Here is a 284,419-nt window from a genome sequence, read left to right as displayed (position 1 = left end):
TTATTTCAATTTATTTATTTATTTAGTTAGTGAGTTAGTTAGTTTTTCAAGACTGTGTAGCCCTGGCTGTTCTGGAACTCATTCTGTAAACCAGGCTGACCTCAAACTCACAGAGATCTGCCTGCCTCCGCCTCTGGCCTGCTGGGATTAAAGGTGTGTGCCACCATTTGTCAGGCTGGTTTTTAGTGTTTATTTTGTCTTGTTTCTCAGCTATAATTGTCCTTTTAAGAATACAAATGGTGGGGGTTGGGGATTTAGCTCAGTGGTAGAGCACTTGCCTAGCAAGCGCAAGGCCCTGGGTTCGGTCCCTAGCTCCGAAAAAAAGAAAACAAACAAACAAACAAACAAACAAAAAAACCAGATACTTTTATCACTGGGGACATGAGGCCGTGTGGGCAGTGTGCTGGGCACCCTCAAAGCTATAACATGCAGCAGACATTTGTATACAGTAGGCTGTGTTGTACCCCCATAAACATCTATCACAGATCGAAGACACTGAGAAAATGAGGAAGGTTTCCTGAAGTTGTATGTGAGGTGGAAGGTAAGAGCACACAGGTACACACAAACACAGGAATAAATAAGCGGTCATTTAAAAAGAACTACTGGGGGTTGGGGATTTAGCTCAGTGGTAGAGCGCTTGCCTAGGAAGCGCAAGGCCCTGGGTTCGGTCCCCAGCTCCGAAAAAAAAAAAAAAAAAAAAAAAGAACTAAAAAGAACTAGTGGAGGTGGCTTGGTGGCTAGAAGTACTTGTTCTGCAAGCCCAACGACATGAGTTCAAGACCTGTAGCCCATGGTGGAGTGGAAGTCAAGAACTGACTCCCACAAGTTGTCCTCTGACCTCTGTATGTGCCCCAAGGGTACCTATGTGTACCTGCACTTGCACACACACTAGTAGACAGAGTTCAAAACAACCTGGCCATTTCAGTAAGACAAAGACTTAAAGCTCTAGGGCTGGGGGGCTGGGGATTTAGCTCAGTGGTAGAGCGCTTACCTAGGAAGCGCAAGGCCCTGGGTTCGGTCCCCAGCTCCGAAAAAAAAGAACCAAAAAAAAAAAAAAAAAAAAAAAAAGCTAGGGCTGGAGAGATTGTTCATTGGTTAAAAACATCGGTTGCTCCTCCAGAGGATCTGAGTTCAATTACCAGAACTCAAATGGTAGGTAGTTCATGATCTGTGAAACACTGGTTCCCGGGGATCTGCTGCCCTCTTCTGGCCACTGCCGGCACTGCACACATGTGGTGCACAGGCAAAACACACCTCTTATTTTAAGAGGTCATCATGACTAAGTTGTATTCATCCCAGAGATATAAGATTGGTTTCAAAATGCAAATCAGTATATGTAACGCATCCTATAAGTATTTGCTGGGACAGATGGGGACTGGAGAGATGGCTCAGTGGTTAAGAGCACTCTGACTGCTCTTCCTAGGGGTCCTGAGTTCAATTCCCAGCAACCACATGGTGGCTCACAACCATCTGCAATGGGATCTGATGCCCTCTTATGGTGTGTCTGAAGACAGCTACAGTATATAATATATATAATATAATATGCATAAAATCTTAAAACCAAACCAAACAAAAAAAAATTAAAAACTACTAGAGCAAAATATATAGAACTTCAAGGGCCAGGCAGAGGCCAGGCCAGTTGTGGTGACGCAGGCCTTGATCTCAGCTCTGGGAAGGTAGAGGCAGGAGGAACTCTGAGTTCCAGGCTGTTTTTGTCTACACAGTGAGCTGGACACTAGCCAGTGGTACATGGACACTGTCTCAAAAAAAAAAAAAAAAAAAAAAAAAAAAAAAAGGGAAAGGCACAAGCACAGGCGGAAACTTCCAGAGTGGCCTTCCAGCAACACAGGAGCTAGATCGCCCAAAGAATGACAAGGGACACACGGTCCAAACTCAAAAGCTTCAGCAGAGCAAAGGAAACAGCCACCAAGATGAGCAGACGGCCCCCAGACCAGGGAAAACTTCTGCCGACCACATGTCAGCAGTCAGTATCTAGCTAGGAACAAAAAACACCTACCTAGAGTGTACAAAAAACTGCAAAACTTTAAACACAAAACTGCCCACCAGAAAATGGGTTACTAAACAGTTCCAGAAGAAATACGAGAAGAGGCCGATAAATGTCTTCACTGATCAGCACGGCGTGCTGACCTGCTGTTTCCGACCTGGGCCAGTTCGCCCCTCCTTAGACAACTCCATGGTCACCATGTTGATGCTGAACTTAGTGTTGGTACCCAATCAACATGGCCCGCTATAGTCCACACTTCCTGGGCTCAGTATGATCCCTCTGCCTCAGCCTCCCCTGTAGCTGGGGCAATGGGCAATCACCACCAAGCCAATAAATACCAATAAAGAGTTTTAGGGGGGTTGGGGATTTAGCTCAGTGGTAGAGCGCTTGCCTAGCAAGTGCAAGGCCCTGGGTTCAGTCCCCAGGTCCGGGAAAAAAAAAAGAGTTTTAGGAGCCATCAACATCCTTTGCCATGAGGAAAATGCAAATAACCCTGCTTTGGGATTCCACCTTACTGCAATCAAAGTGGCTGTCAAGACAGGAACGCTGCTGGAGAGATGGTTCAGTGGTTATGAGTGCTTATTGCTCTGCAGAGGACCCAGGTTTGAGTCCCAGCGCCCACACAGTGACTCACACCTGTCTGTACCTCTGGTTCCAGGGTATCTGATTCCTCTGCTGACGCCTAAGGCTCAAACACACACGTGGTGCCCATATACTCGCACACATGTACATATACATTTTTTTTAAACAAGATCTCTCCATAGCCCTGGGTGTCCTGGAATTCACTATGTAGGCCCCCATTATGCCTGGCTTTAAAATTAAATATTAAAAAATAAATAATAGGGTTGGGGATTTAGCTCAGTGGTAGAGCGCTTGCCTAGGAAGCGCAAGGCCCTGGGTTCAGTCCCCAGCTCTGAAAAAAAAAAAAGAACAGAACAAAAAATAAATAATAAAGTTTGTAAGGTGGAGAGATGGCTCGGTGGTTAAGAGCACTGGCTGATCTTCCAGAGGACCCGGGTTAGAGTTCTAGAGCCCACATGGCAGCTCACAGCTGTAACTCCAGCTCCTGGTGACCTGACCCCTGCTCTGGCCTGAGAGCACCAGGACGCACAAGGCGCATGGACTTAAAAGTAGGCAAAACACATAAAAGCCAAAACAAAACAATGAGAAAAAGAGAGAGGCTGGAGAGATGGCCCAGCAGTTAAGAGTGCTTGTTGCTCTTGCAAGAGGATCAGAGATAGGTTCCTAACAGCCATACGGTGTCTTACAGCCACCTGTAACTCCAGCTCCAGGAGCCGATTCCCTCTTCTAGCCTCAAAGATTTCACAATCATGAGGATTGGAGTTCAGATCTCAGCACCTGTGCAACAAGGTATCCACCTTCAAGAGGAATCTGCCACCCTCATATACCAGCATATACATGTGTACATGTATACACATGGACACCAGCATACACATGTATGTGTGCATACACATATACACCAGCATATACATGTATGTGTGCATACACACATACACATGCATACGTGTGTATATATGCATACACATATATACCAGCATACACATGCATGCATACACATGTACACCTGCATACGCACATACACATGCATACATATACACACATGCACACACACATACACATAAAAAAGAGAGTAAGTGACGACAAATGCGGGAGTATGAGGAAAGGTCAATCCTAGTCACTGCTGTTGGTAGCATAAACTGGTGCAGTCATTATGGACGGCAGTATAGAGTTTTCTCAAAAAACTCAAATCAGAACTATCAGATGACCCAGCTATCCTACCGGGCACACCCAAAGGACTCCGAATGTGACCACAGAGTTCTTTGTGCTTCTGTGTTTATCGCTGCTTTGGTCACCACAATAATGAAGTGGAAGCAGCTTAAATGTCCATTGGCAGGTAAGTGGACGAGGGAGGCATAGTGCACACACACAGTTGGATTTTATTTAGCTGTAAGAAAAATGAACTTTGCAGATAAACGAATGGACCTGGAAATGACCCAGAAATGGCCGTATTTGACCCAGACTTGGAAAGCAAACAGCTCATGTTCTTCCTCACTTGGATCTTGGCTTTTAATTTTTACATTTTTAATTATTTATTTACTGTGCGTATGTATGCACAGACACGAATGCTTGCACAAGCAGGCCTACCCATGTGAGTGTGTGTACATGCCGTGGCTGTGTAGAAGCCAAGGGCAGTTATAGGGAATCTGTTGTTTCCTTCCACCGTGCCGAGGCAGAGTCTCTCCTGGGTTCTACTGCTGTGCTGGGAACTCGAGGCTAACTGGCCCCTGGGTTTCCAGGCAATTCCATGGTTAGAGATGAACACCAAATCTAGGAATCAGACGCAGGCCACCAAGGTTGCATAGCACGTGCTCTGCTCTCTGAGTGTCTCCCAGAGATCCGCCTACCTCTGTCTCTGCCTCTTGCCTCCCGTGTGCTGGGACTAAGGGTATGGGGCGCTGCCCGCCGCCCAGCCAGTTTAAAATGTCTATGTCCATGTATTTATGTGCAGTATTGAATGTGAGTATTGGTCATAAGGTTGGAGGGGACAGAAAAGGTTTTATGGAAAGAAGAGAGTATAACAGAATACAGGTCATATGTGACTGGAAGGAGAATTAGGGGTGGAGGGTTCACACAAGGTGGGAGGGTGGGCAAGGGGGGAGTGGGAAAGGAGTAAGGAAGGAGAATTACCAAAAAATTGTGTATCTGAAAATTCAATGAAGCCTATTACTTGGTGGGCTAATTAAACAAATTTTCTAAATTAAGATAACTTACACGCCATGCCAGCAGCCCAACAGTAGACTTGGAAATTGCTGGGCCTTTTTCTGTTTCTGTTCCCAATGGATACATTTTCTTTGTTTCTGCCCACATTAAATTAATTTCCTTAATTTATGAGTTCTATCTAATTGGTAAATAAGATGCCAACAGCCAATAGCTGGGCAGAAGAGACACAGGTGGGGTTTAGGTTTCCTGGGCTTGGGGTGGGAGGAGAACCATGAGGAGAACAAGAAGGTGCAGGAGGAGCAAGGAGAAGCCACCATGGGTTAGGAGTAAAGAAAACGTGACCATGTGGGCTGGCCAATTGGGGTTAAGAGCAGCCCAGACCGAGCATAGTAATATCTGCGGAAGTAGATTCTAATAGCACAGAAGGTAGGTATCTGGCCAGCTCTTGTGCTGTTTAAAGCTTACTGTAAATATAAGGGCTGTGTGTGTCTTTCATCCGGGAACTAAAGGGTCAAAGGCAGGGTAAAACCTGTTGCGATTAAGTCATTTCAACAGCAGTAGCTCAGTGGTAGTCTTGCCAGTCATGTGCAAAGCCCAGGTTTCAAAACTCAGCACCAAATCCAGAAAAAAACTACCACCACCTCCAAAACAAAACCTAATGTGTCACTCACGTGTAATTAATACTTCTCAATTACTCTTTGAAGCCTCATTGACGCTGCCGCCAAACCAGAGAGATTCCTTGCTACAGATTTCTGGGAAGATAGTAGTTGGGAGTCTGTGACGTAAGTTGTGCTTGGTCATTTAGAAATGTACTATAGGGCAGGGAATGTATTTCCATAAAGTGTTCACCCAGCGTACCCAAAACCCTGGGCTTGCTTCCCAGCACATGAACTGGGAGTCCCGTGCCCATCTGCAGTCCCAGCATTTAGAAGGTCAGAAGGATCAAGAGTTCAAGGCCAGCATCAGCAACATGACAACAACAAACCACAAGGGCTAGCGAGATGGCTCTGCAGGCGAGAGCGCTCACTGCACAGTGCTGCAAGTCTGGTGTCCTAAGTTTGATCCTCTAATCTATGTAAAGTGAAAGAAGAGAACTGGGGCTGGAGAGACGGCTCCGTGGTTAAGAACACTGACTGCTCTTCCAGGGGTCCTGAGTTCGAATCCCAGCAACTACATGGTGGCTCACAACCATCTGTAATGGAATCCGATGCCCTCTTCTGCTGTGTCTGTAGACAGAGACAGTGTAATTAATATATAACAAATAAATCTTTTTTAAAAAGGGTGAGAACTGACTCCACAAAGATGCCATCTGTCCCCCACCCTGTGCCTGTTGTGGCATATGTGCACACATACACACACACACACACACACACACACTTGGCTCACCCTCCCTTTGACTCTCGCTTTTGCCCCCCTCTCACGGTGTTTCATCTCCACATGCTCTCTGATCCAACATCAGCAGCCGCAGTTCCTCATACCTGTCATCCCTGTGCCTCCAGCCTCTGCACAAATCAGAGTCCCTTCCCTCTGGTCACCAGAGGCAATAGCACACCACTCATCCTTGAAGACTGAACCCCAAAGCCCCCCTCACCTGGGTGTGTTCTTCTGTTGTTCATTTGCTCAGTTTGGGGGAATTTGTGTGTGTTGGGGGAGGGAAGATGGTATGATTTATTTTGTTTTTGAAACGGGGGTCTCATGTAACCCAGGCTGGCCTTGAACTCCTGATTCTTCTGCCCCACCTAACAAGTGCTGAGATTACAGGTGTCAGAGTTCATTCAGCTCACTGCCACCTCTTAGGTTACAGCTTAATGGCTGCTTTCTCTGAGGGTTTTACCCTCATACCCCAAATTTCAATTTTGTCACATTGATTTATTAAACGTGTGTGTGTGTGTGTGTGTGTGTGTGTGTGTGTGTGTGTATCTGTTTGCACACGGGCTATGTGAGTACATGTGCCTACGTAGCCCAGAAGAAGGGTGCTAGAGTTATAGGCACCTACTTACCGTGATTCCTAGTAGATACTTTCTGTGTGTATCTACTAAAAAGAACATCCGCCTCCCCCAGTCAATTGTAAGCTTTTTTTTTAAAGACTTATTTATTTATTATATATAAGTACACTGTCATTGTCTCTTCAGACACACCAGAAGAGGGCATCAGATCTCATTACAGATGGTTGTGAGCCACCATGTGGTTGCTGGGAATTAAACTCAGGACCTCTCTCCAGCCTGATTATAAGCTTTTTAGGGACAGGAATCTGAGGAGGGCAGTGGTGACACACACCTTTAATGTCAGCACTTGAGAGGGAGTGGCAGGTGAGTTCAAAGCCAACCTGGTCTACAGGGTGACTTCCAGGTCAGCCAGGGCTACACAGAGAGACCCTGTTTTAAAAAAATACAAAACAGGGGGTTGGGGATTTAGCTCAGTGGTAGAGCGCTTGCCTAGCAAGCGCAAGGCCCTGGGTTCGGTCCCCAGCTCCGAAAAAATACAAAACAGGGCTGGAGAGATGGCTCAGCGGTTAAGAGCACTGGCTTCTCTCCCAGAGGTCCTGAGTTCAATTCCCAACAATATGTGAGTCAACAGGTACTTAAAAATGAATAAGTAAGTTTTAAAAACAAGCATTTCATTGATCCACTGGGAGTGTAGTTTGGAATTAAAAAGGAAGGAGGCATCTGTATTTACCGTGAATGACTAGCTGGGTGTTTCAATGCCTTTTATTAGAGTAATAATATTGCAGATTCTATCACATCCATTACACCGTCTACAACTTACTTGTTCTGTTTGAAGAGTGTTCCACTTGTGTGTCTGCATATGTAACATTTTCATGTCTGGTGCCCGATGAGATCAGAAAGCACCAAGTCCCCTGGGACTGAATGGCATTAAAGATGGTGGCGAGGTACCATGCAGGGTCTGGGAACTGAACCTGGGTCCTCTGCAAAAACAAGGGCTTTTTTTTTCTTTTCTTTTTATTTAAATTTTGCATTTTTTTAAAGACAGTGTCTCAACTGTGTATGTCGTCTTAGCTGGGCAGAAAATCACAGGCTGGTCTCAAACTCACCGATATCTGCTTGCCTCTCCCTCTAGGGTTGAAGGTATGAGCCACACTGCTCTGCTCAACAAGCGTCTTTAATTACCAAGCCTTGTCTTCCACCTCCCACACCCTACTAAAGTCTAATTCTCTCACCAGGGTACTCCATTCACCTGTTTGAATTAGGCAGGGCTTAAAATATATAGTAACGTGTGGGAATAATATATATATTATATTATATTATATTATATTATATTATATTATATTATATACAGTAATGTGTATAAAATGGTCTTACCATTGTCTGTTTGTTTGTTTTGTTCTGAGCTCAGGCTAGCATCTGCTTTACTAAGTAGCTAAGGATGGCCAGGTCCGGGTCATCTCTATATGCCAAGTCCTGAGTTATTGCCACACCAGCACTCCTTAGAATGTTTGAGTTTTGGGTGTGGTTTTGTTTTCCCGAACAAGGGCTTGTTTGATTATTTTGGCTTTTTGGAAACAGGATCACTATGTGTAGGCCAGTATTTGTAGTAATTCTCCTGCCTCAGCTTCCTGAGAGCTGGTATTGTACGATGGGTATATGTTACCATGCCCAGCTCACAGTGATTCTTTAAAAAAAAAAAAAGTTATGTATGTGAGTACACTGTCGCTGTCTTCAGACAGACCAGAAGGAAGCATCAGATCCCATTACAGATGGTCGTGAGCCACCGTGTGGTTGCTGGGAATTGAACTCAGGACTCTGGAAGAGGAGTCAGCACTCTTAACTGCTGAGCCATCTCTCCAGCCCAACAGTGATTCTTAAATAAGTTATTCTTCCAAATGAAATTTAAAACAATTTAAACAAATTTGGAAGAAACTTCTGTTGATTTAGATTTGAATTATATTTAATTTATTTATTTCTAAAGATTTTCTTTTTTTTAATGTGTCTGTGTGTGTGTGTCTGTGTCTGTGTGTGTCTGTGTGTGTGTCTGTATGTGTGTCTCTGTATGTGTCTGTGTCTGTCTTTGTGTGTGTGTCTGTGTGTGTGTGTCTGTGTGTGTGTCTATGTCTGTGTATCTGTGTGTCTGTGTCTGTGTGTGTGTGTCTGTGTGTGTCTGTTGTATGTGTCTGTGTGTGTCTGAGTCTGTCTGTGTGTCTGTGTGTTTGTGTGTGTGTCTGTCTGTGTGTCTGTGTGTGTGTCTGTGTCTGTGTGTGTGTGTCTGTGTGTGTGTCTGTGTGTGTATGTGTCTGTGTCTGTGTGTCTGTGTGTGTATGTGTCTGTGTCTGTGTGTCTGTGTGTCTGTGTCTGTGTGTCTGTGTGTCTGTGTGTGTCTGTGTCTGTGGAGGCTAGAATAGAGCACCACATCCCCTGGGACAACAATGACAGGTGGTTGGGAGCTGCCAAGAGGATTGGTAGGTTTCCCGGCCTCTTCCTTTTGAGAACCTACCTGGTTGTAGAGTGCCAGCTCATCAGTTCCACGCACTGGCTCTCCCGGAGCACCATTTAACTCCCAGTCCTCCCATGGGGGCTCACAATATAACTCAGTTCCAGGGGACCCAATGGCAAGCACCAGACACAGACTTACATGCAGGCAGAAAACACACACACCCACAGAGAGAGACACACACACACACACACACACACACACACACACACACACACACACAGAGCATTAAAAAAGTAAGGTACGCAGCATGCCAAATGTGGTGGCACATACCTTTAATCCCAGTACTCAGGAGGCGAAAGACAAGCTGATCTCTGTGAGTTCTGAGCCAACCTGGTCTCCAGAGTGAGTTCCAGGCTCCACAGCAACTCTGTCTAAAGCAGAAGACGAAGGAGGAGAAAAAGAAACAGGACTTCTGAAGTCACAAGAGTCGCATCGTCAAGCTTTGACCTCTGCCTTTGAAGTTTCCCGTAATGGCTGTCAGAAGTTTCTTGGCTCAAGATGACCAGTGTCCGGCTGGAGAGGTAACTCCTATCATGCAGAAGGCAGTGGGTTTGTGTTTCCCCCACACCCTGCACGGTATAAACAGAGCATGGTGACACATGCTGTGATCTCACCACCCAAGAGGTAGGGGCGGGAGTTCAAGGTTATCTTCATCTATATAAACAGGTTTAAGGCTAGGCTGCTCTATGTGATGGTGGGATGGGGTTATGGGTTTTTCTGGGGCTGCAGAGATAAGAATCTGCACTGCTCTTGCAGAGGACTCCAGTTCTACCCTAGCACTCATGTAGAAAAGCTCGAAACTGCCTACGATCCCAGTTCCAGAGGATCTACCCCTCTGGCCTGAGAGGGCAATGTCCTCACATATACAAATACACACATACACGCACACACACACAGACACACACACAGACACAAACATACACACTATACCCACACAGATACACACACAAAGACACAGACACACACACACACTATATACACATACACTATACATACACACTATACACACACCAGCATGCACACACACACAGACACACACTATACACACATACACTATACATACACACTATACACATACATACACACACCAGCATGCACACACACACACCAACCTGCATACACACACACTATGCACACACACACATGCGCATACACCAGCATGCACATACACCAGCATGCATGCACACCAGCATGCATGCACACACTTGCGCACACACACAGATCTAATTGATTGACAGAGGATATGAGCAAACACTGAAGCAGGAAAAGGAAGGATGGAAACACACCTGTCCTCATCATAAACATAGTCACCTCAAGTTCAACAATACAAATTAACATGATATAGAAGATCTTTTCACAGTCAGAAAGTCTGGTAACTATTTGTAAGTTCCAAGGTAACGCATTTCCTCCCGCGGCTGCTGGGGGTATAAACTGTCACAAACTCAGTAGAGAACAGTCCGGAAAAAGCTAATGAAAGTCTAAAAGGTATGCACTCCTTGGTCTAGCATGCACAGTTCTTTTTTTTTTTTTTTTTTTTGGTTCTTTTTTTCCGGAGCTGGGGACCGAACCCAGGGCCTTGCGCTTCCTAGGCAAGCGCTCTACCACTGAGCTAAATCCCCAACCCGCATGCACAGTTCTTGCTGTTTGCAATTACCTGCTGAGCCATCCTACCAGCCCCTACCTATCCTGACAGCTTTCCCTGGAAACAGATGTCTGCATTTGCCTCTCGCTGCAGCCCGGGAAGCTGTACCCCTGTTCCTCAGTGTCCATACTAAGAATCATGGTGTCAAAAAGCCCAAGACCCCCTCTTCTGCTATGACATTCGGGCCTCGGCATAGTCATCATCACAGCTGAGAGCCCAGCAGCCCTGCCAGCAGAGAGAAGAGGCACTAGAGGTGACACTAGAGGAAACTGGGCCCAAATCAGGCATCCTGTCCCCTTAGAGTGACACAGGAAATGCTTAGTCCTCCCTGCAAATTGAAGCTGGATGGGTGCCTGTAGCAAATGCCTGTATTTCCAGCAAGAAGATCAGCAGTTTACGGTCATCCTGGGCTACTCAGTGAGTTCAAGGCTAACCCAGTCTACATGATGCCCAGCTTCAAAATGAAACAGGTCTGGGAGACAGCTTAGTAGTACGGAAGTTACCATGCGCAAGATCTGGGTTCAGTTCCCAGCACCACGAAAATAAAAGTCATAAATTATAAAAACCAGCAACCAGGGGTTAACCTGAGGAAAAGTGGTGAGCAGAACCCCCAAAACGTAAGCGGACCCGCATGGACTCTATGTATGAAGGCTCTCCCTCTCCAGGCCCTAAGATGCTGCAGCGAATCAGCCACTGGTCATGTGCTTCCAGAATGTTCTTCCCTCTCTCAGCATTGCTGTGTCTGGTGCCCTGCAGTAAATCCATCCTTTTCTTCGTGCCCTCAGAATAACTTTAAATTCTTTTCGAACATTCATTTGTATGTGTGTGTGTGCACACGTGTGCAGGTGTGGGCGTGTATGCACGCCTCATTGCAGGTGTGAAATCTGAAGAAACCCCAGGGGAGTTGGTTCTCTCCTTTCCCCGTGTGGGTCACAGGGATCGACTCAGGTCACCAGGCTTGCGGTAAGCACCTTTACCTGCTGAGCCGCCACCCCACCCCACCATCCATCTGGAGAATATTTTTTCAATATTTCTCCAAATCCATTTCTTTTTCTGTTTTTTTCCCCCATATATTTTTGTCTGTTCCCTTAATAAAAAAGCTCAGTGGGGCACTGGGGCTGCACTCAGCCTCCCTAAGACTTCTCTCTTCATCTCTAGGTCAATGTATCATTGTATAACCAGAATTTACTTTCTTTTTAAATTATTTATTTATTATATATAAGTACACTGTCACTATCTTCAGACACACCAGAAGAGGGCATCAGATCTCATTACAGATGGTTGTGAGCCACCATGTGGTTGCTGGGAATTGAACTCAGGACCTCTGGAAGAGCAGTCGGGTGCTCTTAACCACCGAGCCATCTCTCCAGCCTCAGAGTTTACTTTCTTAATGCCCCACCACAACCACCACCACCGCCGCCACCTTGGGCTAGAGAGATGACTCAGCAGGTAGGAGTACTTGACACTCTTCCAGAGGACACAAGTTCGATTCTAAGCTCCCACATCGGATGACTCAGAACTGCCTGTAATTCCAACTCCATGGGCTCCAACCTCTCTTCTGGACGTGGACACGCGCATGCAGGCGTGCGCGCGCGCGCACACACACACACACACACACACACACACACACACTTTAACAGCAAAAGGATCCAGATAGTTCTTTGTTGAATTTAAAGTCAATATGTCAATATTTTGGTCACAAATAGATTTTTTTTTCTAAAAAGTGTATCAGGGTTCAGAGTGTTCCACACCTTTAAAGCACTTGCCCAGTAGGCTTGGAGGCCCTGGGTTCAACCCACAGCACCACCAGGAAAACAAAACAAGTAAACAAAACCCACAAAACACTCCCGGGAGCAAGCCCATGGACGAATGCTTCAGAAGTCAGCAAGTGTCAGGTCGGAGGACTGATTTAAACAAAGACCTGGAGAGGCCAGGTTCTACCAATGCCAAAGCAGAGGGTGGGGGCAAAGGGACTTCAGGCACCCACTTTCACAGGACTGACCGAGTGTGGCGTGGACCTCGGCAACAGCTCGCTGTCTCCTTACGTATAGGCTCGTGTCTCTTAAATACAAAATTCACCTGCCGGCCAAAGCTACCTAAATGGCCAGACTGGATGGCGGCACAAGCCTACAGCCTCAGCTCTCGGGAAGTGGAGGGAAGTGGAGTAGGGTCACACGTTCAAGGTCAGGTCACCTAGTGAGTTTGAAGCCAGCCTGGGGATTCTCGAGACGTGTGTGTGTGTGTGTGTGTGTGTGTGTGTGTGTGTGTGTGTGTGTGTGTGTGTGTCATAAAAGGTATCTCAGGATGGGATGGCCTTCCCATTATCTCCTACCACATGGAGGACATGCTCAAGCGGCATACTCCCTTTTCCCCCGGCCCCCTGCGAGGTAGCCACAATGGAACCCATCACTCAGCATCACTCAGCTTCCCACTTCGGCCTGTGCATTTCCATCTGGTGCACCCAGCTCAGCTCAGGTGTTATTTGCCCTCAGGCAACCTTCCTGGGGCCTCACTATGCCCCATAACACCTTAAGCCAGTTTTAGCATTGCACTTACATCAGGGCTTCCCATGACCTATTCCTGGGTCTCCTTTCCCACAGTGAGCAGCTGAATTGCAACAGCAACTGGCCCTGTGGCTCTCTGACTCTCCACACTCAGAGAATCCCAGGCATGTGGAAAACTAGGTCAGCCTGCTCAGTGGGTTATGTCTATGATCCCCAGCACTCAGAAGGCCAGAAGTTCCTGACCAGCCTGGGCTAAATAGTGAGACAGCAATAAAAACAATGAAGGCCTCAAACACAGTGGCAACACCTGAATCACAACCCTTGAAAGAAAGACTGGGACAGGAGGGTCCAGTATTCAAGACTAATTTAAACTGTACAGAAAAATAATTAAATTAAAAACTTGTGGGATTGGGGATTTAGCTCAGTGGTAGAGAGCTTGCCTAGCAAGCTCAAGGCCCTGGGTTCAGTCCTCAGCTCCAGAAAAAAAAAAAAGTGAAAAAAAACTCGTTGGGCTGGAGAGATGGCTCAGCGGTTAAGAGCACTGACTGCTCTTCCAGAGGTCCTGAGTTCAAATCCCAGCAACCACATGGTGGCTCACAACCATCTGTAATGAGATCTGATGATAAATAATATTATATGTAATATTTGTCGGCGCCAGCACCGACCTGGTACTGAGAATCGGGCGAAAGCCTACGGGATGAAAGAAGCACACACACACAGGTTATTCGTGTCAAGCCAGGAGAGGAAGAGAGAGAGAGAGACTCCTGTAGCTTTATTTATCACTTATATACCCAAGTTCCCCAGGTAATATCTGGGAAGCACAGTGGGAAACCCTGGCTCGTGACTACCTGGCTCGTGACAAAAGACCAACTTCGAGATCTGAATTAATTAGGGAGAAATCCGAGAAGACCAGCCTAAATCTCCAGGATAAAGGCTGAGGAAGTAAAAGGCAGAAATAAATTGACCACCACCCAGGTGTGGTCCAGGTGTGTTGGTTCCACATGCATCAGCCGGGCTCAGCAGAGGTCATGCAGTGGAGACACCGGGTGTTTACTACGTGGTCTTTTCTTCCTGTGCCGTAAATACATGGGAGAGGCTCTTAGGAGTATGTGTGGCCAAGAGTCACGTAGCCACTTTGAGCTATCCAGGCCCAAATCCAATATGGCTCACTACAAATATTATTTTATTATGGCTTATTTTTTCTTTTTCCCTTGCTAGGAGGCCAAGGGTGGCCTTGAACCCCGGATCCCCCTGCCCCAGCACCAGGGTTGCAGCTGTGTTCTATCACACACAGCTGGCTTCTAAGAATTGTGTGAGGTGGAGTGGCAAGATGGCTGAGCAGCTGAATGCCCTTACCCAGGATCCTGGCTACCCCAGTTTCATCGAAGGACCCTAGTTCTTACTGAAGTGTAAGAGCTATTAAGAGGCTTGGCCTGGGGGTTGGGGATTTAGCTCAGTGGTAGAGCGCTTGCCTAGCAAGTGGAAGGCCCTGGGTTCGGTCCCCAGCTCCGAAAAAAAGAAAAAAAAAAAAAAAGGCTTGGCCTGGTAGAAAGTAGGCAGGTTATGGGGTTCCTGTGAAGGACTCTAGGGGCTTTTGCCAGCCTTACACCCACCACCTCATGTCAAGATTAGGCCAAGTACCAGCTTCCGACCTCAAGTCAAGACTAGGCCAAGTTCCATTCTCCACCCACAGTTCTCAGGAGGAGCAGGGACATTCTTGAAAATCCAAAGAATGTACTGACGGATGGTCACCTGACCCTCTGGTCCCAGATAGAGTTCGAATGCATGTCATATGCTTGCTAGCCAATAGATTCAAAGGTCAATATGCTTAGCCAATAAGTTTAAACTGTAACCTTGCTGATGTAACCTATACCCCTAAAAAGTATGAAAACTGCTTGTTATAACCATCCGGGGTCGCCTTCCAGTCACTTGCCATGAGGGGCTGATTGAAGGTTGACCCCAACTTGCCGGAAAATAAACCTCTTGTGTTTGCATCGAACTCTGTTCTTGTGTTTCACTTGCGGGGTCTCCTGGGAGTTAAGACTAACTTAGAGCCTTACATCATCTCCCAGGACGCACAGGGCAAGAGAGTTCTTCAGGTTGTCCTCTGACCTTCACTCACGCTATGGCATGAGCACACACCAGAGACACACAAGTAAATGTAGAAAGAAATCGAGGTAACTTAAAAATTCGTTCGGGGGGTTGGGGATTTAGCTCAGTTGGTAGAGCGCTTGCCTAACAAGCGCAAGGCCCTGGGTTCAGTCCCCAGCTCCGGAAAAAAAAAAAAAAGAAAGAAAAGAAAAAAGAAAAGAGAGAAAAATTCATTCGGACATGTCCCTTTTCTCCCCTTCCCATAACAAGTATCCGGTTCCTGTTCACGTGGGACAGGGTCACATGACCCCTCCAGCTCCTGTAATGGCCGGAAAAATTAGTTTGATGTTCCGCCTTGCTGAACCGTCGTGGGAGACGCCGTTAGGAAAGACTGACTAGACAACCAGAGTGCCTGCCGCTGAGTAGACACAGCACTTAACTAAGCTCGTTAACTAGGTTCTGTTTTTATGTGGCCCAGGAGTCCTGCCTCATGAGCAGATAAGGCCCCCTCTTCTCCGTGTGTAAGACACGGAGCTCTACTTATGAGAGAAAATTAATTATACTTTTGCGATTACTGCTGCCCAACTAATTCCCAGGAATGGTGGATGTTTACATTTGGAACTCCTACAGTTACAAGCCGCAGGAGCCTGACTCTCATTAGCCTAAATGAGAAAGTGATTATCAGCCTACCACCAAACCGCAGACGGTGGTGTGAGAGACTCAGCCTCCAGGTCAGAACAGTCATTGCTTGCCCCTGTCTGTCTCTTGTCCCTGTTCTCATTCCCTGGTGGTTTCCTCTCCCATGACACCAGACTCCCCCCATGACACCAGACTCGGAGCCTGCACAGCCCTGGGCTTACATCCTCATAACCCTGAATCCAAAGGGAAAGCAAGGGTCTAGAGAGATGATAGTTGATTGGCTAAGAGCATTAGCTGCTTTTTCAGAGGACCCGAGTTCAATTCCCCGCGCAGATGTACGTTTAGGCGAAACCCATATACACAAAATGAAAATATGTGCTTTTAAAATTCTAAAACGATTTAAAAAAAAAAAAAAAAAAGGAAAGCAACTCTGCCTGACTGGTCCTATTCCTGTCTGGTGGTGCTGTTTTTATCAGGGCATAGTTGAAGTGCCGGGTCAGGTACTTAACACCAGAGAAGACTGTTCAGACACAGGTTTAAGCCAAAATAGAAAGTCTGAGCTGGCCGGCTACTACACCGGGTAGCCCTGAGCCTTCCTCAGGGTGAGCTTTAAAGCACAAAGACTATGTGCTGGGTTGACATACTTCCGTGAACAAGAACAGCTAGGCAGGGGCAGAACTACAGAAGGGGAAAGGCAAGGTGGTACCTGTGGGAGGTTTTCTCAGAATTTTGATGGGTTGGGTCTTTGTTTTCTTTTTGGTAGGTGGAGGTGTCTAAGTGCTGAGTTTTTCAGCCCAAACAATACTTCTATCATGGAGTCAGCTGTGCTAAGGTCTAGGGCCAGTTACGGGGGTGTGGGGGAGAGAGGGATAGGGGCAGGGGGAGGAGTCCCAGATGGTTTACCCCACCTGAGTTAATGCCACAGGGTTTTGGTACACCCAAAGGAACAAACACCACAGGAAGGGTGGGCATCTCAACAACCATCCACCAGGTTCCCTTCCCTCCCAGCATGGTCCACAGCTGTTCACTCACCCCTCACTCAGTCTCTTGAGCCCAGACTAACAGTTCTTAGCCTCTGTCCTTGCCAGATCTTTTCCCAGTGTGTGACCCTTGACTGCTTGCCGTGCCAACAGCCAGCCGCAGCCCACAAGTGCCTCCTTGGAACTCCTTCCTTTCCACAGGCTGCACTGCCTGACCCAGGGAGCTTTGTTCCTTCTGAGAAAACCCCATCCTGTTACAATGGGCGACAGTTCAAAGACGACACTCATCCTCACCCTGAAATGGAATCCCGGAAATAGCGCAGGAAGCAGATAGCATCGCTGTGGGACAAACGAGAAGAAACTTGGGAAACAAGGTACAGCACTTGGAATGGCAGCCCAGGTCTTTGGGCTACAGAGTGCAGACGCCTGGTACTTCAGTCACTAATGTGTTCAGCTTGCTGGTGCCTCACATGCCCTTGAAGCTACTTAGCTCAAAATTGCCACTGGTGGGCAGGCAAGAAAGGAGGTTGTTATCTGCCAAGCCCTCTTGATTCTCAGAAAAGGAAGAGACCTGTTTTGTTTTTTGGGTTTTTTTTTTTTCTTTTTTTCGGAGCTGGGGAACCGAATCCAGGGCCTTTCGAGTGCTAGGCAAGCGCTTTACCGCTGAGCTAAATCCCCAACCCCTTGTTTTGTTTTGTTTTTTTTTTTTATTTTTTTTTTCGGAGCTGGGGACCGAACCCAGGGCTTTGCGCTTCCTAGGCAAGCGCTCTACCACTGAGCTAAATCCCCAACCCCCCTTGTTTTGTTTTTTAATACAACTTAACTCTCCCAAATTATAGCACGACTGCTCAGGCTTTTGGGGCAGGAAAATTAAAATTTCCAGACAACCCAGGCATTTAGGTGAAAGCCTATCTCCAGAGTTAAAAGAGGGGCTGGAGAGATGCCAGAGGTTCTGAGTTCAAATCCCAGCAACTACATGGTGGCTCACAACCATCTGTAATGGCATCTGATGCCCTCTGGAAGTCTGAAGACAGCGACAGTGTATGTATATAATCAATTAATCAATCAATCTTTTAAAAAAAGTTAAAAGAATGGGGTCCAGGAATGTGGCTCTGTGGCAGAGGATTTGAGTGGCAGAGAATTTGGTTGGTGTTTTCACGTCCATCCATCCCAGCCCCTCATAAGCAACAAATACTGGAAATAAAAAGAAAGGCTACAGCTCGAGAGCAGATTAGCATGTAGGTTGGAAGGTAACACACTGCCCTGAATTCACCTTGTCATCCTAGCAGGGCTTGAACTTGCCATTCTGTCTGTGTCAGCTTCCTGCACAGCTGGGATTATAGGTCTGCGCTATGGAATGCATCCAGGGCCCTGCAGCTCTGAGAACTTTGCAGCAGGGTATCTGTGGTCCTAGCTGAGGCAGGAAGGTTATCGGTGATTCTGAAAGAGCGTACCCCTAAACGGGGAGCCGTGTCTCTCGCTCCGATCGCGGGGTGGGGTGCCCCCAGGAATCACGAGTAGCCAGTCTTGATGTAACAGCAGGAGGTAGCTTTATTAACGAGATCCCGGGTCTTAGCGGGATCCCGGGTCGACACGTATCTCACACAGGAGACAGAGGAATCGACCCCGAGCTTCCAAACTCGGGGGTTTATATAGGGGAGGTTAGGGGCATTCGCGCGGTTACACATGATTGGTCATTTCAAATGGTGCACAGTTACTTTCGGCGCGAAATTACATCAGCAAGGAGTACGTGCTCTCTAGCAGCTCGGCAGGCAGGTAGGATGGCTCATCTCACTCAGGGGGGTGAAGGAAGGGGAGGGGGTGGCTACAGATGGTCAATGTCCTTGGGGCTGATAGCTGGTTTGGCAAGTCCTATCTCTGGCTCTCCCTCAGGCACATCCGGACTCTGACAATGAGTAACCTTTTTAAAACTCTAGTTCTACAATTCCAGGCTGTCTTACACACAGGCACATCATCTTATCCTTGCTCTGTGAATTACCAAAAGCTTTTTCTTGAATCCTGAGTGAAGACTACAGTGGTGGTTCATCTCCATCGGAGCTCAGGTAACGCCTCGGAGTTCCCACTGGAAGGCCTCAAACTGACCAGCAGGTGGCGCTAAATACCCAAGCTTCCCCTTAGGAATGAAGGGTGCCGACTACTCACAGACGTTTTTTCTGTGTTATTACCCAGCCCCCAGCACTCCCCCCATCCCGTGCTGGGTATGGAGACGGCCCCTAGGATAAAGAGATAACAACTGTAAGTTCAGTTTAGCTGAGTGAGTTCAGTGGAGGAGACACACTGAGTGAGCTGAGCTCAATGAAGTGCTCCAGGCTCACCGGGAACCTTTCAGGGTGGAGAGAGGTCAGACCCTTTGAGAGGCATTGTGATTTGCATAAAGGAAAGGATGATAAAGATGTTGAATAGCCCTGGTGCAACCTTATGCGTTTTACAAGGTCAGAACAAGGTCCAAGAACCGGGAATCCTGAGGGCTGGGGCAGAAAATTCCCAGAAAACAAGTCTTGTGACCTCCTTTCTTCAATAACTTGAAATTGATCTTGGAGTGTGTTTTGTGCCCCTCCAGTGTGTAGTGGTGGACAGGAATGAGTTTACCTCCAATTATTTACCACAACTGACTATTGTATTTTTTTGTTTTTTGTTTTTTTTTTTTTTGGTTCTTTTTTTTTTTTTTTCAGAGCTGGGGACCGAACCCAGGGCCTTGCGCTTCCTAGGCAGGCGCTCTACCACCCCCAGATAATTCTTTTTTTTTCTCTCTATTTTTTTTTTCGGAGCTGGGGATCGAACCCAGGGCCTTGCGCGTGCTAGGCAAGCGCTCTACCACTGAGCCAAATCCCCAAACCCATAATTCTTAACAATAAATTGCCTGAAGTTCTGAATAAAGCTGGTTATTGTGTGAAACTTTAGACCTCATTTTTTTTTTAAAGATTTATTTATTGTAAGTACACTGTAGCTATCTTCAGACACACCAGAAGAGGGCATCAGATCCCACTGCAGATGGTTGTGAGCCACCATGTGGTTGCTGGGAATTGAACTCAGGACCTCTGGAAGAACAATCAGTGCTCTTAACCACTGAGCCATCTCTCCAGCCCCAGACCTCCTCATTTTTAGGATCCATTCTTCCAGGTTCCACCTCCTCGAGAACAGTAAACATTGCAAGGTCCCTCCTCCCATAGAGGTAGAGGCCGGCCTCTCTGGAACTCTCTGGAGGAAGAACGAGGCTGGAACAAACCAGAAAGTCATGCCTGTAGACTATCCTTCCCCTCCCTGAATCTGTTTCTTTGTTCTCCGTGCATTTGTCTGTCTGTGTGTGCTGAGGCTGGAGCCTAGTGCCTCACACACAGTAAAGTGTCCTTTACCTTACTGCTGAGCCAGTCAGGCCTTTCTATTCCTTGGAAGGTGGCCTGGCAGATGATCTATGACTGAGAAAGCTGCCACAGCTGTCCCGGGCTGGGCACTCATCTGTGGACGGCGCTGTCACGGCCTGGCCTGGTGACAGGCCTGCTGATAACAGTCAGCCGTGGGGATGGACACTGCAGGGGTCTCCCCAGCCGGTGACTGTGAGAGAGCAGCTGGCTAGCCTGGCCTAGATAGTGACAGCATGATGCCCTGAGGGTTTCCTGCTCGGGGAAAATGGCGGCTAAGAAAGGCACCGATCAGTCCAGCAAAGGCCAGCGGCAAAGGGCCTGGCCTGGCCGCCTGAAAGCTTGAATTCTATCGGAGTAGTTCCTGAGCACCGGAGAAAGATCAGTTGAAAGGAAATCAGCCAGGCAGGCTTGGCAGCGCTCAGATGGTGGAGACGGAAGACATGGGGTCAGATGACTCAGCAGGTTTGAAGAAAACCACGGCGCCTTAGGGAAGGAAGCTCTAGGTCACACACAAGACCTTTGGTCTGACAGGACTGAGACCCCGACAAAGCTCACTACACTGGTTTTCACCTCTCAAAGCCTCTAAGGGTGCTACTCCCGGCTGGGCCATGTGCTAGTGTGGGGCTCAGACGCCCCTGAGCCCTGGCTCATCCCTGATTCCAGATTAGCACTAGCAGATTACAAACTGGACTTCTGCAAGGGCGTGGTTTGGGGGCGAAGGAGGCAGGTTGGCGTTGTGTTTTATAAGAAGAGTGGGAAGTAATATGTTTGGTGGATGTGTAGTCAGGTGCTGGGAAGGGAGTCCCTCTGCCGGCCCATGCTGAGGCATCCCTTCCCCCTGAGGGACCAGACACAGGATGGTATAGTATAAAATAGTTTATTCAGGGCATGGGGAGGGAGTTGAGAGGGTGGAGAGACAGAGAGGGCGGGGGGCGGGGGGGAGAGCCGATTAGAGGCCGGCCATGAGCACGTGGAGAGATGGGGGAGGGGAATGGGGAGAGGGAGAGAGGAGGAGGGGGAGGACAGAGTGTCTGAGTCAGGCACACCTGGCTGTTGCCTGGTAACTGTGGGGCGGAGCCTAGATTAAATGCTAACAGTTGGGATGGAAGATCCTATCCTTTCTCTCCTACATCCACACCCTAGTTTTGGACCCCACTCACATACACTCCAGTGTCTCTCACCCTTCTTTTCCAGGTCTTCAGTTCCATTGAACTGTCGTCGTGCCTGCACCAGCCATGTATGTCCCAATAATTGTCAGCCACACCAGGACTTGAGCCAGAAGCAGTTTCATGCTGCCTGTCACTGCCTAAGCAGTTTCCTTCACACCAGGATGCTTCTTTGTTGTCGGCTGGTTGTTTGGTTGGTTTGGTTTTGGAGACAGGGTTTCTGGCTGTCCTGGAATTCCAGGTCCGCCTCTAACTCTGGGATCCATGCGACTTCCTCCTAAGTGCCGAGAGTAAAGGCGTGCGTCACCACCACTTGGCAAAAACAGGATTCTTAACTTTACCGAGGAAAAGATGTTTGAGACAAGCTAGTGTCAATCGGAGCTAGAATTTAAGAGGAAGTTTTTACATATATTTAAGCAGGAGGTCCAATAGGCATTCAGGAGGAGCAACACACACACACACACACAAACTCAGGAGAGTTATGCTCAAGTGTGTGTTCAGTAGCTACGTACAGGACTTCAGTGGGACTTCCAGAGTTACGTTCCTAAGGGGTGCTGAAGAACTTAAATGAGATCCTAGGGTGGGTCGTGGGGTACACTGGGTAAGATGACAACTGATAAGCTAAGAGCCTATGCTCTAAGCATTGCAAGCAGAGTTAAGATGTTTTTGTCATAAGCCAAAGTTTTAGGCTAGTCTGTGAGAGTCCTGGAGCATTTTGAATTCACATCTAGAAAAGGTGTGAGGGCACAGAAGTTTCGGCATTTTAGGTTTTTGCCGTTGGAATGTGCAGCTGGTGTTTGGCCGGCCTGTGCATCTGTGTGAGGATGACGTCAGATCCCCTTAAGCCAGAAGTCAAAGATAGCTGTGAGCTGCTGCATGGACGCTGAGGACTGAGGTCTCTACCCTGACACGTAGGCCTTAAGCGTGGTTCACTTTAACTTTTGTTTCAGGTTGTATTTTTAAAGTCTATGAGTTGTTCGTCTGAATGAATGTCTGCACCGTGCACTGGGCACACGCCATGTGCTTGGAGTCAGATCCCCTGGGACTTCCAGATAATGAGCCGTCACCTGGTGGGTGACGAACCCTGGTCCTCTGGAAGAGCAGTTAGTGTTCTTAACTGCTGAGCCATCTCTCCAGCCTTTTTCTTTTTTCTTTTCTTTCTTTCCTTTTTTTTTTTTTTTTGGAAGCCCCAGTGGGCTCAGTATAATATTTTTTAAAGATTTATTTATTTTACATATGTGAGTACACTGTAGCTGCCTTCGCACACACCAGAAGAGGGCATCTGATCCCATTACAGATGGTTGTGAGCCACCATGTGGTTGCTGGGATTTGAACTCAGGACCTCTGGAAGTGCTCTTAAGCACTGAGCATTCTCCAGCCCTAGCATTCTTATTTTTAATATCTCTATATACAAGGAATAGATTCTTTGCAGGCAACCTTCACAAGCAAATGCTACTAATTGTTCTGAAGTTTGTGGCTCTCAGTTGGTGAGAAACTCAGACTCCAGAGTAAAGGCTTTCTTTACTTTTCTCTGTTGCTATGCCGCCTCATGACAACCATACCCTGCCTCCAGAACCCTTTAAACTTGCTTCCTCTACTGTTTTTCTTTTCAGATTTTAGTTGGTTGCTTGCCTGCTTGATAACAAGAGACTTTAAGCTGAGTCTGGTGACATTGGTGACATTGGCTTTCAGTCCCAGCCTTCAGTCCCAGCTACTTGGAAGGCTGAGATAAGAAGATCGAAATTCACAGGTGGCCTGAGCTAAAGTTCCCTTAAAGCAAGCGTTGGCAACTGGAGACCCTATTCTAGCTCAGTGGCAGGGCCTAGCCTGCCTAGTGTAGCCCGTAGGAGGCCTTGGGTTCATTCCCGGTGTGGAGACCAAAAGACCAAAAATAAAAAGCAAGATCCCTCTTTCTAGGATAGAGACCCTAACAGCTTGGAGCCTGATCTGAGGTTTTTATGCAAACAATTAAACATCAATTCCTAATAGTCCTGGCACCCAACACAAATGGCCACTCTTAGGGTAAACTAGTGGCACTAAAGAGTACAGCTTGGGACAATGGCACAGCTTAACAGAAGCAGACTGATCTCTATGAGTTCAGAGGCCAGCCTGGTCTACAGAGTAAGGAGCTGGAAAGTGCAATCCTGTATATAAAAAAAAGTTACTACCTCAAAATAGTAAACTGTTTCTACTTAACAGCTCTCCTTAGCAGGCCACTCAGATAGTCCAGAGAGCAAGGCCAGACAGAGGTCCTTCCTCAACTGCTATAAAAGGGCCTCACTCTCACTCCCTGGGGTGGGGGCTAACTTTCTTCCTCTTCCTGAGGAATTGCCTGCTGTGCTTTTGTCCACAGAGGACAATCTTCCTTCCTTCCTTCCTTCCTTCCTAAACTTTTAATTATTATTCTATGTGCGTTGGTATTTTGCCTGCGTGCATGTATGTTTGCGTGAGGGTGTCAGAGATTAGAATTACCGTTTTGAGCTGCCACGTGGTCATTGGGAATTGAACCTGGGTCCAGTCTATGCTTTAACCACTGAGCCATCTCTCCAGCCCTTTTCTTTCGAATCTTAATGAGTGATCGTTTTCGTCAGCAGGAAAAGATGCGGAAATAGTGGGTGGGAGTAACATAAAGGAAAGGGAAATGGAAGCCAAACGGAAGTCTATTAAAGCCTGTATTAAACAAGGAAACTATCTTTTGGGTCACGTTAATCGCCCAAAGTAACGTCATGACACCCTAAGAAGGTGCCTCAAAAACCAGGGTAGTGTGTTGTGTATGAGCGTTTTGACTGCGTGTGTCTGTGCACCATGTGTGCTCCTGGTGCCGCAGAGGCCAGAGGGGACTGTATTTTCTGACTGTAGTTACTGGTGCTTGTGAGCTGCCTTAACGTGCGAGTTTGGTATCACTAACTGCTCCTAGCTGACTCTTTAGCCCTTTACACTTATTTTCACATTGTGCGAGTGTGTGTGCGAGTGTGTGTGTGTGTGTGTGCACATGAGTGTCACAGGCGCTGAGGGTTAGCTCCCCACTCCCAACCCCCGCTATCTGGGTGGCAGATATCAAACCCAAGCACCTCTACTGGATGAAGCCATCTTTCTGGGCCCCCGTAATTACAATAAGTTAAGGTAGCACAAATTTGACACTAAAACCCTAACAACGCCCAAGTTTGAGGGTCATGGGTTTTGGTCAAAGAGAAACCCCCAAGCACTATGGACAGATTTGGAAGATCCACCGTGTACTACCCACAGTAAGGCTTCAGGACAGGCTCCAGAGGGGACAGCCCTAAAATTCAGACAGTGGTACCACGCGCCAGACCGCGCAACAAGCAGAACCCGGGCTCGGGATACGCCCCACCCATCAGGTGGAAGCCAGGAGTCAGACTCGCGTCCCGCCGGGAGTCTACGTCCCCAATGGGAGCCCGAAGACAGGGGGATCTTCTCGCCTCAGACACCTAACGCGCCGCAGAGGGCACTGAGGTTCACACAGCAACGCAGCCTCACATGGGAACATCCCTTTCGCAGACCCCACCCCCACCCCCCGAGAAGAGGAGCCCTAGAGTGCTCACATGGCGGCCTCTAGCGCATGCGCTGGTCACCTTGTCCGCGCTCCACGAGAGGCGGCGCGCGCGCGGCCCGGGAAGGCGCCAGGCCCGCCGAGAATCCCGGACTGCGCATGTCCAGAGCACCTGGCTGTGGAGGAGGGGCTCGCGTTCGTTCTCCGCGCGGGTTCTGCGCGCTCCTGGTGGAGGGGCGGGGCCCGTCCAGTGCGCAGGCGCAGGCGCGCGGCCGAGGCGACGGTTGGGGAGGGTTCTTCCGGAAGGTTCGGGAGGCTTCTGGAAAAAGCGCCGCGCGCTGGGCGGGCCCGCCTCTATATAAGGCAGGCGCGGGGGGCGGCGCGCCAGTTGCTTCAGTGTCCCGGTGCGGTTAGTCACGTTTCGTGCGTGCTCATTCTGCCAAGGTGAGTGTCCTCGCAGAGGGGCTTAGTGGGGGATTGGGGAGAGAGGTTGACGGATGTAGACGCGGCGGCGGGGTCGGGGCCGCCATCCGAGCTCCCTCAGCCCGCAGAGGTGGGCGGCCATGCCTTCAGACCCTAGGCCCCAGGCGGCCGCTACGCCCCAGGCCCAGGATGCGGTGATGGCCGCCGAGGAGGAGCGGCGGCGGAGGGTCGGGGGCGAGGCGAACGTTCGGCTCTGGCCTTTGCCTAGGCCTCCCCGGCTCTCGCCGGTGCTCCTGAGGCGCGGGCGGAGGAGGGAGGCGCCATAGCGGCGGCTTGTGGGGGGAGGGTGGCCGTTAGGAACGGCGTGCGTGGAGCCGCTTGGGTCCGAACGTCCTCCCGGAGGCGCGCACATGCGCCTCGTAATTACCGCATTCTGAAATGAGGTCATCCCTTTGTCATCCACCCCCCCCCTCGGCCTCTTCTATTCCGTCCCCGTCTCAGACCGAAATAGAGTTCCTAAGGAATTTCTATAGGAAAGGGGTAGGTAGGCATTAGGACGCCTGCAGACATTCTGTGAGGCTTTAACACCGTCCCGTGTTCCCAGATGCCTGAGGAAACCCAGACCCAAGACCAACCAATGGAGGAAGAGGAGGTCGAAACCTTTGCCTTTCAGGCAGAAATTGCCCAGTTAATGTCCTTGATCATCAACACTTTCTACTCGAACAAAGAGATCTTTCTGAGGGAGCTCATTTCCAACTCCTCAGACGTGAGTATATCACTTGAAGAATTGAATGGATGTTGGTTTCAGTAAAAATTTCACCTTGAGGCTTGTCTGTGTGCGTGACGTTTGTCTTCTCTTAATAGGCTCTGGATAAGATCAGATACGAGAGCTTGACCGACCCTAGTAAACTGGACTCGGGGAAGGAGCTGCACATTAATCTCATTCCCAACAAGCAAGACCGAACCCTCACTATTGTGGATACTGGCATTGGAATGACCAAGGCTGACTTGATCAATAACCTTGGCACTATTGCCAAGTCAGGCACCAAAGCCTTCATGGAGGCTTTGCAGGCTGGTGCAGATATCTCTATGATTGGCCAGTTTGGTGTTGGTTTTTACTCTGCGTATTTGGTTGCTGAGAAAGTGACTGTCATCACCAAGCATAATGATGACGAGCAGTACGCCTGGGAGTCCTCAGCTGGAGGATCCTTCACTGTGAGGACAGACACAGGTAGGCAGAGGCCAGGAGTGCATTCAGAGTGCAGTGGGTGTCTGGTTATTTTAGGTCAAGTGTTTAAGAGGGTTAACTGGGAGAATTGAAGAGTTTGGAGCAGTCTGGGATAGTCTTAGTCCTAAGCCCTCCAACAAAATTGTTAATCTCAAGGGAGCTTCAAGGACTGGGTGGTTGGAGGAAATGTGGAAAACGTATGGCTATTTGCTCAGTAGCAAGGAAGTTAAAGCTCTGGAGACTGCATTTGTGTGGAAAGTTAGCTGCTAGGAAACACTGCACGTTTTTATCTCCGCTCCAACAAGCACTGGGAGAAGACTTTGAATATTAGCCATTTGAATTCATAGTCCATAACCTTTTCTTTTTCAGGTGAACCAATGGGTCGTGGAACAAAGGTTATCTTGCATCTAAAAGAAGACCAAACTGAGTATTTGGAGGAAAGGAGAATAAAAGAAATTGTGAAGAAACATTCTCAGTTTATTGGCTACCCCATTACTCTCTTTGTAAGTTTTTCTTTCAACTGCAGGGTAAATTGATATGATAACTGAGACAACTGAGCATGGTCTTAGCATTCTGTAAATAATAAGCCTGTTTGAAACAAGTTTGGGTCTGTGCTCTGGAGGACTGTTGAGAAATTATAGAAAACACTGATGAGTTTCTTAATTATGGACATTTATTTCTTAGATCTTAAATAATTTGTGACACAGTAATGAAGTGACTTTTTTTTAAGGTGGAGAAGGAACGTGACAAGGAAGTCAGTGATGATGAGGCTGAAGAAAAGGAAGAGAAAGAGGAAGAGAAAGAAAAAGAAGAAAAGGAGTCTGATGACAAGCCTGAAATAGAAGATGTTGGTTCTGATGAAGAAGAAGAAGAGAAGAAGGATGGTGACAAGAAGAAAAAGAAGAAGATAAAGGAAAAGTACATTGATCAAGAAGAACTCAACAAAACAAAGCCGATCTGGACCAGAAATCCTGATGACATTACGAATGAAGAATACGGAGAGTTCTACAAGAGCTTAACCAACGACTGGGAAGAACATTTGGCAGTAAAGGTGAGTGACTTAAAGCAGGTTTTCGGGTTGACTTAACGTTAACCTTTACACCCACTCAACCTATAGAAGTGCTTCTAAGTGTAACATAGCTCAGTGGAAAAGTTGATTCATTTTTGTCCATGGCAGTTAAAGGTATTTCATTTTATTGCAGCATTTTTCTGTTGAAGGACAATTAGAATTCCGGGCTCTTCTTTTTGTCCCAAGACGCGCTCCTTTTGATCTATTTGAAAACAGAAAGAAAAAGAACAACATCAAGTTGTATGTTCGCAGAGTTTTTATCATGGATAACTGTGAGGAGTTAATCCCCGAGTATCTGAGTAAGTACGGATAGAAAGAATAAGCACTATTGGCAGGGGTTTTGCATAACTTGTTTGAGGCCCTGGGCTCAGTCCTCTCGACCAGCCAAAAATGATTCCTTAGTTTTCGGAATGATTAAGGTAGGTGTCTTGTTCTTTTCTTCCACAGATTTCATCAGAGGGGTGGTGGATTCTGAGGATCTCCCTCTAAATATTTCCCGTGAAATGCTGCAACAAAGCAAAATTCTGAAAGTTATCAGGAAGAATTTGGTCAAGAAATGCCTAGAACTATTTACTGAACTGGCTGAAGATAAAGAGAACTACAAAAAGTTTTATGAGCAGTTCTCAAAAAATATAAAGGTTGGTGTTGACACATTTTCCTGTTACTACTGGAGGTTTTGAGACAAGTTCTCACTATCTGGCTGTCCTTTAACTTGCTGTGTATATCTGAGACAAACCTCTCACACTTAGACCCACTTGTTTCTGCCTTCCAACTGTTTTTATAAATGTGGAACACTTTCCTGTGCTTATGTTTCAGCTTGGAATTCATGAAGACTCTCAAAATCGGAAGAAGCTTTCAGAGCTGTTGAGATACTACACATCTGCTTCTGGGGATGAGATGGTTTCTCTGAAGGACTACTGCACCAGAATGAAGGAAAACCAGAAGCACATCTATTTTATCACAGGTAATGGTCAAGTAAAATAGGTGTGTTTTCTCTACCTATGTGACAGCATTTAAGTAGGCAAGATCTGGTTATATTTAAGCCTGTACCTAAGCAGGAAAGTTGAGTACATAAAACCATTTCTTTTTTTTTTTTTTTTTTTTTTTTAAAGATTTATTCATTTATTATATATAAGTACACTGTAGCTGTCTTCAGATACACCAGAAGAGGGCACCGGATCTCCTTACAGATGGTTGTGAGCCACCATGTGGTTGCTGGGAATTGAACTCAGGACCTCTGGAAGAGCAGTCGGGTGCTCTTAACCGCTGAGCCATCTCTCCAGCCCCATAAAACCATTTCTAAAAGTAACTTTACAATGTATATCTTAGGTGAGACCAAGGACCAGGTTGCTAACTCAGCCTTTGTGGAACGTCTCCGAAAGCATGGCTTAGAAGTAATCTATATGATTGAGCCCATTGATGAGTATTGTGTGCAACAGCTGAAGGAATTTGAGGGCAAGACCTTGGTGTCAGTTACCAAAGAAGGACTGGAACTTCCAGAAGATGAAGAGGAAAAGAAGAAACAGGAAGAGAAAAAGACAAAATTTGAGAACCTCTGCAAAATTATGAAGGATATTTTAGAGAAAAAGGTTGAAAAGGTATGTGAATGTTCACATCACTTACAGTTTGGTTCATTTGCCTTAGAGGTAAAATATATATATACATAATTTATGGTTAAAAGTCATTTCTGGTAAGTTCTACTAGGCCTTAGTCATCACTTTTTTTATTCTAGGTGGTTGTGTCAAACCGATTGGTGACATCCCCATGCTGTATTGTCACAAGCACATATGGCTGGACAGCAAACATGGAGAGAATCATGAAAGCTCAAGCCCTCAGAGACAACTCAACAATGGGTTACATGGCAGCAAAGAAACACCTGGAGATAAACCCTGATCACTCCATTATTGAAACCTTAAGGCAAAAGGCAGAGGCTGACAAGAATGACAAGTCTGTGAAAGATCTGGTCATCTTGCTGTACGAAACAGCACTCCTGTCTTCCGGCTTCAGTCTGGAAGATCCCCAGACCCATGCTAACAGGATCTACAGGATGATCAAGCTTGGTCTAGGTAAATTGCAGGCTACGTGTTCATTTAAGAGAACACCTTTAATTCCCAGTGCTGGGTTCAGGGTGTTAGGGGGACAGAGACGGATGGGCCAATCTCATGAGTTTGAGACCAGCCTGGTCGACAGAATGAGTTTCAGGAACACCTAAGGCTATACAAACCCTCCCTGGCTTTAAAAATGTTGAATGGAATGTTAACTTTTTTAGCTATTGAGACAATTGGATTATTGCTGTGGTGGGGACCGCTCAATTAGGGTATGGGGGGATAAATGCAGTGTCCTTTGTGTTTGAGATTTAACTTGGACTATCCTCAAATTTAGCTGTATAGCTGAGGGTGGCCTTGGGCCTCTACTTCCCAATGCTGGGATTTTTAGGTATGCACTTTCCTTGCCCCATATGAATCGTTTCCTTTTGAGGGATAGATGGGTGTGTGGGATGTTAATACCTAAGTCTCAGCCTCCCTTAGCTGGCATTAACTGTAACACTTATTTCCAAAACAAGGTATTGATGAGGATGATCCTACTGTGGATGATACCAGTGCTGCTGTAACTGAAGAAATGCCACCCCTGGAAGGAGATGATGACACATCACGCATGGAAGAAGTAGACTAGGCTTCACCAGAACTATGTGTTTGATGCTTACCTTCATTCCTTCTGATAATATATTTTCCATGATTTTTGTTTATTTTTGTTAACATTTAAAACATCTGTGTGGCATGAAAACTAGGGGAAGGTAAAAATTTCTACATGTGATACTGTGATACTATAGGTTTGACTCAAGAGGTTGATAGAACGTTTGTTGTAAGACGTAATGTAACCTACTGTTACTGTTAACTATGTGGTCTGAAGTGTTTAGCTGTTGAGCTGGATTCCTTTAGTAGACCAAATTAAGATGACTTAAGTTTCATCTTAAATTTTTTTCATTCCCTGTAGTTAATTCTGCATGTACTAGTCTTAGAAGTAAACACAAGCTAAAACAACTTGACAGGAATTCCCCAAGTGGCTTGTTTTCCAAAGTACTGAGAACAAAACCCTAAGTTCCCCTAGGTCTTGTAACTCAGCAAGGCTTGTGAATGTGAAAATAACAGTGCCCAATCACATTCTGCTTTAAAAAGGTAAATACAGATGAGATAAAAAGAAAAGTGTGGAGTGTCTTTTTTTCCCCCCCATTTTTTTTTTTTTAAAGATGAGGATTTGGGGATTTAGTGACTGGTCATTTGATCCATAAAGACACCTGAGTCCAGTGTTTTTGAGCCACCATGTGGTTGCTGGGATTTGAACTCAGGTCCTCTGGAAGGGCAGTCAGTGCTCTTAACCACTGAGCCATCTCTCCAGCCCAATATTGTCTATTCTCTATACGGACATCTTCCTCACTATACTCACAGCCTGGTACTTGCTAGGCTAAGATTAGAATGCTTATGTAGTATGTGAAATTCTGGGGTTGTGTCCTAGCACCTCATAAGTGAGGAATGTTTGAGTCATTCTCAGGTCCAGAGCTTGCTCTCCATTAACTCCTTAAAATTTTGGGTACTCGAGGGTGGTGAGGGAAAATGGTGGGCATAAGAAAACAAGGGGGAGTGGGGCTGGAGAGATGACTCAGTGGTTAAGAGCACTGACTGCTCTTCCAAAGGACCTGAGTTCAATTCCCAGCAACCACATGGTGGCTCACAATCATCTGTAATGGGATCTGATGTCCTCTTCTGGTCTGTCCAAAGACAGTGACAGTGTACCCACATACATGGAATAAATAAAGCTTTAAAAAGGGGGGGGGGCTGATCTAGAGCACTAGCTGCTCTTCAGAGCACCCAAATTTAATTAGTACTCACATTGCAGCTCACAACTGTCACTCCAGTTCTAGGTAATGGTACCCTCACAATAGGGGATGAAGCAGTTTACAACCACCTGTGTAACTGGCTCCAAGGGATCCAATGATTCCCTCAGGTATATGCGTTGACAGAAACAGCCTCTAAAACAGTTAAAAGGATACCTTGTCTGATTTTGGCACATCCAGTGTTTCTGGCAGCATCGAGAACTGAACCCTGGGCTTCATGTTTTCTGGGCAAGTGTCCTTGGTAGTAAAGCCAAATCCTGGTTTTTGATGGAACTGGTAGTGGTGTACCAGGGTTCATATGGTCCTTTAGTTCCCAAATCTCAGAAGCTTAGCTTTGTAGCTTAATGGTAGAAGGTGGTTGCAGACTTGAGCAATAAGGAACTGGGCTAGAAAGAGGTGGATGGGGGTTGGGGATTTAGCTCAGTGGTAGAGCGCTTGCCTAGGAAGTACAAGGCCCTGGGTTTGGTCCCCAGCTCTGAAAAAAACAAAAAAAAGGTGGATGTGCTACAAACAGGTCCTTTAGTTGAGGCCAGGATGTACTTTGTGGGGAGATTTTTTTCTGCCCACCTAAGAATCGTGTGCTATGTGCACCACACACAGTTCTGGATGTAGAAGGGCAAAGTGATGGCGGTACATAAATTAGGTGAGAGGGAGAAATGGAGACAGCAAGTGAGTCTTGCTCTCCCCTAGATTAAGCACTAAGGAATTAAGTGCTTATATTAGTCCTTCAAAGGTGCTAAGACAGCGGTTGTCAAATTTTAGGTTGCTGCCTAAGACTGGTATTTACAGTAACTAGCAAAATCATAGCAGCAGTTGTTGGGGGTCATCCCAATATGAACTGCGTTAAAGGGTCATTGGATTAGGAAGCTTGAGAACCACTGTTTCTAAGGATGTGGTCACTGAGTCAAAGTAGCAAGTCCTAGTATTCAAATTCTAAGTCATTGAAGGTGCAAAGTGATACCAGCTAGGAGGGTTTGGTGTCAGATACACAAGTAAATGACCCTTACAGGGACAACAAAAGCCAAGTACTCTAGGGTTCCACTTATGAATCTCTTTAGAGTTCCAGCACAGAGGAGCAGTCTGGACTGCATAGACTCAACAGCACAGCTTGGTGGGATGTGTGTCGTTGTAGAGTACTTGTTCAGCATGCATGAAGCCCTGGGTTCCATCTCTTCACACAAAAGTAGAGACAGGATTAGGAGTTCGAGGCCAGCCTAGACTATATGAGACTTTGTCTCAAAAGCAATGGGAAAATTGAATGGTGGTAACCCAGGGGAAGGAGGAAAGGGTTAAGCCAAACATTGCTTTGGGTTGATGGGAAGTTGAGTTGGAAGATGATTACCCAGAATGAGTGTATTCACAACAGTAATTAAAACTAAAAAGGTGTTTAGCAAGATAGTTAAGGGATTGTCTTAGAGTCTATTTTTCCACAATGAGATTCATGACCAAAGCAACCTGGGGGAATGGGAGAGTTTTATTTGCTGGACCTCTCAGGACTTGGGTTAGGACATGGAACCCAAATAGGTCAGAAATGGAGGCAGAGACCATGGAAGGTGCTGCTTACTGGCTTGTTCAGCCTCCTTACAGAATCCTGGACCACCAGCTTAGGGATGGCAACACCCACAGTGGGCTGTCACCCCCCAGCCCCCCATCAATTACTAGTTAAAATGTCTTAGAGGGCTGTCTACAATCCAATCTTTTTTTTTTTTTTTTCTTTTCTTTTTTTGGAGCTGGGGACCGAACCCAGGGCCTTGGGCTCGCTAGGCAAGCGCTCTACCACTGAGCTAAATCCCCAACCCCTTACAATCCAATCTTAAGGAGGCATTTTTTTGTTTTTAAGATTTATGTATGTGAGTACACTATAGCTGTCTTCAGACACCAGAAGAAGGCATCAGATCCCATAGCAGATAGTTATGAGCCACCATGTGATTGCTGGGAATTGAACTCAGGACCTCGGGAAGAGCAGTCAGTGCTCTTAACCGCTGAGCCATCTCTCCAGCCCCTGGGAGGCATTTTCTTCTTAAGATTCTCCCCTCATGACTTTAGCTTGTGTCGAGCTGACACAAAACTCCATCTCTAGCCCAGGGGTTCATTTCAGTTTGACAGGGTCTTACAGTCAAAAACTACTCTTAACTTGTCCCCCCAAGTGTGGCATTAAAGGTGCACACCATCACATCCCGCCCTTGGCCTGTGTTCAGTCCTGGTGATTGAATGTAGAGGCTCATATGTTACAGGAGCTCTGGCACTGAGCTCAGAGACAGGCTAGTTTTTTTCTTGTGAGACTTTCATGTAGCCCAGGCTGTCTCAGAACTTCATGCAACTAATTTTCAAAACATTTCATTATCCCCAAACGGCAGCCCTGATGGAGGGAGCAGTGACTTGCTGACCCAGTCTCTCTGCCTTTGTGCACCAGATGATCACTTTGCCACATCTTTTTGTGACAGACGCCCCTCCTTGCATTCATTCTCTACTTCCCTCCCTCCCTTCGGTGCTGCAGGTGTAAGCCAATACGTCTCACTGTGGGTAAGGTTCCTCTGCTGAGCTATAACCCTAGTCTGCACCAGACCTCAGGGCATTGCACACTGACTAACAGAAGGAAGGCTGGTTGCAGTCAGCCTGCCTCCTGCCAGCTGGAAAGGATGTTGGAAGAAACTTGACTGCTGGCTGGGTGCCCAAGGCACGTGCCCGATTTGCATTTTGGGATGACTAGCTGGTAAGTGCAACTGATACTTTACCTAGGAGGACAATTTATTTCCGTTTGTATCATTTAGGAAGCCTGTCGTGTCTCGTCCTGCCCCCCACCCCACCCCGTTTTAGTGTTCTGGGTGTGTTCAGACCTTTAAAGAGTGATTTGCAGAGTTGTCTTCCACGGGAAGGAACATCACCGCCCTGGGAAGAACATTCCAGAAAGCTGCACTTTCTGGTGAGTCACTGTATATTAATAGCACCACCAAAATCCAAACAATGATTAGTACGTTACTGCGGAGCCAAGGAACCGAGCAGACTGGGTGCCAAGTGCTGGCTTGCAGCCTGCCTCACCTTCCCAGGAAAGCACTTCAAAACTTCAACACTCGGCCAATGGGAATCCTAGGACTGGCAGCGTCAAAGCACTTGGTTTGGTTTGTTTTTTATTTTTTTTTAAATTGTGGATATGTGTCTTACTTGAAGGTTTGAGCGTGACAGAACACAATGGGAAGTTGAAAGACGTTAGAGCCTGAAGTGGGAGTTGCAGGTACCTGTGGGTTGCCTGATGTGGGTGCAGGGAAGCAAAGCCAAGTCTTCTGCAGTAGAGCCTCTGCTTTTTTCCCTTTAAGATATATTTTATTTATGAGCACACTGTCGCTGTCTTCAGACACACCAGAGGAGGGCATCAGGTCCCATTACAGATGGATGTGAGCCACCATGTGGTTGCTGGGAATTGAACTCAGGACCTCTGGAAGAGCAGTCAGTGCTCTTAACTGCTGAGCCATCTCTCCAACACCACGCACTTTCTGTCAATGATTCCAGATTAAAAATAAAAATCCCTGGGCTGGAGAGATGGCTCAGCTGTTAAAGGCTAGGCTCACAACCAAAAATAAAAATCCCCAGTCCGGCATGGCGGCACACTCTGGAGGTAGGAGTCGGTAGGAGTTTAAGGCCAGCCTGGTATGTAGAGTGAGCTCTAAGACAGACAGGGCTACATAGAGAAACCCTGTCTCAAAAAACAACAAAAAACCAAAATACTAAAATACTAACAAAAGTTGGTGTTAGCCAACTTTTGAATGGTTGAATGGTTGAAATGAACCCTGATCTCATTGACTACCTGAATACCGCTCCGTTTTTCCTCTGCTTGTAAACCCAAACCAACTGCTGCGACAAAAGCTTTCCTGGGGAGAGACCACACATCTGCTCACCCCAGATAGGGAGCCCATAACACACCAAAGTTCAGATGCCACCAAGGTCCAACTTGGTGAGCCGTGAGTTTTATTGGGGTTACTTCTAGGGGTATGGGTGGGAGGTTACTTAACAGGAGCAGAAATGACACAAAGACAGCTGTATCACCACAGCCCACCCCAGCATGGGTAACAGACAGCTCACAAACCTGGGAACCTGGAGCACAGTGCACAGCTTACAGGCAACTCAATGTGTTGGAGAGAGTGTCCTGTCCAGGGCCTCAGCTGGTCATCCAGGAAGCCTGGCTGTCTGGACTTACTGGTGGGCGGGGCCTAGTGAATCTGGTCAGTTTCAGGAACCACTATTTCGAGTTGTTTACCTCCTGTATAAAGAGCTTCCCTGCAGGATGGGATGTTCCAATCTTAGAGGAATTTTATACAACAGCTACAAATTCCTATGACTTCTGTTGTCTCCATCTCCTTCCCCTTCATGAGGGTCAGTAGACAGAACCAGTCAGTCTCCCAAGCCCCTTGTGGACCAGGAGAGAGCACAAGGGGTACATTTTATTCATTTTTTAAAAAGATATATTTTTATATGAGTACACTGTAGCTGTCTTCAGATACACCAGAAGAGGGCATCAGATCCCATTACAGAAGGTTGTGAGCCATCATGTGGTTGCTGGGAATTGAATTCAGGACCTCTAGAAGAGCAGTCGGTGCTCTTAACTGCTGAGCCAGCCCTCCAGCTCCCATTTTATTCATTTTTAAAAGACTTTAATTCTTAATTTTGTGTGTGTGTGTGTGTGTGTGTGTGTGTGTGTGTGTGTGTGTGTGTGTGCAAAGACAGCTTTCAGGGGTCTGTTCTCCAGAGATCAGACAGGTCCAGGTGGTCAGACTCGGCAGCAAGGGCCTTTACCTGTTGAGCCATCCATCTCACCAGCCCCAGGAAGTGGATTTTCAAGTGAAGTCTGATGGCTGGGCTCAGTGGGGATGTGACATTAATCCCAGCATTCAGTCAGGCAGATCTCTGGGAGTTCAAGACCAGCCTGATCAACATAATGAGTTCCGGGCCTATCCTCTGAGTTACAGGCAGGACTACATGTGAGAGCCTGTCTCAAATACTAAAGAAATCACCAAACAAAATAAAACCATCGGGCTGGAGAGATGGCTCAGTGGTTAAGAGCACTGACTGCTCTTCCAGAGGTCATGAGTTCAGTTCCCAGCAACCACATGGTGGCTCACAACCATCTATAATGAGATCTGGTGCCCTCTTCTGGCCTGCACGTGTACATGCATGTGCAACGCTGTATACATAATAAATAAATCTTAAAAAAAAATAAAAATAAAAAAAATAAAACCATCTAGGTCTTACAAGACAGTATACTCTGTGACCCTTCACCTTGGACAGAAGTTTGGCATAGCTGAGAAGTTACGCTTCCCCTGAGTTAGAACTGGCTTGAACTGGAGACATTTTGCCTGCTTACCCTTAGAAGAAATGTATATAAATGTCCTGTATGGGTGGCATGGAAAATTCAAGAAAGCCTAACTGGGGTTGGGGATTTAGCTCAGTGGGGTTCGGTCCGCAGCTCCGGGGGTGGGGAGAGGAAAAAAAAAGAAAGCCTAACTGTCCTGGAACTAGACAAGCCCGGTAATTCTAGTTGATAGCAATTAAACATGCTGAGCAACACGGGAGAAGACTAAGGGACGCACGGATAGTTGGTTTTCACTGTTCTACAGAAACCCTCGGGAGACTGAGGCAAGGGTATCTTGAGTATTGAAGCCAGCCTAGGATACAGAGTGAGACCCCGCCTCAAAGCCAAACGGAATAGAGTAAAGCACCTGCCCCAAAGCGTAGGCATTGTAACTCGGCAGAGCGCTAACCCGGTGTGCACTAAGCCCTGTCGTGTGTCCACAGCTCTGTCAGAACACTGTCCAAGAAGGGAGTCACGGGATGGCAATTCTGAGAGCGTGCGAGAAAACAAGAGTCTTGCCATCTCAGTTTTCTTCAAAACCACAGCATGGGCTGTGGGATGCACTAGCTGCCCTAGGGGGAGCAGAGGAGTGAGTTTACTTCAGAGGATTCGCTCCAGCTGACCATGCTATTTGTTGGTAGCCTCCCTGGAAAACCTTTTGGCCACGTGGGGCTTATCCTTGTGATTCTATACAACTTGAACTTGTGAGAGCGACACTCAGGCGACCACTCGACACTCAGAGTATAAACCCGCCTGACGCTCTGAATGAAGCTGGCTATTGCATGAGATTTAGTCTGCCTCATTTTTAGGCTCCACTCTCCCAGGTCCCCACAGTCAACCAGAGCAGTAAACAGCACCTTGTAAGATGGCTGATCATACATGCCTGTAATCCCAGCACTCAGGAGTAAGTGGAGACAGGAGGATTGTCTTGGGCTACACGGTGAATTCAAGGCTGACCTGGGCCACATGAGACTGGAGACCCTGTTTTAGAAAAATAAATTATTGGGCAGTAAAGTGATGGCTCAGTGGTTAAGAGCATTGGCTGCTCTTTCAGAGGGCCTGGGTTCAATTCCCAGCACCCACTTGGTGCTTCACAACTGTAACTCCAGTCCTAGGGCATCTGATTTCCTCTTCTGGCCTCCACAGGCACCAGGCATATACAAGTGGTGAGATCACCCATACACATAAAATCCAAATGGATATTAAAAATACCAAAGAATTGGTCAGGGAGACCCTGAAAGCTTTCAAATACACACAGTACTGCCATTGCTCTGGTTCCCCAGTGCTAGCTAGTAAGACTATTGCAGAAGGCAGCATTGAGCTTGCAGGACAGAGATCAAGCTGACACCAAGCTGGAAACTTGTGCTAAAAAGGACTTGTGTAGGCTATGGGGGAGGAGGTGGAAGAAAAGCCATTGGTGGCTTAGCCAGCACAGTAAGCCAGCATGGTGGCTGGATCCTTGTGTGCTCCAATACCAACTTCCGGCATCAAGTGCCCTCTGGTGCAACAGTTTCGTGAAGGTTCCAGGGGCAACCAATCACCCTCTGGTTGGATCTGAGGTGTTCTCCACAGGAGAAAAGTCATCCCTGGTACTGTGAACCTGTCAAAATCCTGTGGCTCAGGAGGTCCTAGGCCCCAGGGAGAGCCTACTACCGTTCTGCTAAATGGACTTGTCTGACTTTATGCTTCTATCACAGGTTAGTGCCGCTTTCAGCCTTAGCCAGACTCTTGGTGCTGTGGCCAGCAAATACAGGCTGGCAACTGTCAAAGCGCCAAGGATAGGTGACTGTTGAGGTCTCAGCCCTAGGTAGGACGTCTGTGTCAGCTGCCAAGGTCAAGAAATATGGAAGAGGGGCCAAAGAGAACAGAAGAGTTGGGGAGTAGGGAAGAGGCCTAGGAAATACTGTCCCCATGTTATTTTCTGGTTTATTGCCATGCCATCCCTCAGTTGCCCTGGGAACTTTGAACTCCTGGGGCACTTAAGCTATGGATGAGAAAGGACATCCCTTGGTTGTGCCTGTGCCTTTGAAAGTGGTTCCCAGGGGCTGGAGAGAAGGCTCAGTGGTTAAGAGCACTGACTGCCCAGAGGTCCTGAGTTCAAATCCCAGCAACCACATGGTGGCTCACAACCATCTGTAATGGGATCTGATGCCCTCTTCTGGTGTGTCTGAAGATAATGACAGTGTATTCATATACATAAAATAAAAAGAAAATAACATGCAAACAACTTCTGCACAGACAGCAGAGGGGCTTGGCTCCTTTAACCCCAGTGTCCCACAGAAGGAAGAGTGACTGTGAGGGGAGGTGGAGGTCGGGTGGCAGGGTGTGACAAAACCATAGTATGCCACCAGAGGGGAGGCCCAGTTCTGTGGCCAGAATGAGAATTGGGAAGCTGCTCTAGAGCACAGGACAGTCCCCAAAGTCTTGGTGGCCTCTTTGGTCTTAAGTGCACCCCAGTAGAGTGTGCCCAAGGAAGGGAAGCTTTGAGGAGGTCTGTGGCCTAAGGATCAGGCCTATGTGCACAGGGTAGGTAGGACTATGCATGCCCTGTGGAGCAGGCAGGTGCAGAACTAGGGGCAACAAGAACTGAGGGAGGGGAGCTGGGAGCTATGATTTACGGCCTAGGGTCCTGAGTGGACATGTGTAGCTCTCCCCAGACACTGCCCCAGAAACATGCACACTGTGTTGCCATGGAGATACCTGTGACGTCATGCAGGCCTAAAGCACAGGATATCTGCCTCCTCCCTTCTTGACTCCCTGGGGTGATTCCCTGGGAACCAAAATGAACATCCCATCCAGGATGTAAGTCTAGACAGTCCTTGCCCTCCACACCAGATGCTTGAAGCTAACAAGCTGCTTTAAATAACTGTCAGCCCCAAGACCGCTCTGGCTGCCCGCCAGGTTCAAAGAGCCCTAACTCAGTGGCCCCTGCCTAGCAACTGTTAGGAACTAACCACCTAAATTCCGGCCGACTTCTTGGAGTTAAGTGTGGTCCAGTTTGGATCTCTGAACAGATGTGGCTGCAGGTGTTCTGACAGGTATGTGGTCCTTCACTGAAGCCACTCTCCCCGCAGGCACTTGTAAAGGACAGGGTAGGATGGGTGTGTGTGGAAGGAAGGTCCCGGATGATGTGTATAGGAGAGGCTATGTCCCGGGTTTCAGCACCAATGTTGTCTTTATAAAAAGATAGAGAGGTAGGATATGTTCTTTGGAGGTCCGAGAAAAGGGGGTGCCTTAGTGGGCCCATGCTGAGACAACCCTTCCCCCTGAGGAACCAGCCACACGACGGTACAGTATAGATTCGTTTATTCAGGGGATGGGGAGGGGAGTTAAGAGGGTGGTAGGGGCAGAGAGAGAAGTAGAGAAATAAGAGTAGAGAAGGAGAGGAATAGAGGCCGGCCATGAGCACGTGGAGAGAAGGGTGGAGGGGACTGGGGAGAGAGGGGGCAAAGGGGAAGAGAAGAGCAAGAGGGAGCAAGAGAGTGAGGAGAGGGCAAGCAGCCCCTGTTATACCGTCAGGCATACCTGGCTATTGCCAGGTAACTGTGGGGGCGGAGCATACCGACTGTTGCCAGGTAACTGGGGGCGGAGCTTAGACAGACAGCTAACACTGGATAAGAGGAGGCTCCACCCAGATTAAACATGGGGGCACTATCCTTTGAAAATGAAGATGTGACCCCTCAGGGTAGGTGTCCCTGTCCTCCTGCCTTTTCCAGGCCTTGACTACTTCAGGGAACCTTGCTGTGAGGTGGGTTGATGACGGAGGGGTCCCTTCGTTGCTCTGGGCATGAAGAGTGGGGTTTGGGAAGGGCCCGGCGATGAGTAGGGTTGAGTGGCTTTCAGAGAGCATGGACACCCCTCTCCTCCCCCCTGAACGCATAGGAGAATTCTGGGGCATCTTGGAATTAATGCGACGGATTAGCATCTACATGCAAAGCCATGGCGGGCTGGGGGTGGGGCGTCTAAAAATACTATTTTTACTTGAAGTTTCCTCGAGACAAAACTGACTTGGAATCAGAACTAAAACCCCAGTTGCAGCCTCACTGTGGACAGGCCTGTCTGAGAGGCTCTGCTAAAACCCAGGTTCCTCAGGAGAGGCCGACTTCCATGCCCTATGGGGAGGAGACTTTCAGGGGTGTTTGTCTCTTTAGAGGTTGGTCAACTTGTCTCGGACTTGGACTGATAGTTTGCCACCCCCCCTTACCTTTCCCCGTTGCTCTGAACCCTGTGTTGCAGACTCAACCCCGAGTCATGCGGGTGCTAGGTGACCATGCTACCACTGTTACACCCCTGGTTTTGACTTTTTTTTTTTTCTTCTTCTTCTTTTTCTTTTTTTCGGAGCTGGGGACCGAACCCAGGGCCTTGCGCTTGGGAGGCAAGCGCTCTACCACTGAGCTAAATCCCCAACCCCTGACATTTTGTTTTTAAAGATGTATTTATTTTTATTTATATGAGTACACTGTAGCTGTTTTCATGCACACCAGAAGAGGGCATCGGATCCCATTACAGATGGTTGTGAGCCACCATGTGGTTGCTGGGAATTGAACTCAGGACCTCTGGAAGAGCAGTCAGTGCTCTTAACTGCTGAGCCATCTCTCCAGCCCCAGAAGCACATTTATTGATTGTTATATAAACTTTTTGGGGGGAGGGGGTGTAAAACAAGCTCCTCGTACTAAAGCTCACACCTGATCTCTAGGTTTCCTGACCGAAAGCATCTCGCCCGCCACTTTACCCTCACTGTGCAGTTTGCAGGACCCAAAAGTAAGACGATCCCGGTACAGCCAGACCGGCTTGTGACCAGAGGCCCTACAGGAAACAACTCTATAGATAACAACACAACCGCTGTTTTCTACAATGATTTCTTCAAGGTCAACACACTTCTAGAAAACAACTGTGCATTCTAGATTCAATGAAAAAACAACTCTCTCATTCTGATGCTTGCCCTAGATGTAAGCATTCTTACTAGAATTCCACTAGGAAAACGGCTCAGCCAGCCTAGGCACTGCCAAAGCCTGCCCAGTGAAAGGAGAACCGGTTCTCGGAGGTTGGTCCTCCGACCCTCAGAAGGTCAGGGTGTAGGCATCATTTCAAAAACCAAAACAGACATAAGAGATATTTGATCAAAATAGTACCTAGTAGAGAACAGAGTGTCAATCTTAGAAAAATTAATGATTTATGCACTAAATATGGAGCCTGGGGTCCCTCAGAAGGTTCTCACTGTGGGGCAAAGGACACCTCATCTGATGCAGGGTAACTCGCTGTCTCAGACCTATCTGCTCTGACAAAGTGTGTGTTTCCCAAGCATTGATCCCAGCCGGGGACTTGGAGATGATGCAGCTTTGCCCAGAAAGCACGGGGGTGGGGGAGCGGATTTGAATGAACGTGTGCTTCGTGCCTCTGGGTGGGTGGCTGCAAATAAAATGTGGGCGTCTGCTCTCCCACAGCTGAGCATTCTGAGACAGCGACTACATCAGTTCCTTGGAGAACCCATCTCTGATTTGCAGTTGACACCCAGGTTAATCCTCTTGGCACTGGGGGAAGATGATCAGGGAGTCTCAGAGCACATGTGCACTGCCAGGCAGTTTTGGTCTTGGTTTGTGTGGTTAGTGAGGGCTGAGGCAGCTCACAGCGCCCCTCAACTCCCCAGGTTTTCCACTTAAGGCTTTCCTGCAGTGTGAGGTAGCCATTTTACATCAGCTCTGACCCCTTTCTTTGGGCTAAGCCCACCTTTCTCCTAGGCGGTTGCTCCCGGAGATTCACTCCTACTTTCTGGGACTTCTCCCAGGATTCCAGTAAGTCTTTCTAGACATAGCCCCAGGGGCTGTGACAGGGATGAGGGATGGGGTGGGGTGGTGTAGGTGAAAGGTGCCACTGCTAGGCTAAGCAAGGCTCAGCTGCCCTCTGCCCTCCTCACAAAGAGGCTTCTGGGAACACTCCCAGCCTGTTCTGTGGATAGACATTTCATTTTTATCGTTTGCACAGAGTTTGTTTGCTAGTTAGTAGCTCTTTCCTGAGGTGTTATAATCCGTGCCCCTGAAAAAAATTCACCAGAAAAATTTGTCAAGAAAGGTTAGTTTGTTTGTTTTATTTTTTACTCTATTTGTTTGAGTGTCTGTCTGTCTGTCTGTCTGTCTGTGTACCGTGTGAGTACAGTGCCTGCTGAGACCAGAAGAGGGCATCAGATCTCTGGGGACTGAACAGATATTTGTGGGCTGCCATGTGGGTGCTGGGAATTGAACCTGGGTCCTCTGGAAGAGCAGCCACTCCTAACCCCTGAGCCATCCCTCCAGCAACTCCCTCTCCCTCCCTCCTTCTGGAAGGTGTGCAGTGCTCTAAGGACTATCCATCGACTGAGGTAACCCACCCACAGCTGTGGGGCTGACCCCAAGATTCTTTCTTCTCCTTTTTTAAAGCCTATTTTTCCTGTCAGGTGGTGGTGGCACACACCTTTTTTTTTTTTTTTAAAGATTTTTTTTAACATTTATTTATTTATTATGTATATGTCATACAGCTTTCTGCCTGCATGTATGCCTGCAGGCCAGAAGAGGGCACCAGACCTGATTATAGATGGTTGTGAGCCACCATGTGGTTGCTGGGAATTGAACTCAGGACCTCCGGAAGAGCAGACAGTGCTCTTAACCTCTGAGCCATCTCGCCAGCCCAAAAGCCAGATGTTCTTTTTTTTTTTTGGTTCTTTTTTTCGGAGCTGGGGACCGAACCCAGGGCCTTGCGCTTCCTAGGCAAGCGTTCTACCACTGAGCTAAATCCCCAACCCCGGCACACACCTTTGATCCCAGCACTCGGGAGGCACTACAGGTCTCTCAGTTTGAGGCCAGCTTGGTCTACACAGTGAGTTCCAGGACAGCCAGGTCTACACAGAGAAACCTGTCTTAAAAAACAAATATAGGGGGCTGGAGAGATGGCTCAGTGGTTAAGAGCACTGACTGCTCTTCCAGAGGTCATGAGTTCAATTCCCAGCAACCACATGGTGGCTCACAACCATCTGTAATGAGATCTGGTGCCCTCTTCTGGCCTGCAGTCACATATGCAGGCAGAATGCTGTACATAAAATAAATAAATAAATCTTTAAAAAAAAAACCAAAAAACAAATATACGGGGCTGGAGAGATGGCTCAGTGATGGCTCAGTGGCTAGGAGAACTGACTGCTCTTCTGGAGGTCCTGAGTTCAAATCCCAGCAACCACATGATAACCATCTGTAATGGGATCCGATGCCCTCTTGTGGTGTGTCTGAAGACAGCGACAGTGTACTCATGTACATTAGATAAATCGTAAATCCTTTTTTTTTTTTTTTTTCTTTTTTTTCCGGAGCTGGGGACTGAACCCAGGGCCTTGCGCTTCTAGGCAAGCGCTCTACCACTGCGCTAAATCCCCAACCCCTCGTAAATCCTTTTTTAAAAAGTCAAATACAAAATGAACCAAACAAAAACCCTCCCAAAATTCTCTTAGGTTTGAGATTATAACTACATAATTTCACTTTCCACTTCTCCTTTCAAACCCCCCTTATTTGCCCCTCCTTGCTCTTGAGTTTATGGGTTTGAGTTCTCTGTGGAGCCTGGGCGGCTACAACCAGCAATCATGACATTGCACACTGTTCATCAGAGCTGTGACCGGCTTTGAGGACAGGGCTGTGGACAGCGTAGTCACAACTCCAGGAAACCACGAGAGTGACTGACCGGCCATAATCAGGATGCGTGTGTCAGACTGACAGATGTGAACGCACAGCCTGTGTGCCTGTGTGTGGGTTTGGGAGGGGTTAAAACATAAGGTCAGGGTTTGGGGTTTGGAAGAAAGAGGGGTCAGGTGACATGCTGCTTTGGGCTGAGCGAACAGCTCAGAGCTGTCCCCATGAGTAAGATTTGTGCAGCAGGAAGATCTCAGCTGGATTCCCCACCAGAGACAGTACTGGAAAGGCGGGCCGTGGGCCTGGCTACCTTGGAGACAAGACCAGGTAATAAGGCAACCTTGGGCCACATGACCTGTCAGGCGTAGGTAGAGACAGATGTCAGTGAGCAGCACATACTGTGCCCAGGGTTGGAGGTTAATAAATAGAATTTTCCTGGAGGTAAAGACCTAGTAACTTCAGGTGGAGGATGGGTTGACTTCTAGAATTTTCTTCAGGTAGTTTTCAAACATAAAGCAAAAGTGAGTATTTTATTATCCTCCCAGCTTTAAGGATTGTAAAGTCAAGTCGTGGATTAACCTGTCCCGCCAGCCCACCCCCACCTCAGAGTGTCCCTAGATTAAAGCCTCTGAGACTCGGATAACCTTACTAGTTCTGGGGCTTCAGGGCCACCCTGGAGCTGGACTGAGGCCTCAAGTAGCTGCATGCAGGACAAAGGGACCTAGGGGTAGAGAGGAGGTAAGGTGGAGTAAAAGCAGGAGAGGCGGGCTGGGGATTTAGCTCAGTGGTAGAGCGCTTGCCTAGCAAGCGCAAGGCCCTGGGTTCGATCCCCAGCTCCGAAAAAAAAGAATAGAAAAAAAAAAGTACCTGTGGTTTTCAAACCTGGCAAACCAACAGCACAGTACGGTTGGTTATGTTGCTTGTTTGCTTTGAGACAGCCTCCCTATGAAGTCCTGGAACTCGCTTTACAGACTAGGCTGACCTCAGACTCACAGGAGCTGCCTCTGCCTCCCAAGTGCTCAGGATGAGTTGGGCACAACTTTATTTTTGTTTGCCTGAACGTTTGTGCTCCGTTGCATGCAGTACCGGCAGAGTCCAGAGGGGGGCACTGGATTCCTTGAAACTGAAATCGCAGCTCTGAGCCACCATGTGAATACAAGGAATTCTGAGTCAAGGGCATTTTGTGCACATGTATTTTTCTTTTACATCGATTTATTTATTATTTAAAAGGTTTATTATTTATTATATGTGAGTGCACTGTCGCTGTCTTCAGATGCACCAGAAGATGGCATCAGATCCTATTACAGATGGTTGTGAGCCACCATGTGGTTGCTGGGATTTGAACTCAGGACCTCTGGAAGAGCAGTCAGTGCTCCTAACCACTGAGCCATCTTTCCAGCCTCTTCTTTTATGGTGTATACGTGTGTGAAGTACAAAGGACCAGGCATGTATCTGGTGCACAGTAATACATGTAAGCACGATAGCCTTAGACTAAAACAACAAAAGACCTGGGCAGTGGTGGGGCACACCTTTAATCCCAGTGGTTGGGAGGCAGATTTCTGAGTTTGAGGCCAGCCTGGTCTACAGAGCAAGTTCCAGGATAGCCAGGGCCACACAGAGAAATCCTGCCTGGAACATCACACGGTAACGAGGGTAAACCTCAGGTGATCTGGAGCCAGGGAGGGGCTGAGAAGCCCTTTGGCCTGTGTTACTGTCCGTACTGTAAGCCCGGCTGGTCTACTGGGACCACTGGGGACACTCGCAGCTCTGTGTAGATGGCCCTCACCCTTCAAAGGTGCCTGTGATGCCCAATTCCAAAGAAGAAGCACAGGGGCGGACTTCCTAACCCAAGTCATGTTGATGGTATGACACTCAGACATGTGGCCTCTGGAGTCCAGTTTTTTTTCACAAGGAAAAGCCTCAGGCCATTCTGGATGAGAGCTTTTGGGGTAGGGGGGAGGCGCACACACAGCAAGACTTTTTTTTTTTTTTTTTTTTTTTTTTTGGTTCTTTTTTTTCGGAGCTGGGGACCGAACCCAGGGCCTTGCGCTTCCTAGGCAAGCGCTCTACCACTGAGCTAAATCCCCAGCCCCTGCAAGACTTTCTAAGAAGCAGCAATAGCCTCAAATCTTAAGACAACAGGACTTTCAAATGTCATTTGGGGTTGTGGGACAGGGAAGGTGAGAAGAAAAGGGATCTGGGTAATGTACACGGAGTTATTTCCTTCCTTTAAACTGGATCTATTTTTCAGGCTTATAGGTGTTTTGCCTTCATGTATATATGTACCTCAGGTGCATGCATGTGGAGGTCAGAGGGGGCATCAGATCCCATAGGACTAGAGTCACAGATGGTTGTGAGTCACTATGTGGGTTCTGGGACTTGAACCCTGGTCCTCTGGAAGAACAGTGCTCTAACCACTGAGCCATCTCTTTCCAGCCCTCTTTTTTTTTCTTCTAAGTGTTATTTTAAAGTGTATGTGTATGCATGTACATATATGCAGATGCCCACAACTGAGGTGTCTGACCCCTGGAGCTGGAGTTAAGGGTGGTTATGAGCCACTGAATGTGTGTGCTAGGAACTGAAGTCAGATTCTCGCCAAGAGCTGTGTGGGCTTTACCTCAGAGATGCCTCTGCAGCGTCTTCTTCCACTTTCGTTTTCCTGAGACAGAGTCTCACAAAGCCCAGGTTGGCTCACTATGTAAATGAGAACGACCTTGAACTCCTGACCCTCCCTCTCCCGATGCTGGGATTCAAGGCAGAGGTTCACATTGCACTGCCAAGCTGGGCTCCTTTCCTCTGTTAGCCTCTCTCACCTTTAAGATGCCCACAAGTCCTGTGTTCGGGAGGGTATGGTAGGGCCGGTCTTTTGCTTGCTTCCCAGGTTTCAGAATGGGGTCTGGGAGCCCAGTTTGGGAAGGCAGGATTTATTGCTGGAAAGCATCCCATGTGCCTGTGTAACTGAGGCACTTTCCACAGGGCGTAGCAGCTGCTCGGAGGGAGGATCTGGAGAAACTGAGGGACATGAGACTCCACAGAGGTTTGTAGCGCCGCTTCCTCGGTACTTACATTTTACGTGTGTGAGTAATCTCCTGACTTATGTCTGTGGAGCAGAGCGGGATCGGATCCTCTGGAGCTGGAGTTACTTCCGGGCGGGTGCTGGGAGCCGAGCCTGAGTCCTCTGAAGGAGCAGCAAGTGCTCTTAACACTGAGCCAGCTCTCCAGGCCCATCTTTAGCCCCCCCCTTTTTTTTTGGTTCTGTTTTTCGGAGCTGGGGACCGAACCCAGGGCCTTGCGCTTGCTAGGCAAGCACTCTACCACTGAGCTAAATCCCCAACCCCTACAGTTTATTTTTAAACTTTTAAAAAGATTTTTTTATGTATATGAGTACACTGTAGCTGTTTTCAGACACACCAGAAGACGGCATCAGATCGCATTACAGATGTTGTGAGCCACCATGTAGTTGCTGGGATTTGAACTCAGGACACCTAGGAAGAGCAGTCAGTGCTCTTAACCATTGAGCCATCTCTCCAGCCCATTTTTAATCTTTTAAAAGAGAGGGTCTCAGATAGACAGGATGGCTCTCTGTGTGGAGCACGTTCTCTTGTGCTCTGATGTCCCCAACCCGTATTTCCCACAATGCGGAGCTAGGCAAGTGCTGAACTGTTTTGTACCCACAATCCTAGGGGCTTTTTGTTGTTTTTGAGGAAGGATCTCATGTAGCCCAGGCAGGCCTCTTACCAAGGATGACCTTGAACCTCTGATCCTCCTGCGCTGAGTGCTGGGTTTTCAAACCCCTGCCACCACTCTTTGTTTCGTAGGTGCTAGGGCTGAGTCCAGGGTCTAGCATGTGCTAAGTAAGCACTGGATGGACCAAGCCCTTGCTTTTGTTTTTGACATAGGGTCTTGCTATTTATCTCAAGCTGGCCTTGACCTTCTATGTAGCCCAGGCTAGCCTTGAGCTCATGTTCCTCCTGCCTCAGCTGCCTCATATTTACAGAGAATCTGGAGGAAGGACAGCCTGAGCTACAGGGTGGGATCAGATGTTGTTTAAAAAATTCTTCTCCCTGTGGCCTGCCCTTCCTTCCCTATGCTCTAGACCCTCTGACAGGGGTTTTGTCCTTTGGCTTGGTCTCCTTAGTTAAGTGACAGTCTACGTGCCTGGCCTCGAGGGATGGCCAGCCTGAGGCCCAGCCGACCCACCTGCATCAGGGCAGCGTTCAGTGCAGCTGGCTTTCGCAAGTGGCAGAGACACTCACGCCATCGCCTTCAGGTGCCCAGCAAGCGTGGGGGGCGTACATGTGGGAAATACCCATTCCTAACTTTTGGATCCCTTCCTCCCTTACTAAAACTAAAAGTAGGGTTGGGGATTTAGCTCAGTGGTAGAGCGCTTGCCTAGCAAGCGCAAGGCCCTGGGTTCGGTCCCCAGCTCCGAAAAAAAGAAAGAAAGAAAAAAAACAAAAACAAAAACAAAACTAAAAGTATTTAAACGCCAGTATTCTTTTATTAAGAAAATGAACACTACCTTCCTTGGTGGCCTAGGGCAAAAGTGTTGGACCACCAGAGGCCAGGCCTGGGCTCCTCTGTGGGTTTTTTAGGCCTCGCTTTTGCATGCGAGGGGGGAACCAGTTGAGAAGGAAAGTTTAGTGCCCTCCAGCTCCTGGATTTGGGCCCAGAAGCAGTGCCAAGGTGCTGTCTGCCCACTGTGCCAGGGAAGGGCTCCCTGCCTGCCAGGCTTGGACCTTGTCCCCTTACCAGGTTTCGTGTTAGCATGCCCTGTGGTGTGGCCAGCGAGCATCCCATGCTCGGGGTTAAGGTGGCAGGGCGGAATCTGCATCAAGCTTTCCCCTCACAGATCAACTCCAGAAGGAACCTCATGGACTTTGCTGAAGGCATCTGGAGAGAGGTATGCACAGGCCTGGCCCAAACCCCTTGGGTCCAGAAGCCTGAGGGACATGCCTCCTATCTCTGCCTGTGAGTGCCGGGATGATAGATCATGCCACAGCCAGACAGGAACAGGATAGAGCAAGGAAAAACAGACAGGAAGTTTTAACCTCCACAGCCAAGGTCAGGGACTCCCCAGAGGCCTGGCCATGCACCCTTAAGAGGAGTTTGCTGTAGCAGGTGGTGGTGGCGCACACCTGTTATCTCAGCACTGCAGAGTCTGAGGCAGGAGGATATAAAGTTGAAGGGCAGCCAGGGCTAAGAGACCCCGCCTTATAATGTTCTGGAATGACATATTTCCGTAAGTCTGAGTACTTTGTCACAGTATTCAAGGACTTGGAAGAAGGTGGCGATGGCCTGGAGATAGCCTTCCATGTGGCTGTGAGCCAAGCTGGGTGTGGTGGTACAGACTTTTGATTCCCAGCACTTGGGGGGTGGGGAGGCAGGTGGATTTTGAGTTTGAGGCCAACCTGATCTACATAGGTTGCTCCAGGCCAGCTAAGGTTATATAGTGAGCCCACCTCAAAAACCCAAAACCCAACAAAATAGATGTAGCGCAGTGGGTAAGACGCTTGCCCAGCGTTTATGAGCATCTGGGTTTGACCCTCAGAACAGTCCCTTGATGGGAGGCAGAGGCAGGAGGGTAGAAGGACGGTAGGAAGGCCAGGGTCACCTAGGCTAGTGTCAGGTGGAGACCTTGTCCTTTTTGGGTTTCGGTGCAAGGCAAAGCACACACATTTGCCATCAGTGATGGAGACGTTTTGTTTACATATTCATTGCCACCCACTGCCTCAGAAACTCTATTTTGTGGACGGGCCTTGGATGTAGCCAAACACTCAAACTTTTGTCACAGTTTTTAGACCCTTATGATGGAGACTCAGAGGATACCCCAGGTCATTCCAACTACCGAAGCTGCCGCCAGCGTGCTTACCGCCTCCTGGGTGACAGGAGCCGCAACTCACCTTCCTACACACTGAGGTTCAAGACTGCTGAGGAGACCATCTCGGAGGACTCGGTCCCAAAAGCTCCAGACCTCACCATGAGAACCTCTGGCTGGACCCCCATAACCCTGGAAGCCAGCGATGTCGACATGCAGCCCGAGGGTGAACTAAAGGCACTCGGCCCCCGAGAGGCCAACGGACATCCTGGCAGGCTGTCCCCATCACCAGAGGACTGGAGGATGACAAGGGCTGCCAGCCCCCTCATCCCCGTGGAGAGCCCAGAGATAAGCAGACACCTGCTGAGCAGAGCCAGAGCCACCAGGCCCCCACCCAGGCTTGGGAGTGAGAGAGATAAGGGGTCCAGGCTGTCGATTTCCAAGAGAAAACTGGAGCTCCTACTTGGAGAGCCTGAGATAATTAAGAGGAAGAAGAAGTACGTGGCCCAACCCAGGGGCCCAAGTTAGATCAGGGAAGGGGTACGGGGCTGGCACAGAGCCAGGGACTCACGCCAAACTCCCAGTGATAAGCAGTAAACACCCCACCCCCCATTCTGGCATAAAAAACGGGCAGGTGGGAATGCTGGGATAGCTGAGAGGGTCAGGGTGCTTGCCGCAAAGCCTGTGGACCGGAGTTCAATCCCTAGGACATGGTGGGAGGAAAGAACCAACATTCATAGGAACACATAATGGAGTGTGTGTGTGTGTGTGAGAGAGCGTGTGCGTGCACATGCGCATGTGTACGTGTGTATGAGCACACATACACACAGTAAAACATATTTAACAGTAGGTTGCAATTCAGGGATGGGTCCAAGTGCCCTTCCCTGGGCTGCCCACCCCCACCTCAGGATCTGTTCCATTCCCTGGCAGTCTGCCTGCCCGTCCCTGAGTGTTGGATCAGAGGCTGAGGTGGGGGCAGATCCCTTCCTGTTCCTTGTGTGTTCAGAAGTCCCTCGCTGCCTGCTGCCTTCGTGTCATCTGGCAGCAGGGTTCCCTAACAGTCAGCTTGGTCATGGGAGCGGTTTCTCCCAGTTCTGCTTTTGGCAGCTTGTCCACTGAACTTTCATTTTCTTTCTGGTAGGTAAGGAAGCTGAGCACAAGTCTGGTGCTGCTGCTGAGTCTGGGCCTCCTCTCCAAGTCATGTCCTCCCCATGGCGGCAGGACAAGGTTCCCAAGTGCAAATAAAAATGGCACCACAAGGAGGTGCCCATTCTTGGCAGGGCATGTCTCCACCTCTGGGTGCTGTTGGGGCCATTTCCAGGACTGGTTAGGGGTGCACATCAGTGCCCCAGGTGGCTCTGTCAGTGAAGACACAGGGCTGGTGGCCACTGTCCAGTAAGACCCTTCCAACTGCAGGGCATAGGGGTGGGCTGGTACTCTCAGTGGAGTGCAGTTATGGGGCTGGGGTGAGCCTCGTATTCCCATGATCCCCACGGACTCAGACAGTATCCTCTGTGCCCGTCCCCAGGTGTTCCTCAGAGGATGTCCGCTTGGGGCTCTTGTGTTTACTGCCTGAGGGCTGGGTCACTTCCTCCTGCAGAGGAACCTGCTGTGTCCTCTCCCAGAGAAGGGATAGGACAGTGCCCCTCTGTGCTCAGGAGTCCTTACAGCTATGACAACAGCCTCTGCCCACCCTGTGCCACACAGTCATAGAGGGTTTTAGAGACTGAGATGCCAGGACTATTCTGTCACCTTTCCTGTGGGGCGAGGCCACTCTCTCACCACAGGTGGTACAGAAATGAAGTGTGGGACAATGGACTGGTGTCAGGCTTGTGTCTGAGAGACAGCTGCCGCTGGGCCTCAGGGATGAAGCGCAGTCTCCTGGCCTCCCTCAGCTTGCTGCTTCTGCATCTGTGACCATGGTGACAAAGGCGAGGTGGGCACAAGGATTCCCACAGCAGACAGAGCAGAGTGGAATGAGGCAGGAGCCCATCATGCTTAGTGTTTTATTTAATAAAACCAGCCATTTGGTCAGCCCTTGGAAACCGCACACTTCACCCTTCCCAGCCCATTTCCAACTGCAGCACCTTTCACCACCAACGCTAACCGACCACTTGCTTTTCACGGGTCCATCAAACCCTCCAAATGTGTAAGGATGAATGAGAGTTAAATATTGGGTTCTACTATTCCAGAAAGAGGATTCGGGAAAAGCTTAGCTTTACTCAGTGCACAGAACTGCAACTCCACGCTCATAGAAGCTTCGAGGATCTTCCTTTGTAGCAATTTCAAAGTCTACAGTGAAGATGAGGTCTGCCCGCGTGAAGTTCAGATAGACAGGTAAAGTCACCTGTGGGACAAACAGAGGGACTTACTGTTCATCAGCTCTGGGGACAAGCTCCCGTGGGAGTTCAGGGCTGTTTCCACGCAAGTGGAGTCCCACCATGACCCAGGCAGAGCCAAGGAGCGAGGCCTTGACACTTACCACACTGGCCTTCTTCTCAGCACTAGTTTGCTTCCCCCAGCGTAGCTGTGTGAGGGGGAGGACTGTGGAGATCGCATTGGACAGCGAGAGTTTGTTGTTGCTGCACGTGGCCCCTTGGAGCTTCAGACCTGTGAGGAGATGTGGAGACGGGCTGAAGGAGTCCAGGGCCACACAGCCCAACTTACGGGACACCCGCAGGCTCAGCTGGGCCGCTCTGGCCAGACACTCGGTACATTCGTTTGGAAACAGGTTCCACAGAAAGGCCAGACCACGCTCAGACTCCAGCTCACCTGTGACCCCAAAGCTGCACGCATCAAGGGTGGTACTCTGGGAGGCGGTGACATTGACTTCGAGGCAGAGCTCCTCCAGGGACCAGCTGTTGGCTTGTGCCACATACTGTCTGGTGGCAGTGATGTAGGCCTCAGGCACAAACAGGCCACCCAGGCACACGTGGATGTTCTGTACAAACAGCCCCATGGGAAGGAGAGCAGGTCAGCATCGGCCTTGGCTGTCCCCAGTGCCATCTTAAAGGATTTTCCCACCGAGGCCAGGACAACCAATGCCACTCCTGACCCCTCTCCCCCGCCCAGAGCCACGCACGCCCACCTTCAGTTCCTTGGCACCCCCGGCTGCAGCAGCCTGTGAGATGTTCTGCAGCTGTTTGATCCTCTCGCTGAAATCTGACACCCACTGGATCACCGTCATGCCTGCAGGTACTGTGTAATGGGACCAGCTCCGGGGCAAGATCCCTGCAGCAAGGAGGAGAGATCAGGCCTCAGCATCTGTTCTGCCAATTCCCCTGCAGCAGAAGTGGCTCAGGCTGCCAGCACCTCACAACACAGCCCTCCCTCCTGCCTGCGCCTGTGTTCTGTCCCCTCCCTGGAAGGCCCAGGACACAGCTGTCTCAGTGTGGGGTGCATGCTTAGAGGCTGCAGGACACACGGTGTGTCTGTGGACTGAGCCCTCACCCCACCCCTGTCCTCTTCACTGCACTACCCTAAAAGTCACTGACGCTGTACAGACGAGTTAGGAAACTCAGGGGCATTTCCTAGACCCTCCCGCTCCTGAGGAATCCTGAAGGAGACACGAGTGGCCTGGGACCTGCAGTGGGCCTTCAGATGGGTGGGGACAGGCCGAAGAGTGGCACAGACTATGGCCAGGGCTTCTGCCCCAAGCTGCCCCACACGGTGGGTCTCAGCACCTTTCACCAGCTCATTGATGAGCGTGCGCAGGTAGTTTGTCTGCTTCTTTTTCCCCTCGCACACTTGGACGACGTCAGCAAGGTCTTGGCGCACATCTTGCAGTAACTTGGCCCCCATCTTCACCTCTCTCTCGAAGAACCTAAACAAAGGGTCCTAAACCCAAGGAGAAGCGGGCTGAGCACGGGGCTCTGCAGAGGTGAGGCGCACGCCCCGTGCATCACCAGAGTCTTGGCCAGAGGCCTGATATGAAGAATGACCACCTCTGTCTGCCCAGCTCTCAGGCCACAGTTAAAGCAGCTCAACTGAAAGTCCTCCTTGCCCAAGACTGGGGATCAGCGCGCTGAGTCCAGCCTAGTACCTTGATGTTCTCCACCGTGCGCTTCAGTGGGCTCAGTGTCTGTGGGATGAGGTGCAGCCAGTTTGAGGCCGTCGTGTGCAGTGTTCTCATCCAGGCTGGACGGCCGTCTGAGGTGGAGTCCGTCCTTGTCTTCTTCTCCGTCTCTGCGTAGGCCAGGTCGTCCTCGTCCTCCAGCATCTGCATCTTCAGCATCTTGCTGATCATGTCCACGCCTAGGCCAGCCACAGAGTTGGAGAGGGAGGGAAGGAGGAGGAGGAAGACATCAGTGTAAATGGTGCATGGCTATTCACTCACTACAGCAGCCCAGGGCCTGGGGAGGAGGTGAGCAGGAGAACACTGGCCCAAGTCTATCACAGGGCGATTAAGAACAGAATCAATGGGGGTTGGGGATTTAGCTCAGTGGTAGAGCGCTTGCCTAGGAAGCGCAAGGCCCTGGGTTCGGTCCCCAGCTCCGAAAAAAAGAAAAGAAAAGAAAAGAAAAGAAAAACGAATCAATGGCCGGGTCGGCTGTGAGGCCGCTCCCTGCCTGTCCACACAGCCATGGGTCTCAGAAGCCTCACTTCATCGGAATGCAGAACCTGCCGGGGGAGGTTTGTGATGGCCAGAGCTTCACTGCTTTCTGGACCATGGAAAGGTGGAGAAGCTGGACAGTGACCCTGGTTCTTGACAGTGTTGATAGGATACAGGAATTAGAAAACTGCTGGGGTGGGCTGGAGAGGTGGCTCAGAGGTTAAGAGCACTGACTGCTCTTCCATAGGTCCTGAGTTCAATTCCCAGCAACCACATGGTGGCTCACAACCATCCTTCTTCCCGTGTGTCTGAAGACAGCTACAGTGTATTCATAAAATAAAATAAATCTTTAAAAAAAAAAAAAAAAAAAGAAAGAAAACTGCTGGGGCAAGTGACGCCAGCACTGAGAATCAAACCGCAGGCTGTACACTGGAAAGGCTGCCTCTAACCCAACAGGGACCCCTTAGCCTCCAGGCCTCATCTTCATACTAAATACACCTGACAGCCGCTCCCCTCCCACTGTCTGTGGACAACATCCCACTTTCTCACGAAGGTCACACACTCCCAGACAACAGGCAAGCTCTCAGGAGTGTGCTCCACAGGAAGAAGAGGAGGAGGAAGAGGAGGAAGAAGAAGAAGAGGAGGGAGAGGAAGAAGAGGAAGAGGAGGAAGAGGAGGAAGAGGAGGAGGAGGAAGAAGAGGAGGGAGAGGAAGAAGAGGAAGAGGAGGAGGAGGAGGAAGAGGAGGAGGAGGAGGAGGAGGAAGAGGAGGAGGAGGAAGAAGAGGAGGGAGAGGAAGAAGAGGAGGAGGAGGAAGAAGAAGAGGAAGAGGAGGAGGAGGAGGAAGAGGAGGAGGCGGCGGCGGTGGCTGCGGTAGCAGCAGCTGAGAACATTTTGTCTCGCTTCACCTCCGTCTGAATGCCTGCACTGGCCCTAGCCTCTCTCCTCAGCCTTTCCACAGAAGTCAGATTATCTACCACCAGGACAAGGGAAACCGGCAGGCACTGTATGCTGCTGCTGCTGCTGAGTTATCTCACCTGATGTTCTTAAAGAGGGTCTCATGTCATGTAGGTCAGCCTAGAACTCTAGACCCTATTGCCTCCACCACATGGGTGCTGGGATCACAGGTATGAGTCACGAAGCCTGGCTCTCAGTGGTAGAGGTGTAGAGTGTAGAGGATGTAGGGCTCCCTCAGAGCTCTGCCTAGCTTGTGTTAGGCTCTGGACTCAGTGTGTAGTTTGAGGCTCGGCTGCACCTAGGCAGCCTAGGGCATGTTGTGTAGACAGATGCTGACACCTTGATTTTTCTGCCTTTGCCTCCAGGTTAAGGCACAGGCCTGCACACCACCTATCAGTGCTTCCAGCTCTCGAACTAAAGCTCGCCCTCCAACCTTTTAAGGACTCCCTGGTGCAGACCCATAAGAGGCCACAGAGGCGAGCAAGCCCTTCCAGCAGGCTCAGGGTGGGCAGGGCTCCAGGAGCGAGGAGACTCAGCACCCACCTTGGGTGGTAAGCAGGACCCTTTCAGCATTGTTGGGGAGGCCCAGCCATGAGGGTGTCTGGGCGTCAGGCAGCAGCTCCACCCACTGCACAAACTCCTCTCGCCTGAGAAAGCAGAACATTTGGAATCAGAGTCGAGCAGACTGGCTCCAAACACTCCCGCACCACCACCCAAGCATGACCTCTGCTCCCTCGGGCAGCCATACCTGATACCGTCAGGCATCTGAATGTCCTTGTGCCCATCGACCTTGCACGCCAGCTTGAATTCACTATCGAAACTCCGGGTGGTAAACAGGCGCTCCAGGAAGGTATTGAGCAGACGCTGGTCAAACTCATTGTCCACCCGCCCACCATAGATGGACTGGGCCATCAATGTCTTCAGGGCAGACCATGGGATCTTATCTGGTGAGATGTTCTGTCGGCCCTGGGAGGACAGAGGCCGGGTTACATGTGTACACTGTGCACTGTCAAGTTATAGCTGCCACAAAGTATCAGGGCTCCCCTGAGTTCAGATCCATTGTCTTCCCGCATCACCATGTGTTTAGGCATGATGTCTCCTCAGTGCACTGGCGTCTGTGGTGTGGCGTAACCTAACTTGCCTTGGCTGTGTCATCCAACCATGTGTCCACCGTGTCACAAGCCGATCGAAGGTCAGATTCTCCAAATTCGTATTTCTTGGACCACCCGAGTGGAGCATAGCGCAGGCGCTCTTGGATGACAGCATGGAACCAGGCCAGCAGGAAGTACAAGCGGGCTCGCTCATTTGGAGACTAGATGCACAAAGTGACCAGACAGATTTGTCATGTGCTTGTCATCTAAGGAAACTAGACCGTACTTCAGAAGCAAAGGTCTGCAGGGCAACCTACGCCCCACCCTTCAGCCATCTGACCTGCATGCAATACAGAAGCAGCACCCAGAATCAAGCAGTATGGCTGACCAAGTACCCAGCTTTCTAAAGATCAGGATCAACAGAACAGCCCTTGAATTTAGACAGGTTCCTAGACAGGCTTTCTTTTTTTTTTTTTTTTTTTGGTTCTTTTTTTTTCGGAGCTGGGGACCGAACCCAGGGCCTTGTGCTTCCTAGGTAAGCGCTCTTAAATCCCCAGCCCCCTAGACAGGCTTTCTTAAAATGTGGGCTCAGGGGTTGGGGATTTAGCTCAGTGGTAGAGCGCTTGCCTAGCCCTGGGAGGTGGGGAGACAAAATAAAATGTGGGCTCAGTGGATTTCAACAGCAAACAGAACTGAAAACCCAAGGAGCTGAGAGTACCCTGTGCTCATGCGGCAGGGACAGTGTGTGCTATGCACTCTGGTGGAGGGGGTCAGAGCTGTGCGGGGTGCATCTGCGGATGTGTCCGGTGAGAGTGCTCGTACCTTGCACATCCTGGAGACGGGGATGCTGCTGAAGGTCCTCAGCATGTTGGCCTTCACGCCAGGTGGCGGCTCAAACACAAAGATCCGACCTGCACGGAGCAGGTTCACGGGCACCTGAGGGAGAAGGCGGCCTGCCTCTATGTCTGCTTTTATTTTGGAGGGACAAGGTTGCCCTCACCCTCCGGCTGGCAGCAGTGCTGCCCACACCCAGCAGAGGTACCAGCACCCAGAGGCTCCTGTCCTGTTTACCTTGGGGTTGATCTCCATGGTGAGGAAGAGTCGGAAGCAGGCGTGTGGCTGCAGGGAGTGAAGCTTCTTTTCCAGCTGCATCAGCCACCCGGGGGCCAGGTGCACATTCTTCAGCATCACCCACCTGTGCATGCAGAGTCACAGTGACTCGATGGCTTTCACTGGATTCCCGGGGACACAGGTTTTAGGAGGAAACCAATCGCACCCACCTGCCTGACTTCACCGCGGTGTTGATCGCCTTATCTGCTTGGTTAAAGCCTTCTGCTGAGCCTGAGACAAGGAAGCAGAGTGTGAACAATGGCAGGCAGGCAGGCAGGCAGGCAGGCAGGCAGGCAGGCAGGCAGGCAGGCAGGCAGGCAGGCAGGCAGGCAGGCAGGCAGGCAGGCAGGCAGGCAGGCAGGGAGGCAGGGAGGCAGGCAGGGAGGGAGGCAGGGAGGGGAGGCAGGCAGGCAGGCAGGGAGGCAGGCAGGCAGCCTTATGCTTTCAGGCTGCCGCATGTCCACGACACCAGCACACATCCTTACCAATGGCAATAGAAGTGATCTGTGTGTTCTGCTCTGCGGCGAGGTCCTCGACATGTCCGCTGGCATCATACCCAGGCACAGAGCACATCAGGACAGGTGTGTTTGGCTTCACCTGTAAAGGAAAGGCAGACTGAGACACCGCTGTAGGAGAGGCCTGTCAGAGAAAGCCTGAGGATGGTGTGGGCTTTGGGAAGACGTCGGTTAAGAAGCAGTGGCCTGGGCCGTGGCCAGTGCTGATGCCATAGCACAGGTGGCAGGAGGGAGCCAGGATGGGGTGCTAAGACATTACCTCTGTGCCCACAATGTGGGTGAGGTCAAGTGGCTGCTCCATGATGGACATGAAGGACTCTCCGAGGTTTGTGGAAACAAACATGTGGGCCATGGCCAGCAGGCGGTCGGGTCGGAAAGCTTGAATCAGGAGTAGGCGGTGGATGGCCTGCCCGATGGGAGCTGAAACGAGGTGTGCCAAGGGTGGGTAAAGGCTGCTGTCTCCACCCAGAGCACTGAGATCCAGCTCAGATCCCAGCTACGAAGTCCACAGTCTACTGGTTCTCTTGGACCCTAAGAGTATCCGTCTCTTGTTCCACTGTCACATTAGGTGTCTAGCGACAAGACTGTACCACTAGGTGTGGGGGTGCTGATGATACTGCCTTTTCAGAGGCTACTCTCTGGGTAACCTTGATCTCACAATCCTTCAGCCTCTTCCTCCAGGTGCTGCTGGATTCCAGGTGTGGGAGTGTGTGCTCACATGGCATGGCAAGTGTGGAGGTCAGAGGTCAACCTGGTGTCCGTGTCACTCTTCACTCTGACAGGTATCCCTTTACCGCTGTGTGACCAGGCCAGCTGGCTGTCGGCCTCCTCCATGTCCTCATGGGCTGTGCTGCTGTGTGTGTGAGGTTGTCTGCTAGGGAGCCAAGCACTTTCCCTGGACACCCCCCACCCAATCTGTTTATTTAACATTTTTTTCTTTGAGACAGGATCTCACTGTGTAGCCCTGGGTCACCTTGAAGTCACACTGAATTAGGCTTGACCTTTGAGATCTACATGCCTCTGCCTCCTCACTGCTGGCATTAAAGGCACGTGCTGTCATGCCTAGCAAAAAAACAAAATAAAACTTTTTGAGACACAGTCTCTCTATGGAGTGGGGTGTACTGGCTCCCCTGGGGGGAGTTTTTACTTAGTGTGTGTATGTAAGTATGGACTGCAGTGTCCGGGAATATGGAGGTCAGGAGAGCTAGTAGGGTTGGTTCTCTCTCCGCACACGGGTCACAGGGATGGGACTCAGGTCTTTACCCACCCGGCTGTCCTGCTGGTCCTCATCTATTGACTCTGAAACACTGCACCACCAAAACTGGTGGTTGCCAGCCAGGTGCAGTAGTGCCCTCTGCCCTGGGGTCCCTGGTAGCACAGGCTGCTGCCTGCCCCTTCCCGTGCAGCCTTTAGCCCAGGGCCAGGTCTGATGCACTCATGAGTTTTTATGGCACAAAGAAAGACAAGCCCTCTTCACGTTTGTTAGGCCTCACCCCAATAAGATGAATCAAATCCCCTTATGCCTGCTAGCATAGTATCCTATCACGGAGTTACATCCCTAGCTGCTCCAGTCGCTGACGGTCACTAGTGATAACCTGAGGGGATCAGAAGTCTGACCCTCCTCTCAGCCAACCCCTGCTTAGGAGCTGGTTTCCTAACCGGTGATTCTGTTATTCTGAGACAAGGGCTCATTATTTAGCCTCGGCCAGCCTTAAGCTGCCAACCTTCCTTCCTCGGCCTCTGGAGTAGCTGGGATTCAGGGTCCATCAACATTGCAGACTGGCTGCCTAACAATGCTTCTCTCCAGGGAGGCGGTATCCTTTCTTCTGAGAAACAGTGCACCTGACTTTCTATTTAGGCCCAGGGGAGGGCGGCAGGGCCTGGTTTTGACTCACTTGCAGGCGTCTCCTCAGTCCAGAGGTATGGCACTGTCTGCTCTGGTGAACTGCTCTCCAGCCAAATGCCAAACTGCTGTGGAGACAACAGGGAGAGTGGTTCAGGAATAATCTGGTATGCAGTCCTGGGCATGCAGCTTAGGTCTTGCTCTATCTGATGAACAGACCTTTAAGGGGAGGTGTCACCCCCTGCTTGGACACCAGCACGCACAGTCACGCATGCCATAAGCTGCTCACCCACAGGTTTCACTGGGAACACTTGAAAGGACAATTACCTCATCTGCCTGAACCTTGGCAATGAGATCTTTAAAGGCAGGCAGACAGCTCAACCTTGCCACAGCTTCCGCCTGCTCCACAGTCAGGCCCTGGACTTTGGGGGTGGAGCCAGCACTCAGCACGATCTCCTTCCCTCGGAGGAAGTGCTGGAACTCTGCGTCATAGGTGGGCTCCCTGTAAAGCAGGGGCAGGTCAGGAAGGTCTCTTTACACGGCAACTAAGACAACAGTTGTGATTCAAAGATGAAGGAGGGCAGAGTGCACGCTACGGCAACATCAACCTGAGCCACATCAACTCTGGCAGCCAGTCTCACCCCATGGTGCCTTTCAGCTTGATCCTCGCCAGCAGCATGGCGAAGGTGATGTGGTCCTGGTGCAGCATGCCTCGGGCCACCCGGTTAAAGGCCACCTGGGAAGCGAGAGGGGAATGTGGGTGTGCTGGGGGCCACACCTCTATACCCCGGCACAGAAATGCAGGCTGTGCTCTACCTGGAAGAGGTCCTTGGTGATGACAGAGAGGCGCTGTGTGTGATCGGTGGCGCCCTTCAGGTTGGGGTTCTCATAGAGCACATTGTGGTAGATGTCCAGGAAGAACTGCAGTGAGTACTGATACAGGAAGTGAACCTGGGAGGAAGCCACGTGACCATCAGAGGATGGCTCGGCCACAGCTGGGAGCCAGAGCTGCTATCCCCATGGCCTCACCTGCTTCAGGGACTCCATAGTGAAGTAGATGCTGCTGCATGCAGTGGACAGCGGCAGGTACTGCTGGGACACGGTCTCTACCTCCTGCATGACAATGTCCGTCTCCTCCACCTTTCTGGTGACCTCGGCGGCTTCCCGCTTCAGATTTTCCAGGGTTGTAATGATGGTGTCGTCATCCAGAATGCGGCCTTTTACCTCGTTCAGAGCTTGGAGCAGAGACTTTTCCAGTTGCCGTAAACGGAGCTGGAACTCCCCTGTGATAAGACAGGTTTGTGCCACTGGTGCCACTGGGGAGCAGTGTCACCCTCGACCTTCAGAGCACAATCTGCCACCCACCACCGCTGGGAAGCTGAGGGCCAGAACCACACCTTGCAGCTTCAAGAGGTCAGAACGCTTCTCATCCACATCGGGCCTTTCTGCTTTAAGAACTTCATTGAGACACTGGCTCTGTAAACTGCTGCGGGTGACCGTGAAGTTCACGAAGGTCACCCGGGAACAGAGATCTGGTGGGAACTCCACCTGTCGGGACGAAAGACAGACTGGTTGTTTACTCAGCTCCAAACTCATCAGCATCATGCTGACCCATGAAGTGTCCCGTGCTTACAGTTGGGTCTCGGGTGGACAGAAAGATGACAAAGGATGGTGACAGGTCAATGTCTTGGTCACCGAGGGTAATCAGCACTCTCCCTCCTGTTCGCCGGACTTCACGGTTCAGTACTGGATTCAAAACTGGATCGTAGCTCTCCACATCCTGTGCATTGTACACAGAAAGCAACCATCAAGTCTCCTATCTGGACCAGTGCCACCCACGAGCCCCGGGGCCTGCCCACTGCGAAAGCTAAAATGGAAGTTTGCCTTTTTAAAGAAACTGTTGTTGGGCAGGGCATGGCTGCACCCGAGTGGCAGAGCACTTGTCTTGCAGTGTGAGGCCTGGGTTCCACCCCAGCAGCAAACAAATACCCAGTTCAGAGACACCAACCATTCACCACCTCAGACCCTGCCAACTCTAGTTTTTTCAAGTGTGGCCCTGGCTGGCCTGGAACTCAGAGATCTCCTGCCTCTGCCTCCCTAAAGGTGTGCATTACCACTGCCTGGTCATTGGTTTTGAGATAGGATCTTCTCATGGCTATTCTGAAGCACTCTGTGTAGACCAGGCTGGCCTTTAACTTAAAGAGCATTTCCTGCCTCTGCCTCCTGAGTGCTGGGATTAAACGTGATGCACCACTATGCCCAGCTGGAGACTGTATTTCTGAAACATAATCTCAAAGCTTTATTCTTTAGTATCTTAAAGCTTTATTCTTTAGTATCAAACCAATGTTCAAATACTACTGGTGTTTGTGTTGTGTAATTCGACAGTTCCTTCACATCAACCACAGAGAGTGAAGTGCCTGGGAGGAGTGACAAATTCAAACAGACACGAACCTGGACGAGAAGGGGATTGCCAAATCTCAGAGCACTCTCCAAATTCTTCCGGAAGGCATCGTCTAAGAAGCTGGTCCTTGTGATCTTCCGGTCCTTATACTCATTCATGATGAATTCTGTGGCCTGTCCGGAGGGGTCAATGATCAACGGGTACCTGAGGGTAAAGTGACATGTGATTAGGTCAAAGACCTAGCAGAAAAGGCAGGCTCCTGATGGGAAGAAACTATCACTCCACAGGCAATCTCAATGCACTGCCAGATTTCTACACAGATCTGACTTAAATCAAGTTATCTCCCGGAAAAGCTGTGGTAAGCCGAATTCAGTAAAGACGTAAAAGTGAACGTTGACCTCTTAGCACTGCCTCCCACAACCACTCTCCTTCCATTTGTAAACAAGCTGTCTGGATACCATGAGCAGGACAGCTCGCCGCTGGCCCTTCTACAAGCACATACCTATTGAACCGCTTTAGCATGATGGCGTTTTCTGTGCACAGGTCGTCAGCAGGCAGGGAGCTGGCCTGCCAGCGGAGGCGCTCGTCAGCATTGGAGAGGTACTCCGTCCTGGCAATGTCTGTGCGGAACTGGAAGGGGGAGGCTGTCAGTGTGCCAGCCAGTGCTGGTGTGCCCACAGGCTGACTCAGCTCTGCGTGCCTGTTACCTGGATGTTGGCTTGCTGTAAGTGATGAGACCAGGTGGTGAACAAGTTCTGGCGCATCTGCTGGTCAAAGTAGCCTGCATAAGCAATGAAGGCCGCCGACAGGAGGCAGTCCCCAGCAATGGTAGACATCTGGTTTTTGAACGTTTCACTTGTCTTTTCCCAACGTTCCCTTTCAGCAGATAAACTCTTTAGAAGTGCAGTGCTTCGGTTTACCTAAGGGAGGAAAAAAAATAAATCAAATAACATGTTTAGGATCACACCGAATATTATACTACAAGGACCTCATCCCCTAGGTCACTGAGATGCCATCAAGCCTGATGACCTGAGTTCCACCCGAGATCTGAACAGTGAGAGGAGAGAACCAACTTCACAGAAATGCCCTCTGGTTTCCACATGTGTGGCATGGCACACACACGCTAGACCCCTAGGTTGTGTGCAGGGCCTGGGGAGGACTGAAGCACTCAGATGGCCCATGGCCCCGAGAGGAGACTGTATTACAGACACTAAACGGCATGGGTTCTGGGATCTCTCTCTAAAGCACAAACCAAGGGCAGAGTTAACTTTCAGCCTTGAGAGATCCGAAAGCTCTGGGATTTGCCTGAGGTGAGAACAGTTGGGTGTGGCCAGAGGGGGAAGATAGGCTGGTGAGCGAGGAGGGAGTGAGTGCAAACTCAGGACCACAACACAGCACAGATAGACACACACACACACACACATTTACTGCCTCAACAAGACCAATGCTGCATGAGTCAATCAACACTGTTGATCTTGGCTTCCCCGGGGTGGCAGAAGGCTCACTTTCGCTTCGACAGCTGCCAGGTCTGCCTTGATGGCCTGGGCCTCCGAGATGAGGACAGCATACTCCTCCTTGTAGCGGGCGATGCTGGCTTCCAGATCCCGGATCATCTGCTCCACCTCATTGGCTTTCTGCTGGTTGTCCTTGGCATCATCTTCCAGCTTCTGCAGCTCATTCCGCAGGGGCTCCACTCGCTTTAACATGTCTGCATAATTGAGCTGGGAGGGGCAAAGCACTCAGTGTGATGCTAAGTGACAGGAGCAATGCAGGACGAAAGGAATACGGGACATGCCACAGTGACACCCATTCCTTAGTGTGGCCAAGCAAAATAAGCCAGGCCGGTGCCTGGCGTGCAGGAGGCTGAAGTAGCCTGGGTTATAAAGACTCTCACAAACCCAGTCAGCAGCTAAGAGCAAGGGGAGGGCGGCCAGCACTCATTTCAGGGAGCTCAGGAAATCTGAGCCCTCTGGGGTACTCAGTCACCTGCCCTCATGGGCACACCCACAACACAGACACACAGACAGGGATAGAAAAATCATGAAAACAAACCCTAAAAACAGAAAATACAAACTAAACTGAACTAAAACCCAACCGTATGGCGAGCGAGATGGGGAGCAAGTCACGGTGCCTGTCCCGCAAGCCTGGAGACCAGTGTTGGGGCCTCAGAACCAGGTACAGGTAGAACGGACTGTTGGACACAGCCCTCATGTCCCCCCTCCGTCCCCAACATGGGAATCGGCTTCCTGGATCCTTCCCAGGCTACCAGCCCACTTCCAATCCTTGGGTGCCTTTTCCTTTCTCATAAGCTGGCTGTGGTTGGCCCACGTCTAACCTAACACCATGACTGTATCTTTTCCTCCTGGCAGTCACAGACGCCTCACCTAATCTGTATAATTGCCCTTGCTTGGAAGACAAACAATAAATGAAAAACTAGAAAATCACCACTGCAGCAACACTGAGCGAAGGGAAACAAGATGGCAGGAGAGTCTGTCCCTCCTCCCCCGCAGTGCTTAGGGACCTACCTGTGCAATTGCCCACTTCACCATAGGGCCGCAAGCCAGAGAAGCCCGGTTGACGATTTCGTAGTTGTAACTGGGGTTGGACATGTAGTTTTTCTTCATCTTCTCTCTTATGGCGTCACTGAGAGGGGAATTGTTTGTAAGCACGCATGGAATAAAAAGGCTTTTCCATGCAAGGCAGATGTAAAGGGCTGGCACGTAAGACACTGCGGGCTACACTCTGGTTCTCAGGGGAAACTGACAGGGCTGACAAGGACAGCCATGCTGGCTCTGCCCTCATCACTAGAGCAACTCCAGCCAGTTCTGGTGCAACAGATGGGAAGAGCTGTGCTCCGCTGTGGCCCTCACAGCTCGGATGAAACTGACTGTGGGCAGAGTGAGATCAGAAACACAAGCAGAGGAGGATGCTAGCTTTCTCTCTTAGGCAGTCATTCTCACAAGGCACCTGTGGGGTGAGCTTGACCCATACTCCCTTCTGGTAGATGCAAGCCAGAGAACACCAAGCAGAGCTTCTGGAAAACGCCAACTGCCAGAAAACAGGAAGCCTCCCAGGCATGATCAGTCCTCCACAATGGCTAAAGCGATGGCCTCACCTGATCTCCTCGGCTGAGAAGTTGACGATGGTGGGGATGAAGTTCTCTCTCATGATGATGGAGCGGATCTGCTTCCAGTCCGTGGTGCTCTCACCAAGCAGCAGGCAGATGGACTCCAGAGCCAGCTTCACGGCAGCTGGAGGGTTGGCCATGGACCTTACCTCCACCAGGTGCTGCTTCTTGATGGACTTCACAGCTGCTCAGCAGGGTCGGGTGGGGAAGTGGGGAGACAGACAATATCCGAGTGAGGACCACCATCATCACCAAGGGCTCCTGCTCCACTCAGAGGCTGGAGAAGGGTCAGGTCTCCCTCAAATCCTTAGATAGCATCCTTCACCCCACTTAGCCTAAAGGCAAGCTGAGCTGTTCCTTGAAAAACACATGCACAGTTCCAAGAATGACATTTCCAACCAGCTGTAGGAATTTTCTCTTTTTGGGACAAGGTCCTCCCTATGTAGCCCAGGCTGTCCTGGAACTCACAGAGATTCACTTGCCTTTGCCTCCCAAGTGCTGGGATTAAAGGTCAGGTCATCACACCGAGCTATTTTCTCTCTTATAACGTATATAGGAGAGGTAAACCTTTCAGAGAAGATGACTTGTTCTCCTAGAAGATAAAACCTCCATTTTTGCTTTCTGAGGCAGATAGCGGCCCCAAGCCACAAACAGGCTGAGGCCTGCGCATGCCTCACTAATGTGCTACAATGTACAACTGTTCTAGAAAGAGGCCAATACCTTTAAAAACTGAAATGCAGTCTTTCAGACTTAAGTTTTTAGTAAAATGCTTTTAATTCCTCAATAGGAAACTCATCCTTCAAACCTATCTGTGCATGGAAAACCAAAACCAGCACGGGCAGTGCTGTGAACTCTGCAGGCTTTCTAGAAACGGGAAGAATGGCTAGTGACCATCAAGGCAGTCACCACTGGCCACGGCCATGCACTCAAATCACTATGAGCCAGTGACACTTCCTCAAGAATTCAAGTCAGGAAGGGCCAAACGAAGTGTTGACAATGTATGGTACAAGACTATATAACCCCACACCCGGAAAGCTGAGGAAAGATGACCCCAAGTTCAAGGTCAGTTGGGGAGGCAGAGTGACCCTGTCTCCATACTCCTCTGCAGAGAAAAAATCCCACCACCACCAACACAAAGCCCTGTGACACAAACAACACAAAGCCCTGTGACACAACAACACAAAGCCCTGTGACATCACCAACACAAAGCCCTGTGACATCACCAGCACAAAGCCCTGTGACATCACCAGCACAAAGCCCCGTGACACCATCAACACAAAGCCCCGTGACACCATCAACACAAAGCCCTATGACATCACCAACACAAAGCCCCATGACATCACCAACACAAAGCCCCATGACACCACAACACAAAGCAGCAGCACTAACATTTTCCAGGGCCTCCAGCCAGCTACGAAAGTGATCTATCCCTAAACATCTCAGCCCATTTGTATTTTATTTAAGAAAATTATTTATGGACAAGGTCTTATTACTGTAGACTAGGCTGGCCTCAAACTCAGAAAACTGCCTGCTGTGCGCATGTGTATATGTATACTGGGCATGCTGCACGGTGTCTTCTGCCTGCAAGTGTGCATGTGTACCATGTGCTCGCAGTGCCTGAGGCAGCTAGAAAAGGAGACTGGAACCAGAGCAACTTGAGTTACAGGTAGTTAAGAACTGCCAAGTGGGTGCTGGGAACTGAACCTGGGTCCCCTGCAAAAGCAATCAGAGCTCTTCACTGCTGAGCCATTTTTCCAGCTCCCATTTTTTTTTTTTTTTTTTTTTTACTTTGTTTTTTTGGAGAGTGGGCCTCAGTATTTTCCTGCCTTAGCTTTACTAGTACTTGTGATCACAGGCTTGAGGCATGAGGCTCATCATGACGTAGTTTTGCCAGTTTTCTTTTAAGAGAAAGGCTTATTACAGTGAATTCAGATAGTGTCATGAGCGCTCTAAGGGGAGACAGGCTGAAGTACTTAAGTGTTGCTTTCCACACTTCCAGAAATGTACACCACAGGGCCTCAGTCAGTGTCTTCAGTGAAGCCGAGTCCAAGCTGACAACAGTCACATACCATTCTGGGCCTCGATGACAGCAGGCTCTACTTTATCCAGATCCTCCTTGACACTCATCTGCTTATCTGCAATCACTTCCTGCTGCTTGTGCAGCTGCTCCTGAATTTCTTGGCTCATGACCTGCGAAGCAACGATGGCGGAGGTGTAGACGGCTAAAGCGCTGGTGAGCTTGCTAACTAAGCGAACCGTAACCAGTTCTTTGCGTCTGCTGACACACACCTGCTAACCGTTAACTTTAGCTTTGAACCACACCTCCTGCTGGCATTAGAGACGGCACATGCCAGCCAGCAGGGCACAGTTCCTGGGAAGAGAGAGAGATACCTTTTTCTTCTCAGCCTCTTGCTGGTCTTTCACCATTTTCTTCAGCTTGTCATTGGCTGCTGCGTTCTTGACCTCCAGCTCTTGGCTCTTGATCCTCAGGTCACGGCGCAGTTCTTCCACCTAAGGAACAAAACCACACTCAGACATGCAGCAAGTTCTCTGTTGGCCCTATAGGGTGGGGCTCCTGCTCCTGCTCTACCTGGTCCACAGTCTCTTTGATTTTTCGGAGCCCAACGTTCAGGTGCATCTGCTGCTCCTCCAACTCGCTGCGCTTCTCATGGAAGAGGTTGGCGTAGTGGTTGATGAAGTCCAGGTAGTGCCGAGGTGTGATGGCCATTGTTCTGCCGCCTCGCTTTGCCAGGCGTGCGTTAGCCTTTTGGAGAACAAAACTCAACTCTTAACCCCAGCCAACTCTGTCCTGCTAGATGGCAGTGACATGGGGAGTCGGTCTGACCCTGATGAGTCACACGCTCACGCCAGTCTCAGCTCACAAAGACTTAAGTCCTTTAATCCTGATGAGTGACAGCACACAAAATACCCATCCTGGTGACAGTTCTTTTGTGTTTCTGAGGTAGGGTTTTCTGCAGCCCTACGTCACTGGAAGGGCTAACCTCTAACTATGTAGCCCTGGTCCTCCTGGCTCTATCTCCCACGCACTGGGAGTACAGGTGCGGGCCACCACACTTGGCTTCATATTTTACATGAAAAGCTCCACGAACAACTGATTGACAATGCCATTATTGGTCATGTTTGAGTTCTGTTTGAGATAGGGCCTTACTACGTAAGACAGGATGGTGAATACACTTTCTCCTGGTTTTTTGTTTGCTTGCTTGTTTTAATTTGAAGAACGTGAGTGAGTGTTTTGCCTACATGTGTATCTGGGTACCAAGTGCATGCCAGGTACCTAAGGAGTCCAGAAGGGGGTGCTGGGGATCCCCTGTCTGGAGTTACACAGAGTTGTGAGCTGCTGTATGGGTGCTGGGACTAGAACCCAGGTCCTTTGGAAGAATAGCCAGTGCTCTTAAATGCTAAGCTATTTTGAGTCCTTACCCGGGACTGTAAGCATGTTTACCAAAGGCAGAGTCTAGACTCCGTTTGCTCATTCTCAGTGAACACAAAAACTAAGAACATGGTTTTCCCTGAGTCAAGGTTTCTCTCTGTAGCCCCAGCTATCCTGGAACTTGCTTTGTAGACCCAGGCTGTCCTTGAACTCAGATCTACTTGCCTCTGCTTCTCGAGTGCTAGGATTAAAGGAATGAGCCACCATGCTCAGCTTTAAGAACAGGTTTTATGTGACGGACAGACAGCTTTGGTTACTGGCTGGAAGGGAGAGATCAGAAACAGGGCAACAGGGCTGTGGGAACACCATGTGATAGGCTACACACAGCTCTGAGTGGGTTTCATAAAGCTTTCTCAACAGACGGCAGACTGGACTGTCTGTTAGAAAGTACCTAAAGTGAGGGCTGACCACTGAGGTCAGCAGTTAGCCTCCTGCTACACTTCTGAGTGCAGAGTGAGGATCCACTGCAGACACCGCTCCTGTGCTCCTACACGGCACGCGGGCGGGCATGTGTGCCATGGTTTGTGTGAGAAGTCAGAAGACAGCTGTTGGGAGACAGGTCCTCTCCTGCCACCTTTACCCACTGAGCCATCTCACTGGTCCCCAGCCGACCAGTTAAGGAGACAGAGTGAGTGCCTCCTGCTCTTGAGGGAACCAGCCTGGGCAGGCAGTGTGAAGGGAAGACAAGAGTGCTAACAAGAGTGGGGGTCAAGAAGGAAGGGGTGCGAAGAGTATCTGCTTGTCGTGAGGGTGCAGGGTCAGATGGGAAGCTCTCGAAGGTCTATCTTAAGCCACTCAGTGTTGCTGTCTGTGTTGTGCCCCAAATTATACATACCTGGTGAAGAGTCTGATGAACAAACACACAGCTGTTCACAATGGCTTCCCGGTGTGTTGGGGGCTGTGGAAGTTTATCGTACACAACTGGCATGTAGTCAGGCACTATATAGTTTGGCTTCTCCAGGTCCATTTTACTGGTGAATTCTTTGCCAACTTGATAGAGTGCTTCTGTGGACCAGTCACCAAACCAGTTCAGCACACACCTGAAAAAGACGCCCACATCTCACACAAAAGCTCCTAACCGTGGGTGACCCTCCGAGGGAGGTCCAGTCCTCAGGCCTGGAACTGGCAAAGGGCAGCATTACCTGTTGAAAAGGGCTGGTGACGTGGCCGCCCTGTCCTTGAGCCCCTCTGAGGACGGGTTCATGGTGAACACCACGTGCAGGTTGCGGATCACCTGGCTGGTGAACCACTTGTAGAGCTCCTCATGTGAGTCCAGCATGAGGCCCTCCTTCTGTGCTCCCTCTTTGCACTGAGTCATCAACGTGGCATACTCGTCCCCTTCAAAGAGCCCAGGAACCTGCAGAAACAACAGCCTTGCCGTGGCTCCCTCACCTCGTGATGAGGGGCCACGAGACACATCCCAGCACACTCAGCCCCCTCACCTCGCCGTTGGCCAGCAGAGTATTCATTCGTTCCAGGAACCCAGAGTCTAAGACATTGGATTCATCCATTATGAATGCTATCTTCTCATTTTTGCAGCCCGAGCGTCGCAGCACTGTCCTGAGGTCTTCATCAAAGTCTTCCCCAGTGTATTTCCTGTGGACCTACAGAACCAGCCTAGAGTTAGCTTTCCCCATTCAACAGCTACATGCAGAACCAAGACCCCACCTCTGGGACTGAGGCCACCAACAGACCCACCTTAATCTGATAGACACTCAAGCCATTCATCCAGGCGACAAACCGAGACAGGGTGGTCTTTCCAGCTCCACTAACACCAATGAGAAGCAAGTGGCCTTGAGGTTGTCGGAATATCCTGAAACATCATTAGTTAGAGGGGTAAATGTTCAGGCCTGCATGCCCCACCTCCCATCTGCACATAACATTTTCACCATGTCTTAACTTGAGTTTGTATATTAAAGGATCTGATGAGCAGTGGCTGTGTGCAGTGGCTAGTGGACAAAGACCAGGAAGACACAGCCCTGCCCCCCAGGTGCCAGTGACAGGAGAGAGATGAGCCCAGTTCTAGCTCGAGGTTGAAGGATGCTAACTGGTGGCACGTGTACAGAGGTGGGGGAGAAAAAGATTCTTCTGGGACTCAAAGTTCAGGATGGGGAGACAGGCGGACTGAAAATAAGGGAAGGTGCTCAGCAGCAAGGCTGAGTGAGGTGGGGAAGACAGCACGAGGTCACTGTGAACCCGCACACCCCAGAGGACTCGGCAGAACAGAGGCCTACCTGTCAATCCTGAGCACATGGTCCAGCACTTCATTGAACAAGACCAGGGGAACGTCAAGCTCTTCTTCATAGAAGACCTTCAGCCTAGCCTTGACATAATCCCTTAGCTCCTCTTGGTCAACTGGGATATAGTCCTATTTGGGGGCAAAAAAGGGAGCACACATTCATCAGAAGAGGTCACTGAGCTGTTAGACATGTGACTATGACACTGAGGAACTGCTGAAAAAGCACAGCAAGAGGACAGTAGACACCTCAGAATGTCACATGGTCAGATTCTTCTGTAGACCTCACTATAGAAAGCACACATCTAGCTGGGTGGTGGTAGTGGCACATGCCCTTGATTCCATTGGGAGGCTGAAGCAGGTGGATCTCTGGGAGTTCAAAACCAGCCTGATCTATGGAGGGAGTTCTAGGACAGCTAGAGCTACCCAGACAAGTCCTATCTTGAGAAAAGAAAAGAAAAGAAAAGAAAAGAAGAGAAGAGAAAAAAAAGAAAAGAAAAAGCACACCCCACACTGGTTAGCTCATGGAAACCCAGACCCAGACTCAGTGTGCTCCCATCAAAAGCTCAAAGCTGGCCTGTGGCGCTGTTGGGGGAAGCCGGCAAGCCAATTCTAAGCTGCACTTGAACAGCAGAGATTCATGAAAAAGACCCAGGTGTTTGAGCCTGTGCTACTCTAACCAGGACAGAAACCAGAGAACAGATCAGCAGAGGATGACAGCTGGAAGTCACATCCAAGAACGCAGGGAAGCCTAACAGGACAGTGACACTGCAGCATAAAAAATAACTTTACACAGGACACGTGTGCACACGACCCACAGCTCACACCACAACTACAAATAGTTAAACTGGTAAGAACGCTTGTTCTTCAGAGGACCCTGTCAATCAGCGGTTCTTAACCTATGGGTCTACACACACGCATGAGCGTGTGCATACGGCGTCAAATGACCCTTTTACAGGGGTCACCTAAGATCATCCTGCATATCAGATATTTATAGATTCCTAACAGTAGCACAATTACACTTAGGAATCAGCAATGAAAATACTGTTATGGGGTCAACACAGAAGCAACTGTATTAAAGGGCTGCAGCAGCAGGAAGGCTGAGAACCAATGCTGTAAAGAGTGAAAGAAAAAACACTGGGGTATCCTGAAAATGATAAAGATGGGCTACAGTATGGAATCGTGACACGGAACCCACTCTGCTGCAGTCAGCTTCTGCTGGGTAGCGCCCCTGTTGTGTGACATGCCTCCTTTTGTGGGGTGGGGACTCCTTATGCTTCCTTGGGCTCAGGAGATCACCTTGCCATTGCCTCCTAAGTAGCCGACACAGCTATGTGCTTAGACTTCCGTTCTTGGGTATGTCAGGGTGGGGTGCATCAGGCTAGCACTCCATCACCGAGCTATGACCCCAGCCCAGCTGAAGACTCTTCAAACCCAGTGCACAGCTCGCCTGTCAGAACTCCCAGACTGAGATCCCCGTCCCCTCTCTGCTTTTAGAGTGTGGTCTCCTCACCGGAAGTGTGGACTCACCTGGTGTCAGTAGTGATCTGTGCATGAAATATACATCAAGACTAACTAGGAAGTGCCCTTTTCTCTCTCCTTTTTTTTTTTTTTTTTTTTGGAGCTGGGGATCGAACCCAGGGCCTTGCAAGCGCTCTACCACTGAGCTAAATCCCCAACCCCGCCCTTCTCTTTTTATAGGAGAAGGACAACTCACAGCTATGTGCACGTCACCACTGCTTAGCATCTGTCAGTAAGAAGCTCTCATATAAAGCACTCACGACCACCCCATTTTTGGTGTGCTGGGGACTGAAGCCCGTGTGGTGTTCATTTGCAGCTGCTAGAGCCCGCTGCTCCTGCTGTGTGGGTCATCACACACAGAAGAGTACAGTCAAAAGTCTGGGTTGGCGAAGTGCCTCCTGGGGCTTAGTGCCTCTGCTGAAAGCAAGCCTCAGACATGCAGGACACGAGCTTAGCTACAGACTAGAGATAACTCTCAGCATGAAGGCAGGAGACAGGAGAGCCCCTCAGGGACGGTGCCTGTTACCTTTGACAGCCAGTTGCTGTACAGGATAGGCCGGCTCATGGCTTTCTCTTTGTCTATGTTAGGGAAATGCTTCAAGGCAACCATGTCGATGTTCTCATCAGTCCAGCGCCGCTCTTCATCCTCCACAAGCCTGTTCAAAGGAGAGCAGTGCAAGCGTTAGAGTCACTGAGACCTGGGACAGCAGCAACATGGCAGGATGGGGACTGAGGCTTGAGCAATCTGATGTTTTGATGCTAAACACAGAACTGTGGCACCTGACATCATACATGACTCGTTTTTTTAAAAAAGAATCATTTATTTATTTTATGTATGTACAGTACACTGTAGCTGTCTTCAGACACACCAGAAGAAGGCATCGGATCCCATCACAGATGGTTGTGAGCCACCATGTGGTTGCTGAGAATTGAACTCAGGACCTCTGGAAGAGCAGTCAGTGCTCTTAATGGCGGAGCCATGTCTCCAGCCCCCACACGTGACTGACTTAAGGAACAAATGATAAATTTGGTTCCTTTTTACAACATCTACTATGTTGCCCAGGCTCACCTTTAAACTCTAAACTCAATTGATTCCCACAGCCTCCTGTATGGCTCAAACCTGTCTTTTATACTTGCTAAGAATAACAACAGTGTTCCATCTAACACAGGAGCCTGCAGAGTGCTGGAAGGGGTCTACTGCAATCCAACAGAGCTGAGAAGAGACACTGTCCAGTGTGGGTGTGCTGTGCACAGCAGAGATGTAGCTTGTTATGCACATTTGTGTGTGTGTGTGTGTGTCTGTGTGTGCTTGAGGTGGTGTCTCTGTGTGTTTATGGGGGGGTCTCTGTAAGTATGTGGGTATCTGTGTAGTGTTTGCATGTGGGGGTCTGGATGTGCATGAGGAGGTCTGTGTGTGTGTGCACATTGGGGTCTATGTGTGCATATGGGGATCTGTGTGTGTGTGCATATGGGGAATCTGTGTGTGCTTGCATGTGGGGGGGTCTGTGTGTGTGCATGTGGGGGGGTCTGTGTATGTGCATGTGGGTCTGTGTGCATGTGGGGGTCTATGTGTGTATACATGTGGGGGTCTGTGTGTGTGCATGTGTGTACACACACCTACAAGAACACCCATTTCTAGGAAGTCTCACTCTATGGCCAGTTTTGCCTTGAATTGAAAATCCTGCCCCATTTTTTCAAGGGTTAGTATTTTATAGGTAAGTACAATCATGCTAGGCTTCCAAAACGGAATTTATATGCACAATTACTTTTTAGTCTAACTAAAATTTTCCCTGTGGTACCATGTAATAATTACAATTTTGTTGTCAGCAACAGAGAAGACTTCACTTAACAACAACAGCCCTTTCCACAGCAGCAGCAGATAAAACGCAGGGGGGACATGTGCAGCCCTTGCTTTGTCTGTTTTGATGGCTCCTTGCGTTTTGTTTTGTTTTGTTTTGTTTTTTTAAAGGCAGAGTCTCATGCAGCCAGGCTGGTTGCAAAGTCATCGCCAAGGATCCCCCTGTGTGATAGGAGGAGGACAGGCCTATGCCTGCTCTGTATGGCTCACCCTCACCTTCCAAGCCTCCCCTCAGGCCCTGCTTAGAACATCTTCCTGAAACTCAACTCAGTACCAACTGTGAAGTGGCCTCTGCCTGAGGACTGTACTCAAAGACTCTTACACACACAGATAAGAAAAGCTGCATGTAAGGGTTGGGGATTTAGCTCAGTGGTAGAGCACTTGCCTAGCAAGCGCAAGGCCCTGAGTTCGGTCCCCAGCTCCGAAAAAAAAAAAAAAAAAAAAAAAAAAAAGAAGAAGAAAAGCTGCATGTAAGCTGAGCATGGCGCACTTGCTTATAATCCCAGCACTCGGGAGGCAGAGGCAGGAGAATCTCTGTGAGTTTGAGACCAGCCTGGTCTACAGAGTGAGTTCCAATGACCACTGCGACTCTGTCTCAAAACAAACAAAAAAGTTAGAAATCTAATCTCATAAACATAGAAAAACTAAAAACTTTTATACTAAAATACTTCAGATTAAAAACATGAAAAAAAGGGGGACAGGCCAGGGTGAGAAGGGAAAAGAAGTACTCATAAAATGGAAACTAGACTGAACTATAAAGAGAGCATTTAAAAAAGTTCAGATAACAAAAGTATCAGTAATTTCCAAGACACCCTGAAAGACAAGAGAAGCAACACTCTGCCTATGGGACTCAAACTAGAGGACGGCCATGCCACATGGCACTCAGCCCCACCAGGTCTTCCCTGGCAGCGGCCACTTACAGTGTAACAGCAAAAGCCCTGGTGCCAGCAGAGCAAATTGGCTCAGAGAAGAGAGCTGAGATGCGGAGTGACAGGAAGGAGTGGTACACTGCGGACTACTGGGAGTTCATCCTACAGTGAGCCGTGCTGTGTAAAGCCCCCATCAACACCCACGGCTGAGGGTGTGGATGTTGTTTAAAAAGGTCCATGAAATGCCTTGTCCAATCACACAGCAGCAGCAAACACTGGGGAATCCCATGAAAACAAGAACTGGAGGTGTCTGTGATCCACACCAAAGTATGCCAGGCTATCTCCACTCTCCCCTCTGTCCAATCCTGCATGGGTGGGCCAGCCTTGCACAGGACCTGACGGGACCCCAGAATGCAAAGACAGAAGAATATAATCAGAGATCCTAGGCTTTCCTTACCTGTCTTGGAAGAGACGGAGGGCTTCATGTGCCCAAATGCGAATGAGACCTTCAACAGGCAATGTCTCCAGGGGTCTCAGTGCTTCAAAGATTCCTCTTACCCACCGAGTCATCTCACGGGGTGAATAGATATAGTGTGGCTGTGTGTCCTGAGTAAATCTCTCCTGGAGAAAAAAAATGGAAGCTTATGAAGATGTCTGCTAACGTGAAAAGAGGCTAAAAGGTAAAATGCTATAAACATTTCTGTAGTAAAGAGACCTAAATTATCCAAGAACGAACTAGTAAGCGGTGTTACGATAGAAAGAGCTAGGCTGTTTTTGCTAGAGCACTTGTCCAGGATGTCAGATCAGAGGCCCTGGGTTCCATCCCAGAGATAGATAAAATGAATAAACTCCTAATGAAGACCAGGGGACAAAGACGGCCTTCCCCTCCAACAAGCCCCAACAAAGCATGATGCCACAAAGTGAATTACATCCAACCTCTCACTTTACACTGAAACAAGCATCTAGGATCAGGTGTGGTGCATACCCCTATCCCCAGTCTGTGGGAGGCAGAGTTCAGTGTCACCCTTTGCTAAGTAATGAGTCCCAAGTCAGCCTGGGATCCATAAGACGCGCACTGGCACGGGAAGTGGCGCACACCTTTGATCCCAGGCAGATCTCTGAGATCTCTGAGTTGGAGGCCAGCCTGCTTTAGAAGAGCGAGACTCAGGACAGCCAGGGCTACACAGTGAAACCCTGTCTTGAAAAGCCAGGCATACACATTTAATCCTAAGACTCAGAAGGCCAGAAGGCATTAACTTGTGTGTGTGTGTGTGTGTGTGTGTGTGTGTGTGTGTGTGTGTGTGTGTGTGTGTACACACTGGAGTAGTGATCCACCAAAGGTTACTTGAGTGAGTTGGTTCTCTCCTTTGATCATGTGAGTTTCTGGGGTCATCAGGAGGCTTGGTGGCAGCACCAGCTAAATCATTTCACTACCATCCCTACCATAATCTTTAACTGTCCAAAAAATACCAAATGATGGACTTGCAATCCTCCTGCCTCGACCTCCTAGCAGCTGAGATGACAAGTCTACGCACCAGACCTACTGGACCCCAGTCCTTCAGCAAGGTGTTTCCCTGCAAAGTAAAGTGGTTCAAGAGACGTCATGTACCTGGGACATGGTATAGAACTCCACCATGGCTGCGGTGAGGGGTTCTGCATAGGTGCGGAGCGAGGGAATGAGTCTCAGCATGGCGCGGTTGAAGGTGCCATAGATCTGCGTCAGGGAGGCTGGTCCTGGGTAATCCACATACACAACAGGCACGTGGCGCAAGAACCTGAACAAGGACAGCAGAGCTCAGTCCTCACCCTGGACTCAGCCACGGTCACACACACCAGGACGGATGTCAGTGCTAACCCCAGCACACTGCGGGGTGGGGTGGGTTATTTTCTGAGGTACTGTAGGGACGGAAGCCAGCACACACCTGCTGCATGTCCGGCACTGGAGCACGCCTTTGGCTTAGTGCTTTACCTTTTCTTCACATCTTGACATGGTTTTACTCTGAGCTCAGATGGCCCAGCCTCTAACGGCTGGGATTATAGCACATTACCACCTTGACCAATTGTTACCGGTTTCATTTTTAACCTATCTTCTTGGTTACAGTACAGGACAATTAGCCCAGGAGGAATCATTTTATATGCAATGTTTCAATTAATTAGTGAGGACACGCACACAGGCACGGATGCACACAGCACTGTGCTTGTGAAGTCAGAGGCTGACTTGCATATGCTGGTTCTCTCTTTCCACCCTTTGAGTCCTGGGGATGGAACTCAGGTTGTCAGGGAATTCCTTTACTCACCAACACACCTGGCCAGCCCATCTTCTATCTTCTTGTTACCTTTGTAATTCAAATCAGACTGCTGCTGTGCTCTGTACTTGTGTGCGTGCGTGCGTGCGTGCGTGCGTGCGTGTGTGTGTGTGTGTGTGTGTGTCTGAGTCAGATACACGCATGTGACACAATGGGCACAAGACCATGCAGATGCTTACCTATGTGAGAGGGGCTTTCTCCCAGGGTCAGTGGGCGGATTGCAAGCTCCAACAAACTGGATTCTCTCTAGCTTCACCCATGTTTGGTCTGAGGTACGATAGAAGCCTCCATGCTCCACCATCTGAAGGAAAAGATTGTGTAACGGTTAGGAGCAAGATGTGGATGACCCAGCACGGTGGGAAGGAGCGGCCCCAGCACACACCTGTCTGATGAAGGAGATGACTCTCTGGGTACCGTACTTATCCATATCTGGCAAGTTGATTTCATCACAAAACAGGACTAGCCACTTTCCAAGCTGAACAGGAGCCAAGACAACACCGTTAGGGGTGCGCCGGTATTCGCAGTAGTGGTCAAACGTCTTCAGCAACAGCTCTGGTGTAGTGGCACTTGAGAAGTTCAGGCCCACAACCTTTGGTAAGTAGACACACAGTGAGCTTCAATGTTCAAACCTGTATTTCAGCCCAAAAGTTGGTTTAGACCGTCTCCTGGTTGCCTTACCTCCATGTCAGGCAAGGCTCGGAGGGCGCTGAAGAGTGTCATGGTCTTGCCAGACCCAGGAGGGCCGCATAAGACCAGGGGTTTGTGCTCAGCCAGCCAGGTGTACAAGAGAGCTTCATGGCGGACTGTATCTAGGGTTGGCACGACGACATCTGGGGCTGCTACCTTGTGTGTCTCCACTTCAATCTGAGGCACCTTGGCCTGCCACGGTGACCATTCTCCACTGATGGACACCTAACACAAGATGGGGATAAATCACTCCGGGGCTATTGTGCCTCCTGTCTTCCAGGACTACCTAATCTGAACACAGTTTAAATCTCCAAAAGAAGGACAGGACAAGCGCATCCACACTTCCTGCTATCTTACAAAATCAAAGACACTACAAGATAACGCCAAGTTCAGGCCAGGCTGCTGCTCTAGGACAAATCACGCCCAGGCCATGCTTACCTCATAGTCAATGATGGGGATGTTGGGCGCGGTGGGCAGAGGCACAGTGGTGATCCTTCTGATGTACTCGCCCAGCTCTGCTCTCATTTTCAGCCGGCTGTCTCCAGATAAGGACCAGAGGATGGCATACACCAGATAGCGCTACGGAGAAATTAAATGAACTTTTATGAGGTCTGAACCAAAGGAAAGACAGTGATGGCAAGGCTAGGTCAAAGCCTCCTTGGACAGTGGATACCCTCTGTAATTCTCTTAGCCGCTGCCTTCCTATGAAAGCCTGACCTTTAGACAGGAAACAACACACTCAAAGTGACACAGTATTTTGGAGTTTCTCAGGCCCCAAGTTGCCAGGACCAGCCCTGACCTGAATGTAGCGCTCCAGCTGCTCAATCTGCATGGGGAAATCAGGATGGTTGGCATTGTACTGGGCCACATTGCGGCAGGCCTGGTGCAGCATGGAGAAGAGTGAGCCCAGGCAGCGCAGGCGGGTCAGGTCCATGATGTGCTCCAGCTTGAAGGCATGCTCCAGCGCCTTGGTGACCAGGCCATTGGACGTGAAGTATGGCTGCATGATCGTTGCTGCATCTCTTTGAATCTAAAAAGAAGGAACAAAGACGTACAACAATCACTTCAAAAATACTGGAGGAAGTCAGCATCAGGGAGGCTGAGGCAGGAGGATCATGAATTCCAGGCTAGCCTGAGCTACATAGTGAGACCTTGTCTTAAAAAAATGGTAGGGCGGGGCTGGGGATTTAGCTCAGTGGTAGAGCGCTTACCTAGGAAGCGCAAGGCCCTGGGTTTGGTCCCCAGCTCCGAAAAAAAGAACCAAAAAAAAAAAAAAAAAAAAAAAAAAAAGGTAGGGCATTTCCATCTATCCTATCTTGTATCTGTGGGAGGTCATGTGACTGTAAAATACATAATTTCGGGTAACTTTATAACAGCCAAGCCTAATTCCTCATTTCTTTACCCTAATGGTTCCTCAGGGATACCACAGTTCACCGTACGTAACACAGACAAGGTCAGTCATTCATAAATTATAAAGAAAAAAGAAAGTAAATGAAAAGGCACTTTACATTTTAAAATTATCGTGTTGTGTGTGTGTGCGTGTGTGTACGCGTGCACGCGTGCGTGTGTATATGTGTATGTGTGTGGTGTATGCATGCCATAATACTCAGTAGCAAGGTCACCTTGTGGGATCTAAAGATCAAACTCAGATCACAGGGGTAGAGGCAAGTGTCACCTGATTACTGTGACCTCCTCACTGAAGTCTTCTCATAGGTACCTAACGTCTGCAAGCTACCCCATGAGTCTCCCCAGGAGCTGAGTCTCCTCAGGAGCTGCTCAGGTAGAGAGCTGGCTATTTGCTCTCTACTGAATGCCGGAGCCTCACTCCATCCTCCTGGGCCAAGCCTGTGCCCCAGAGGACGGGGCCTTCACACCTGCAGCATTGGAGAGGCGGCCTCTTCACCCTCGTCTTCTTTGCCTTTGCGCCTTCGCTGTGCCTCATCCTCCCCCTCATCCAGGGGAATGCTGCGCAGCCTGGCCAGGAAGTTGTTGAAGATCATGTCCGTGCTCAGCACGTCCTCACTGAACCACACCATGCCGCAGCGAGACACGGTGGCCAGGGTTGCATACTTCAAGTCCTGCACCTCAAACATTATTCGCACCTGGGAGGAAGAATTAGGCAAATTAAGGTACAAATAGAAACATGAACATTAAAATTTCTTTACCTATTTGCACACAGAAAGGGTACTTTTTTTTTTTTTCACTTTAAAAATTAAAAAAGCAAAGCCCTTGGTCCTGCCAAGGCCAGACTCCCCCAGTGTAGGGGAATGTCAGGGCGGGGAGGTGGGAAGGGGTGAGTGATTGGGTGGGGGAACACTCTCATAGAAGGGGGAGGGGGAAGGGGAAGGGGATTATGGACAGGAAACCAGGAAAGAGGATAACATCTGAAATGTAAATTAAAAAGTTAAAAAAAAAACAAACAAACCAAAAACACCCAAAAGCCAATAAATAGCTCCTATGGCTACAATACTAATATGTCCTCTAGGTAAGAATCTGGGAAGGAAATTATGTACTGTGTGAAGTTCCTGTTGGCATGGGGGCCCTGATACCTCACAAGGTGCTGTCATGGCAAGCCTCAGTGGGCAAGTTTCTCCTGTAAATATTGCTCCCACGTTCCACACACCTGAACTCACCCACCTGAACTACAGAGCCATTCTATCGTCACTTTCATCCAGAGTTAGGCCTCCTGCCCAGATCTCCAATCTGGTGAACAGTGGGGCTAAGATTCTAATCAGAGGTCAGAATCAGAACCCTTAACCTTGGAGTCATCTATCTTACAAAATCAAGCTATTAGAGCAGAGTCAGAATCTATGGGACAGTCGGTCACCAAAGGAGTCTGGTGAGATAGTAAGGGGTGGTAAGATGGGGCTCAGAGTCCTCAGCTTGTTTCTGAGTGGTAAACATCAATGCTGACACAAACATCCAGGCCACAGACCCCAGCATATCCCCCCTCCCCCGCTGATCTTCATACCCTCCCCCAGCCGATCCTCCACACAACTGAACTGCCAGCCACTCAGCGGCTGACCTGGGACAACCCTAAGCCTCCCAGAAGTGGGCACTTGGACTTTGGGATACACTGAGCCCTGTGTACCCCAGGTGTCCTCCACACGTACCTTTGATAAAGTCGACTTACGAATCAGGCACAGTAACTGATTAGCACAGTAAGCAGTCAACAAAGAAATCATAGTCACAGACTAAAAGTTACCTAAGCCTTCTAAGCTGCCTGACTCCGGGACTCTCAACTTACTATTTCCCTGCTGTAGCTGACATGGCTAACTGAAGTCTTGGACTGTGAACTGGGACGGTTACTCACATTGGGTGGCAGGCTAAGACGCTCTCCATTGGGCAATGTCAAGAGCTTGTTGTCGTCGAGCACGGAGTTGAGGTTCTCCACCCACTCGGGGTCCACATCACCATCGAAGACAATCCACTGGCGCTTCTGCAGCTCGCCTCTCACATTGTCTATGATCCTAGTTTGAAAAACAGTTTCAGAGTCTTACAAAGCAGGATTCCTGATTTCAAACGCTTACCCTCTCAATGGATTCTGTTATGTGTGTGAACAGGGTGACTGCAAGCGCTTGGATCAAACTGTATACATACTTTCTCAGCACATGTGTGAAGAGTCCGTCTGTCCACTCCCTGGTGTTGGGATCCAAGGTTCCGTAGAGGTGGTCTTTGCTGATGGCCTTGGGGTCAATTATGTGGGCCACACCCTCCACACCCTCGAGCCTCTCAAGAGCTTTCAGCAGCACACGCCAGGCCATGCTCTTCCCGCTTCCTGAAGGCCCAACCATCATCAGGCCATGGTTAATCTGGGTGATCTGATAGAGCTGGAGAACCTGCGGGCCCGAGAGCAGCACAGAGCCCATGAGGGAGAGAGGCAGACAGGCTCTGTGCATTTCTGGTGACAGTGAGCAAGAAATGCATCTTCTCAATTCCTAAAGCCAGGAACCCCAAGAGGGTGGGAACCACATCTCAAAGACATTCCTACACCAGGAAGGGGTCTGGGCCAGTAGAATAGATGTCTTCTGTGCTTTCCCTACACGGAAACATCTGAAGATTCTCCAAGGATGAGAAAAGATCAAACGGAAAGGATTATTCCAATAGAGTACTTAGGCCAACATACACACGGTGGGTACAAATAACAGAGCAGAGGAAGGAAAGAAACTGGTCCAGAAAGGAAACCACAGCTGACTGTCAACTGAACCTAACCTGGGGACTGGGCGACCTTTAAAGCATAAACCAATTTTCATTATAATCATATTTTAGTCAGCATTTTTAGAGCTAGTGCTACGTGTAAGAGACGTGTTTCGCTACCTGTGTGTTAGTAAAGGGACATCCAAACACGCCTTGGGCAAATCTAAGTCACGCTATGCCTGCACTGGCCTTGCTGAACCAGTCTCCTCAGACGCCTGGGAGCCCGCGGTCTTGGGAGCGGCAGCAGGTTACAGTACCTTTTCAACCCACATCCCGCCAACTTCTTCTCCATCACCATACGTCAAGTACATCTCCTGACACACTTTCTTCAGCTCTTCTCGAAGGGCTGTCATCTCCCCACGGTGGTACTGCACCCCAGGGAACACGTCTGACAGGAGACTGAAGAGCAGCGGGATGTCTTCCGCCACGAGCTTGGGCACCATCGTCTCGCAGACACTCTGGATCAGAATCTGTGCAGGGAGGAGAGGCCCAGGAGGGGTCACACTGAGACTCGGGGCCTTGAACTAAGGGCCCTAAGGTGAACTTCAAACATGCATGTACTCAACAGAACACTTGTTAGTCTCAGCTCATGGAGGATGAGGCAGCCTTGAGGTTGAGGCTCGCCTAGGCTCCACAGTGTGGGGAAACAATTAAAGCATCACACACTAACCTCCTGCTCAGGCAGGTTCTCAGCGATCTCTCCTTCATCGACGGCTTCCCCTCGCTCTTCTTTCTCCCTCTTTATCTTCTGGATCCTCTCCCTCTTCACGTTGCCTGCACTCACGAGCACGCTCTTCAAAGCCCGCAGACCAAAGTCATAATGGCTTTGAGAAGACAGCTGCTCGTCACACAGTCTGGAAGAAAAAAGGCTCTTTGAAAAGAGTGCCCTTTAAGCAACAGCATTTACAGTGAAGGAGTGAGATGGGCGTCTGAGAGACATGGGGCTGGACAGCAACCATGACCACCAGCCAGCCAATGTCTGGGACGGCCTCTCAGCTACTCACTTAAAGAACGGGACGATTTTGTTGGCAAGGACCTCAGCAGTCCGGAAGCCCTGTGAGTACAGCATGACCTGGGCGATCAGCTGCCGGTCAGGCTTGGTCATCGCCAGGCTCCGGAAGAGCTTCTTGAGGTTGTCAGGGAGGTTTGAGCGGCCTGCGTAGCCTGGATTCATGGTGATGAAGATAGCCATATCTGGGCTAACCTTGACTTGTTTGTTCAGCAGCTCACAAGTAATGGGGGCTGAGGCTGAAATGAGATGACAGAGACTTACCAAAGACATCGCAAACACTTGAGAATCTCTAAGATGACAGAACACTGCTCCCTCGACCTCGAGACAGAGCCTCTAGCTGGGCTGCTCTCTCCAGCCAGGCCAACCCCTCTATGACTACTGCCACAGTCAGGCAGAGAGAGGACAGCTATCAAGCCACCAGAGGCTCACTGATTGTGCAAGCAATGCTGAATGTCACAAGGGCAACAGGGACCAAACCTGTCAGTGAATCCAAGTGACACAACCAAGAGCCATTGGGAATCACCTCCTCTTACCATCAGCTCAACTTATAAAACAAACCATCCAGCCGCCTGCACTGCCTAGGAATGTGTGGTTTACTCTGTGAGAGACTACAGGGTTGCCCTGATAGTCATGTCTTCTTCACGTCTGGAAGATTCTAACACAAGTTGCTATTACTATGGAGTAAAAGTAAACAAGAAATCCATTGGGTGACGGCACATCCCTTTAATTCCAGCACTTGGGAGGCAGAGGCAGGCAGATCTCTGAGTTCAAGGCCAGCCTGGTCTACACAAAGAAACCCTATGAAAAACAAAGTAAAGGAGAAAAGGCTGAAGTAGGTACGAACAGGAAGAGTCAGTCTCTCTCTGTGTCTCTGTCTCTGTCTCTGTCTCTCTCGCCTACCCAGCTGCACAGCAAGACATCTTCTGGCACCAAGACTACCTTTACCACATGCCTGGGCTGTTAGATGCAGAGAGCAAGGCCACCCCTGGAGCCTTCCAGAACAGCTACTCCTATGCTGACAGGACTCCACAGAGCGCACGGTGGGGGCGCTGAGGTCAAACAGGTGCTAAGGAGGCTGTGGTGCTCAAAGTCTCCCAAGGGCCACTGTGGGATTCGGGTGTGGAAGGAAGGGAGTGTGCTGTGGCCTTGGCCTTGCAAAGGAAGCTCTATTCCAGGACCCACGGGAACTGTACTGCTGCTGCTACTGTCAGGAAGCAAAACTGATCCCAAACTACCCAGCCCACACATCAGTCTCCAACCATGCTTCACTGTGGTGCTTGCTGGTGGGACTGGAAATGAGCTCACATCAGATTCCCCTCCAGCTCCCCAGTGATCACAAACAACCCAGAACGAAGCACACACAGAACCTTACTCTTGTCGTAGTTGGGGTTGGAGTGCTCCCGCAGTGCCTCTTGTATGCACTGCACCTGCTGGGACACAGCGGACAGCATCCGCTCCTCCAGCCGGTTAAACTCATCGAAGCAGCCCCACGCGCCCACTTGGCAAAGCCCCACGAAGATCCGTCCCATCGCCTAGAGTAAAAAGAACCAAAGAGGCTTAAATCATGTTACAGATCTGACTTGTTTCCCTTCCCAAGGTCATTCCTCCATGTCCTAAGCCCAGTGTTACTGTGCTTTGACACAGGTCCTACAGGAGGTAAAACGATGGGGGATACACTGATCAGAGAGGGATGGGGTTCTTGCAAGAGTAAGTTACCAGAGTCCATCCTCCAGCCACCGCTCTCTTCCTCTCTGCACATGCTTAGATGATGGCTAAACAATCTACACATGGCAGAGAGGCCTCACTGGGAGCTAGATCTATCAAAACCACTGTGGGCTTCTGGCCTCAAGGACTGTGCAGGACATCTCTGTAGTGTGAGCTTGCAGCCTGTGGTAACTGTGACTGGCTTGCCCAACTCTGAGCAAGTCACATCTTTCTGAAACCTACAACTTCTCCCTTCGAAATGAGAATATCATCCACCTCCCAACATGGACAGTCAGTTATTCATTCTTCATTCACATAAAAACATTGCCACTACGAAGATGTACTGAGAAATGCATTTGCCATCCTGTGCCAATAAAATCTAACACTTTGCTAGCATGGAAAGCACTTTCCATAATTTTTTTTCAGCTACAGACATTAAGCATTACCTCAAAGTTTTCCCTCTCTAGAGCTGAAGGCACAGCACAGCAGTAGAGCATGATTAAGACTCTGGGTTTGACTCCTGGTCTGAGAAGGGAGGGTAATTTCTGCAGAGGTGACAGTGATGCCTGCAAGTCCCACTGAGATAGGAGGAGTATGAGTTCCAGGCCAGCCTGGGCTATACAGGGAAACCCAGTCTCAGATACACAGACAGACAGACAGACAGCAGGCAGGCAACAGCCAGTTTAGACAAACACTAACAGTTAACTTAGAGGCTGAAAGTTCAGTAGGCGTCAATGTGTGCGCTGGGCTCTGCTGCAGGTCGAACAGCAGCAGGAAAGGCCTGCTCTCATTGGTTTGTGAGAGGGGAAGCTTAATGGTTTTAGGTGATGTGAAAATATTTATTTCTTACCTGGAAATCAAAGGTTTCGTCACAGTTGAAAACTAAGACGAATCGCCCCAGCTGATGGCCGAGGGCTTTGACAGACTCCGTCTTTCCTGTTCCAGCCGGTCCTATCATTTGGGAGAGAAACAATTTACTACTCAGGTCCATTACCTAGTAAATCCTTGCTTAAAAAAAAAAAAAGCCATAAAGTTTATCTTAACATTGCTATATATAATAAATGTAAGACATCTAAAGATTTTTGAGTGTAAAACCACGGAATAAAGAAACACCTCCAAACCGTCGGCTTAGTGTATAAAAGTAAGATCTGCCGTGACTCCATCTGCCCAGGCCGTGAGTGACTCACCGAACGGGGAGCCCCCGAGCCTGGCCTCCAGAGCCTGTGTCATTGTCAAGTAGCAGCGGTCCGTGAGGGGCGTCTGAACCAGCTTGTCTTGAACGCCCAGGTACTCAAAGCCGTAGTTAAACTTGGCATTTGCCATCTGGATGGACAGCTGCTGTAACACGTCCGTTTGCTTAGGGTCAAAGTAAAATCGCATCTGGCTGAGCCATTCGAAAGATTTGGCGTTGTCAATCTTGCTTTTGATCAAGGACCTGGTAACATCTCTTTGGTGAACCAACTCTGTGATCTGAGGAAGTAAAAGTTTGCCATAAGCTAAAAAATGTTGTGCTGTTGGGGTCTGCAGACTGTCTGTTAGGTTGACGTTAGGCGTCAGGCCTAGTTACAGGGACTACAGCAAATAGTCCAAACTGCAAACAGAACTTCATCAATGTGGACACTGGACATGCTATACAGTATCCCAATAGTGCCACAGACACAGAGTTACAGAAAACACAAAAGCCAAAAACCCTCTGTAAGTGAAAACCCTATGCAGCTAGGTGTGACAGCAGCTTCCTCACGTACATCCTACAGTGCCCACCTTGTGCCCCACACTGCTGCAGCCTCCCCCTCTGGGAAGAAGATGCAAAGAACTGGCCATGACCGGTGATGTTGGCACACGCCTTTAATCCCAGCACTGGGGAGGTAGAGACAAGCAAATCTCTGAGAGTTCAGGGCCAGCCTCATCTACAGAGGGAGTTCTAGGATAGCCAGGGCTACGCAGAGAAACCTAGTTTTGAAAATCTTAAACAACAACAAAACAAAGCTGGTCACTTTCCTTCTCTCACAGTCCCGACTCCTCCACAGGTAGGAGCTACTTTTGTGAGTATATGAGTACACGCATGCACGCGTGTAAGGTCACTCTCTGGGGGCATTCCACCTTCTTCTCTGCACAGTTTTCAACAGGACCTGGGGCACTAGAACTCAGGTCCTTGTGCTTGTGCAGCAAACTTCTTATCAACCTAGCCTTCACCGAGATTTTTTTTTTCTTTTCTTTTTTTCGGAGGGGGACCGAACCCGGGGCCTTGCATTTGCTAGGCAAGCGCGAGATTATTTTTTAAAGAAGAACAGAACCAAACACCACCCAGGTGCACAAGGAGTACCCGTGTCCAGGGTCAAAGCCTCATGTAAGCCAGGCTGGCCTAGAACTCCCGATCCCCTTCCCCTGCCTCCACTTCCCAAAGCTCAAGTTACAGGTGTGGAGCACAACTCCCAGCTCATTTTTCTTTTGATAGAGAAGACAGATTTTAAAGCATCCTTTCCTTTCACTGCTTGAGCTGAGAGGTGAGACGGGGTTAAGGCATGAGGCTCACCAAGTGCTCCAGTTTCCTTCTCCGGAGAGGGGGCTGCTCCATGAGGACAGAATCTGCTAAGACGTTGAGTGTGACCTCCACGTTGCTGAGCACAGACTGCAAGGGCCCCACGTCTCCGCCTCCTCCGACGTTGCTTAGTGCATTCTCCACGTTCTCAGACCAGGCTATCTGGGCCGACAAAACCACTAGCTGGGCCTAGGGAGAGACAGGAGACACACGGGGCTCTCTGAGATAGAGAATCACGGATTCTTGCCTGGCTCTGAACTCACCCCTCGACTGGCCTTCCTATTTCACCGTCCCTCCCCGAAGAGCCTGACTACAGGAGCCATCCCCTGGGTCCCAAGGGCTCGTTGTAGGGGCAATTTTGGAATGTGGGTTTCTTTAAAACACAGAAATATTACGGGAATGTGCTTTCATTTTGATCCAGGTGTGGGATGTGGGGCTGTTTCGGACTGTCTGCAGCAGCTGACTCCGATCTGCCCCATGCTCTAGTACAGTCATGGTTTTGCCATTTGCAGATAGTTTCTATGATTGTGTGACATTTGGAATTCTGGGAACTTTTTAGAGGGTGTATAAATGTAAGGGTCCCCAGGGGGCTGTCAGTCATTTAAGGAGATCGGTTGTAGTTTGTTAATTGTGCTCAAAGAAACAAAAGGGAAGAAATTAGATTCAGAGATCGATCTCTCCCTCCCCTCTCTCCCGCCTCTATCTAGTGATAGGGGGTGAAACCAGGGCGATAATGGGTGGGAAAAAACCCAACAAGTAGCCAAGACCAGCTACCAACATCTTCAAGTGCTTGAGAGCTAAGATCTTCAGCCTGTTTGCTTCTATTAGAGATTACCTGGTATTTATCAATCCAAGTAATGTAGGTATTTGGGTCAATAGAAGTTGCTTTTCCAAAAATCTCCACTTCTGTTACAGATTCTGCCAGAAGTTTGGCCAAGGTGACTCTCATCTCCTTTTCCACCAGAGTGAGCCACTCGTTGATTTTGGGGTGTTCAGTGATGGACACTGGAGTTTTAAACATAACCTGAAGATAAAAAGATCTTAGATGAATTAAGGAGTTTGAGTGGGAGGGAGATGTCTAAGCCACAAAGGCAATGTGCTTACCTCCTCCCCTTCTCGGGAGGAAATGCCGAGGACCACAGAGCTGTCCTCATTTAAGATGATGCTGGAAACGCCAGCGAACATTTTCTTGAAGTGCTTCTGCAACTTAGCCACATTCTTGCTATTTCCAATGATTTCAAGCAAATCCTCATCACCCACAAAGTAGAACCTGAAATCAAAACAAAGCCAGCTGCTACTGCCTGGTGTAGAGGGTGACTGAGCAAACGTCTACGTACAGGAGGAAGCAGCGACAAGAGAGGCCTCAGGCCTGAACTCAGATCTCACACAAACAACTGCCGGGGCTCCGTGAGAGACACAGTTACAGTAAGACTTGGGAGAATTCAGTGTCATTCACTTAAGTCATTTTGACAGCACTGCTCCACTCACCCTACGCAAAGACCCTAGAGTAATTCAAGTGGTTTACAGACAAAACGAGTAAGATTAAGGTGGAAAACTGGGCATTCGGGTAGCATTAGAGACGGGAGAGGCAGAGGGCTCAGTTGAGTCGACCATCAAAATCCTTCATGTCAAAACTGAGCAACGACAGACAAAGGGAAGCGGACAGACCAGAGGGAGCACAGCACAGCTGAACTTGATCTGTCTCAGGCTCACCTGGGGAAAGATGAGCGCTCTCGTTCCAGGTACTCCCCTAATGCTTTCTGGATCTTTCCAAGCAGGTCGGCCAACCTTTCCAGAGACCTCTGGACTCCCTGTATGTTCAGAACATCCATCACAAGTGGAGACTTGGAGACCTTTTTCATCAGAGCCAAAAACTCCGTGCTGATACTAGAGAACAAAAGAGAGCAGGTCAGCCTCTGCAGAGGGCCCGTCGGCCCTGCCAGTGCCTGACCCCATGGGAGCTGCACCTCTGAAAGCGCTGGGTTTCCACAGGCAGCAGATGTTTGATGTCTGCACTGCCTGTGAAGATGCCTTCCAAGTAGACCCAGCGCCTCTGCACATCAATCCACACGTCAAAGAGAGCCATGATTCGGTTCAGCTTGTCCTCCCAGCTCAGGGCATCTTCTTCAAACACCTAGTAGGTACACAGGAGGACAGCTCAAACCCTTACTTTTCACTCAAATATGCCAAAGCTCACTGAAAATTACAAATTAGGACCACACTTTAAATAACGAGGCATGTGAGGTGCAACTGCAGTGCAGAGGGGAGCCTTGTGGGCCGAACCTTGTAATACGGAGAGAGCTTCATGGCAGAGACGCTGTTGATGTGCTCCTTGACCTTGTTGAAGAGGTCATCCCAGCCTCGGATCAGACGGCACTTGTTCTGATAGTTGACCAAGTCTAGTTCGTATGTGTTCCACACTTCCCGTATCTGAGGGGACAGGAGAGGCCGTTAGCAGTACAAGTCAACACTCAGACACTTGCAGGGGCAGCAAGCATTAGGGGACAGAGATGACTGAGGATGACAAAGCTTCATTTTACACGGGCATAAATGCATACAATAGCCTGACACCCACTCCCAACACTTGCCTGCTTCAAAAATTCTTCCAAAGCCATCTCTCCTTGTGCCACTAGCAGCACATCCTTGACAATGGCTTCGTTCTTCTGAAGGTCAACATCCCAGATCTGGCCCAGGGTCAGCTCAGAAACCACCCAATTAACGTGAAGCCTCTTCATCAGCTGCTTCCAGTGCCGGTCTTTAAGTGCTTCCGATTTCAATTCAATTACCAACATGTTTATCTGTTCAGGGGCAAACAGTCATATGAGCAGGTGCCTTTTGAAAAGACATCCACACCCACGTGTGGCAGTCACCTACCTTCATGTAGCCTTTCAGCAGCCTCTGAACAAACTCATAGGAGGCGTACTGCCGAAGCCTTGCAGGGAAGTTCTTCAGCTGGTTCAGGAGGCCGTCTAGGTTTTGTCGAAGCTGTCAGGAGACATAGGAGAGTGGAGTCACATATACAGATACACAGACACAGACACACACTCCACCCCACCACCATATGTTGTTTATTTTTACTTTTTCTTCTAAGACATGGTCTCATGAATTTATCCAAGGCTAGCCTTGAAGTTACAAAAGCCCACATGCCTCCATCACCCGGAGTTCTGGGGACTGAACCTAAGGTTTGGAGCACACTGGGCAAGCACTCTACCCGCCAAGCTGCAACCCTTGAACAGGTCTATAAAACAAACTTTCGGTTTATATGAGTCACATCAACAACACATGGGTACAAGTGACAGCTTGGGAACTTGCCAGTTCTCTCTGTGACTGCTAACACACACAGAACTGCAGACACCCACTTCGCAAACACCTACCTTACGAGGCTGAACTGAGACCCATGGCTGCTCCTTCATTTGATCAATTTGTTCCCAGACCTTAGAAAGCTCTGACCACACCCCCTTGAGGTCTTGTAACTCCTCCAAGGCCACCTGTGATTGAGAAGGGAAGGCAGTTAACACGAAAACACCTCAGGAATTAGAAACAAGAGGAAAACCACCTTAGTATCTAGCGGGGTCCTTGGGCCAACCCAGGGGAGCGGCGGTTCTCCAGACTTCCCACTCACAGGTCCGTCTGTACCTGGACTCGTTCTTCACTGCCGCTGAGGAGCCCCGTGTCTGTGAGCTCCAGTGCCTCCTTGGCCTTGGCACACTTCTCCCTGTCATCCTTCAGTCGGCCGAACTTCCCTTCATAGATGGTGAGGGCCTGAAGAGCCTCCTCAGGACGTAGGTTGCCCTGAAATAGCCAGAGTGCAGAGAGTGGCAGGACTGTCTCAGGAGACAGAACTCTGGGGCTCAGAGGCACTGGAGAAACAGTGACAAAGTGGAGGCCACGCCTGGCAGCCTGGCTATCAGCTGCCTTGGTAAGCATGAGTTGTACTTAGGGAAATCAAATTCTAAACCTGAGCATGTCCAAGAACACCTTAAAAACAATACAACTATTTTTTATTATCCTCATTTCACAGGAATTGGTGTTTTGCCTACATGTATATCTACATGAGGGGGCATGAGTCCTAGAACTGGAGTTAAACAGCAGGGAGCTGCCATGTGAGCTGGGAACTGAATGCAGCCAGTGCGCCGAACCTCTGACCTGTCACTCCAACTCTGAGGAAAGCTAAGTTGTATTCACGTAAAAACACCTCCTGGGGACTGGAGGGGTAGCGCTGTAGTTCTCAAGTCTTAGTACCAGAGTGTCAGTTCACAACTGTCTGGCTCTAGTTCCAGGGGACCTGGCAGACACCCTCTTCTAGCCTCCAAAGACACAGCATGCATGCACATGGTAGACAGACATAAACAAACAAACAAACATTTAAAACCACCTCCTACTTTATCACTCTGGGTAAATAAAGGGCCCCACAGCTTTCACACTTATTATCTATCTATAACTATCAGGGCATCCACGCACTGGGTAAGGTTCTGACTGACTCTATTTCCAGCTCCTCACTGTTATTTGGACAGTACCTTGCTATGTTGCCTTAAGCTCACAAGCTCACATACTCAAGTGACCCTTCTGCCTTAGCCTAACCGTCTGGCTGCTAGCACAGCCTTTTAGTTACTGGAGGGTGGGCAAATACTCTTTAGTGTTGAATAGCTGTGGCTCAGCATGGCCTCCTGTGTCTGGCAAGCTTAGTGAAACTCACTGTGACAGGTTTGGTCTTCTCCCAGTCTGTCAACAGATCGGTAGTCCGGCTTTCCACAGCTCGGTCCTCCTGCACGATCTTCATTTGCAGGTTTGCAACCTGTTGCTGAATGGCAGAGTCCTTCCGACGCATGATGTCATTGAAGGCCCCCCACTCACCCTCGATGTTGTCAATGTAAAGCCAAGAAGGTGGGAACTGGAACCTTTGTTTTTCCAGCAGACGCTGACCATTGCGGTAGAGCTTTGAAGGTTAAAAAGATAATTTTTTTTCTACAACAATAGAAGAAACTACTGCCGACACTCAACAAGAAGTAAGACCCCTGCGCCTGAAGAACACAGATCAAAGGACCTGCTACTCTACAATCGTCTACCTCCAGATTACTGCACTGGCGGTTTCTCCAGCTGCACCAGCTGGGCGTAGAGAACGCCCTGCGCTGTGCTTCATCTCTTTATCCTAGATCACAACAGAACACGCAAATCTAAGCGCTTGAAACAGTAACAGATTTAAAGAGACAGTGATTCTCAGACAAACATAACTCTGCTTAACATCACACCAGAGCTTTTAAGGTGCAGACTCCTAGACTCCCATGATGCCACGGTTACTTAGTGTGTGTGTGTGTGTGTGTGTGTGTGTGTGTGTGTGTGTGTGTGTGTGTGGCATGTGTGTGGAAGGCAGAGGACAACAGAAGTCGGCTCTCTCCTTTATCACATGGTTCTGGGGAAGACTCAGGTCATCGGGCTTGACAGCAGGAACCTTTACCCACTCAGTCATGTATGTCTGCTTCCCACCAGCCTCTTCTGTGAAAACCAATCTGGCCTCAAAAAACAGTTCCCCTGCCTAAGCCTCCCAGGTGCTGGGGTCAGACATGTTGCCACCACAGCAGGATTCATGGTGCACTCTAATGGCACACAGTGGCAGCTGATGACTGCACTGTAAGAAACATTCCTAAGGTGTTGAGTCCCTCAGTGTTCCATCAGAGCACAAGACATTAACAGCTTCGTCAGGAGGCCCACGTGAGAACTCACTTCAACTTGCTTCTCGAACTGCTTGATCTTCCGTTTCAGAGACTGCACATAGGTGATGAAGGTCACCGCGTCAGAGGTGCTGGCTGTGTCAACGGAGTGCTGCTCCAGCTCTTGGCGAGACTGTGGGAGAGAAGGTTGATTGATCACGGTGCCAGGCTCACCCTGCAGCCTCCAGTTCCTGGGCAACATGCCAGCCTTCTCACCTTTGAGATCTGGGAATGGAATTCTGTCATGTTTGAGCCCAGCATCTGCCCAAATTTGCTGAGAACCTCCTTATGCCAGGAGTCATACTTCAAGTTCACCTTGGACTGGACCTGCAGGGAAGCGGACAGCATGCCATCAGTTCTTTCCTGGAGTGTTCAGGCTCCACCCAGAGCCCAACACCAGTACTGCTCTTAGCACTGCCTGGTGCCGAGACAGGCCGAGCTCACCTTGCCGTAATCTATCACCACTGGTCCAAACTCCTTCTTGGTCTCGGCATTGTCGAAGGTCCCTCGGGCTCTCCTGATCTGCACCAGGAGCGCTTGCCACTTGCTGAGGTCCTCCCCCAGCCTGTTGTAAATGTTCTCTGCCTGCATGTCCCACAGACACTGGTACTGAAGCCAAACCTGCAAACAAGACACAGAGCTCAGCTCCGGTTTGCAGTTCTGCAGACTATTACTATGCCAGTGCCCAGGATGCCAGCAGTCCAAAGCCATGTCTTCACCCCGCTAGAGAACCTCACTTCAAAGTCTTGGAATTTATACAGCAAAAAGGAAAACTTTACTTTCCTTGAAAACCACAGTTAGACAACACAGCTTTACCTACTCTTCACTCTTGACTTATGATAAACGAGTGCTGCTGCTGTGGTGAACACGCCTTAATCCTGTGAGGCAGACACAGGTGATCCCCGTGAGCTCAAAGCAAATCTGGTTTACAAAGTTCCAGGCCAGCCAAAGCAACATAGTAAGACTCAGTCAGGTGTGGTGACACACACGTGTAATCCCAGTTCTCAGGAGACAAAAGAATTCTAGGTTCTGGTCAGTTTGGATTACAAAGCAAGTAACTCCAGCCAGGCAGGGCTGGAATAAGGAATAAGCCCTTGTCTCAGCATGAAAAACCAAACAGAAGGTGGATAAACAGGTAAATATATAAGTAAATAAAGCAAACCCTGCCCACTGAGCCTTACTATCTATCAGGACCTCTTAGCTTCCTAGCTTTTCTTTTTCCTCCTTTGGTGGTGCGGGCATCAACCATGGCGGCTGAGACACACCCCAGCCCTGCGCTCTCACGCTCTTGCATGTCTAGGACAGTGTAGCCATGGCACTGGATGGAACCAAGAGTGTCTTACCTTAACATACTGCTCGACTTCAGTCACAATGCCCATGACCGCCGAGTAGGACTCTTCCAGTGCGACAGGGCCGTCAGGCATGCGTGTCAAGGCATTCCGATAGAACTTCTCTTCCTCGGTCAACTCATAATGCACTCCCACCTGACCAACGAGAGCTAGACGTTACTGACCAACAGTGCATACAGTGCCAATCTCAGTCACCTTTTACTGAAATGACTTAAAAAAGTCACCATCAAAAGCATGAAGAGATAAGATGAATTTTCCTTAGCCATAAATAAAAAGAGACCTGATTATATTTAACTCATTTAACCAATAAAGGGAACTCGAGAGTAACCGTAAACTGGAAAATGTGGAGTCACTAATGGCACAAGGTAAGCGAAGCTGAAGAGCACCCAGAACCCTCGGTTCACCTGCTAGGCCTCAAGCACGGTGAACAGGCACTCCCACCCACCTGAAGTCCCACTCTAAGAGAGGAAGGACACGCACATACAGGCTGTCATATGGGCTGGAAGTCTACGTAGAATGGGGGTGGGGGGGCAAGGATGGGACAGGGAAGGGCTGCATTCTATTTAAACTTTTATAGTAGAGGGATTGAACCAAGGGGCCTTGGGCATGCTGGGTAAGCTCTCTACCACTGAGTTGCACACCCATTGCTGGTTGTCCCTCCAACAGAAAACCAGGAAAGGCTTTATCAGAAGGTGGTAGTGAACAGAGATCGGCAAGGGTGGAAGGCATATCTGTTCTCGGGAACTGTGAGCAGAGAACGCCTCATGCAAAATCCCAGGGAGCAAAACCAGTCTCTGGGGCTGAGGGCCAGCAAGAGTGCAGTGAGGCCTGAGCGGAGCCAGGAGGGGAGCAGGGATTAGGGTCAGAAAGGTAGCAACAGGCCCAACAAGCAGCAGGACTACAGCTTTCCTGCGAGGGAGGGCAGGCTTTTAGAGCCCACAGAGGAGCAAAGGCAATTATCCCGCAATGAAGACTGACTTGAGAGAGCAGAGAGAGCAGTAGGGGCAACATTAGTAGCCAAGACAATGCTAACTCCTAGGAAAGGGTGGGAATAGTGACTGTGGTAAGGCAGTCAACACTGCAAACTGATCACATTGTCAACTCCGAGGTTGTGAGCTGGAGAAGCTTTGCTGTGGTGTGGTTCAGCCCTGGCACACAGCGTTTATCCAGAGCTCTCTGTAAACAGGATTAAATACAGCCAACCACAGATCAGGAGGCAGAGCAAGCGACCAGTCGATAGGGAGTGAAGGTAAGGAGTTGAGACAAAGAGACAAAAAGACAGAGCTTCTTCCTTCTGGGGTGTCAGTGGACAGGAAGGTCAGCTGGGTGCTTTCTCTGCCTCTCCGAGTTAGCAGGGTTTCACCACAGCATCTGGCTTCTGAGTCTTCATTTGGTAAATCAGATGTTTGGATTTTGTTTTAAAAGCAGACCAGGATGAGCTTTAAAGACAGCGATGACAGAAACCAGGGTGACACATGAGTTCTGGGTTGGGTGGAAAAAAGAATGAGAGGAGCAGGAGAGGAGACCACCCACGGGAGCAGCGCAGACCAAGTCCTGGCTGTGGGACAGAAGGGATAGGGAGCAGCAGCCAGAGCTGGGCCAGCAGTGCCGGTGTCCACCCACAGGGCAGCTATCATCCGTCCAGAGTGGAGAGGAGCAAGACAACGCACACCTCATACACAGAACTAGACAGAGAGGATCCCAAAGGCCATGTAGATGCCTGGGACAGAAACCAAAATTCAGACTGGTTATGATTATCCAGGCAAACATACCACAGGACCAGGAGATGGCTCAGCAGGCATTCACTGCCATGCCTGAGGTCGTGAGTTCAATTCCCTGAATGAACTTACAAAGTGAAAAGAGATAGGTACCTAACCTGCAGGGTGTGCTGTGAGCTCCACTTTCTCACTGTGATATATGAAAGGGAGCGCGTGCCCACAAACACACCACAAATAAAACAACAACAGCAAACAAACCCTTCAAAGTGACATTTATGTTCAAAGTCACAAGGAATAAAAAGTGTGTTTTGGAGCTGCAGAGATGGCCCAGTGGTCCTGAGCACTGGCTGCTGTTCCAGAGGATCTGGGTTCCGTTCCCAGCACCCTATGGAATCCAACTATTTCTTCTGTCCTACAGAGAAATAGGCTCACACCTGATAAACAGATATACATTCAGACAAACATTCATACATGTAAAACAAAAATAAATTTATTTTTTAATTTTAAAGGACTTGTTTCCAGTAGAATTACAGAATTCTAGAGCAGTCTGCATAAGAGTGCTGTGGAATCTATTTGAAAGTCACCAATCCTACTTTAAAGTGACACCAGCCAACATTATGGAGTAAATGGTCTTTCAGGTTTTCCGTTGACTCTAGAAGGGTACCAGGAAGATTAGAATCTAAGATTTGAAAAAAAAAACTACTGTCCTGGGGGTTGGGGATTTAGCTCAGTGGTAGAGCTCTTGCCTAGCAAGCGCAAGGCCCTGGGTTCGGTCCCCAGCTCCGAAAAAAAGAAAAGAAAAAAAAAAAAAAAAAAAGAATCTAAGATTTGCCTTAAACTTGTCAGTGGGGATCCACAAATTAAGAACAGCTACGTGCTGATAAACAGGGCTGCAGGCGAGAGCTCACGATTCCCACTTCTGTGGGTGCTTGAAAATAGCTCTGAAAGTAGGGGCTGCAGTGGCCACCCCAGTGTTCAGGAGGCTGGAGGTCATTGGGGGCCATACAGCGAGACCCTATAATCCAAAACCAAACACCACACTGGAGGAGGAACTGAGATGATTGAGGTTCACAGGCTAGGCACAGTGACAGACAGCTTTAATACCAGTGCTCAGAAGGCAGAGGCAAGAGAATCTCTGTAAGTTTGAGACAAACTTGGTCTACACAGTGAGTTCCAAGAGAGCAAGGGCTACATCAAGAGACCCTGTTTGAAAAGACAAAGAAGCTTATATGGGAAACTTTTAAGAGATGAGGGAAGCTGCGACTGCCAAGCTCTCTCTCAGGATGTGCGACCCAGGAACCTTGAGCATAGAGAGACATGTGTGGGGCTTATTAACCGACTCATCCTGTGAAGTGGCATCGGAGTCCCCAATAAGACCTGGTCAGAGGGCACACGCTTGGAGCCCCCGGAAGCTTACCTGGTACCTCTGACTCTGGATCCTGGGCAGGGACAGCACAATCATCTTCCAAGCAAACATCTCCTGGTATAGCTTGTACCTGCACTCTTCGATGGGTGGATTCAAATAGATTACCTGATTTGTTATTCTTAGCTCATGAACAACGTTCTGTAAAAGGAAGGGTTTGTTTTTACTCAGTAACATATTTCAATAAATTGGTTTGGATTCTTTAAAACCTTCTTTGTCTGAATTATGGCCTCTCTAGGTAGAACCACGAAGTCTGTCACTATCAGATGCACTCCCGAGTGATTTTATATTTGTCCTCTAAGATCACCAGAGGCTGGGAGCAGGCATCAGTTTATCTGCTCCAGGTGCCCTGGTGCCCAGGTCACAGCGCACAGTAGGTACTCATGGAAATCCACATGCTCAGTAAAAGTAGCTTGAGGCTGGAAAAATGATATCTCTGAAGCAGTGGGTGGTGGCTTGCACCCTTAATTCCAGCATTCGGGAGCAAAGGCATGCAGATCTCTGTGAGTTTGAAGTCAGCCTGGTCTACAGAGTGAGTCCCAGGACAGCCAGGGCTATATAGAGTAACCCTGTCTCAGAATGGTTCATCACATGTCTATGTGATGGTAGGAAGAGTTCGCACAGGGTACATTTCCTAAGCAGACTTTTGAGTGTTTATGGCTTCCTGACTTGAAATCATTTTGAATTGACAGAAGACGTGCAAAGAAAGCACATGACACTTCTGCAGCTTCTCTGCACTGGATGGGCCACCTAACCCTGCACTCAACCTCCTTAGCCCATTCCAGCCTGTGGCATTTTGTGCTCTGGCCAGATGCTACACAGACTAGCTTTCTATGTGAGCCTCTATATTTCTCAGAAGTTTTCTGGAGAAAAGGCAGATGTGAAATGCCCTTGTCATCACAAGATGTCACAGACACGTAAAGCCACCCACACCACGGCGAAGCTAACATTCATCAACTGGTAAAATGGTGTCTGTCAGGCTCTTCTACTGTAAGGTGACTTCTTCACAGGCACTCGTAGCCAGTGCCAGCCCCAGTGTCAGGGCCACCTGCATTCTAAGCAAGTGCTGTAACACCTAGCTATACCCCAGGGCTTACCCTGACAGGCACTTTTTTGAGACAGGATCTCATTACTTGTGATCCTCTTGCTTCAGCTTCTGCAGAAACCCCAGAGGGGAGGGACTTGTTTTGCTATACCCAGGAGACCCAGGGAGACACTCACTTTGATCTTGGGCTCTCCACCAGGCTTGTGACTAACTTGTGGAGCATCGGTGTCCATGTCTACCTCTGCTTTATCTTCAGCTTGTCCGAGGAGAACCTGGGTCCAAGCTCGAAGGCCAGCTTGCAGGCGGACACCCAGTATCCTTTCAATCTACAGAGAAAGCAGGGTCACTGAGTGGCTGCTTTTGAAGGTCAGCTCACAGGGAACAGAATGAGATGGAGGCACGCGTGCCGAAGTCAGCGTCCAACTCTAATCCTATCTCACTCTGTGACTTCTGCAGCCTCATCAGAGCTGCGTTCTGCACCTCTGGGACTCATGCACTGCCAGTCTCCTCAGCTCCTAAGTGACAAGGACACTGCCACCACACAGCAGATGAAGTCACTCTCTCGGTAGCTGTAAAGCTCTCCTGACGAGCTCTTTTGTGGAACTTGAGGGGAGGTCGCTCTAGAGGTGAAGCTGGGATGGTGAAGCTGGGACACTGCAGCCTGGAGCTGAGGACATTTTTCTTCAGCACGTGTAAGGAAGCCTTCTCTGCCCAGAACCAGGCAGGGCTCTTCTACATGACAGACAGGACCTCCCATGTCTTTGCCACCAGTGTGTCCTATGCTATGTAACTCCCTAAGAATGTGCTGAGGAGAACCACAGCACCTGCAGGTTGATAACTTTCCTTCCTCCGTATCCTTGGTGTGGATGCCATTTTAAACTTAAAGGGAGACCACCCAAGCTCAATCTGGACCCTCTGTAATAAAAGATGCTCTTTCTAAATGAGTAAGAAAAGCTACCCTGGCTCTGGCCAGGTGAGAGAAGGCTGACTGGAGGGCAAGACCCTAGATTCCAATATGACACACTACCATTGCCATCAAAAAGGAAAATAAACAAAATAAACCTTAAATCTTATGAACAGGATGGAAAGACCAATAGGGAGTTGTCAAGTATCCAGGAAAAGGAGGAACTCTTCTCTGCACCCCAACAGCTTGTTCCCAGCTGAGAACTGATAGGTCAGGGATCACAGCATTGGTCTGTGACCTTAGCTGAGGGATTCTGGAGGAACCGGGCCAGTCAAGTAAGTATCTAGGGAAAACACTTCCCAGACAAACTAAAGGCCATACCTAACAGGACCCAGGCCACAGGACAGGAGAGATCAAAGTGTCTGGCCAATTCAGCCATGCGTACCTCCATGTCCAGCTTGTTGACCCAGATGGGCAGGTTGGAGTAGGAGTGCAGGTTGAGGTCGTCCACTGCTTTCTGCACTCTGTTCAAGATTTCAGAGAATGTCTTGTGATCATACATGCAGGTTTCCAAGGAACGGACTTCCAGGTCTATCTTCTCCTCGATAATCAGGAGGTCGTCCACCTAGAGGGGCGTGCACTTCATATGAAAACATCCACTTACTCTGCCGCTTATTCATCTTCCTTTCCTAAGAACTGTGGTCAGCGTGGAGAAGTCCCTCCATACAGCTAGCCCTAGCTGCTCGAGTGAGGACGCTGCTGCTTCCCCTGCATGGAAGAGGAGGGCGGGAACCCCAGCAGCATCTTTCTCCCTCTGTCCTGCCATGGGAACACGCACGCCTGCTACAGGTCTGAACACCTCTCCCTCTAGCTGCACCACATGCCTACCAGCCTCCAATGTCCCCCATCTAGGTGTCTCAGGGTGTCTGTCACTCGGCAGCACTCCCAAAGCCCTACTCCATCAGACAACAGCCAGAAAACTCCTCCCCTCCTGCAGCTCCAGGGGCCTTAGCGTCAATCTTACAAACTGCTGTGAAGAACTAGTGTGCTCCCTGACTTAGTGACTACATCACCCATAAATGCTAAAGGATAAAGTTAACTCACCTTCTCTTGGAAGTTGAAAACCGTCTCTGCCAGGCGCTGCACATAGGGGTCGAGTTTGTAGGACTCCCACACCAACGCGATGCCTTCTGCGATCAAGGCTTGCACCTCCTTCTTCAGGCCGGCCACTAGCAGTGAAATGGTATTGCGCTCCTCCACCTTCTCACAGGTACGTTCGTAAGTGCGGACGCTTTCAATCAGCGAGATGGCAAATGGGTAGAGCTGGTTGGCTTGGTGAGCCTTGTTCACAATTGCAAGTGGCACGCGGAAGCCAAGCCACTTGAGGTTCCGGACTTCTTTGGAGAGTGTTATGATCTCTGGAAGGAAGTTCACCTTTAGCTTGAGGACGTTTCCAGAGCGGCCCCGCACGCGAGCGCTCTCAATGGTGAAGATGCGCCCGGAAACACCAAGGTTGCGTTGCTGAACCTTCCTCGCCCAGTCATCGAAGATTTCCTGGGTGTTGAGCTTCATTCGAAAGCTGTCACCATCCTGCTTCAGCTTCTGCCCTTCCACGTGGTTCTCCCAACCCTTGCCCAGGACGTCTTCCACTCGCTTCATGTAGGCAGTGAGCTGTCGGTCAATCTGTTTAGCCCAGATGATAGACCCTGACACAGGGGGCAAGTCGCGGACATGACTCATTTTACAAGCTTGGCTTTGTGGGTACTGGACCTTAAACTTGTCGTGCAGAGACTCAATGTCATCTTTTACACGCTGGATCAGCTGGGTCTGGTATTCACGAATGGCCCCTCGGATGTGTGGGCGGACGAACAGTGCGTTGAACCTGGAGAAAATCCTGAACATCTCATTGGCATTCTTGGCTGTGCCGAGCTGATCTCGGAGGCGGGCAGTGATGCGGGTCTCCACGCGGTCGATCCTCTCATCGTATCTCTTCATTGCAGCCTCCCAAGCCTCCGTCCCTTCTTTGGAAACATCCAGCCCATCTACTTCCTTGACGTTCTCATAGGCCAGGTTCACCTCCTCGATGGCGTTGGCATCTGCAGCATCAAAGAGGACCTCGGCCACTTTCATGTCTTGGGGTTCAGGTGCCTCTCCTTGGTTCTGCTGTGCAACTGCTGTGACCTTAAAAAAAAAAAAAAAAAAAAGATTTGGAACAAAAAATATTTGCAAAGACGTTTCTGTCATAGACATAGCACAGGATTCTCGTGCATCAATACTGACTTTAAACCTTCAGTACTTTATCATCACAATTCAACCATGAGCACACTATAACGATGTCCCTGCACATTTCTGTCTTTACTGCATATGTTTTTGAAGGGAGAGGGAATGAGAACAAGAGCAAGACCACACAGGACGAGGGTGCAGCTCAGCAGCAGGCACAGGACTTTGGACTCAATCCCCAGAATGAAACACAACAAAACACACCCAAAAGCACACAAAGGAGAAAGGAACCTCCGAACTGTTTTACTAAGGCTTAGAGATAAACAGTAATCCCCCACAGCTGACTGTGGTGCACTGCTGCAGGGCTCTGTTGACGTCACGCACTACACGCTAACGGCCAGGCGTCTGCTCTGAGCTACGCCCGTGCGGAGCACACGAGTACTCAGATACTCATGACATAAGGCAGCCTCAGGATCAAGGGTGACAAGTGACAGGAGGAAACTAAGGGTAAAGCACTACATGCAAGGTAGTCAGTCAGCTCTTTCAAAGAATTAGTTCAAAAGCAGCAACAAAGCAAGGACTGAGTGAGCCTGTATGGCAGACACCTGTGGGCGCAGGACTCTGACAATGACAGCTCTCAGCTGCTCGTGCTGGCGGCGGAACTTCCTCATCTGGTCCAGGCGGGCCTGCAGCTTCCTGTGAGCAGGGTTGATGCGCCACACCATCTTCAGGTTCTCCTCCCTCTTCCTCTTGACGATGTCCCTCAGCAGCACTTGGAGTTTCTCATACTCATCATCCCACGTCTGGAAGACTTCGAAGCAAGCCACCATGACCTGTGGTACAATTGGGAGACGGCTTGTCACTAAGTCACACTGATCTTACCGGCTCAGGGTGGCTCTCTAAAGACCATGACTTACCTTTTCAAACTCTTCATACGCTACATGCATCAACTTCCTCGTGCCCAAGACTTTGAGCAACTGAGAACTCAAGTCTCTGGAAATTGCCTCCACAAGTCGCAGGGCCCGCTGAATGGGGTATTTTGTGTTTCGGATCTTTCTCAGATGTGTGAAAATTGCAACAAGTGCCTGCCTTATCTTGTCCAGCTCAGTGGCAGACAGCAAGTCATTCAGGGGGAAGTCTTTCATCAGAGGATTGTAGTCATTCACCGTTTCCAACGCCTGCTTAAGACCTAGATTGACAAGGAGGGTTAACGGCTTCCATGAGTAACCAAGTAAACTGTCTGAACTACAAAATTCACTTCGATGCTGAAGTATCTAGTTAGAGAAAAATCATTCACAGTATTTCAAACAAACAATATCCCTAGTGCACTCAGTTTTGGTTTTCTTAGGGGTACAGTTGAAGCCATGTATGGTGTTATAAAAGCCTTTAATCCCAGCACATGGGAGGCAGGGACAGCTGGAGTTCTTTGAGTTCAAGGCCAGCCTGGCCTACAATGCAAGTCCAGGAGAGCCAGGACTACACGGAAACCCTGCCTGGGTGGTGGGATGCAGGAGTAGAGTTGGGCTGAAAAGTGGATCAGCTAAGAGCACTGGCTGGTTGCAGAGGACCTGGGTTTGGTTCCCAGCACCCACATGGCAGCTTGCAACCATCCTAACATTTCAGGTCCAGAGAATTCAATATCGTCTTCTTCTCAGTTGGCACCATGTACAACATGCTGCACACATGCACATTAAGAACATGTATTCCGGGGTTGGGGATTTAGCTCAGTGGTAGAGCGCTTGCCTAGGAAGCACAAGGCCCTGGGTTCAGTCCCCAGCTCCGAAAAAAAGAACCAAAAAAAAAAAAAAAAAAAAAACAAAAAAAAAAAACAAAAACAAAAAACATGTATTCCATTAAAAATAAACAACCAAACAACTCCCCTGCATCCTAACTTAGTGACAAGCCATCTCCAAGTAGCTTCCTTCACAGGCTAACATTTTATATTTTGCTTTTAGTACTGTCTACATATTTTACTTTAAAAATTAAGTTTAGAGAAACTTCAGTGTTGTCAGCTTTGAGAACACTCACTCAAGGCTAAATTTAAATGTGTCATTATGAACATGGAATCACAGGAAAAACTGGCTTTTGGCCTATTTCTTCCTTTGACATAAGATTTTTGAAAGTGTTAGGAAAGAAAGACTTCAAAGCAAGCTGGTGGTGTACACTGCTATCCTAGTGCTTTGGAGGCACAGACAGGATGAGCAGGAGTTGAAGGTCATCTTTGGCTACCTAGGAAGTTTGAGGCCAGCCTGGGCTACATAACGACTACATAAAAACCCATCTTAAAAAAAAAAAAAAAAAAAAAAAAAGAAAGAAGGAAAAAAGAAAAAAAATAGGATAAAAAAGTGTCAGAGAAATTTTGAAGAAAAGGATCAAACGTGTGCAGTGCTGGTGAATGTTTAATCAACATTTTTTAAGGTGGTCACCATAGCCTGAGGGGCTCTACTGGAAATTTACTCACTTAAAACTGAGTACCACAGCAGGGGTTGGGGATTTAGCTCAGTGGTAGAGCGCTTGCCTAGAAAGCGCAAGGCCCTGGGTTTGGTCCCCAGCTCCGGGGGGGGGGGGGGGGGGGGAGTTTAGAGTGTGCCCCTGGTGCAGTACTTGTCTGACACATAAAAGGCTGGGCCTGGGTCTGATCCCAAACTGCATCTACTGAAGTCCATCTACATCATCAAAGACCTTAGAAGGAAGGTCAGTGACTTATGCATCTGGCTATTGGCTCTGGTTTTACCTGTGTCTGTGTCAAAACTGACAGTGGCATGGAAACGTTTGCCATGCTTCAAGATGTCCAGAGTCAGGAGCACCTCTGGGCTCTCCCGCTTCTCCTGGATGCGGTACAATGCACGCTCCAAGTTTAGCCAAAAGCTGATTTCCTGCAAGGCAGTTCCTGATGCTGGATCTCGGTCAAGCTTGGTCACCTGTGAAAACAAGATGACATCACCTGGTAAATCTCAAGTTGATCCCTCCCCAACACAAGTGAAGGGTTTGGTTTGAAACTTGGCAAAATGGCTGTGTCAAGTGCTCTCTCAACTCGTGGTATACTTACTACTCTGCCCAGACCCTAGTGCTGCCTGGACATCGTTGGAATCGGCAGGGGCTCCTACTGTCACAACACCATCACACAGAACAACTTGGGGCAGCTTCCCACAGACATTAAAGGGCCACCACCTCACACCGGCTGTCAACTACAGTGCCCTCACCTTTTGAATTTCTCGGATCCACCGATTAACTCCAGACTGTAACTGGTTAAGAAAGGTTGGGTCTTCAACCTTATCACCGAAATCTGTAACTTTGGGCTTTTCTCCACGCTCGTAGCACTGCTTAGCGACGTTGGTGATAATGGGGTGGATTGGCAAGCTGATCTCCGGGATCTCAATGTTCTGCTGCAGGTGAAGGAGCCCCATCTCAAGCTCTGCAATCTTTTTCTCAACCGAAGGAGCCATCTTATCTCCATCCCTACAGAGATGGAGCATCTCAAAATCAGAGCAGCACTGGCCCTCAAAAGCACAGCTAAGGTCTGTCAGGATCAACAGACACCTTTGTGACTCCGGGGGCCGAGCCACAGAGAGAAGGCAGGTTTACCTGTCTGCTTTGCCAGACTCTCTGATGTAGGACTTAAAGAAAGGAGCCACTGCATTGCTGATGAAGGAGTGCAGGGTCTCGTAGGGCGAGTCTTCGCTCAGCGTGAGGACTCGGAGCTGGGAAGACACCGGCTTGTCTGCATCAATCACAGGGGCTCGCTTGATGAACGCCAAGCTGCAGAGCGAAAGGAGGCGTCAGAGCAGACAGGTCACATTTAAGTTAGTTTTAACAATACTGTTCTGTGTTGAAAACAAATTACGATTTCTGAGTGCTTAGCTTAAAATTACATTGAGACAGACTGAACTGGGTGTGGCTGTCCATGCCTTTAACTCAGCGTTCAGAAGGCAGGAGCATCTCAGTGAGTTTCAGGCCAGCTAGCAATACAGAGTGAGACCCTGTCTCAGACCAACCAAAAATCAGACCAAATGGGTGTTTTTCTAGCTGTGACTGTCCTTTCCACTGTGGGAGAATGACTGTATCCAGTATCAGGGCACGGTTATAGCATGCCCCTATGACCAAGGTAGCAACTGGGCTTAAAGCCAACCCACTCGAGCAACTGTAAGCTGCACGCCATCCCATCTAAGGTGCACATGACCTGTGCACTGCCATGCCAGTTCCATAATAAAACCTACTGAATGGTCAGCCACTTCTCCCAGCTCCACTTCTTAGTTTCTGAACCCTCTTCCCCATCTCTAGACACCCCTTCAACTAGATGTCCTATTTTCCTAAATATATTACAAGGGCCAAGGAGATGGTTCAGGGGTTAAGGTCCCCTGATGCCAAGCCAACCAACCTAAATTCAACCCCACCCCAGCCCTCCACCCCGGAACCCACAGGACAGAAGTGAAGGGGAGATTCCTGTAGGCTCATGTGACCTCCCCAGTGGTGAGTGCAGTCAGATGGGAGGGAAGCTGAAGGAAAGTCTGACCTAGGTATGCCTGCAGCGCTCATCAGGAAGTGTTCGATCACATGCGCCCGCCATCCCATGTGTGGCAAACACTGGCAGATCCTATCTAGGAGTCTATCCACCGTCCACATAATATCCACACAAGTCTATATATACCCTTTGCTTGTTTTCTCCTATGTAGACCAGGCTAGCTCCAAGCATTAGCTCCCTGGTTTCAGGCTCTAAATGCTGAGGCTACAGTGAGGACAACTATACAGTGCAACCCCTCCCTCTGCAGTCTTGAGATTGCTGAAGAAGTTTGCATTGCTATGCAGTCATGAGTTTTCACTCATGGGAACACAAAGTTCCTTCTGGATTCAGAAGTTGATATAAACTTTCTGGAAGGTGGACAATCTGGCAACATGTATTAAAACTTTAATGACACCTTTCCTAGGAACAGGTAATAAATACGCTCTTGAAAGAGCCATCCTGAAAACCATCAGCCTGTGCACAGGCGTGTTCACTACTCATTTATAATGAAGAAGAAACAAGATAAAAGCAGAGATGACTAAGTCAGAGAATACAATCTGATTGAAATCTGAAACTCCTAGTAAGTAAACAACAGCTCAAACACAAGACCAGTACCACGTATGGCAACGGAATTGGAACGTTTCAGCATTTACACTGACGCAGAAACCTTGTTCAAGGTGTGCTCATGTGCAGTAGACCTGTGGCACAGTCTCGGTGGCACCCACACTACTTACCTATTGGACTTCACCCCGTAATGAATGTCTATGTTGATGTTATAGGAAATGAATTCTTTCTCCTCTTCTCCTTCATCACCAACGTCCTCTATAAATCACAATAATAGTATTATCAAATTCACATTGCAATTTCTAATCTATCAAGTCTTGTTTTGTTTTGTTTTCGGAGCTGGGGACCGAACCCAGGGCCTTGCGCTTCCTAGGCAAGCGCTCTACCACTGAGCTAAATCCCCAACCCCCTAATCTATCAAGTCTTAAGACCGATCCTCACCCCAGCCCACCTCACTTCTGAAGTCTCAGGCTGCTGGCTCTACTGCTTTCCCTGACTCCTAAGTCGGGCATTTGTTTGCTGTCTGATCGTGGGGACAAGGAGCTGACTCTGTGTCTTCCAGGCAAGTGCCTGGGTTGTTGGACGATTAATACGAGCACACGAGTGAAATCTCAGAGATGTGGGCAGTTCCAGTAGTTTCTGCAAAATTCTCACTGTCTCTGGCCACTAGACTCACCTTCTGTGTCCCCAAAATACAAATCTTTTTCCATCCCAAGTGCGGTCTTCTCAGCTGTATATTCAGCTCTTACTACATGATGTGACAAGCATTTCCAAGACACACAGTGAGCCTAGGCTGGCAGGGCTACTAGCCCTGTGTTCCTAAGATACTCAGCCAGAAAGCATGAGAATGCAGAGGCCTACAGTTCCACACGAGCTTTTCACCAGCGCACAGCAGGGTCAGGATGAGGGTGAAGCTCACCCTGGAAGACTGCATGAGAAATACCCAGAAGGCCTTTCCTTTGCTCTGTCAAGCACCTGTCAGTCTGCTTTGGACCATACACAGGAGTGTCTCTTCCACCCAAGGTAGCTGAAGGCTTGGACCACATAGGGTCCACACAGCACATGAGCCACAGACAAGCTTATTGGGACTTAGCATATGACAGCCAAGAGGCATGTGAACCAGACTTCTAAATTAAAAATCAAAATTATAAAAAAAATTTGTAAAAATCATATGGCGTGGTGCCACAGGAAGGTGGATGTCTGTGAGCTCAAAGCCAGCATGGTCTACATAGTTAGGTTCAAGCCAGCAGGACTATATATCGAGACTCTATCTCAAAATCCTAAGACTATAAGATAATGCAAACTTCTCTAGCAATAACCTCCAAGGCATTTGAACATTTTAGCTGGATTATGCGCTCAGTGACTCCCAGTGTTTACCAGCATTACTCAGTTCTACAGTCTCATAGCCCCCCCACTCCCAGGGGTCTCACTGTAGAGCTCTGGCTGGCCTAGAACTCACTGTGGAAAGCAGCCTGGCTTTGGACTCACAGGCACCCGCTGGCCTCCCTGGCCTTGGCTCTGAGTGCGGAGATTAGAGGAATGAGGCCCTACACCTCAGCCTCACCTGCATTAAAAAGCCAAGAGTCCATGAAAACACAAACGCAGGTATGGACTTTAAATTCACAGCAGAGAAGGGCATGGGGCACTGAACTGGGTGCTCCCTGAGGATTCTTTTAGCAAGTAAACTCTGACAAGTGAGTACAAAATGCAGAGCCTGAGCAAACACTGTCTGCCTTGTTGGTTTTAGGACGAGACAAAAGCAAAATTCAAAATCATGACATCTGCACAAAATGAGTGGGGCTGGAATTCACTGTGCTAAGTGAATAAATTGGACACAGACAGCAATGTCTCGGGCTAGAGAGATGGCTCAGCAGTTAAGAGCACTGGCTGCTCTTCCAGAGGTCCTGAGTTCAATTCCCAGCAACCACATGGTGGCTCACAACCATCTGTAATGGGATCTAATGCCCTCTTCTGGTGTGTCTGAAGACAGCTGCAGTGTACTTACATACATGAAATAAAAAAAAATTTTTTTTAAAGAAAAAGAGTGGAAGTTGGGGATTTAGCTCAGTGGTAGAGCGCTTGCCTAGGAAGCGCAAGGCCCTGGGTTCGGTCCCCAGCTCCGAAAAAAGGAACCAAAAAAAAAAAAAAAAAAAGAAAAGAAAAAGAGCAATGTCTCTCTTATGTGGGCTTTGGATTTAAGGGGTGTGGAGAAGGGGGATGAGACGGGAGGAAGCCATCTCAAGTGAGGAGGGAGTAAAAGGGTAATGGCACATGTGAGATGAAGGTGTTTGGGGAGCAGAGAGCACTGGGTAATGGGGCTCGGTGATAACAAAGTAAAATGACCGCTATGCACGTAAATGCTGCAATGAAAACCTTTTCTTTGTAAACTGACTTTAAAAACAAAGGTCACACCTAAAGGCATGATATGTGATGTATCAAGAAACAGTTTTTCCAAATATCTGCTTTTGATATAATTTTAAAAAAGGGAGGAAGAAGTGGATGGAAGAAGTCTCTAGTGTACCTAGTACGACCACTTGTCTTTTCACGCACAAGTTGGCACCTTCAGACAGTACCTGGAAGACCTCAGGCACAGAGAATATAGGGCAGTGCCCACCCAGAGAATGCCACCCCTCCTGGGCCTAGGAGTCCCTGCTGGTGACTGTGTAAGCACGCTGCACCTCAGCTGAGGAAAGAGATCATGCAGTGAAAGCAACTTCTGTAAGCACCGAATGCTGGCATCGGTCCACTGTGTAGCTGCTCTAGCAGGAGTCAGTGTCTAAGAACCTGGAGCAGGATGACCAAGAGTTGTTATCCAGTGCCCAGCACTGAGCCTGGGCCATTCTTCCAGACTGTTCTTTCAATCCAGTGTGTTCCTTCCTCTTGTGCAGGGCCTACCCTGGCCTGCAAAGTAAACAGCTTTAGCATGCCTAAGGTGGTTTTTAAATTTTTAACTTAAAAAAAGAAAAAACTATAAGTCAACCAACTCTCCAACCACTCAAATCTAAATTACAAGATAACCCTGCTGCCTGAAAGTCACACACCTGTGCCTGCAATCTCTAATTGCACGCATAAGACAAAGCACATAAAGACACGCCCTAAACTCCAGCTGTCAAGGCAGTGGATTAAGAAATATTGTCTCAGGGTTGGGGATTTAGCTCAGTGGTAGAGTGCTTGCCTAGCAAGCGCAAGGCCCTGGGTTCTGTCCCCAGCTCCGAAAAAAAGAAAAAAAAAAAAAAAAAAGAAATATTGTCTCGCTGGGCTTGGTGGCCCAAGTCTTTAATTCCAGCAGAGGCAGGCGGACCTCTGAGTTTGAGGCCAGCCTGCTCTATATAGAGTGAGTTCTAGGACAGCCAGGCTGTTTACATAGGGAAACCCTGTCTGGAAAACAAAACAAAACAAAAAGCTATAAAAAGAAAAAAAAAAGCAGAATAAAACAAAACAACCTGTCTCCTTCAGTTTTCTAAACTTTCCACAATCATATAAAATGCCATTCCAGTAACATGGATGATAGAAGATTCTATAACCACCTAGAAGAGATGCTTGACACACTGAAAATGTTCAAGTGTCTGTTCCCCACAGACCATCATCATACAAATGCAATCGCAGGGCCTCAGCTGCTGCCTGTATTCCCTGATCAAACAGGCTCCACCGCCCACTGCAGGTGAGTCAGGGCTTTGTAGCAAATGCTGCAGTTCAACACCAGGAGCGCTGCAGTGCGGCAGAAAGCTGCTCAGGCCGGCTCAGGAAGGCACGCCCAATGACATAATCCCTAGACAGGAAGAACTCCAAGACAGACCTGCGGCTTCAGTGAAATTCCAGCACCCCTAAGAATAACTTGGGGAAGTCATTACCAGTTGGTCAGTCTTGTTATCCAAATTCCTGGTGAATACAGAAATCAAAGTCTGAATACCCCCAAAGCCCACTTTCTGATAAATTATCAAATACACTTTTTGCAGAAGGTCAAGCTTGATGCACCTGTGATCTCAGCATTGTGAAGGAAGAGGCAGGAGGATCACCACTACTTCCAGTCCCACAAAGTTCCAGGTTAGCCAGAGGTCATCTCCAGGACTGTTCGTGGCAGCCCTCCCTTTCTGTCACTGTAATTATTACTCTTCTAAATAGTAAAAAGAAAGTTGGCTTTCTACTTCTATAAAAATGTTTAAAGTTGAAGGAAGGACACTTAATTATTTGTTGCTAATACTGGGAAGGCTGTGAACACCTTCCACCTAGAAGCTCACCTACAGACAACCTACACTTTTGTCAGGACGGCACATTTCACTAAATCTCAGATCAGTTTCCTGGTGTCTGTGGATTCTGGTTAATACAGTTCACACAGGTGGAAGAATCCAAAGGCAGGGCTCAGGAGGCTGCCCCACCCAGGTCCTGAGTGGCAAGCTGTGCTGGGCCATACTGGGACAGTGCCCAACTGGCAGCAGCATCTGGATGTGTGTGTGCTTCTGCAGACAGACCAACATGTCAAACTACCAGTGCCAGGTGAAGGCACTCATTCACCCTCACCCCACAGCAAATGACCCTTACAGGGTTCTGTGCTTTTCTTTCACCTTCTTTCCCCTTTAAATTCTAAAACAGACCAGTACTGTATCACGACGGTCACCATCGCCACACAGACCATCTTCTGCAAGTGCTTTACCTTTATCCTTTCTCATCTCTGGTGCCGGGGACCCTCATCTCTCTGCCACACCACCCCATGCTGGCACTGGGCTTAGAACTCTGAGAAAGGCAGGTTTTCTCAACCTGAGTTTGCACAGAAGCATCCTTTCAGATGCATCAAGGAAGCAGTACATCCCACTTATTTCTCGTAATGAACTTTTCAGTGAACTAAAAAAGACTGTTGAAAAAGAGTCACTGATGCCTAAGGAACTTAGTACTTGGTACTTCTCTTCTGGAGCCAAGGTCTCATACAGCCTAGGCTGGCCTTGGATTCAGCCCTGAACTGATCCTCCTGCTCTACCTCCTCAGTGCTGGGATTCTGGGTGTGCACTACCAGGTGCTGGGGTTCAAACCAAAGGCTATATAAGCACCCTGCCATCTCAGATACACCTCAGTCCCAAGGACTAAGTACCTTTTCAGTTAGTATTAATTTAGAATAACTGATAGATATAAACTAAAACAGACATTCCTATCTTTTTAAAGTTTAACTTTAAATTTATTTAAATTATGGGTATCCTGCCTGTATGCATGTCTGTGTACCACTTGTCTGTCTGGTGCCCACAGAGGCTAAAAACCTACCATGTGGGTGCTGGGAATCAGGCTCAGGTCCTTTGTAAGAGCAGTGAGTGCTCCTAACCACACACCAAACATTCCCATCCCAATAAATGCACTAAGGAACTGCAGAGACTAGCCTCCGAGTCCTTCAAAAATCCATCTCATCAAAGCCTGCTCTCCAGAATCAGAGATCTACTTTAAAGTGGGGATGGGAAATGTGAACCATATGTGGAGGGGACTTCAGGGAAGGTGTCTTTCAGATGCAACAGGACTGATGCGCATGCACACACAGACTGTGGCAGCGGCACAGCCCCAGACCAGATGCAGGCCCAGCATTGTGAAAGGGAAGTGGACGAGGCTACACCCCTAATCAAGGCGCTCTGCACGATTAGTACTGGCTGGCAAAGTGAAAACCAATTTCCTCTAATGAAGTCTCACTGGGTAATCAAGCACACTTTAGGACAGGTGTAGGCCTAGAAGCAGTTGGCCAACAAAACAAACTCAATGGTATTTTGTGGACGCTTTCATTTTACCATGCTTTGGTATTTTCTGTCTCATTTGAGTCTTTTGCTTTTGTGAGGGTTTTGTGACTTCTTTTTTCTGTCGTTTTGACAGACAAAAAACAAAAACAAACAAACAAACAAAAAAACCCATAAAGCTGGACGGGTAGGGAGGTGGGAGGATCTGGAGAAATTGTGGGGAAGGGAAAATATAAGCACCTTTCTCTAGAAAGTGGAGGCCTGCCTGCACTGACGGCCAGTGAACCCAGGCTGACCGGTTCCTTCCAGCACTGAGCTCCTACAAATGCTGTAGCAAGCTTTCCTTGCTGACTTATTCACTGCTATATTAACACTTGGGATGGTTAGTCTAGAAATGAATGCAGGCTGAACATCCATAGCCTGAAAAGCAATCCCAGGTTAGAGGCAAAAGTCGTACTTCAAGGACCTCTGGCCCCAGCATTCTGTAGCCCCTCAAGGATCCTCAGCTGTATTAAGTCTTCAAAGCTATCAATTACTAAATTTCATAATTCCTCTTGAATATTAAGTCCTTAGAAAAACAACTCTTGAAAGTCCACAGAAACAATTTTAAGTCTCCACACAATTATGTTTCTATGAAGCTGGGAGACAGAAAAGGCTCTACTTGAAACATGAAAATGTGAAAAATTTTTACACTCCGGTTCCCAGCCATCTTTGCACTAAGATTTGACCTCCTAAATTACCTGCCCTGGAAACACTAGACTACTAGTTCAAGGCATGCATAAGAACAGTCACATTGGGGTTGGGGATTTAGCTCAGTGGTAGAGCGCTTGCCTAGCAAGCGCAAGGCCCTGGGTTCGGTCCCCAGCTCTGAAAAAAAAAAAAATTAAAAACAGCCACATTTCCAGTAGTGAGGAACTCCCAAGCCTAGAGATTCAGGGACATGAGTGTGTGGCACACCCACTCACACACTCACCCTTCACACACACACACACACACTCACCCTTGACACACACACACACACTCTCTCACACACACACACTCACCCTTGACACACACATATTCGCACACGTACGTACGTACACACACACACACACACACACACACACACACACACACACACGCCCTCACACTCAGCACTACACTGTCCCTGCTGGGCACTCACAGAGCTGGAGGACACCAGTCACAGAGGCACAGCGGCTACGTTCCCACAGATACCACCAACCCACCAGGGACAAAAAGCACAAGAAAAACCTGCATGGGTAGGAAGAAGTGATACAAAAACATTTTTACTGGGAAAACCATCCAGTTCAGGATCAATGACCTTTTTATCTAGAAGAAAACAATCTCCCCCCGCCCAGGAATTTCAGAAAGGAGAACTGTTAGCGAAAAGCTGTAACTCTCATCTGCTGATGCTACACTATCAAAAGAATCTGCTAAACCACCATCTTTATTTTATACTTTGAGGAATTCTGTACTCAAATGAAAAGTTCCCAAGTAGCTGGGGTAGCTTATAAAAGAACTTACTTTTTAAAAATGCTTCTATGTATTTAGTATAAATGTTTAGAATAGTGAGGAGAGGCTGGAGACACAGCTTGGCTGGCTTGGCTTTCCCTAACACCACAATAAAAACTGACCACGTTCTGAATGCCCTTAGCACTTGGGAGGCGGGAGGCAGGAAGATCAGAAGTTCAAGGTCATCTTGGCTACAGATAAGTCTGAGGACCCCTTAGGCTTGAAAAGGGAGGGGTGGGGGCTGGGGATTTAGCTCAGTGGTAGAGCGCTTACCTAGGAAGCGCAAGACCCTGGGTTCGGTCCCCAGCTCCGAAAAAAAGAACCAAAAAAAAAAAAAAAGAAAAAAAGAAAAGGGAGGGGTGGCTAAGACTAAAAATGATCAGGAAATCTGCTATATATTAATCACAAATAGTGGTATTTATTCGCTGTTCACTGCCATCAACTGTTCCCTCACATATCTGACTAAGTGTGCAGAAACCAACCAGAACTAACAACTACCAAAACAAAGCCCTCCTACCAAGGGCCCAGAGACTGAACAGGCCTAGGCTGTAATTCAATGCTATGTTAGAACCCTGTGTTTAGCAGCCCCCAGGAGGAAGAGATTAGGTAATCTCTGTGAGATGAGGCCAGCCTGGTCTACAAAGCTTCAGGCCAACATTAGCTACACTGTGAGACTTCTCAAACAAACAAGCAAACAAACAACAACAAAAAGGGTGAGCTTAGCATGTGCAACACCCTGGACTCAACCCCAGCATAGATAACACAGCTGCTAACAAGCAGGAGACCTTAAGGCATCACCGTGGATTTAAAAGGACGGGATGCGGGGACTTGCTGAGGAGAGACCGGAGGGGAGGCATTTGAAATGTAAAATAAAAAAAATAAATAAAATAAAATAAAAACCTTTCCCTATGTTTCTGTAAGTGAACAAGAAATTAATGAAACATTGAATCTCTAGAACTCTTATAAACACAGAAGAGAGTTATTTCAGTCTCAAGACAGCCCAATTCCTTAGTGAACTTTCAAAAGTGCAAGTCATTATGGAACCTCGCTAGGATGCTGGATCACCCCTTTGCTGAAAAGAAATGAGTCCTGTGCAGACACTTGTTCCATCCCACCCTTGATCCAAGATGGACAGATAGGAGAAAAACAAATCACCAAAGACAGAGAAAGATGAAAACTTAGGATTTTGTTTTTGTAAAGAGAAACCATGACTCATGGTTTTTGTGTGTTTTTATACTGAAATCACTAATTTCAATACACAAACTGTACAACCAAAAATATAAAAGAATTAGCTAGGGCCAAACTACTCAAAATCTTTAAAAAACATAGGTTAAAATTTATTTTAACAAAATGTATTTGCACATACCCACAAAAGACTAAAAAAGTGGGGGTCAAGGGGCTCACAGGGGCTCTGCAGAGGCAGAAGGATCCCAGCTGACTTTCGGGCCTGTTTCAATTTTTCTATAATTACATGGACTTTTGGACCAAAATATTCCATGCAGGAATAAACACAAACTTCGACGTAAAGGAAACAACCTCGGCCACACGAACACTCTATAGTCACTAACAGCATACTGTTTTAAACATTCCGTGTGGATTCAAGAAAAATACTTTGCTGCCTTCTAGATGCAGGCCCAAACCAAGGCCACGTTAAACATTTTGTAATTAAGAATAGCCTTTAAGCGATACGTTGTATCTGGATACAAACTATCGAAAAGGGCAGCCACACTGGTTTTCTAACCCAGCCCAAAGCCTTAGGAACTCTAAGGAATTTGCAAGCAAATCTTCTCAGACCACCTGATTCAATCCCCTTAATAAGGGCTACTCTCCTAGACAGCACATCTGGATTCCTAAGGATACACCACACCCATTCACCAGCGTGCACACATGCTCCCCAGATGCTACAAAGTGGTTTACAGGACTCAAGAAGGAAGGAATCCTGTAAGCAAGCTCCAGATACCAGATGAATCTACGGATGTAGAGCGTCTCTCTACTGGAAGACACAACTCAGCTTTTTTTCCTCCTTCCCCGACTAGGTAAGCAAGAGTTCTTAAATCTTTGAAACCAGACTTAAATGTTACAGGGCTGTCATTAGGGTCATGTAAGCAACAGTTTCAAGCCATGATCAGCAAAACAAGCAATTCTGATTGGAAACTGGTTATGTTGAGTCTAGTCAAAGGTCCGGTACTAGCTGGTGACCTTGGACCAGCCACGGGACTAGGTTTCTTGGTTTGTAAAATAGGGAGGGAGATACACCCACTCAGCAACGATGCTGTGAGGCCAATGGAGGCCTATGCGTAGGCAGCCAGATAGCAGAGATGCTGGGTGCCCAGGGCCTGCCCACTCCGGGTCCCGCCAACGCACCGGTACCCGAGCCCACCGAGGGGCCAGCACCTAGGCTGCCCTAGACAGATTCTTCCCAAAGCGAGCTATGCTTGGACACGAATCGAAACCAAAAAAGCTCATGTGACTTTGGAGGCATGGATGCGGCCCTGTGCCCAGCCGGGACCGGGAGACGCGGTCTCCACCCAACTCGGCCATCTTGAGAAGCCGCGGAGACAAAGCGACCCCACTGTGCGGGCGCTAGCGGTCCCGGCACCCTAGCTGCTCCACGCGACTTGGGAGGGGGCGCCGCGCACCTTTGAGGGTGGAGCGCTCCACCAGGACCGTGTGGACCTGCGGGTCTGACAGGAACTTGCGCATCTGCTCCAGGGCGCTCTTCTCCTCCAGCGCCGCCTCCAGCGCAGCCGGCGCGTCGCCGCCGTCCTCCAGCAGCAGCGGAACCAGCTTACGAAGGTGCTTCTGCAGCACCGACACGTCCGCCACATTCTGCACCGCGGACACCTCCAGGCCGGCCGAGCCGTCCTCACCGCCGCCGGTCTCCGACATGGCGGATCCGCGGAAGGGAGAGAGATAGAGAAGAGAGAGAGAGAGAGCCGAGAAGAGCTACCTCCGGAACGAGGGAGCAGTGAGCGAAAGAAACCGGCGACAGAAGACGCTGTGTCCGCTAGCCCGCGGCCGACTGCGGACAGCGGAGCCGGCTCCGCCCTAAAGGCCACCGCTCCCGCCGGCCCCGCCCCGCCCCGCCCGCTGGCTGCAGCCACCGGCGCCCGCTCGCGGTCGGCGTCGCGACGTTACGCATGCGACTGGAGGCGGGGCTAGGTGCGGCGCCGCGTGGCCTTTTGGGACTTGTAGTCGGAGTGCTGGGTGGGGACCATTTCTCTCTTCCCCGGAGTGGTCCAGGAACCGTGTCTGGCTCCATTGCCAGGTGGCAGAGAATATCACAGAGCCAGCCCCTCAGGCTCCATAAATAGGGGCGTCCCCACAGTGACCTCGCTAAACTGTCAAGGGAGAGGATGGAAAGGGCGATGTTCTTAGCTGAGGAACTGGAGTCTAAGGAAGAGAAGGTTATGTATGGGTGGAGCAGCAACTGCTCTGCAGTCTAAGGTTAGGCTTAAAGAAACCTGGATAACATCCAGCTGTGATGGGCCCTGGATTCTGAACACAGCGTCATTTACCAAGCAAGGGTGATATGACTGAAACAGGAGGATTCATATGAATGAATCTACTGACAACAGTATGCTCCTCCCCAAGCCCTGAACCTGCACACCACTGCTCTGTGGGTTCAAGAATCTGGGTCGGCAGGAGGTAGGGGCTTGGATGCCTCCCAACTAAGTTTCCTTGCATCTGACCCATCACCCCTCCTCCCATACAGGGAGGACAAAAAGGCCAGAATCTAGATGTTTACTTTCTTGGGGATAGTAACTGGCCTTTGAAAGTTCAGATCATAACTTGCCTGTTCAATTGGGAAGAGGGAACTAAGCCAAAGTGATCTTTAAAAATATAATAATGCCGAGTTAGAAAGCTGAGTCCTGATTGGTGGGACGATGATGGGATGACTTGATTTTCCCAAATCATCTTTGGCAAATGGAGAGCCCTACAATATGCTTATTCCTTGCACAATTGCCCAGTGCCAGGTCCCAGAGGCAGCTGATGGAGCCCAGAAACTACTTATATGATTCTTCTAGAGAGAGAGAGAGAGAGAGAGAGAGAGAGAGAGAGAGAGAAACAGATACATATCCCTGTCCTCCCTCCATCAGCCCACTCCCACTCTAGTATAATATGTCCAAGAAGTCGTAAATAGTCCTGCAGAGGGGAGAGGACAGACCCAAAGCTACCGGGGCAAGCTGTTACTGTGGAAATGCGGATGTACCAGCAGTGACCAATACCTGCATAACCTCAGAGATAGGAACAAGGACAAAAAGCCCGAGATTCAGAAACCTGCAGGGACTCGGTGGGGGTGGGGCTGATCGCACACTGGCTGCACTGTGAGTCAGCATATGGGAAGTGCCGTCATTCAGTCATCCAAGGGACTCTCTCATCTGCAACCTGGCTCCAAGTCAAGGAACAGATAACAGGCTCAGACTTTGGATTACGATCATTTTTTCAAAGAAGACAACAGAAACGATCTGTTTACAAGGATTTACAAACAGACCAAACCTGCTTGCTTTTTTTTTTTAAATAAAAAATATACTAAATGTGTCTGTTTTTTGAATATAGTGAGAATAGGTCTGCTGCACACAGGCTGCTGAAATTTCTAAGGGCGTCATCCCAGAGGCCGGCCAGGCTGAGACGGGGCTAACTAACGAAAAAGCAGGGCTTGCCTGAAGATGCCCTCCTGCCTCGTGGCACAGCACTCGGCTGATCCAGGGTGGGGATGGGACCCTGGCCATCCCGTGGTCTCCTGCCCATGAAAGCATCTGCTTTCAGTCGTTGCGAGGAGCTGGGAGAAGCGTTTCTTTCCTGATGTGGGATGCTGGTGGCTGCTGTAGTACATACAGTTTTGTCATACATGTGCGATGCACTGTGTAGTGATCTTACCCAACATCTCTTTAAAATACCATGTGAAGTGTGGTAAAGATACTACTTGGTGTCAGGCTCTTTCTCCTCATTCTGCTCCCTCCCTCAACCCCTGGACAGCACACAATCTCTCAGTGGGACGGCCATCAAATCAGCATCTCCAGGCTGTGTTTCCATACACCCCTTCTCTATGTACTCACTATATACATAGTACATGCTGTCTTAAAACTTGAGTAATCGTCCTATCTTGACCCATAATTCCAGCCCTAGGATTGTGGATGCCCTACCATACCTGGTTCATGTTGGGCCGTTCATTCATAATCAACCCACTTCTGACGCTACTATCAGGCCTGGAGAACACCCAACACTTGCTTAATGTGTGTTCCCAGGGAATGGGAGTAGTGGGAGCGGCAGGGCACATAAATGTTTCATTGAGGGCATAAAGGTTTGGACCTTCTCTGCCCTACTTTCAGACAGACTACACCATTTGGGCTTCCAGGCTGCTGGAGGATCCGGCTCGCATTTCACCTCTCTGCAGGACGCTTTTGGTGAAGCTATTTGAGAATCTCATCCCCTTTCTGTCTTGGTTCGGTGAGATGGGTCTCAGGGTGAGGGCTGAACTGGATCCGGGTCTTAGAAGTTTCCAGACCAGCAGGCTGGAGTTGACGACCAGGGAAGCACGCCACCACCAGGAACAGAACAGCCCGTCCGCGCCCTCTGGTGGTCACAAATTTTCTTACTTTCAGGGGCCCTTCTTTCTACCCCCACTTTCCCATCTATCTGCACGGCACCACCCGGTCACCTAGCAAATGCCAGCCTGTGGTTCAGCCCATATTCCACCACCCACAGGAAAGATTTATGAAGACTGTCTTCCTGGGCAGAAAATGTACGCAAGCCCTAGATGTACCTGGTACTGCCTAGCTCCTTCCCTCTCCCCTCTAGTAGAACCAACCACATGGCTTACCAAAATTGCGTCCCGGCTAAGAGTACTACTTCCTGGGTGCCCATCCCCCTCTCACCTTATGCCTTAGACGCGCAGAGACAGGAACATGGCAAATCCTAGGATAGCCTGGGCTACGTAGTAAGAGTGTCTCAGAAACAATCAATCAAAACAAAGCAAGGCAAGAGAGAAACTCTGTCACATTTCTGTAAGCACCATAACTCTGCTGCTCTTTCCAGCAAATTCCTTGGGAATAAGCATAATGAGACCTGCCCTGAACACTTCCAGCTCTCCTATTGTAGTGGTTTGTATATGCTTGGCCCGGGGAGAGGCAATGTTAGGAGGTGTGGCAATGTTGGAGTAGGCATGGCCCTATTGGAGGAGGTGTGTCACCATGGGGATGGGCTTTGAGGCACTATGCTCAAGCTCTGTGTAGAAGAGAACCTCCCGTTTGGCTGCTTGCAGAAGCCAGTCTTGTCTTGGTTGCCTCCAGCACCAAGTCTGCTTGTGCTTCCCACTGTGATGATAATGGACTGTACTCTGAATCTGTAAGCCAGTCCCCATTAAATGCTTTCCTTTATAAGTGTTGTCTTGGTCATGGTGACTCTTCACAGCACTGAAAACCCTAAGACACCTACCCAGTCCTTATGTTCCCAGCGAGTGTCTTGGTTAATATCACCAACCCTCCACGCCTGGACAAAGCCGTGACTGGGTTTTGGTGTCCTCTCGCTTGATACACTGAGATCCTTGGCACTGCAGTCCTCACAGCCAGGCTGTGCTGACCCTTTCCCTCCCTCCTAAGGAGGCCGTGGTCCAGGGCTTGGTGTTAGTTCTCTTTGGTCTTGAACCAGCATCTCTGCAGCCTGATGTGCAGTGCAGCTGTACCTGCTGGCTCCCAACATCAGAGGGGTATTAGGGTGTGCTACAGCTGTTGAGTAAGTGTTCTAGAAAGTTCCAGGTTGATTGGGAGTTTTTTAATTCTTCTACATCCTTCCTCTCCTCCTCCTCCTCCTTCACCTTCCTCCTCCTCTGTTTATTCTTCTTTGTGCTCCAAATTGAACTCAGGGTATTGTACATTCTTAGCAATGCTCAGGGCTCTAGCCCTGGATTATCCCCCACCCTCTTACTAATTGTCTAATACACTTGCTCTGTGTTTTTATTGAAAGAAGTATTGAAATCTCTGGTGGTTAATTGTGGCTTTCTCTCTGCTCCCAATTTCATCTGTTAGCTGTGACCTCTGGAATTATTTTTCCGTCTGCTGTCATCAGCCACTTCTGATTTTCAGCCCCTTCATCGGTTGTTCATTTCTTCCTTCTGCCTTATATGAGGGGGCTCCAGGAACATCTGGAGTATAAATGGTAGGGCGGTAATGGGTAACAGGAGGGGCGGAGGGGCTGGGTCTCCAGACTAGACCTTGTCTCTTTGTATGAACCCGGCAGTGCACGATTACTGCAGCCTCTCCCCCCCCCCCCCTGAGGTAAGCTGTCTTCTGTCTCAGTATCTTGCACCTTTGAGTCTGTTGTTGAGAAGGATATTCTCTGTTGTAGACTTTGGCTCCCATCAGCAAAAAGTTCCGTATCTAAATTGGGAAGTAGCTCATTCTTCAAGTCTGACGGTGAGGAGCAAATCCTTATAAAATCTCTCCACAGTCATGGAGGGGCACTCCCTCCTCTTCAGGCAAAAGATGTGGCTGGATGATATAGTTGCCATGTTCTTGGATGAGGGGGTGGCTGGGCATTTCCCCTGGATGGTCAGGATCAGGTGGTCTTGTAACTGTCTTGGCACCATGTGATACAAGATTTCATCCTCTGTGTAGGTTAACAGGGGTGCTTCCTTGGTGTTTTTACAGGACTGAGCAGGTCTCACTTAAGGACCGTGCAGACCCAAGACCAGGCCGTTCCATAAACAGGAGATTCTGTGTAGCTCACCTGTGTGGTACATAGGGCGGTGTGGCAAAGACCAGATTTTTCCTCAAACAGGAGCCTGCCAGGGTTTTAGCTCAGTGGTAGAGCACTTGCCTAGCAAGCGCAAGGCCCTGGTTCGGTCCCCAGCTCTGAAAAAAACAAAACAAAACAAAACAAAACAAAAAAGCAAAAAACAGGAGCCTGCCTCACCTGCCTTACCTCTACCGCACAGTGACTTAAGACATCTTACCTTAGGGCCATAGATATAACCCTGTGCTTCCTAATCTCTATGAGACTTGAGTGTCCAGTCAGATGAAATGACCTCAGTGGAAGCACAGGTTGAAGCCCTGTCAGATCCCACAGCCCGAGGGCTATGGGGCCATTACAAGCATCTATATCCACCATCCATTTAGAAGCTACACATCCAAAGTTGAAATTGCTAGTGTTGGGATCTGGAGAGAGAGGTGGGCAATTGGGAGTGCTGCTGCTTTTCCAGAAGACCCAGGCTCAGTTCTCAGCACTCACATAGCAGGTCACTGCTGTCTATGGCTCTAATTCTAGGGATCTGACACCTTTATATATGTATACAAAACACTAATGCACATAAAATAAAAAATAAATGGTTCTAAAAAATTCCTAGTCTATTTCTCTGGAGGCCAACAGAGTGCCTCAGTATCCTCTTGAGGCTTTCATCTGGAGACGTCATGTCCTCAGCATCCCACTGAGGCTTTGGAGGGGATGCAGTCTCCTGCAGAGTGGTTAAGCCCACAACCGGTGCTTCTCGCCTGTCCCCAGGGGTCCTTACCTGGTCTGGACATCCGAACTAGTCTCATCCTCTTCCAGTCAGAGACGCTGGTCCTGCATTTCTCAGTCCCCTTGGTCACTGAGAGGAGTCCCTGGAATCCTGTCAGGGTGTGCACTTCCCATTTCCAGAGACTTTCAGTGGGCTAAGAGGCCCAGGAACAGCGGTAGCCTCTTTCGACCAACTGGGTCTCAATCAGTGATATCTTGCTGGGCCTCCAAAAATGTGGGTTTTTTTCCCCCTAGAATGAGCACTCTAAGACCAGTGACAACGAAAGCTGTCACCGGCGGACTGAAACCAGGATAGCTTCTGACTGTGAAAAGCTTCCTTCTGGGTCTGGCTTATATTCTCATTTCATATTCTAAAACCACAAGGTGGGGCAGGCGGGCAAGAGAGATTTTGCAGAAGGTTCTGTGACAGTTGGCTGGTTGCTAAGGGCAGCGACCCATCATTTCTGTTATTTCTCCAGGTCTCTTCTGTTTCAGGTAGCAAGTGAAGTCACTCTTGGCACGTGGGTAGTACAAGCAGAAAATCATCAAACTGGTAAATCAGTATCTAATAGTTGGTCTTTTTATCTTATTTTACCTCAGTACAATTATACCACTTAATTCGGTTTCCTGTAAATGCGTGAGATATGAATACAAGAATAGCTCCTCCTATGAGAACTGGGCAAAGGGCCGTCGATGTGGAGTACTTGCCAGTATGTATGACGCCCTCAGTTTTGGCCCCAGCACTGCATAATCCTGCATGTTTCCAAGCCAGCACTGGGAAGGTTGGTACAGGAGGATGAGATGTTCAAGGTCATTCCTAGCTACGTTGCCCAGCCTTGCCTACCTGAGATCACCCCTGCCTCCCCACAAAAGAACAAAGAGGAAAAATCTAGAAAACAAAACCAAGCTGACCCTGTTGCTGGACACATCTCCCACTCCAAGAACAGGGCCAGAAGCCCCTGTGCTGGGACTGACCTGAAAGCCTCCTCCCAGGGTACTGCCCACCACTCATGGCACCAGAAGGCACCACGCAAGCTTCCAAAGGAGGGTGGCAGCCAACACTTCTACTTAGCTATGATGCCTGTGAGCCACAACAATGACCAGCACGGCACAGCCACCCTAAGTGTGCAGTAGTGGCTCGCGTCCCTTGGCAGTTACTAACGGCTCTCCAATTTGATCTAAGATTCACCGAACAAGATGGAGAATATTCTAGGTATGGAAACCTGCCTATTAAGTGCTATCGAAGCCATGGTTCTTGGAGAACCTACAACCACTACTTGACTAAGACAACACAGTCCATAACAATCCAAACATGTGTCCTTATACCTACATGTAAGTGTGGTCCTTACACCACACACACCCCCCCTCAAGGAACTTTTTTTCCAAGAGATGGAGATCATTACGATAACAAAACAAAACCCTACAACCAAACAGAATGCAGAACTGTGGAGCCCAGTGCCAGTGGACACAATGACAAAACATCCTGCACCCAAGGCTCAGGGAACACTGTAGAAGAGAGGGTGGGTAGACTGGAAGAGCCAAGGGGACGGGGTTTTCTGTGGGGCTGTGTCTCCTAGGAACGCCAGGAAGTACACCCATAAAGTCTCACCAACATGACTGCCTAGACAGGAGGTGAGTAAGGTCACCAATAGACAGGCCCAGGTGAGTGGCCTTGATCCTACACAGGTAACTAGGGAATGGTAGGAGTGGGAGACATAGTCTTCCCTAGGCGAGAGTTTGTTTTTATCAAACAACAAACTCTTTATCCAAAGCCCTGAAAACATCCATATGGCTAACATACAGGCTGAGCAGGCTATATTCAGAAATGTGTATATGTGTACATATATGCAGAGAACAACCACTAGTGAGGTGAGAGGCCATGGATCTGAAAGAGAGCAAGAGGGGCCCATGGGCTGTTTTGGGAGGATGGTGCATCTTATCACAATCTTAAAATAGTAAAATGAAGCCCAACAGCTTGAGGTTGATCTCCAGGACCCACAAGCTGTCTGCCTGTCTCCACGAGTGTGGTGTGCACACACTTGTGCACGCACATGTGCACACATACACAAATAAAAGAAAATTTAAAGACTAAGCAGAGTGCTCACGATGTTACTCCAAGTTAAAAGCAGGATTTAACTCCATGCAGAGTGCAAATGCAGAGGCAGGATGACCCTGACTTTGTCACTCATCTAGAGACCACTTCCTGTCCAGTACCACCTAAGAATACCATAAGCCACCACACTATAACAACACCATAGGCATAAACCAATACCAACCTTATTCCTAAAGGTAGAGCGTTAGCATTCTTCAGGCTTATTGAAGCAGACTGAAAAACTGAGCATTGGGCTGAACAAAAACAGCAGGAAATCAGGCTTCAAACTAGAAACGCACTAGACCAGTTAAGGCCCCACAAAAGCCATAGCACCCTGACATGGACCCTGGAACAAGGGTGTCTGACATTGTGATGACCACCCACTGAAGCAGAGACCTCAGAACTTTACCTAGGGTTTCAGGTCAGCCCTTCAGACTGCCGTCAACACACCTAGCCACTCATCCAGCTACACCCGTCCTACACCTGAAACTACACCTGAGGCCTAAATCCTTATTCTTTCAGCTCCGTGTCTTCAACAGTTATCCACTTGGACCCCTTAATCCCTAAATACTGTATTTGTGCCAGGTGGTGGTGGTACAGTCCCTTAACCCCAACACTTGGGAGGCAAACTCTGTGTGTTTGAGGCCAGCCTGGTCTAGTGTGAGTTCCAGGGCAGTCAGAGCTACACAGAAACCCTACCTTGGAAAAACAAACAAACAAAACCAAGCAAACCAAACCATCAAATGTTGCATTGGTAGCAGCTGTCTGGCTCTGCCTCCAGGAAGGCCTCTGTGAACTCACTGAACTCTAACCTTGTATAGCCATTCTGTAATAATTACAGTGTGCGGTGTAATGTGTGATCCGAGTTATAAGTGATTAAAACTGAAAACAGGACTACTCAATAAATCAAATCAATAAAAGAGATGTATGTTGCAAATTTATTATTCAGGAAATTCTAACACCATGGAGAGAGAATCGTATCCATGTTTCTGACAGAGCATCCCCTGTACCAGGGCTACCTCCCAGGGTTACCAGCAGGGAACAGTGGGAAACAGACACCATTAGGGCTTCCTTGTAATGGGCATGGCTGAGCCTGGAGGGAACCAGCACACATTTTCTACAGTAAGACTCAGGGACAGAGTCAGAGACAGGCAGTTTATTAAAAAGAAAGGAAGAGGGCTGGAGAGATGGCTCAGCGGTTAAGAACACTGACTGCTCTTCCAGAGGTCCTAAGTTCAATTCCCAGCAACCACATGGTGGCTCACAACCATCTGTAATGAGATCCAATGCCCTCTTCTGGCCTGTAGTCACATATACAGACAGAACACTGTATACATAATAAATAAATGTTTAGGGGTTGGGGATTTAGCTCAGTGGTAGAGCGCTTGCCTAGCAAACGCAAGGCACTGGGTTCGGTCCCCAGCTCTGAAAAAAATTAAAAAAAAAAATAAATGTTTAAAAAAAAGGAAGAAAGACAGAAAGGAAGAAAAAAAAGAAAGTAATAAAGAAAGGGGAAGGGAAGGAAGGAAAAGAAAAACAAGCCAGGAGGTGCTGTACGCCTTTATTCTTAAACGGGCAGAAACAGGGAAATCTGAGTTCAGTGTCTACACAGTGAGTTCCACCCTGTTATATAAACAAACAAATATGGCCAGCCAAGGAAAGACCTTGTCTTATAGAGGAAAGGAAGGAATGGAAAGGAAAAGGAAAGGAAAAGAAAGTGGGGGGGGGGACTGACAGATGCTCAAAATTATCTATGTGAGTTCTGGTCCTCCGTAGTCTTACATAGCAAGCTCCTCTACCTATTTATGTTACCGTGTGTCCGTCGCACGGCCGCTAGGTGGGAAGTGTTCCCAGTCTCTGCTTACTGGTGTCTTTCCTGTGTTAATCCGAATGCCCATATCTCTGCATCCCCAGCCTCCCAGCTACTTTAGTTCTCAGAGCTTCCCCCACGCTAACGGCCACGTCTCGGGGTTCCTGGACGTGGATAGTATGCGACCCTGGTCACCAACCCAGTCCTTCAAATGCAAATTGATAGGGCTGTAACACAGGACTTGCAGTTTAGTTCCAGGGGACGCCTAACTGTCCGGGTCCAGAAGTTACTTCTGCAAAGTGCCAGGTGGGTCACATGTCGCCAGGGCGCGGTCACGTGGGCATCGTAGTATCATGTGAGTCCTCCGTCCAATCACCGCGGCCTGGAAGAAGAGCTATTGCGATTGGCTCAGTCTCCTCCCGTGAATCTCGCGAGATTCAGAATCAGTCAGTTCCCGATTGGTTGATGCGCTACGTCATTTCCCTGCGCCGTATTTAGGTTAATGTTCTTATATTAAATCTTTTTGGGGTCTCCCTGTTCTGTGGGTTGTGGGGCAAATTTCTGAACGTGGGCCCAGGCTGCCTGCGGTCATCACTCCCCTCCCGGCAAGGGACGCGGCCTCTGTGCCCGTTTCCTCTATATGTCGCTGCCTTGTCCTAAGTCAGACTGCGTTCGAGATGCTGAACCGAGGTTTCCAGTGGTTTCCTGGCGCTGTGACTCATCCAGTCACGTGCGTCGTAGAGGCTGCGCCGTGCATCTCCCTGCGGAGATGGCGGACACCTTCACAGGGCCAAGTTTACTCTGCTGTCTTGTTCTGGTGCAGCTGTGCTGAGCTAATATCCTATTTGCTTTGAACTCTTCTCTGCTTTCTGCATACACTTCATCTCATTCCTACATGGATGCTTGCGGTTAGCCTCTTGCTTTTTGGTTTTGGTACTGGACAGCTCTGCTGAGTCTCAACTTTGATGCTTCTGCCTCCACCTTTCAAATGCTGGGATGGAAGGCGTATGTCAACACGTCCGTTTTTACACACATACCCACCTTCGATTGCTCGCCAACCCCACTTGGATCTTGCTGTTCACGCTGACCCCACACTACCTGAACATGCGTCCATCAGACAGAGTCAGTGAGTGCTGGAGTGGGAGTGTCCCACACGGTGCCAGAGTGGAAGGTACAGCGATGAATAGGGTAATAGGGACACTGCTTGTACAGGGCTCATGGGCTAGCCTGGGGGTGACTGGTTGGAGAGATGTTTTTGCACCCTCTTGGCTGCAGTGTGGATTGTTTGAGAAGGAATTGGGCCGGCAGGAAAAGGCTAGATCTGAGGTGAGGATGAATTCGAATTTTGAATGTGTGCCAGAACCCTTCTAGTTTCAACTTGCCCTTCTTGGGAAGTGGGGGACTACGGAGACCACTCACCAGTTAGGTGCAAGTACAGCTCTTCCAGAAGATCTGAGTTTAGATTCCGAGCACCATGACAGGCTAACTGTCTATAACCGTCTTCTTGCCTCCGTGGGCCCTTGCACTCGTATGTACAAATCCGAGCACAGAAACAAACACACTTAAAAGATAAAATCTTAAAGAGTGGGAGTGTGCTCTGGGGTTTTCTCACTTCTCGGCTCACGGTTGCAGTTAGCAACACTTCAGGCAGGTGAGGATAATTCCTGGTTTCTGTTTCAACATGGAGAATAGTGCTACCGTGAGTAGCTGGCCTCACAGCTCAGTCTATGAATTTTGCTGATGGCTAAACTTCTAGGAGCAGAATTGCAGAGTCAAAATACATGACGCCCTGTAGGCATGGTGGAACGTGTTTATAATGCCAGCATTCAGGAGGCTGGGGTAGTAGGATTTTGAGTTTAAGGACAGACTTTCTAAATGGTAAGACTGTCTGAAAATGTTTTCAACACTTAACCTTTTAAAACTCATTCAGTTGTATCTTTAAGGGCCCTACAAATCTGCAAGCTACCAACAATAAACTGAAATGACCCACCCTTTCCTCTCCTGCCATTGGGATTGCTTTCTTGACCTTCCAGGAGCATTGACTTCTGCCCTAAGAGCTGGATAGGATGGTTTTACTACTGGGGGAGCCCCCTGCTTAGCTGCCTCTGCTGGCTTTGCACCCTCCTCTCTGTAATCTTCCCCACACCTACATGGCAAGCCTTTGCCTCTTCTGGCATGTGGGTGGAGCTGAAATTGCTACTATGGGTGTCTGCTTTTAACCAACTCCCTGTCCTCCAACAGGGGGGTAGCTGGAAAGTGGTGAGGTGCCATCACCCAAGCTGGTGGTGCTCCCTGCAGCCACAGTTCTGTAGAACAGTATTGTGATGGCCTGTTTGATTCCTTTTCATGGCGTAGAGGCAGTCCTGTCACAGGAAATGGAGAAATGCCAGCTACCTCCTGTTGATTCCAGGCTGTCACCAGTGGCAGGTGGCATCCCATGGAAGATCAGGCACTTGTCACTTACCACTTATGAGACTTAAAAACCTCTTTCCTAGGGATGTGGTATACAGGTGTTGGGAGGTCTGGGATCTTCTGCACTCCTGAGACCCAGAGAGATGTCCTTGCTTTCATTTGTAAAGATTTATTTCATGTATGTGAGTACACTGCAGCTGTCTTCAGACACACCAGAAGGGGACATCAGATCCCATCACAGATGGTTGTGAGCCACCATGTGGTTGCTGGGAATTGAACTCCGGGACCTCTGGAAGAGTAGCCAGTGCTCTTAACCACAGAGCCATCTTTTCAGCCCTCATTTGCAATTCAAGACCACAGCCTTATCAAGTTGTGCAGATCTTCCACTCTCCTTAAAAACAATCAAACAACAACAACAACAACAAAGGGGGTTGGGGATTTAGCTCAGTGGTAGAGCGCTTGCCTAGCAACCGCAAGGCCCTGGGTTCGGTCCCCAGCTCTGAAAAAAAGAAAAGGAAAAAAAAACCAAACCAACAACAACAACAACAACAAACTTCCCTTCTATTTAAATCGATCAACTACCCACGGTCCTGCTTAAGACCACCTCTTCTGATATTCTGATTTTAAGTCCTGTATCCTTTTCATGAAGGGAATTCAGAGCAGAAACCTAGAGAGAAAAACCATAGAAGACACTGCTAGGTGGGTCACTAACTTGCTTTAAAATTTTTTATTAAGGTTTTTTTTTTTTTTGGAGGGGGTTGGTGAGGGCAGGTCCTATAACTTGTTCTGAGGACCAGGCCAGCCTCCAATGAACTCACTTTTAAAAGTACGTTCCAGAATCACCTGGCCATGGGGTGGTGCCACCTTTCACCTTCAGTTACCAATCAGGAAAACTCTAAACGACGGATCTACAGAACAACTCGATAATGACAATAACTCAGTGGAGGCTCCTTTCTCAGGTGACTCTGTGATGGGCCAAGATGACAGTTAATGATAACTAGGTGTCAGCCAGAAGAGGAGCTTGTCTCTTAGGAAGAGATTTTACACAGTTCTAGCAACTGCAGACCACCTTGCAGAACACACTGGAGTCTGGCCAATGATGGTGGGACCACACTTAACCAGGACTGCTTGGTAATACATACCTCTTGCCCTCTCTCCAAACCTCGACCCCGTTAGGACTCCAAAGATGGATTCGAGGGTGGGAGAGTGGGCATAGCTCATTTGTTTCTTTCCTAGTGTGACCACATTGAATTTAGTCTCCTCTGCTTTCCCCAACTAGTCTCTTTAACCCACATACTGAAAATGAGTGGGCTAGCCTAGCTTTTTAGGGCTGCTAGAGCCCAGGCGTTGACACTGACCTCTCTGGTAACATTCACAAACTCCACATAGGCCCTGCTTCCGGCTAAACACAAAGGCATCTCTAGTAAGGTGCAGGAGACCCCATCTTCTTCCTCCTCCATGCTGCTTCTCCAGTTCCTGTGTTGCCTGGGTCCTCACACTCTTGGTTTTCAGGTTCTTGCTGCTGGCTTCTGTGACGCTGCAGCGCCCTGGGTTACCCTGCTTCACGGCCACACACTCTTGGCCCTATATCTGCATGTGGCGTTTATCACCTTAGCTTCTCATGCAAATGCACGAACAGGTTGCCCTTTTCCCAGTATAATTCCACAGTGCCCACAAGTCTGCTGATCTACATCCTAACCCAGACACTCTCTCACCTTTTTTCTTTTTTTTTCGGAGCTGGGAACCGAACCCAGGGCCTTGTGCTTGCTAGGCAAACACTCTACCACTGAGCTAAATCCCCAGCCCCCTCTCTCACCTTCTCAAGAACCTCCAAAAGGAACCAGCTCTGTTGATAGCACTTGGGGTCAGTTTTACCAACGGTGTCAGTTTCTTTAATGTGTGCGTTCAGTTCTCTGAGGAAAGTGTTCATTCTTCATGTGGAGCAGTTCCTCAACCCCTCCCTGACCAGTCTGTCTCAGTCCACAGTGCTGTAAAAAAATACCACGGACTGTGTAATTTTTAACATTTTACTTTTATGTGTATGGGCGTTTTGCCTGCCCCTCCCTCCAGTTGTGTGTGTGTGTGTTCCACATGTACATGTCGGGGTCTGAGGGCAATTTGCAGGATTTGGTTCTCTCCAGCCATGGTGTAGGATGTAGGGATTGAAGTCAGGTCATCAGGCCTGTTCACAAGCACCTCTACCCGTTTAGGTGCCTGTTTCCTCCTGGGCTGGAACAGCACTGTCTCTGGCTGTGCCCTTTGCTTCTCCTCAGTGCGACAGTGTGCTTACTGATGAGGAGACCCCTGCATGAATTACCTGTCACTGTCCTGGGCCAAGTTCACAAAGCTCTCTGCACACTATTCCTCTTGACCAACCTTTGTCTCCAGCTCTCAAATGTAGCAGCTATGCCATGGTTATCCTGCCTGCTAAGAATGTTTTTTTTTTTTTTTTTTTTTTTTTTTTTTTTTTTTTTTGTTGTTGGTCTGGAGAGATGGCTCAGTGGTTAAGAGCACTGACTGCTTTTCCTTAGAGGTCCTGAGTTCAAATCCCAGCAACCACATGGTGGCTCACAACAATCTGTATTGAGATCTGATGCCCTCTTCTGGTGTGTCTGAAGATACCTACAGTGTACTTATAGATAATAAATAAATCTTAAAATAAACCAAAAGAATGGTTTTTGTTCTTTGGGGACCAGAGCCATGATGGGAGGTGGTGGTGGGGTGGTGGGGGTTTAGCCAGGGTTCCCAGGCTCGCTGGTCCTCTGCCTGGCTCCTGAGTTTCCTTGTGCTTACACTGTTTTGTTTCCCCATCACATTGTCTGAAGGAATAGCATAGCCATCGGTTCCCACCTGCTTTTATTACAGAGCTGAGAAGATGGGTGAGGATCCTTTGGTCTAATAACTGGTTTGTTAGATGTCAGTTTCTAAAATTACACATCGGGAGCTTTAGCTCAGCCTCTCTTGTATCTGGTTTGTCTCCCACAGGCATAACACAGGCTGATCTGGCCTTGAACTGGATATGGCCAGGAAAATATTAGGGAGAGAAAAAGATGTATTCCAAGTTTCTTCATTTTGAGACAAGAGTCTCACATAGCCCTGTCTGGCCTTGAACTTCTGAGCCTTGCCTCAGTCTCCCATGTGCTGGAATTCCAAGTGCAGGCCACAATGCCCAGCAAATTCTAGTTTTCAACCCACCACCATTCACAAAGTTCTTCAGAACTCATGTTCTGTTAGGCTGGACGTGTGTTGCAGGTCTGAAGCTAGTCTGGGCTATGTAGTGAGTTCAGAAAAGCCTAAGCCACAGATCAAGACTCTGTCCCAAGAACAAAATAAAACAAAACCTGTAAAACATACTGCTGTTTGTAAAAGGACATGAAGGGGACAGTGTGCTGTCAGGGAAAGATGTATAGCTTCTATGAGTGTAGGCCAACTTCTCCACTTGCTTCCTTCTTAAGCCAAACTGCAAAACAAACACTGCCACCTCCATACGCGCGCGCGCGCGCGCACACACACACACACACACACACACACACACACACACACACACACAGAGCCAATGTTCACTTAAGAGTGGAATTCAGATTTCTAGTAGTGGAAGGAACCCACTTCTCCCCAACCAAACCATCTATAACATACGTTTAACTGAGTGGAATTTCTGGTGATTTTTGTGTTTCATGTTAGTAATGCAAAGTCATTGAGAACAGAGGGGTAATGTGTTGGTGTCCAGGGGCTGAAATTTGGTAATAGCACATTTGAAGACTTTGCTTAATTTTACACAGCAACAATATCCCCAAAGCACTCTTGAGGCAAGAAGGGATGTCTGAGGTGCCGAGTCCACCCATGCCCTCCTGTGTCCACGCCTCTCCTGGATCCTGGGGCCTCACTGAGAGTTCATGACCACCCTACTCTCTGCCCAGAGTGTTCATACACCAACTCACAATTTAGTGGGCACTTCCACAGCTCACCGCTCATGTGGGGCCTGGACTTGAAGGTAGTGTTGAGTACTTTTGGCCACCACTGCTGACTTGGTGATACCAGTTCTCAGGGAGGGGGACGCAGAGTTTCTGAAAGCAGTGTAGAGGCACCAGTGGCTCCAGTGGCTGTCAGCTGCCTCACACCTCTGGCCCAGAATTCCTGTGCTGTGGGGTGTTACCAAGCATGCTGTCCTTCTCCAGTTTCAAGAGGGGAGACTGAGGCATCTCAGAGTGTTTCCGCCCAGTCTGAGGAAGCAGTAATCCTAGTCACTACCCCAGACCTGATGTCTTCTAACCAGTGAGCTGCTCCTGGTAGGGGTAATTCCCTCAAACACTTGCAACCAGCAGGTCTCAGACCCAAGGCCCTCGGGAAGTTCCAAGGCCTCCACTGCATAGCTCCCACCAGGAGGGATGGCAATGCAGACATGTGATGGGGCTGGGGTCACTGACCCAGAGGGTACCCTTCCCTGACTGCAGGAACACGGATCAAGAACAGCCACAGTGAGGATCTTCTCAGTCTGTTTACACAGTCTTCCAGGACAACGTCAGGGAGGAGAGCCATGGGCCAGCAAGGACCTCAGCTCACGCCCCCTGTGTGCCTATCTACCTTAGTCACTTAATTGGGTGTCGAGGTAGAACTCAGTTCAGTTTCTGAACACTGGGTCTGTATCCACACTGCCTCTTTGAGAAGCAAGTGCTGTGTGTCAGAAGCTGCTTCTGCTTCTTCTTTTCTCTCTTTTTGAGACAGGGTCTCTCTCTATGGCCCTGGCTGTCCTGGAGCTCGAGCTGTAGACCAGATAGATCTGCCTTGAATTCACAGAGGCCTGCCTCTGCCTCCTGGGTTCTGAGATCAAAAGTGTGCATCTCCACACCCGGCACTTGCCTTTTCAACCGAAGAGGTAGCATGGTGGCTTACAGGACTAGCTTCTAAGAAGACCCTCCGCTAGGAGCTAATGTCCAGCTGACACTCATTAGGGGGACACAGGGCAGACACCTGCTTCCCACCTCTAGCCGGTGTCCCTGGAGTGGCTGGTCCCTGACCTGACAGTAACAGTGTGTGGGAACCAGACCGCCCAAAGCCATGGCTAAATTTAGTTTCATGATGAGCGATAAAATTCACATGTTCTTTATTTAGTCCGTATAATACACCGTTTTAAAGAGTTCTTTAAAATTAGATAAAAGAGCATATTAAATGGCAAGTGCATGAAGTCTTTCTTCATAAACAATGTCAAAACAAAAAAAGTTCTGAATTACAAAATGTTAAAAAATATGTCGGTACTTAACATTTCGCTAAAGCGTAAAGTTACAGATATTTCCTAAAGAAAAATAACTGTGCCACTTAACCTAGTTTTTGCTGTTTCTATGAACTTTTTTTTTATTCTGTACATAGGACATTTTGTACAAAATACGAAGTCTACATTTTTTATTACTTATTACCATAAAACAAAGATACAATGTATGTACAATGTTCAAAGGAAGCCATCCAAAGCCACACTAGAAAGACACTTGAACTGTGATATCTCTGCCGCACAGACACATTCTGGAAAGAGTGAAGGTGCCAAACTAGAGCCGTGTGAAGAAAAACAGTCACCCATTTATTTTCAATGTGGTACTTTTTTTTTTTTTTTGAGACCAGTTTGGTACAGAATCAGCAGTGTGTCTTAACAATATACAGTTGAACGATTAGCACAGGGAATCGAGTACTAACTAGGGGAACCTTAATAGGCCAAAAAATTAAGTAATACTCTTGTCAAAGAAAATTAGTTTCTCTCAAAACATCTTTCTCTTTTTTTTTTCTTTATTGGTGAATGTTTGTCTTCAATAAAGAGCAGAAGTGAGACCTGGACCAGAGGATGCTCTGCCGTGCTGAGCTTTGCACAATCACCCGTACACTGAGAGCTTGCTTTCACGCAGGGCTCCGGAGCCTCTCGGGAACCCCTCACCGCACACAGAATGCCCCGTGTCAGGGATATCTGAGACTCTACCAGCTAAAGACGAGAGTTCAAACAATGGGGGATCAAAACACAGAGACGCTGCTTTGTACAATAAAGCACCCTTTTTCCCTCAAAAGGAGAAGGCATCTCAACTTTTTTTTTTAAATTATAGATTTCATAATAGTAAAGTGGATAGATACTTGTCAAGTTTCTCAGGAAGTGTTCTCACCCAAGCGGCCACCTGTCCACCCTCAACTGGGGCCGCCTTTCTGGTCAGCCATGCAGGCTTTCCCTCTCTGCACGCGCCCTTCTCCCCCACCGTGCGGCATGAGCATCGGCAGCCGTCTAAGGGGACCCAGAAGCAGGCTCCGTGGCCATGGCAGAGCAATGTCTGATTTCACAACTTTTTCATGGATACCCGAGACCACGATTAAGAAGCAGGTTTTAAAAGAAGCCACATTTTTACCATATCTTGTGCATCAAGACACGTAACACTAAGTTATATATATGCTGGAGACAAAAGAAACGAGTCACTGTCCAGAATAGCAGTTCACATCTCAAGCAGCTTTTAAGCAGGATAAATAAGTCAAAATACTGGCCACCCTGAGAGAAAAAAAAAAAGACTAGACAAAGCACTAAGTTTATGGATTTTTCTCCTCGTGCTATTCCGTCTAAAACAGAAGCTTAATCCATGCAAGAATTCTGTGAAGCCTGTAGCAGCACGTGAAGACCAGTGGAAACACAGACACTGCTCTTTTCCTTGCAAGCCTGGTAATGTGCTTTTTCCAACAGAAAGGCTCACTGGGTGCCCACACAGCGCACATTACGGCGCAGGCAGCCACAGTCTACACTAGGCCTTGTGGCTTGATTTACTGTGACTTTCTACAGATGTGGAATTCTTAGATCCTGTAATCTTTATCAATTCAAGAGCCTTGTTGAAGGATCATGTGTAAGTAGATGAAAAACTGATTCTGCAAATAAAAATATGAACACATAATTTCAACATTGCAGTTCTACTCAAGGTGGACTGAGGAAGCACTTCTCAGAGCTCTCCTTGGCGCTTAGGTGGAACCCTGGCCTCTACCACAGACTATGAAATATGGCTTTCGGTAGACATTAAGGGAAGTGGGACATGGTGACCGTGCTGTTAGTCAAGGGAAAGAAACACCTTCAAAGGTCCCAGCGCTGAGGACTGTTGGCCTCTTTCCCGGTAGGCAGCTAGAATGTGAAAGCAAGGAGTCATCTCTGTGAGGCCTGACAACCATCAGCTGCTGGCAGAGCAAGAGGGAAAACAACGTCAAGGGTTGAAAAGTCTTAAAGGGGGAGATGCCTCTAACACGTGCCTTGAAATGTCATCGGTATCACCACAGAACTCCCACTTCAGAGGAACACAGGGTCCACTGGGTGCGAGAAGACGACAGCCAGGGTGACAGCTTCCCTATAGCTCTTACTCTGTCTCACTCAGGGGTGTGCTGGGGTGGTGACAACAAGGTGATGACACCGTCACCAACTCCCCCAGCCCCCAGCTTGGCCAGCAGGGCCAGAGAAGCCACCATTGTTTGAACTCCTAATCTCGAGCTGAGGCAGACAAGCGTTATTGCCTACAGAACGGGGGTCGGAGGAAGCTTTGACTTTTGAGTGTAACTGACTGGTATGGCACAAACAGTATGTCTTTTCTACAGCATCCAGAAGAGAACTGACAGGCCCAGCTCGGCGTGCTGCTCCAGACGCTAGCGCCCGTCCTGGGAGAGCAGCTCACTGGCTCTGCAGTGAGCTTCCAAGGCTTTCTCGGTGTGGGGGTCCTGAGGCAGCTCGGACTTGCGGCGCACAAGGGGACGGTCCTTCTTCAGATCCTTCTGTGCCTGGAATCACAAATGCAATGCAGTTGGCTATGCAGTAGGCTAACTGAGGAGGGAGTTCACTTCCGGGTTAGAAGTCAGAGGAAAAGACGAGGCAAACAAGGTTCACAGGTGTGCTCCAGCCTCAGCTGGCCGATTTCCTATCCGTTCACTCAATACCCTAGGCACTGTGTAGTGACTAGGGTGCAGCTCGGTGGGCAGGGGTAACTTTGGGCTTCTACAGTGTTAGTGTTGCAGAATTTCCCAGGAGTTACAACTCCCCCCGAGTGTCCTCCTCTCTCATAAAACACCCCGTGTCTGTTACACCTTTCAGGAAAGAGACTTTTTTTTTTGAAAGGGGAAAACAGAATGAATGAGAAACAAAGTAGATTTAAAACCATAAGAGAGCTAAAATGCCTACAAAAGTTCTAAGAGAGTTTTGCAGTACAAGGTGTTAAATATGTCACACGGCTGGAAAAAAAAAACTGTGCCGAGAAAAGTCATTTCACGGGGAAGTTTCTAATATTGAGTCTAAGGCATAAAACATTCCTTTTCTTTTCCACTCTCTTTCTGAAGTTTAGGAACTCCATGTTAGCAGGATTTAGATTCTATGTGTGCATGTGCACATATGTGCATGTTTTGAGACAGGATCTTATGATGTAGCTCAGGTTGGCCTTAAATTTACTCTGTAGTCCAGGCTGGCCCTGACCTCATGGCAATCCTGTCTTAGCCTCCCAGGTTATGAACAGAGCCAGCATGCCTTGGGGTATAACCAACCCTGCATGAATAAAGAATGGGGCCGCAGAGGGGTGTCTGCGCTGAGGAAAGCTCCTGTGCTAGCCCGGGACTCAGAGGCACAGGACACCGCCTCAGCTGTCTAAAGGCAGTGAGACATCCACAGGCGGCCAGTGGTGCTTTCAGACCCACGCTGCTTCACCCCAACCCTTTTCCTTCCCACCCAGCGTCTCTAACCAAAGGAGAATAAACCTTTGTGGTGTAATCTAGAAAAACCCCAATGGTTTAAAGGTCATCCACCACAGTGACAGAAGAGCAGGTGTGCAGATGTCTGGCTACGTGGTGATAAACACGCTTTTAATGCTCTGGTGCACAAGCACCTGCAAGCCACACCCAGAAGGAAGCCTGTGTGCGTTTCAGAGTTCGGTGTTTCCTAGCAAGGTTGTCTGTGGGGCTGCCTGTCATTACCTATAATTATGAACAGCAGCAGTGGGCTCGGGGTCTGACACCAGGATTGTTTCTGGAGCTGTCACTGGGACCTGGGGAAGGCAAGCTTTTCCATTTTCCTGCCTAGAAACCAGTTTGAGATGGCAAATCTCACCAGTCCCCATACAGGCTGTGACCACTCACCACGCTTGTAAGAGTGCATTTACTGATCTGAAAAGTCCACAGTCACCATCCCCCTGCCTCAGCCTCCCAAGCGCTGAGATTCAGGGTGTGTACCACTGCGGCTGGCGCCTAAAGAGTACTTTATTCTTTAACCCATTAGAAACTCAGGTAAAATTCTACCCTGAATTTTATACCCATCCTGATGTAAACCAACATTTTAAAATACACGAAATATGTAATTACCTCTGATATAGCCATGTCAGAAAAAAGAGACCCCTTACCCGAGAGACTATAAGCAAGCCCTTGGAGCTGGAACCAGTGAAGGCAAATTGTGGAAAGTGAACTGATGGGAGACTCTGGACACACGAGGGGCCTCTCTGCTTAGCCCTGCAGACGGATGCAGGAGGCGGAGAGAAGACACACCACAAGAGGAACAGTGAAGGAAGCAGGAAGCAGGAAAGAGTGAGGCATCATGCAGATGCTGGTCTAGGATGAGTAAGACCTGGGGGAGGGGCTGTGCTGGCGGCATGCGGGCAGGGGTGGGTGGACGAGGGAGCCAGGGGAGCGTTGGCTGAGACAGCGCTGTGTGAGACACAGGAGCCTGGACACTCTGGTGCCAACAGCCAGTGCTGAGGGCCCTGCAGAGGACATGGGCTGGTACACAATGGCACACGCCTCCTTTACTTGGAAAGGCGCTGAGTTCAAACTTTCGAACTTAATCAGAGGTAGAGCTGATCAGCATTCCTTTAGCTCTGTCTTGCCCATCGCAAGCTGTAATATCATGGAAAGGAGGGAAAATACTTCATGTCCACATGGGGCTTGTCAAGCTTCGTACAACCTTAAGCATACGCTATGCATTTTCCAAGGAGTACCTGCACTGCCCACTCCGTCTCTACACCTTCCTGACTTGCGTGGTTGACATTGCTTTTCTCCCGACCAACTGTTAAAAATGAAAATTGTAAACATTTTAAATGTCTCTGATATCAACGGTATTCACATAAAACTACATGCTTTTGGGGGAGGTGTATTCTGTAGAGGGTTACATAAGTTCTACAGAAGAAATCCAAACTGTGGTTCTAACAGGTAAATACATTACTCAATTTCTCCACACCCCTACCCCGCCCCACCAACCCAGATCCTTTCTTGGCAATTAGTCCCCAGTTTCCTGCAGGACCACCCAACCTGTCCTGGCCCAAGTCAAGTCCATTTAAAGAAACATGGACTCTCTGGGAAAACGTTGAAAAATAAGACTGAGGGCCACAGACAGTTCACACTGCCCAAGTCCAGGCCTTAGTTTTCAGCTATAGCTTTATTTGCTTTCTGAGCTGGGGGTCTTGCTGTGTAGCCTGGGCTAGTCTTACCCGTGCACAGTCTTGCCTCAGTTTCCAAAGTGCTAGGACTACAGGCCTGGGCCACCACATCTGGTACTTGTACGTCTGTTGTCATAATCAAGAATGTCAGGAGCCCCGAACCAAACTATTTGAAATGAGTTTATCATTTCAAATATTACCTATGAGCCTGCAGCTCAGACACCTTCATCTAGACAGCGAGACTCAACTGTGCACTGGCTCAGGGGTTTCACCACGGACACTGGCACTGAGCAGCGTTGTCTTTCTCAGATGTTTAAACTATTCTAGGTTCTCTGTGTTTCCACAGCAACTTATTTCAGCTTCTTATTCTTTTTCAAAGACAGGCTCTTTACTAGATAGCCCAGCTGGCTTCAAACTTAAGATTTCCTGCTCTGTCTCTACTCCACGGGATTTTAGAATTGGTTAGTTTTTGAGCCTGGGTTGACCTCTGAACTTTATATAGCCAGGGAGGACCTGACATCTTGGTTTTCTTGCCTTCACTGTAACCAGCATTAAGGTTACAGGAGTGCACGGGCACGCAGGGTTTGTGCTGGGATGTCAGGTCTTCCTGCACGCGAAGCAAGCAGCATACCACCTGAGCTATCCTGGGCTTCATTTTCTTAAGGGGAGAAAGCCTGCTGGATTCCAATGGATAAGTCACTCTGGGGAGAACTGAATTCCCCGTGCGTGGCATCTCCTGCCTCAGGAGTTTGGGCCACAGAGCTCTCAAGGTGACGGCTGACGCTTTAAGAATGTCAGTTATAGGGGCTGGAGAGATGGCTCAGAGGTTAAGAGCACCCGACTACTCTTCCAGAGGTCCTGAGTTCAATTCCCAGCAACCACATGGTGGCTCACAACCATCTGTAAAGAGATCTGATGCCCTCTTCTGGTGTATCTGAAGACAGCTACAGTGTACTTATATATAATAAATGAATAAATCTAAAAAAAAAAAAAAGAATGTCAGTTATAGAAACTTCAACTAGCTGAGATAATCTCAAGAGTCACACAGGCTGAGAGCAGATCTGTCATGGGAGCGTCTCAGGGCAACCCTGCCCAGGCTGCTCAGAAAGGGACCCGCTGCCCATGATGGGTAGAGGGTGGACACCAGCTGGGGGGCTCCGTGGCTCCAGAGCCCTCCAACACCAGAGCCCACTTTTTGAGGCATTTTAAAGGTGTAAGCTGAATTTGCTGTGTTCTTGTTCCAGCTGTTGACTTTGTAAAGCACAGGGCGTAGGTTATAGTGAATCGTGACCAAGGCTGAAGGATGTACCAATTCAACCTTCAAAGACTCAATGTGTGGGAAATAGCTCACAACTCCTAGATTTTATATGGCCCAAGCATCTTAAAATTGAGTAAAAGGCCACAGATTTCCAGGTGGGCTTCCCCACAGTCCAGGATGTGGGGGTCTTAGATGGGCCACTCGGCTGGGCTGCCACTGGCAGACTCAGGGCTGTAAAGTCTAAGTGGAAATGAAAGAGGTGACCTTAATTCCTGTCAAAGTCACAAAGAAATCATGGAGGGAAACTTCCTAGTTAGAACATAGGAAACACGTGGGTTTTCTTTCTTTTCTATTCCCCCCTCCCATTGGCCTTCTCTGTCTTCCTTCTGTTTTTTCAGGAGGGTCTCATTGTGTGGCTCAGAATGGCCTTCCACTCACGATTTTCCTGCCTTGGCTTCTGGCGCTCTGGGATTATAGCTTGAGTAAACGTGCCCAGGTGAGCTCTTGATGAACTCTATTCATTGCTAAGAAAAACCATTATGAGCAAAGTGTGGAGTTCAACTAATTGCTGACGGTTAGTAGGTCAGTAGGTCAGTAGGTCAGTGGGTGGCCACTGCACTTCTCCACTGCATTTCTTTTTTTTTTTTTTCTTTTTCTTTTTTCGGAGCTGGGGACCGAACCCAGGGCCTTGTGCTTGCTAGGCAAGTGCTCTGCCACTAAGCTAAATCCCCAACCCCTCCACTGCATTTCTAATGTGCTCATTTATCCATTTAAACAAAGTTCAACTTAAATCAAAGGGCCGAGAGTGAACATGGCAAGTTTAGGGGTTGGTCTCTCCTTGCTCACGACTCTGACAGGGAGCCTAGGGCTCCACAGCAGACAGCCATGTTGCCAAGGGGAGAAGAATCAGCCATAAGCACCTCTGCTTATGTAATTGACACACAAGACATGGCCTTGCAGGGCACTGCTGGCAGCAGTTCTGAAGAGATTCTGCTGCAGCCTCTCTCCATGCCAGGCCTTGGAGCGCTTCTGTGTACTGTACTGTGACCACAGCCCAGTTCAGAAGGCTCTATTTCTGCCTCTGTAGAGGTGTGCAGTTGGGGCTGGGGAAGGCTCGGCTGGCTCCGGTGCCCACTCTTGGTAATGCCTCATCCTGTTTTAGTCAGGTGGGGGGTTACTTGAACCAAACAGAAATAGATTAGAGAATCCTTCTGTGTACTTAACTGAGCTCCTCAGGATGCCATGGGCGGTAAGGAGCAATGAGGGGTCCCCTTCCACATCCTAGAATTTGAGTACCAATGTCAAGGGACTGTCATTCATCTAGGGGGACTAAAAGTTACAAGTCAGAATGACCATTGCCTCCAGGTCCATTCAAGGCATTGCTTACACATGCCCAGGCCACGGAGCATGCCCAGAGGGATACAGACTTTTAGGACCTACAGAGGAGCTCAGTGGATCACCCTCTTTAAACCTTTCTGTGAATGTTCTCAATTTGATAGAAAGAGATCTCTGGGTTAAAAATGCTCCAAACCATTGCACGGAGTTGGAATTGTTGCTGGCACAGCCCTGGCCTACCACTGGGTCCCATAGGAAGTCAAACTTCCCACCTTGGGTATCCTGGGAGGTATGGGGTGTGGCACCTGCTAGGAAGATCTAAGGGGAAGTCTGTGCACCAGAGCAGGGGTGGGAGGGCTTCGAGGAGAGAGTGAATGGCAGGGTGCTGTCGCAAAGCTCTGCTTTTGCTCAAGCTAATGTACGACAGTTAGTTGGGTCTCTTATGCTAAGGGAAGTGAAGCAACAAACTGCAGGGCGCACACTTAATGGCTAAGAGCTTCTCTAGCAATCTGACCACTCAGATCCAGAGCTCAGCAGAACGTGACGGACCCGTCAAGCACATCTGTGGCAGGTATAGCCTTCCTGTGCTCAGTGCCCTTTTTACCTGACGAGTCTCGTCGCTCACTGTCTTTTTCAGCATCTGCACATCTTCAAACTGAGGACCATCTGTCTCCATGGCAACCGGGATGCTCATGGCGCTGGCTTGACTATACACTGCATACTGCAATGCAAAGTATGGAGTCACTGTCTGTTAGGTGCTGGGGCGGCACTCGGGGCCCTCACCCTGCACGGGCTGCTGGCTGCAGGGCCCTTCCCTGAGTCCCTCTTCTACAAGAAGCCGTGTAGCGGGAGATACACTTGCCTGCTTGCCCCTGATGAAGCTGAGGGCTGCTGCCTGTAGGATGCTAGGAAGGGGCTCACTCTCCTGTGGTCTGGGCTATGCAATTGACCTCTGCTGGCCCCAAGATCACTTCTACACCTTCCTGAGTTCATCTTGAGACAGCCAGCCTATAGCCTTTTGTATCTCTGGGCCAAAACACTGAAGGGGGACTGTCCATAGCAGAAGCTGTCACCCTCCTTCACATTCACCCTGGGGCAGCTGCCCCCAAACCCTTCCCTTCGTTCCATGTCCCCAGTATTTTTCTGAGACCGTAAACCTTTCAACATAGCCCAATACAAACTGGAGCGGGGTGGCCTATTGCTAGGAACCCTCTAACTGGGCCTGGGGTCAGGTCCACTGTGTCTTGGGACCCTGTGCTAAGCTTCCCTCTCTTCAATGTGGTCTCTAATCCCTATGCTCTGGGTGCATCAGACAGGGTGTAAGGGCAGGTAGCCTGCCACCTGCCTGTACCACTGACCTGAGGCTTTGTGAGCAGAGGGATATAGCCACAGCTTGTAAGCTGCTGGCACCTGCCCTCTCTATGTGGTGAGGTCAGGGAGGGGCACAGCCAGTGTCCGCTGCAGGTTGGGGGTCATGCTCAGTTCTTCCCTTGTAATATAGGAGCTTCCAGGAAGCCCCAAGCCTTCAGGGGAAGCTGGGTCTTGTGTTCAGACTTATTTCTGGCCTTAGCTAACTCCACCCTTCTGGTCGGCAGCTCTGCTCAGCCTAGTCTGGTCCCTTTACCCTCCAGGCTGGGTACTTGCTGTAACCTGGCACTCAGTGTCTTCCTACAACCATTGGCCTCCTTGCTGCCTGCTCTGCTCAGTGGCCTCTTTTCCATACGTTCCAAGTCAGCCCCCATGGGCCTGGCCCTTCCAGCACGCCATGGTGCTGCTGACCTAACAGAAAAGCTTTCTAAAGTCTGCCTAGGTCACTCTGTGCCTTACATACATTTGGAGGGATAAAGGCAGCCAGCTTCTGCCCTCTCGCCAGTGTTATCACAGCTCTCCCACGGCCAGCCCTGGGTTTCTCTGGCATTTTTCTGACTCGCCTGGGTATTGGACCCTCGCCTCAAACACCAACTGAGTGACAACTGTTGGGTCAGGACTCCCTCTGCACTCACCAGTCCTCACCTCATCTCAGTGCCATTTCTTTCTGACCCTCCCTACAGACACGAGCCACGCCTTCTCCCAAAGTCCAGAGCAGTCCTCAGTTGTGTGCTATGGTTTGGCTGCACTGACCCCCTTGTGCACCCTATGCTTCTAGATCCCAGGCTGTGTTTGGCTCTCCTATTTTTTTTCTCTTTTTTTTTTTTTCCGTAGCTGGGGACCGAACCCAGGGCCTTGCGGTTGCTAGGCAAGCGCTCTACCACTGAGCTAAATCCCCAACCCCCTGGCTCTCCTATTTTTATCAACTGGAAATCTCCAGTTCGCTACAGGATGCACAGCACCTTGTCCTCTAGGTGCTCAAAGTCAGGTGGGGAGGAACAGAGAGGAAAGGTCTGCTGTGAGACAGCACTGGGGTCATCATCTCAACATTCCCGGGTAAACCCAGTGCTTTCCATGCAGCTGTACAAGAGTGGAAAGGACCCCGTGCCCAAGGGCCGTGCTGGCTCACGGCAGATGGGCAGATGGAGCCCTCTTCAGTGGGCGAGAGCCTTAAGCAGGCAGCAGCTCACAGGATGAGAATGTATAGGCCTCCACACGAGCTGTGTGGGCCTGGGACTTCATCCCCACCACAGCCCAGGTGCACCTGCACCTCAGAGACTCGCTTTCCATTCACACAGTATCCCAGGTGATGTCAGGTGTGTGTGTGTGTGTGTGTGTGTACGCATGTGTGTGTGTATGTGAGAGAAAGAGAGAGAGAGAAAGAGAGAGAGAGAGAGAGAGAGAGAGAGAGAGAGAGAGAGAGAGAGAGCACACACACACATAGTAAGATACCCTAGAGTGGATTTGGAGAAACAGATCCGTGTTAGATATGACCAGTATTTTAGAATTCCACACAAATCATGTGGCATGAGAATCCAAAGGAGTGGCTATAGCTGACAAAACTTGTCTCCTACCAGCTTCCTGACCCTGGCACTTCACGTCTGCAGTAGATGAGACACCTGCTTGGTCTGTAAAAAGTGAGATTTGCTTTGGGAAGATGTCTCCTCAGAAGCTAAGTGAGCACAGAGAAGCACTGATAACCTTTCTTTGGACTGTGACGCTGCATGCGTACTCTTACCAAGGCTGATACGATACGGAGACTGCTTAAAACCCCAGATAATGACCACCAAACCTAGTCGTAGGATGCCAAGTACTACGCAGAAGTTAGGGAAGGCTTTTTCTCTCAAGAGAATTGAGTTCTAAGGCCTACTTCCAGCTCTGAGGTCTTAACACATGAAGTATTTTCCATTTTAGAGACAGCGTGTCATGGGGGTGGGGCATGCGAATGAGATTCTTGACTGTCACAGATGGTTCACACAGGGACTGGGGTGGGACAGTGGGAAGGGAGGTCACCAAAGTTCCAATGCCAAACCCACCACAGGTATGACGTCACCACAGTTTAAAAGAGCCATCAGGTAACCCAGGAAGCTTTGTTGCAAGGCGGTGGGACCCCAGGCTGCAACTGTTGACACAGCAGCCCGCTCTTCATTTGTAATGAGGAGCTTCGTGCAGCTGTCAACAGTGTTTCCATAGTCCATAAACAAACAAAAAAACTTCCAAATAAAGCAAGACCAGCGCAATGCCGGCAAGGCTGAGCCACCTAATCCTGCCCACACACGGCCTTTGCCGAGTTCTACAACTACTGGTACTTCAGCTCACTTTCCACATAAGCCCTGTCCGTGCGCGCAGACCTCAGTAATTCAGCTATAGGCCTTGGAAGAACTCTATAGTACGCAGAGCGCCATCAGGGAAACATGAGCCACTGGTTTTAGGTGGAACCGCAGATCGCCACAGACTGTCATCAAGTCTCCTCTCATCAGAGGGATGCAGGCCAGAATGCGGTTTCATAGGAAAATACACACTGATATCTTCATGTATTGTTTTTATTAAATGACAAAGATTAAAAAAACCCACATCCAACTTACATAATAATTTATACACACTTCTCACCAAAAAGAAACACACTGTTTAGTAAGGTATTTTCTTCCCTGGAGAGCTGAGAGAAGCCTGAGAGATCTTAGTGTGGAAAGGTCAGACATTTCATCAAGTGGCTGTTTTAATCAGACATACACACAATAAGGAGAAAAGAAACACCCAGTAACATTGATCACTCAGACCAGCAGAGGCAACACCCCAGTAACTCTGATCACTCAGACCAGCAGAGGCAACACCAAAGCTGTCCCAGGTTCTGCCAGCCTAAAAGCTAACACTGGATGGAGGCTGCTGAGTCACCAGCAGCTCTGACAGATACGACCGTCTGCCTGGCTTCGCCTTGCACGAGCACGCTGCATCAGCTAGGGTAGAGAACGGTTAGTGTGAGCAGGGCAGAATTCAGTTAGTTCTCAGCATCCTTCGTCTGCTTCGCCCCCGCCTGTCTCATGTATGAGAATAGAGAGAGGAATATGGTTCAAGTGACAGCATCTATGACATTCGAGCAAGAAAGGACATTACAATCTTAGAGGTTACATCCTGGTTTGTTTTTTTTTTAACCACATCATATCTTATTTTAAAGAGAAGAGAAAAAAGTCAATTCTGGGGTAAAAGTTATGTGTGGCAAATAAGTACTTATACAAGAGGAAGGTTACAAAGTTGGAAAGTGTTTTTATTGCGGACATTTGCACAGACAGTGTTAGTGACGTTGGCCTCCCTTCCTGGGGTGAGCCAGGTCCTATGTCATCAAACATTCACGCAAGCCTCAACACTCCCGAGTTACTCTCTTTTTTAGTACCTGGGGATTCGCTTTGGCTAGATTTTCTATTTTAACCCACGCTTCTTCTCGCTCTTTCATTTTTAGCTTCTCTCTGAAAAACAGGAAAACATCATTTGTATCAGACAGGAGTCACACTCAGGCGAGTTAGGGAGCGCGAAAGCAAGTAGACACCAGTGCCACAGTCATGCTTTCCAGCACTTTCTGGTCTTACTCCGTGTCTTACACCGTGGCTCTCAACACGTGTAACTCAAAGAGAAACCTCAAAACTGGCAAGGAGGTAGACTAACGATTCTTAAAAACTAAAAATGCTAAAAATTTAACAGGCTTTAAAATATAGCCCCCCTGTCCATCTCCTCTAAGTCGGTCTAATGTTCTTAGGTTGGCTGACTGCACAGGTGAGTCTGCAGAGGAGCCAAGGGGGTCAGAGCTGGTGCCCCAGTGGTGACAGTACTCTAAGGGGGTCAGAGCTGGCGCCCAGTGGTGACAGTAGTCCAAGGGGGTCGGAGCTGGCGCCCAGTGGTGACAGTAGTCCAAGGGAGACCAGGGTTGCTTCTAATTCCACCATTAGAGGCACTGAGTTGGAATGGTTATCGTTTTCTTTTAAACTCTCAAAATGCACTACCACGGGCGACTTCTGAAACACCATCACTCTCTAGGAGTGGAGGTGGCACCAGCACTGGAGAGTGGCTTCTTAGAGACTTCCACCACACCAACTCTGCCCGTGGGCCTGAGCCCTGCCCTGGCACGGCTGGCTCCCTGTGGCTCTGTCACCCTGTGCACTGAAGACAGGCATTCTGAGCTTTACCCAGTGCGCTCTGATTCACTCTACCTGCCCTATTAGGGCAACCACCTTTGTTACAACCATGGCTGTATCCAGGAACCAAAACAGAGTGTGACGTGCGGCCTAAACTCGCATGTTGTCTAAGGAATGAGGAATTGGCAGTAGGCTAAACAAACATCCTGTGGTCTGTCTGCCATAACCACTTTTAAGTGGTTAGTTAAAAACAAAATCTGGGGGTTGGGGATTTAGCTCAGTGGTAGAGCGCTTGCCTAGCAAGCTTAAGGCCCTGGGTTCAGTCCTCAGCTCTGAAAAAAAGAAAACAAAATCTGTCAATGCTTCACACTCGGTTAGGAAGAGTGATTTTTTTCTTCGTTTTTCCTTTTTCTTTTTCTTTTTTTTTTTTTTAAAGATTTATTTATTTATTATATATAAGTACACTATAGCTGTCTTCAGATACACCAGAAGAGGGCATCGGATCTCTTTACAGATGGTTGTGAGCCACCATGTGGTTGCTGGGAATTGAACTCATGACCTCTGGAAGAGCAGTCGGGTGCTCTTAACCGCTGAGCCATCTCTCCAGCCCCCTTTTTCTTTTAATAGGCAGGGTCTCACTGTATATACCCAAGCCTGGCCTTGAACCTCTAGTAATCCTCCTGTCTCAGCCTCTGGAGTTAGGGTTATGGACTTGTATGTATTTCTCTGCTTAGTCTAAAAAGTGACTTACTTAAGAAAGTAACTAACTAACTAACTAACATGTATTATTACTGTGCAGGTGTGCAGCTACATGAGACGGCATGACTGTGGCTTTTCTCCTTCCCTTCTCTTTTTATACAGGGTCAGAGCTCAGGTCGTCAGACTTATAAAGCAAGTGCCTTTATCCACTGAACCATCTTGTCAGCCCCCAGAGTGACCTTTCATAACTAACCAATCACATGCCTATGCATTCAGCCTGAGACAGCACAACTTCTGGGGAGACACAGCCTCTGAAGTCCCCACATGCACAGAGAGCAGTGCTGAGAAAGGTAACGCAGGCAGGAGAAGGGCAAGATGCTGACTTCAGACACGCCCTTTGGTGACAGGCCACCATCAACCTTTAACCTGCTTCCTAAACCAGAGCAGAACAGGGCTGCTGCTTACTCCTTCAAAGACTGACAATGCAGGACACGGGGGCGGAGCGCTCCGAGCCTGTGGGCGGAGCCACTTACTTGAGTTTCTCTGCTTTGAACTGCTGCGTGCAGTCATCGAAGAGTTTTTGGTTCATCTCCATGAAGAGTTTCAGGGCGTTGTATATCAAGCCGTGTATGGTCCTGCAGAGGGAAGCAATGTCACGGTGAGACAACATTGGGTCCTCCTCATCCTTCCCTGCCTCCTGTCACATCTCCCTCCCCTTAGGCCCCAGGTCTCCTATTTCTGAGGTCCCACCTCCCCGCAACAAGCTCACTGGGGTCTAACGCCCAGGATCTGCTAGTCCTGACTCCGCTGTTTGCTGGGTCAGTGCTTACAGTACCTGTCAGGCCAGGAAGACCACCTTCCTGGCTAAGAGCAGGCAAAGCCACTTTGCCTGAAGACAGAATAGAAAATGTGGAGTTCTGAAAGGAGCTGTGGGTAAGTTATTCAGATGGCAGTAACACAAAGACTGTGCTTAGGATGCCCCTCTGAGGAAAGGGGAGCTTTGGCACCCACATTTGGGTAAAGCTGAGAATGAAGTCCAGCATCAAACGCACCTGGCACCCATGAGGAGGGAGTTCCTCCAGGGTGTCAGAGAGCTTTCAACGGAGGGACTGATTTCCTTTTCCTCTGAAGTGAGATGAAAGCAGAGGACTGAACCGTCCTCATTCCTCAGGCCATTTAAGTTACCTGCTGCTCATCGTTTTCACGCTCTAGTTACTGTCCACAGCAGGGTGGCCATTGAGTTTAACAAGGAGCTCCTCTGATATGCCATGGGACTTGAAGGGCCACTTAAGGACTGGTGTGTCCACTGAGTCCTGCAGGACTGAGTCCTGTGAACTCCTCAGTGACCTTTGAACTCCCTTGCAGGCTGCAGGAGTGGCCTGGAAGGTGCTGCCCCCAGCAGGAAGAGGGGTGCAGACACACAGGCCCCATGCTGGTGTGGCATGGGGCTAAGGAGACAAAACACGCCACAGAGATAATCCACACTGCTGCTTAACTGAAAAAGCCACAATGAGCCAGGAGGTGACAGTCACACACCTTTAATCCCAGCACTGAGGAGACAGAGCAGTTGAGGTCAGCCTGGTCTACAGAGTGAGTTTCAGGACAGCCAGGGCTACACAGAGAAACTGTGTCTCAAACAAACCAAACCAAAATCAAAACCAAACACACACCCCCTGCCCCCAAACAAAACATCATCCCAAAGAAATTGATGTTCACTTAAAAAGCTGACGGTAGGGTTAGATTTCAGCTGTGACCGCAGTGACAGCAAGGCATGCACTATGTAAGTGGCCAGGAGCTAATGGCCTCCGGGTCCTACTTGTTCCAGTGGGTCTTTGAGTTGCGGTATAAGGATGGAAACATGATGGGCAGAATCTTCGCTGCATTGTCACTGATTAAACTCATGATGTACTCATTGTTCCAGTAATACAGCGCCCGCTCTGCCACCTGGAAGACAGGGGTGCACAAGTGTTTGCGTCTGCACAAGGGCACGAGGCAAACATTCTCACGGTTAGACTTGTGAGCAGAGTAAGTGACACTGGACCACACAACTGCAATCACTTCCATCAATTCTAACACTGTGACCCTAAAGAACACGAAGAGGCAAGATGAGAACTTATGCAGCAAGGGCACGTTGGCATTCACTTAGTAAACACTCACGAGACGCCAGGCGGGATGCCGACAGTAAGTGGAGATACACGTGTGCGTGAACTCACCAGTCTGTAGCGTATGCACGTGCACATGTACGCACGCGGAGGCCAGAGGTCGGCCTGGGTGTCCTCCTAAATGGCTTTCTATCTCAGTTTCCAAGACAAGGTGTCTCATGGAACTTGGCTGGCTGACAGGGACTCCTGTCTCTGACACCACCACCCTCCCACTCCCACCCCCCATGCTGGCTTACGGGTGTGGCCAGGCTGCAAACTCAGGTTCTCAGGTTTGTGTAATGAGCACGTTGGTGATGGCCTCCTCTCTCCAGAGGCTCCCCCCCCACTCACTCACCCGTGCCCCACCTTAAGGAGGTTCCTAGTGTGTGCGCCACCCACTTCATGTGGAGCTGAGGCAGAGCCTGGCTAGGGAGTGGAAAATGGAGATGATAACTGGTTTTCTAGAAATGGCAAATGGTGCTCAGGTGAGAGGGTTGTCTGTAAGCATGGAAGCTGTGCCCGAGGCAGACCCTGTGAGAGACACCGAGAGCGAGGGCAGCAGGACGGACAGGAATTTCGAACACTGCAGAGCCACATCTTGAGCCTTGCTTTGAATGAACTTCGGAGCTAGGACTCCTTCGGATTAGTTACAGGCCCCCTATACAGAGAGCTGCAAAGCCAGGGTAGGCACTCACACGGGGGCAGCCCACAACCAGGTTTGCAGCTGTCCACATCTGCTGACTGCTCTCCTTCACAGTCAATGGGCACACACACGCACAACCTGAAGAGCCACCAGTTCACAAGAACACAGAAGGGAACATGGGCCAGTCCTCCCGCACACTCGTCCACAAGCACAGCAAGAATGTGGTGTAGTGGCCGGCCACCTTCTGAATCTCTGAGCTGAGCACAGGCCCGCCACCGGAAGCCTTGAGTGAGTGGGTGGGGCAGGGGCAGCTCTGGAGGGTTCAGGAGCCAGGATTATTTCTTCAGAAAAGTGAGGAGAGGTGAGCTTTGCAAGTGGATAGGAAAAGAGCATATACAGAAGTACAGCATATGTGTTTGTTTTGTTTGTTTTTGTTTTTTCTTTTAAAAAGGGCGGTAAGATGGCTTGGGGTAAAGGTACTTGTGACCAAGCCTAATGACCTCAGTTTGATGTCTGGGACCCACACGGTAGAAGATGACCAACTCCTCCCCCGTTCCCCCCCCCCTCTCTCTCTCTCTCCCTCCCCCCCCCCCTCAGGATGCCTCACTATTGCACACTTGGATGGGGCCTTCCACATACTGGGAATAAGGGTGCGCACCACCACGAATGACAGATAATTCTTGTTTAAGAGTTCAAGACCTTCTATGTTTTCATTTTTGCTTTTTTAAAAACTACATGGTTCAGGTCAACATACAATCGATAATTGTCCCACCCCAGCCCCTGAGGTGTGGGAGCTCAGGTGTGAGTCACCATGCACGTCCGGATGCGTGCCCCAGTTCAGCAGTACTGCTACTGTACTGGCAGGTGCTGGTTCTGACCAGTGTGGCATTGTATTCCATTTCAGATTTCCTCAGTGTTGGGCCCTTCATGAGGACATACGACTTCACTGTCCTGTCCGCACGTCTTCAGTCAGCGTGCACCAGCATAGTACCCATTTTTTCTTTCTAAAAAAATAATTTTGTGTATGCGTGTGGGTATCGGTTAGGGCACGTGCATAACACAGCGTGTGTGGAGGTCAGAGGGCAGCTTTGGGGAGCTGCTTTTCTCTCGCACCATGCAGACTCAGCAGCACTTATCTGCTGAACCACTTGGCAGAGTGCTTTCCACTTTTCACAACAACTTGGGAGTTCAGAGGTGACTGACTCCACAGACTCCGTCTCCTCTGCAGCCACCATGGCCTTGCCTTAGGTGCAGGGCAACATCTAGAAGAGAAGCTACCAAGATGGCCAGGGAGTGACAAAGTTCAAAACAGAAAAAGCATAGGGAAAAACATCTAAATATTAAGAAAGAACTGGCCACTATCTCAGTTAGATTTTAGAACTGATCCGGGCCTATGGAGACTGGATTTATGGGGGAGGCCCCTACAAGAAAGAGAAAAGAGTCCTGAATGACAGGTGAATGACGGGTGAATGACCGTCAGAGGTGTCTACACTTCTCCACAGCAGGCCTTCCCGGTGTCCCTGTGCACTTTACCCTTGGCTCAAGGGAGGAAAGGCACAGTGGGCGCACAGCTGGGGCGCGCAGGCCTGAATCACTCACTTTTGCTCCAGTAAACAAGGTCAATGCCTTGCAGACCACCTACTTTCCTACCTGGGCTTGTTTCCCACATGACATGTTATCAAAGTTGACGGATAGTAGTACCCACCAGTAATCTTAACACTTTGAATCTGAGATAGGAGGATCATGAATTTGAGGTCAGTTTGGGCTGTTAAAGCAAATTCCAGGACAGTCAAGGCCACACAGAGAAACCCATCTCAAAAAACCCCAAACCAAAACCTAACTCTTCTCCCAGCAACGTTGAGTGTCTGTAACTGTTCACCTAGAAGTAGGCCTTTGTGAGCCTTGCCCACCCACAGGAACACGGGCTAGAATGGTCTTGTGTGGCAACCACGACTGCTGTGCCCAGAAAGCACACTTGCAGCAGCCCTCCCTGACTTCTGCCTCCTACAACCTTTCTGTCTCCCATGACTTTCCCTGAGCCTGGGAGGAAGACACTACGGCAGGGATGTGAGAGTGAACACTCTAGTCATTTACTCTGCACTGTGGCTTTGTGTTAGCCTCTGTGCACTGCACAAAGCAGGTTCTCTGAGAGGGGTGTGACTGGCACTAACCTAAGGACACGGACTCAGTGTTTAGAAGCCAGTGGGACACAGTCAGCTTAGCAAACTGATGGCAGTCCCTTCTCCCAGGGTCTACGGATGCTCTAGCCTCTGGTTCAAGCTCGGGTTTATGGTGAGATCTCTCTTACTGGGCAGGCAGTTAATTAATTGATTTTTATCAATCCAATCAGAAAGCTGTTGGTTACCCCCAAGACATTCATGCCCTTACTATACCTATACCTTTGGGCATATCTTGCTGGGTGAGTAGTTACCATAGCCTGCCTAGCACCTTGCAACGCTATGGAAACTGGCAATCAAAGAATTTTCTAGGTCAGCACCAGCTTCATTTCTCTAACTCCTGTGATCAAAGTACATGGTGTCATCAGCAAAAGGGTCTTATCCTCACATTCTGGTTGGGAACTGTATTCTGTAGCTAGTGCTGTAAAGAGACACCATGACTAAGGCAATTATAAATTATTTATAAAATACAGCAGCTGACTGGGGGCTCCAAGTCCCAGAAAGTTAGAGTCCACGGTGACAACAGCAGGGAACATGGTGGCAATGGCGGCAGGTGGGCATGGTGTTGGAAATGTGTTCTCATTCAAGCCAACAACACAGGAGATCTCTTGGACCCTCTCCTCCAGTCAGGAAGATACCTCCAACAGGAAGGGAGGTATCTCATGCTTGGGACGCCTCGGAGGCATCATCCTGTCCTATCCTAAGGTACAGTGCTCTGGCTGTCTACGACAACACAGCAGCTCAGCTGAGCAGTGGGAAGCCCCTCAGAGGCTCCTCAGCAGAAGCAGACCCGGCCTCATCCCCAGCGGGGCTGTCAGGCTTCCTGGTTTTAGTTCTGCTGGTCTCAATGACTTCCTTCATAACTCTGGGAAGGCTTTGCATGGAAGGGCCTCAGTATGGAGACAAGAGTCTCTCAGGACTCTGAGTCCCTTCATGTAGCCCTGGTGCTCAGTTAGTTTCATGGTGCTAAGCAGTCACAGTTTCTGGGGACACCAGCTTCCTGGGGCTGCTGATCATCACATCAGCTGGACACATGCAAAGGTGTCCCTGGAAGGACACACAGCCAAGGCTGCTCGGGGAACTCAAGAGTAGAAAGTGGGTGATGGACATTAGCTTCCCAGACAGGATTTTGTTAGTTTAAAAAAAAAATCAGAAATGCTAATGTCTTCTTTTTACATTTTCTTTCTTTCTCTTCTCTTCTCTCTCTCCTTCCTTCCAACAGGGTTTCTCTGTGTACCCCTGGCTGTCCTCAAATTCACAGAATCTGCCTGTCTTTGCCTCCTGAGTGCTGGAATTAAAGGCATATGCCACCACTGCCAGGGAGAAATACTGATTTTTAAAAGATGTACAAGATTTTTATTGTTGAGGTATTCAGTGATTCGTATAACTCAATTAAAGAAACTGGGCCCTGTGAACCTGGTACTGCATCGCCTGCATGCACAGCTTCATTCGGAGACAGTGCTGTCAATCACAGCTGCTAGGAGCACGTTTAAGTGATCAGAAGAGAGGTCAGAAGAGAAACTACCCAGGACTAAGATTAGACTTTATTTTGGGGTACAGAGTCTCTCGATAGCCCAGCTGGTCTCAGTGTGTAGCAATCTTCCTGCCTTAACTTCCCAAGTACTAGGATTACAGGAAGGAGTCACCCTATTTGGCCAAAATTTTAGCATCTAGTTCTGAATACATGTTAAGTAAAAAAAAAAAAATTGAATTTCACCAGTGGATCACAGCAGAACCAGAACATACACACTGATTGTGTCATTTTGACAGGAGCACCAGTCCCCGACCCCCATCACCCAAACCCACATACCTGGAAGTGAGGGCTGGAAACACATTTGGCTAACTGTCGGAAAAGAGGCTCCATGATCTTCACAAATTCTGATGGTTCAATTACATCTAAGATTTCTTCTAATTCATTTAAGAACATTACTTCTTTTGGACTGTGAGTCTTTGGCCAGTATTTGAGAAGTGCCATTACCACCTACAAAACAGCAACAGCAAACAGTGACCTCACAAGACGCCAAGACACTGTAGGGCACTGGTTCTCAACCTCTGGGTCACGGCCCCCACAGGGGTTGCATATCAGATACTTACATTACGATTCCTAACAGTACTAACATTACGGCTGTGAGTACCAATGAAGCAGATTAAGGTTTAGGGTCACCACGACAATAGGAACTATGCACCATCAAGAAGGCTGAGAACTGCCGCCCTAGAGGAAGATGTCAGTGCTTCTATCTGACATCCCACTGCCAAGCAACACGAGGCCAGGGTGGGAATCCCCACCACGCCCTTTCTGCCTAGGTTTTTTTTTTTTTTTTTTTTTTTTTTTTTGGGAAGAGCGGTCAGTGCTCTTTATTTTTTTTTTTTAAAGATTTATTTATTTATCATTATATATAAGTACACTGTAGCTGTCTTCAGATACACCAGAAGAGGGCATCGGATCTCTTTACAGATAGTTGTGAGCCACCATGTGGTTGCTGGGAATTGAACTCAGAACCTCTGGAAGAGCAGTCGGGTGCTCTTAACCGCTGAGCCATCTCTCCAGCCCAACAGCCTAGTTTTATAGACTTCAGTGTGTCCATCCCCTCTGACGGAAGACAGTGGACACTGCCAGTTTTGATACTGTTAGCAACATTCAGATGTATGCACACTGCGCCTCTCAAGTTAACCGACTACTTGTGCACACAAATGCACACACAGTTTACAACTCTGTTAAAATACATCAAAAGCGTGTTGTCAATGAAGCAGACATAAGTCCACACTCACTGTAGGTTCTGGACCCGAGCGAGGTTCACAATGCTCTCTCTGTGCAATTACCCAGAAGCTGAGGATGAGTGCTGGAGAGTGCGTGGTCAGGAGGAAGCACGTGGCAGTCGAGGCCTCCCCTGGGAGTCATGCTACCTTGTCTGAGGCCCAGGGAGTAGGACTATAAATTCACAGTGCTTTCCTAGTCTGTAGCTACTGCACGTTACTGTCTTTGCCTAAGTCAGACAGCTACAAAGAGTGCCTGTGGGGAACTTAAAAAAATGCTTCTCCATACTTTCAAAATCTTACCAAATTACACCAGCAGAAGATACTGGATTTGGTTCAACAAAGATTAACTACAGTTTTAGAGTTCAGCCATCAAGTTCTGAAAAGTACAAGGAGCACCAGCAGGCCTGCCTCCACAAGGGCACCTGTGTGCACACACACCTGCACGCACACCTGCTCACACCTGTGTACACATAGGCCTGCTCACACACTGCTACACACCTATGCACACACGCACACCTGCTCACACACCTGCATAAATATGGGCCTGCTTATACACCTATGTACGCACACACCTGCTCACACACACCTGCTCACACACACCTGCTCACACACACCTGTTCACATACCTATGCATACACACACCTGCTCACATACCACCTGTGCACATAGGCCTGCTCACACACCTGTGCACACACACCTGTGCAAACACACATCTGAATAGAAACCACCTGTCCCTCTCTGAAGCAGCCATGAGGCCATGAGGCCATGTCTATGAGGGAAGATGGAAAGATGAAACGTTAAAGAGACAGGAGAAAGGAAACCTCATTTCGGGACTTTGAGTTCCCACTGGTTGAGGATTTAAGAAACCTCAACAGAACTTACAAAACCGAGGCCATCTACAGATAACACTCCTTTGCCTAAAGACTTCAAACATGGAGGCTAAGGACAGACTATGCCTTCTTGGAGTCCAGAGGTTTGTGGTCTGGATTTAAGGTATCAGCGCTCTTCTTAAATACCCCATTCTTAAACACTTCATAAAAGCTACCTAATGATTTCATCTGCGAAAGGAATTGTCTCCTATCACACCTACTTATTTCCTGGTCTACGTGTGTGGCTGACAGAAGACAGCCTGCAGAGACTGGGCGTCTCCCTTCACCATGTGGGCCCCAGGAACTGAACCCACACTGTCAGTTAGCACTGGAACCTTTATCCACTGAGCTACCATGATGACCCGCAGGAAGAAATTCAACATAAAGAAATCATATGAAATATTTGGTTTCTCGAGACAGAGTTTCTCTGTGTAACCCTTGCTGTCCTGGAACTCACTATCTAGGTTGGCTGGCTGGCTTCAAAATCAAGAGATCTGCCTGCCTCTGGCGGCTTCCTAAGTGTTGGGATTAAAACGTGCCACCTCCCCTACCCAAACTTTTACAATCTTTAAACACTGTTATACATGATATCCTCTGAACAATGTAATTAGGACAGAATCATTGTGTGTGTGTGTGTGTGCACGCGCGCGCACATGTGTATACCCCTGGGCTGCTGACCGTGGTGCTGGGCTGTGTCTCCCTTTCTACCACTGATGACGATGGAGATGACAGGACGTGGAGCTAGCATCCCTGCTCCCATCTTCGGACCAACACTGCTGGGGAGTCCCTGTGTGTCACCCTTCAGAGCATGCTGCTTAGGCTCTGGGACATTTAGAATCTGACAAAACCCCTCAACTATCTTGAGCTGGGCAGGGTGCTGTATGTCTTTGATCCCAGACCCCAGGAGGTGGAGTTAGGCAGATCTCTGTGCGTTTGAGGCCTGTCTGGTCTACATATGGAGTGCCAGGCCATGCAGGGCTGGTAAGACTCTCACAAACAAAGTCTTTAAAAGAACATACTTCTAAAGTGTATTAACTACTTAATGACTTCCCTCTTACTACTAGGTCAACCAGGCGTTTCTGGAGTATCTACTTTGAATCAGGTTAATATGGAAGACAGAAGTTACTCTAGACCCATACTGGCCCTCCAGCTGCAGTGGCTTTAAAGCTGTGTAGGAGCTGCACAGCACCACCAACTTGGACTGCTCTGCTGGAAAAGCCAGTTTCTAAACCAGATTCACACCGGAATTTTTCATCTTTGAACTTTGTAGCAGCACCCAGTATCCTGGGCTGCGTGTGAGAATGGCAGGACTCTGCAGAAGGTGTGCGTGCCAGCACAGGCTAACGCTAGACAACACCAGCTCTAGGCTCCAGCTCAGTGCATGCTCCTTGAACGGGGAAAGGAGAAGCATGTCAGTGACCCTGCCTTGAGTCGTGGGTGCCTGTCCTGGTGTATCTAGGAGCAAAGCAGTGACTGCCAAGACATGTGAATCATCCCATTAGCTGAGGGAGGCAGGCGGATGAAAGGAGACAGAGGTGTGTAAAATCTCCCATGAGCCTCTAGCCTGGCAACCAAGAAAACAGTATTTGTGTCTAATGTTGCATGTGTAGGACACTTTGGAGTGCATGAAAAGTATCAATTTCAGGGGTCAGTCAGCAAATGCCCTTTACGGATGGATGGCAGACTTTTAAGCAGAACACTGTGATGGGCAATTTTCACTGTCAGCTTGATTGGATTAAGGGCTGCCTAAGGCATTAATGAGAGACACCCAAGGGTTTGTCCTTCGGGCTTCTTTGGAGAGGATTAACTGTAGGAAGACCTGCCCTGTGGTGGTGGACTCATCCCAGGAGGCAGAGTCCTAGATGAAGTAACAATTGAGACAGGAGAAAGGCAGCTGGTTCTGGACTTCCCTCTTCCCCATCTGTCTGGATCCAAAGCCTCTAAGCTACATGGTCCTGCAGCCATCAGCTCTGCTGTACTCACACGTGACGTCTTTTACTGTACTCTTCCCTGTAGGTCGTTTATTGGTGGGAATTTGACTGCAATAAGGAACAGGACCTGTACTTAAAGCAATTCTGTGTGGGAACCGGGAGACCTGGGGCAGCGTGAGGTCCGTGTGTGCGGAGTGGACACAGCGCTCACACCTGCATTTTAAGTCTTCAGGGTGAGGCAGCAGCGGGCACACCTTTAGTCCCAGCACTTGGGAGGCAGAGACCAGCAAATCTCTGAGTTTGAGGCCAGCCTGGTCTACAGAGAGAGTTCTAGGACAGCCAGGGCTACAGGGTGAAACCCTGTATCAAAAACCAAACTAACCAACCAACCAAACAAACCATAAAACAACATGAGGTGCTCAGACACAGTGGCCTTTACACGTGTATAAAGTGTAAACTTCAAAGGAAGAAGTGCAGCAGCTGAGAGCCCAGACGCTGCGAGAATATGAAAACAAGCTCTGCTTTCTGTGGCTGGACAGTGGTGTCCTCTGTCAGCAGGAACTACCTACCACACGACAGCTCGGGTGGACACATCACACTGGAAGAGTAGGACCTTTTGCTTTGTTTGTGCCCACGGCTGGCATCCCGTGTTTACAGTGTAACAGCATTCTGTCTCTCTCTCACCTCCTGCAGGTAAGCTCACCCCTCACAAAGCTGCCTATCTGCCATTACACCACATCTATAGGACCGAAACCTTTACACCTGTCACCTGAGCTTAGCTATGCTCAGACAGATGAGGAAAGGGACTCAATCTGGGCCAAGCAGGCCCCCATCCGGCTGGGACAGGGCCCAGATTATAGAGATGCTTTGGGTGGGAGGACCTTGCCTGAGGCAAACGTGCACTCACACGTGGCCAGTTCTTCAGTCACCAGAGTATGAAAAACACAAGAGAGAAGGCTCAGTGTACCTTTTCCCCAGGCCTCTCTTTCCTTTGACTTTGAATGTAACAGGGGTGGTGGGAGCAGACAGATCTCTTTTCTCTTTAACAGTAAATTGTTATCTGTGGGATGAGGTGTGGGGGAGAAGCCTGAGCATCCTGCTAGTGCTCGTCGGACCCCTCGGGGCTGCAGTTACAGCCAGCAGGGTGCTGGGACCCTCTGAAGAGCAAGGTGCTCTTACAACTGCTGTCCCTCTAGCCCGCTTCTTTTCTGAAACAGGGCCTTGCCGTGTAGCCCAGGCTGACCACATACGCCATGTCATCTATCTACCTCAGGCTCCGGAGCCATGGTGTCTGGCTTGAACTGTAAAGTGGATGGACTGCAGGGCTACGGACTGTAGTGTGGGCTCTTTTTAAAGTGAATTCAGATGCTTACACACTGGCTCACATCAGGCAGGAGCAACTTTGCCAATCCCACATTTATTTACTGATTTTTTTTTTTTTGTATGGAGGTGCTAGGAATTAATTTTTTAAAAATAAAGATAAAACACCAAGAGAAGGGGGTTGGGGATTTAGCTCAGTGGTAGAGCGCTTGCCTAGGAAGCGCAAGGCCCTGGGTTCGGTCCCCAGCTCCAAAAAAAAGAACCAAAAAAAAAAAAAAAAAAACACCAAGAGAAAAAAATAAATTAGAAATCTACACCAAAAGACAGTAGATTAGCCTTCACCTGCTGTTCAAAGGCTGTAAGACACCACTGACTGAAATAACCTTCCAGAGCAATGCCACCAGCCTCCAGAGCAATGCCACCAGCCTCCAGAGCAATGCCACCAGCCTCCAGAGCAATGCCACCAGCCTCCAGAGCAATGCCACCAGCCTCCGGAGCAATGCCACGAGCCTCCGGAGCAATGCCACCAGCCTCCGGAGCAATGCCACCAGCCTCCGGAGCAATGCCACCAGCCTCCAGAGCAATGCCACGAGCCTCCGGAGCAATGCCACGAGCCTCCGGAGCAATGCCACGAGCCTCCGAAGAAATGCCACCAGCCTCCGGAGCAATGCCACCAGCCTCCGGAGCAATGCCACCAGCCTCTGGAGAAATGCCACCAGCCTCCAGAGCAATGCCACCAGCCTCCGGAGCAATGCCACAAGCCTCCGGAGCAATGTCACCAGCCTCCGGAGCAATGCCACCAGCCTCCGGAGCAATGCCACCAGCCTCCGGAGCAATGCCACCAGCCTCCGGAGCAATGCCACCAGCCTCCGGAGAAATGCCACCAGCCTCCGGAGAAATGCCACCAGCCTCTGGAGAAATGCCACCAGCCTCTGGAGAAATGCCACCAGCCTCCAGAGCAATGCCACCAGCCTCCGGAGCAATGCCACCAGCCTCCGGAGCAATGCCACCAGCCTCCAGAGCAATGCCACCAGCCTCCGGAGCAATGCCACCAGCCTCCGGAGCAATGCCACCAGCCTCCAGAGCAATGCCACCAACCTCCGGAGCAATGCCACCAGTCTCCGGAGCAATGCCACCAGCCTCCGGAGAAATGCCACCAGCCTCCAGAGAAATGCCACCAGTCTCCGGAGCAATGCCACCAGCCTCCGGAGAAATGCCACCAGCCTCCGGAGAAATGCCACCAGCCTCCGGAGAAATGTCACCAGCCTCCGGAGCAATGCCACCAGCCTCCGGAGCAATGCCACGAGCCTCCGGAGCAATGCCACCAGCCTCCGGAGAAATGCCACCGCCTCCGGAGAAATGTCACCAACCTCCAGAGAAATGCCACCAGCCTCCAGAGAAATGCCACCGCCTCCGGAGAAATGTCACCAGCCTCCAGAGAAATGCCACCAGCCTCCGGAGCAATGCCACCAGCCTCCGGAGAAATGTCACCAGCCTCCGGAGCAATGCCACCAGCCTCCAGAGCAATGCCACCAGCCTCCGGAGCAATGCCACCAGCCTCCGGAGCAATGCCACCAGCCTCCGGAGCAATGCCACCAGCCTCTGGAGCAATGTCACCAGCCTCCGGAGCAATGCCACCAGCCTCCAGAGCAGAAGTGATTTTGCTCCTGATGCAACACTGGCAACTGAGTCAGGACATTGCTGTCCAGGGTGGAGGGGCCCAGGACTGTGGGGCAGTACAAGACAGGAGGAAAGCTTGTTAGACAGACCCTTCACTGCGGTGAAGGAACTTTCACCAAACCACCATAGCTGAGCCTCCAACCAGGAGTGAGAGGAGCTTCCGACAGTGTTGTCACTGAAGGTGACAGGGTTGACTGTGAGGCAATGTGGTAAAATGTGTGGCATGATGGCTGCTCAGGGTGGGACACGGTCACGGTCATGGTCCAGATCGAGCACTTACTGGTTCAGTGAGGGTGCTGTCCTTCTCTAAAAACTGCACGACACAGTACGCCAGCTGAAAGGGAGGGGAGAGAGTGTCACTTCAGCATGGAAACGGCCTTCTAGAATGACCATCAACCACCTTCCTCTGGGAAATGGTCTGATGTGGCTGACACGCTCCATGCATGTGCCACCCTCTGAGTGACACTTTCAGGGAAAGACCTTCCCCCCCCATCTGTTTCTGACAGATTTTATAGCTGTGTGTGTGTGTGTGTGTGTGTGTGTGTGTGTGTGTGTGTGTGTGTGTGTGTGTGTCTGTCTGTCTGTCTGTCTGTCTTGGGGGAGGAAATTGAAGTTTTTAATATTTTGTTATTTGTTTAGCCGTGGGTAGCTCTGTGCACCGTGGCCATGTGGATCTACAACCAGAAAAGGCCTCACAGGGGCAGGAGCTACAGGTGGTTGGGAGCTGCCTTTCGGGCACTGGAAATTGAAGGTCCTCTGAAGTGCGCTGAGTGCTGGGCCAGCTCTCCAGCTCCCCGTCCATGTGTTCTCAATGCCACTCTAGCCTCTAGTCTACTCTAGTCTGTGTCTGCCCATGTAAAGGACTGTGGGCTGCAACCGAGGGTGGTCACCTCCTTGAGCCTCAGCACAGCCAAGGTCTGTCTATGGGAGAGCAGATCCAATACAAACAGACGGAAACGAGCCAGGAGCCAGCACTGCCTAGGGCGGCAGCACAACTACAGCCTGAGTTCTGCAGTTGGCTTCTACAAGGCGTCAGAGCAGGCCCACGGCTGTGGCCATCTGGCTTTTGTCTCTAGGGCAGTAGGTTCGGATCACTGTAAGAAGCCTCCTTTCAAAGCTGGGTCCCCCAGTCTCTGTACAATCTGCGTTCCAGAGATTCCCCTGAACTTTTCTTTTTTATATGCATAAGTGTGTGTGGCTATGAACGTGCACATGTATGAATACCTGTGGAGGGGAGAAGCTGACACTGGTGTTTTCCTGATGCTGTCCGCCCTGTACCACTGAGGTAATTCGTCTCTTGCTGAGCCAGGGGCTGGCTAACTTGCCTGCTAGCGAACTTGCCCTGGGCTCCTGCTTCTACCTTCTGAGCACAGAAGCACAGGTGGGCTGTCACGTCTCTCCACCCTGGTCCTCACACTTGATGGCAAGTGATTATACAACCGAGCCACCTCCCACCCTCTTCCAAATTTCTTACAAGGACTCTCTGCCCAGACTCTGAAGTCCTGCCAGAAGTCTGCTTTAGTGCAGTACAGTGCTGTGGGAAAGGGGCACTCTCAGGAATGGCTGGGCCACTGCAGAGGTGGGCAGCTGTGCTGCTCAGCTGGCCTTACCTGGGGATGGTAGACACTCAGGGATTTCACTTTGTGCAAGGGCAGCAACACCTTTAACAGGAAAATCTTGTGCTCTTCCTTTAGTGGTAAGGCAAATCCATTAATTATACTGTGAAGAGAGAGTTCAGTCTGAGTGTTTACAGTCCACACTCTAATCAGGAATCACGGTTTCTTTTAGCTTGTGTTTTCAGCTTGAAAAGCCAATGGGTAAAATATTTACTTCAGAATAAAGAGGATATTCACAGGATAACAACAACCATGAAACGGGGCCCTCGGGGAGCACCACATCCCAGCACAGGGGGAGTAGCCGGGCTGCAGGAGCTCCTGGAGACAGACTAACATTCCTAAAGCTGCAGTAGGTTCAACAGCTCAGGGAGACCTAGTTCCTGGTCCTCCCAGCCAGCACTTTTCTTTAAGACTTCTACATTCCTGGGTGTAATTGCAGATCATTATTCTAGCATGAACAAGAGTCCTGTCCCCTCCCAGTGTGCGGGCTAGATGCTGTTCCCGCTGTAGGAATGGCACACCACAGAAGGACCTCCAAACTGAACATGAGCCTATCCACGTGGTTTCAAGATTAGGCAAAGCAAACAAATGTTTCTCAGAGCTAGAGAGAGAGTCAGAGCAATGGTAACTTGGTCCTCTAGGAGTTAAGGGTATTGTGCCCATCTGTGGGGAATCCTACGTGAACCCTGTGCTGGAGGCAGGATTGAAAAGACAGTGTAGTAAGAGTTACACTTAACATGGTTCACACCACTGCTCACACACGGAGAGGGCAAGAGCAAGAGGGGACTGAGCTTTCTTCCTATTTAACAGAAGGAGCTTGCCCAAGCTCATGGAACTGGGGATGGAAGCCCTTAGCCATACTAAGTAAGCTATGCTGTGGGGCAGACCCAAAAGCAGCAACTTGGGAGGGACCTGTGTGTGGTGTGGTGTGGTGTGGTGTGGTGTGGTGTGGTGTGGTGTGGTGTGGTGTGGTGTGGTGTGGTGTGGTGTGCTGTGGTGTGTTGGAGGGTAGGGGACACAGACTGCAGGTTCAGTGGCTGGAGGAGCCACCACGTTCAGTGTTCGCATTGGATGACTTCCCTGCAGATGCTGCAAATGCACACTGGCTTCCCTAGAGGCACTGGAGGGAGGCACTGTCCAGATGACCTGCCTCTTAGCTCCAAGGACATCTTTTGGGAATCAGTGGTAAGGGAACTTTAGGTTACATTTACAGGCTTTTAGGGGCTGGGGATTTAGCTCAGTGGTAGAGCGCTTACCTAGGAAGCGCAAGGCCCTGGGTTCGATCCCCAGCTCCGAAAAAAAAAAAAGAACCCAAAAAAAAAAAAATACATTTACAGGCTTTTTGAAAAAAATTTATGACAGTAAGTAAAAACTTTGCTCAGATTAAAATGTGATAAAAATTGAATCATACTATACATATGAAAGGCCAAAAAAATGAACTAATCAGAAATATCAGCCTTTACTCAATCCCTCAAATACATATTCTTCAAATACTCTTGTAATCTCAACCTTCCTCTCTAACTACTTTTAACACTATTCGAGGGGAAATAAATTGAAATTCCATGGTTTCTGCAGTAATGGACTCGAGTGTGTGCAGAGGGCTCACCTACAGAGCCGCAGAAATGGAAGTGTGCTGTTCACCAACCTTCCTTCTGCTTCCATCAAACTCTACTTCCATTCCTTCAGGCCCTGGCTGAGATGGCTCTGCTCTGGGGCAGGAGTCAGAATAGATGAGCTGAATCGTACAGGTTCACGGCCTGTACACGGCCAGGGACAGCGCGACTTACCTTCCCAGGATCTCCAGTAACTCTGCTATGCCATTGTGATGCTCTGTCTCATAGATAAACCTGCAACACACAAAGCACCATCGGCGTTAGACCCGGAGGGAGAGCTGCTCGGGTGCTTTCATACACGAAATCCTCACAGCCCAGTGGATGCCCCGAGGGTGGATAGTCCGAGTAGCTCAAATTTCTTCAATATTTTATTCTGAAAACTTTCAGGTATCCAGGAAGCCAACACCTGTGCACCGGCCAGCAGATTCAGACAATGCCAGTTTGCACCGTTGTCTGCCTGCTCGTGTTTATATCTGTCCATCCTTCTATCCTATCCACCTGCTAAGCCATCAACATAAGGTAATGTCTTACACAAGTTTAGAGCCCACCTCCCCCACCCCCATGGCTGGAAGCTCCTCTCTGAACACCACATTGTCTCTCCCTACCAGTTCTGAGCCTCCTTCCTCAACACCGGCTTCCCATATGCAGTCTGCTTCTCCTCTGTCTCTCTGCAGACTCTGACCACACACCCCACACAGGTGTCTAGGGGGCTCTTGGCACGCACCCCATTCTCTGTGTCAGCCTGTCTCCCTCCAGATAGGGACAAAGGCTTCATGTCAATGGTTCCTGGTGCTAAGACCAAGCCTGGCATCTGTGTGCTACTTAAACATGTGTGCTAATGAACTGGGAACAAGAATGGGAGCCAGAGGATGTCTGCCCCCAGAAGTCCATGGAGACTGAACCCAGCTACTTGACTGCTGGTGGTCTACAGAGTAGGGAAGCACATTTAGGACAGGTGATGGTAGAGGAGGCCCTCGCCCATCAGAGGGAGCACCTCCCCCAGAAGCTGTGTACTGAAGTTTCTGGCCCAAATCCCAGTATCCTGAGACAAATAGTGCAGAAGAGGCTAAGATCTGAGACATCTGTGTATTCTCAGATGGCCAGGTCTCCCTGAGGCCTACTTGCACTAAGCCCCAGGAGGCCTCTGACAGACTCATCAAGGTGAGCGAGCATGCAGAGGGAAAGAACAGTCTGTGAATCCAGGTGAGAAAGACTGGCGGGCTGAGAGCATGTGGGCAGCCACACACAGAAGCCTCGGGATGTGCTTGGTTGTAGTCTGAAGTATGGCTGTGAGGGTATTGCCACTGGAATGGCTGTCGTGGCGCACGTCTTTGCCATCACTCAGGAGGCAGAGGCAGGAGGATCTCTGAGTTTGAGGCCAGCCTGGTGTACAGAGGGAGTTCCAGGACAGCCAAGGCTACAGAGGGAATCCTCCCCCAAGAGACTGTGTGTCCCACCTGCTTCCTGCTGACCTCCTATCCCTGCCCTAGGACATGGAGCTGGCTCGTCAGCCAGTCCGAGCAGGGCAGTGTAGGAAAGTGATTTACTCTGTAAAACTCAACTTCTCTTCACATATTTTACCTCAAGTATCTAAAAGACAGTTGCAACTCTGTAGCTGGTGCAGCATCCTTGTACACAGCTGGGGTCAGCCAGACCTCACTTCTCCTCCTTCCTGTGTATTATAGGAGGATGGCGGTCGCTGTAAGCCACATAGCTTTCCACGCTAACACCATTTATGGAGGTGTCCTAGTTCTCAGCACTTTTAACTAACAATGGAAGAAAGAGCGAAGGGGACTAGTTCTGCCTCCACAGAGGAGACCGCCTGGGGAACTAAGCTGACCAGTTGGAGCAAGATTGATCCTTCCTTCAAAGCGAAAACCAGACTGGTCTGAAGTTGGGCTGCTACTGAGCCGTCTCCCGAACGACGTGTCCGGCGCCTACAAAGGGTGGGATCTACCGTCCTTCCTGTGCAGCTCCACTGTCCTGGGCTTGCCCAGGATGGAAGTAAGCCACACTCATTTCCAGTTTAGCCCCTTGAGGAGGCTGGCAGAGTCTCCTGACTCCCTCTGGAGCTTTAGTGCTCACAGAAGTAGCACTGAAGCTGGAAGAGGCAGATCATACCTATAATTATAACAATGGGAAGGCGGAGGCAGGAGAATTACTGTCTGTTCAAGTTTAGTTCGGGCTATTAAGAAAAAAAAAAAAGAAAGAAAGAAAAGAAACCCCAAAACATGAGAAACAAAAGCTCACAAGGCTCCAAGCAGGACTGCACAACCCGAGAGGCCATGTCGGCAAAGTTGCAAAGTTGCGCAGCACTGAGCGGCTGCTGCGGACCTTCCTGCCCTGACAGCAGCAGCACTGCTGAGGGCAGGTCAAGGTCAGGGCCCAGAGGAGTAACAGCGGCTCATGAAGCTGCGGCACTGGGTGCGGCCCCAAGAGAGTGCTCTCTCTGGCCTGGCTGGCCTGCCTTTTACTGCTTTCAAAAGGCGGCAGCAGAGTCGCTGTTGGCTCGCACTAACAGACTGAGCCAATGAGAAGTGACAGACACGACCCTCAGCTTAATGCTTCAGTAAATGGAACCAAGTTGCTCAAAACTGCATTTCCTTCCAAGTTATGGGTATGGGTTGAGAAGCCCTTACCCAGAATGCTCTGGACCAGCAATTTTCAATGTCAGAGATCACCCAGATTTACATCTGCATATTTATGAGATGTATCTTGGGATATCACCCAAACTGAAACCAAAAATTCAATTATTGTACTCAATTATTCTTTAGACAGAGCTAGAAGGTAATGCTATGCAACATTTTTAGGTTAAGTATGACTAAAAAAAAATTTAAGCAAAGAGAGAGAGAGAGAGAGAGACAGACAGAGAGACAGAGAGACATAGGTTTCTTTGTGCTGTCCAACTATTCGGCTGAAATGGTCCTTCCACCTAAACCTCCTGAATGGCAGGGTCGGTAGGTGTGGGTCCATGGCCATTCCTGCATTTTAACTGTGATCCATCACATACGGCAAGTGTGTAATTTCCCACTGTGGTATCTATCACCTTAGTGCTCGAAATACTCAAAATCTGGAGTGCGTGGATTTCTGGGTCGGGGATATTGAACACATACAGTACTGCATTTCTAGGATCTTGGAGCTGCTCCTGACTCTCTTTTCATGATTCAGGCCAATTAGGGATTCTCCATAGTATGTTTGCCTTTGAGTGTATGTATCAAGGTAGTTATAGAAATGATGATCTAAGGGGGGAAACAGAAATACCATGCCGCGGCACTAGCCCTTCTATGAGAACAGAGCTGAATCATGTGTACTTATTCTGAAAAGGCAGCTGAGCCATCAGCACTCAAGGGAAGATCTCTGAGGTAGGCAGCCCTCCACACACTCCCGCCGTACAGTTCATCATCACACTTGTGGCTCTGCTGCCTGATCAAAACCACTAGTCACTAGTTGTTTACCGGAGGAACAACTCGACAGGCAAGGCCTGGATTTTGGGGCTAAGAGACTGGAGTCTAAGTTGTAGCCATTGTGTGTAGAGACAGCGTGGGCTGAGTGATGACCTTGTGGGGAAGCACAGCGCCAAGAAGGAAAGACCAGGAGCAGACGACATCATTTTCTGACTCGTCAGCAAGTACATTAGAGAAACACTATGTATTACAGGGAACCTGGAAAGGCTCAAAGGGAGCCGCACACAGAGGGCCCCAATATCACCACGTGTCACCAGGCAAAAGATCCAACTGCAGGGAACCCCAGGCCTAGAAGGCCAGAGGGCCACACAGACTTCCAGTCTCACCCTCAGCACCCCTTTCTGGGAGCTCCACTTCCAGTCACTGCTGGGGACTGAAGCAAGGATCCTGCAGGCCGTTTGCTGACATGAGGGCTGAGGGCGCTCGCTGGTCCTGCGTCTACACATAAGCAGGCCTGGCCTCCAGCTACACTGTGAAGCTTACTTAGTTTATATCAGATGGATATCACATTTCTATCACTGCCAAGATTTGTTACTTTTAGGCACCTCTGGAATCAGATGTCAGGCCAGGAGGCCAGCCAAAGAAGCCAACAACTCGAGTAATGTGCTCACTTAGTAAGCCTTCCAGCTACTACTGAGCAAGCCGCACAACCCAGGCTGGACAACACACAGCCTTAGTCCTAGTGGAAGCAGGAGCTCGGAGTTTGAGACCATCCTAGTCCAGTGAGTTACAGGTGAGCCAGGGGCGACAGAGTGAGACCTTCCCATGACAGAACCACACAGACCTATCTACCAGCACCCACTCTGTGTCACTGGGAGTTCACACAAAGCTGGTGTCGCTGAGGCTGCTCCTGCGGAGTAGGAACCATGTCCGCTCATGTGGACTTCTTGAAGAAAGAGGTCTGAGGGCTCAAGGCAAGACAGGGCAGCAGGCCAGCCTAGGATAACACATGGCTGCACAGTCTGGGAGAGGCCAGACCCTGAGAGCACGGACATAACCCAGTAAGGCTGCACATGTTAGCCAGACAGCAACAGTGGCGTGGACCATGTGAATGGAGCTCCGGCTCACTAGGACCTCTATGTAGATGAAGCTGTGGCAATCTTTTTGCCTTGGCCCCCAGAGCACTGGGATTATAGGTGTATCCCTCGCCTGGGATATTAGATCTTAAGAATCATGAGGCCTGGTCAGAGGTGAGACAGGGAGAGAGGAGGAGGGGCAGGTGGGGGTAAGACATCTGGGGTCACAGCCATAAATGTACTTGGAGGCTTCTGATGTGTCCTTTCTGAGCTGGGGGCTGCCCAGGCAGGTCTGTGGTCACTCTCTGGTCCTGAAGGCCCAAGTCTGGGCCCAGATAGGAAAGCAGTCCTGTCTGCCAGTTGCAGGGCTCTCCTCTCTGTGCTTGGCTGGCTCTCAAGCTGTTCATCTAATTCCCAGATCCTCCCAGGCAAAGGCTGCCCACTTCCTCCCCTCCTCCTCCTCTTCCTCTTTCTGCTCTTCCTCCTCCTCTTCCTCTTCCCCCTCTTCTCCCCCTGTGAGCAGGAATGACAAGGTAGCAAGCAGGCACATGGGACAGAAGGATCCACATTATGAGCAGCTGGACAACTCTGTAGGAACCCAGCAAGGTAGGGAATGTGGTAAGGCAAAGTGTGCGTGGGGGGCGTGGGGGGCGTGAGGGGTGGGGTCAGGAGCACATGGCTCACTTTCCCTCCCCATCTTTGATGTGACAGCATCAAGGGTAGATGAACAACCACTTACCTATAAAATATATTATTGATCTGTTTCCTGATGTAAGCGCGCAGGCCTAAGAACTTCCCATAGATTCTGTGCAGGGTAGTTTTTAGAAAATCTCTCTCCCGAGGATCCTCGCTGTCAAAGAGCTCTAGAAGCTTTAGGAAAAATAAAACCACACTTAGTGACAATGGCCATTCTGTCCTTAGGGCTGCTGAGGAACACCTAGCTGGAAACTTACCTGCAATACAAACTTCTGATCAATATATTTCTTTGCTATATTGGGCTGGAAATCTGGAGACTCTAAAAATCTTAAGAAAAATTCATAAACAAGCTAGGAGAAAAAAAACAACAATGAGTCAAGTTACACAGTACTTCACTCAGGCTTAAGAACAGCTCTCTAATTCATTCTTTATCTGTTGAAAACACTGGACTTTAAATGGACACAGTGCTTCCCATGGCTTAGCTGCTACACTGGGGACTGTGCCCAGGCTTGTGGGTGGAGCCTGCAGTCTGCTATCTACCTGAACCACAGAGTTCTAAGTGGACAAGAACTTTAGGATTGCCTGGGAGAGAAGCACGGAAACACAGCCACTGAGCCACTGCCTCTGTGGTTCTCTTGTAAATAAACACAGCACAGTGGGCTGGATGGCACGGATGGCCTATCATGAGCGGTGAAGAAGCCAGTTGCCTTGAGGGTGGAACATCTGGCTTCTTCCCAGGTTTCTCACTTTGCCTCCTCTCCTCACCAAGGACAGATATAAATGTTCTACTGGTGGTGGCCTTGTAATAGTGACCTCACACTGTACAAGGTAAGGAGCCTGGGATGCACAGCAGCAAAAGTCAAACCCAGGAGCACACAGGGAAATGCTCTAAACCTGCACTGGGCCATTTTATATCAACTGGACACACGCTGCACTCATCCAGGGGAGAGATGACACACGCTGCAGTCGTCCAGGGGAGAGAACCTTGATTGAGAAAATGCTGTAAGCAAGCCTGCAGAGCATTTTCTTAATTACTGATGACGAAGGGCCAGCCCACTGTGGGCGCTGTCACCTCTGGGCTGGTGGTCCTGGGCTCTATAAGAAAACATGCTGAGCAAGCCATGGAAGCAAGCCAGTACAGCACCCTCCATGGCCTCTGCATCAGCTCCTGACACCAGGTTCCTGTTTGGTTTTGAGTTCTGGTCCTGACTTCCTTTGATAATGAACAGTGATGTGAAAGCAAAATCCAGATAGACCCTTTTCTCCCCAACTTGCTTTGGTCATGGTGTTTCATCACAACAGCAACCCTAACCAGGACAGACCCTGAACTCAGTGTAAACAGTAAAGTTGGTATCATCATGGAGGGCACAGAAATCTCTGTGGTCTGTGTAATGGGTCCATAAAATCAGCCAATCACTCACTCACCACTCACTCACTCATTCAATCGATCTTTGTCACTTCTCCCACTTTTCTTTTCCCTCCCCCTTCTGCTCTACTAAAAATTTTCAGACCAGAGACTCCTTTAGATCAAAAGCCCATTGGCTATCAGCTGGAGAGGCCCTGGGCCACCACCCACACAGCGTACACCATCCTATCTGAGTTGGTGCCCAGTCCGGTACCTGCAGATGAGGCCAGGCGGCTTCTAACGTTGGTTCATCTTCTTCTGGGTCGAATTCTGCTCCCGTAGGATTGGAGGAGGGTGGCAAGGTTCGAAACATGTTAACTGCAAACTAAAACCCACACATTCCATGATCACTCCAGGACCCCTCAAGTATTAGCAAGAACGTTCCAAGAAACACTGAATGATCCTAGTGACAGATGCTTCCCATTCCAATTTGGGTTTTGTTGTTGTTTTTCTGCTTTTCTTAAAATGCAAAGGCTGTGTTGGTCTCCAAAGGAGACAGGATTAAACTTGTAGCTTGAAACAGACCTCTCCAGACAGGGGACCATGCAGTCCCCCTGCTACAGTCACTCTGACTCTCAACTGTCAAACTGACAAGGACAGCTGACCTCAGTAGATGGTTACAGGTTAACACAGACTTATGAGACTGCTACATCTAGTGAGTGGGGAAGTTCTGAAAAAGCGAGAAGAGGACAAGATGATAAAGGCCACAGAAGACTAAAGAAGCAAGACAGAGGAAACAGCAAAGGTTGCTGCTCGGGGCTGGCCTCCTAACCACCGTGGAAGCTCAAGGCAGGTGAGCGACTGCTTGCTAACACAGGGAGACTTGACAGAGAGAAAGGAAGGCCTAGGTGCCACACTTCAGTGCCACATAGTGTATGAGTGTTGATTCCTGGTCTCTGGGGACTGGAGCCCTCTGGGATCCAGAAAATGTGCACAGGGCCCTGTGCGGCCTCCCAAACAGTGGACGGGAAGCAGGTGCACAGGGCATTTCTCAGCAGATGGAGGATCAGGACAGAAGGCTTCCTGAGGAAACACACTTTTGAAGCTCAAGGATGAGGCAAGGAGATGGGATGAGTCAGGCCACACACGGGCTGGGTGAGCCATCATTATTGCCTCCCGGGGCCTGCCCAACTGTGGCAGAACTGACCCTGCCATCATCAGAGACTCCCTGGGCTTCCTGTACTTTCCCAGGCTGTGAATGTGTTGGGGAGAAGAAAGTTAGAATAGAAGTGAGTCCTTGGCCGGTCTGCCCGCCTCCTCTCTCCTCAGATGGAGAAGAGCTAAGGGACCTTAAAGAACAGGAGACTGGCCCTTTGCTCTCTGGCAGTCGCCATTGCAGACCCAGAGCAGGGTTATGTGGATACCCAGGAGGTCAGCATCTGCACAGTAGGCTGAGGATCCGGAGGGAGATCTTAAGCGATGATCAACACTGCCCTGCAGGCACGCACACCACATAGGAAGGACCAACACCGGGGCGGCCAGAGGCAGTGATGAGAAAACAAGCAACTGTTCCCGGGCTCAGAGAGAGAGAGGGTAAACCCTTCACAGGTTATGCCCAGGAAAGGAGACGAGCGGACCATGAGCTGTTGTAGACCATGAGGAAAGGCAACAGCTGAAGAGGGAGACAGTGGGTGGCTTCTATCACTGGGCACTGTCGTTCCAGGATCCCGTGTAAGAAAACCTGACACCTGGAGCTCCCAGACACTTTCTTAGCGTGTCACGAAAAGCTGCCTACCCAGAGAAGGTTGAGGAAATGCTAATGCTCAGTGGGGGAAGGGGACAGAGGTAAACATACAATGTGATACTTGGGTCTCTAGTTAGGTGCCATGTGTAAATATAAAAACTTCAGGACCCAAATTTGAGAAGGGCACAGGTGGAGGAAAGTGATGGCACTCATGTGGCCTCCATGCTCCTGGGACCTGTGGTGCTGGAGCAATGGGACCAAGGCTGATGAGGGGCCGGAAGCCTGAGGTAGCACGCAGTCTGCCAACCTGTCATAATCGTGTAAATGGAATGCACACGTTCAGAGCACAGTGGAGACACAGACACAGAGCAGGAACAGGCCACACATGGGAGGGCAGCACAACATTGTGGAGTGGCACCTTCCTTATCGAGAGTCAAAACAGTAATGGGCATTCTGCCAAGGCCTCAGCACGCCATCTCTGAAAAAGGCGAACCCTCTCTTCACACTAGGCTGCTCTGAGGGTCACAGAGAATATCTGCAAAAACACTCTGGCTGTGGCCATTGTTCAGCATGTCCCAAACGTCTCTCCTGGAGACAGTAAGAGTGGTCTTACAAGTACGCATGTACCTGTGTCTGACCGTGTCATGATGGGGGGAGGATGGTAATACCAGAAAGAACTGGCACTCTCACTTTCTCTATGTCAGCCCTGTAGATCATTCTCAAAGTGTCTTACTCTCGGGCTGGAGAGATGGCTCAGCGGTTAAGAGCACTGACTGCTCTTCCAGAGGTCCTGAGTTCAATTCCCAGCAACCACATGGTGGCTCACAACCATCTGTAATGGGATCTGATGCCCTCTTCTGGTGTGTCTGAAGACAGCTACAGTGTACCTATATATAATAAATACATAAATCTTTTAAAAAAAAAGTATCTTACTCTCTGATTTAAACACAAGCCAAAGCCGTCTGAAAAACATTTAAAAATAAGACTCCTGCAGTCCAGCAGCCCTGTCCAGCTTCTCTGTGCCTGTATTAGCCATTACCAACGGGTGGATTAATGAGCACTTGGCTGTGGTGTAAAGGGACGGTCTCAAGCAGAACGAGGAATCTCATCCCAGAGACACTGGAGTCTTCATTCTCCATTCTGGCTTGTCCTGACCCACGGCTCCCTCACTTCCAGTTCCCTGTCTTAGTGAGCATGATGTCTATCTGGGAGTCCAAGGGTCAAATGATGGTTATCTCCAAACACTTCCTCTCATAGGCAGCACTGGGGTAACGGATTCTAAGAGTCACTGCTAAGAGACACAGTTCTGAGAAGTATGTCAAGCTTTACTGGTAAAGCTGGGTCCCAAGACACAAAAGCCAGAGTAAAAAACCAAGAGCAGCAATGAGCAACTAGAAACTGTATGGACAGACTGATGCCACAAACACAGACATGAAGACATACAGTGCTCAGAGCTATTCATCTGGCAAGGCGGCCTCCGGAGAAAGCACAGGAAGGGCATTGAGTCTGGGTCCTCTGCGAGAGCAGTGAGGGCTCCCTAACATCTCTCCAGACACACAGCTTACATGTTCTAACATAATGGCTGGAAACATCAGGGAAGTAAAAATTTACAATCCTTGCAGGATATTAAATAAAAGGAATGTAGTTGCAATTCTTTTAACAGTTGTTCTTCTAACAATTCTGAGTACTTTATAGCTCTTGAACAACTAAATGGGACACTATCTCACTTCCGATAATGATGAAGTAGGACAGCCATTTTAGTGTATGAGTTTATTTAACATTTATAAGAGTAAAAAAAAAACCACAAAAGTGATAGTTCGTAAGTCAGCTCAATTAGCATATGCTTAGAAATAACAGCGGAGTGGGGGTGGACCTCAGCTGGCAAAGCGCTTACTTGGCAGGCGTGAAGGCACGGGCTCCTCCCCAGCACATCATAAAACACAGCACACTTGAAACCTAGCACGGGGAAGGTGGAGGCAGGAGTGTCATAAATTCAGGGCCATTCTTGGCTATGTAGCCAGCCTGGACTATAAATTCAGGGCCATTCTTAGTAATGTAGCCAGCCTGGGCTATAGGAGACTCTGTTTCAAACAAAACAGAACAGAAAACCAAACCACAGGCTCTAGATTAATTCCCAGTACTGTAAGAGAGCAAAACGGAACAAAGGTGGATCAAGAAATGTATCTTAAATTATTTACCATGGCCAACAGTTTTATGTAGATTCTGGATGCTGTATTCCAAAATGTTTTATGCTGGTGGATTTCACCGTGAAGCTGGAAGTGTGGTCTAGTGCAGCCACCAGATCCCACCATCAGTATCTAACACATTTGCTATGTTTAGCACAGACGGATGTTTTTTTATTGGATATTTTTTATTTACATTTCAAATGTTATTTCCTTTCCCCCGTTTCCTGGACATAAGCCCCCTATCCCATAAGAAGGGGAGGGGTATGGGATAAGAAGGGGAGGTGTTCCCCCTCCCCAACCACCCTCCCTCCCTCCCCCAACAATCCCCTACACTGTGGAGAAGGGGTCCAGCCTTGGCAGGACCAAGGGCTTCTCCTCCCATTGGTGCCCCAACAAGGATATCCTCTGCTACATAAGCAGTTGGAGCCATGGGTCAGTCCAAGTGCAGTCTTTGGGTAGTGGTTTAGTCCCTAGGAGCTCTGGCTGGTTGGCATTGTTGTTCTTATGGTGTTGCAAGCCCCTCAGTTCCTTCAATCCTTTCTCTAATTCCTCCAACGAGGACCCCGATCTCAGTTCAATGGTTTGCTGCTAGCATTCGCCTCTGTATTTGTCATGCTCTGGCAGAGCTTCTCAGTAGACAGCTCTATCAGGCTCCTGTCAGCATGCACTTCCTGGCTTCATCAGTATTGTCTAGGTTTGGTGGCTGTATGTATATGGGCTGTGTACCCAGGTGGGGCAGGCTCTGAATGGCCGTTCCTTCAGTCTCTGCTCCAAACTTTGTCTCCATATCAGACTGATGTTTTTATTGGGATAAAACATGAAGGAGTAAGGAAGGCTCCAGAATATCCAATCAATACATTCTGCCTCCTACACAACGTACGGAAGTGAGAAAGGGCACGGGACCATCACTTATGCAGCTACCTCTAACCTTACCACCCAGTGCTCATTCTGGCTCAGATGGGGACGTAGCTAAGTGTCACAGGAATGGGGCTTATTCTACTGTCCCGATCAGACCACAGGGAGTAGGTAAAGATGCTCGGCACCACATACTTCCGATCCCAGGAGAGGGAAGAGATGCAGGAGCCCTGTGATGAGCACCATGGCGCTGCCAGGCTGCAGAGTGTGGGGAGAGAGCCAGGAGGAGCCGTCAGCAGGGGCAGGGGCAGGGGCAGGGGCAGGGGCAGGGGCAGGGGCAGGGGCAGGGGCAGGGGCAGGGGCAGGGGCAGTGTGAACTCGTAAGGCAGAGTCAGCCCCACAGAGGAGGAAGTTCTGCAACTGGAAAAGGTCCTGACTATCAGAAGCCATGAAAACACACAGGAGGATTAGCGAGGACCTGGTACAGTTTGCTAGTTCTGTGGTACTAGCTATGGTACCGCTAGGTATGCAGACACGACAGCCCTCATATAAAGGTCTTGAGCATCCTCAGATATGTGAGTCCCCCGGACACTGAGAGATAACTGTACTAGGGGAGGCTGGGGAGGGTGGCTACTTCATCAAGCAGACCAGGAAAACTCCCAACCAATGACATCTTGGATTCAGTGTCAGCTGGGCCTTGTCTTGGCAATGGAGAGTTGTCAGCTCTAGGCTAGTATAGCTCAGGCCCTGTTTAATGCTTAAAAACAAGAACCAAGGGGCTCAAACAATCTCCATATTTCTTAATTGCATCTCCAAGAATGTCTCAAAAACATTTAAAGGAGAAACCTAAATATACAGGACTCAACAGGACAAGCACACAGTTTCACAGATAGGTGGAAAACAGGGAAATGTATTTTACAGAGACAGAATAGGCCACCATTCATCTTGAATGACGTGACTGATGTGGGTATCAGCAGACAAAAAGTGAGGCACAGACAAAGAAGCTATAAACAAAAGACGCAAATCCAACTACTAGGGATGATGGCCAAAGCGTGAGACAAGAACTCTGGGTGGAATTAGTGGATGAGACACCGGGGAGAGACCGGGGAGCCTGAGGACAGAAAGAGAGGTGACAGGCAGGAAAGAGAGGCAGAGCAGAAAGCAAAGAAATGGCACCAGTGAGGCTGGATAGCCCCAGATGCCTACCATGACCCTGGGATCCAACAGACAGCAGTGTCAGAGAGCAGAGTCCGGGAGACCGATGGCGGAGCACAGTGGAGTGCAGAGCAGACTAATACAGTCAACTGATAGACAACTGCCATGGAAAGCATCTACGGAGATTGGCAGCTCTCCCATGACAGAGCAGCTAACAGAGCCTGCAGACAAACAAGCCACAGACCCGAATCAGAAGGGAAAGCTGTAGCAAAAACCCAAGGAAAACCTTTCTGGGTTCCTCAGCCACGGCCCCACAGCTTTAGCAATCACAGGAGTGAGTCAGAGCTGACTTCATCTAAACAACGGACAGCTTTCTGGGTGCTATCGTGCTGGACCCGGAACCCACTGCAACGTGCACAACGTTCAGGCACACCTGAGTCCAAAGCTCATCTACAAACACGACAGTTTATGGCCAATGCCAGAAGCAACCCAGCTGCATCAACTGGGTAAGGGCTAAGAAAGCTGGGTGCTTGTACGATGAATAGCATAGCAAGCAGTTGTAGGGAGCGACTGACTCATCCAACAGGATGAATCTCAAACACTTGCTTAGCAACAGAAACCAGGCTCCAACAGTCACATGGGGCGAGCCCACTTCCCAGACATTCTGGCAAAGGCCACTCAGCACAGGTATATAGAAAAACTAGTGACTATCAGACTGTGAGAATGATACTCTCCAGACCAGAAGCTCCTCCAGAGTTCCTGGCTCACTCCCACCCTGGTCCTTAGAATCTCTTGGCTCTGCTCCATGAGCAAAAGAAACACCTAGCAACCATGATGGCCTGAGATTTGCTATGCAGAGTGGACCGGCCTCAAACTTGCTGCCACCTTCCTGTTTGTGCCTCCTGAGGAACTGCAAGTGTGAGCCACCATACCCAGGTTCTACCTAACAACTCTGGAGCTTACACATCTAGCTTTACTGAGATAGACCAAACAAGCGAACGCCACACATCTGACCCACTAGCCGCACTCCTCAGCGCGCCTGTAACATCACCTACGACCTGATAATGAGCTCGCCCATCCTCCCCAAGGCTTCTTTCTCAACAGTTTTCTCAGTAGAAACAAAGAAACCTGGATGAATTAGTTGGCTGGGAATGAGCAGGGAGAACGGTTAATAGAGGGAAGAGCTGAGTTTTCTTTATAAATTGGTTTCATTTGTTATAAAAATAACTGTGTATTTCTTTTACTTTTAAAACCAACAAACAAGGGAAAATGGGAAAATTTCAAAATGGTAAGAGTGGATCTCTTTAAAAAATGCAGGTAACTTCAGTTAGTGTGTGTCACTGTTACTCACTGGCCCTGAACCCAGGTTTTTGTAACAATGGTAAAACGCTGGCAAAAAACAAACAAACCAACAAACAAACAAACACCCAAACAAACAAACAAAAGCCAACAGAGGGTCACGTGACTTACCCCTCACGATAACTAAGCAGGTCTGTAAGGCATATGGAAACTTCCTATCCTCTCCTTAATTCTGAACACCTCCTCCTTCATCACTGCACGCTCACAGCACCCGCTCAACACCCTTTCCACACTGAAGCAGCAGGCAGAGCAAGGACAAGTCCAAAATCAACCATCACCGGAGGGGGGGAGGGGGGAGTGGGGAGCGCACACAAGGTGCCCGTCCTGGGATGTGGGCGGGGAAAACATTGCAGGTTCCAGTACATCCTGAGAAAAACCTGTAAACCAATGTGTAATCAAGTCTTCAACAGTGACTAATGGGGTGAGCTCTAAAATAATGGGGTGAGCTCAATTTCCTGGAAACCAACAGGGATACTTCGTGGGCAGCACTACCGTAAAGCTACACAGATCGCTTGATTTTAGTTGTTTGTTTTTCTTTAATCTGTGGATTTTTGATGATAGTAAGTGTGGCACATAATCATTGGAAAATAATTTAGAATTATGGAAACTATAGAAATTATAGAGCAAAGAGGAAGTCCCAAGGCCACGCTATCCAAAGGCAGGCAGGCACAGCTGAGTCGGGACTGTGAGCCTCTAGAGTTACTTCAGAACCTGCTTAAGTAAGGAGCCAGCGGCTCGGCCTCTGCCGCATGAGTGACGCTTCGCTGTGTCTCATGACTCACTTCTGTCTGCTTTTGGATTTTATCCTCATGGATTTATTTCCATGTCACAGACAGAAAATGACACTTCACACCAGCGTTTTTAACATCTCAGTCACCTAATCTGACCAACACTCCATGGAACAGCCTTGCCGGTTAATGGCCCACTGCAAAAGGCAACACTCACTAAACCAAACCACTGAAGCCACAGACAACACCTAACTTCAAGGTACTGAGGTTTAGGAATGAAAACTAGAAACACGGGCTTGAGGGTCGGCCCAGTGGTTAAGAGCATTTGTTGTTCTTACAAAGGACCAGGGTTCAACTCCCAGAACCCATGTGGAAGCTCCAGCAGAATAAAAGGCGTCTAAGAGAATAGCTGAGAACTGAACTGGAAATGGGGCGGAGAGAAGCGTTGTCCCTGAGAGTCTGTGGAGCAAGTCTGGGCCATCCTCAGGCATCCGACAAACTCTCCTTTGAGCACACAGAGCAGTAGTGACTTGGGCGTCTGCACCTAGAACTGGAGTTGCCATGCTCTGTGACGTCAGAGTCCTGGGCAGTAGCCTCTCTCTCCACACCTCGGATCAAATCTACACCACACTTGTTCCTACCCTAACACCACCCACGCCTGCCCATTCCTCTCAGCCATCCCAGCCGAGCAGCTGACTCCATTACTTCTCGGACATGCCCCAGCATGCATCTGCCAGTCAGCCCTGTCCCATAGCACCACCATGTCAAAGCTCTTCTTACATGTTCTCAGCAGGCAGCCAGAGTGAAGGGGCAACACAGACAGACAGACACAGACACAGACACAGACACACACAGAGTCACACACACACACAGACAAAGGTCAGGACTCTAGCCACATTCAAACCCAAGTCTCTTTTCACTCCTGTGGTTTTTGGAGCACTGTCCCTGCCTCTGGGTGATCAGCTCATCTGACAATGACAGAGGTGAGGCTCAGCTTGGACCGTGCCTACTGATGTCTGGTCTTGTTCCTCACACAGTCCAGGCAGGCTCTGGGAAGGCTGAGACCATATTACCATTTTCAGTGGAAGCACTCTAAGGCAACAGGGTGCTGGAGTTCAGAGGGACACAATGTGTTCCCTGATTCAGTGAGTGCACTGAGCTGTGTTCTGGTTCGTGATCCAGCACAGGTGGCTGGGGAATCCCAGAGCTCCATGTGGTGCAAAGGGCCCCAGAGCCAGCCATCTATCCAAACATACCCCAGTCAGACCCTTTTCTCCCTATGCCCAAGGCTCTGGAGAGAGCAGCATCTCATAAATTCAGTGATTCAGGATCTTTCCACTTAGGGAATTCACACTCTGCAGAGTTTTGCTCTATTTTTACATAAATTAAGTCATTTGGGGTACAGATGGTTAAAATGGCAGTGCTTCTGACTGCTTCTTTGACTCCTCCAGTCTTTGGGTAGCAGACCTGACTGGGACAGCAGAGGCGATGCTGCAGGCCCAGGTCTCCAGCCGCCACTGTTATGCAGGGGCCACAGTGCCAAATGCAGGCCTGTCTTTTCACCTTGGCCGTCCCACAGGAGGAGCAGGTGCACTTGGCATGCTGGCTGGTCTCAGTCTTCTCTCCTTGTCTCTGTAAGAAGGGACCATGGCAGGGGTTGGGGATTTAGCTCAGTGGTAGAGCGCTTGCCTAGGAAGCGCAAGGCCCTGGGTTCGATCCCCAGCTCCGAAAAAAAGAACAACAAAAAAAAAAAGGGACCATGGCAGATCCCTGCTTACCAACAACCCCGACCTCAGTGCATTCAGCCATATCACTGTGACCCAGGCCTGAGCCCAGAAAGGAAGTCACAGTTTCTGCTAACCCTGTGATAGATACACCAACAAGCAACCTGAATGGCTGTGAACACTGAGTGCAGTAGGCATCCTTAGGGGTACAGGGAACCTGGTGTGGAGAGCTCTTGGGGATGCTTCAAGGAAACTGGCAAAGACATCTGACATTGGGCTAAGACAAGGAAATAAGCTCAAGAAAAATACAGTTGAGGAATGCACTCCTTGTATCTCTTATATTTTTGGTTGTGAGCCTAGTCTTTAACGGCTGAGCCATCTCTCCAGCCCCTTGTATCTCGATCATCTTGATAAGTCCCAGAATACAGTGACCACAGGACCTTTGTTTATTGCCTTGTTTGTCCTTGACTAAGAACTGACCCCATTCTTTGAATGTACTTAGAATGGTATAAAAGCAGACTGGGAAAAAATAAACTCACTTCAGCCTTGCTGGAGTCATGTTATAATGTTGTCTAATTGTTTTTTCTTTCTTTAATTCTCACTCCCTCCCTCAAGATCCTGTTGACTGACTTGAGCAGGCGTGGTCAGGTGGCGCCCTCAATGTTGAGGCTTGAGGATAAGGGGTTCAGCGAAGGACGTGGTGAAAAAGGAAGTGCGTGCAAAGGAAAACAGATAATTTGTGCCAGCATTGGGTGAGTGAGCCCTATAAAAACGGGAGGGGGTAATGGAGAAGGCTTTTGTGCATGTGCTTAGAGATATGCTAAGAGGAGCAAAGACAAGTCAAAAAGACGTCCTACTTCCTCTCCAGCTCCCACTGGGGAATGGCTAGTCCTGGACCTGGGTCCCTTTGCTGGGACATCTGGTTCTCTTCCCTCTCTGTTGATTGTGTGTCCTTGGTGCACCAGTCTGTCCATGTCTGTCAGTCTGTCTGTGGTTGTGTTTGTTGCTTGATTGGTGCTCTGTGTTTCGTACTCAAAAGAAAAAATGGTTAGGGTTCAGCAGGTGGCAGGGCGCTCCTCCCTTGAAACTACAGCTAGAAAAAGTAAGAAAGTTTTATCTGTCTAGTCTAAATAAGTAAATCTGTGTAGCCACTTCATGTTTGTTTCTGACTGGTCTTAAATATATAAATGTGTTCTGCATGTCTTGGTTATCGATTATTGGCTTCTAAGTTATTGGGTATGGTGTAACATTTGTAACATTAGTAACAGAAAGTTGGCTTCAAACTGGTGACTCAGGGTTGGAGTCAGTCAGGGCAACAACACATGGCCTGAGCCAACCCAGGGAAACAGTTTTCTAAGGATAATTCTAAACCAGGATAATAGTTTATGTAATTCTTGATCTAGAAACCATACTTATAAAAGAGAGGATTTAAAACAATGTTTCTTAATGAGGTATTAAAGGCTGCACCGCCATGCATCTATACACAAGAACGGGCAGCCAAACTGTAACACAAAAATAATGCACTTGGTATTGATTTTAGAGACTGGATTGTCTACACTGCTAAAAATTGGTTTTGCCTTCCAAAATTATGGTTATGCCCTGATACTGCAAAAGAAACTTTTAAAAATTATAGTTAAAAAATATATATTGAGGGAAGGGAGAGGCAAAGATTAAAACAGAGACTGAAGGAACACCCATTCAGAGCCTGCCCCACATGTGGCCCATACATATACAGCCACCCAATTAGACAAGATGGATGAAGCAAAGAAGTGCAGACCGACAGGAGCCGGATGTAGATCGCTCCTGAGAGACACAGCCAGAATACAGCAAATATAGAGGCGAATGCCAGCAGCAAACCACTGAACTGAGAATAGGTCCCCTATTGAAGGAATCAGAGAAAGAACTGGAAGAGCTTGAAGGGGCTCGAGACCCCAAAAGTACAACAATGCCAAGCAACCAGAGCTTCCAGGGACTAAGCCACTACCTAAAGACTATACATGGACTGACCCTGGACTCTGACCCCATAGGTAGCAATGAATATCCTAGTAAGAGCACCAGTGGAAGGGGAAGCCCTGGGTCCTGCTAAGACTGAACCCACAGTGAACTAGTCTATGGGGGGAGGGCGGCAATGGGGGGAGGGTTGGGAGGGGAACACCCATAAGGAAGGGGAGGGGGGAGGGGGATGTTTGCCCGGAAACCGGGAAAGGGAATAACACTCGAAATGTATATAAGAAATACTCAAGTTAATAAAAAAAAAAAAAAAAAAAAAAAAAAAAAAAAAAAATATATATATATATTGAAAAAAAATATATATATTGGAACATAAATCCAATAATAGGTGCAAGATTCTAATTTCCCTGGAACTCGCCTACATTTGTAAGAAAAGAAACCAGGCAAGCGGAGACTGTCACAAGCTTTACGGAAGGTTAATGAAGCTGTGGAATTTACGGGAGCACTGCGACCTGGCTTACCTACCCCAGCCGCCATTCCAGAAAATACGTATAGACTCGTCATAGACCTAAAGATTGTTTTTATAGTACTTCCTTGCATCTTGATTACTGTAAAAGGTTTGCTTTTAGTGTGCCTGCTTGTAATCTTAAAGAACCCAGGAAGTAATACCACTGAAAAGTTTTGACTCAAGGAAGGGCTAATAACCCTACATTATGTCAAAAATGTGTTGCTGCTTCAGTACCAGAAGTTAGGACTTCACATCCTTCTGTGTATCTACTCATTATATGAATATATATGGATATATATATATATATATATATATATATATATATATATATATATGAATGTATTTTATTAGCTGACCCCTCTGAAGGAGTTTACCACAAGCCTTTGCTCTTATACAACGAGCTTTAAAATCTCGGGGATCAGTTGCTGCTCCAGAAAAGATTCAAAGGCAATATCCTTTTCAATATTTGGGACATCAGTTATATCCTAAATAAATTAAGGCACAGAATATCCAAATAAGAAAAGATAATTTACTTTTAATGATTTTCAAAAGCTATTAATTGGCTAAGACCTCACCTTAAGCTTACCACAGGAGACCTTAAACCTCTGTTTGATATTCTCAAGGGGGACACAAACCCTAGTTCTCTTCAACAATTAACTGATGAGGGACAAAGAGCTTTGCAGAAAGTACTGGAGGCTATTAGTCAACAACAGATACATTATGTAGCTCAATTATTGGCTGTTTGTGTTCTTGCTACCTTTCATGTACCCACAGCAGTTCTTTGGCAAAAGGGACAATTAATGTGGACTCATCTTTCTTTATCTCCAAGTAAAGTTTGAACACCCTATTATGAAGCTGTTATTGTGTTAATACAGAATTGTAGGATAGAATCAAAAAGTATTTTGGGAAAGAACCTGATGAAATATTCCTTATTCCAAACAGCAATTAAATTGGTTATTGCAGAATACTGATGTTTGGCCTGCTGCATGTGCAAACTTTTGAGGCAAAATTGATAATCATTATCCAAAAGATAAGTTGTTACAATTTGCCTCTATGCATGCTTTTGTATTTCCTGTAAATTTACACATGCAGCCGATAGAGAATGTGCTTACTGTATTTACAGACGGCTCATCTAATGGGAAGGCAGCATATGCAACTGGATTACATGTTCATTCTCAAGTCCCCCACCCACTTCAGCAAAATAATCTAATTATGTGCTGAAGCCACTGTTTTTGAAATGTTGAAAATCAAGCTTTTTTTTTTTCTTTTTTCTTTTTTTCGGAGCTGGGGACCGAACCCAGGGCAAGCGCTCTACCACTGAGCTAAATCCCCAACCCCTAAGCTTTTAATTTGAATACTGATAGCCAATATAAGCTCATGGCTTGCAATTGCTTGAAGCTGTTCCTTTTTTTAGATACTGCTAATTCTCAAATTTTGCAATTATTTATGCAAATACGACTCAATTTAAGAGAATGTACTGTTCCTTACTTTACTGGACATTTAAGAGCTCATGCTAGATTGCCCAGACCCCTGAGTGAGGCCACACAGATTGTGTGCGAGGCAGATTATCGGCCATACAGAGAACAATCGGCCAAACAATCTCATTCTTTACATCGTCACAAGAGTAACAGCTCGGAACAACAATTTGGTGTTTCTAGACAATGTGCACGTCAAATTGTAAAGACTTGTCCTCCATTTCTTCCTTTCCCACATAATGGTGTTTATCCTCAAGGACTCACGCCTGATCAGTTATGGCAAATGGATGTTACTCATATTTCTGACTTTGGAAACTTAACAAGTGTACATGTAACTATTGACACCTTCTTAGGCTTTCTTTCTTTTCTTTTTTTTTTTTTTTTTTTTGTTCTTTTTTTCGGAGCTGGGGACCGAACCCAGGGTCTTGCGCTTCCTAGGCAAGCGCTCTACTACTGAGCCAAATCCCCAACCCCATTTCTTAGGCTTTCTTGTTGTAACTGCTTGAACAGGGGAGGCAACTTAGATTGTAACTGCTTACTGCCTACCTTGTTCTCTATGCTGGCTGGTCCACATCAGATTAAAGCAGATAATGAAACTGGCCACTGCGGTCAGGCGTTTGAGACGTTCTGTCGACAATCTATTATTACCACATTACTGGGACTCCTTATAATCCTCAAGGACAAGGTATTGTGGAATGGGCCCATGGAACTTTAAAACAATATCTTCATAAAATAAAAAAGGAGGAATTATATCCATATACACCACAAAACTGTTTAAATCATGCTCTTTTTATCTTAAATCTTAAAAATGTGGATGTTGATGGACACGCAGTTGCTAAGCATTTCTGGCCTCTGCACACTTTAGTGAGACTCGAGGGTCCACGTACTAGCACACGGCATGGCTCCATCAGGTGTTAACATGGGGGCAGGGCATGCCTGAGGTTTAGGTATTAACATGGGGGAGAGCATGCCTGAGGTTTCTTCTCTGGAGGCTAAGGGAACGCAGTGACAGGGAAGCTGAACTGGGCATATGTGCCTGACCTACCTTTCCTACATCCTGTATGGTCAAGGCAGAAACTTGGAGAAGAACATCTGTAAAACTGTAACCCAAAGCACAGAGGTGGGCATGCTGAAACATGGAACTAACTGAAATTTAAGCAGCTAGCGACACTTGTGGGAATATTTATCTTAATTAAATGATTTGTAGTGGAAAGACCCAATTTAAATCTGGATCTTATGAGGAGAGAAGATACACCTCTACTCTAGATCTTTTGAGGTGGGAAGATCCACCTTTAATCTGGGCCACACGTTTTGATGGCAGCCTGTATAAGGACAGGGAAAAGGAAGCTTGCTCTCTGTGCCTGCCTGCTCTCAGTGTCAGTGGTGAAGTCCATTCCTTCACAGGCACTGGAGCCTACTTCTCTGGAATGCCAGCATATACCAAAGACCAGCCAAGTCATCCACCCTTATGGCCTCAACAGCTACTGCATTCTTGGACCTTCCATTGGTAAACAGCCAGCACTAGACGGGCTGGACCACAGCCTGTGAGCCATTCTAATAAATCTCCTTTCTATGTATACATCCATTCATTTTCATATCAGTTTTACTCTTCTGGAGACCTGAACATTATTACAGGTGACATGTGCGGGGACAGTCAAACCCAGGTGGGCCACACACTCAGCATGGATACATCATTCCCTGTGAGCGACTCTGGAAAATACGTTTGCGGTTTTGCAGATCTTGACGATTTACCTTACCCCATGCTGCTGAGCCCAAATCTTGCAAGTTCCCATGTTCACAACAAATACTATCAGCTGTTTCCTGGAAAGTATAATCTCATCCCCCCCCCCCCTCTCAAAAAGAAAAATGCCTGCTAAATACTGAAGTCCGAATCAGGGTTTTTTTAAACATTAGATTTTTAGGTGAAGACAGTTTCCATGCAAACAATGGCAAATTCTGTACCACTCCACTGCACACCTTCTCTGGAGCAACAGCTTAAGGCCCCTGGGCACGAAGCAATGGCCACAGCCGTCTTCCATAGCTCATCTGACAACATTAGAAGGTCTCGATGCAACCCCAATGACCTATTCTACTATTCCAGTCAGCCTGGGGTTCTGTTTCTCTCTGTGGGCGTGCGGGTAGGAGCACACTGGCCAGTCTGTAAGGCTCTGGTTCGTAGTGGGATATGGAACAGAGCACAAATGGAAAGACGCCCAGATAAACACAAGTCAGTGCCACAGTGAGTTACTAGGTCTCACTCGGGACAATGGAACCAAAGAAATAGGCAACAAGGTTGTGGGGGTGTGGAGACTTCACCAGTCAGGAGTATGAGCTAGTGCAGCCATTCTGAAACAGCCTGACGGTTCTCATCTGTGAGGCTCACAGCACTCTGCTGCTAGGTCACACTCCAGAGAGCTGCTCTGTGCCAGTGCTGCTCCACAGCAGCCTTAGCAGACCCAAATCCAAGTTGGTGTGGCAGTACACGCCTGCAACGCCAGGAGCGGGTAGGTAGATCTCTGTGAATTCTGGGCCAGCCTGGTCTACATAGAGAGTTCCAGGGCAGCCAGGCCTATCTACTGCAACCTTGTCTCAAAACTGCATCAAACCAAAAGGCCAGAAATAACCTTAACCCTCACCAGATTACGAATGGCTGGGCAAAGGGGACTCAGTGGTTAAGAGTACTGGCTGCTTTTCCAGGAGACTCAGGGTTGATTCCCAGCACCCACATGGCCAATAACCACCATCGGTCATTCTAGACCCAGAGAATGTGACATCCTCTTCTGGTCTTTGAAGATATGTCACATATATGGTACCCAGACATACATGCAGGCAAAACATCCATATACATAAAAATAAAAATAAAATTTTAAAAGAATATCAAAAAAGAGTGTATCTATATAACAGACTATTATGATAAGATTATTTGTCCAGAGAAGGAGAAGTGTAGGCTATGACACGGCTGAGACTGAAGCACCCTCTCTGGAAATGCTTGTCATGAAGTATGAGTCATTCCTTAGGTAAGGTGAACTTTAGGACATGACGACGTAAACAGCCGTTAAGGAGCCACACAGCATCCTCGGCAGACAGGTGGTGCTCACGCAGCTACACTGCTGTGAACGCTTCAGTTAGCAGACATTAATGTCTCTAAAGTCACTGGGAACAAGATGACATCTACTCCAGACACAAGAAACAGCAGCAGGTGGCCATCAGACATGGACAAAGTGCTGTGAACATGGCCACTGGCTGGGGCTGGAGGCTGCTGAGCTCTCATCAGAATGGGCCCAAAGCAGGCCTCACCGGGATGGAGGCTGTGGTAGGACCCTGAACCCCTCATGTGCTTGCTGTGCCACACTACAGACAGCCACGACACTGCCACCCCACCCCGAGCCTTCCCGCCCCACCCAGCCTTCACCACACTTTTCATTGTTGCTGCTGTTACTCTGGGCTTGACCTGTCCCCCGTGGTCATGTGTTTGAACACCAGTTCCTCAGGAAGGAGTGGGAGCTCTGAAGTGGGAGGTGAGGATGATACAAATGGGTCACTGGAAGTGGGCCTGGGAAGGGCACAGGCTGAATGAGCTCTCTTGATTCTTGATTCACCAAGATGAGCACAAGTCATACCGTGGACAGACTACCAGCCACTGTTACCTTCCCCAGTGTCAGGGGAAGTAATGAACATACTATCAGTTCATACAAGAACCCAATCTCTGCTTGCTCCTATTCTCCTCAGAGATCACCAGACAAACAGGAGGTCAGGGCAGATACACATGTGCATACACACAGACGCGGACACAGACACAGACAGACACACATACACAAGACACACACAGACAGACACACGCGCAGACACACACACACACACACACACACACACACAGACAGACACGCACAGACACACACATACACACGACATCTGACAGCTTGATAGTCTGTGACTCTACTCTCTGATCTCTCGTGCACATGGACAGGAGCAGAAGTCACCCCCTCAGCCCTGCAGCCCCAGCCTGCTTTCCCCCGAGGGTCAGCATCGTCTGAATCATGCAATTTTCATGCCAACCAAGTACCTGTCTCACCTTCGTCAGAATCTGTTCTTTCTCCCCTAAAAGTGCCCAGTCCACCGTGAAAAGTCAGAAAACTGTGTCAAATTCTTCTGGGAGCCACCTGCCCACCTGCTCAGGGAGTGCATGATGTGCAGGAGAGGGGACAAAGTCGCAACAGAGACAGAGACTCTGGCTCGGGAACAGGAGTAGGAGCAATGCCCAACCCATGGAAGAAGTCTCTAGAGCATCCCAGGTGCTCCAGGAAAGACAAGAGAAACCCAGTCAAGCAGTCTAGAGCGCACTTGGCTGAAGGGTAGGCATTTGATGCAAACAAGGCAGGTTCTTCCTATAAATTAGGCAATACTGGTTGCCAAGACTGCTTCGAAACAGGAAAATTCCATAGTACAACTGACCTATTAACAAATTTAATAGGTACTAAGAGAGAGGTTCCGTTCTAAAAGGAAGTCAGGTTCAACACATTCATCCTAATGAGTGGAGGGGATGGATCTTAGTATCTGATGTAAGAACAGACTTGATAAGCAGAAGAAAATGAAGCTATACTCCTGATGGAAGCCACTGAGGAAGTTCCAGGAGGACTGACTATGAAGGCCAAGAACAAACTGAAAGCTGTGAAGACAGGACAGTTCCTTACAGTTCTGGATGGGGCGGACTTCCACAGCTTTTGAGCTGGAGTTAAGGAGGGAGCAAAGGCTGCCGCTACCCCGGGCGGGTGTCACTGCCCTGGGCACTGGCCTGGGCATCTGCTCTTTGCTGAGGGCACACGGTGGGCAGGACACTTACTTCTGAGTTACACGAGGGGACCTACAGTAAGGCTGCATTGCTTAAGAAGTCAAGGCAAAGAATGAGAGACAACAACGTAGCAGACACAAAGCCAGCCGTCCCGTCTTGGGGGAGGGGAAGGGCGCCCTCCCGCAGCTCACTCACCATGTGGACGGCCTCGGGGTAAATGGGCTCCGTGATTACGTTCCGGTTGTGTGTGATATATTCCACCATCTCACTGAGTGCAGCTCGCTTTACCTCCTTCCACTTCAGGTCACTCAGTGGGTCAGAAACAAAGTCAAAGAGGACACAACACTGACGTAGCTTCTGGATAAAAAGCTTCTCTTGATCTGCAGGAGGAACATCTGAAAGGGGAGAGCGAGGGCTGTCAGTCACGATGATGCTTAACCCACAGAGCCAGGAGAGACACTCTTTTTTTTTTTTTTTTTTTTTTTTTTTTGGTTCTTTTTCTTTTTTCGGAGCTGGGGACCGAACCCAGGGCCTTGCGCTTCCTAGGCAAGCGCTCTACCACTGAGCTAAATCCCCAACCCCAGGAGAGACACTCTTAGCCTCCCATTTTATTGTGGATTAAGAAGAGTGCAAGGAAAGGGACTGGTGAGGTGAAAGTGTTAAATACCCGCTCAACAGTGCAGAGGGCGTGTGTGCCCCATGGCTGTCGACATCACAGGCGTGGCATGATTGACAGCACCAGTCACAACCAACCCTTCTGAAGGCGCTCAAGGACAGATAATTTCTGGGCAGCGACACTCACATGCCAGGCCCCAGGCTGGGAAAGGGGAAAGAGAGCAGCAGACAGGGAGACCAGGTCTGGGCGACGGTGACGGCAGAGGCAGGTATGGAATGGGGAGAGACTTCTGGCTGCCCAAGCACAGCAACTGCATCTGCCCAGAGACCTGCAGTAAGGGCAGCCTTGATTTCTCTCCAAGTCCCCTCCATCCCTCTCTCTGGTCGATATGCGTACGATGGCAGAGATGCAGTTGCTGCGATCGTAACAGGAACTTCTTCAGGGAGCACTTACTGAGACACTGACCCCTTTCACTTCATTTTTAATAAGACAACAGAGATGCAGAAACACTGTCAGGCGATGAAGCTGAACTGGACTCAGTTCCACAGGACAGCCCTGAGAAGTTTAGAAAACTTTAACCACCAGAGTGAGGCTGATGGCTTCTCTGGGCTGAAGAAGAGACCAGAGGTGGTGATGGTGGAGTGCATCAGGCATGGAGCACATCAAAGGCAGGACATGTATCTTAGGTCACGTGTGCACCTCTGCGAGTCAGCATTTCCCTGTTAGCAAACGGAACTATGAGACTATTCGAGAGCCAAGCCATCACTTAAGTGCAGGAGACCACTGGATTACTGTAGGATAAAATATGCCTGCAACTCATCTGTTTCAGAGTCACATGCGGATTGACCCCTTAACTCACTTGTTAAATTCTGGTAAGATGTCCACAATGCTCTCTAAGGTCCTCTTTTGAGTCTACATCTTCCTATAGCCTTGGGTTAAGGCAGGTTCTTGGTATATAGCCATGGCTGGCTTAGAACTCGATGTAGGGAGTTGGGGATTTAGCTCAGTGGTAGAGTGCTTGCCTAGCAAGCGCAAGGCCCTGGGTTCGGTCCCCAGCTCCGAAAAAAAAAAAAAAAAAAAAAAGAAAGAACTCGATGTAGATCAGGCTAACCTCAAAATTGCAGTGGCCCTTCTGCCTTTGTTTCTCAAGTGCAGAGCACACAGGTGTCAGCCTGTAATTCATTACCTTTTTAAAATGATCCATAAAAACATTAACTTTTTTCTTTTTAAACCCCTCTGGTTTAATTTCAAATGTGAACTTGCATGAATTATTCTTCTGGTGAGCGTTGAGTCGTCCTGAGAGCACCTTCCCAGATGAGCCTCCCCAGCAGGCATCCCTGACTAGGTGCTGCTCTGCTCCCTTCAGCTCATGGCCTTCCTTGGAGCTCCCACTGCCAGCTTTCTGATCCGCTGCTCTACAAGGCCCTTCCTTACTTCCTGGCTGAGCCAGTCATCCAGCACCTACAGTAAACAGGCAGCTAGTTTGCTAAGCATCTCCACTTCCCATGATGCCAGGAGGGCAGGTGCCTTCTGATGACAGCTTTTACTTATCTGAATCCCTAGTGGCTAAGCTTAGAGAGAACAGGCACTGGTACATGAATTCCATGGTCACACAGAGACAGCAAACACTGAAGCAGGGTGAGGAGGCTGGGACAAGAGAGCCACCACCGTATCATACCATCACAACACACAGAGCCCGTGTCCATCTCAACCCAACGCTTTCTGTGGAAAGGGTGTGTTTCCTGAGTTATATCCTCCTCCTAGCCTCTGACCCTCGGGAATATTTATTCACATTCCACATTGCCAGGATGCCTTAACTAAGCTTATAGTTGACACAACCTGACTATCCAGACTCTGGCTGTGCTTTGTTTATTTTCTTAGCAGTACAGAGAACCAAGAAGCCCACAGTTTAGCTGGGCAGTGGTGGCACATGCCTTTCATCCCAGCACTTGGAGGGCAGGGGCAGGTAGATCCTTGAGTTCTAGTTCTAGCTTGGGCTACATAGTAAGTTCTGAGCAGTGAGGGCTACACAATGAGCCGTGTCTTAAAAATATAATTAAAATAGGGGTTGGAGGTTTAGCTCAGTGGTTGTAGGTACTTGTTGCTCTTGAATAAGACTCCCAGCATACATATGGTAGCTTCTGACCTCTGGAGGACACAAGGCATGCATGTGGTGCGTGTATACTATGCAGGCAAAGCACCCAAACACATAAAATAACAAAGTAATCTAAAAAATCTTTATTAAAAAAATAGCAATGAAATATAGGGTTGCAAAGCTAAAGTAATGTACTTCCTGTCAGACATCTGCACGTCTTAACAATATGAGTTAACGTAGGGCTTCTTGATCAGTGTGCTGTTTTAATTCCCCTGTTCTGCTGTGCTGATAGGACAGCACAAGAGGCTAGAGAGGCCAGAGGCCCATGCTTCATGCTGCCCAGACGCGCTGCTCTCAAACACCTTGTGCATTAGTAACTTCAGCACGCCTTGCTTTCATCAATTGCCTATGAATGTGAAGCGATCCACACTTGCTTTGGGCTGAGTCCTTGATGACGCTAAGGCGTGAAGCCTACAGACACACTCATACAGAGTCTGTGGAGAAGGAACGGAACAAAGACACCAGCCCTGGGCCTCAGAAACAAGGGAGCTGGGGCTCACCCTCAGAACCCTGTTGGCTACTCAGGACTCACAGAAGCCTGCGGTCTTCACTGCCCAGCGCTCACACTTGCTGACCATCAGGACAGCTGGAGCACACACCTCCACTGTGTGCTGTGTGTGAAGCAGGGAGATTACTTCACATGCAAGTCAGACTGCTGCTACAGAATAGGTTCCAGGCCACTCTGGGCCACAAAATAAGACCACTGTGGGCCAGTGAAGAACACTGCAGACTGTTGAGTTCTGAGTAGTCACTAATGTAACAGCCAATAGCACAGATGAACTTACAATGTACGCTTCAATTACAGAACTGACCAACAATTCTAGGTACAGATTTTTAACCCAAATCATGGGATGTGTGACGTATTAGCCAAGAGACTCAATTGCCTCTCTGTGCTAAGAAGCATTCTGTGAACTCTGAAAAAACTGAAGGGAGCCAGCCTAATTGGTAAATTACCCACACATGCACAAGGACATGCATGCACACACATACACACACAAAACACACAACAAACCAAAGCCACCATTCCTCTACATGACAAGTTTTGGCTAAAAGGATCTCTGGTCAGGTATGGTGTCACCATTTAACTCCAGTTGGCTGGGATCTTGCCATATAGACCAGGTTAGTCATGAACTCACAGATTCCTGCCTTTGCCTCCTGAGTGCTGGGATTAAGGATGTGTGCCACCACACCTAGTACTTTGTGGGTTTTTTCTTTGAAGATTTATTTTTATTTTATGTTGTATAGGTGTTTTTCTTGCATGTATGTCTGTTCGCCTTGTGTATGGTATCCTCTGAGGGCAGAAGAAGATGAATAATTCTCTGGAACCAGAGTTCCAGAGACTGGGTCACTGGTGGATGTCACTCAGGAAGAGATACAGTGGGCACGTGAGCTTCCTGGAGACGGCCACCATCCTGCTGAGCTGCAATGGGGGAGCTCTGGTGAGGCACAGTCTCAGAGACTTCACCCAGGACTGATTGCTTCTTGCTACTGCTGTGTTTTCTCATGTTTGTGACTGCCACACTCCTCACATGTGTGGCTTAGTGTGAGTGGACGCCAGGGGACCCTCACTGCCTACAGCCTGGTTTGTGAGATTACTTCCTCAGAGATAGCCTATGCTTTTGGGCAAATTTCCTACAGATCAACATGAAGATGTTGATTTATGCTGTTCAGATGAATTAATGACTTATAGAATTCCTGATTTGATTCATATAATTTTAGGAAGAAAGTTTTAAGGACATGGTTTAGTTGTTTTGCTAGAAAGATGTAATAAAGTTAGAATTAAGAATAAGAAAAGAAAGAGGCTTGGGACATATTTGTGAACAAGAAAAAACACTCATTCTAGGTCAGGTTCAAGGAGGAGGCCACAGGTGTGCATTATGGTAAAGCCAGGTCATGTGAAACTGTTGCTCTGAACTTATAATGAGCTTACAGAATGAAACGCTGCCTTGAACTCAGTATCTACATCCTTCTGCGACTCCCCTTCTGTGTAACATTTCATCTGTGAGGTAACTTTATAAAGAACTTTTGTCTGAGAAGGTATAAAAAGGCTGAAAGAAAAAATAAAGTGTGGCTCTTTGGGCTCTGCTCCATCCACCAAGTAAGAGAGATAGAAATAGAGATAGAGATGGAGATAGAGAGAGGGAGCGAGTGTTTGAGTGTGAGTGTGAGTGTGTGTGTGTGTGTGTGTGTGTGTGTGTGTCTGCCTGCCTGCCTGCCTGCCTGCCTGCCTGCCTCCAGGTCTTTGTGAAATTGCCAGAAGCCATCAGCTTGTGGCCCCCAGAAAACAGTAAGAGAGAGTTAAAGGCCAGAGGTCATTAGCCTTTGTCCTTTGTCCAGTGCTGTGTCTCACCTCAGTCCTTGACCCTGTCAGGGCTGGCCCAACGGTCACTGCGTGGTATTAACTGAATCCAGGTCCTCTCAAGAACAAGTGGTCTTAACTAGTCTGCCTCTCTAGCTTTCTATATGTTTTTTAAAAGAACAACCCATGAATCTTTTTAATGACTACGTCTAACTAGTAAGGTAGTACACGCCTGCAATCTCAGCATCAAGGAGGCAGAGGCAGGAGAACAGTCTGAGGCCAGCCTGGGCTACATGGGTCCTGGTATCTGTATAGCTAGGGCTATCTTCTGCGAGCACTGCCCTTCACTGTACCACCACTGTTGTTAAGAATCCTCCATCTTGTCTTCCTTCACGGGCGGACTGTTATGAACCTTTACTTGCACCACACAGGTTGGAGAACTGTGTGAGTTTCCTATCTATATGGAGTATCCCGATACAGAGGAACAAACTACTCTCTAATTACTCAGGTTCTCCTTTTAACATGGTCAGATAATTTCTAGTTAAAATGTGCTAAACAGTATTGGGGGGCAGTTTTTTTGGGATTTGCTGTGCTCTGATGTTACTATGAGATGATATTCCCGCAAAAGATTAATTTTAGATTGGTGTTGCAATACAGAAAAAAAAAAAAAGCAACCTGTAACTGGCTACCCTGTTTGGCTGTGGAGTCTGACCCTGTTCCTGTAAATACTTCCTTCAATGTGCGAGCCCTGGCACACTGCTGTGTCTGTGCTAGCCAGGACCTCCAAGTGGCACTGAAAGGAGGTGGGCAGGCTCTTCCTCCTCCTCCTCCTCCTTCTACTCCTCCTTCTCTTCTTCCTCCTCTTCCCCCTCTTCCCCCTCCTCCTCCTTTTCCCCCCTCTTCCCTCTCCTCCCCTTCCTCTTCCTCCTCCCCCTCTTTCCCCTCCTCCACAGCTTGGAGATCACCACTGGAATCCAGTTGTTCTGGGAAGCTGCATGAGAAATCCACCTGTGTACTCAAAGACACTCTAATCTGCTACCTAACAGCCACCTCTGTGGGCCTGGGACAGCAGAATCTGCACGTATGGAGTGCCAAGGGCAGGAGTGGAGAAGAGCCATTGTTCTGGTAGCAGGACTGTTTGTGAAGCTTCATTAGGCAGCTGAACTGTGGGTGGCAGAGGGAAGGACCCTGGATTCACAGCAGTATTGGACTGCAGGACAGAGGGTATGTCAGTCTTTCAACACAGGTTGGCTAGGGCCCAGGGCCCAGGAAACAGACAGAAAGAAAGTTAGATCATATGTCACACAAGCTCAAACAAATTGGAGCATCAGAGACTTGATGTAAAAGGCAATGGCTAACACATTAAAAAAATAGTAATAGACTGGATGTTTTTATGTCAACTTGACCTGAGCTTAGGGTCATCTAAGAGGGAACTTCAACTGAGAAAAGGACTTCCATTAGACTGAACGGCCTGTAGACAAGTCTGGGGAATTTTCTTCATTAGTGATGTGAGGGGCTCAGTGATATGTGGGAACCATCCCTGGGGTGCATGGTCCTGGGTTGTTTAGCAAGCCATGGGAGCAAGACACTAAGCAGCATTCCTCCATGATTTCTGTTTCAGTTCCTGCCCTGAATTCCCCTCCAGAAGGACTGAGGAGATGGGGACATGTAAACAAATTAACCCTTTCCTCTTCTTAACAACAGATAAAAACCTAAGACAGTTATAGAAGAACATCTTAGAAGAAATTCCAGGCACAACCCTTAGTCCCAGCACTAGGGAAGCAGGGGCAGGCAGATCTCTGGGAGTTCACAGCTAGCCTGGCCTACACTGTAGGTTCCATGTGAGAGAGTGAGATAGGCTGCACAGTGAGACTCTCTCTCAAAAATACACAAGTAAATAGAAGAGAAGGGAAGGGCAGGACGTTAAGACACAGAACCTAAACAATGGAGAATCACTAAACAATTCATCAAGAAAACTACAGCAAAGCCACAAACTTTATCATTACCAGGAAGCCAGTCTGTGGGTGCGCATCTGTAATCCTGGACCTCTGGAGGCCTAGATGGGAGCATCACAAACTCAAGGCCAGCTCGGGCTACCCGCAAGTTTGTGGATCAGTGTAGGGACAGCAAGACTGTTTCAAAAACCAAAACAAACAAAAATACAACTAGACACTAGCAGCTATCCACTAGTTGGCAGACACTCAACAGCAGGGGAGGGGCAGGGCTGCAGCCAGCGCTCACACCCGGTGCACTGGACTGTGCGGCCTCGAGCACCGACAGCTGCTCTGGAAGACATCTGTGCCCACGAGCTGGACCTGTAGCCTAGCACATCACCCTGTAATACCAGATTCCACATACACACAAGAGAGTGTCCAGCAGAGCTGCCCACGTCCACAGGGGTGGGTGGAGGGGTGGGTAGGATCACACAGGCATCCTGGAGCACTTGTACCATTCTATTACAAGGGAGTGCAGGAGACATAGACAGGCAGAAGGGGATGCATCTTAAAACACTGGCATAAGGGCAGCAATGGGAAGATCTTTTTAGCTTCACTTGGCACCTGAGACTGGGAGCACCTGGAGAGGCCTTTGGATGTCCTGCCAGGGGGCAGTTCCAGGGGTTTCTGTTTTGTAACTATTTACTGCTCTCTCCACTAGCTACTTCTGTATGTGAATTATATTTTAAGTGAAAATACTAAGTGTATATATATTTGGAAAAAAATGAAAAGCACACCAGAAGCAAGCAGTGGGGATGGCAATGAGGGCTCAGTGACTGCTCGTACTGCTCTTGCAGAGGACTTGACTTTGGTTTCCACATCTGGCTGATCACAACTGTCTGTAACTCCAGTTCTGGGGACCCAAGCCCTATTCTGGCCTCCATGGGATGCTCTATGTGGTTTTATAGGCTTATCTGTATTCTCAAAAACTATACAATCAATAAAGACCTGAGTGACTTCTGAATTTTTTTCTCTATTTACATAATGATCTTTTCTCCCATTCTCTTATTTCTACAGGTTGAGAATTAGGATATGTGGTGGTTGGAATACACTTGCCCCCATGGGGAGCGAGCGGTACTGTTAGGAGGTGTGGCCTCATTGGAAGTGCTTTACTGTGGGAGGAGCTTTAGAGCTGTCCTCCTATGCTCAGGCTCCGCCCATTACAGAAGAGAACTGCCTCCTAGCTGCCTGAGGAGGCCAGTCTTCTCTCCTTTGGATCAAGATGGTTCCTGATTCAGCACCATGTCTGCCTAGACACTGCTGTGTTTCTCACCATGATGACAACAGACTAAATCTCTGGAACTGTAAGCTCGTCCCAATTAAATGTTGTCCTTTATAAGAGTTGCCTTGGTCATGGTGTCGTCTCAGCGACACAAACCCTAACCAAGATAAACACTCAATCTAAAAGAGAAAAACAAACCATGGGGGAGCTGAGGGTCAAGTGTGGAAACCTGAGGCAGTGCCATGGGGACCCAGCAGAGATGGTTCCAGGAGAGAATTCACGAAGAATGGGAGGTAGAAGCTGATCTTTTATAGTTTTGGATATGAAGTAGCTCTCCCCAAAACTCAGGTTGGGGCTTGGTCCTTTAGCTATCTGGGTGGGGGAGGGGGTTCTGGAAAGTTGAGGAGGTGGGACCAAGCTGGAAGAGCTTCTTCCTGGTCCTTACTGGTGTCACCTTGCCCTGGCTCATTTCTCTCTGTCCCCTTTCAGATCCTTGGATGCTGTAAGGCCACAAACACCCTCCACACATTCCCACCATCAGGATATGCCCCACACCCACACATTCCTGCAGCTAAGCGACACAGACAGCACTAACTCTATACACAATAAAACAAATCCTCCCCCTCCCGAGTGCTCAGGTTTGGCCACAGTGAGGATAAGCAACAGTACGTGAGCTTCTCTGCCGTAAGGGAAGAGGGGTATAGGCTCAGGAGGAGTGGGGGGAGCCACAGCTGGGGAGCTGTCACAACTGTGGGTTGCTGCAGCTACATGAGGTGGAGAAGACTCCCTAAGGTAAGCACACTCCAAGTGCAGGACTTAGAGCTAAGGACAAGGTGCTGAGTTCACTTAGAAACCAATGTTCTTCAACAAGTCACTGTCATGATGGGGAGGACTTCAGACCATGTTTCCTGTGTTACCCACACGGGCACTCAGTAGACTGTCCTCACAGCAGGGACTCTGTCTTGTCCTGGAGATGTCTCCTGACCTCCTCACCCCTGTCAGCTACAGATTTCCACTTATTTTGATGGCCATCTAGTCCTCTCTCCTGTCCTTCCCCACACCTGATCCTGAACCTTCCTTCCCATTTCTCTCCCCATCCCCCTTCCCTTCCAGTTTCCTCCTCTATCTGCCTCTCACGACTATTTATTCCCCCTTCTGAATGAGATTCAAGCTTCCTCACTTGGGCCTTCCTTCTTGTTTACCTCCTGTAGCCAGGCAGGAAAGCCAGTGGAACAATAGACACCAACCCACCCACGAAACTCAACCCAAAATGTATCCTGTCTACAAGAAATGAGGGCAGGAGGGATGGAGCAGAGGCCAAGAAAACAGCCAACCAATAACTGGCCACACTTGAGAGCCATCCCATGGACAAGCACCAGTCCCTGACACTATTAATGATACACTGTTATGCTTGCAGACAGGAGCATGCTGCCCTCTGAGAGGCTCCACCTAGCAGCTGACGAGACAGATACAGATACCCACAGCCAATCAGTGGATGGAGCATGGGGATTCTTATGGAAGAATGGGGGGAGGATTGAGGGCCCTGAAGGGGATAGGAACTCCACAGGAAGACCAACAGAGTCAACTAAGCTGGATCCTTGGGGCTCTCAGAGTCTGAACCACCAACCACAGAATATACACAGGCTTGATCTAGACCTCCCATACATATGTAGCAGATGTGAAACTTGGTCTTCATGTGGTTCCCAAAGCAACTAAACAGGGGCCATCCCCAAAGCTGTTGCCTGTCTGTGGGATGTGTTCTACTAGCTGGGGTGCCTTGTCTGGCCTCAGCCGGAGAGGAAGTGCCTAACCTGTTAGAAACTTTAACTGCTAGGATAGAAGAGATACCCAGTGGGGCCTCACCTGCTCAGAGGAGAAGGTGGGGAAAGGGGGAAGGATTGTGGGGGTAATGGCCAGGAGGGGAGCAATAAGTAGGATGTAAAGTGAATAAGCAAAAAATAAAATTAAATTAATAATTTAAAAAAGGCAAACAAGGGTTGGGGATTTAGCTCAGTGGTAGAGCGCTTGCCTAGCAAGCACGAGGCCCTGGGTTCGGTCCCCAGCTCTGAAAAAAAGAAAAGGAAAAAAAAAAAAAGTCAAACAAGCAAGAGGGCCTCAGAGACCAGCATTCTTGACATGTGGGCCCCTCCCCAGGGCTCTATGTAGACTTGGGCACAGAGGCTTTGTGAGCAGATGAGAGCTGTAACTCGATCAGGGACGAAGTTTCCTTGGAAGACACTCTGATATAGGAGGCCAGAGCAGGAAGGCCTGCTTTAGTGAGAGAAGGCAGAGCCACAGCCTGTGCCCCTGGCCTTAGCACTGTCCTGGGGGTGCTCCTGGGGGTGCTCCTGGGGGTGCTGGACCAGCAGGATCACCTGTGGTGACAATGATCTCTTTTGTTATTATTTCCTGAGGTGCTAGCTATAGAGCTGGAGGTCTCATGAATGCCAGGGAGGTGAGCACTGAACCCCTAGTCAGACCCCACTCCATGAATGCGGCCATCACTCTATGAAAGCATCATGAGGTAACATAGTTCATGTCCATGAAGTGACATGACTAGTTAACTTCTGGCATGACCTCTTGAAACAGGCACTGAGAAGCTATTTTTGCTAAAAAGCACTGACGCCTTACTTGGGCCACAGGCAGAATCAAAGCCTGGCATTTCTGCCTTCGCTTGGTGTCTGTCTGTCTCCCTTATTTTGGCTGAAGGCATAGAGACAAGTCACCATCCTTAACTTCTCTAGAGTAGCATCTAGACTCCTGGAAGAATACAACGTAGAAGGGAAGGTCTGCCCTCTGCACCACAGCTGAGGGTGAACCCAGGAGGGTGAAGAAACATCCTGGAGCCCAACTGGCTGACTTGCAGAAACCAGATTGACCCCTTCAAGTAATGGCAGATAGATCCAGAGCCGGTAAGCCAGGACTGCCTGACTATACGGACCTCTTGCCACTTGCTCTAATTCTTGTTCTGTGTAAGCCTCCATTTCGGGTCAGTGCCTCTAAGGATACGTGGAGGTCACTGGATCTCTTCATTGGTCCCTTTCCACTGTGGCTGGTTGACTGACTCTCTCTGCTGTCACCACTGCTCACAGTGGAGGCTGAGGTGCCGGGGACTACTGGAGCCGAGGCTTTCGCTTTAAAACTATTGTTCATAACTTTAGTTCAGTACTAAAGAAGAACTTTGGGACTCAAAACCACCAGATGACAATGATAAGCAATGACAGTAAGATAGCAATTTAGGGGGCAAAGGGTTGATTTGGTTTATAATTCCTGGTTATAATCGTGTAGAAGTCAGAGCAAGAGGTTGAGTGGTGAGTCACACCCAACGGAGGGCAGAAAGAATGTGTGCACAGCTCTTCCAAGTCCCCTGTGTACACATGCAGTCCAGGAGGCCCTGTGCACAGAACGGTGCTGCCCACTATGAGCCGGGTCCTCTTATGCCCACTAACCCTGCGACCAGGACCACCCGGACCCACAGACTCACCTACAGGCCATGAACGGGCCCCTGCCCACTATCTTCTCACGCGATTCTAGACCTGTGTCAAGCTGTCAGTGAAAATAACCAATCACATCATTATCTTTGCTGGTGCTTGAGATAGACCCCAGGGTCTTGCACATGCTAGACAAACGCTCAACCACTGAGCTACATCCTCAGCCTCCAAGATCTAACAACCGAGTTCCCTCAAACTGTTGTGAATTTGAAATCTTTTAATTTCAAAGTGCAAACATCTTCTTTTGCCTGTTCTAATGTGTCTATTTCCCATAGTAACACCCCTAAAATCAAGTTGAGTCTTCATCTTTAAGAAATAGTGGATTCTGTGCTGGCCTGACAGAGTAGCTGGGTTTCCTACACAGTGGCTCCGTGTTGGGGCCTAGGTAGGCAGGTGTCTGCCATCTCATTTCTCACCTGTTTCCACCTTACTTCACATCACATGAACTATGAGGACTTAGGTGACCGCTTTCCTATCAGGTGAACTGTAAGGACTGAGGTGACCACCTGGTTCTGGGAAGGAGGCATGCACTGAAGGCTGACCACTATCATGAGCGCTGTTTGTCCTCCTGTAGCTAGGTTTGTTTGGCGGCATTCTAGAAACCACCACAATGGGGAAACCACATTGAGACAGCAAGCAGCTGTGGCTGGGCCCCTGACACCATCTCTCCTCTGAGCAGTGCAGGTGGGTAAACACTTGCTAGTGAAGCCCAAGCTCCCAGGCCATCCATTCCTTCCCGACTTCCCATCCCATAGTCGCTGTGCTGTGCTTATCTCTCGTCCATAGTCCCCTTGCTGTAAGAAGACAGGCTGGTCCCCTGAGTTGGAGGCTGCTTCTTCTCCCAAAGCCAACCTTGCCCCAAGCCTCAGGAAGGGACTTGAGGTGCCTGCTTTCACTGCGGATGAAATTGGGGCACACTCCTTCCTTAAGCCTAGCCACTACTGGTTCTCATGAAATCCAAGTGCTGTTTATTTAATGAGGCAGTCATTACACTTGAAAAAGCAGGAGCTGAAGCCAAGTTCTAGTCCATTCACGTTCTTCCCTCCCCAACAGGGTGGGGCAGGGTGGAGGAGGTCAGGTGGAGATAAGGTGGGGACTGGTCTCCTTGGAAACTAACTCAGCGAGGGAAGACACCCAGGGGACAAACTGCTCTGCAGGCTAGGCTCCGCCATGTTAAGAAGCAGAAGGAAGGAAAGTTCTGTAAGCCTCAGCAGGCCGACACTTGAAACTGCCTGCCCACGGATGTGTCCATGCATGGTGGGGTGCCTCCTCTAGGCACTGGTACAAGCCAAGGGGAGAGCTAGGTACAAGCCAGGGGCAGCCTTTCCTAAGTTTGCCTTTTGCCTTAAGGTGTCTTGGGCTTCCTTCCTCTTTCCCTCCGGCTCCCCTCCCCGAGTGTGGCTAACCTCTATGCTAGCTTAGCTCAAACGGCATGGCTGTTTTCCCTCTCCTCCTGGCAACTGCTATGACTTATAGGTTTCCTGCCCTGGGACTTGTCTTAAATTCTAATAAAGTTGTCCTTGGAAGGAAGGAAGGAAGGAAGGAAGGAAGGAAGGAAGGAAGGAAGGAAGGAAGGAAGGAAGGGAGGGAGGGAGGGAGGGAGGGAGGGAAAGGAAAGGAAAGGGACGGGGGGGGGAGGGGAAGGGAAGGGAAGGGAAGGGAAGGGAGAGGAGAGGAGGGGAGGGGAGGGGAGGGGAGGGGAGAGGAGAGGAGAGGAGAGGAGAGGAGAGGAGAGGAGAGGAGAGGAGAGGAGAGGAGAGGAGAGGAGAGGAAAGGATTATAGGTTTTCCTGGGAATCACAAATTCACAATGCTCACCGATACAAAGTGCAGAGAGAGGGACTGAAACACTTAGCCCAAGAGAAGGCCCGGGGTTTTAAACAAGAAGACTTTAAGACAGGCTATACAAACCCTGAAGGTAAATGCGGGGACCCATCAGGCCACTGTCTGCTGATGCCGGCCATGTTCCCTATCCAAGAGCCTAGTTCCCGAATGCTGTGGGGGACTGAGATGGACACCGAAAGTCCTGCCACTTCATCTTCCACTCGTTAAGTATTAAACGACACGGCCACACCTGGTGGCCAAGCTCAGCAACAGGCGACTCATTTATCTAAAGAACAAGGGCAGACAATGAGTATGACCGGCACAGGAAGATTCCAGAACTCCCAACAGCCAAACAGCGCAGCTAGGCACCAGGATCCTGTTAGAGAGAAAGCAGACAGCTCTAAGCAGGCAGCTCTGCTCAGCTTGTGTTTCCTGCTTCCTTTCTCAGCATCTCAAACACAGGCACTTCCTTCTAGACACACACTCTGTCTGCTGCTATGGGTCCTGGCTCTTCTCGTCCATGATGGCCACTGCAGGGCTGAGAGGGGTCAGTGAGGGAAATGAAAACTGGTGTGTGCGGTCACCTAGGGAGCTAGGATAGACACAAATGGCAGGCACTAGGGTGCTCTGGATCTTCCCTGAGATGCCTCCCTGAGTCCACCACATTTCCACTGATACGGCTCAAGTCCTCCTATGGCCTCAACACCCTTCAAGGGTTCTGTGCCAAAACTCAATCCCCACAGGGAGGTATGCAGTGCACAGAGACGTAGGCAGGCCTCTGGGAGATGACTTAGAGTAGATAACGTCCTCAGGTGGAGAACAAGCTTGAGGTATGAGCTAAGTAAACTCTTTATATTACCTCAGAGCTCATGGATCTCAATACGTAAAAGAACCCTCACTGAGAACAATCACGTCCAACCTGCCTGGCCATCAGCTAACTCACTGCTGCTGGGATGCCTGTTAACAGCAGGGAAGCCACACAGAGGCCCTTCCTGTCTGAGCACGCTTCCCTGGGGCCTTGGGAGCCAGGGACCAGGTAGAGCAGGCTGACTGAAAAGGATGAGGCCACGCGGGCTCTGCCTCCCCCTCCCCGCTCCACTGGCCTCCTCCTGCACACGCCCAGCTTATGGCTCAGCACCTGCCAACGGTGCCATGTAACTAATGATGCCAGCGTGGCCGGTGTCAGTGACCTCTGTTCCTGCCACCTGTGGCAGACTCTGTTACGGCCTGGCTACTAGGGGGAGTGACTGATCCTGGGGGTTTTGAGATCATCAGTGGATGGGTCCCTTGATGGGTTCACAGTATGATATTGTTACTGGAAACTGGTAAAAGGAAGGAGGGTGGTTGAGGTCAAGTTGGAGGAAGTAGATTTCCGGGGTATGTCCCAGCATTCCTTTCTCCGCCCTGGCTCCTTCCTGTATGTCTTTTCTTATTTTCCTGTCTGCCATGCGGTAAGCAGCCCCTGCCACACACTCCGTTTTCTGTCTCACCATGGCCCTAGAACCACAGGAGTCAAGGTCTCTGCACGGAAACCTCTGAAACTGAGCTCAGGTGCATCTTCTCTCCTAACTAAGCTATGCCAAGTCTCTATCGCAGCACACATGCCCACTAGGAGCTGACTGGGGGTGGCAGGGCATTCCTCAAGAGGCAGGCACCCCTCTCTCACTGGGTCATGCTGAAGTGGGTCACCCTGGGCCAGGATGTCCAGTCTGGGGAGAGAGGGAAATGCGTGCATCCTGAAGTATAAATGGAAAAAACCCACATTTCTTCCTTTCCCTTCCTTTGAAAATGCATTTGTTCCCCCCTCCCCTTTTTTTTAAATTTAAAGAGGACAACTTTAAATAGAATTTAAGAAAAGTTCCAGGGCAGAAAACTGATAAGTCATAGCAGTTGCCAGGAGGAGAGGGAAACCAGTCATGCAGTTTGAGCTAAGCCAGCATGGAGGTGAGACACACTCAGGGAAGGGAGCCTGAGGGAAAGAGGAAGGAAGCAAAAGGCAAACTTAGGCTCTGGCCAGCATGGGAAAAGGGACAGAAAAGATGGCCAAGAGATGCTGTTCCTTTGGAGTCTGGACGCGTGCTATCATCTCCTCTGGTGACGAGGGTCTGTGCTGCCGGCCATTCACAACCCCCCCTTCCTACCCCCCCTTTCTTTTTTTTTTTTTTTACAGAGGTAAGGATGAAACCCAGGGCCTTGTGCATGTCAGGCAAGAGCCTCACTTCCAGCCCACATCTGAGCTGTCTTACACATCATCTGCCCCAATGCTAAGCCTGTGTCCTGGATCATGCACACCCTCCTCATGCTGTCCACTTAGTGTCTGTCTGCCTCTGTGCAGCCAGACAAGCCTAGAGTGGGGCTGCTTATCCAGTTGTCTCAGGGCTGCGGTACCATTGGTGTCTCTTAGAAAGGACGGGAAGCCTGCCAGGCAGAGGGTGATCCTGTCTAGATGTAGCCCCATGTGACACTGGCCTACTGTGGCCCTGACTCATGGCCTGCTCCCTGACTGGCCCCATGACCCAAGAGCAGACACTTCTTTCCCTCCAGTTTTAGGACCATGGCAGCCTGGTGCCTCTGCTCTCTGTGCATCTGAGACTGGTGGCTTTCCTGCAGAATGCATTCTTACTCCTTGTGCATCCCCTCTCGAGACTCTCTGTGACTGGGGATTCCTGTGCAGAAGCAACTTATATTCCTGACACTTCTCAGCCACACCAAGGCACAGCCGCTCTTTTGTCCGGACTCTGAGTCCTTAATTCAACCCGTATTTAAGTCTCTGATACTAAAGGTGTAAGGCCCCAGAGGAGCCGAGTGCAGCAGGGCACACCTACAACCCCAGCGCCCAGAAGTCAGAGGAAGACAGGGCACGAGGTCAGCCTGGGCTACACAGCAATCCTTTCACAAGGCCAAAACACTATCACAACCCGGGTAACAGCAGGACTACCTTGGCTGGATCCCCAGTGTCTTTCTGAAGACAATAGTGACCCTGGGAAGAATCCTTCCTTCTTTGGGCCTCAGGTTCCTCGACTAGGAAACAGGAATTGTTGTCACACTGGGTTGTGAGTCAGATGGTGTAACATGTTTAGAGCAAACGCCTCAATACAGCGGTTTCAGTAAAGCTCCGTTGTTTTGGTTCTTGATGCCAAGCGACCTACTAGTATATACTGCTGGATCCTGTCACCCACTAACGCTCCAGGGGTATATGCAAGGGAAGAGACATTTCCCATCCACTCCAGGCGTTTCCAAGCAGGCCACTGATGCACCGGACTTAGCAGGTCAATCTGTATCTACCTCCAGGCAGAGTTTCTACTGAGCAGTGTCTGGTTCTGCATAACTTAATTATGCTCCTACCCTGCACAACCCAGGGCAGTGCCTGGACATTCTTGCTGTCGGAGCATGGCAGTGAACAGGGACTACTTAAATGTCAGCTCAAGGGGGCCGGCTGAATCTGAATGCAATTATCCTAATGTACCACGGGGTCACAAGGGCCATTTTCTCTGCTAAGTCTATTCACATCTTAATATTATCAACAGCTGGATAATTAGATTTGGGCGGAAAACTATCCTGAAAGTTTTTATGTTTATGAAGGGTTATAATAGGTTCTTTTTCTTTTCTGTAATGGTGTGTGTGTGTGTGTGTATGAGAGAGAAAGCGCGCAAGTGTGCGTGCGCGTGTGCGTGTGTGTGTGTATGAGAGAGAGAGAGAGCGCAAGTGTGCGTGTGTGTGTGGGTGTGTATGAGAGAGAGAGAGCGCAAGTGTGCGTGTGTGTGTGTGCGTGTGTGTGCGCGCGCGTGCGCGTGTGTATGAGAGAGAGTGCGCAAGTGTGCGTGTGCGTGTGCGTGTGTGTGTGTGCGTGTGTATGAGAGAGAGCGCAAGTGTGCGTGTGTGCGTGTGCGCGCGTGTGTGTGTGTGTGCGTGTGCGTATGTGTGTATGTGCGTGTGCGTGTGTGTGTAATTGCGGGCAAGTACCTTGCAAGTAGGCACTGCACTGAAAGCTTGCGGGTAAACTGGATATGGACGACTGGCTCGTGCCTCTAATTTCAGCACTTGTGACGCTGTAGCAGGAAGATCACTGCCAGCCTGAGCTACAAAAGTGAGACCTTGCCTCCAAATGCCCAAACAAACTTACAAATAAAATTCTCCGCCGTGGACTACTGAGCTACGGTTTCTAGGTGAAATTACATTTCAGTAGCTGGCTGACAACATCATATGATAATGCTCGCAGTAAAACAAGAAACCTAAACAATGTAAGAAAGGGTCACTGGGATTAGCACTGTGGGCATTGGACGCCACTGCACGGGGTCCCCTGAGCAGACATGCAGGCGGAATGCGCTCAGCTCTGGGGACTGTGGTGTGAGTACACTTGGCCGTGGGAAGTGCTATATTAGCAGGTGTGCCCTTGCTGGAGGGAGTGCATCCCTGTGGGGGAGAGCTCTGAGGTCCTGCGCTTAAACTCTGCCCAGAGCTGAAGGGACACTTCCTGGCTGCCCTCCGATCATTCAGGTCAAGATGTAGAACTCTCAGCCCCTTCTCCAGTGCCATATCAGCCTGGACGCCGCCATGCTTCCTGCCGTGCTGATAATGAACTGAACCTCTGAACCTGTAAGCCAGCTCCATTTTAAAATGTCTCTTATAGAAGTTGTCTTGGTCATGGTGTCTCTTCCTAGCAATGGACCCCTGACTAAGGCAGGGGTCAAACATGACACACTCTGCTGCTCTCACCTCCACCATCCGGTGTCCAGTTGTCCTATCAGGCCAGCATTACCTCCAAATGTCTACGCGGCATGCATGTACCGTGTACACGGGTCGGTAAGATGATGTGCAGTGTACACGGGTCGGTAAGATGATGTGCAGTGTACACGGGTTGGTAAGATGACCGGAGCGTCCATCACACATGCCTCAGGATTACTGCGCTTCCCTGACTCCGCCTGGGCCTCACTGACAGAGTGAACTCTGTAAAGGGCTAACAACTCTGCCCACGATAAGCTGCACCCACCATGTGGCCTGCTGCCTCCCACCCCTGCAGTGGGACTCAAGCAGGGTCTGCCACGCCCTGTGGTTCTCCCTCCGTCCACCTGAGCACCAGCCGGGCCACACAGGCTTGAGACAGCTCTGCTGTGCACAGACTGCGTGCGTGATGAAATAACCCCAACTCAAAAACCTTTCTTCCTTGAATTCAACTTTGCCCAAATATTAACACTGTGGGCTAATATTTCCTCTGGGTCTACCTAACAGGTTTTTACTCTATTTATTTTTAATTTTTTTATATTACCCATTTTATTTTAGGATTTAAAACTACAGTTAACGGGACAATTCTTGTTTAAGTTTATAAAGGTAAATGCTAAAATTTTGAATTATGGGAATAATCTTTAAGTGTTAGTAGGCTAGAAAAAATTCACGCACTGTATCTAATGTTTACAATGGAGGTATTATACTTAAAATTTTTATTTAAACAGCATGTAAACAACTGTCCTCAAATCCCCTGGGCACAAGACGTACATTTCTAAAATACAAGACAGACTCATTTCTAACAGTTGCAGACTCTAGCTGTCAGTGAGCTCCATTCCCATAGCCGTGGTTTCGGTTTAAGGCTGGCAGGAGGGGCCCACAAGGAGGAAGAGTAGAGAAAGACCAGGGCATCATCCGGATATGGGAGGTGCCTCGGGGCTGGCTCTCCCTCCCCCTTTAGTGACCACAGCATATCTAGACTTGGCACTCAGCCCAGTCCCGTGGACTGTGGCGACTTTGGCTCTACAAAGTATTTCAGCTCCTGGGGAGCCCACAGCTGTTCTCATCACCTCAGTGTCTCCTGAGCCTGCCAGAGCTAGTCATCCCTTCCTTAGGTGGTTCTGGCCAATACGTCCACACTCCCCAAGGCCAGGAACGGTCCAATACTCAGTGTCCTGGTTCTAGGTGATCTCCAGAGATGGCACCTCTCCTCCCTGGGAATGGACTGAATACACTGTCTAGATGTAGCCCCGTGTGACACGGGACCTGGAAGCAGAGCACTGTCCCACCAGACCGTCACTCAAGCCCCTCCTTCCCTGACTCCAGAGTCACAGGTGAACAGAACTGCTCTGGTCTGAGACAAAGTTGGGAGGTTTGAGGACCCCTCAAAGCTTCCAGCAAAGTCAGAACAGAACAGTGATCCCTAACAGGACGGTTCCAGTGCCACCCAAGGCTCCTAGAGGACTGGACTTACATCTTACTGCACACAGCATGAAGATCCCCAACTGTCTCCAGCCCCCGGCCAGTTCTGTGGCAGAGGCTCATAGTCCATGCCTTCGTAGTTTTGAAAGAAGCAGAGCCTGTACTGTTAGACTCAAACGCCACACTGTGGGAGCATCATATCGCTTCCTTTCTTTTTCTACTGGGCCTCCGGCAGGCCAGACATGTACTCCGCTTGAGCTATATGGCCAGTCTGGCGTGTTTTCTGTGGCTTCAATTTTGAGGAAGGTTTCTAAGTAGCCTGGAGATGACTTATTCTGGAAATACTGCTGTCAAATGTAGCTTCACACAAGGTCTCTGCTGCCGCCAAATGAGAGTGTATGGTCCAGATACGACACAACACCTGCTCAAGTTCTCGGGTGGACGCTACACTCAGGATACATCTGTCCTGCCTGCACCACGCTTGGTCAGAGTGCAGACCACTGAAAACTTTCAAGTCAGTGTGGACAGCTAGAACTGAACTTCCAGACAGTGAAGAGAGACCTGGAGACAAAACACTTCCCTGCAAGTTTGACCTTTAAGGCTGTGCTGTATAAACATCGTGTTGTCAGACAACCCCAACAATCTCTGGGGAAAGAGCAGACTATTACCGCCCTAGGCGGGGTGAAACTGACTTGCAAATATTGTGGCCTCTCCAAAGGAGACCACAGAATCTCCAGCCACATGATCAGACCAGACATTTTCAGTAACTCAGTGACCCTGTAACACTTTTGCCAAACTTACAGGTAGGGATCTCAGCTCTGCCTTCTTATAGCCTCTGATTCAAAGCTGGCCTCCTCACTCCCAGGCAGCCTGGGAAGCCCCTCCTGTGCTTCTCGGTGACAAGCTCATGCTGGTGGGATCATCTCAGAGCCTGCAGTGGGAGGGCGACTATGCCTCGGCAGACTGGACAACAGAATAGCTCGGGGGCAAGGCTGAGGTCAAGACAAGTCATCCTGAAATAGAAGCCCCCAGCAGTCAGGCTTCGTTAGTTGGAGTTAGTGATTTTGGCTGGTTCTAGTCCCGGGCCAGGCATTCACACCTCTCACCTTGTTCAGGACCCACAGCAGTTTCTGCAGGGAGACACTCACTGTGGTCATTTTATGGAGCACTAACATGTTAGGTTAACTTGCTCCAGGTCATACTAGTTAAGGGTCCATGTCATGAGCAAAAGCAGACAAAGGCTGGAGGCAGGGCCCGCTGTGCTCTGCAGTCTGACCTGCAGGCCAAGGTGACTCCTGGGACAGGCACCCTTGCACTGAGGGCTCTGTGTGCCTCCTGTAACTCAAGGGAAGCTGGGGAGCTGCCCCCAGAGCAGCATTCCCAGGCTGTATCCACTTCTTGTTCCTAGAGGGCCCTGCTTCAGCTATTTGCCAACCCCTCCTCTAACTCTCTCACCGTAGCATCAAAGCATGCCTTTGCTTAAGACCTGCTTTGAATGGACACACTTTTGACTAAGCCCCGTCCTAAGCAGCAGTAACCCAAGAAATCCGGGATTTAATGCATTAATTACATATCGTCACATTTGTTAGTATGTAATTACTAAACGAAATAACATTCAACTATGAATCACTTCAAAATTTTCTCTGGTGTTGCCAACAGTGGTGCATGCTGACCACATCTGGAGGCACTCTGATCACCCCACAGCAGAGAGGAGAGGTAAAACAAGTCACCCTCTCTTTGGTTAACTACTCAGCAGTTTGTGTTTCCAGCTGTCCACTGAACGAGGGAAAGGAAGACTTTAATGTCCATGGCTATGCTCTTTTTTCCACTGGCAGGACAGACACAGACAGACTGACAGAATGACTGACCAAGCAAGGGACCCTTGCCAGCTGTGGTGGTTTGAGTAAGAATGGCCAGCATAGGCTCCTACATTGACTTGTGCGCAGAGTCCCTAGCTGACTAGAATTGTGTCCTACTGCAGTAGGTGTGCCCTCGTTGGAGGAACTGTGTCACTTGGGAGTAGGCTTTGAGGTTTCAAAAGCCCACACTAGGCCCAATCTCCCTCTGCCTGTGAACCAGGAAGTAAAGCTTTAAACAATCACTCCAGCACCATGCCTTCCTGCCCTCGGCCTCTACACTCCCTGCCATGATGATAATGGACTAACTCTCCCAACTGTAAGCAAACCCTCATTAAGTGCTTTCCTTTTTAGGAGTTGTGGTGGTGGTCACGGCAACAGAATACTCAAACGGTAGCTTTGGTTGTAAGATAAAGGACTAGAGATCCCAGTGTTAGACTTTCTCTGAGTCCCAGGCCCCAACCAGTCTATGACCTTTCACTCTTCGACTTACACCATATGACTGCAGCTCAAATAAGAACATTTCTGGATAGATGTTGACAACAGGTAAATTCTTTCACTTACTTTAGGAAATTCTGTGGAAATGAATATATATATTCCATTTTACAGACAATGGACTCACGGTTGATCCCCGCACCCCCAACAACAAAACAAAACAGAACAAAAACCCACAGAACCAAACTCCACTCAAAAGTTGAGTCAGTTCTGTACCCTGAACTCGAATCTACAACCCCAGTCCGTGTGAGTGAGGGCAGACTGTCAGGGGCATTTTGGATATTTCTGAGAGCAGCCCAGACCACTTGAGACTGCCACATTTGTGCAGATGCTCTGATTGTGTATGTCATGTCAAATTCTCTTATGGGAGCAGCAAAAAAGCAATACAATGTCCCATGTCCTGGGAAATGTAAGCTTTTTATGCATAACATAACACACCTTCCCCAGAGCTCAAGGAGCTTCTCCCCTAGGCTGTGAGCATCTCTGAGCGAGTGAGTTCTCACTCTCACACTACACAGCACTGTCACCCTGTGCCACACGGCACACACAGACACACACATAGACACACACACATGCGTGCGCGTGCCACAGGGCTATTCTCATGGCACCACTGCCATTTGCTGCTTACTTAAACCTGTTAACACACACAAAAGTGCTCAGAAATGTCTGACAAACAAAGGTTCACAGGAAAACCCTATGACAGCCATACAACCAATCCCTTATTCCCCCCACACACCCATTTCTCTGCCAGGCCTCCCAGCATGTCCAGCTGCTGAAAGGCTGACCACCCTACAGAGTCGGCCTGCAATACTTCTCATGGTGACTGGGCAGGCACTCCGGCAGCGGGAAGGAGCACAAAGTATAACTACAAAAGCCCAACAGCCATCAGATAGTCCACTTGAAAATAACCCATGGGGGGTTGGGGATTTAGCTCAGTGGTAGAGCGCTTGCCTAGCAAGCGGAAGGCCCTGGGTTCGGTCCCCAGCTCCGAAAAAAAGACCCCCCCCAAAAAAAAGAAAAGAAAATAACCCATGGTGTTTTGAAAGTTTACTCCTCATCTCCTGTCCAATGCTAGCAGCGGGAACTAATGGCCGCCTCTACCATTGATGGCCACCAAAGAATAGGCTACCTCAACTGAGCCATGAGAGAAAGTTCAGTCAGATTTAGCTGAATGGGCCTTCACAGTGTCCAGTTGTATAGTGTGACAGGCTGTAGAAAGCCTTTCTGAGAGGAGGTAAGCAATTGTTTGGGGTCATGACTTATTGTAAAAACAAACTTTGTGGCTTTCACAAAGCACAAAGTTAGGCATCTTCTAGTAATGATGATCTTGTCAACAAACACAATGTCTGTGTGTGAGCAGAGTGCTCCCTGGTCTCACCGACAACACAATGTCTACACAGGTGAGCAGAGTGCTCTTTGTCCCCTCCCAGGTCTAAATGTGAGTAGAATACTCCAAATTCTCACCAACACACACAATATCTACATGTGTGAGCAGAGTCCTCCTGGATCCTCACCAACACATATAATGTCTACACGTGTGAGCAGAGTCCTCCTGGATTACTCACTCTCTCACACACACACACACACACACACACACACACACACACACACACACTATCTATACATGTCAGTGCTCCATATCCTTACCAACACACTTAAGTCTACATGTGTGAGAAAAGTGCTCCTGGATACTCACCAACACACGTTATGCCTATACGTGTGAACAGAGTGCTCCCAGGTCATTCCCCTTCCCCCCGCCAGACAATATCTGTATGTGTGAACAGAATGCTCCCTAGATCCTCCTCACCAACACAATGTCTACCTGCATGTGCAAAATGCTCGTCAGATCCACAGGTTACAACACCCCCAGCCTCCATGCAAATTATTTGGATTAGCATTTGATTCCAAAATGATGGCCGTTAAGAGGCAAACGCTTGATCTTGTTCACTTGCACCAAACCTGATCATCTAGGAAGCATCATCCTGGCTATAGAGACAGAGTTTCACTGTGGAGCCCTTGGTATCCTGGGCTCACTCTGTAGATCAGGCTGGCTTTGAACTCAAGAGACCCAGCTGCCCCTGCCGTCCTTTGAGATTAAAGGTGCGCGCCATTATGCCTGGCTAGCAATGAAGAATGCTTAAAGGGATGTAAAATTTGCACAGCGCGGACAGCACTGCTTCCATGTTCCGGAAGCTTTGCATTACAGGAGCACCCTACACGGCTCGGGTCAGCACCCTTTCCTCTCTCCTTCTGCCGCTGGCACCCACCAGCACGTAGGCTGCTCATTTAGGCTATTTCATGTAAAACATGGGCTCTGAGATAGCAGACATCATTTGAAGTATTTTGTGGTAACTTTGAATGCAAACATTTTTGGGGTTGCAAACATGGATGGAGTTGGAATTTCACTGGCATATGTCTCCTGAGAGTAAAAACAAAAACAAAAAAAAAAAGGAAAAAAGCCCAGTTTAACACCAAAAAAGCATTATGGGTATAAAGAACAGAGTCTTGTTCTTCCTGTGGATAGTCACAAGTGCTGTCATGGAGCTGCACAGGGGATGGGACATGAATGAGCCTGGTCCAGGGGAAATGAAGACTCTGTGGGCCCGAGTCACAGCCCTGATCTCCTAGAGAATGAAGGGTTTCATCTTGAAAGAGTCACTTCATCTTGACGGGCAAGACTGACAACAACTGAACCTACATCAGGATCAACAGAAGAGGATGGCAGCTTTGAAGAAGAAACAGGACTTGTGAATTCCAAGTAGATGGGACACTTCAGCTTTCTAGTTGGCCTCCAGTCTAGAGAGGCCAGAGGCAGGCAGAGCAGGACAGTCTTCACAACTGAGAGGTGGAGCAGCAGCTCCTCCCCTTTTACGGGGCTCACTAGAGGGTGTGTAAGCCACAGGGTGATGCTATCTGTTTCCCAGATTAGTTTCCCATGCAGCCCAACTCAGCTTTTACCCTGAACTGTAACTATTAAGTCCAAAGAGGTTTCCAGGATGAATCCTCCAGGTTTCAGAAGCATCTTTTCCCTCAGACTCAGAGATGCTCCTTGGGAGTGAGTGTAAGTGACCCTGTCTTCATCACTGACTTGATCTGGGGAGGTCACAAAACAGAACTAAGAGGTAGGGTGTGCCAGCAAACAGATCCTAAATTTACTGGGAAGTGCAAGAGACACAAAGTACCAAACCACCTTGGGAAGAAGACAGAAGGGGTGGGAGGCTTGCTTCCTGTGGTCAGAGCCAGAGCAAAGCCAAAGCAAGGAAAACCAAGTAGCTCAGACCTGAGGTGGGGACCAATGGACCAGGGTGGGGGCTCTGGAACTGTCTTCCCGCGTTTAGGGTCCACCGACTTTCGGCAAGCCTGTCAAGTCAGTCCAATGGGGCAGGGAACAGTTATCTCAAGAAATGATAATGGGAAAACAGGGTATCCACCTGCAAAAGGCTCAAGGCCACACCCTTCATCTGCCTGGAGATAACAACCAACTCCATCTGATCAAAAGGTCTAAACGCAGGCTGTAAAATGACTTGGAAGGACACAGGAGCAAATGTTGGGGTTCTGTATGGCTCCTCAGATGTGACTCACAGAGCACAGGGACAAAAGGAAGCAGCCTTTGTGCAGATTAGAACCACTCTTCAGCAAAACAGTGAGGACATCCAGAATGGAAAATACCTTGCAACGCCTACATCAGCAAGGGCTGTGCAGTCATGCTGCCACTGGCCACACCCTTCCTGCCATTCTACACTCCTGGGCTCCTCCCCTCTTTGTTCCAGTTACCCATTTATTGTCCTGCCCTGCAAGGCCTCCTCTCTTCAGCACCAGGAAGACCAAAGCCAGTACGGCCAACTTCCTTCTGCTCCAGAAATGGCAGGGGCCATCCTCCTCCGGCTGTGAGAGGGCCAAGCTCTTAACCGTTTTACCATTTACCATGAAAAAAACAAGACAAAACAAAATGAAAGGCACAGGTCTACCAGGAGCATGCACCACAGTGCTCGTGCAATTAAATGGACACAGAAGGGCAGAGCAAGGGCCAAGCCTCGCCAGGGACCGACCTGGACACTCCACTTGCACTCTGTTGCCCTGGAGAGAGGGCAAACGCTGAGAAGAGAGGGCCTGCCTGGCCAGAAGAAGTGGGAGAGCCAGGTTCTGGCCAAGTCTCAAAACCCGGAGCCAGAATGGTGTTGCTTCAAAACTGCATTCTAGCCATGAACAGGGGAAAAGCATGCATCTGCCTCAAAGATCAGGAGGGCAACGCCCTGCTCTTAACGCTTCTCTTCCTGCGGATCTGCATGCTTTTGGTACACACCCTCCCTAGTCCACCCTCCTACTGCAGCCATCACTTTCAGTTTCTTCTGAGTGTGATTTCATTACAGCCACAGCAAAAGAATAGGGAGCCCGGCTCTGCACAACATGGCTCTTTGTCCCGCCTCCGCTGCTCTCCCATCAGCCCCGTGAAGGACTCTGCTACTTATCAACACAAACCTCATCCTGGTCTGACCACCCCTGCACATCTCCCTTTGCTCTAGTGCTACCAATGAGCTTTATAAAATGCCTTCTGAGCAGGATCCTGCCCTCTCCTCAGAGCCTCTGAAAGCTGGCACACACAGCCCCTGTAACATGACCAAGTCTAGTACCAAGACATGGCCCAGCGCCATGTTGGTGATTTCTAAACCCTCGCCTAAGGAAGGACAGCAGACTTACCATGGCCACAGCAGGAACTCAGGACTCATTTCTGCTGTCCTTCCATGTGTCTGAAGTGTCCTTCCTTGGGTCTGAAGTGAGCTCAGCAACCTAGTTCCTGTGTGACACTCGAGCTCATCGGGCACAGCAAAGGCTACGAGGTCACCATGCTACCAACAGTGCACCCAGGGGTCCAGAGCAGGGACCCTTTCGTCACCGTACAGATCATGAAACATTTGTATCTACAACCATTTCTCCTTCCACAAATGGTAAGCTAAGCCAGAGCCTGCTTCCAGAGGAAGGTGCCTCTGTTCTACAAGAGCTCCACGCTACTTAGCACGAGCGCAAAGAAGAGAGTTACCACAGTGCCAGACTCTCAGATTCACGTTAAGCGTCTTTACCAGGAGTAACATCAGGGTCAGCAATGAGGTACGTGCCAGCGATGCCTTAACAATCCAGCTAGACAGTGGGTCCCTCGGGGTAGCTGAGTCCTTAACTAAAATGGAGGCAGGTCACCATGAGCACCAGGTCTGTGAAGAGAGGCTGCGGCCGGCACTGGATACAGCTCAAGGCCCTGTTGAGTTAATTCCACCATAACCACAAGCCCTTGGGAAAAGCCTTACCTTCCTGCCCCAGGATCTGCATCTTGTGTTTTTTCTAGATGACACCATCAGATGGAGGAGCGTGTTTCGGGAGCCCGCACTCTACACCACCGCAAATGTGGCAGACAGTCCTGCCGAGATCTCCTTGATAAAGGACCTCCAAGTGCAGCCTCCCATGCCTGCCGAGAGCGTGTGAGCCCAGAACTGTGAGTCAGAAAGCCCAAGGCCTCTGTCGCCAGCTGCCCCAGGACCTCAGGCGAGCTAGCCACCTCACTGCTCTCAATTCCAGGACTGTAAAGATGCGGCTAATGACACCTGTTTGCCTCCTCCCATCAGGGACGGCGGCTAATGAGCACCTGCAAGGCGCTTTGAAGATGAAAGGGGCTCCAGCACCAGTGACAGCAGTGAGGGTCACTCTCCCTGGGAGCGCCCTAAGACCCTCTCCCAAACTTCGCATAAACAATAGGAAGAACCCTGGGGAAGGTGAGGATGGTGCTGCTGGGCACACTGGCTAGTAGGAAGAAGCCCAGCGCTGACGGCTCTGCCTGGGGCGGATGGGTAAATATTTACCGGGGCGGCCTGTCTAGTTACTATGGACGCCATGGTTAAGGCTGTTAACTTGGCTGATAAGTTCCTGCTTCCTGCCAAAGAACCTTTACCGAGAATGCTTCTTAAAGTTTCCTTTATTTTTTTTTAAACATTTAAATGAGAAGTGTGTTGTCAGAAATTACTTTTGTGGCTCCAAGTTTTGCCCACGATTCACGTATAGGCCATCTTTGTGAAAAATAGGAGGGTGGAAAGAATCAAGTAAGGCAAAGGCCCTGCCGACCTGAGGTCAACAGAAGGCTGGAGGGGCTTCTTATGCATGAGCACGTGTGCGCGCTCGCTCGCACGCACGCGCACACACACAGAATCCAGCTAGTTAGTTTTCCAACCTAGGAAGACTGAACGGTCTGTGTCTGTTTGGCTGTATATGATAAATTCAGCTCACACACAAATGCAATACAAAACTTCATGATTAGTATTTTAAAGCTCACATTTAAATATGTATAAAACTTGAAAGTGAAAAAAATGCAGAGTTCCTATTAGTATTATGTCATTTAAATAAGTCACACCCCACTCCGAGGCTTACCTGCCTCAGAAAACTTTAGTTTCAGTATGAGATGGCCTCAGTTACATCTAGGAAATAAGTCAGAAAAAAACAGAGTGGGAGCTGAGCCCTCAGGAGGCTAAGGCTAGACTGTGGCCAAACTCCAAGAATGGGGCTTTGTAAGAGAGGAGGAGAGGCAGCTTTAGGAAGAAATTAGCAGATACAGTCTCTTCAGCTTGTCTGTCCTTTTCTGCAGCACTGGAACTAAATCCAAGGCCTCGTATACGCTGGCGAGCACCCCAGCCTTGAGTTCTATATCCCTAGCCCTAACCTATAACTACAGGTATAACTATACATCTTACTTTTGAGTAATAAAACATATTGTGTGAGTGCATGGATGTGCATGCGTGTGTATGCATACTCGAATGTGGGAGGAGGTATACACACTTGTGTGTAAGGGCTGGGGGTGAGGTAGGGAGTGCTGAGGAGGACACTGGTTGTCCTGCTCTGACACGCTCCAGCTTCCTCTTCTTAACCAGTCTCTTACTGACCCTGAAACCAGGTTTGCCACAAGACAGCCTGAGTGGTCCTCTTCTCCCCTGCCCCCTCCCCACAGCTCTAGGGTAAGAGCCACGTGCACAGGGGCACACCTGGCTTTTTACAAGAACGCTGGATCTGAACTCAAGTTCTCGTGCTGTTGAGATGCAAGTTCTCTTACCTACTGAGCCATTCCTCCAGATTCCCAAACGCTTCTTTTAGCACAGTGCTGTTTGTGATTTTATCATGAAGAAAAATGTCTGAGCTAGATGTGGTGGTGCTTACTTACAATCCTAGCATCCAGAGACTGAAGTGAAGGGTGTGTATTCGAGGGCAGTTGGGCCTACACAGTATCCATAGGAACCGTACATAGTTCCAAGAATACCTGAAACAACCCAGAAACTGGAGGCGAATGTATGAGACCGTGAGCAAGCCTGTTCTGGATGGCCACTGGCATTCCGTCCTGGCATGCGTCTCCCGCAGGACAGAGAGAGAACTGGGCTGAGTCTCACTGCACTCCTCTTCTTCATGGGTGTATTCTGAAATGTCAGCGATCCTTCCTTTCACTTTCCCATGAAAATACGGCATCTGGTCAAATGCATTTCTAAAGAGAACGTGCTTGCAGACTCGGGAAGGAAAAGACTTAAGCCAGACCCTGTAAGTGACAGTCAGCCCCTCCCTACACCTGACAGTTTTGATTCCTGGGCAATGTCCGTCTGACAACCCAGGCAGGGCTATGTCTGGAGGGCAGGGTCACTTAGTGAATGTGGCCCAACCTTTTAAAATTAAAATGTCCTTCAAAAGATCAGTGACAGTCGCCAAGAGTAAAAGGTCTACTTAGGCTCAGGTCTGAAGAAGTAAGAAAAGGAAACAGGCATCTCCAGGCCGCGGTGAGGGAGAACACTGGGACTCCGGTCTGCTACACCAGGAAGAGATGCTCTGCCTTGTCATCCCTGACACCTGTAAAATGACGACAGAGCTTGGTGCAGGCTGTGCCTACGGACAGCCCAGGCCAGGGGGCAAATGCTACACACTTGTCTCCTCCTTCCAAATGCTTACCCAGTCCAAAAATTTTAGACCAAAATGACAGAAAGGTAGGGGAGACTGAACCCAGTGTTTATGCCCTAAACACATCAACAGCATGAGGCGGGTTATAAATGTGCCAACAGCTGAGAGCATCGCTTGTTAAAAAGTTTCATTTCCTCAAATTTCTTACATTTTAGTTGTTTTCCTTAATAAAGAAATAAAAGTGACTAGAAACTTTCTGTGACTAGAAACTTTCTGTGACATTTACATTATTTGTGTGGGTAAGTAAACACACACACACACACACACACACACACACACACACACACACACACACACACACACACACACACGAGAATGCCTTCAAGAGCCCACAGCAGATTGCAAACAATCAGCAAGCACCTGGCAGCGCAGGTGGTCGTAGAAGCCAAGGATGAGGCCAGGGAGAATTTTGGTTTTAGTTCCAACTAAGAAAAAGGGCAAGAAGCTAGACAGTGGTGCCACATGCCTTTAATCTGGGAGGCGGAGGCAGGAGGATCTCTGTGAATTTGAGGCTAGCCTGGTCTACACAATGAGCTCCAGGACGGCCCGAGTTACACAGAGAAATCCCATCTTGAAAACAAAACAAAAATAAACAAACAAAAATGCAAAGGTGGTTTAATCATATATGCATCAAATGAAAAGGATTTCAAAACAGGTTTTTAAAAAGATAAAGGACACTAAGCAAGATGTGTGGGAGTCAGTGAGGCTCACCCTGCACAGCCCGGGAGCCCGCCACAGTCTCAGGATTCACTGCTTAGCTCACCCGGCCTATGTTGTTTGCTTTGTTGTAAGGATCTGAGCAGAACACACGAGACACCGGCTCTGGGAGACACAGGGCTAGTTAGGCTCACTCACTTCCAGTCTGGGCTGGAGACTCTTGGGATAAGGCTTTCTGAGTTTTGCGGTGTCAGGAACCACTTACCCACTCACAGTGTCAGGGTTCTACGAAGACAATGAGCTTGCACTAGGTGGGTTATACCCAGAGTTTCAGGCCACAGAGGGAAATTTTTAATGTCACCCTCTCCTTAAAAATGGTTATTAATAGGCCTAGCTTATGTCAGACCACACCCTTACCAAAAACAGACTTATTCTTTTAGAGGAAATGGCACTATTCTATTCTACACTTTGGTGTGTGTCTTTGACAGCAGACTTAGCAGAAGGCAGCGGGTTTGCATGGCTGCCTCTGCTCAACTTCCTGTGGTAAGTTGTTTTCATTAAGGGGCATGGGAAACGCACGGGTGCTCACGCGCGCGCTCTCTGTCTCTCTCTCTGTCTCTCTCTCTCCTTCTCCCTCTCTCTCACACACTCACACACACACTCCAGCAGCCTGAGCCTTTCTAATGGCTCCCATCTGACATTAAAACTCAGCAAGTGACAGTGCAACTTTATTTACTTTTGTTGGTATTTTTGATTGGCTGATTTTTGACACTGTCTTACTCTGTAGTCCAAGCTAGCCTGAAGCTAACAGTGATGCTCCTGCCTCAGCCTCCTGCATGCACCAGCTACTACACCTGCCCAACAAATGCCACCTTCTTATGTATTGGCTGCACCGTGGGTCTGAGGCTGTGTTGATGAGACTTCAGATACTGGAAACCCTAGTGTGCAGTGCACAGTCAGCGGCTCTGCTGCTGGTTACGTCTTGCGCTGTGTTACTAGTTGGTCCCTAGGAGCATACTGGAGCACTACAGACCTCCCACTGTAAGCGGGCAACACCACCAAACCCAGCAGGACAGTCTTTCCTGGGAGCTTTCATACCTACAATGGCAGATACAAATTTTCCAAAAGTGACACTTGGTTTGAAAGCTAAAGATTTATAAGAGGTGAAAGGTAGTGGAGACTGTTTCCTTGAGCATATCAGCTCACTCTTTGGATTTCTGAGGAAATAAGCCAAAATGTTCATGTCATAAACACAGTGTGGCTTTTGGTATTTCAAGCAAAAGTGATGGCCCTAGGAACGCGGCAAGAGAAGTAAGCTTATAATTCAATTTACCAGGAGGGGCGTTTCCTCAGCAGAGCCAAAGCACTGAGGCCAGCTGAGATGCAGCCGTCCCGAGACGCCTCCATGGGCGCTGTGCACTTCATCACAGACTTGAGAAAGTTTGTGTCGGAGGTGGGATTTTCTAACGTGAATACTTTCATGCTTCATCAAGTCAGACAGGCACGTGCCCGTCGGAGTCACCGTGGCCACTGCTACCTTAGTCTATGAAAGTAGCTGTTTACCCAACACTGTCTCAACATCGAGCCAGGCTCTACACACTGCTCTTCCTGTGATGGCTATCTGAAAGGCACCCCTGCAGAGACCCCTTCAAGGCAGCTCTGCGACTCTGGGGCTCCTGGTGTGCATGGTTCTCTGTAGGCTGCAGGGTTGTCACAACCACTGAGTTCTGAGTGTGTGGCCCTTGGGTGCATTTGGCCTACACAGAGCTGTGTGGGAACAGAAACCAGCTTCAGTATGCACCTCCTCCCACCTCTTCTCTGAAGCCTACCTGGACTGAAGGGCCAGCAACTTTGCAAGAGCTCTGATTGCTCTCTAGAACAGACTACTACTGTTCTCAGGACTTTATATGTTAAAGCACCACAATTTAGAAACAGCACTTATGGGCAACATAGTCAGCAGACAAAAAATTCAGCATATGGGTTGGGGATTTAGCTCAGTGGTAGAGCACTTGCCTAGCAAGCGCAAGGCCCTGGGTTCGGTCCCCAGCTCCGAAAAAAAAGAAAAAGAAAAAAAAAATTCAGCATATGATAAAAGCTGTCATATGCAAATGATAAAGAGATGGTAAAATCCCTAAAATATTAACATATCAAGCTCTACAAAAGCACCACGATATTAAAAATTAAAATAGTAAGACAGGGTTACACCTGAGATCTCACTTAGTTCAAATGCTGTCTAATCTGACAGGGAAAAGGTTAAAGTAAGCCGAAAGAAAAGCAGAGCATCAGTGCTTCCTGATGACTCACACCAGCGTCAGCCAGGCACGGTGCACACGCCTGCAGTCCCAGACACATGGGAGGCTGAAACGGGAGGGCTTCTTGAGCCCAGGAGTTCGAGGTGGCCCCTGGAATCGCCCAGCAGATGACTTCACACACGCTCACAGGGCTCTGAGGGCTGCTTTAGGGTGGCAACACAGTAGGAGATGAAAAGGCTTGGGAAGCCAGAGACAAACAGACCTCAACTGAACTTCAAGGGCAGTAAACACACAGGTGTCCCAGCTGTAACTGTGGTTGGCTCTTGGGCTCCAGAAAGTACCACAGGTACCCCACAAAAGGGTCCCCACAGCCACCACTAACATATGGAGAGACATTTCATCTTAAGTTACTGACTTATACTTCCTGTTTATCCCTCTCGCAAACAGTGCTGAGGGAAATCGAATTATTATTCCTATTTCTAGGCTCACGTACCTGATATAACAAGGGGCTTGGATCTAATCGTGTGTCTTTGTCCTTACCCTGAAACTCAGAAGAAACCTTGGTTTTATCTCAAGTACCGTACAGGCAGCTAGTTACTATGTAAGGCCAGTAGGAATGCTGTCAATATCAAATCAAGCACAGACCTCAAAATACATGGGGAGCTGTGCAGCCTCTGTGAGTCAGCAGCCAGGGGTAAAACAACCCACACAGGGCAGCTGCTGACCACTTAGGGAACGATTCTTATGCTTCAACAGGCCTATCGCACTCTTCCTAAAGCACAGCTTCTCTAACAGTCTTCCTTCAAGCATCATGAAAACCTTGAAGCCTATGTACAAGTGAATGGATATTGGGGCATCTCCTTCCCTGGACCCCACGCTGTTTGTGTTAGCATGCTACCTGAGACTAGCAGAGATCCTGGTGCTTCCCTGATAAACTTCAGTCTGCATTCCCTTGCAGTACCACACCCAGACAACCAAGGAAGTCCACAGCACAGGGGACAGCAGCACACAGTGCTCCCCAACTGCCCAAACCCACAGTTAACAGGCTTCACCTCAGGTGTGTGCCCCAGGTTGGCCTTGAACTTACAAACATCTCGAGTTAGTCTTGAGGTTTTGATAATTTTATATCAGTCTTGCAGTGCCAGAATTACAGGTGAGCACCACTCCATCACAGCTTGATCTTGTAGTTATTTTAAAATAATATTTTAAATATATTTCAGCACGTGTGTGCGCACACGTCAGAGGGCAGAGGACAAGGACTCGGTTCTCTCCCTCACCACGTGGGTTGCTGAGACAGAACTCAGATCACCAGCCCCTTCCTCTGAGCAGTCCTGTCGGCCCCTTGGTTTTGTACTTTACCAAACACGAAGCTGATCTACATTTACTCACGGTGTTTAACCATTACACTTTAGCTTGCATTCTTAAACCAGAACGATTTTTTTGACTTAGGAATAATTCACAAACCTAAGATAAAACCAGCCCTCCATCTGCACAGAGAGTCCTTGCTTCGGGCAGTCTCTGTCACAGTTAAAAAGGAAGGCTTTAAACATTTTCAAAATTACATTACAAAAACTCTAGTGTGTGTGTGTGTCCGAGTGCACGCTCACGCGCACATGCAGGCACATACAATATACATACCACAGCCTGTGTATGAAGGTCAGATGACAACCTGTAAGAACTGGTTCTCTCTTTTCACCATGTGGACTCCAGGAATTGGAGTGGAGTTAGGGGCTTGGCGGCTAGCTCCTTCACCTGTGGCCATCTTTTGAGCCTTGTCTGGTTTTTGCTACATAGCCCAGGTTGGCCTTAAAATTGGCTATGCACCTCAGACTGGCCTTGATCTTAAAACAATCCTCCCTGTCTTAACCTTCCAGAGGGCTAGGAATACATTCTATCACACGTGGTTTAAGAAAAAGCTTTTGGGGGCTGGAGAGATGGCCCTGTCATTAAGCACTTCTGCCCCTGCAGAGGATCAGAATCTCCTAGCACCAGTGTCTAGTGACTCACACCACCTGTAAATCCAGGTGCAGGAGATCCGGTGCCCTCTTGTGGCCTCCTTGGGTTCCTGCACTCAAATGTGTATACACACACACACACACACACACACACACACACTCTCTCTCTCTCTCTCTCTCTCTCTCTCTCTCTCAAATTTAAAAAAATCTTAAGAAAAAAACAAAAGCCTGTGAGGAAGTAAGTGGGTGTGTATGACCCACAGCAAGCCTTACTTTCTCATAAGTAAGGACTGCTGCTCCTCAGACATCACAGGATACAAAAAGTCCTGTGTGCAGGAAACAATGACTGTTCCCCTCACCTCGAAATTCTGTGACAGGAGCTGTATTGGGCTCTGATTGTCTTAGACTCACTGCATTTCTGTGGTCCTGCAGAAGGCACTCCCCTTTCTCTCCAGAAGGAAAACAGGAAAAATAATGTCTTTCACCATTGGAGTGACTGAAAAGGAGAAGTGGGCAGGTGGACGTGGCCTTGGTCCTGAAACTCACAAACCTGTAGTCAATGCTGCTTCTGCCTCTGGGACAGACACCTGAGGCAGCATCCACACAGTAGGCCCCCAGGCTGGATGGCCAGAGGTTGAGACACACTAGGATAGATGCTGACCAGCAGGCTGGATCGCTAAGAGCAAGTGAGCAAGCCAGGGCTCCTTGGGCCTGCAAAGTACTACAGGGCAAACACACAGCAGGTGCAGGCTGGCGCACGCCAGCTGTGCCTCTGACCTGCCACCAATTCTCTTCCTACCCCCACCTGCCCTCCCAGGATACCTAGCCCAGGTTCTCAGAGCCCAGGCTGTTGTCTTTGAGCTATGAAGTCCCAGCTTCTCATCTTCCTGTCTCTACCTCCAGAGCGCCCGAGAACCCAACCCTTGCCCTGGGCTCCGTGGACACCGGGCAATGGCTACCAACTGAGCCATATCCCCAGTCTCCCCTCTCATTCTTCCACACAATTAGCATGTCTCAATGAAAAAAAATCAGAAAATGGCTTTTACTCTCAGGCAACAACCACGTGAGTAGGCCTTCTCCCCACTCCAAGGGCAGAAGTAGTTACTGCAGCCTTCACACACACCCCTTCCCCAGAAGGTGCATGCGCAGGGAGGGTGCTCTGCTCCTTCCGATACTCTGCCTCTCAGAGGGTGGGTGGGTGACAGCGGCTCACGAAGTTAACTCCAGGCAACCAGAGAAGGAGTCCTTACTTTACGTTCACTCGGGCAGCTTCCCTCCCTTGCTTTGAGACTGTGGCTAACAGTGGATCCCATTCTGGCCAGCGCTTAGACAACACCCGCCTCAGTGTGTCCTGAGCACCCGCCCACCCGCGCTGCGCGGTCCCTGTGTGGGAAATGGAGGCGGGATGGAGGGTCAGCTGCTTCACCTGCTTCCTGCATGGAGTTGTCTTTCTCACTGGCAACGTGAACACCCACCAGCCCAGCAAGCATCTGAGACAGAGCAGGGTTCCCTTCATTAGACCCCACTTCCCAGGAGAAAGAGGCTATTTTAAAAAGGACCACCGGCTCTCCTGCTACCAGCTAGATGTCCCCACTGTTACCCGGAAGTTGCTAGGACATCAATCAGCACAAGGTTAACAGGTGGAAGACTTTCTGATGGCCCTGAATTCAGGTACTGTCATCAGGAAGAAGTTCCAGGCTGCCTGTCCTGCTTCCTTCCTGGTCACTGGCCTCTTTCTGGCTGAGCTGTCTCTGCCTGACGCCTAGCTCTGAGGTGGGTCAGCTGAGCTCCAGCGAGCCATGGATGGCAGGAGAGGCGATGCTGGAAGCTTCAGGAACCATGTTCTACTCCTCTTCACAGGCAGCTCAGACACGCAGGAGTAGCTAGAGCAGGTGGGGAGCCTGCCCCCTGCATGTGTAAATAAACCTCTGTGGGTGACAGGTGCCTCTTCCTTTACCTTTGTAGCTGCTTTTGCTCAGGGCAAAAATATTTACAGTCTGGACTTTACTTCAAAGAGTGCCAATTCCAGACTAGACCTTTGCTGTCCAATTTGACAACCCTGGCTGACACTTATCTAAAATAAAGAATTTTAAGTGCTTGACGGTCACATGTGGCCACGGGCTAGTAGAGTGGACATCACAAAGTGTGTTCTCATCTCGGCAGACTGCTCTCTTGGACAGTGCTGCAAATGCAGGATCTAAGTCGTCAAGCTAAATTTACAGCGTCGCTCTCCCTGCAGGCAGTCAGGCCTACACCTGGTTAAACCGTCTTCCTTCACACCTGAACTTTTAGGAACGGCAAATTCCCCACATGATTCATTATCAGCGTCACCAGCTACCGAACTGGGACCACAATCAGGTGAGCAGCAGCAGTCACTGTGACTGGACAGCCCCCACCCCAGTGTCCCCACCCACTGTGAAAGCAGGCCACTGCATCGCTCAAGTTCCTCGCTCAAGTTCCAAGTTAGGACAGCCTAGTGTGTGGTATTGTCAAACACAAGGTATGCAAAATGAATAAGAAATTAACTCTGGGTGCAAAACTGTTATGCAAAACGGGGCCATTGAACTGAACAGGCGAGCAGGCACCAGGGAAGAAGCTGTAATCCTCTGGCAAGACATTCTGCCAACATCCACAAATTCCCAAAAGTGAATTCTAAAGACAGCCAACAAGACAAGACAGCTTCCGAAACTGGGACTCTAGTCCTACCATTTAAGGGCTATGTGATCTTGGGCAAGTTGTATTCCCTTTGGGGTGAAAGACCCCCTCAGCCTTAAGGAGGGGTAGGGGTGGGGACAGCCCTCTCCAGTCCCTCCCTTCCCAGCACGTCAGGCTCCTGGGCTTCCCAGGGCTCCCAGCCCACAGGTGTTTCTTCCTGGTCTCTGTCCCTCTCAGCAGGGGACTGTGGCGAGGGGGAGCTCAAGGTCAGCCGCTTTAGAAGACCTTCAGTACCTGGTGCACACTGCCCGAGGTTAAGACAATAAACAGGGACAGTGGCTTTAGGAAGTCTTTGGAGGAGATCGAGTATTCCCAGAGACTAACAGTTAGGAGCTGCTCCATCAGCTGAGTCACTAGCTAGGTTTAGGATGCTACAGGTTTCTTTCTGAAAACCCTTTCAGGGTCAGGCACTTCCGTTTCCTTGACAATTAGACATGGAACAGATAGGGGGGGACACTCCATGACAAGGTATGGTAAAGTCTGGAACTAGCAGGGCCTCCCAAAAATTAATGATTCTATTTATAAAATGTAAAACCAAATGATTCTATTTTTGAACAAATTCCTAATTCCAAAAAGAACCAGAGTATCAGGTGTCTAATAAACACCAGAAGGCTAACAAACCAAGAGGGCTGTTGAGGTTGGAGAGATGGCTCAGTGGTTAGGCCCACTTGTTGCTGTTGGAGAGATCTGGGCTCTGTTCCTAGCACCTGCATGGTGGTTCATCGGCATCCCTAACTCCAGTTCTGAAGAATATGAAGCCTTCTTCTGACCTCTGTGGGCCCAGGCATGCATGTGGTACAGAGACACACATGCAAGCAAAATATACACATCATAAAATAAAAATGAAAAAATTTAAAAAAATCACCCATAAGGCACCTTAAATGTATTAATATAGGACTTTTTCTACCTGTAATCCAGTCAAGTTTCTGCGCGTTAGCCAATGGTCAGAAACAACATACATATTGTTTCTGCCTGGGTCCTGCAGCTAAGGCACCTGTGGTCACCCTCTGCTTCTTCCTGGCCGAGGTCTTAGACTTAGCCATTGTGGAAGCCAATTTCTACAGCATTTCAAGGAGGATGGAGAGAGCTACACACTTCTTCCAACAGGCTGGGCATTCCCGTGACCTATATCCACACTGAGAACTTGTTGCCCTTTTAAATCTTAACAAAGCCTTTGTAAATGCAAAGCATTCGCACTGCTCTAAAGCTCAGAGCTAACACTGAACAACCGAACCCCAGCAGGTCTCAGTATCGCAAGCAGGAGCCTAGCTCCCTTCAGGCTGCACGGCTAGAGTACGCATCCTCCAAAATGAAGTTCCCTTTTGATCAATTCTGCACATTCTCTGCCTGCAATCCATCTGTAATTTGAAGCTGTGTCCCTGGCAAAACCCTTGCAGTACTAACCAACGCTAGCACCAAGGTAACAAACTCCGCGAGCAGACAACTTAGCCAGGCCCGCCGGCCCGCCTCTCTTTCCTTCCCCCACCCAAGACCTTCCCCGGGCAGTGACTTCACATCCTTTGACATCAGCACAGCCTCGAAAGGGGGATGGGAGAGCAGGGAGAAAGCAGAAAAACCAGCTTTGAACTCTGCGTGCAAGGCCTCCTGAGCCTCAGGCCCCGTAAGTAATGTGTAAAATGCCCACCGATCGGAGGTGACACCCCCTGCCTGCTCGGGCTCAGTCCCGTCAACGTGAAGGGGACTCCGCTGGTTAGACTTCCTGCTTTTCCTATCCAAAGCACAATAGCCATTTATTAACTACCCACGGAAGGTTCCGGTCAGTAACACACAATAACTCACCTCGAATGTGGAGAAGGGCCACGGGCTGGAAAGGCCCGTTGGAGCTGGCCGCATCCACCACCATCCCGCTGCCCGCTTTATTACATGTCAACATCTAGGCTCCAGCGGGAAGGGCGCTGTACTCCTTAGGGCAAGAAACCAGCCTCCATTTTAGTTTTAAAAAAAAAAAGACAAACTGGAGCTCTCTGCAGCTGGAGGGAACTGGCTGCTTCGTGATGTCACTAGGCCTGGAGCTCGCTGATTGGCTGGAAGCTGCAACTTAAAATGACACTGGGAAAAAAAAAAACCTGCAAACGGAAAGAGCGTTCTGTTTGGCTGTCAGTATGTGTGCACTGAAAGCCTGGGCATTTTCCGGGTTTACAGCCTTCGTTTCTCACTAACTTTTAGGTAAGAATCCCAGCTCTTGGAGGATGGCACCGGGGCCACAAGCACCATCAGAGAGTGTGAATGACCCGAGAGCAACCAGATAGAGGGAGCGTATGCTCACCCGTCCTCCATGATTCTGCCGTTTCCCAAACTGGTTCCCCCAATCCAGTGGTAGCTTAGACCAACCTGTCCTGTGCCCTCTGCCTCTCAGCTCTTATTTTATTCATTTAGGTTCCTTTTCCTTTCCCAGAAGTACTAGTGGGGGAGCCTAGGGCCTGGTGCTCGTTGGGCAAACGTCTGCCATTAAACTACACCTTCAGCCTGAGCACTTACTTTAGGAGCATTCTGGCAACACAGTTTTTAGGAAGTAAACGGCTATTTAAACACTGCAAAGCTCCAACGGGTGCATGCGCTCAGCCTCCTTACTCTCAACGGGCAATCGAGGGGTTATAGCCAGGACACAGGTTTCTTCCTGAGACCTAGTTTCCACCCCCAACCCAGAAAAACGAGGGTTAAAAATCTATGGAGGAGCCAGGAAGTGCTACAGAAACAGGATATATCTATCCATGGCTATGAAGGTATCTCACAGGCATAAGGAACATAAGAGGCAGGGACATAAGGAAAATGCAATGTCAGGCTTATTTTACATTCAAGTAAATTTATTTATTCATTGTTGTACAACCTGTGGGAAAATAGTTTTTTCATTCCACCATGTGGTGACAGGAATCAAACTTGGGGCCTCAGAGTTTGTGGCAAGTGTCTTTACCCACTAAGCTGTCTTTTGGCCCGTTCCATTATTGTAGTTTAAAAATGTTATGTTTGATTCCTTAAGTTATGCTTTCTTTACATTTAAAATTGAGATTTTTCTATTCATTTATTACACTATTTTTCCTATCTTTAAAAAGTTATTCTCAGAGAAAAGAGCACTTCCAGTTGGAGCAGTGTCGGGGTGCTGGTGGGGAGGCGATGGAAATGTGAGGACTGAAAATTCCTCACTTTCCAGAAACTTTTCTGGAATTATGCTGTGCCATTTTACAATGCCCAACTCAAGAACAAGATAAATAAAAGCCTTTAGCTCCTAAATACACCTGACACACAGGCCCATTACCACTGTGGTGAATGAACGAGGGTGATTACGGGATCCTCCCTCCCCAAGAACAGATTTACCTTCTCAGTAGCTGTTGAGGTCATTCAATAGGAAAGAAGGCTATTTGAGTCCCTAGCCTCTCTCCTTCTGCCCCAGAGATGCTGCAGGTTCTACAGCTCAGCAGACACAGGTGGAGTGAGCTTGCAGGGCTGGGACAGACCTGCTGAGGAGGTGTACCTCGGTCCGGCATCCTGTCTCTAACAATCCTGGAAAGTGGAAGCTACCCACCGGATGCTGTTCTCTGCGCTTGCACTTGTGGGCTCCTGGAGAGCAGCCTGTGCTCTGATCACGAGGTAATACAGGCAAATGAGAGTCTGCCTGCCCACTTGTCTCCCAAAGTTTCTCAACTAACCCCATCCCTACAATCTCCCCCCACCCCACTCTGTCTCTCAAGACAGGCAGGCAGTGCTGGGGGCAAAGGTCACTTCCCTCAAGTCACCTCCTCAGTCAAGGAGTGATCCAGAGGGACTCACAAAGACATAAACAGCAACGTGGGAAGGGGCTAAGGGTCCACAAGCAGACACTTCCTGTACCCTTATGCCAATAATTTACTATGCCATCCGAGGCCAGACGCTGTGCACACCTAGCGCTGTGCTGGTGGAATACAGACACGCAGGGGAGATGTCTAGCAGCTTTACATAGCAGACAAATTCAAAGGCAAAAAAAGCAAAGACAGTTTTTGATGTATTTTTCCTAATGATCTTAGATCAAAGGATCTGAAACCTTATTAGTGACTTCTCCCATGCTCTTGGAAACTTTTTGCATAGAAAGTAGTTTTTAAAGAATCTAAGACTATAAAACACACTGCAGCTGGGCATGAGACGGGCACACCGCCCTCTCAGCATCTAGCTGAGGCAGGAGGATCACAGACTGGACTACACGGTGAGCCCATATAAAAAGAGAAAAGCACCCCCCCCCCAATCTAAATTATGAACGAACAGCCCGAGGACAGGAGGTGTGCTCCGGAACTGGACACACGGTGCCTGGGCCAGCGTCTGACTAAACGCTCTTTTCCACTCAAAATCCAGGCGGGCCTCTTTATTTTTTTTCAACATAAATGACGAGATTGTCCTAAAATTCATCCGGAAAAAGAATGGCAAGAATGAGGACAATTCTGAAGAGAGAGGCTAGAGCCACCGACCTGAGTCAACAGAGCAGTGAAGAGTCTGACTAGGCGGACATCACAGGAAGAACACAATGCAGGAGCAGTGACCCCAAACCAACAAACGCTCTCAGACAATGAAGAATAAACCAGGTCAGTGGGACGGAGAGAATCACACAAACAGCTCTTAGAAGACAGCTAACTGATATGCAAAAATCAGCTCAAGCCCTTCCTCACACCAAAATGTATCTACTGTGAATTAGACAAACATAAAACAAGTCACGACTACTCCAACCCCACAGCTTTTAGAAGAGGTGTCAACCCTACAGCTAGACCAGGACACTTACAACCACCAATGACTGACGGACAACAGTTAATTTGTATGTTTCACAAGAATCAATTCTGGTGTTTGTTTTCCCAAATAGGGTTTCTCTGTGTAGCCCTGGCTGTCCTGGAACTCACTCTGTAGAGCAGGCTGGCCTGGTCTCGGAGATCTGTCTGCCTCTGTCTCCAGAGTACTGGGATTAAAGGCGTGTTGCCACCGAAACCTTCTCACAAGAATCAGAACTGAAATAACCTCGAACTTTTTCACATCCCCCCTCAACCAAAGAAAATATAAATACAGATTAATAAAATGTATTAGAAAAACGTTAAGCCCTTAGGATTTAAATGATCTATTTCATGTAAACAGAACTATGAGCAGTCGGTAAATGCATGGCAAACAGTTTTCATCTATTAGGGCAACAGTAATTTTTTTTTACATATTATCTGTCTGCATTTAGTGGACGGACACATGTCAAGGGGCAATTGTGAGGGTCAGAGGACAGCTTAAGAGTCAGTTCTCTCTTCCTGCTATGTTGGTCCCAGGGAACAGAACCCAGGGGTGGCAGCCACTGTGCCATCTTACCCGTCCGACTCCAGCGGCACAGAGAACAGTAAGTGCACTGTGTCGGGGCTTTGACAACAGAGCTGCGGACTTTGCTCACTGGCTGAGAAAAGTCTGCCACAGGCTCCAAGAGCTGCGTGGTGCTTCTGAGAACCCATTCTAGAAATGTAATAACCATGCATGAGACAGTTCATTCTGGGCTGAACTATGACCTGTAACACAAAACTCATTATTCCTACATGTACCTGGGTGTGTGCACAAATCGGAGGACCGCCTACAGGAACCAGACCTTTCCTTCTACCTTGTGGGTCTCCCCAGGACAGAACTCAGATCAACGGTCTCCGGAGCAAGTACCTCTGTCTACTGAGCCACAGTGCCAGCACCGTCCTGACCATTTTCACGTATGTACTTCAGGGTTCTAGATTCTTCCAGATGTGTGCCCTGATGTGGATAGTTCCACTCTAAACTCTGTCAAGCACCTCCACACAGCTTTACAGCCCTTGTACCACTGTTGTTCCTGCCAACAGCACACAGCGTCCAGTCCTCCACCGTCAGCAGCACTGGTTTGTACGTGATCTCAGGGTAATTTTCATTAGCATCACTAACGACTAGTGATGCTGAGCTGGTGTATGGGGGCCTATGGATCGCTTGTGTATATTTTGAGAAATGTCAACTTGAGTCTTCTATATATTTAACTAAGTTGTTTTACTGTTGCTTCATGTGTAGGAGTCCATATGGTCCAGATATTAATCTGTTATCGGGCTAGCCACTTGCAAATATTTCCCTCTCCTCTGTAGGCTGCCCCTTCTGCCAAGTGTGTATCCTTGCACACACTGAAGTTTTTAAGTTCGATATAGCACTGTTTACCTAGTTTGTCTTTTATTACCCCTAATTTTTAACAATGTGTCCAAAAATTCATTGCTGAATCTAAAATCATGAACGCCCCACCCCCCAATTCCTTCAAAGACTTTTTATATTTTTGGTTCATAGTGCTCAGGATTCTGATTCATTTGGAATTAATTTCTGTATGTGTGTGAGGTGAGGATCTTTTGCTTGTGGACTTCTAGTTTCCAGAACCTTCCCCCTGTGAACTGGAATTACTCCTAGTCTAGCCTTCGGGTTGGTTGTTATGGAAGACCAAAGTCGGCCTGTTTACTATAACTTTGTTGTTTTAAAATCAAGATACATAAGTCTTCCAGCCCTTTCCTTTTTCAAGATTTGGGATGTCTTGATCGTCCCAGTGGATTTTAAGATGATTTTTCTATTTCTAGACCAAACACCACTCATATCTTGGTAGGGCTGTCTACGTCTGTAGGTCCCTAGGCTGGCACTGATACCTTAACTGCCCTAGTCTTCCAATGCAAGAGCTTTGGCTGCCCCTCTGTGGTGGTTTGACTTGCTTTGGCTCCCACAGACTCGTGTCTGAATGCTCGTCCCATGGGGGTGGCACTATTAGGAGGGTGGCCTTGCTGGAGGAAGTGCATTACTGCTCACAGGAAGTGAGCTTTGAGGTTTTCTCTGCTCAAGCTCCATCCAGTGTGGAATGTCAGTTTCCTCCTGCTGCCTTCAGATCAAGACGTAAACTCTTGGCTCCTCAGCACCATGTCTGCTTGGATGCCACCATGCTTCCCGCCATGCTGATAATGGACTGAACCTCTGAAATGGTAAGCCAGCCCCAATTAAATGTTGTCCTTGTAAGAACTGCAGAGGTCAGTGAAATGAAACCCTAAGACACCCTCCCTTCAGCATTGTCTTCAATCTCGATTATGAGTGTCTTAAGAGTTCTTAGTGAGGAGCTTCTCACCTCCTTGAGAAGTTATTCCAAAGAAATTTATTCTTTGAGAATATGACTATTTAAGATTCTAAGACACTGTAAACTACTTTAATGTCAAAGGGACTGAGAAAGGTTGTGAAAGTTTACACAGGCATACATGTGTAAAAATTAGAAATATGAGTGGAAAAGACAACATAATTTCTCAGTGTCCAGGAGGCCACTGAGGGGTGCCGAGGTGGCACTGGCTGCTCTTCAGAGAGATCACTGTTTTCAGCATTGCTAAAGTAGTCTTATCCTTTGCTCCAATGGAGCTGAAGGAAGGACACATGGGAAGAGGGAGCCATGAATGGCCCAGGAAGCTTCCTTCTTTGGCTAGTAATAAAGCAATATGCCCATAATGTATGACCGTGGGTCTCTGCATCCATTCCTGTCAGCCGCAGGAGGAAGCTTCTCTGGTGATGGCTGAACAAGGTACCAATCCATCCATAAAGCAGAATACTGTTGGCTCCAACTGGCCATAATGCTCCCCCTGCTGAGTTCAAACACAAAGTGCAGGACCCAGGCAGTATGCCACTAAGCCCAGTCCCAACAGGTCGGCTGCAGGCACAGCCATTGCTCTCCTCAGAACATGCCTCTGTCCACCAACTGAACACCGGAAGGACCCCACATGATGACTGGGGACACAGTAGAGCCACTTATAGAACCTAGGTGGAGACTAACCCTGGAATGACCACGGGGCTTGACGTTCCTCCCACAGGCTAGCCCTGTCAGTGCTGTCCTTGTACACAAAGAGTAGGCAGCCCCACCTCTGATCAGCGAGCCTCGACTACACGAAGAGGGAGGACATGCTACTGAGTCCCGTCAGTCACGTCAGTCAGGCACCACACACAGTCGTGAAGACCACCATACAGGTGGCGATGCAGTGGCCTGTGCCTTCCAGTCATCGCCCGTCCAGGGTCCAGGGCTACAACCTTCTACACTGACTCTCAAGAGTTCCCGGCCTCCTAGGCCAGGGCTGTGCTGTGACAGGTCGGAACTCACAGGCCTCCTACAGGAAAGTGGGGAGGAGCTGGAACTTTCCAGGAAGACTCTGGAATCTTCACATTGCATGAGACCTAAACTCTGCCTGTGTTCCCTGGTCTTCTGTCACTGTTTTGTTCTCTACTAAAAACAAACAAACAAATAAACAAACAAACCAAACAAACCACCTGCCTATAAACACACCCCACTGATTTAATGTTAGTAAGTATTTCTGAACCAAACTTTCAGATCTTGACTTCTAAATTTAGCCAAAGGTTTTATTTTTTCTCTCTCACCACTGCAATCTGGCATTTTAACCTGAAAGTCTATAGTAATGCAGTGGTAGAGCATAGTGTCAGACTTGCCAGTGCCACTTTTTAAAACCCCTGAGACCTATGTGAGCACGGCTTACGGGTCTCGTTGGGAAAAAAGTCTAACCTAAAACCTCTGCCTTCACTTGTAGTTCAAAATAGACTTTCCTTAGACAGATCAAAGCTCCCTAGCACGAAGCTCTGCTCAAAGGCTGCCAGGAAAGTCTGTGCCAGCATCAAGGACGAAAGGACAGGCTCGGGTGGCCCTGTTGATTCGAGCAAGTCTCCAGCGACTGAGCAGAGCCACCACAGCTTATCTCGAAAGCTTATGGAGCAAAGCTTGCTACCCCAGCTCCTGCATGCAGACCTGGGCTCACTTTATTTTGTTTTTTTTCTTTTTTGTTTTTTTTTTTGCCCTGGGCTCACTTTAAATCCTTGCAGCTGGGCTGGGAGCCTTTCAGACCGGAGCAGGTGCTCACATCTTTTTTTTTGCTCTGAGAAGACAGGAAACCCATGAACTCTATAGAAAGTATTCAAGCATCTGAGTTTCCACACCAGCTGTTCTATATGGTCTGCCTCCACCCTTAGCATCTGGCAGCAGGTCAGTTAACAACTGATCTTGCTTTTAAGAACCCCAAGAGGGGTTGGGGATTTGGCTCAGTGGTAGAGCGCTTGCCTAGCAAGTGCAAGGCCCTGGGTTCGGTCCCCAGCTCAAAAAAAAAAAAAAAAAAAAAAAAAAAAAAAAAAAAAAAAAAGAACCCCAAGGCAGAGCAAGGAGAAGGAAGCCATAAAACAGCCTGTGCCTGGGCATCTTGGGCATCCTGGGTATCCTGACCATCCTGGACATCCTAAGCACCCTGAGAGGGGACACAATAGCAGTCTCTGAGAGGACAGGGAAGGACAGGCCAGAGCTGCAGTGTTCTTCCCTCCTCCAGCAAATGCAACATGAGTTTCCTGGATCTGTAACAGACACTTAGGTCCCACCCTCACAGGCACCAGGGACAATGGCCGGCATGTGGTAAGGGGCAGTGTATTTGAGCACTTTCTACCTCAGCTGTCCAGTAAAGGAAGTGTCAGTACAAGCACGTCAACATCCCTTAGCCTCAGAAAGGAGTAAAGCTCTGGTGAGCTTCTTGCCGTATAAATGGAACCAGAGAGAGGACAATACAAGAGGACTCCACTTAGGAGACCCTCCAGTCATCAAACTCCAGAGACAGCACAGTGGAGACTGACCAGAGCTGCAGGAGGAGTGGGGACTGCTGCAGGGCAAAGCTTCTGCAAGGGCGATGGAGGTCTGGGAGACGGTATGCACTGGCCTGGAGAGTCAGGAGGGAACTCACATGCTGCTGAGGGTGCACCTGTGGTGCGCAGGTCACACTATGGACATTTTACTACAACTCGAAAATGAAGGTGAGGTCTGAGCCACGGAAGTTCAGGAGACACTGGGCAGTAGGCGCAGCAGGCCCTGGGATACCTCAAGGGAAAGCGAGCTGCCTGGGAACCAGGTCTTTAGCTGGAGGGAGAGGACAGAGGGTGGATGCTCAAGAAATAATGTATAAGCAAGCACGTGTATATACACACACACGTACACATACGTACACACACACACCCCACACACAGGATCTGAATTCAAGAGGCTTGAAGAAATCTCGGTGAGCGGTGAAGACGGCTCATGCTCAACACAGGAGATGTGAGATGCTGGTCATGCTTTCCCAGGCTGCCCCTGAAAAGGCTGAGCAGCTCAAAGAAGAGGTATGGGGAGAAGGGCAGCCTGCAGGAGGGTTTGCAGGTTCAGCTGTCTGACAAGCTGTTGGCGATTAGGGTCACCCACACTAGCGAACCCACTGAGGTCTGGCACCTGCTCCCCAGGACACACAGGTAATCAAGAGAGGACAGCATCACAGCAGGGAGGAGAGCGAACCCTGGGCAGAGAAGACGAGCACAGGGTTCCCTCCCTGGCCATGCATGCACTGCTGCACCAAGACACGCACCCTGGGAACAGGCTCACACTCCATTTTACTGTTAAACATGCGGGCGAGCAGTCAGACCTGTCAGCAGCAGCAGTAAGAACATGGAAACTTTCAACCATGTTAGACGTAAACTCGGAATGAAGGGGGAGCACTGCACGTTCAGAGAGGAGGGCTGGATTTACCTCTATTGAAGGCCAGTCTACGGAATTCCACCCAGCAGCTCACAGAAGGAGATCCCGTACTTAGTAACTTGCCTGCAGGGCTCCTAGCTCACTGACAGGTCCCACACTGGCCTCCTGGCTTTTCTGGGGTTTGGTGTATTTTGTTCTGTTACTGTTTTGAGATAGGGTCTCACTATGTAGCTCAGGCTAGCCTCAAACTCCTAGAGAACTGTCTGCCTCTACCTCCAGACTTCTGGGGCTAAAGTGTGCACCACCATACCCACCACTGAAAACAGACTCAAGAAACAAGTCATTATTAATTTACTACTTTAGTAAGTTTCTTTAAAAAACACACCAACCGGGGGTTGGGGATTTAGCTCAGTGGTAGAGCGCTTGCCTAGGAAGCGCAAGGCCCTGGGTTCGGTCCCCAGCTCCGAAAAAAAGAAAAGAAAAAAAAAAAAAAAAAACCACACCAACCTGTGTTCCATTTAACATTTCACACTTCTGTCTTTCAGACTCCAAAACACCAAATGAAGGGACTGACTTGGGAGTAATATTTCACTGAGTAGCCTGAAGACTGTAATCAACCTCTTAGGTTAAACTACAAAACACGCCTTCACACAGCAAATGACTGAAGCTTTTATATGACCCAGCAGTGAACAAGCACAATGGGACAGGTGTCTCACACTCAAGGGGACGCCACCCATCGGGAATCTGCAATGGGTCAGATGACTTCTTCCCTCTGAAGTCAGCTTAAGGAATAGTTCTAAGACATGCACGACGACAACAAAACGTTATAAATGAGTTCAGGGACGAGTTTGTTTGTGATGCTTGGAAAACCCGAGAACCCAGAGAGGAGCAGTCAGCAGTGCCGAGACTGGCAAGGAGGTGAAACTGATCTCAGCAGGTGGAGAGGCTCGGTATACTCCAGAAAAAAGAGTGTGCGTATCCTACAAAGCCAACCCTCTCTCTGCTACTTCCTCCCCATGTGTGCCTAGGCTGGAACTCAGGGTCTTGCACATGGTAGGCAAGTGCCCTCCTCTGAGATATTTAACACTTTAGTGGAACCCCAGTTCAAATGTCAACAGTTCTTCTGCAGTAAGATAACCAACTCAAGGTTCTAGCCTACAGCAGCTTTGAGGCTGCAATTGCTTGAGTAGAGCACACAGCCACAATTACAAGGATGTGAGGAATCAAGGTTCTCCCATTTAATAAGAGATAAAACAGAAAAGCTAAGAAAATGAAACACGGTATAAAATCTAAATAGAAACAATAAATGAATCACAATTTAACAGTGTACATTTGACTTCCTTGAAAGTACTAAAAAGTACTGTGTCCCAGTAAAAAGGAGCACCCCTCCCCCACCTCCCCAGCAGATTCTGGTCTTCAAAGCACCCTCCTCTGAAAGTAATGAAGACTTTGAAAATCCACAGGCCTGAGAGGAGGAGGAATAGAAGGAGCCCGGAGGCGTCTCACTATGGCAGAAATCAAGGTATCAAATAGGTAGGAGGCAGGGGCTTGGCTCAGTAGGTAAAGCGCCTGCCATGCAAGTGTGAGAGAGCGAGTTTGAATCACTGGGATCCATGTAATGATGAAATTCCAGTGGTTCTATGGAGATGGAAGGCAGAGGCAGGAAGCCCTTGGGCCAGCTAGCTTACCATATATGTCATCAAACAAAAGACCCTTCTTCATATAAGGTGGAAGTCGAAGACACACACACACAGGATGGGCTGGAGAGATAGTACAGGCTTAAGAGCACACCCTGCTCTTGCAAAGGACCCAGGTTTGATCCCCCCTATTCATACCCCAGGTCCCTTACCTGACCACTATCGCTTACCTGTGTAGCTTGGGGACCAGCTCTGCTGGTTGCCAGCTTTCTGGGTCTGCTTCCTTGTGCAGTGTCTCCTCCCCTCCCCTGGGCAGGGCACAGCTACTGTTCCCATTGGGTTACAATGGGAACAGGTGGACCAACATGGTCTGGGGGCCCGACACACACAGGTAGGCTCATATCATCTGTCACCCCAGTTTTAGGGGAACTGATGCCTTCTTCTGACCTCCACAGCTACCAGTCACAGACGTGGTGCATGTATACACATTCAAGCAAATCATCTTCACACGTAAAATAACACTAAGCTAAAAAAATTGAAAGAAAGTTGAAATCAATGATAGTAAAATAGTCACTCAAACAAAGGTCAGAGGGAAACTGGTAAACCAAAGTTATAATAACGCTTAACCTAGTTTTCATATATCCAGTTGGTAAGAAAAAGAATGTCTGTTCGCTCAATCCACTACTGACTCTGAAGGGATTAGCAAGGCCATGAAGTCTTCCTGTATGGCTGACTGATGTGGGATTCATAGGCAGGACGCCAGAGTGGACCTCACAAACCATTCCTAGCACTTTCTGCATTGCATGGGGAAGGTGACTGACTGACTGCGTGACAGACAGAGATCAGTCTGCCAACACCCGCACCCTCACTTCCGCTAGGCCGCCACAGATGGCGTAGCTTCCACAATGAGGATGTTATTGCCTGAGTTACACAGCATCACCTTTGATGGACCCCAGCCCAAACAGGCTCTACTTAGAGCAACTACAGGGGTGAGTGGGGCTTGAGAGGAACAGCTGGCTCTGTGGACTATGTGTTAGTCAAGTGTCACGGTTTAAGGAACTCCTGAACTCCAAGTATTTGGCAAAAGGATTCTGGCCCAAGAAAAACAAACAAAGCTTCTGGAGGACTTTCATTCCAAGGCCTCGGTTTGTTAAAAATATTTGAGGATGGTGATTAGCACATCATAAAAAGAATGAGGCGGGCAGCAAGAAGACATTATGAGCATGATGTCACAACGGCCGGTGTTGGTCTTTCTGACCCAGGCTGGAAAACACTGGTGTTTGCTCTATCTAAAAAAAAAACGGGGGCTGGGGATTTAGCACAGTGGTAGAGCGCTTACCTAGGAAGCGCAAGGCCCTGGGTTCGGTCCCCAGCTCCGAAAAAAAGAACCAAAAAAAAAAAAAAAAAAAAAAAAAAAAAAAAAAAAAAAGACAAGTTTGACAGTACATGCAAGAAGATAGCAAAATATTTTAAAGCTGTAAAACATTTCTTTTGGATGTGGTTATTAGGGGTGTAAGCACATGTGTATGTGTGTGTCTGTGCAATATATACATGTGCAATCACATGTGTGCAGCGTATGAATGTATGTACACATATGCACAGTATATGTGTATATATGTGGTGTGTGCATGTGTGTGCATGTGTGCACATGTGTATACATACACGTATGTGGTGCGTGCATGCACACACATGTGCTTGTGTGTACCTGTACAAAGGCCAGCAGCTGAAGATGTCAGCTGTACTCTTAGATTGCTCTCTGCTTTATTCCCTCAACAGGGTCTCCTGAATCTAGACCTTGCTGGTTTTCATCTAGGTAGGTGAGCAGACAGCTGCCAGAGTCTGTCACATCCCTAAACACTCCCAACTCTGACCCTGGAGGCTGGTCTTACAGGCAGGCATTTTACATGGGCGTTGGAGGCCTGAACTTGGGTCCCCAAACTTGTGTGTCCTGTACTACAACCTACTAAGCTATCTACCAAGCCCACGAGGCAAATTAAATAAAAAAGTCAACTACAGCATCCAGAAATGCAAAAGATCACTGAAATCGAAAGGTCAACAGGTGGGCTGCAGAGGAGACACGCCAGGAGTCGGTGAGACAACAGGGAACGAGTATTCGAAACTTTTATTGCAAAGAGCCAGGATGATTCTGTGCCCGCTAGTGAGAACTAGGGGTACATTCTCTACTTAGTTTTTATAACAGCGACAAGTGTATTTTATGATAAAATAAGAGGACTCATATCCAAACACACACACAAACTACATTTCAATAATAAAGTCAAGTTAAAGGCATCTAGAGCTTCTGGGCATGACTGGGCATGGCTGGCCTGGTGGCACACCTCTGCTCCCAGCACTTGGGGGGCAGATGCAGGCAACTAGCTCTCTCTGAATTTGAGAGAACCAAGTTCAGGCCGGCTAGGGTTATGGAGGGAGACCCGTCTCAAAAGAAGAGGAGGCTGTGCTGGGTCTCGGGCAATGTTTGGCTCGTCTGGCCGGGTGCTCTTCTCCTTGGAATGCTGGGCCCTACTCTTTCACAAGATAATATTTTATTTTCTATTCCCATTCGGCCGCTAAAGGACATCTGAGTTGCTTTTCGGCTGTCTTGAATAATGTTTCTGTGACCATTCATGTATGCCTTTGCATGAACATATATTTTAATTTCTTTTGTGTGCATAGAGTAGAATTGCTGATTTGCATGGTAAGTTTAGCTTAGCCTTAGAAGAAACTGCCACTGCTTTCCAGAAAGGACACACCACTCTCCCTTCCCACAGAGGGAGCTCAGGATGTCCCCTTTTTCCCCTGGGGGGGGGGCACCACACCTGCAGAGATATTCGTCGGAATGAAGAACTGAAGTCTCCCAGAGAAGCAAAGCGGTGAGTGAATTCATCACCACTAGACCACCTTCGTAAGGCTTGCTTAAGGAAACATAAAGAGAGCCACTAGTGATTTAAACAAATGCCTAAGTATAAAATTCACAGGTGGACCAGTTATTAAAGTGTCAGTACTAAAACGGAAATGCCGAAACACGACGAGTAAGGGACAGAGCAGCCCACAGAGGAGCGACAAGTCTTCCTACCCAGTAATGACCTTGATGAAAATAGGTAATTCCACAGGTACCGAGCTCGGTACAATAAAGACAAGGCCCGCCCACATGACACCTACGAGAAACTCACTTGCACAGCGGAAAGCAAATAAACTGACAGTTCAAGGATCAAAAACGGATGTTACACAAAAAGGCGTTCACACAAAAAGACGTCCACACAAAAAGAACCCCAAAGCAGCGGAGCTGCTATACTTACATGGGATAAAATAGAAAAGAGGAAAAGAAAAATTCTAAAAGGAGACTGAAAGCACCACTGTGTAATGGGGGTGGATAACTTCGAGAAGGACACATAACAAACAATTAGACATGTCTGTGTAACCTACAACAGAATTCACAGAGATATACAGCAGCTTCCTGGATCTGTAGGGACAGGACACAGTCACAATGTGATACTGAAGGACTTTTTTTAAAAAAATTTTTGGTTTTTCCGAACAGGGTTTCTCTGTGTAACAGCCCTGGTTATCCTCGAGTTACTCTGTACTCTGGGCTGGCCTCGAACCCACAGACATCCGCCTGCCTCTGCCTCCCAAGTGCTGGGATTCTCCCAGCTTTACTGAAGGACTTTCAACAGCCAAATCAACCCTGAACAAATGAACAGAATAAGCCACGAACAAACTTCTCATTAAAAATAAAAACGAGGGGTTGGGGATTTAGCTCAGTGGTAGAGCGTTTGCCTAGGAAGCGGAAGGCCCTGGGTTCAGTCCCCAGCTCCGAAAAAAAGAACCAAAAAAAAAAAAAATTAATAATAATAAAAATAAATAAAAATAAAAACGAAGTGTGGGAGGAGGGCTGGTGAGAGGGCTCAGTGGTTATGAACATGTGTTGCTCTTGCAGAAGATCTAGGTTTGGTTCCAACACCCACAGGCAGCTCACAACTGCCTGAAACACAGCTCCAGAGGACCCAACGACTTCTGGCCTCCCTCACAATGTACCAGATACACTTACATACATTCAGGTAAACCCTCATACACACAAAATAAAAATAAACACATCTTAAAGTGAAAACGGAGGAAGCGGAGACATAGCTCAGAGGCTAACATCTCTGGCTTCTCTTCCAGAGGTCCTGAGTTCAGTTCCCAGCAACCACATGGTGACTCACAGTCATCTGTCATGGGATCCGATGCCCTCTTCTGGCACTCAGGTGTACATGCAGACAGCATTCATAAATCTTGAAAGAAAATGGAAACATGCCAAAATCTACGAGCTCCAACAACAGAGAGGTAAGAATGATCTGACATATACAACCAATAAACCTATCACATTAACGGAAGGACGGGCAGAAAGGCTGTACGACAATCTTGACATCAGATAAAGGAAGAGTCCATGGCTTTCTGTGACAGTGCATGTCTGCAATCCCAGCCCTCAGGAGGCAGAGGCAGGTGGGCCTCTGTAAGTTTGAGGCCAGCCTGTCCTACATATTTTTCTTTTAAAGATTTATTTATTTTATTTATATGTGTTTTCAGACACACCAGAAGAGGGCATCAGATCACTTACAGATGGCTGTGAGCCACCATGTAGTTGATGAGAATTGAACTCAGGACCTCTGGGAGAGCAGCCAGTGCTCTTAACCACAGAACCATCTCTCCAGCCTTCCTACATACTTTTATAATTTAGTTAGTGGGTTCTGAGAAGGCTAGGCTGACTCCATGACAGGCTTCAGATTGGCAGGTAAGGAGACTAAGCCTAAATCTGTTTCCGAGAACTAGGCATTTCCAGGCAAGTCCTCAGAAGCTGCCCCACCTGCCACCTGGCCTGAGGCTAGGACAGGGTCAGCAGCAGTTTCTAGACTTCCTCAGCTTCTTCCTCAGCCAACAGTTCCAGATCTCCCCAGCAAGTTTCCAGCCCTCACACCCTGGTAATGGAATGTCTGAAGAGACGGACCCAACAGATTAACACAGAGGTCACCTCCCCCGGAATCCCCTAACATGCTTTAAATCAAGCCTGCGAGCTCACTCGGGGGTCTCTCTACTCAGGTGATGGGAGACCCCAGCATGCTGGACTTTGCAGAATAAATCACTCTGTGTTTACAAACTATTTGAGTCCGGGGTGTCATTCTTCAGCGAATCATAAACCCATACAGGTTCTAGTAAAAAGAAAAGAAAGAAAAAGAAAGGAAGGGAGAGAGAGGGAGAGGGAGAGGGAGAGGGAGAGGGAGAGAGAGAGAGAGAGAGAGAGAGAGAGAGGGAGGAAGGAAAGAACAGGATAGCAGGATAGGCACAGAAGGGACACATTTCACAGCAAAGGCTGTGGATACTGAATGGGAAAAAGCTGAGGGCAGTTCTTAGGTGGGGAGCAAGATAAGGATGCCAGCTGCACACTCTTACACTCAGCCATGCTTCCCGTCCTAGACAGAACGGTTCAACAGGAGAAGAAATCAAGGGCAACCAAACCGCACAGCTACATGGCCCTGCCATACAGAGAGCTCTTCTGTTTGCTTTGTTTCAAGACGAAGTTTCTCTGTGCAGCCCTGGCTGTCCTGGAACTCACCCTGTAGACCAGGCTGACTTTGAACTCAGAGATCCACCTGCCTCTGCCTCCTTGAGTGCTGGATCTTAAGGTGTGCATCACCACACTCAGCTGATAGCCTGAGCTTTAAAACAAGGTAGTTTTTGTGTTTATGTGTTTCAGCATTTGGTCTGCTTGTGTGTCTGCACCAGATGTGTGCTTGGTGCCTGTAGAAGACATAATAGCGGACCTGATCACATTATGGTTTGAATGGCAATGCCTCCCACCCCCACCCCACCCCACTGTAGGCTCATAGGGGGTGGTGGTATTTGATTAGCAGGTGTGGCCCTGTTGGAGGAAACGTGTCACTGGGAGTGGGCTCTAAGGTTTCAGAAGCCCATGCCTGGCCCAGCCCAGAGTTTCATTTCTTTCTTCCTGCCTGTGGATCTGGATGGAGAATCTTGGCTCCTTGTCCAGTCCCATGTCAGCTTACGTGCAGTCATGGTTTCCGCCAGGATGATATTGCACTAAGACTCTGCGACTGTAAGCCAGCCCCAGTTAACTGTTTGCCTTTCTAAGAGCTGCCTTGGTGGGCTAGAGAGATGGCTCAGTGGTTAAAAGTGCTGACTGGGGGTTGGGGATTTAGCTCAGTGGTAGAGCGCTTGCCTAGGAAGTGCAAGGCCCTGGGTTCAGTCCCCAGCTCCGGGAAAAAAAAAAAAAAAAAAAAAAAAAAAAAGCACTGACTGTTCTTCCAGAGGTCCTGAGTTCAAATCCCAGCAACCACATGGTGGCTCACAACCATCTGTAATGAGATCTGATGCCCTCTTCTGGTGTGTCTGAAGACAGCTACAGTGTACTTGTATATAATGAAAAATAAATCTTTAAAAAAAAAAAAAAAAGAGCTGCCTTGGGCATGGTGTCTCCTCACAGCACTGGATCAGGGACTAAAGCAGATCCCCTCCCCTGCAACTACGGTGAGCTGCCATGTGAGGGCTGGGGCTTGAACCTGGGTTCTCTGGAAGAGCGGCCAGAGCAGACCATTGAGCCACCTCCCCAGTCCCTATTTAAGAAAGTTTTAAGGTTCGACTAATAAATAAATACCTACCAAAACTGATAAAAGAAAAAAATGATGTAAGAATTTAGTAATGCTGCCAAGCACAAAATCAACATTTTAAAAATGAGTGTAAGCTAGGCCTGGCACTGCAAACCACACGCCCAGCTACAGGAGGCTAAGGCAGGGTGCTAACAAATCCAGGGCCTGTCTGGACTATAGGGTAAGTTTAAGGATAGTCTGGCCAAATTAGTGAGTTTATGTTGCAAAATAAAAAAGCCAAAAGACGGCTGGTGATGCAGCCCAGTACTTAAGCATTTTCCTATGATGCCTGAGGTCCTCGGGTCAACCAGTGGTACAGTGAAAAGAAAAAGGGACAGCCAAAGGAAGCTGGGCACCGTGGTCTGTGCTGCAGACTCAGCTGCCTGGACGCATCACTTGGGCTCACAAGTTCAAACCTGGGGAATACACCGAGACCAGCTCAAAAACAAAAGCAACCAATCAAACAAAAATTCCAGGATCGTTAGTATGTATTGACAACAAATTGGCAGAAAAACAAAGAAAACGTCCCACCCCTAATGGATATAAACAGTAACGTGCTCAGGAATACACTGGAGGAGGAACGTGATTACGAACCACTGATGGAACAGATGGAAGACGGAAGAACATGAGCCGGTGTCCGTGGGTTGACTGAAGGAATATTCTATTATATGAACGACTTCACTACCTAAGGTAACCCGACCAATTCAATATAATTCCTATCAAAATACTAAATGCCATTCTTCACAGAACTAGAAATAAAAACCAAGTACCACAATCTGTATGGAGTCACAGAATATCCTTGCAGCGCTGAGATCAATGGCGGACCTTCTGTATTCTGGAGGAGCACTCTACCAAGGAAATGTCCTCTCACACCCACCCCAGCAACTGTGGGCAAAAGGAACAAAACTGGAAGACTTAAAGAACCAGACTGCAGATACGGTCTACACAGCTGTAGCACTGGCGTACAACTGATTCAGACTGAGACTGAAGTGGAAACCGATAATCAACTATGATGGTCAACTGAAGGATGCCGGGGAGAAGGACGGTCTGCTAAACGGCGCCTGCAAAACTGGACAGCCACATGTAGAAATATGACGCTAGACTCCTGCCTTTTACGACATAGAAATGGATCAAAGATTTAAATCTAGGTTTTGAAACCAGGAAACTAGAAGACGAAAATGCAGGGTGGACTTGATTCTAATGACTCCCTAGGAGCAGAAGCAACCAAAGAAGAACTATACAAATGGGGCCAGAGCAAAGTAAGAAGCACACACACAATGTGCAGGCAGAACAGTGCAAGAGCAGGTCCTCCGGGGGACAGAGGCCAGGCGCATGGGCAGCTCAACCCCTAACACCCTGAGGTACCTCTTTCAAAAAAGCAAATGACACAAATCTAGGGGATATGAGTCAAGCCACATGGAGGAACCATTCCTCCCTGGCCTGTGGTTCAAGGACAAACACCAGCAAACATTCACAAGACGTGATAGATGGTTGGGAATAGAAGTTAGCATAGCCATTGTGGAGTTGCCTCAACAAACTGAAACAGAGCCGCCATCTGACCTAGCAAAGGCCATTCTGTGATGTACCCAAAGGAGCCATGCACACATGCGTGTTTACTGTGACACTGTTTCAGGAGGCAAGACAGGATGTCAACTGTGGGATCCACTGAAACCCCCAGAATGGACACGGGCAACGTGGTACACAATTAGTAGTCTCTATTAGTGACCGTAAAATGTTAAATTCGTTTGTTAATAGCACAGGGTAACTGGAGGACACCACATTAAGTGAACGGCACAGAACACCAAGGCTGCATGTTCCAAGGGCAAGAACGTGGTGCCCACAGCTGGCTTCTCAGAACCTACAGGAAAACTAGTAGTCACGAGAAGAAGCCAAGCTGGAAAGATAACGGGTGCCAGGACAGTTAGAGAAGAGCTAAGTCCCAACGTCCTGTAGCCTCAGGATGGCCAGTTCACAATTGTTACAGATTTCAAAATACCTACAAAGACAAAACGATGTTTAGGGACACGGAAGACTAAGTGCCTTGCCTAGGTTGCTACATATCGTATACATACGTCCACATTGTATACATCACACTGTCCTCAATAAATGCTGTAATTACTATGTGCCAATTAAAGAGAAAACAATGTAAACAAACAAACCAAAATACTCTTAATCCTTGAGAGCGGCTCAGGCTTCTTCTTATTGCTTTAGAAACTAGCAAATAAAAGGATCCCCTAAACAAAATCCACACAAAGCTGGAGAGACGGATCAAGGTACTCTTCCAAAGGTCCTGAGTCAGACTCGCAGCTCCCACACAGTAACTCCCAGCCCTGTAAGTCCAGTACTGGGGGACCTGATTCCTTTTGGTCTCCTCAGATACAACACACAACACCCATATATATAAAATAGGATTGGGGGTGTGTGTGTGAAAAAAAAAATCAAATACAGACAGAATGCAGATCTGCAGTCCCCTGTCCACGGGGTGGGAGTGGGACTTGGCAGTAATGGGGCAAAAGTACCTGGAAGACAGCGGGACCACTTTAACACCTGCGTGTGAAATGGTTGTACGCCTGTACACATTTATTAGACAATTATTAAAACTTCCACTAATGACAGATGATCTCAGGGTATATAAATTGTGTCTCAATGAAACTCTAAAAGAGGAAAAATATCTAACTTGAAGTTGGAGGCCTAAGAGTAGGGCTAAGGGGAAGGGGGAGGGGGAGGGAATGGAGCTTATGGACAGGAAACCGGGAAGGGGAATAACGTTTGAAATGTAAGTAAAGGGGTTGGGGATTTAGCTCAGTGGTAGAGCGCTTGCCTAGCAAACACAAGGCCCTGGGTTCGGTCCCCAGCTCCGAAAAAAAAAAAAAAAGAAAAAAAAAAACTTAACACTTAATACTGTAGATATAAATAACTTTATATTAAAAAAAAAGAAATGGGGGCTGGGGATTTAGCTCAGTGGTAGAGCGCTTACCTAGGAAGCGCAAGGCCCTGGGTTCGGTCCCCAGCTCCAAAAAAAAAAAAGAAATGTAAGTAAAGAAATATATCTAATAAAACTTTTAAAAAAAGAGTAGATCTAAGGTTATTCTCTTTATAAGATACATTGCTTTTTATTGGTATTAAATTAAAATTAAGAGAATTCAGTATCTGACTTAATAAATAAGAGAAAAGTATTTTTTAAAAAAATCAGATAATTACCAAGAAAGTGGGGATGAAGGGGTAGTGAACAGAAACAGTCAGAAGAAGGGGGTGTGACCCCCAGATACGGGAGAGGAAAAGAACCAGTCAGAAACCACAGGAGACTATTACAGAGTGACACTGCATGGGCCACTATGCGAGGACGACACAGATCATTACAAAGTGCTTGGCCCAGCTGAACCCACTTCATGGGCACACAGGTCACCTCATCTGATTATTTCTGAAATCCAGGCATATCCATCCTCGTCACAGGATGACGGCAGGAGAACCCCACGGACTGCCTTCAGGAAAGAACCCTGAGTGTCTGGGTCTGGTGAAAGGATGCTGCAAGAGGAAGGGCTGGTGAACGGAGAAAGACACGGAGAGAGAGGCAGAGGCAGAGCAGTGGCTCCGAGGAGCCTCTGGCAGAGACTTTTTCAAACTGGTAAGGCTCCCAAGACAGAAATCACTGCAGCCCATGCTGAGCTCCACCTGGGCTCTGGCCTGTGTGAAGTGGGCAGGACACAATCTACCATGCCCTTATGACAGGCGCCAGGCTCCACACAGTTCTGAGCCTTCTCTTTTTTTTTTTCTTTTTCTTTTTCTTTTTTTTTTTTTTTTTTTTTCGGAGCTGGGGACCGAACCCAGGGCCTTGTGCTTGCTAGGCAAGCGCTCTACCACTGAGCTAAATCCCCAACCCAGTTCTGAGCCTTCTCAACCCCACACCACACCTCTCCCATTTGGCCTCCTGGGGGCAGTGCAAAAAGACTCACTCCACTCAACGCCCCGATGTTACATCCTGATGGGCAGTGACAGGGATTCACACTTGGTTGGTGCCATACCCTACATCCACAGAATGGCCACCCACCTACTAGCAAATGAAGGAAGAGAGCCTTCACTGGCCCCTCCCCAGGCACATCTGCATGGAGTTCTGCTCCGCGCTGGCCCTGGGAGGGCATTGGGAATACACTCTAAAGGAGGCCGACTTCCAGCTCTCTCCACACTCAGTCAAGATTAATTATAAACCATCCATCATTACAAACTTCAGGTATGACAGACTCGGACAGCCACTCTGTATTGGTTTTAGATCTCAGAATATGTAAAGACCATCAGAGGGTCACATCTGACCACAGTCCTCGAACCATTCTCCTTGTCAAAGTCTTATGACCTCAACACCAATGCCTCCTGGAGGAAACATAAGAGTTTAATGGTCCTCTGGGGAAAGAGGTGGCTGTGCCAAGGGGAGCAGTTCCAAGTAAAGAGCCCTAGGCCACGGCTGGTCACAAGAAAGGGACTGAGCTGGCTGGCCACGGTTAAAGAAGCAAGCCGTGCCTGGACTCTCGCGATGGCCTGGACTAACCCATTCTAAAGGCCAGAGTTGTGAGGCAAGCCAGAGAACCACGGAAAGAGACGCAGCTGCTCACTTACAGCCTTCAGGGTTTTGAGTTTTCCTTACTGTCTTACAGTAGTGTGCTTGTAATGTATGTACCCATTAGACTTTTATTCTCCAAAGCTCTGGAATGAAAACTATTAGTGCAGTAAAGCAAGTGGCACTCAATCCAACCAAAAACCGAATCAGGAGAAAACAAAACTAAACTGGATCATTAAAGTAAGGAGCAGGCAGGACTGGAAACAGCCTCTCTCCCTCAGCCACAAGCGAAAATTACCTTTTAAAGATGGGAGCTTTTGCAGTTCTCTGTTATTGCTGGCATTAAATCGTGAAGAATTCTGCCGTTTGTCTTTCTTCACAGGGACGGGCTGAGGGACTGGTACTTTTATTTTAGATGTCGAAGACTGGACAGATGCGAGGCTGTTTTTCCGGCTGGCTATCTGTTCTCAAAAGAAAAAGAAATGAATGTGGGAAATGGATTATTTAAAATGACTGCTAATACAACATAACTGAAATGTAGAAAATATACACACACGCACGTGTGCACAGCGGGGTGGGGGGTGCACTCGGGCACACGTGTACACACACACACGCACGCATGCATGCACGCATGCATGCATGCACGCACACGTGCACTGCTCTGGGGCAGTGTTCTTCTTACCTCTTAACTGGAGCTGCTCGAGGTTGAGCCTTAAGTCCCATCGTCAGCAACCCTGGACTACAAGAATCAGGCACCTGACTATTTATGTCCCCTGAAGACCTTTGAGTTCTTTTGTTTGGGGACAGTCTTACTTGGTAGCTCAGGCTGGCCTTGAATGCACTGCATAACAGAGGCTAATCTCCAACTAGTGGTGATCCTTCTGCCTCAGCCTCTTGAATGCTGATTGCAAATGTAAGCCATCTGCCCGGTTTCTTCTAAAATGTTACCATGATGTGGCAGGCTAGGTAATGACTGCCACAAAAATGGTCACACCCTAATCCCTAGGACATGTGGACATGTCATCTTTTGTAGATATGAATTAAGTCAAGGTCTGCAGAGGGAAGACCTCACTATGGAGATGGACGGTGTCAGCACAGCACTCCTCATGAGGGAGGGTGGTGTGATACGGAAGGCAAAGAGATAACGGAACCTCAGGTCCAGAGTCAGGGAGACAGGAGGCTCAATGTGACTACACACATTGTGGCTTGAACACAGAGGAGGGGCTGTGAGCTAAGACATACCACCCTGGGCCTTCCCTGGGATTGTAAGATCTGAGAGCATGCACTCCTACAACCACTGCACAGAGGCGAGAGAGAACACCTCCAGTGACAGCCGGTTCTCACACGGTCATTACTCTGTCTGCAGGTTCCTTCCCTGAGCCTAAAACTGGCTTCTCTTTGCGTACACCTTCTGATGATATGATAGTCACCAGGGCTAGACAACTTCCTTGTGGCCAGCTACAACATGGCCAGTGAGCTATCCCTGTGAGGAGAGGAGATTGAAGGAACACACAGCAAAACCCCTGGAGGCCCTTGTCACCCACAGAGGTCCAATGGCTATCTCACCACAAGCAGACCTGTGGAGCTCGTGGGCTCTGGGCCCCCACTCGGAGGGGTTTCTGTGTATGACCAGCTGACCCAGGACACTGTGGCTTTCCTGCTACCACTGTCTAGAAAGGACAGGCACCATCTACACCAGTGAAGGCAACACAGACACACCCTGTTCGCTGCACCCTACCCGCCCCAAACAGTGGAACCTGAATCTGTACAGATGTCCTTTCAAATGGCTGTCAGTGGGGCTGAAATGGGTAGAAGGTGACAGAGGAGGAGGAAGACACACACTACCCACCTCTGGCCTCCATGCACCCACATGCACAGACAAGCACATCTGTACACACATGTGCACATCCTTACCCCGACACATGCACTGAAAGGTCAACAAGCTCCAACCTGAAGCTACAGACCCTTACCCCCTCCCATCATGACGCAGGGCCATGGAGACCAGCCACCCCAACACGAACCCGACTTCTCTGCTGCCATCCTTGGAACGTGTGCTTGCTAAGCAGTGAAGGCCTGCTTTGTTTTTACCATGCTGCTTAGGAACATTTGGACAGGCTGTCCCAAATGTGCCCAAAGTAGCAGAGCCCTGACCTGAGAGTGGGGGTCGGTGCCCTCCCACAGTCTGTGGCTCTGGACTTTCTCTCTGATCTCCATGTCTGGAATGGCTTGATCTTGATCTCTAGGGTGCTGGGGCGGAAGTGTGTGAACCTTTAAGGGCTGGAGCCTAGCAGGAAGTTTTTCTATCCTGGACTGAAAGGTGGTAAGTCACACACAGTCCCGCCATTGCCACCTGCCATTCTGTCCTCGCCAGAACTGAGTCACCCCCAGAGCTGTGAGCTAAATGACATTTCCCTTTGTAAGCAGCTATGCTTGGAGTTTATTACTGTGACAGACAACTCATAAAGAATCTCTCACTCTGGGGTTGGGGATTTAGCTCAGTGGTAGAGCGCTTGCCTAGCAAGCGCAAGGCCCTGGGTTCGGTCCCCAGCTCCAAAAAAAAGCAAAAAAAAAAAAAAAAAAAAAAAGAATCTCTCACTCTTACATCTGGCACAAACTAAAATAAAAAATAAAAAGAAATAAAAGGCTCGCCTGTGGGCTGGTGAGGGTGATCAGTGGGTAAAGATGCTCGCCACCAAGCTTGACCACCTAGGTAATCCCTGGGACCCAAATGGTGGAAGGAGAGGACTTCCACAAATTGCCCTCTGAACGCCACGTGTGCACTGTAACCTCCATGTATGTGTGTGTACACATGTACATAGAAATACATGAACAGAGTAAGAGGTTTAAAAAGGAGGCTCCACCTACAACTCCTCCCTTCATGGAGCCCTTCCCTCAAGTCAAGACTTATGTGTTGGCTTCCCTGGGCTGCTCCTTCAAAAGCTGGAGATGTGGCGCCATAAAAGCACTTGCTACTCTTACAAAGGACATGGGTTCGGTTCCCAGTTCCCACACTGGGCAGGTCACATAGCCTGGAATTCCAGCTCCAGGGGATCCGATGCCTTTGGCCTCCAAGAGTACCTACACTCTCGCACGCACAGCACATGTACACACATGTGCACACACACACCCACACACACAATTTAAAATGATAAAACTTAAAAGCCCTGGGATTTACTGCATGGACTCAAGGACAGTCCCACAGTGTTCCTGGCTCCCATGCCTGCACTGCAGACTGCTCCGACCTCCACCTCCCACAGTCTACACTGTCCAATCCAGGACCTCACAGACAAGGACCTTGAAGAACCACAGTAGGAAGACAACCGGAAGCAGCTTCGAGGCTGCTTCATGCCCAGCGAGGAAACAAACTGCATCTTACGGAACCAAGATAAGACTGGGATGCTCTGGTTAGCCCACAACACAGAATTCAATCACACCCAGAGGCTGGCCGGCCTCCCTGCTGGGAAACAAGCCCAGATAAGGTTTCCATGTCTAGGAACCTCTGTTGACACCAAGCCATCAGCTCCCCTCCATTGAACGCTGCTGAGCTTGCCTGCCTTTCCAGAGCCTTTACCCACCAGGAGACAGAAAACTTCCAGAGAGATAATCTGGCCACTGCTCTGTTGTTTACTCAGTGACACAGCTTCTTCTAGTTTCATGGTGGTTATGTTCTGCTTCCAGGCCTGGCCCACCACCATGTCTCCTCCTGCAACTCCTCCAGGTCCTCACCTGACACGCTGTTTACTCCCCATGGCACCTCCACGGCCTGCCTTCCCATGTCACGGCATAATATGCCTGAGCACTCTTGGCCCAGAATGCTACAATTTTACACTCTGTCAATGCTAAGGGCCCATCTTTCTCCCTGGAGGACAAGGCCTACACAGCACTCTTGTCGGTTTTGTGAGGGTCTCAGGTTTTGTGAGTGGCCAGCCAGGAAGAGCTTTTCTGAAGAAAGGTGCTCACCTCCATTCTGCACCCCCTGCCGTGGCCTTGGCATGGCTGCGGGTCATTCACCCGGAGAGGGACAGGTAGACATGAGACTAGAAAGGCACAGGGACCTGCCAAGGCAGTGTGACCTCCCAGCCTGGATGAGAAGCGGACCTGACATGGACGAGAGCTCCAAATGAGGTGAAGCCTGAAGTCATGTGGTGTAGCAGTGACGGGGCAGGCCTCTCTCTCTTTCTAAAAGACACTCTGGCTCTGTGGGCTCCAGCCCTGAGAAGGCTCTGGCTTCAACTACAAAGAAGAAATTCAGAGACTAGCTTGGGCGGAAAGCAGCAGCTAAGTGTGGAAAACAGTGTCAGACTATTGGCAAAACCACTAGGACTGGAGAATGAGGCAGGTGTGTGGGGTTGGGGGTGGAGAAGGGACCAAGGGACAGAGAAAGCCTCCCTTCTGGCTGAAGGAGACAGGTGAAGAGTGGCAATTGGCCTGTAAGGTAAAGCAGGAAGTTCAATGTCACTGCACTATCTGAGGGCCTATGCGATGATCCCATTACACTAGGGAAGAAGAGGCCAAAGTTCCCTCCCAGCTTCTTCTAGAATGTATTCTAATTTCTTTTCTTAAGAATAAGACTCGGGGGTGCTGGAGAGGTGGCTTAGTGGTTGAGAGCACAGAGTACTCTTCCAGAGGTCCTGAGTTCAATTCCCAGCAACCACATGGTGGCTCACAACCATCTGCAATGGGGTGTGATGGCCTCTTCTGTCCCGCAGGCATACATGCAAATAAAATATTCATATACATAAGTAAATAATTTCAAAGAGTGACACAGCAGCTAATTCTTTGTCTTATCTTTTTGCTCCTATCCTGTCTATTGCCTATCCATCCTACCCTGCCCATGTTACCTTCCTGTGTCCTAAGCCAGACACACACTAGACCCCCAGGAAGTGCACTGGGACTGCTCATGCGACACCGGAAGTCAACAGTGCCTAAGTGAGTTGCCCACGCCACGGGAATGACCACCTGGCTGATGAAGACAAACAGGCAAGGAGGGAGCAGCGGCTCCAACAAGGGGGCTGAGCACAGTGGCGAGGGGAGTGTGGCCTCATAGAAGGTGTCTTCCAGGACAGATGGACAGCTGCAATGCCCTCGCCTGCAGGACAGCAGTCGCGGCTGGGTGAGGCTGGTCTTGAGCAGCATGGGAGAAGTGAGCAGAGCTCAGATGGAGCGGGGACCGTGAGCAGCTGCAGCAGTCATCATCTGGCTGGACGGAGAGGAAGGGAAAGGGCAGCTGCGTCCAGGATGGAAAGGCTGACTGTGCCTGGTGCTGGTGGGACAGGGCCCACAGGGAGGAAGCCACAGCCGAGAGAATAGCTGAGCGGAACCTAGACCTGGTGCTGAGGAAGAGGGAGAGGGCGGGTTAAGGCGCGGATGCCAACCATGTGGGTAAACAGTATGAGATCTGCCAAGAGCCACTTGGAAATGGAGAAGCAGCAAGAACCAAGGTCTAAGGAGATGGGGGAGGCCAAAAGGTCACCACACGAAAGGCAAAAGCAAGGAGCCCTGAGAAATAAGTGACTCTAGACAAGTATTACACCTTAACGGCCAAGCCACCTCGCTCACAGTCATTCCTGGAACAAGTGCTGCCCACACAGAATCTCCCTGCAGCCTCCAGCCGGATAGCCCATTCCTCTCCTTCAAGTTCTCTAACAGTTCCTGTGTGGTCACTGAGAATAACACAGCTGGGGCCCTTCCCGCTGGGGCCCATAAGTGAAAGGTTCAGATGCGGGGAACGTCCGTCCAGCAGCACTAGTGGAGCCAAGCTTCAGCCGCACCCGGTCAGATGCCCCACTTCTGGGTGATATCAACCTGCCTGGATCCTCCATCCTTGCAGTCTACATTGAGCAACTCTGCCTTCCAGCATCTTCCAAAACTACCCCTTTCTACAGCTGTGTGGAAGACTGTACAAGCTGCTGTCACCCAAGCGCCAGAGACAAGCAATTAGCACTTGACACATAGTTGAAGAAGTGCTTTTTGCCTCCCCAAAAGGGCCAGCCTGAAGCCGGTCAAATTTCCAGTCTAACCACAATGCCCTTAAGAGACAAACTAGAAAGGGAATCAGTTAACCAGCAACAGGGCAGCAATCAGCAGAGCAGACTGCAGGAGTCGGGTTTGGCCGCAGAGGGTGTGGCCGCAGAGGGTTGCCCCAGCAGCAGGCAGGAAAGCTTTGTGGTTGGGGCTATGCTGTGCACTGTAGGAACTTTACAGCATCCTGGCTTCACCCACCTCAAACAAGCAATCCTATCTTGGATTGAGACAAGAATGTCACCAGCATTACTGAATGTCCCCTGAGTGGGGTAGCAGGGTAAAATCACCTTCGATTCAGAATCACATCTTTCAAAAAACATGTGACTAATTTGATTTAACTAACAGCTAAACTGTAAGGGAGAAACAAGAAAGGAGCTCACGGGAGGAGAAAGGGGGATGCAGTAAGAACCAAGAGCAGCCAGGGGCTTAGCATCCCCTGCACTGAAGCTGGCAACCGGGGTGGCTGTCTCCTGCTGACTCTCAGGGCCACACCCGCCTCCTGGGTCTGCTTAAGAGTCTCCAGCCATAGGAACCACGCAGGAACTGGCAAATAGGATTACAGATAAAGTTTCTACACAGTGAAGGAATCAGTCAACACAGGGAAGAGATACCCCATAAAAAGAGAGAAGGGGGGTTGGGGATTTAGCTCAGTGGTAGAGCGCTTGCCTAGCAAGCGCAAGGCCCTGGGTTCAGTCCCCAGCTCCGAAAAAAAGAAAAGAAAAAAAAAAAAAAAGAGAGAGGGGGACAGGTCTGCCAGGTGGTCAGCTGATGGAAGGTTACTATCCAGAATACATGGGGAATATGAAATCAAAGGCAGATGATCTGATTAGGAATGGCCAGGTGATCTCAACAGACTCACCTTAAAACACAAATGGCCGACAAATATGTGAAAATACCTGGCGTTATTAATAATCAAAGAAATGTTGATTAAAAGTACAAGCTGCTGCTTCACCTCAGAACTGTGAACACATACACGCATATATACACATACAAATAAACATGTAAATGTACAAAAGTAAACACATGTATGCAGACACACATCAAAGCTAGTGAAGATGTGGAGGAAAAGAAATCTGCACGCTGCTGGTTGAGATGTAAGTTAGCACTATTATGTAGAACAGAATTGTGGTTCCTCACTACACTAAAAATAGCTCTACCATATGATTCAGCTATCTCACTTCTGGTTCTGTATCCAAAGGAAGTCAAACCAGCACAGCCCAGGTGCCCGCACGCTCAGGTTTCCTGCAGCGCCATCGATAACCCAGGATCTGCCCGGGTGCTCAGCAACAGACGCACCCTGGAATATTATTCAGCCGTAAATAAATAAAATACCACCATTTATGACAACAAGGAGGGAGCTGGGGGGACACCAGAGAAGCCTGCACACTCTGTGTCGTGTGTGGCCTGAGTGGAGGAGACTGCTCACCAGAGGAGAGGAAGCAGGATGCTGTCTCTGCAGTCACTGTGTGCACATACCGTGAGCAAGGGTCTGAACCCTGTTAACACATTCTGTTTACGTGTGCAAACGCGTGTTAGTGCAAAGGGCTCTTATTCCAAAACACACACTTGGCTCTGACTGGCGTCAGAGCGATCTGAGAAGGGGAAGGAGGGGGCGCCACGTGAAAAGACTGGCAGTACTCTGGTGATGTTAAAGTCAGGCGACAGGACACAGACATCAAAACTTCCCCTTCAGTCCTACGCATAAGAACGTAATTCCTAACAGAAGATTCAGATGTCTGTCTGCTTTAATCCCGGTACCTCAAGACGAGACTAGAGTGTAAGACTCCTCTTTCCCCTCTGCATCCTGCGACCAAATCAGGCACACCAGGCCACTCTTAGATTCTCAACTGTCCCCTGAACGGGGTGCTACGTCAGTGCCTGCTCCCTGTATGTGAAATGCCTTGTCTCCCATTCCCACTTCCACCCCTAACCAAAGCTTCTCAAACACCAGACCTTGGATACTGGCTCAGGACTGCGCCGGTCATCTTCTCCCCCTCCTCACTCCCACAGCCAGGATGCCACGCCCTTCGCACTCTTAGGTTCGTCCCTTCGCCAATCAGCTATCTGCAGAGATGCTGAACTTCTGAGTGCCTTCCTCCACTCTACCACAAACTCTCGCTGCACAACTCCCATGCCCACCTCCATGAAACTACTTGTATGCACACACCGCACACGCCTGCACACACGCTCACTGTGTTCCAGCAATGCCAAGCAGTTTGCTTCCCTGACCCAAGCTATTTTTGCACGTCTGTTAACATCTTTTAAGACACAATTTTAATCAAATAGTGTGATCTGACCGACATCCTGGTAAGTCAGACAAAACTAATGAGCAAGACTACCCCGCAACAAATACAGGCAGACGATGGACAGGGTTAAGGAGACACATGGGAAAGTAAGAGGGTGAGTCCTCAGCCCTGAGCACAGTAAAAACTAATTCAAAATGGATCAAAGACCAAAGTACAACAAGAAAAACCATAAAACTCTTAGAACCGCAGAGAGACATTTCATTGCCTTGGATTCGACAGCGAGATGCTAACTATGATGAAAACCTCAACAAAACCAGATAAATTGGATTTCATTAAAAATGTTTTTGTACATAAAAAGCATTATGAAAAAGTAAAAGGCAATGATAAAGACAAAATATTTGTTAATTACATATCTGAGGACAGTCTACTAGTAGCCAAAAACTTTTCCTGGTAACTCAAGAGGAAGGCTACCCTCAAATGGCAACAGGCACCAGAAAGGTTCTCCACCTCAGCAGCCACCAGCGTCAGCACAGGCGCGGGGGGGGGGGGGGGGGGAGAGCGAGCGAGAGAGTGTGTGCTCGTGTTGGGGGTGGGGTGGAGCTGGAACTCCTCAGTAAGTGAACTGCACCACCGCCATGTGATCCAGCAATCTCACCCCTGGAAGATATCCACAAGGACTCAAACGGGCACAGCTCTGCCTACAACAGCCAGAAGGTGGAAGCCAGCTGGGCGCACTCAGCAGATACAGTCACTTGTGTTACAGCTTTAGGATGAAGTGGGATTCAGGTGGAGAGGACGGCATGGGTATGAAGCCAGGGTGGACCCACCAAGTGCAGGCTAGTGGCGGCCAGGCTTTGGGGAGGGTAACAAACAGGTGGCTGTGAGCTTCCTGGAGCTCCAGCTGGGGGGAACATTCTGGAAGGAGGTGGCAGTGAACGAAGCTTCTCTGCCCTCTAGCATCCTTGCCCCTTCTGGGTCTGCTGCTACAAACATCCATGGTTTGGGGAGCCCCAGCACAGCCTATCGCTGACATAAGCTAGACAGTGAGAAGCAGCAGGGGCTTCTGCAGATCAGGAGCTCACTCATGAGCTGAAAGTGAGACAAGTCTTAGAGTTGACCGTTGTCTAGAAGTGTGTGCTGTTTGCTGCCTGGCTTGGGGAAGTTCTCAGACTCGGTTCTTCCCTTTGGTCACTGCCCTGGATTGGAGACCATGGCAGGTGTGCCTTGGTCCAATCGCTCAGCCACACCAGAGACCCCAAGGAGTTCCCTTGGCCTTCTTGCATTTGACATACTAGTCTCTAACACAGCGCTGCCTATCAAATTCAAATCAAGGCTTTCCCGAGAGTTCTGAGTGCAAACTGTGGCCCCACTACCTGCATCTCCGGAGAACCTTGGGCAGCTTCAGGATGATCTAAGATACCCTGAGGCCCAGAGCAGCTATCTTTCTGACCTTTTCAGGGCCCAAGCACTTGGATTCTGGATCCTTTGAGGGGGCAGTTCTTGAGAGGAGGGAAAGTAGAACTATCAGTCGCCATGAGGAGCAGGGGCAATGATTCACCCAGGCAGGCCCATGTTGACTTGTATTATTACCACAGCGGGTATGGGGCCAATGGTCACTCTTCCCAACAGCTACTAGGCATGGTGGCACAGGCTTCTGCAGAGGAACAATATAGATATCAAGGAAGGGTGTACAGTTTCTAACAGGCGAGGTCTCATCCAAAGTCCAGCTGTCACTTCTCTTCCCATAACCCCCTGTGCAGCAGGCAGCGTTCCCCTCCTCCATGTGGAGTGAAAAAATTCTGGGCAAAGAGACATGGCTGCTTGTTAGTCTCTGTACTTTAGAAGTATTCATTCAACCCGAAAAATAAGCAACTGGCTTGGTGACAAAGCCTCGCTCCTAAGCGTCTGACCATATAAGGGATTACGACATGGAACAAACAGCACTTTTCCTTCATTCAAACTCTGAAGCTCTGAAGATTCACGACTGTGCATAAGAGGCCTCTTGTGCCATAGAGCAGGGCCAAGCCATTGAGATCACCAGGGTTTCACGATGGTGACCAGACTCAAACATGAAGGACGCTCCTTGTCGTGAGCTGACCAGGGTTGGTTTCAGATGGGAGTCCAGGGCTGCTGACATAACCAACCACTCACAACTTTCTCTGAGTGGCCAGTCGCATGGACCCACCCTAGACCAGGGACAGCAAGCCCTATCCCAGGGCCACGCGACCCTGCCTCCACCTCCTCTGTGAGAGGCAGTTTTGTTAGAAGGCAGCACCCGTTTATGCACCATTGTCTAAGGCTTCTCTCTCCTACAATAGCACAGTAGGTGGCTGTGACAAACTATACAAATATTTTAGTCCCATAAAGCCTAGGACAGTTATATCTAGCCCTTCGCAGAAAATTTAATTTTCTAGGCCACCACTTCCTGCTGAGAGGTAGAAACAGAGAGGAAGGAGAGTTTTCTGATCAGTGTTGACCACAGATTTGAGCAAACCAGTCAGGTTCCCAGTGGTAGGAAAGGAATTACAGAGCTGTGACCTCCAGTACACTAAGGGTCATGTGTCATAGGTGTCTCTGGGCCATGTGTTATGGTTCTCCACAGACGCATCTTCAACCAGGAAGCTAAGAGGAAGGGATGAGACCTGGCTCCAGGGACCCACAGAGGTGGGGATCTGGAATCTGTCACACCCCGTGCTATGCATGGTCACCTTCTCCCCCTCTGCAAACCCACCCACCAGTCATCTGCCCTCACTTTCCTGCTCCAAATGCCCCGACAGCTGCCCCCCCACCCCTGGATGAGGGTCCCATCTCAATGTCAAATCCTTGGCAAGACTGTACCTGACCACCTAAAGCAAACTGAGTGTGTAGCGAGAAGGATGCATTTCCGTACTGTTTTAATAAAAAGAGAAACTTTTTCCAGTGCTGACGGTTAAACCCAGGATCTAATGCACAGCAGGCATACAAGCACTCTGTACTAACACCCCAGCCTTCATATTATAAACGCGGATGCTTTGACCTGTAAAAATGTAGACATACATGACACCGTCTGTAAGAATGACTGTGACGGGGTTGGGGATTTAGCTCAGTGGTAGAGCGCTTGCCTAGGAAGCTCAAGGCCCTGGGTTCGGTCCCCAGCTCCGAAAAAAAGAACCAAAAAAAAAAAAAAAGAATGACTGTGACGCCGTGTGCCTTCTCTTGGCTCTCTCAAGGTCTCTCCCCTAAGAAAATGGAGTCTTCCTCATGTACTGTCAGTGACCAAGAGGTGAATGTAGCCCCTTCCCACCTCACCAAGGTGCTCTCTCTTGTGTTTTCTCTTCTCTTGCCCATTTGTCTCCTCTTTCTGTTTAAATTTTTCATCTGAAACTTGATGATTTGTATTATTAAAGAGAACGAATGAAGCTAAATTACAATACTCACTACATTCACTCATGTTGGAAGTGGTTGTGTAAAATACTGTCTGGTTGTGTGTCAGTTCTCCCTCATGGGACTCTCTCAGACACTATACATATTCTACTTTGGTGGTTACCAGCCACATGGGGCCACTGTGCACTTGAAATGTGGCTAACCCAAGGACCTGACTTTAAGTGTCATTGTTATTACGTTAGATGGAAATGAAATCACTCGCTTGATGTGGCCAACTTCTGAGCTCCTCCCTGGACAAAACTAACATCTGTTGCCACAGCAATGCCTGTAGGCCATACAGTGTGGGAAACTCATCTATCAATGTCACGTTTCTCAACAAAAAGATAAAGGACAGCTCTGTGCATCCAGGGAAGGCATTTAGCTCCTCCCTGGAGTTTAAACTCCAGGCTTGTTCTCTGACTCCCCCAGGTGGGGAAACAGAATGCTGTGGCCTGGGAAGCAGCACTTCTCAGGAGAGGCTGCTCTTGAACCTGCTAAGAACTGCTCCTAGCCGAGAAAGTAAGGATAGTTCAGCCTGGCCCAGGGTGCCCTCGCCTTCTGGGAAACACTAGGCTCTTCTCATCATGAAAGTTTCAGGGGAGGTGTCTTGTGCTCAAGAAGACACCCTGTGACCCACGCCAGTGACTGGGCAGTTAGCTGGCGACCAGTTAGCTCCTTTACAAGGGCGGGGAAACTTCTGCACTGTCCTGTGGTTGACCACAAGCCTGTGCTTCCTCTGCGGCTACCTGTGCCTCCATGTTTAGGCTACTTCTCCCATCTCTTCCCCTACCTGTCTCACAGACCTGGTCCTGTCTGCTTAGGAGTCCTTACCCAAAGCAGTAGCTGGCTCTTGCTAAGAGATGGGCCCTACCTAGGCCCCTCCATTCAACACCAACTAAGGGGAATCGGCAAGAAACTCCCAAGCTCGCAGACTGTCCACAGGCAGCAGGAACATCCGCCACACCTCAGAGCCAGTGCTTATGTTCTAAACAGGTCAGGACTGCATCAGTCTTTTTATCCCCACAATCCTCAGCACCATGCTCACTCACACAGGGCCAAAGATGGCCAGGCCAGAACCCATCCATTTGTCTGTCTGTCTGTCCGTCCGTCTGTTTGTCCAACCACTTATCATCTCTCTGTTTATCACCTATGACTACCTTGCAAAATACAGTAAAAACATATCCTCCCAAGAAGCAGTCCCCAAATGAATGTAATTAGGAACAAAAACCACATTTTGGTGGAAAAATTCCACTCTGAAATGCTTTAAATAAAAACAGACTTGATAGATACATTTACTATTGACCTTTTTAAGTAAAATCTATAATTACTCTTTTTTCAACTAAAAAACTTCTATTACTTAGAACGTTCATGAAACAGCAGAAGAAGTCCTATGTCCCAGGTGTGGCACGTGCCTATCATCTCGACATTTGAGAAGCCCATGTAAGAGGGTAGCCTGGGCTACAAGGTAAGACTCTGTCTCAGACATAAACAAAAAGGAAAGTCCTAACCGCCACATCATCTGAGCTAGTATGACATCATTTACTTAAAAATCAATAATATTGAATGAAAGCTCTGCGGTGAAATTCCTTTCGGGATCCCAAACAGTAAAACAAATAATAATCAAAGGTTATTCATAACTTACACTAGCAGAAGGGTAAGCACTCTGACCTGAAGCCCTCTCCTTCTTCCGGCACTATTTATTAAGTGCGGAGGACTGGCCTCGAGGCCTCTGCACTCCCTAGGTACACACTCCACAACTGGGCAAAATTCCCAACCTTGTAAGCACTTTTTAAAATCCATCGAGCAAGTATTTCTCCATAGATAGCAGGGCCTAACACACACGGAGAGCACAAAGACGGATCATGGATCTTGTTAACTAGCTGGTCTCAAAGGACTCACCTAGTAAGGCGAGCAAGTCACAGGACTCAAAGCAGTGTGTCACAGACAAGGGAGAACAAATTATTACTAAGAAAAGAAAAGAAGAGGAATACAGTTTAAGGAAGGAAAAGCTTCCCCTGAGCTGGACAGACGGCCTTATTCCCAGCGCTCACACGGCAGCTCACGACCTCCTGGAATTCCAGCTCTGGCCACCCTCTTCTGGCCTCTGTGGGCACCAGGCACACACAGTACACACAAATACTCATGCACATAAATAAAATTAAATCATTAAGAAGTAATCAAACCTGTTGTTAAATTTCAACAGATTAACTTGAGTTGGCGCAAAGAAAACTTGAAGGCCTCCATCACTGTTTTTGAAAGACAGGAATGGTATTCTTTCTTAGAATTGTCTTATATTCTTGTGTGCATGTGTGCCAGAGGCCAACTTTTAGGAGTCGATTCTTTTCTACCACATGGGTCCCAGGGACTGAACTTGCGTTCTGAGGATTGGCGGCAGTCCTCAGAAGGGTATTCTCAGATAGCTGCCCTTAAAGCATGACTGGAGCTGCTACGAGGGATCCAGGAAGCCAAACTGTTTTCACAGTGTCTTAAAAGGGGCTTAAGGAATTCCTTTAAGTCTTGCAGTGTGAAGATTTGAGTTATACATGTGCTATCAAGATGGGCTGACTGTAGAACCAAGCAGCTAAAGAAATCTGGAAAAACCTAAAGCAATTCTGTCTCTGTCTGTCTGTCTGTCTGTCTATCATCTATCTGTCTACCTACCTATCTGTGTAATGTATGTGAGTTCACTGTCGCTGTCTTCAGACACACCAGAAGAGGAAACTGGATCCCATTACAGATGGTTGTGAGCCACCATGTGGTTGCTGGGATTTGAACTCAGGACCTCTGGAAGAGCAGTCGGTGCTCTTAACCGCTGAACCATCTCTCCAGCCCCACTTAGCAATGCCCCTCTTTTCAGGGAATTTTTTAAAAATTTATTTTCACACAAATGCTATTTTTGTTAACATGTAATGAGTATTACTGCTATTATTAGCCGAACTGATGAATACTTAAAAATTTTCAGCTTTAATTTCTAATATGAAAGCTATGGGTAAGAGAGCTGTAACCACCTACATACAATCTGTTTGGGTTCTCGCCGCCTTTGAGGCGTGTAAAGGGCCCTTCCCTTTTGTCTGAGCCCTGCTGCTCAACATGGAAGCATACCCAGGGAGAGAGCGCCAGCCGCACTCTGGAGGCAATCTGCACACTCTGTAGAGCGTCTTTTCAGTGCAGGGCTCAGCAGGGGTGACCTGTCCTCTGGGGACATTCAGCAGTGCTCCTGGCATTTACTAGGTAAGGTCAAGGATAACACAGAGCCCCAGAAGAGCCTCTCACAAAGCGCCTGGCAAGATCTGGCCAGCATAGGCCCCAGCTCTCTCACCTATCAGCTTACATTTGGGTGAGTGGGAGTCAGAGGAAAAGCAGCTTACGGAAGACCCAGGTGCTTCTGAGGCCCAGAGGCGGCCAACCCAGGGCAGCCATTTCCCAACAACTCCGTGCTCTCCGTCTGAGGCTGCACCATCGCTCTATGCCCCTGAGCACTGGGCCTAAGGTCTTAGAAGAGCCAGCCAATGCATGGATAGAAGCTCTGACCCTCCCACAGGGGACGTCAGGTAAGTCACCATGTTGCTGTTTCCAAACCGCTCCCACAGTCTTCTTCCAGCTTAATCAAGAAAGGTGTCTGCTTCACAGGCCGTGAAGAGAAGGCTCCAAATTAATTTTGAAAGATATTTTCATAAAAATTTTACCTATGATCACATGTAATGGCTGTTATTAGATTAATAACTTCTATGAATTTTAGTTTAACTTACAGAAAAATATTATTTTGCCCGCCAACTTAACATAACCCCTGGCAAGCCTCAGCCATACTATGCCTTCCTCCGAGGCACCAGTGGGTAGTGGCAATGAAAGGCAAGGGGACGGAATCCTCATAAAGGTAAACAGTGTCAGCGTGAGAGACCAAGTCTGAGGGAGGACTGCTCCGGCTTCCTTCCAAGCTCCAAGCTCCGAATGTTACATAAGAGATGCTGAAAAGGCTTTCAAATAAAACTGAGCCCAGCATGTGAAACACACAGAAGGAAAACAAGACCTTTAATGTGCCCCAAAACAAATCACTTTATAAAAATCATCAACACCTTTAGAAACGTCCACTTTGGACAAAGTACACAGATTTTTTAAAACATGACGAGACAGGGTTGGGGATTTAGCTCAGTGGTAGAGAGCTTGCCTAGGAAGCACAAGGCCCTGGGTTCGGTCCCCAGCTCTGAAAAAAAGAACCAAAAAAAAACATGACGAGACAAGGCGGCAACGCCGTCCAATGGCCTGGCCCTGCAAAATACCTGCCTGGATCTCAGCGTAATTTAAGATTTTTAATATTCATAAAAATGTGCCTAGTCATGTTCCCCTGAATCTGAACCATAATTTGCTCTCTCTGTCCATCTCCACGTTTTCCAACTTCAGGTGGCCCGTGGGTCAGCTGTGGCCTATCAGTTAAAGACACACACACACTACAAAACAAACCTGCATCTGGCACTGGACAGAAGTATTTATATTCAGGACACACGGGAATGAGCAACAGGTCGGACTTTAACATACTCTACTTGACAGAGAAGAAAAGGAGAGAAATGTACGAACGTCACTGAAGAAATTTCTAGAACGAAGCAAGAACTGTCCAGCAGCAGTAACAACCTTTAACAGTAGCTGCAACTACACTACCAGATCTATGCTGCTGTCTATCTTACAGGGCAAAATGTCTTAGGAAAAGTCGGGCCCAATCTGTCCCAGGCAGTTAAAATGGCCACCCGACATCTTTACCTCACTAAGCTGTCTTAGAGATGAGGAAACCTGTTTCACGAGGCGAGTGAGCGCCTCACTCCTGGCAGGCAGGAATCCCCATTTGCTCCCAGCCTGGGATACCTTCCCGTGTCTCACACTGTCTTTCACTCCAGTACTTTTCCTTCCTATTTAAAAAAAAAAAAAAAAAAAAAAAAGCCCACATGCTAGCCAAAAAGTGTTCTTCGATGTAACCCGCTCAATGCCTTGTCTCTCGTGAGGCCAGCCAAAAATCCACTGTAGGGACTCTCCGTGTCCTGGACAGTGGCATGTTAAGTCAGTCACCGGCTAACCTCTGCGATTACTCCCCAAGCCTTTGGGCAGCTCATCCACGGCTGCACACCTGCCCTGTTCACCTCTTCAGGCTGTAAAGCTGGAGGGGGAAAACCGTCTAGGCTCTGAGCTGCCTTCACTGGGCATCGTGAACAACTGCTGCTTGTAAAGGGGAGGCCATGTTAGAAGGGCTCAAGGAGCAGCAGTGGGAATACCAAACCCATTTACACCATTCAGGTTAAAACATCCCAGAGTAATCGGAGGAGAGAAGCCTGTGCAGTAATGACTTAATTCACTGGCTGAGTCAATCACACTAAGTGGGTGGGACCAGCAGGGAAGAACAGAGCCAAAGGCTGAGGGGAGGAGCCGGTGATCAGAAAGTAAGAGTAACTCAGAGGTCAAGGTAGCTACAGCGCCTTCATCTGCACTCCCGGGAAATAATCTAAACAGTGATCTGCTAAGGGTCAAGCTTAGCGAGTCACGTCACCTCAGGCATCCTTCTGAGAAAGGGGTGAGGCGCCCAACATCTCAGTGTTTTTCAGTGCTCATTCTGAGCTCTGGGACTCCAGCTCTTAGACAGTAGCACTAGAAAAGATACAGAAAGACAACTGGGGCATCACACCGGGCACTGCAGGCCACACTCCGGAGCCCTACACAGCTGACAGTAAAATCCCCAAGACCTTGACAGACACAGCAGTGGTGTGGACATCTTTCTACTGGGATGGGTTTTCTGTTTTTGTTTTGGATTCAAACCTAACCTAATCATCTACCCTATCCTTACAGCAAGGTCCTTTGGCTAAACTAGGGAGAAATGAACATACATGTTGACATCCTCTGTGTCCTCCAACAGCAGCAGGACACCGGTATGTTTGAGCGAGGAAGCTTTGGGGCACAGTAAGAAGTTTTAGCCGTCCTAATGACAGGACAACAAGGCACACAGTGTATATCTACCACGCAAAGCAACTACGTGTGCTGTGAACATCGCTGAAGGGATGGCTGTGGAAGGCAGTCAGACACTAGCGTGCCACAGGAAAGACACCATGATCTGCAGTACAGAAAGGGCAGGTGAAGACCGACACAGACAATCCTATCTCCTGGTATTTCAGGAACCTTTTGGATTTCTGCTTTCGGCTCTAGGGAGGGCAACAGATTTGCTAGGATGAACCACCTGCTGCAGAGGAGGGAGGCTTAGAACACACCAAATGGGGGGAGGGAGGGACAACCTGAAGCTAAAATAACCCCTGCAGATTATTGACAGTTAGCTGTGTTTCTCCGGGCAGAATTTAACTCATTCTAATGTGGCTCTCAGGAAGAGGACGCCTAACATCCACAAATTAAAAATGTGGTGGGGTTGGGGATTTAGCTCAGTGGTAGAGCGCTTGCCTAGGAAGCGCAAGGCCCTGGGTTCGGTCCCCAGCTCCGGAAAAAAAAAGAACCATTAAAAAAAAAAAAAAAGTCTGTGGTAAGATCTCAAAGATCCAGCTCTGGAGAAGGGAGACTTGAGGAGCAGCTTCTAGGCCCCCTTACACTAAAACCTGGGCCTTGTGGCTTGGGCGCTCTAGTTCCAAGACAATGAGATACAAAACAAAGCTAAATAAATAAACAGGCTGCCCTGCAAATCCCCCAAAGGCACAACTCCATTAAGGATCACAAATTCCACCAAATGACCCAAGGACCCAAGGTGTTATTCCAGATATTCTTGAAATAAGCCAAAGTCAGGAAGCAAGAAAAGTCGAGAATTCACCAATGAGGATGGGAGAGCTGGAGGGAAAGGAAATAGAAGACTTTAAGTACCCGTATTCGAGCTATCACAACACATTCACACTTCTTAGTTGAAAAGGACCGGCCACCAGCAGAAGAGAGAAGCTTGCCCCAGGACACCAACCAGCTCAAGAGGCTGAGCGAAGCAAGGACTGTGGAAGAGTCATTGAGAAACAGAAAAGGAATGAGGGGGCGGACCCTAAAGCTAGAGACTCCGTATGAGACCAGTTCACTGGGAGGGCCTGAGCTCCGTTAGAAGCCACGAGAAACTGTTTTTAAAATGTCAGCACACTTTAATGAAAGTGGATAAAGATAACTAACTCATATGAGAAGAAAGACTTCAGAAAGTCTTACACACTTTAGGAGACTTTGGTTTTTATTACCCTCTCTGTTAGACCCTAGATTAAAATCTGCTCCAGAAAAACAGAGAGTATTACAGTGGTTACCTCTGCTTCTGCTGTATCTTGTCCTTCTTTTGAACCTTTTCCACTTTTCACCGGTTTTGGTGGTTCCTGGAAATCATCACAAAAAAAGCAAAACAAAAAAACAAAAACAAACAACAACAACAACAACAAAAATCCAATTAGCGTTCTCAGTATTTGGACCGCTAAGCATCAGCTCAAATGCAGTTTCCAAACAGATACCTATCACCGAGAGCTTCTGATGGCTTTAATACGCCAGCAGCAAACTACATCATATTGAGTACCAGGAGCCTTCAAATTCCGTTTCTCTTCATGTCTGTGTTGGGGGTGGGGGCGAGGTGAAAACTCCAGGTAGGGACTGATAAACCCAGTGCTCTCCGCCCATCCCCTTCTCCCCTCCCACCCTTAAACCTCCAAGTGAGGGTTTCTGGGGCGAGTCCTGAACGCTCCAGCACCCCAGCCCCCGCCACGCAGAGCACTGCACGGAGCATCCGCCGCCACCCAGAGCGACCGCGGCACCTCAGCGCCACCTCAGAGCCTGGGCGGCCTCCCCAGCTCCATGCAATCCTGCCAGCGCCCTGGGCCCGCCCGCGAGCCTGGACGACCTGCCGTCTGCCCCTACCCGACGACGCGGGCATCCCCGACCCGGTCCCAGAGCCCCCCGCCCCGACTCACTTTCTCCTTCTTGTTTTTATTCGGCATGGCTGGTGCGGGCCGCCGCCGCCGCCGCCCCTGCCGCCGCCCGCCGCCACTGCCGCTGCAGCAGCAGAAGCGCCCCCGGCCCGGCCGTCGCGCCGCCCCGGCCGCCGCCGCCGCCGCTGCAGCCGCCGCCCGGGGACTGAGTCGCTCGTCCGCTCTCGCTTCCCCTTTTCCAGGCTCCCAGAGGCTGCGGCAGCCGCGGCGGCGGCGGCGGCGGCGGCAGCGGCGGCGGCGTCTCTCCGCCCCTCTCCCGGCAGGCCCCGCCCCCGCCCCAGGCCCCGCCCCGCGCCGGCCCCACGCTGCCCTCTCCCCGCCTCGCCGCCCTCAACGACGCCACGCCATTGGCCGATACGGCCCCACGTGCCCTAACGCTCCGCAGCGTCGCCCCGCCCACTGCGCGGCCCGTCCCCACCCCCTCGGTGCGGACCGTCTCGTGTGCGGCCGCGCTGCCCGGGTCTTAAAGGTTTTGGTGGAGCCACTAGGGAGCGAGCTATTGGGGGAGAGGGATGTGTGTGAGTACGACGGAGGTGATAAAGTCACGGCCGCTGAGCCGGGACGGGGAGGGAAACACGACAGTGAGGAGCGGAAATGCACATGTGAAATGTATGGCAACTATTCTGCAGCCGTCCAGGCACGAAAAGCTCTGTCCTGTAAGCCTGGTCGCGACGACGCTCGTGCAGAGCGGAGAAGACCCGGGACCGCGCGAGCGGCGGTTTCCTTGGGCCATAAGGCCCCGCCCACGAAGGCAATGCTGCTGGCTCCGGGGAGGGCTCCGCCCACCGCACGCCTCTGAGGCGGGACTCACTTAAGCCCCTCCCATCGAGTCCACGCCTCCCCTTCGTCCCCGCCCACGCGAGCAAAGGAACTCTTCCCCAGAGCAGGCTCCACCCACCGCTGTCTAAGTGTAGACTCCGCACAGTTCCCCTGGGGTCCTGCACGCCGAGATTTCTCACTTCAAGACCCACCCGCAAGGCAACCGGCTTTCCCAACGTAGGCAACGCCCATCTTACGTCTTGGGGATTGGATCCACCGAGGCCGAGCCCATCAGCTGCACCCTGGGAGACTCTACCTGCACGCCCCTCCCGTCGACTCGGCCTACCTGAGATACAGTCACATCAGTGGTGGCTTTTTCCCCACCGTGCCCATTACATCTGAGCAGCCCTGCGCTTTTGAGATTGTTATTCTCTACCAGTGGTCGTAAGCCTGTGAGAAAACTGCATGAAGACCAACGATCACTTCTCTGGTAGCTCTTTATGAGAGAAGAAGCTTAGCCTTCTAATTCGCTACTTACACAGTCCTTTTTTTGGAGTTGTCAGTGTCTGACATCCTATATTGAGGGGGAGCACTTGGAAGGAAGACTGTAGGAGTGAACTGTTTCAACGGCAGGAGACTAGGCGCTCACTCAGGATTTAGGAGCTGTCTTTGTGGATAAGCTTTGAACATGCTAGACAAACGCTGGAACCTTCAGCTACATCCCCAGGCCAAGGCACTGAAAATTGATGTATCTTAACCCTTGTTTTTTGTTTTGTTTGTGTTTTAACCCTTGAAAATGCCAAGTAAAGCATTTTCAGTTGTTCCCACCCAAGCTTTCGAGGGAAAAAAAAAAAGGAGATCAAAAGTGAGAGGTTCTGAGAGTGGGTTTTGTCTGCTGGTGTCTGAATGTGTACCTAAATAAAACTAATCTGTAGGTAAGAATGACCAGCCGCAATGTGTATTTGACAGAAGAATGGCTATTTTACGGATTTTTTCTTTTTTCTTTTTTTATTTTATGGATTCTTAAGTGGATTGGTACTTCCCCTAAAACAAATTGCCAAAAACAATGCCCCCCCACCCGGTCAATTTAACATTTTAAAAACAAATGCCATCAATTTAGTAAGCATGGTACACATTTAAACCAGAAAAGAGTAGATCTGAAGCTATTGCAATTGGGCAATGGAATGAAAAGGAGTCTGGGCTTCACAGAAATAAGCCAATGTTGCCAACATCTTGGCATGTTGGTGCACGGCCCACTTGCACATCCTTGATCCGTTTGACAGACATTTGTTGGACATGCACAACACGCCACACAAAATGTTCCTGGCTGAGCAAGATGTCTCCCGTGTTCTCTGGTAATTCACATGCCTGGATGGCAACACGAAGCCCTGTACCATCCTAAAGGATGTGTGGCAAGTCTGCAAGGGAAGAGGAGGTCTAACTCAGGAACATGATAACAACAGGAAGCACAGGACGTTTTCTTGAGGCTGGAGAGGAGAGAGGGGAAGGACAGTCCCTGGATTAAGCCGGATGGCCTGATGAGGGGCTGGACTTGTCTTCCAGTGCAGTGACCATGCAGGAGAATGCTTAGAATGTGCCCGAAGCCAACCAGATTCCCAGATTCACTAGGCCCCTCCCTGCTGGGGTAGCCATAAAGGCGGCACCTGGGAAGGACCCTCTCCAGTGCATTGAGCTGCCTGCAGGCTGTGCAGTGTGCCCCAGCTCTTCTGCACTGTCACCCGTGCTGGGAGGGGGTTCGGTGGGTGCAGCTGCCTTTGAGTCATTTCTGCTCCTGTGAGGAGCCCCAGTAAAACTTACGGGTTCACCAAGTTGTACTTTGGTGGGTCTGTTGTGAGTTTTGGTCTTGGGTGAGTAAGGGTCTGCGTGTGTGTGTGTGTGTGTGTGTGTGTCTGTCTGTCTGTCTGTCTGTCTGTCTGTCTGTCTGTCTGTCTGTCTCACACACCCCCAGGAAAAGTTTTGTCACTAATTGGCATCTGATCAGGGACACAGCAGAACTAAAGATGAATTGGGAAGGACCCCAGTGCATAGTCTTGGCTGTGGGTAGCAAGGCACGCAGCTGAGGCAAGAAGCCTGAGGGGGAGCATCCACAGAGGAAATCTCAACACAGCATCCTTTCCTGTACGGTGTATGCTAATGCGCCTCTGTGCTATGACAGGGGTTTCATAGATCTTGCTATAGGTAGCGAGATGGGCAACCCAGGCCGAGCCATCAGGATTAGGGGTGTCTGTGGGAGGAATATCAGGATGTCGGTCTCCACCTATGTGATCCAGGGTGGCATATCGCCTGTCTGATGAGGTGCAGGGGGCACCGTGTGAATAGAGATTCCCTGAAACAGTTACAGGTTTGGAGGGAATTTTGCAGTCTCAGGTTAGCATGCAAGAGTTGAGACTATCAGCAAGCAGTGGCAAAGTTTCCTGGCCACCATTGGGTGTAGTAAAAAATGCATCTGGGGCTGAGAGGGCAGCCAGGCTGCAACTTGTTTGTGTAAAACAGGAACTCGTGTGTGTACAGGAGCAAGCACAACAGGCAAGGGAAATACAGCAGCATTGGTCACGCTAACAACTGATCCAGCAAGTAAAGTAGATATGTGAGGGGATCTCTCTCCCATTCTCTTATGGTAAAACCAATAGAAGATACCCATCAAGTCATAGCTTAAATAGGGGAGATCTGTGATCCAACTCAGATGGCAGGGAAGGGAGGATGGGCTTTTTAATGGTCCAGGACAAAGAACTAAGGTAATCAGCAAATACTCAATGCCTGAACGTCTGAGGTTAGAAGGCATCTAAACAGTGAACTAGCCTGTCACAGCCTGGCTTGTGAGGCTGGGGGATATGGAAGGAGGTGGGGTCGGCCTGACTGCTGTGGAGGCAGGAAACAGCGTTGTGACACCCCATCCCTCCATGAGGCAAAGGCTGCATAACCCAAGACAGTGTGAGGGAAGCCAGTCCCCCATGGACTGGCTAAGCCATTAAGAACACTTGGTCATCTCTGTCTGAGATCACCACAAATATCAGGGGCAGGAGGACCACAGAGGAGGGGAAGAGGCTATTGAGGGAATTAAGAATAAGAGGATCTGCGTTCGGACCTCAGTTCATTGGACCAGATAGAACTGTGTTCACGGAGGAGTTAAAGAAAAGGCTGTGTGGGGCTTTAGAGTCTTTGCTAGGTCCATCGGTGGAGCAAGCTTGTTTCTAAAGTAGGAAAGGCTTTGCAAGATCTCAGTGACCCAGGCCAGCACTTAGTGTCTTGAAAGTGAGAGCGCAACCTAGAGGGGAAGAGAAAAGGTAGGAGACAACCTGTCTGGGTTGTCAAAGACAAACGTGGCAGGATTCTCATTGAGCTACAGTTCCTAAGGAAAAACTGATGGGAAGCCAGACGGTTGGCTAAGGACCTTCTGGATGCCTTTAAAGCCCGAGGAGCAGTTGACAGAAGATGTACACGATAAAACAGTACAGGCACAAACAACCAAGCCAGCCAAGGTAGAGAGTAATTATCCCCAAAGTAAAAAGGATACAGTTCCCCAACAAAAAAGTTGGTCTAGGAGTGGAAATGGTTTGTCCAGGCAGGAATGGTGAACCGGAGGCAACAAGCTACTGTGACAACCCAAGGCCTGTCTGACTCAAGAAGCTGGCAGGTACAAAAGAGAGGACCTTCCCCCTTGGGCCCTGGGTGGTGGGTCTGAGGAGATGAAGTCAGGCCCATCGAGTTCATCAGGTGTGGAGAAATGTAGGTATGGCTCTGCAGAAGAGCTCTGGGAAACAGAATGACTGGGAAAGGATGACCAAGGATTCCTGGGAGCTGATTAAGTTAGAGCCTCCTCTCCAAGCTCTGGACCCAATGGCGATCTGTGGAGGAAGCAGTTGATACACATGGCTGGCACCTTTCCGTGCTGAATTAGACCTTGCTTATGTTTGGCTTCAGAGTCTTCTAAGCTGTGAACTTCTGGGATGACGACAACAGACTTTCAGAGAGCTTTGCCATGGTCACCCTTGTCCTGGGATGGTGGTTTAGGATGTTGTCTTATCCTGCCCATCTCTGAGAAGGTTCTGTTATATAGACATGATGCTAACCTCTGAGAGTTTTGCAGATTGGAGAAGTCATTGGAGAGCCAACCAGGTAAGTGGTACTTGTACCTACCTTATGAAAGGAAAGATGGGTTAAAACAATAGCTACAGAGTTTAAATCCAAAAGCTAGACCCTACATGGGTGGAAAAGGAAGTTCCCAGAGGCCATAAGGTTACTCAATGAAGCTCCAGTGTGAGGGGTGAGCTATCTCCATGTGAGTTGTTGACCAGGGAAGCCCCTGTGGCCCCACAAACCATAAGGGCTATTGCTACCGCTATTGGTCGTATACCAGAACTTCCCTGTTGGCACCTATGACCTCCCCAGCCACAGGTTTTTGTCCTGGCTTAGAGATCTGAACTCTTTTGTGGAGAAGGCCTTAAATCCTATTGGAAGGCTGTTAGTTTTACCCACAACGATTGCAGCCAGGCTGCTGCTGAAGATACAGCATGTACGTGCTTTGACGCTAGATCACGGACGAGTTAGGCTGGGATTGAGCTGTCAACTCCCACACTGCTGGCTGGCTTTCATAGTGCCAGAAGGGGCCATGTAGGCCCCTGTCACTAACATTCCTGCTTGGCTATGGATCCTGAAACACTGACAAACTAGGAAGGATGTATCTGCTTGTGCAAAAGAGGTCCAGCTATTGTGGGTAAGACCAACAACCTCTGTCTTAGTGTTTTACTGCTGTGAACAGGCACTATGACCAAGTCAACTCTTATGAAGACAACATTTAATTGGGACTGACTTACAGGGTCAGAGGTTCAGTCCATTATCTTCAAGGTGGGAGCATGACAGCATCCAGGCAGACATGGTGCAGGAAGAGCTGAGAGAGTTCTACAAGCTCATGAAGGCTACTAGGAGAAGACTGACTAAGAGAGAGGCTTAAGGCCCATGCCTGCAGTGACACACCTACTCCAACAGGGCCACATGTACTCCCAACACAGCCACACCTCCAAATAGCACCACTCCCTGGGCTGAGCATATGTAAACCATTACATTCCACTCCCTGGCTCCCATACCTTGTTCAAAGATGAGTCTATGGGAGCCATACCTAAGCATAGTATAATGTAAAATACATTTAATGCAATTTCAAAAGTCCCCATAGTCTATAGCAGTCTCAACACTATTAAAAGTCCAAAGTTCAAAGTCTCTTCTGAGAGTCATGCAATCTCTTAACTATAATCCCCAAAGCAAGATAAGAAATCAGATGGGCAAACTCCAAAATCCACGTCTCCATGTTTGATGTCAAAGAGCTCTTCAGGATCTGGAGAGAGATAGCTCAGAGGTTAAGAACACTGTCTGCTCTTCCAGAGGTCCTGAGTTCAATCCCCAGCAACCACACGGTGGCTCACAACCATCTGTAATGGAATAGGATGCCCTCTTCTGGTGTGTCTGAAAACAGATACAATGTAGTCATATACATAAATAAATAAATCTTAAAAAACAAACAAACAAACAAACAAACCAAAAACCGCTCTTCAGATCTCCAACTTCTTTTATCCCTGTTGACTGCTGCCTACAAATCTGGCATTCAGCAGCAGCAGCAAACTTCATTCTCTTAGGCTGGATCCACTCCCTGTTAGCAGCTTTCCTCAGCAGTTATCCCACAACTCTGACATCTCTAACATCTTGGTGTATCCAATGCAATTACAGCTTCTTATTCCAACATCTGGGATTCACGCGTGATCTTCTGGGCTCCTCCAAAGGGCTTGGGTCACTTCTCCAGCTCGACCCTCTATAGCACTCTAGGCGCTGGTTGGCCCCACTCCACTGCTGCTGCTGTTCTGGGTGGTTATCTCACAATACTGGCATCTCTAATTCACTGGAATCTTCCACTACGACTAGGCTTTGCCAGTAGCCTCTCATAGGCTCTCTTCATGGTGCTAAGCCTCAATTTCTTTGCATGACCCTGTCAGTCCTGGGCTGACAACTACAACTGAGGCTCACCTTCACCAATGGCCTTCCGGGCCTCTCACAGTGCCAAGCCTCAGCTGCCCTCCATGACCTCTTCCTGCCTTCAATACCAGTACCACCTGGGTGATTCTTACACATTACCAAGTGCAGCTGCAGCAAGAGGTACAACCTTGGCTATCTCTGGAACACAGCTTCTTTGTGCTCTCAGAAAACACTTCCCAGATTTCACCTCAGTAATGCTGCTCTCCTCTTAATCACCACTAATTTCTTAGCTCCAGCTGACCAGCATCAATTGTCCCAGTAGTCCCTTTCTATTCTTGATTCTAAAGCCAGAGCCACATGGCCAAGGCTATCAAGTTCTGGTGCTTGCTGGGGCTGGAACATGGCCCTCTTGTTCTATTACATTATCAGCAGATTTCTGTTTTCAGGACAGTCTAAGCTTGACTGTCCTGGATCTTGTTCTGTAGATTGACTCTGAACTCAGAGGCTCTGTCTCCTAAGTTCTAGGATTAAAGGTGTGATTCACCACACTTGGACTTAAGCTTTTCTCTGTGTAGAACTTGCTCCATACCTGGCTGTCCTTATACTCAGAGATCTCCTTGCCTCAGTCTTCTGGAATTAAAAGTCTGTACCTAGGGGTTGGGGATTTAGCTCAGTGGTAGAGCGCTTGCCTAGGAAGCGCAAGACCCTGGGTTCAGTCCCCAGCTCCGAAAAAAAGAACCAAAAAAAAAAAAAAAAAAAAAAGTCTGTACCTAAGCTTTTCATGGCCACTATGCCTCAAGATTCAGACCAAAAGCCTGTGCCCTTCATTTCTGGATTGTAGTTCATTCCAGATTAAAAGTCCAAGTGAAAACAATAACCAAGCGATAATACCTAATAGGACATAACAATTCCTTGTTCAATGGCAAATGTATAAACAATAAGCTTACCTGGGTGGGATCTTGCCACAAGGCCACCACTCCCTTAATCTGTTTATCTCTTTGAACACAGGATTCAGCTCCATTTTACTTCCTCGTGCCCTTTTCTTACTTGAACCAAACATTTTATACTTTTCCTTTCTAAACTTATTACACTTATTCAAAATATTCTTCATGAGACTTAACCAGAGAGCAGAGTCTCTGTTGGGCTTTTTTGAAACTTCCTTTGTCAATGCAATTATATAATTCTCTTTATCTTAGCCTCAGGTAGACTCTTCAGACAAGGGCAAAACACAGTCACATTCTTCACTGAAATATATCACAAGAATAGTCTCTAGGCCACATATTGAATTTCTTCTCTACTGAAACCTCTTGGGCCAGGTCTGCATAGTTCAAATGACTCCATATTTCTACCAGGATGGTCCATTAAGCCCCACTTAAAGGAGTCCACTGCTTTACAAATTTAAAGTCCCAAAATCCACATTCCTCTAAGCAAAAGCATGGTCAGTCCTATCATAACAATACCCCACTCCTGGTACCAACTTCTGTCTTAGTTAAGGTTTTACTACTGTTCAGGTTTTACACTATGACTGAGGCATCTCTTATAAGGAAAACATTTAATTGGGGCTGGCTTACAGGTTCAGAGGTTCAGTCCATTATCATCAAGGTGGGAGCATGGCAGCATCCAGGCAGGCATGGTGCAGGAGGAGCTAAGAGTTCTACATCTTCATCTTCAGGTCACTAGAAGACTGACTTACAGGCAGCTAGGATAAGGGTCTTAAAGCCCATGTCTGCAATGACACACTCCCTCCAACAAGGCCACACCTCCAAATAGTGCCACTCCCTAGACCAAGCATATTTAAACCACCACAGCCTTCCAATTGGATTTAAGGCCCTCTCCACAAAAGAGTGAACATCTGTAAGTCAGGACAAAAACCTGTGGCTAGGAAGGTCTTAGGTGCCACTGGGGAAGCAACTTGTATGATTGTACTAGATAGATGTGATGTGCCTGTCTGCCTTCTGGACATGTGTTTCTGCCCACAGATCACTGTTCTTTTTTCTTTTTTCTTTTTTTCGGAGCTGGGGACGAACCCAGGGCCTGTGCTTGCTAGGCAAGAGCTCTACCACTGAGCTAAATCCCCATCCCCAGATTGCTGTTCTTAACAGGCGCAGTTTATAACCACTGGTGATGGTTACTATGCAGCAGTGGCCTACTTCTTAATCATAATCATAGTCATAGTCATAGTCATAGTCACCCTTTCAAGGATCATGGATCCTTGCTGAAGAGGGGTGGGAATGGAAAGAGTGTAAGAGTTTGAGGAAGGGATGGAGTGTTCTGTATCAGTCCTTCTGACTTGAAACATTCTATCTCTAAAACAGAAAGATAAACAACTCAAAACATCTTCAGGAAGTTCCTGAAGCTGAGCAGATTCGTTAGGCCCCCTCCCTGCCAGGGTAAGCAATAAAAGCAGCAAATCCCCAACCCCATCCCAGAGGGAAGGAAGAAGACTCTGACATCAGACCTGAAAGAAGCAGAAACCAGCTGAGCTGCCTAGAAGAGGCAACTGAGGCACTGGAAAGGGCACTCTCCAACCTGTTGAGCTGCCTACAGGCTGTGCAGTGTGCTCCAGGTTCCCAGCTTTGTGAGTTGTTACCCATGCTGGGGTGGGCTTTGGCGATGCAGCTGTCTTTGAGTCATTTCTGGTTCTGTAAGTGACTCCTCACCCATATTCCTGTAAGTAACCCCAATAAAAATCACTGTCTCAGCAGGTGGGACCAGGTGTATCTGTACTTTGGTCTGTGATAAGCTCCCTATCTGGGCTGAGTATGTGTCTGCTATATTCTCCCAGGAAAAGTTTTGTCACACAACACTGTTTTGCATCTTAGAAGATGCTTAGGGCCAGGGTGTGAAGACGGTGTAGGCTAAGGTCAAAGCTGGGTCAGAAAGGAAGGCTGGTGTGTAATTAGAATGAGGCACCTCTGAGGTAACAGGAGGTCATGAGGGTCACAGAGCCTTCCTGTGGCCTTGCTTAGGTGGCAGAGAGCCAGAACCCAGAAGGAAAGGGGCCAGTGTTCATGTTTGCACTTCTGTGTACCTTGGTGGCAATAGATGGATAGAGGCAGAAAGCAGGTTTTCAAGGCACAGGATGATGTCAGCTACAGAGGTGCTGAGAGCGAACCACATCTAAACCAGCAGTTGAAAATAGTGAATGGGCATCTGGTCACCTGTCATGCTGGGGTAACTTTATCAGCTCAAACCTGAGTTTAAGGGGTAGGATTGGGGGACTGGAAAGATAACTCAGTAACGTGCTTGCCATGCTTGAGGATCTGGGTCAGATTCCCTTCACCCATATACAAGTCAGGCATGGTGGCACACACACACACACACACACACACCTGAAATCCCAGCACTGGGGAGGCAGAGGCAATCAATGAGCCCCAAATTCAGTGAGAGACTTTGTCTTTAAACATGAGGTAGAGGACCAGCAAGATGGCCTCAGCCAGGAAAGCACTTATCTCAAAACCCTGAGAACCCGACTTTGATCGCTGGGACTCAAATAGGTGTGGAAAAATTGGTCCCAAAGTCTTTCCTCTGACCTCCATGTGCACACCACAGCACCTGTTCAAACCTCTAACACATGGCATGCACACACACACACACACACACACACACACACACACACACAAATGATGAATAAAAAGGATGAGAGAGGGGTTGGGGATTTAGCTCAGTGGTAGAGTGCTTGCCTAGCAAGCACAAGGCCCTGGGTTCGGTCCCCAGCTCCGAAAAAAAAATAAAAAGGATGAGAGAGTGATAGAGGAAGATACCCATGTATATACATGTGTATGTACATAGGCATGCACACAGGCACGTAGCACATCAACACACATACCACATACATAGAAGGTTTGGAATGGGCTATCAAGGAAGGATACAGAGTGTGTGTGTGTGTGTGTGTGTGTGTGTGTGTGTGTGTGCGTGCACACCCCTGTCTGAGGGTTACCTCTTCTGGGATGGCCTAGGCTTCCAGTTCATAAAATTACCGTCCACATTATACAAACACGTATTCTTCCGGCCCTGACTCTTCTGGGAATACTTCTTCAAAGAAAGCATGAATATTCTCTTCATGCCCAGCTCTGAAGTGGCAAAGCAGAGGATGCCCGTGATGTCTCACTAGAGGTTCAGCTAGGCTTGAGGAGGACCTGCCAGCTGCAGACTGGCACAGACTCTGCCTCGTGCTGGGCATGAGAGAAGATGCCCTCACCTGAATTCAGCCGCTGGAGTCAGCCCTTCCCATTGGCCCCCTCAGATGCCCATGACAGCCACCATTTGTCCTACTTCCTAGCCTTCTGGGACTGCTATGAAGATGTGTAGCCTCGCGCACTGCAGTGTGGGTTTCATTGCCCCAATAAGTCTTCAGCTCTAGAGCGACCAGCTAGTGTGCTCACCATGCACAGCTAGGTCCTCTGAGTGCTGGGGCAACCTTTTGTGCTTGAGTTTTGGGCTGGGCGTCTGAAGAGATAATGGTTTGGGCTTAGGCATTCGGTTTCCTTTTTTTTTTTCAAGATTTATTTATTTATTATATATAAGTACACTGTAGCTGTCTTCAGACACATGAGAAGAGGGCATCAGATCATGTTACAGATGGTTGTGAGCTACCATGTGGTTGCTGGGATTTGAACTCAGGACCTCTGGAAGAGGTCTTAACCACTCAGTGCTCTTAACCACTGAGCCATCTCTCCAGCCCCCCCCCTTTTTTTAAAGATTTATTTATTTAATATATATGAGTACACTGTAGCTGTCTTAGGCACACCAGAAGAGGGTATGAGATCTCATTACAGATGGTTGTGAGCCACCATGTGGGTGCTGGGATTTGAACTCAGGACCTCTGGAAGAGCAATCACAATGCTCTTTTTTTTTTTCTTCTTTTTTTCGGAGCTGGGGACCGAACCCAGGGCCTTGCGCTTCCTAGGCAAGCGCTCTACCACTGAGCTAAATCCCCAACCCCAATCACAATGCTCTTAACCACTGAGCCATTTTGCCAGCCCTAGCATTCGGTTTCCTAGTGCAGAGCTTTGAAAGAAATGGATGCCACTTTCAGTGCTTGTTTGCCCTCCTTCCTGGGCCACTCCTGATAAGGAATTGTCTTCTCCAGCCTGTGAGGAAGCTATAGGCCTCCTCTCCATATTATCATCTCCTCTCAGGCATCTGGCCTCCCAACCCTGGCCTGGCAGAGGTTGTCGAGATTGGACAGTAACTTCCTGTAAGGACAAACCCGATCAGGTCACCTTGTTTCCACTGCAACTACTCACGATAATGTCTAATTGGATGTATATCTACTTAATCAAGGGTTTAATTGGTAATAAGTCAGAGTCTGTGGATATGGGCCTGCAAGGGTCAAACAGGAATGAGAGAGACGAGAGTGCAAGACTGTTAACCACAGGTGCTACCTTGTGGGCAGTGGGGGCTTCCTGGCTTGGCCAGGAGGGCAGTCAGAACCCACATGTGGTGGGCAGGTGAGACAGTAGGTCCCCAGCAACTTCTGCTGTAAAACTGCCTATGGGTTTGGGGGATTTAAGTGAGATCTCATTGAATCGATTGTCCACCCCGTGCGGAGCGCCGACCCCAGCGGCTGGCACCAAAGCCCGCTCAGTAAATTTGCTCTTCAACAAGTGGACAGTGATGGGGCAGAGAGAGGTCTTGTTCAGCAAGTCGGAGCAGTCCAAGGAGAGCCTCAAAGTTCAACAGAGCCCAGGGTACCCAGAGAACCTGGCCAGGTTGAGTGGAGGAGAAGAGTTTTTGAAAATGCCACCTTCGGTGTGGGTTTGCCCTGCTTTCCAGGCCACTCCTATTAGAAACTGTCTTCTCCAGGTCTTGAGGGAGCTATAGGCCTCCCCTTCTCCATATTATCAGCCAGGGGTCATCTGGAATGGGCAGGGATTCACAGCACTCAAGAGATGCAGGTACGGGCTTGGGGAACAGACTCTGAAAACCAAAAGGATGACTCCCAGGGACTCCTAAAAGCTGGGAGTCTCATGGCCTGATCCCAGACCTACCATGATGAAGGTATGTATTCAGTCATTGATGAAAAAAGAAAGGGAAGCAAATATATATATATATATATTTTTTTTCAGGTAAGTAAGGTGAGATACAATCCCTTCCGGGTCTCCTCCCAAATCCCTAAGTCCCTCGGAGAAGATGAAGTGGACAGAAATAACCCGAGGTGGAGAGAGGACACCTTAAGAGCATTAGCACCCTGGATTAGAAGGCTGCAGAGGTGGGG

At 48.8% G+C, this 284,419-nt stretch overlaps 4 protein-coding genes and 3 long non-coding RNA genes across 53 annotated transcripts; 4 read left to right on the top strand and 3 right to left on the bottom strand.

Moving 5' to 3' along the window:
• Positions 1–18,579: 18,579 nt before the first annotated feature.
• Positions 18,580–25,304, bottom strand: LOC102549239 (uncharacterized). 3 transcript variants are annotated; one of them, XR_593207.4, is made up of 3 exons: positions 25,165–25,304; positions 21,617–21,878; positions 18,580–20,918 (listed from the first exon to the last, which is right to left on the bottom strand). It is a non-coding gene; the product is annotated as an uncharacterized LOC102549239 (long non-coding RNA). The 3 variants fall into 3 exon arrangements; XR_005506333.2 differs by having other exon boundaries at positions 18,580–20,288; XR_010052377.1 differs by lacking the exon at positions 18,580–20,918 and having other exon boundaries at positions 21,297–21,878.
• Hsp90aa1 (heat shock protein 90 alpha family class A member 1) lies at positions 24,952–31,035 on the top strand. Of its 2 annotated transcripts, NM_175761.2 has the most exons (11): positions 25,499–25,556; positions 26,140–26,301; positions 26,400–26,766; positions 27,133–27,266; positions 27,494–27,814; positions 27,966–28,131; positions 28,280–28,470; positions 28,649–28,796; positions 29,162–29,430; positions 29,565–29,898; positions 30,396–31,030. In NM_175761.2, the coding sequence occupies exons 2-11, from the start codon at positions 26,140–26,142 to the stop codon at positions 30,503–30,505; spliced, it is 2,202 nt and encodes a 733-aa protein (NP_786937.1). In that variant the 5' UTR covers positions 25,499–25,556; the 3' UTR covers positions 30,506–31,030. The 2 variants fall into 2 exon arrangements, with proteins under 2 accessions (XP_063117854.1, NP_786937.1); XM_063261784.1 differs by having other exon boundaries at positions 24,952–25,556; positions 29,565–31,035.
• A 152-nt stretch (positions 31,036–31,187) lies between these two features.
• 1700001K19Rikl (RIKEN cDNA 1700001K19 gene like) lies at positions 31,188–51,808 on the top strand. 12 transcript variants are annotated; one of them, XM_039112082.2, is made up of 8 exons: positions 40,524–40,816; positions 41,765–42,017; positions 42,791–42,860; positions 47,688–47,748; positions 48,850–48,981; positions 49,564–49,614; positions 50,506–51,026; positions 51,671–51,808. In XM_039112082.2, the coding sequence occupies exons 5-8, from the start codon at positions 48,883–48,885 to the stop codon at positions 51,672–51,674; spliced, it is 675 nt and encodes a 224-aa protein (XP_038968010.1). In that variant the 5' UTR covers positions 40,524–40,816; positions 41,765–42,017; positions 42,791–42,860; positions 47,688–47,748; positions 48,850–48,882; the 3' UTR covers positions 51,675–51,808. The 12 variants fall into 12 exon arrangements, with proteins under 12 accessions (XP_038968009.1, XP_038968017.1, XP_038968020.1 ...); XM_039112085.2 differs by lacking the exon at positions 41,765–42,017 and having other exon boundaries at positions 42,807–42,860; XM_039112090.2 differs by lacking the exon at positions 47,688–47,748.
• A 713-nt stretch (positions 51,809–52,521) lies between these two features.
• Dync1h1 (dynein cytoplasmic 1 heavy chain 1) lies at positions 52,522–118,264 on the bottom strand. 2 transcript variants are annotated; one of them, XM_039111848.2, is made up of 78 exons: positions 117,793–118,264; positions 108,107–108,194; positions 106,457–106,630; positions 106,075–106,330; positions 105,606–105,792; positions 103,789–104,060; positions 103,477–103,704; positions 101,756–102,832; positions 101,097–101,276; positions 99,924–100,073; positions 98,697–98,843; positions 95,556–95,696; positions 94,657–94,833; positions 94,429–94,539; positions 94,226–94,345; positions 93,201–93,440; positions 92,141–92,296; positions 91,879–91,992; positions 91,379–91,489; positions 91,093–91,302; positions 90,788–90,934; positions 90,472–90,638; positions 90,218–90,391; positions 89,609–89,774; positions 89,340–89,528; positions 88,499–88,693; positions 87,153–87,435; positions 86,816–86,916; positions 85,634–85,793; positions 84,254–84,497; positions 83,920–84,103; positions 83,507–83,719; positions 82,653–82,891; positions 82,366–82,522; positions 80,927–81,154; positions 79,852–80,082; positions 79,491–79,631; positions 79,044–79,277; positions 78,748–78,954; positions 78,545–78,666; positions 77,669–77,834; positions 76,517–76,680; positions 73,859–73,988; positions 71,810–71,943; positions 71,274–71,388; positions 71,018–71,179; positions 70,718–70,932; positions 70,411–70,615; positions 68,715–68,888; positions 68,516–68,635; positions 68,194–68,314; positions 66,113–66,308; positions 65,523–65,640; positions 64,503–64,718; positions 63,705–63,917; positions 63,500–63,627; positions 63,048–63,201; positions 62,230–62,376; positions 61,994–62,144; positions 61,626–61,879; positions 61,413–61,547; positions 61,238–61,332; positions 60,924–61,098; positions 60,649–60,721; positions 59,013–59,173; positions 58,724–58,835; positions 58,409–58,469; positions 58,200–58,323; positions 57,951–58,064; positions 57,179–57,349; positions 56,786–57,003; positions 56,581–56,684; positions 54,572–54,783; positions 54,213–54,366; positions 53,618–53,760; positions 53,302–53,470; positions 53,012–53,139; positions 52,522–52,876 (listed from the first exon to the last, which is right to left on the bottom strand). In XM_039111848.2, exons 1-78 carry the CDS (start codon positions 118,040–118,042, stop codon positions 52,748–52,750), a joined length of 13,932 nt encoding a protein of 4,643 aa, XP_038967776.1. In that variant the 5' UTR covers positions 118,043–118,264; the 3' UTR covers positions 52,522–52,747.
• A 7-nt stretch (positions 118,265–118,271) lies between these two features.
• On the top strand, positions 118,272–126,661 carry LOC120103624 (uncharacterized). The gene is made up of 2 exons (XR_005506332.2): positions 118,272–124,144; positions 124,250–126,661. It is a non-coding gene; the product is annotated as an uncharacterized LOC120103624 (long non-coding RNA).
• Positions 126,662–135,047: 8,386 nt separating this feature from the next.
• Ppp2r5c (protein phosphatase 2, regulatory subunit B', gamma) lies at positions 135,048–271,692 on the bottom strand. 14 transcript variants are annotated; one of them, XM_039112971.2, is made up of 18 exons: positions 271,441–271,690; positions 270,790–270,855; positions 252,166–252,328; positions 191,084–191,283; positions 172,690–172,800; positions 171,328–171,420; positions 171,114–171,244; positions 166,069–166,128; positions 164,276–164,384; positions 162,946–162,999; positions 155,919–156,089; positions 150,964–151,091; positions 149,681–149,782; positions 147,713–147,785; positions 143,561–143,677; positions 140,415–140,489; positions 139,926–139,993; positions 137,598–137,733 (listed from the first exon to the last, which is right to left on the bottom strand). In XM_039112971.2, exons 1-17 carry the CDS (start codon positions 271,465–271,467, stop codon positions 139,946–139,948), a joined length of 1,728 nt encoding a protein of 575 aa, XP_038968899.1. In that variant the 5' UTR covers positions 271,468–271,690; the 3' UTR covers positions 137,598–137,733; positions 139,926–139,945. The 14 variants fall into 14 exon arrangements, with proteins under 14 accessions (NP_001402055.1, NP_001402054.1, XP_063118592.1 ...); NM_001415126.1 differs by lacking the exon at positions 140,415–140,489 and having other exon boundaries at positions 135,048–137,733; positions 271,441–271,605; NM_001415125.1 differs by lacking the exons at positions 139,926–139,993; positions 140,415–140,489 and having other exon boundaries at positions 135,048–137,733; positions 271,441–271,605.
• LOC102547242 (uncharacterized) lies at positions 227,845–240,365 on the top strand. 19 transcript variants are annotated; one of them, XR_010052374.1, is made up of 6 exons: positions 230,594–230,723; positions 231,946–232,142; positions 232,878–233,104; positions 234,118–234,238; positions 235,365–235,501; positions 236,369–237,700. It is a non-coding gene; the product is annotated as an uncharacterized LOC102547242 (long non-coding RNA). The 19 variants fall into 19 exon arrangements; XR_010052366.1 differs by lacking the exon at positions 236,369–237,700 and adding an exon at positions 239,589–240,365 and having other exon boundaries at positions 230,595–230,723; positions 235,408–235,501; XR_005506331.2 differs by having other exon boundaries at positions 230,595–230,723; positions 235,408–235,501.
• Positions 271,693–284,419: the final 12,727 nt, after the last annotated feature.

This window comes from Rattus norvegicus, chromosome 6, assembly GCF_036323735.1.
Source record: "Rattus norvegicus strain BN/NHsdMcwi chromosome 6, GRCr8, whole genome shotgun sequence".
Lineage (NCBI taxonomy): Eukaryota > Metazoa > Chordata > Mammalia > Rodentia > Muridae > Rattus > Rattus norvegicus.
Note: the sequence above shows the minus strand (reverse complement) of the source record. Positions and strands in the feature narration are given on the sequence as shown.

Excerpts from the sequence above, each read along its gene's own strand:
- Hsp90aa1 (XM_063261784.1), top strand. The coding sequence starts at position 26,140 with ATGCCTGAGGAAACCCAGACCCAAGACCAACCAATGGAGGAAGAGGAG. Across the intron at positions 26,302-26,399 it reads TCATTTCCAACTCCTCAGAC|GCTCTGGATAAGATCAGATA; the intron begins GTGAGTATATCA and ends TTCTCTTAATAG. Across the intron at positions 27,815-27,965 it reads AAGAACATTTGGCAGTAAAG|CATTTTTCTGTTGAAGGACA; the intron begins GTGAGTGACTTA and ends ATTTTATTGCAG.
- 1700001K19Rikl (XM_039112092.2), top strand. The coding sequence starts at position 48,883 with ATGGCCAGCCTGAGGCCCAGCCGACCCACCTGCATCAGGGCAGCGTTC. Across the intron at positions 48,982-49,563 it reads ACTCACGCCATCGCCTTCAG|ATCAACTCCAGAAGGAACCT; the intron begins GTGCCCAGCAAG and ends TTCCCCTCACAG. Across the intron at positions 49,615-50,505 it reads CTGAAGGCATCTGGAGAGAG|TTTTTAGACCCTTATGATGG; the intron begins GTATGCACAGGC and ends CTTTTGTCACAG.
- Dync1h1 (XM_039111848.2), bottom strand. The coding sequence starts at position 118,042 with ATGTCGGAGACCGGCGGCGGTGAGGACGGCTCGGCCGGCCTGGAGGTG. Across the intron at positions 101,277-101,755 it reads TTTTCAACTTCCAAGAGAAG|GTGGACGACCTCCTGATTAT; the intron begins GTGAGTTAACTT and ends ACGCCCCTCTAG. Across the intron at positions 77,835-78,544 it reads AGAAAGCCCCTCTCACATAG|GTTCTTGCGCCACGTGCCTG; the intron begins GTAAGCATCTGC and ends GTCCTTGTTCAG.
- Ppp2r5c (NM_001415125.1), bottom strand. The coding sequence starts at position 271,467 with ATGCCGAATAAAAACAAGAAGGAGAAA. Across the intron at positions 166,129-171,113 it reads ATCAATAATATATTTTATAG|GTTTATCTATGAGACAGAGC; the intron begins GTAAGTGGTTGT and ends TGTGTGTTGCAG. Across the intron at positions 151,092-155,918 it reads TTTCCAGCCCTCACTTCCAG|GTGGCAGAGCGGGCGCTGTA; the intron begins GTATGTGGGTTT and ends CCTGTCTTCCAG.